The sequence below is a fragment of the Sceloporus occidentalis genome, unplaced genomic scaffold, assembly GCF_023333645.1.
Source record: "Sceloporus occidentalis isolate IW3139 unplaced genomic scaffold, rSceOcc1.0.p SCAF_10, whole genome shotgun sequence".
Classification (NCBI taxonomy): domain Eukaryota; kingdom Metazoa; phylum Chordata; class Lepidosauria; order Squamata; family Phrynosomatidae; genus Sceloporus; species Sceloporus occidentalis.
The window spans coordinates 22,342,869-22,548,836 of NW_028316990.1; the positions used below are offsets into that span (position 1 = coordinate 22,342,869).

Sequence of the window (205,968 nt, forward strand, 5' to 3'; positions counted from 1 at the left end):
ATAGAGTTGCGCTGGAGGAGCTACAAAGGCCTAGAAGAGTGTTCTCTCTAGGAATCTCTGGGTCCTCCAGGGCAACTCTGTGGCCAACGTCCGACAAACACTGACCATAGAGTTGCGCTGGAGGAGCTAGAAAGGCCTAGAAGAGTGTTCTCTCTAGGAATCTCTGGGTCCTCCAGGGCCACTCTGTGGCCAACGTCCGACAAACACTGACCATAGAGTTGCGCTGGAGGAGCTAGAAAGGCCTAGAAGAGTGTTCTCTCTAGGAATCTCTGGGTCCTCCAGGGCCACTCTGTGGCCAACGTCCGACAAACACTGACCATAGAGTTGCGCTGGAGGAGCTACAAAGGCCTAGAAGAGTGTTCTCTCTAGGAATCTCTGGGTCCTCCAGGGCATCTCTGTGGTCAATGTCCGACAGACACTGACCATAGAACAGCGCTGGAGGAGCTACAAAGGCCTAGTAGAGTATCCTCTCTACAAGGACGTAGCCAAGGGGGGTTTCTTGGGATCTGGACCCTCCCTTCCATTAGAAAAATGAATGGTGTGTGCTGCTGCACCACCGCGCCCAAGCCCCATTATAATGGCGGCACTTAGTCTGGACCCCCCCTTCCTAAAATCCTGGCTATGTCCCTGCTCTCTAGGAATCTCTAGGTTCTCCAGGGCCACTCTGTGGTCAACGTTCGACAGACACTGACCATAGAACAGTGCTGGAGGAGCTACAAAGACCTACTAGAGTATCCTCTAGGAATCTCTAGGTCTTCCAGGGCAACAGTGTGGTCACCCTCCGACAGACACTGACCATTGAACTGCAGTGGAGGAGCTAGAAAGGCCTAGTAGAGTGTCGTCTCTAGGAATCTCTAGGTCCTCCAAGGCAACTCTGGTCAACATGAGACAGACACTGACCATAGTACTGCAATAGAGAAGCTACAAAGGCATAGAAGAGTGGTCTCTGTAGGAATCTCTGGGTCCTCCAGGGCAACTCTGTGGTCAACGTCCGACAGACACTGACCATAGAACTGCGGTGGAGGAGCTACAAAGGCCTAGTAGAGTGGTCTCTCTAGGAATCTCTAGGTCCTCCAGGGCAACTCTATGGTCAATGTCCGACAGACACTGACCATAGAACTGCACCAAAGGAATTACAAAGGCCTAGTAGTCTTCTCTCTAGGAATCTCTAGGTCTTTCATTGCAACGTTTAGTTAAATATAAATGCCGTCTTCTTCTTTGAGATCTGCCGTAGCCCTTTGGAGCATCATGCTGAAGAAGATTGTAAATAGAGTTGGAGCGAGAACACAACCTTGTTTCACACCATTAGTTATTAGAAAGGGCTCCGAGAGAACGTCACCATATCTGACTTGACCTTGCTGGCCTTCATGTAGCAGGATGATCATTTTGAGGAATTTGGGGGGGGCATCCTAGTCGTTCCAGGATCTGCCACAGATGTTTTCTACTCACAGTGTCGAAGGCTTTGGTGAGGTCAACAAATGTTACATAGAGTCCTTTGTTCTGCTCCCTACATTTCTCTTGCAGTTGTCTAAGGGCAAATACCATGTCTGTAGTGCTCCTATTAGCTCTAAAGCCACACTGGCTTTCAGGGAGAAGCTCTTCTGCAATAGTAGGGACTAATCTGTTCAGCAGTATCCTTGCGAGGATTTTTCCAGCAATGGAGAGCTGTGTTATACCTCGATAGTTTGAGCAATCCGATTTTGCTCCTTTTTTCTTGTACAGGGTGATGATGACTGCATCTCAGAGATCTGATGGCAGTTCTCCTTTTCCCCAGCAACTCACAAGGAGCTCGTGGAGTTTAGCATGGAGTACATGACCTCCGTATTTCCAAGCTTCAGGTGGAATTCCATCAGTCCCGGCTGCCTTGCCATTTTTCATCTGCTGTATGGCCTTAAGGGTCTCTTCCAAAGTGGGAGCTACGAGGGTCATTCAATAAATACTTAGCCTACAAAAGAAAAACGAAAATTTTGGAAAAGTGGCGATTTAGTTTGCAACAGTCTCCTTTTAGCTCAATACACTTGGCCCAGCGATGCTCCAACTTTTTCAACTCGTCTGAAAAATACGTTTTCCCGAGGTCTGCAAAATAGGCCTCTGTGGCGGTGATGACCTCCTAATTTGACCCAAATCTATTCCCGGCAAGTGACTTTTTCAGGTTTGGAAACAAAAAGAAGTCACAGGGGGCCAAATCTGGGGAATACAGTGGATGGGGCAGCAATTCATAGCCAAATTCAACCAATTTGGCCATGACCACGGAGGTATGAGCCGGCGCGTTGTCGTGGTGGAACAGCACCCATCGCGCCGACAGCTTTCTCATGCCCAGTTCTTTGTGTAAAATATGATGCACCGTTCCTTCTGCGATGCCTACAGTCTCAGCTATCTCGCGAACCTTCAATCGGCAGTCTGCCAACACGAGATTGTGGATTTTTTTTACGTTTTCCTCCGTAGTAGCCGTTTTTGAGGCACCTGGGCGTGGCTCATCAAAAACCGACGTGCGGCCATGAACAAACTCGTTGAACCAATTCTTGACGGTCACCATCGAAGGAGAAGAGTCACCATACACAGCATCCAAGCGCTCTTTGATTTTGCTGTGCGTTTTCCCTTCCAAAAACAAGAATCGAATCACCGAATGATATTGCTCTTTTTCCATTTTTGCAAAACCGACCGACACGCTCGCTTCCAAAGACTATCAAAACAAAACAAATGAAGGGAATTGACTGAAACTTTGACAGTAGGCTTCTAAAAGAATGTACCGCACAATGGTAAAACTCTTTTGTAACAGCAGCGCCATTGGGCGGTGAGGCTAAGTACTTGTTGAGTGACCCTCGTATGTCCAATTCATTTTTCATATGTCATATGTTGAATAGCTGAGTCTTGGACTACTCGGTTGGCACTAAAGAGGCTTTGGAAATGTTCAGCTCATCGGTTCAGAATGGAAGCTTTATCTGTGATTAGTGTTTGACCATCTGTACTGTATAGGGCGCTTTGGACCTGATATGTAGGTCCAAACACTGCTTTAAGAGCTTCGTAAAATCCTCTGGAATCACCCAGATCTGCACAATGTTGTGTCTTTTCTCCTAAGTTGATCCATCACTTGTTCTGAAGGTCTTGAAGTTTTTGCTGGAGTTGACTACATGCAAGGCGAAAGGCTGCTTTTCTTACATGGCAAGATGGCTGGGCAAGGTGTGCCTGGTGAGCTGACATTCTGCATTGGGCATCACTCGGGTATGACGGACATCGCAAATATTTCTCTGGCGCACTAGGATATAGTCAATGAGGTGCCAGTGTTTGGATCGGGGATGCATCCAGGTTGTCTTCAAGCTATCTTTCTGCTGAAAGATGGTGTTTGTAATAGTCAGCTGCTGTTCTGCACAAAACTCTAGCAGGAGGCGTCCGTTATCATTACAGTTTCCAACACCATGCTTGCCTAAAACACCTTTCCAGGCTTCGAAGTTCTTTCCTGCTCTGGCATTGAAGACACCAAGGATAATGATTTTGTCTTCTGCAGGGAGTTTTTGTATAAGGTGGCATAGGTCTGAGTAGAATTTGTCTTTCTCCGCAGGGTCGGCTTGCATAGTTGGGGCATATATACTGAAGAGAACAACATGTGGGAGGCGTAAGGAGATCAGAATGTCCTGTTGGCAAGGTTTCGAGTTTGGAGGCAATGGAGTTTTTGATCATAAAGCCTACACCTGAAAGATGTTTTTCAGTTTTGGGTTTGCCAGACCAGTAGAGCGTGTAGCCGGCACCATGTTTTTTAAGGCTGCCTTCCTCATGGAGACAAACTTCACTAAGAGCAGCGATGTCGATGTTAAGTCGTGACAGTTCATGGGCTATTAGGGCAGAACGACGCTCAGGACGTCCACTGTCTGCAGAATCTTGCATGGTTCTGATGTCCAGCATGCAAGCTTCAGTCTAGTTGCACTTTTGGAGGCTGGTGTGTGCCTTTGTCTCTTTGTGTTTATTTGACCGCATCAGAAGATGCCCGTTGGCCGTGGCTAGCCAACCGGGTAGATGGGGATGAGCTTTCTTTAGGCCACCTTTTCTAGGCCCCTCTCCATATGGAGCAAGCAGTGCTCTCCTTAAAAAAGGCTGCTTGGTCATTCAGGATGCTGCTGAACAAGACTGTCATCCCCAGTCAGTCTCAAGCGAACAAAGTCCTGAATCACCTGCATGCAGGGTTGGGTCTGCGGCTTCCAGTGCATCTTTACACCTGCCGTTTCGTCCCTCGCCTATCGCTACAGGGCTTTTTCGGAGATTGGATGTATCCTTTGAGCCTGTGCAATGGGTTTTTCTGGTGGAGCGCAGCGTGCACAGAACTGGCCTCACCCTTTAAACAAGAGGTTCGTCTGCTGAGGCCTTGACAAGCATGGACGGTGGCAGCGAGGTCCTCGGGTCGTAGGTTTGATTAGAGTTTTCTTCTCTTAGATGGTTGACCTTACAGGGTTAGACGAGCACCATCTGCCTGGGTTTGGGATTAGAGTTTTCCTTCTCCTAGGATGGTTGCCATAAGGCTAGAGTCCATCCTGCCCTTTGGCGCTCTTGGTCAGACCCTTCGGTTGTGACCATGGGAGGCCCTACCAGTGGCTAATATACCACCGCCAGCAGAGTTCACAACTTCATTAGGGTACGCAAGCCTCTCCCCCACGACAAGGGGGCCTCAATGGAGAGGCCAGATGGAGGAGAAAAAGATATAACATCTGTATTAATATAATCTATAAGGAGAGACCATTTTTCCTGAAAGGGTCTTTGATTTTGTTGTTTTGAGTTATAGTTAATATTTTCTGATAATTTCTCCATAAGTCATTTTACTGTGTTAAAATATTTACAAGTACTATGACTAGGTAGAATAATAATTATAATTATAATTATTATTATTTATACCCCGCTCTTCTGCCAAGGCTATCAGAGTGGCTTACAATTTATTAATTAGACATTAGAATAAACTTATTGAGGATAAATTCTAGGAAATGATATTTTTGTACATCACGAAACAATGTCGAAATTATACCTTTTTGTGTAGGTCGCTCAAAGGGAGGCAGAAGTTACTTGTACTACAACTTTAAAGGGGGACTCTCTTTCCAATATGCAAAATGAAACCCTCTGTAATTTTAAATGTCTATGTTTGTTTAAATGCATTTTTATTTTTTTAATTAAAAAATTAAATTAAAAATAATAATAAAAGAAGTGCCTAATCATCTGTTTTTCCCTCTCCAAAAGAAGTTGTCTGCACAAGGTGGGTCATTTTATCACAATCCTTTGTAGTGCATTGTGTCAACAGATGGCACTTGCTGGATTATCAGAGCTATTTACATATTTGCATATGCAGCAAATGTTTGAATTTGCATCTCAAAGGTATGGCCATACTAGTCTGTTGCAACAGAAAGCCACACAAAAAAGTATTATGGCACATAAGAGACAATCGGACATTCCAGAAGAGATGTGGTGATTGTTGCAATTCAACAAGTGTATCTCACACATACACAAAGAAAGAGAGGCACATACACTTTCCAGTCCTTCTGAAACACAAAAGCCAGTGATTGCCACCAAGCATCTGAACAGTTGCTGGCAATCACTGATGCAATCTGAATTTGGAGTCATCCACAGTCTTGTCTGGCTTTTGTTAGCATCCATGTGGATGCCAAATCAAATCCAGTTTTATTTGCAGAAAGCCACTCTAATTTGCACAAGGCTAGTACACACCAACAAACAAAACCGACATAGAGATATACACCCATGCTGACAAACAACCACATGGCCATAAACGTAAATCCTGGATGCACATACATATACACTCATCCCTCCATATTTGCGGCTTTGATTATTCACGGATTTGATTAATATGTTCTCTCTAGGAATATGGAGGTCCTCCAGTGCAACTCTGTGGTCAACTTTAACTCAAAGTTGCCCTTGAGGACCTAGAGATTCCTAGAGAGAACACTCTTCTAGGCCTTTGTAGCTCCTCTCTTGCAGCTCTATGGTCAGTGTCTGTCGGACGTTGGCCACAGAGTTGCCCTGGAGGACCTAGAGATTCCTAGAGAGAACACTCTTCTAGGCCTTTGTAGCTCCTCCATTGCAGTTCTATGGTCAGTGTCTGTCGGACGTTGGCCACAGAGTTGCCCTGGAGGACCTAGAGATTCCTAGAGAGAACACTCTTCTAGGCCTTTGCAGCTCCTCCAGCGCAGTTCTATGGTCAGTGTCTGTCGGACGTTGGCCACAGAGATGCCCTGGAGGACCCAGAGATTCCTAGAGAGAACACTCTTCTAGGCCTTTGTAGCTCCTCCATTGCAGTTCTATGGTCAGTGTCTGTTGGATGTTGACCACAGAGTGGCCCTAGAGGACCCAGAGATTCCTAGAGAGAACACTCTTCTAGGCCTTTGTAGCTCCTCCATTGCAGTTCTATGGTCAGTGTCTGTTGGAAGTTGACCACAGAGTGGCCCTAGAGGACCCAGAGATTCCTAGAGAGAACACTCTTCTAGGCCTTTGTAGCTCCTCCATTGCAGTTCTATGGTCAGTGTCTGTTGGATGTTGACCACAGAGTGGCCCTAGAGGACCCAGAGATTCCTAGAGAGAACACTCTTCTAGGCCTTTGTAGCTCCTCCATTGCAGTTCTATGGTCAGTGTCTGTTGGATGTTGACCACAGAGTGGCCCTAGAGGACCCAGAGATTCCTAGAGAGAACACTCTTCTAGGCCTTTGTAGCTCCTCCATTGCAGTTCTATGGTCAGTGTCTGTTGGAAGTTGACCACAGAGTGGCCCTAGAGGACCCAGAGATTCCTAGAGAGAACACTCTTCTAGGCCTTTGTAGCTCCTCCATTGCAGTTCTATGGTCAGTGTCTGTTGGAAGTTGACCACAGAGTGGCCCTAGAGGACCCAGAGATTCCTAGAGAGAACACTCTTCTAGGCCTTTGTAGCTCCTCCATTGCAGTTCTATGGTCAGTGTCTGTTGGAAGTTGACCACAGAGTGGCCCTAGAGGACCCAGAGATTCCTAGAGAGAACACTCTTCTAGGCCTTTGTAGCTCCTCCATTGCAGTTCTATGGTCAGTGTCTGTCGGACGTTGACCACAGAGTTGCCATGGAGGACCCAGAGACTCCTAGAGAGAATACTCTACTACATTACTTTTTAAAGAGTGAGGACTTAAATTACAGCCTGGCTGGTTGGTTTTTAAACAACATTGTCTGGAATTTGTTTACATCTGTGTGAACACCACTCTTTCCCTGTTGGCAAACCTCCTCAGGATCATAAATCTGGCCTAGAAGACCTACGATGATGTGCATGTGTCTATGTGCCTTCAAGTGGCCTATGGACTTATGGCCGCCCCATGAGTTTCGGAGGGTTTTCTCAGGCAAGGAATCCTCAGAGGTGGTTTTGCCAGTTTGCTGTTAAATCGGAAATGACTTGAAGGCACCACAAAAATGTGGCTCCGGCCAGCCAGCTGCCCCCCAGGCTCTGGGTCCAATACACATTTCATCCAGACAGAAAGGATTTCCTTTGAAACACATAAGGAACTTAACCCAAAGCCATGGGTGGGGGACTCTGGAGGAGATCCAGTCAGATAGGAGTGGGAAAAGGTGTCCAGCGGAAGGTTGTATTGATTTATGTTTCTGCCTCCAATTTATCTCCAGCCCTTCTTCCAGTGCAATGGCTCCCTGGGGCTGGGCAGCGATAAAGCCAAGCTCACAGAGATTGTGAGCACAAGGCTGGGACCCCTCTAGGCCAGGAAACAGGCTTTTGTCTGCTGCTAAATTGTGGACCCCAAACCCAAGGCCCAGAGCCTTTCCTGAGTTCCCGCTTTCAGAGACCCACACTCACACTCACAATGTATGGGAGAGCTACAAAATGTTCACCAGTGTTTCTAAGGCGGAAGGCGATTCCAAGACCTAGCTGTGTTAACCTGGAAAACCATTGTACTATCAAAGGGCCTTGCAGCACCTTTGGGACCAACTTGAAGGCAGATGTTGGGAGCATGAGCGTTCATTGGTTTGAACCAACTTGCCCAGATGTATGGGGTGCAGAGGAGGGTCCTGGGGCCCCCGCTCCCTCTCTCCTTCTCCCTTGGACCCTCCATTCTGCCCCATGCCTCTGAGGAAGGAGGCTCAGGTCTACCAAAGCTCATGCTCCCAGCTTCTGTCTTAGTCCTTCGGGTGCCACAAGGCCCTTTGGCGAGGATGGCGAGGAGAGGAGACCAGGCTGGGTTTGCTGCCACCCTGACCTTCCTTTGAGGCTGAGCTTTCCAGGGCTGAGCTGGTTTGCCATCCCACTTCCCTCTGGCCTCACTCCATGCCTCCATGCGGGACGACCACTTGGCTGGCCTCTGAGGGTCCCTCGCTTGTCGCCTTTGGGGCTCCCAGCAAAAGCCCACTTTCAAGAGACTGCCCTATGGGAGTCCCGCTTCTGAAGGCCCTGGGTGCCACGGCAGGGCCACCGATCCTCTGACTTGAGTCCCTCTCTTGCCCCAGGAGTTGGAGGAGACCTCAAGGGCCAGCCAGGCAGGAAAGCACCACCCCCCCCCCCCAGATCTTGGAAGGGGCCTGTCCCAAAACAGCCTCCAAAGAAGGAGGCTCCGTTGCCCTCCATTGAGGGAGTGTGTTCCACCGTCAGAGAGCCCTCCCTCTAAGGGAGTTCCTCCTAATGTTAAGATGGGACCTCTTTTCCTGGAGCTTTATAGCCATTGCTTTGGGTCCTTGTCTCTGGAGCAGCAGAAAACAAGCTTGCTTGTGGCCTCCCTTCCAGTCTTTCAACAGGGCTCTCCAATCCCCCCTTGACCTCCTCTTCTCCAGGCTGAACATCCCCAGCGCCCTTCCGAAGTCTTTCCCCGTAAGGCCTTATGGTTCCCAGCCCCTTCCCCACCGGGGCCCTCCTGCTCCCGATGGAGCTGAGTCGGCGGCAGGGGGCGCCCCATTCCCCGCTTATCCCTGCCTCCTTCTCGGGGGCTGGCTCTCTCTCTGGGCTCAGCCTCCTCCTCCTTGCCTTGGTCCTCTTCCCTCCCGGCTGCGGCTTCATCGGCAAAGAGGCAGCGGACGGAGGAGGAGGAGGAGGAGAAGGGGCCGAGGAGCGCCGCCGGAGGGACCCCTCGCCCAGCAGGTGCTGCTCCTCGGAGGCAGGGAGGCTGCCTTCCTCGGGGCCCCTGCTGCCGCCCAGGAGAGAGGCCTCGCTCTCTTTCCCCGCTTCCCCTCTCTCTTCCCTTGGTCCCGGGCAGAGCTGAGCCCAGGCAGCCCAGCCCCGGGCCCCGCTGCCCCCTTCCCTCCTTGCATTCTCCCTGCCGGTCTCTCCCTCTTGGCTTTGGCCGGAGGAAAGGGCACAAAGGGGCCCGCCTTGGGCCCCTCTCTGGCTTCGCTCCCCTCCAGCCAAAGGCAGCAAGGGCTGTCTCTCGGGCTCCTTCCCAGGAGACGGAGGGGGCTTGCGGGGGCTGTGGGTCTCCCTCTGCTGGGAGCCCCTCTGGACCTGGCAGAGAGGAGGGAAGGATGGGCTTCTCCCAGGAGCCCCAAGGCCAGGGGGCTTCCTCGGCCTCTTGGGACCCAGCCATGGAGGGCCAGCCTGATGGCCAAGAGGGAGTCTGGACTCGAGAGCACAGGGACGTAGCTAGGATTTTGGGAAGGGGGGGGGTCCTGACTAAGTGCCACCATTATCATGGGGCTTGGCTGCGGCGGCGCAGCAGCACACACCATTCATTTTTCTAATGGAAGGGGGGGGTCTGGACCCCAAGAACCCCCCCCCCCTTGGCTACGTCCCTGGAGAGCAGCCCCCCAGCAGCCAGCTTCGGAAAGGGTCCGAAGGGGAAGCCCTGGACGAAGGGCCCAAGGCTGGCCCCCAAAGCCCTTGGCCACTCACAGCGGGCCCCCATCCGCACACACAGCCCCCTCCGCTCTGCCACCCCCTAAAGTGTGTAAAACACCCGGAGGAGCAAGTGTGGCCCTGAGGGTGCTCAGGGCACAGAGTCCCCCAAGGGAGGGGAGGGAGGGAGGGGACGGCAGTAACACCCCGCTCTTCTTCCCTCTGGCAGCCCCCCTCGCAGCCATCATGGCTCCCACTGAGAAGATCAAGGCCAAGATCAAGCGGACGCTTCCGGTGACAGGGCCCCAGGCGCCCACCCTGCGGGAGCTGATGCACTGGTACTGCATGAACACCAACACCCACGGATGCCGTCGCATTGTGGTCTCGCGCGGGCGCCTGCGCCGCGGCCTCTGGATCCTCCTCACCCTGACTGCAGTGGGGCTGATTGTGTGGTACTGTGTGCAGCTGGTCATGAACTACTACGTGGCCTCCGTCTCGGTCACCGTCCACTTCCACAAGCTGCCCTTCCCGGCTGTCACTGTCTGCAACATCAACCCCTACAAGTGAGTGGCTCCGGCTTCACCTTCCTTCCACCCCTGCAGTGCAGACCAGACCGATCTGCTCTCTTGTCTGTGCGTGTGTGTGTATCTGTGCCAGGTTTTGCTTTGAACTTAATACAGGTACACAGTTCTGGAGTAAGGAGCTGAAGAGTTATGGGTCCAAGTTAAACCATGTTTGCTGGGGAAGAGTGCTGGGCTGGCTGCTCTGGTCACACTCCCACTAGAGAACCAAAATCAGGGCAGCCATGTGCTCTTGGATAATCTTGGTTCTTAGACAAAGGTGGAAACTCTGTGCATGATTGTCTAAAAAGCAAGCATGGGATTTAAATGCCTATTCAGCTTTCTGTTTCTTTCCTGTATGAGTTCAGGAGTGTGTATGTGAGAGAGAGTGAGTGCTTCGTTGTAAGCCCTGGAAAGAAAGTGCAGGACGAACCCCAAATTAACCAGGCAGCCACCTCGCACCAGATCAGGCCCACACCAGTGCCTGGTGCTGTGCCTCTTTCGCCCGCCTCTCTGCATCCCAACAGCTGGATGTTCCCTTACCAGAGGGCTCCTTTTCTTCCACAGGTACAGCGCCATAAAAGGCCACCTGGCAGAGCTGGACAAGGAGACCAGGATGGCCCTGCAGTCCTTGTATAGCTTCCCGGAGAGCAAAGCCCGGGAGCGCCGCGAGGCAGGCAGCGAGGAAAGCAACAAGGGCCAGTTTCTCAAACTCTTTCCCCTGCTGATGGCCAGTGACCTCCAGCCCCAGCCTGCCATCAATGTCTCCTCTGGCTACAAGCGGCGGATTGAGGCCAGCATCTTTCCGGGCAGCTCCAGCATGGTGAATGTCAAGAACCCAGAAGACATTGTGGGCTTCCGGCTGGTAAGCCTCACTCCATGCCTTTCCTCCACACACAAACCACGGCTGTGGCTGCAGTGGGGACTCTCTTGCCCAGAGAGTCCCGACTGTCCATGCCCCCTGCGCTTGGGGTCATGCTTTGGGTAGGGCACAGCTCCTGGACCTGTTGGCCCCTCTTGGTTCAACCCCTCTGCAACCTCAGGGTGAGTTATGATGGTCCTCTCCTTCCTTCCTTCCTTCCTTCCTTCCTTCCTTCCTTCCTTTCTTCCTTCCTAGTGTGACCCCAGCAATAGCAGCGACTGTGCCCTTTACACCTTCAGCTCAGGGGTTAATGCCATCCAGGAGTGGTACAAACTGCACTACATGAACATCATGGCTCAGATTGACCCCGAGGAGAAGGAGAGGATGAGCTACTCCCCCAATGAGCTCATCCTGAGCTGCTCTTTTGATGGTGTCTCCTGTGACTCCAGGTCAGTCCTGGCTGCTCCTGGGAAATGCCCATAGAGAAAGCGAGCACATGCTCTGGAGCCGTGCCGGTTTTGTGTGTGTGTGTGTGTGTGTGTGTGTATGAAAACTTCCAATGGGGGGGGGGGTCAGTGGGCCAGTGTCCCAACTTTAAAGGAGCCATTGCAGGATCAGAGCTCTTGGGAGCACGTTGACATTTCAGACTAAAAGTCGGAGTGGGTTCTCCAGCCCCACTGATTTGGGGGCCACCAGCCTCCACTTTCAGGAATAGTCTATCAAGCCCATAGGATGGCGACACCCCCAGACTCAGGGGTGGTTGGGGGAAAATTCAGTCTTGGGGACTCTGCTCCCCACCATCTGCAAAATGGAAACAACAGTCCTGCTTCCTGGGGCAGTTATGAAGGTGGATTCCACCAGGATTGCAAAATGGGTTCAAACCGAAAGTGCTGCCAATTGGGGAGGCCAGAGAGGTGCTTCTCTGGAGTGTCCTTGAAGAAGGCAGAGAGTGGAGCTGGGCACATGTCTTGGCCACAGCTGAATGCGGAGAGCAGTGGAGATCTCCAAGAGGCTGGCATCTGTTTGTGGGGCCCTTGAGCTTTGTGTGGGGTGGGGCGGATCTCGGCCGAGTTCCTGATGCAGCGCAGTTCTCTGAGGCAGTGCAGTGAAGCCGCACTGGAGTTGTGCCCAGCCATTTGTGCATCAAAGTGCCAAAACCTGTTTGCTCAGGAGTCAGTCATCTTGGATGCCACTGGGCCTGTCTCCCAGCAAAGGAGCTCAGGGCTTCAGCCTTGGATGCCTTGGCCTGAGCACTGCCCAGAAGCCAGGCTAACTTTGGACTGGGTTGTCCCTTAGTTTTTAAAGAAGTGAAGCTTCATGTGGTGAGATGCAGCCAATGGGGTGGTGAATGTCAATGGGGTGGTGAATCCACCCTGGATTATAGTCCAGAAACCCTTGGAGGTGGAGGATGCTATCTGCAGAATAGGTTCAGCACCTTGGAAAGCTCTGTTCAAACCCAGCAGATTAAAGCCTGACATGGATTCACTGTCAGGGGAGCCACAAACCATATGATCCAAAGCAGCAGCTGCTCTTTTGGGGTCACTGGGTTGGCTTCAAGGTGGGGCAGCCCAGGGGAGCCACCCCAAAGGCTGAGACCCACTGGCTTACATGGAGCCTTTTTCAAAATGCCCCCCAATTCAGCCTTGCTTGATCTCCCGCAGGAACTTCACTTCCTTCCACCATCCGCTGTATGGGAACTGCTACACTTTCAACAGTGGGCAGAATGGGGAGGTCCTGAGTACATCAACGGGGGGCAGTGAAAACGGTAAGGGGGACCTGCGGGTGGGAAAACTGTCTGTGATCTTGATATGCTCAGGAGCCTTGGGGCCACTGGGCTCCAACAGAAGGCTATGGTACCACTGGGTGCGGGTGCTGTTTTTCCCCAAGCTGGAGGAGGTTCTCCCTGGTTTTCAAAGTTTTGTCTATTATGGGTATTTTTTTGTCTGAACGGAGAACTTCAAAAAGAGCTGTGTGCTTTGGCAGCCCAAATTGGACTTGTTGGGGATCCAAGGCATTTCCCTCTCTGTAGTAAGATGGCGCATGGAAGGCCTCCTGGGTGGCTAGAGTTTCATGAAGTGTTGGTGTTCAGCTGCCAGTTTCACCCGTCAAAACCTGCTCAGAACTGACAGCCTTTATCATCTTGGGAATTCTCTCCTCTCCTTCATTTATTTCTGCCAAATTTCCATTAGTGCCTGAGAAACAGCCTCTTCAGGTGCAGAGCAAGAACTCTCTCCCTCTCTCTGCTCCTTCAGCTCCTCTGCGCTGCATAAATAGTGCAGAACAGAAACAGCATACAGATATTTTGACAAAAGAAACATGGCTGCTTTGATTAAAACTGCCAAGCTTTTACCTCTGGTCTTCAGGGTTTACATGCCCACAAACCTTTCTGTGCACAGGGCTGCAGGTGATCCTGTACATAGATGAAGCCGAGTACAACCCCTTCCTGGTCACGTCCACGGGAGCCAAGATCGTGATCCACGGCCAAGACGAGTACCCCTTCATTGAGGACATCGGCACCGAGATCGAAACTGCCACGGCCACCTCCATTGGGATGCACTTTGTGAGTCATCTCCCAGGGGGCAGAACAGACCCTCCCAGCCCTGGCTAGCGGCCCTCCGCATCTCTTCTGCCTTGCTCTGCTGCCACTTGGGCCACAGAAAATTGTTTCCTGGTGGCATTGGATCAGTGGTGGAAATCGGATGGAACAGGGCTGAGAAGTTCCTGCTTCCCCTTTGAGGCTTAGCCTTGTTAACTTAGGACACACTTGGAGCACTGAATGAAGCACACCTGATCATGTGCAGAGTGCTTTTCCAGCAATCACACTTCCAGGATAAAGAGAAGGAAGAGTTTTCTAGGCAGTCTTGAGCCCAAGTTCTTACTGTGAATAGGGTTCACTGGGCAATGGGCTTGGGGAGGGGAATCACAAACCAGGGGACCAGAAAGCTCCCCCTCTCCTTCCCCCTCCATCCTATACCCCCTTTCCCTCCATTTCCCCCCCAAAATCCGGTGCTCTTGGTGCTCCAGCACATCGCTTCCCTTCTGCCTTGCAGACCACATCCCACCGGCTCAGCAAACCCTACAGCAACTGCACGGAGAACGGGTTGGACATCCCTGTGGAAAATCTCTACAACAAAAGCTACTCTTTGCAGGTGGGTGGGTGCAGGGTCCCCAGTCCCCCCAGCATCCTCAGGCCTCCTCTGTAGGAAGCCAGACCATGTGGCCCTAGGCTGCAGAGGGGCCAGGGATGCAGCTGGTGGGTCAGCTCTGCCCTGCAATGCTGCTAGAATGGGGGGCTATGGCTGGGGGCCCTTCTTGAGGATTCCCTGCTCCATGTGCCCCAAGCCCCACTGCTCCTGTGCCCAGCTAGCCAGGCCATCCCATTTTTATTTAATATTTTCCCCCAAATTTAACCACATAATTATAACAGTATGTCAAATACAGTCATACATTATCAGATCAAATCACATATAAGCATCTGTGTCCCTATAAATATATCCACTAATATGTAACAGCTATTATCTGTTATTTTGAATGCATTTCCCCCACCATGTGGCTGCTGGCATTCAGGGTTTGGAAACTCAGTGCCTCCCGGCTGTAAGGTCTAACCACTGGCTTCTCTGCCTGGCTTCTCTGCTGCAGATCTGCCTGCATTCCTGCTTCCAGAAATCAATGGTGTTGACCTGCGGATGTGCTCAGTATGCCCAGCCTCTGCCCACCGGGGCTGAGTTCTGCAATTACAAGAAGTACCCAAACTGGAGTAAGTACCCTGTTGGCATCAGTTTGCATCCTCTCTAACACACGTGCACTTCTAGTCCTTAAGGGTTGGGCTGGAAGGCCCCTGCCTCTCTCCTCACCTGAGCAGGTGCTAACTTGGAAGCCTTGTTTCCCAGGGACCAAGCCTTGAATCCCTCTGGGCAGTTTGGAGGAGAGTGCTCCCTTTTACTGGATGCTGCAGCTCCGAAGTAGGGGCAGCTTTGTGCTGAGAAGAAAAGGGAGCAGCCTGCTTTCAGCCCATGATGGAGTGGCCCTTTACATGGGGCCAGGAGGAGTTCTTTGCCTTGGAAGCAGTGCTGGAACCATTTCAAAAGAAGGGTTCTCTGGGAAGGTGGCAGTGGGCCCTATTTCCCTTCTCCCTCCAACCAGAATCCTTCAGTCAAGGGGGCTTGCTTTGCCCCACTCCCCATAGTGTCTCCTAGGGTTGGCCCAAGATGTCCTTCTGAGCTCCTGGACCCTCACAGTGCTTCAGAAGGTGCTCAGGTGCCTCCTTCTGCCTTGGCATTTCTTAACCGCTCTTCCTCCCACTTGCCTTCTCCCAGTGTATTGCTACTACAAGCTCCATGAACAGTTTGTGAAGGAGCAGCTGGGCTGCCAGCAGATCTGCAAAGAAGCCTGCAGGTAAGACCCCCACCCACCCCAGAATTTGCGAGATCCCTGGGAACTCCTCACCCATATGCCCTCCACCATGGGGCACATCCGCACTGACTCTCTTGTCAAGAAGAAGCCAGGCTTGAGAAAAAGAGGTTGTGATGGCAGAAGGTCCAGCCACAGGGGAGGGGACATCAAATGAGGGCCTTGTCAGTCCTTCAAATAAGAATCCTGCACTTTCAAAATAAAAAAACTTCCATGAGTCTCCAGATTTCTAGCCTTGCAGGAACATGTAGAGACAGAGCTGAGGCATCCAATGAAAAGGGGCAGGTGGAACAACCTGGGGGATGCAGACAGTGCAACAAACAGAAGAGGACATTCAGATGGGAACAGTTTCCAGCCTCTTACTATCTGTAAATTAAAGTTTTGGGGCTGAAGGGAAATTTAATGGGGGGGAGCAGAATTCTTACCGGGGCAGTGTTCTTATTTTGGGCATAGTGGGTACTGGGGCCTGACCTCCTGCCATCATGGCCCTTTTGGTGCCCACTTGCTGACCGTGTCCCTCTGTTTCCTCAGACTGAAAGAGTGGACCCTCACCACCAGCCTGGCTCAGTGGCCATCGACAGCCTCGGAGGTGAGCATCCCCCCGCGATTCCTGCCTGTCTTAGTGCTCCTGGGTCTCCTTTGCGCACATCATCTGTGCCTGAGGATGATGCTGGACAAGATCAACAAGGAAGCCCCCCCCCCCCCCGAGCTTAGGACTGCAGTAGCCCCAACCATGCACTGGACAAGGCACCAAAGGTGTGCAGGATTCAGTGTGGGGGCCTCTGAAGCTCAGGAGGGGGACAAGACAAAGATGGTGGGGTGGGTCCCAGAGGGGTTTGACAACTAGAAGGCCTGGGAAGAGGAAGGACAAAGGGGAGAGGGACTTTGAGGTGCTTGGTGCCTGGGAAGGAGACCCATAGAGAAAACAAGGGGAACCCTGCAAAGTGTGTCCAACTATCCCTGGGCTCCCTGATTTTATTTGATTTTCCTCAAAAGGAATGGATACTCCGAGTTCTCTCTTGGGACAAAAAGATGAGCAGCAACAAGATGTTAAACAAGTAAGTCCCCCTCCGTCCCCTTCTCCCTCTGGCAGCGGGAAAGGAGGGCACCCCACTAGAAGAGAAGGTGCTCCTGCAGCTCTCCTCCTTTCTCCCCCAGGACAGACCTGGCCAACCTCATGGTTTTCTACAAAGACCTGAATGAGAGATTCATTACAGAGAACCCAACAAACAATGTGAGTTTCCCCTGGCTGAGTCCTGCACAGGAAACTCGCCATCTCTCTTGGACGGGGGGGGGGGGGGGGGGCGAAGCCACGGGTCCATAGGTCTTCTGTAGTCAGGGCTGACCTTAGGATTCAGCGTCCCAGTGAATGTGGTCTGGGTTGGCTTCCATGAGCTCTTTCCAAAAGCTATGCTGCACAATCTCATTGATGAGACTCAACTGTTGAATGGTGAACTGATGCAGAGGAAAACCCCATTGATCCAGGGGGGGCTGCTCTGGGCAGGACTGGTGAAGGGACTGCAGTCCCTGCTTTCCCCACAGCTGGCCATCTCAGGCCACCATAAAGTGACCCTCCCTCCTTTGCTCTGTCCCTGCCAGGTGGTCCTCCTCCTGTCCAACTTTGGTGGCCAGCTGGGCCTGTGGATGAGCTGCTCAGTGGTCTGCGTCATCGAGATCGTGGAGGTCTTCTTCTTCGACACCTTCTGCATTATCCTGCGCCATCGTTGGCAGAAAGTGAAGAAGTGGTGGCGGACCAAGAAGGGCGGGCGAGGGGAGGAGGAAGATGAAGAGGAGGATGGAAGAGTGGGGGGAGAAGGGGCACAAGGACGGACCCCTCAGAGTGGCACAGTGGAGGTCCAGGGCCTCGACAACCCTGCCTGCGATGCCCATATCAATGAGGATGATGACCTGCCCACCTTTAACACGGCTATGCGCTTGCCCCTGCCTCCGGGGCACCTGACCCCTCGGACACCCCCGCCCAACTACAGCACCTTGCGGCTCTCAGGCGCCTACGACGGACAGCTCCCTGACACTCTGGAGGTCAAGAACCAGTGACCGTGTGGTTGACCCATGGCTGGGACACCCCCAACACACACATGGCAGGCTGCACGGCTGTGGCAACAGATGCCAAATATGGGAAGCGGCCCCTTGTATGTGCCATGTTGGTCTACTCACAAGACCCTCTCATCTCCCTTGGGGGGCATGGATGCCATCTTTGCCCTCTCTTGGGGGGGCAGGAGGGGGCTTGGCCCAAACTCGCAGGCTGCCATCCTGCATCAGAATTGTGTAGCTCCGGTCCCTCTGTGTGGAGCGATTCATGGACCATGCTACACAGCTCTTGTGTGGCATAGCACAGCTGGAGGTGCAGCCCAGTGAATGAATCCATCATGTGCAACAGTGCCTCATTGGTTCACAGCAGTTCAGCTTCAGACAAGAATGTCCAGTTCGTTCTGTGGGGGAGCTTACATGGGTGCAAGACACCCAAAGGATTCCAGCCAGGGTGCTTCCCCCCCAAAAAAAAAAGATTGCAGTAATTGTGAGGGGAACGGGGAAGTCACCCCAAAATCCCTCTGGGGCAAAGGAATGGCCTTAAAGCAGCACCCTGCTGTGCTTTTACCCTCCTGGTCCCATCAAACTGCAATGGTTGGGCTATGATGCTCCATGGTATGTATGAAGAATATTTTTTAAAGCTTCATTTGGTGCCTTTTAAGCCTTTATTCTTGTTGTTCTTCTTAAATGGGACTATTTTAAAATAGCTTTGACCAAAGGTGGGGGAAGAGATGTATTTAATAAACTTTTCTCAGGAACCATTATGCCTCCATGTATGTCTGAGAGAGGTCCTTCCTTGGGGGCTGTGGTAGGGCATGGGGGGGGGGGGGGCTCCCTACTGCCAGGGGTTTTTTGAAGCCACTCTGGGTCCTATGGCAGCCTCTAAAGGAGTTTCCAAAGGTACTGAACCCAGTATCTGCAAAACAGCTCCTGCAATAAAGCGCAATGTGAATCACCTGCAATCTGGACTGAAGCTTCTGGATGCCTTGCAGTGGAGAGAAGGCTTCGGCCCCTCCTGCGACCTCCTGCCTTTCCTTTGTGGTTCATGGGGGGATTCTGGGCAAGACATCTCTAGTCATAGAATCATAGAGTTGGAAGAGACCACAAGGGGCATCCAGTCCAACCCCCAGCCATGCAGGAAATCTCAGTCAAAGCATCCCCAACAGATGGCCATCCAGCGTCTGCTTAAAGACCTCCAAAGAAGGAGACTCCACCACTTTCCGAGGGAATGTGTTCCACTGTTGAACAGCCCTTACTGTCAGGAAGTTCCTCCTAATGTTGAGCTGGAATCTCTTTTCCACTGTTCTGGGTCATGTTCTCTGGAGCAGCAGAAAACAAGCTTGCTCCCTCCTCAATATGACATCCCTTCAAGTATTTAAATAGGGCTATCATATCACCTCTTAACCTTCTTTTCTCCATGCGAAACATCCCCAGCTCCCTAAGTCGTTCCTTATAGGGCTTTGTGGTTTCCAGACCCTTCACCATTTTAGTCGCCCTCCTTTGGACACATGGCTCCAGTGTCTCAATGTCCTTTTTGAATTGTGGTGCCCAGAACTGGATACAGTATTCCAGGTGAGGCCTGAACAAAGCAGAATAGAGTGGGACTATTACTTCCCTTGATCTAGACACTTTATTTTTATTAATGCAGCCTAAAATCGCATTGGCCTTGTTAGCTGCTGCATCGCACTGTTGACTCATGTTCAACTTGTGGTCTACATGGACTCCCGGATCCCTTTCACACTTATAAGTCTCTCGTTCAGCCAGGTGTCCCCCATAATCCTATTCTGTGCATTTTATTTTTCTGCCCTTACATTTCTCCGTGTTGAATTTCATTTTGTTAGCATTGGCCCAGCTTTCTAGTCTATTCAGGTCGTTTTGAATTTTCATCCTGTCCTCTGGAGTATTAGTTGCTCCTCCTAATTTGGTGTCATCTGCAAATTTGATGAGCCTCACCAGACTACAGTTCCCAGGATTCCATACAAAGCGGCCATGGCAGTTAGTGTGAAAGGGTGGCCTGGCTAGCCAACCCTATCTTGGCCAGGTCCTGAAGGGTGTCAATGTGAGGCCAGTCAGGACAACCCAAGTGAATGATTCCTGGAGAGGAAGGCTGGAGTGGAGCTGAGTCTGGGGTCTCCTCTGCCTTCTCTGTCTGATAAATCTCCCAGAAAAGGAGGATGGCTTTCCCACAAAGAAGAGAAAATGGCCAAGAGACACCTGGTGACCTTCCAAGACCTTCATCTACATAGATGGCACAAATGGTGGAATTCTGGTTGTGTAGCTGCATCTGGACAAGAGAGGCATCATCCAGACTGCCATGTCTCTCTCTTTCCTGGGCTGTAGCAATGCTGGAGGACTCTGCCTTCTCTTTATTGATGGCGCTCTGAAGGCTCAGCAGAGGCTGGCTTTCTTGGGAATCCAGCCAAAGTGAGGCCAGAGCAGTTTCCCAGAGTTCAGCCCAGGTCACCCAACATTTCTCTTTGGGCTGTGAACTCCATCTGCCCAGATGGACAGGGGAGATCTGGGGAAGCCCAACATGTAAGTGGGGGGTTGTGTGGGGCAACCCCCACTTTGCAATGCTTGCTTCTGGCATCTCCATCCAGGAGGTCTCCTTGGGAGCCCTTCCATGCACTACTGCTGTGTGTGACAGAGACACAAGAGCCTTGTGAGGAGTGGTCTGCCAGCCCCACTTTTGAGATGAGTCCCTATTCCTTTCAGCCAGAAAGCATTTCATCTTTGCTTGCCAATGTCTCCCTGTGCTTTTAGCCTCTTCTTTGCAGGTTGCGTCTATTCACAGGTTCTCAGCAGGAAGTGGTGAAGCTGGGAAATCCAGTGTAAACAGCAAATCATCTATTTGAACAGATATACTTCAGGAGAAAAAAAATGCCCAGGACACCCTGCAGCCTGTCCTAACAGTGTTATGCACACAGTTGCCTTTCCCAAACAGTTTCCTATTGATAACATTCTTCCATTGTTGAAAACCACATTGCATGGCTCCAGGAGGCCTTCACTGGAGTGATGGGAAGTGGAGTGAGGTGAAGGGCAGCCCTCTCCTTCATAGGCCTCTTGCAAAGCCACACCTGCCCCAGCCTCTTGTCATCTTTGTGCAAAAAGATCCTGGGGAGGGAAAAGCAGTCTGAAGGTGGATGCTGGCAGGCAGGTATGGTGCACATGTGTCCGAATCCCAAGCAGTCACTGTGGGACATGGTGGAGGAGAGATTTGGAAGTGTAGTGGGGTATACAACCATCCCTTTGCCCTTTCCCCCATGGCCCTGGATGTTCCTTCCTACCTCAGAGCCCATGGGCACATGCCCCTTGAACTCCACCAAGGGGAAAACCACTTGAGGGAGGAGGACTTTGAGGGGAAAGAGGAGGAAGGGACCTAACTTCCATGCACTTACTCTCCTCTCCCCAGCAGCTGCCATCAGGTCTTGGAAGAAGTCCTTCCAACTAGTCAGAGCAACCTCTCTGCCCTGGAAAGTAGGCAGGTGAGGTGCCCTGCCCCCTGCCCCTGTGGACCCCTGCCCACATTCAGGGAGATCCAATGCCCTGGGCACCTGGGAGGGCCACTCTTTCTCCATTGTGACCCACAGCGAATGAGGAGGTGAAAGGAGGCCCTGGGACCTCTCTTGACTTAGGAGGAGGAAGCAGCCCTTTTTGTCTTTTGTTTTTTTCCTGGTAAGGGAGGTGAAGGAAGATGTGGAGCAAGTTCTTCCAGCCAGTGATGTCAAAGGTGATGAGCTCAAGGCAGCTGGTTTCCACCCCGGTTCTTGCGCTAACCAGGTCAACCTGCCACCCAGCCCTTTCCAGAGGATGGAGGCAGCCTAGGCCAGCATTCCTAGGCTGGAAGAGAGCCTACCTGCCTGCCTTCCACCTTGAATTCACCCCACTGCTGCTGAGCTGAGTGTGAGGGAAAGGAGGTTGCAGGGCTCCCTGCTTGGCATGTCTGGACTTCTTGGAGCTGGGACTGGAGACACATCAGGGACCTTCCAGGATTTGGAAATGGGTGGCCCGGAGGGGGAAACCCCCAAATTCTGCTCTGTTTTGTCAGGAGTGATGGAAGAGGAAGGATACCAAGGAGAATGCCTCTGAAGAGGACCAGGAAGAAATGAAGCCACCCAGAACTGGCTTCAGGGCAGCAGGAACAAGGGAGTGCAATGAGGCATCCTTCCCTGGGTCACTCCTTTTGCAATGGAGGAACGGAGACAGGAAAAACTAATGTCATCCGTGAGCAGACATGGCACATGCATGGGGTGTGGAAGGTGATGGTTTTGCATATAGATCTTGTGAAACTGAAGGCTGCAAGAGGGTGCCATTTGCTATGAACACTTGTAAAGTTCACACTGCCCCCCATTGAGCATGGCACCCCAGAAACCAGAGGCATCCCCAGCCTCCTCCACCAGGAACCCAGTGGCCATCTGGCCCCACAGAAAGGAACAACAGAGGAAGGTCTCATCCAGCCATCTTTTGGTTTTGCTCATCTCACCTGCCAGAGATGGGGCAGAGTCTGCAGTGGGGTGCTGTGGGCTTTGTGTTGTGGGCAGCCCTTTCCAGAGCATGAGGCTGGAACATCATGCCCATTTTGTACCCTTCAGGTGCAAACACAGGTGCAGAATGGGTTGTTGTCCCCCAACAATTGTGTTCATTGAATTTTTAAAATGCGTGTTGTGGAAACAGCCCTCTGTTGCTCTTAGCTCTGATGGAAACATGCCTTCATCAGGTTTACTGCCAGCATTTGAAAGAATCTCTTTTTCACCTGTGGGATTTTCACACACACACACACAGAGACACAAAAGGGCCACGTGGGTGAAAGTATTTGTTTGGAGTGTTTGTATTCCACTTTTAAATACAAAGAACATCCAGGTGTGGCATCCGTATTAAGGGCAACATAAACACCATTCAAACAATTTGAAAAAGCAAAACAATGCAATATGAAATGGAGACTATCAATAAAACCAAGACACTCAGCAACACAGCCAAAAACACCGCCATAATAAAATCATTAGGAAAAACAGTCGGTGAGACGGTTCTAGTCCAGTGGAAATAAAATAGCCCAGTCCTGTAGTTGATGTTGGAGTCCTCTGAGGCTGGAGTGCCTGGATGTGTCCCACACTGCAGGGAGGACGTATTGGAAAGAAAGGCACTTGCTGCCCTTCTGCTCTTATTGCTCTTGTCTAACATTAAAAACCCTGCCATGAAGTGCCATGAACATGACACTGCTCCCTGGCACAGAGGGGGGGGGGTGCCACTCTTGTCACATCAGATAGCTGGAGCAGCACTACACAGGACTACTCTAGCTTGGAATTTCCAGACCCTTGGCAAACTACAAATCCCAGGATTGCATAGGATGGAGCCACGACAGTCCAAGAGGTATCCAACTGCTACAAACTCTGGCCTCTCCCTCCTTCCTAGAAACCAAAAAGGGCGGCTCTGGGAGGCTTGTGAGTCACTTGGGTCGAGGACAGATTCATGAACAGGAGCTGAGCACTTCATGAGGTTTCACAAGAGATCCAGTTCCACTGAAAAGGGAGGCTGAGCTTGGACCTGAAAAACCCAGCCTTACTAAAGCGATGGGCGGTTTGAGTCTCTTTCACCATCATCGCCCTCGTTGCCGCCATCGCCTCCAAAAGGGAAAACTGCCCTGGCTTCCTCCCTGTGTCTGAACCTGCCAAACCAGAGGCACCAGGAGAGCACCCAAAGAGAGGAGTGGCAGTTTTGGGGAGAGGAAAGCAAGGCCCAGGCGACAACACCCACGCAGGGCAGGCAGTGCCAGGCTGGAGAGGGACATCCCAGCATGGACAGGGAGGCCAAAGCAGGTCGGGGGTCCCAGGGAGGCCTGGGGGCGGCTGGAGGTAGGCAGCCAGGCATGGAGTCACTCCTGGCAGGGCTCCTGTGCCAGGGCCTGCCAACAATCGGTGGTGCTTCTGGGGTGAGGTTGGGTGGATCTGGGATGGGACAGATGGACCGAAAGATAGATATGTCCCCCTCCCAAAGCCATTCTGGGCTTTTCAGGGAAGGGAAGCCCACATTCCCCATCTCCCAGTCACCCAAAGGGTGTCTTCTTGCTGGCCAGGCCTCTCTCTGGACCCACCGCCTCCTGGGTCTGAAAGGTCAGGAGCAACAAACTGAGGCTGGAGAGCAAATATGCAGAGCAAGGGAGCCCTTTGGGAGCACCGCCTGGAGTGGACCCATACCTATTCCAGGTATTTCCAGCGATGCTCCTCCAGTGGAGGGCCAGTGGTGCCAGGGGGCTTTGGCTGCCACCCTCAGCCCCCCTTGGGACCCCACCAAGAACCATACCCACCCACCCATGTTTCTTTGAGCACTTTGGATGAACCGATCTATGTTTGTTCATTTCATTTACATCCTTCCTTTCTTGCAATGTGGGACCCAACGGGGCTTCGTGGGGCAGTGGGTCTCCCCCTGTGCCCTCACCTGACTCATACCGCCCCCCCCAGGCTCCCCATGGGGACAGCTGGGCGGAAGGGGGCTGGCTGCAAGCTCTCCTCTGGCAGATGAACACCATTAGGACTTTGGAAAAGAAGTGTGGGGCAAATCGGGATGGATGGCTCCGCTCTGCTCAGGGCCCACCAACAAACTCCAACTCCCAGAATTCCATAGCCATGAGCCAGAAAGAGTTAAAGCCGTGTCAAACCACCAGTGTGGATGCAGCCCTGGCCAGATGGGAAGCTTCTAGGGAAGAGTAGCGAGTGCAACAACGAACCTCTTACGGATGGTTTTTTGTGGGGTTTTGGGGCTAGGAGGCCACATAGTCTCAAAACCCCACAAAAACGATGGATGCCGGCTATGAAAGCCTTCTTAGGGATGGTTGCGAAAGATGGAGGATATCCTCCAAAATCCCCAAGGCAGTCAAGCCTTTGTGGACCAACCCAAAGTGCCCAAAGTGACTCGTCGTGTTGCAAGCTTCTGCGCTTCCCTTGGCCTCTTCTTCCCCGGGAAAGGGCTTCAGGGTTGTCCAGGAGGAGAAGGAAGAAGTTGTGGTTGTTGTCCTCTGTTCAGATGGCCGGGGGGGGGGGGGAATGGGGCAGCCGGGGGATGATGGGCTTTCTTCCTCCCCTGCTGCCTCCTTCTTGGAGAGCGCAGAAGGGCTCCTCCTGGGCCTTGTTTTGGAGGGGGAGAGGGCAGCCAGGGCGGGAGGGCCTCGGGGGGCGTGCAGAGTGCCATCCCTCCCTCCCTCCCTCCCTCCTTCCGGGGGCCGGGCAGAGAGCTTGGGCTGCCGTCCTTCTGCTGGCTCTGGGCTGGCCCTCTTGCTTGCCGCCCCGTCGGAGAAGGAGCAGGAGGCAGCGCAGGACACTCCTGCCGGCCGGACGCCCCCCGGGAGCCTCCACGCTGAAGCCGCAGGGAAGCCAGCTCCAGGGAGGCAGGCAGGCAGGCAGGTAAGCAGCCCCCTGGCCTCCCTTCCAGGCGCCTCCCTTGCCGCGCTCTCATCCCGCTTCAGCTCCCCCGCTGGAGCAGAGCAGAGCAGAGCCTGGGAGCCCAGCAGCCGCAGAGCTCCAGGGCCTCCCTCCCTCCCTCGGGCAGCGGGCAGCCCCTGCAGCCCAGGAGGATGGAGGGGCTCCAGCCTGGGTGCCAGGAGGACCCCAAGTGGGGAGCCCTAGAGCGGGCCTTGGGGGGCTGGGCTCAGCCCAGGAGGAGTCGGGCTCTGCCTCGGAAGGAAGCCCCGAGCCAGGAAGCCAGAGCCCAAGCCCGCCAGCCCCCTTCTCAGCTCTACACAATCTGGGGGCTTCTTCAAAAGCCAGGGGCATCGTGCCAAGGGCTGCAGCCACTGGGCAGAGCATGGCTTCCCCTGTGGGTGGTGTATCGGCTGACATCTGCCGAAGTGGCCGGCTCTAGCTACCCTTTGGCTGGCCATGCATCCAGAGATGCCTCTTCCTCCTCTTCTGAAAGACTCCGCTCTTCAACAGAAACTTAAGGCTTAGGACCGTTTTGCAGTAGGTCTCTTTGAAGGACTTATTTCAAAGGAGGCTTCTTTTCTTTCAAGCTGATAGGTTCTGTATGGTCTATACATGGCTGAAACTGCTAACCCTGACCCCAACCCTCTCGAATGAAGGCAGCCAGGCTCCTTGGGGAGGAACTGCAGGGCAGGACAAAGCCCTCTGCATCCCGGAGCCTGCCCTTGGCCAGCCAGGGACTCAGGGCCACAAGGGGCAAAAGGGCTTTCGGAGGAGGCTGGGCAGGGCCCTCAAGGCACAGTGTCCCCGAGGGGGAGGGTCTCTGGGGAGGCTTCCCAATGGGGCCCCTGGCCATCCACTCCCCTAGAAGGAGGTGGAACGAGTTAGGCCAGCTCTGGGCGCCTTTTGGCCTTTGCTTTTGTCATGCTGCCCTTTGCATGCCCTTTGTCATGCAAAGGGCAGGAGGGCAGGGGCAGAGATTGCCCCCGGGGCACGATTCCTGCTCCCTGGCATGCATCATCCATCCTGAAGGGAGACAAAAGGTGCATTCCTTCCTTGCCAACTGTGGCAAAGGTGTGGAGGCAACTTAAAGGCCGCATGGCTTGGAGTGGGCAGAGGAGTGCGTAGAGAAGAGTGATGGCGGGGATCGCAGGGGATCAATTCAGTGGATCGTGAGGTGAGCTATTGGCTAGAAGGGAATACTGCAGCCTCCCTGGTGTGGCTGGACTGCAACTCCCATCAGCACTACTAGGCAGGGCTGTGGAATCGTGGGTGTTACAATCCCAGCACTTCAGGAGGGACGTTATAAATAAGCATGGTGGTTGTTGTTCTTGTTGTTGTTATGACTTTCCTCCCTGTGCTGCCCTGGGTTCTCTCTCCTGGGTCTCTCTTGGAGGCAGTTGCCAAAAGCCCCCTTGGCCAGCTGTGTATCGGAGATCTCTGGCATGGCCTCCTTGCTCTTGTTATTTAAACGGTGGTTTCCAGAGCAGAAGTTATGAAAGCCTCAAGCAGCCCAGGGAGCAATAGCCTCCTTCAGGGATCAAACCTGTTTGCTCTTCCCAAACCAAAGAGCTTGGGCCCTGTGCCATTGGGCCCAGGGCCAGCAGGCAAACCAAGGAGGAGGGCTCTTGGGCCCCTGGAGTGCTGGCAGGATTGGGGCCCCAGTCCAAGCCAGTCTCTGTTGAGAAAAGCCCCTCTGTCTCGGCTGCCATCCCAAGGACCATCCTTGTAAAAGGCAAGCGGCAGTTGCTTCTGTTGGCCTCCTCTGAAGGCTCAGACTATGTCAAGAAGCAATGGGTAAAGGAGAAACGCACAGGTGCAATGAGGAGGCTAATACTCCATGCCAGGCCCTCTCAAAATGCAGTTGCGCTGCTACAGTGGAGGGGTTGCCATGAGCAAGGAAGGGGGTCCTCCATCATTCACCAGGCCTTTGTGGCAGACAGCTCAGAGCTCGGCTATGTTTCTGATGGTTGTCCAAGTTGCAGTGGCCAATTCCAAATGTGGGGGGTTTAGAGAAGCAAGAAGCTCATACTTTGACTTACTGGTACAGGAACGGAGATCCACTGCAGAGGGTCAGCCACCAAGAGCAGCTCTCCTGCCCCTGCTCCATGGGCCTGGCTTGTGCTGGATGGTTGCTGTAGAGGAGGGTCTTTGAGGGCATCCCTGGAGCCGCGTCATCTGCTCTTCTCTCTCTTGCAGGAGTCCTTGCGTACAGGTGCCAGGAGCTACTGCCAGCGGCTGTGCCCAGGGGATGATGGTCCTTGTTGCATGTGTGGGTGACTGACTCTGCACTTACTCCGTCTCTCAAGGCATTCACATTGCAGAGGTTTGAGGGGTTCACCTTCTCCCACCAACCCACCCACTTTATTGTGCCTGGAATTCAGTGGATCTCCCTGGAACACAGTCCGGTTCCATTCTGACTCCTGGAGCTGAAGCAGCAAAGCAGAAGGCAGCTCTCCATTACTATGGACCCAGCGCTTGCTCTTAGGGCGGAAGGCACACGAGCACCAGGTAAGGCTGGCTGGCAACAGGAGGGGACAGGGCTTTGGGTCCCCAAATCTCAAGGACTGGCCCTTCTTCCCTGGGCCTCAATCTCAGGTCTACATTATTTCCCTCTCCTACTTGCTTGACTTGATTATTTTGGTTTGAAAGACATACTGCTCCAATGCTTAACCTATCATGCTTATGGAGATCACCCCACCACCACCTCCTTCATCGAAGGCATTCCTTTGGCCCTGAAATCCCATGGTCTGGAAAAGCCCTGTCCCGGCAAACCAGATAGCCATGCAAAGACACCCTTCTTTGGAGGCGGTTCAGTTTGCAAAACAAACAAGAGATACTCTGTCTACTTTCCACCCCAACTGGTATCAAAGTGCTATAACTGTGTAGTGTGGACGCACCCCACCGCAGCTCCTGTTCCTGCTGTGACAGACTGAATGATGCCAAGCATTATATTTCCATAATGAAAATTCATCTGATTGTCAGGATGGCACCAGAGTGGAACATCCCGTTTTGTGGGACTTAATTTATTCACGCATGTGTCAAATGTCTTTAATAGATTATTTATAACAAAGCGCTGGGGACTTTATCTCTGCTTCATCTGCCTTGGGACCATAAAATAGCCTGAAGATCTATTGCACATAATGACTGTTCTATTAGTACTAGTTTTGTCTGGGTTCTTAATCCATTCTCTCAGTCAGAAAGCGCTTTGCGGAGTCTCATTTCACGGAGCCTTGGTCTTCTGTTTATTTTATTTATTTATTTCATTTCTTGTTCAGTGTAAACTGAATCAATACTGGAACTGGTTTAAGGGTCTGGGGGCCAGTCATGGCCAGGTGTTTTCTTTGGGCTTGCAGACAGTGAAGTGGGGAGTTGGATGGGGAACCCCTTCCCTTGGGAGTCAATGGGGGGCTGGTGTTCTCTGGAGCGCTTCCCAAAAACTGAGATTGGCTGTGTTTCCAGGCTGAGATGGCCTCCAGAGACATTGCACTCTTCAAAATGGCTCTCCTCCTTCCCATCCTGGGATTTGCAAGACAATAATGGCTGCCAGGGAGGTCCTTTGTGGCTCTGGGTTTTCTTTCTCTAGACTCAATGGTCCTCAGGCAGAATCCCACCTTTTCTCCTAACCACATTCCTCTTTAATCTGGGCATTTAAAAACCCCTTTTGCCACTCTTCCAATGGAGGCTGGACCCTGGAGGTGCAATAGGGTTGCCTGGCAGGAATATCCCAGGCCCTGAGATTTTGGAGCCAAAGGCCACTGAGACTAAAGATGCAAGTCTAACCATTGAGGAATATACATATGCATTAGGTGTGCCATTCTTCAGGGATTTTGCTTCTAGAGGGGAACCCTGAGGAATTTTACAATTTTCTCCCCACTGTGAGAAAATCTTCAAAACCCAGCCAAGAGGGAGTGTGCAAAATCTCATGGCTCTTCCACTCAAAGCCAGAAAAGCAAGGGGAATGGAAACCGATATCAGGATAACATTGGTTACTGGAGGTGAAAAGGCATCATCCAGTCATGCCATTTCTTTATTTTCTTGGCTGGAAATTTTTGCTTGCCAGCTTTTGCCGTCCAAGAGGGTTGGGTAACTCTCGCCCTCCAGCAGAATCAGGTGATCCCTCTAACTGGGTTTTCTGCTTCTTTGCTATTATAGTGTACATTCAACTTTTATCAGATGAAGTCCAGCCTGAGAATGTATCCTTGGCATGTGTCTGTATGCATCCATGCATGCAGGTATCCATGTGCAGGTACCCATTTGGCAAAAACCTTGCAAGGTTCTTCTGAGTCACACAGTACTGCCCTTCTTGCATTTCAAACAGCATCTGCTCCCATAAGAAGAATCTGGCTTTGAATTTCCAGTATGCGCATAAGGACTAAAGATACCCTGAATGAAAAGGAAAAAAAGAAGGATATCCAGATGTGCAAGACTTGGACACAGGACACAATTCCTTCCTTGGCTTGAATAGGTCCAAATGCAAGAGCCACTTCTGGCATTTTGAGTGTTGCTTTGGGATGGCAACCTCTGGGGATGAAGCTCACCCTGGTTCCTTTTCTCCAGGACTTTTCTCTTTGGGGGTGCCTCCTATCGTCCCAAATTTTGTTTCTTAAACCTCAAAATTCAGGAGCAACTGTCCTGATTTCTCATTTCTTTCTCTTGGTTTTGAAATTCCACCTCAGGATAGAAAGATTCAGAACTGTGCATTCTTGCCTTGCTGAAGGAGGACAAAGTGTACCTTTAAGCACTCGCGAGACCCATGCAAACTATGGCAGAACAAAATGTACCGATGGTATCTTAAAGACTGAAGGAATTTTTTTAAGAGGCATAACCTATAGTTCTCTCCCTGCCAGGCAGGCTCTGAGGAATCTTCCTCCAGCCTCCAAGGAAAGAGAAGGCGGCTGGGGAGGGTCTCCTTGGCTGCCAGCAGATGGACAGAAGGAAGGAAGGAAGGAAGGAAGGAAGGAAGGAAGGAAGGAAGGAAGGAAGGAAGGAAGGAAGGGCAGCTGGGCCTCTTCCTGCAAGAGCCATCTCTCCAGCTGTCCATCTGGGCACCTGCAGAACACCTGAGAAGGACTGCAAGGTGCCCAAAGGTTGCTCTGAGCCAGTCTCACATTCACGCAGCATTGAACATCCATGGCATGGTCCAGAAACTGCAACCCCAGCATGGACTTGGGTAGCCAGGGTGGGTAGCCTTAGGCTCTGGGGCCAAAACCATCCCTTTAGTTTTTCCCAAATGGCCACACACCTCTTCCCTGTAACCTCATTGTTTGGCAGTTCCCAAGCTTTTATACACCCTGCATGATAAGAAAGATTGAAGACTTAGATACTGAGTATAAGGTGTGGGGATTATGGTGATGATGGTAATGATGATGATGACAGCATCAGAATCCTACTTTTGTTGTTGTTTGGGTTCGGAGAAATGTTGTGAAATGTTGTTGGGCAATCTAATTCTCCGCTCGCTCTTCCGTTCTTCTCTCTGGAGCAGACTCACAGATGACTGTGAAGAAGTACTTTGTGAAGGCTCTCCATCGGCTCCAGAAGGGCCCTGGCTACAGCTACCGAGAGCTGCTGGTCTGGTACTGTGACAACACCAACACGCATGGGCCAAAGCGCATAATCCGCGAGGGGCCCAAGAAGAAGCTCATCTGGTTCTTCCTGACCCTCCTCTTTGCCTCCCTGGTCTTCTGGCAGTGGGGCATCCTCATCAACACCTACCTCTCCTACAATGTCACGGCCGCCCTGGCCATTGGCTTCAAGACCATGACTTTCCCGGCCGTCACCATCTGCAACGCCAGCCCGCTCCGGTGAGTTGCCGTGTTCTGGGTTTGGGGCCCAAACGCCATTGCAAGCCGTCATACTTGGGCTGCCACCCAACCAACAAATGCAGGCATGAGTGTCCCTATGCAAGCAAGGCAACCTATTTGCCCAAGCTCAACAGACATGTTCTGCTGTTATTTATATGCCCCCTTTCCCCCAGAGTGGGACCCAAGGCAGCTCACAGAAAATCAGCTAAAATCTAACCATGCAGTTTTGTACAGTAGTTGCATATTGAAGTTGTGCACTGTGTACATTGCACTTGGACATTTGCATATTGCACTTGCACACTGCAGCTGCATATGGCATATTGGACAATGGCCTTAGTTATATGCAATATTTCTGTTCTACTTGGGGGATGTGTAGTGAAGCACCGCCTCATGTGGAGATGTATGCAACACTGGTGTGCGTGTGCGTGTGTGTGTGTGTTACGTTGCAGCCACTGAGAGCATCCAGGATGCTTCCTGGGCTAACCCTAACCCTAGCCCTAACCCTTTCTCCCCTCAAACAGGTGTATGTGTATGTGTGAAGATATATGCAGAGGGTGCCTGCCATGTGGCCCTTCCCTCTGGGGCCCCACATGCCTTTGCCAGGCCCCTGATCCCCTCCTTTGGCCTTCCAGGTACTCCAAGGTGAAGCCCTACCTGAAGGATGTGGATGCCCTCATCGAGGCTGCCCTGATACGCATCCTTCAGTCCGATGGGGAGGACGGGGTAGCCGCAATGGGCCCCGGGGCCAACAGCAGCCACACAGAGACCCTCAACCTGCGCCTGTGGGACCAGATCCCCTTGGTGGTGATCGACGAGAGTGACGCCGCTAACCCAGTTGTCCGCAACATCTTTGGGGAAGGCGCCCTTGGGCTGGGGGGGCCCTACCAGAACTCCTCCTCTTTTGCCAACCAAGAAGGGAGAAATTACAAGCTGGCACTCAAACTGGTGAGTGGGTGCCCCCTTTGTGGGGGGGGGGAGGGGGGCAAAGACTGGGGCAGTTTGCTTCCCACACCCTCATAGACATCTATAGACAATGCTCGCAACAGTGTGTGCATGTGTGTATGTGTGTGTGTATGCAATTGTTTGTCCTCCTACCACCACCACCCACATACTGCCTTGTCTTCAGCACTTGCTTTTCGGCTATCTGCTCCCCCCCTCCAAGGAAGGGACACCCAGTCAGAAGTGTCCCAGGCCCTGAAATGATGAGCTTTGGGCAAGTCACACACTCTGCCCCATAACTGTAATAGGGTTGCCTTAGGGTTGCCATTAGTCAACCCTTGACTACATATTTTGTGTGTGTGTGTGTATATTCTTCTCCCACTGATGACTAGAAAGCTGAGCCCCAAGATCTGGCCACCCTGCCCCTAGGGCTGACCCCAGAGGTGTGTGTTTGCCTGAGCTATGGGGCCCCGTCCCAACCCAGCGCCCCCTTACCTTCACCGGTATCCCCGCTTTCCCGCAGTGCACCAACAATGGCTCCAGCTGCACCTACCGCAACTTCACCAGCGCCGCCCAAGCTGTGAGCGAGTGGTACGTCCTGCAGGCCACCAGCATCTTGTCTCGTGTGCCGGTCCAGAAGAGGATCGAGATGGGCTACCAGGCGGAGGACATGATCCTGGCCTGCCTCTATGGGGCTGAGCCCTGCAGTTACAGGTGAGCAGGTGGGGCTCAGGTTCATGTTTGCCACAATGGACCAAGCCACAGGAAAGACTGGAAGGAGGAGACCCAATTCAGAGACAGATTTTGTGTGTGTGTGTTTTTGCTTTTATTTTACACATCCAACCATTTTCATTGTGCCCAAACATTTTCTAGCCTCCCTCATTTCATTTTTGGCAGCAAGATTTAAATCATCTATTTTCATTTTATAAAAGATTTCTGTCCTGTCCTATATCCAAGGATCTCAGGGCAATGTACAACCAAATCAATTTAAACAGCGTAGAACAATTTAGAACAGTTAGAGTAATTTAAGTAGATTAAAAGCATTTTGTGTTTTCGTCCAACACAGAAATTTGTGCACATTTATTTTGATTTTTTTTCTCCCATAAAATATATATTGGCATCGTTTGCCTAATTCAACTGGTGTTTCCTCATTGACTAAAGCATGTTCCTGTGTGCTGTTTTCAGTTAAGCATATTTTAACCATTTGCATTTAAAATTATATAAGCTGTTTGTGAGCATTCTTTGAAACATCAGTGCAAATATGCAAATGCTTGAGGCAAGGAGCATGCTATTCTTGCAACAGGTCTCAGGAGTTGTGAAAATGCTACTCTCATGGAAATGGCTAAGTTTACAGAATTTCGTTCCAACGCTGCACTGTCCATATCTTATTTTTTCCTTTTCCAATATACATAATTACGATAGGCATTATGTGCATTTCCTGGTGTGAATAGAAATTTAAAGGGAAATATAAATATGCAACAAGAAACATGTACACCTGGATCTACAGAATCCATGGCCGCAAGTCCAAGCTCTGATGTGCATAAAATCTGCAGAGATCTCAAGGGCCCCAATTCAATCTCAGTGTTGGGGCTGTGCAAAAGTGGTGCTGCAGATGGACGCAGGATCCATGCCAGGCTTCTTTCGCCCCTTTCCCCTTCTCCGCCCTTTTCTGTCTAGCACTGATAGTTTCATTTTGGGTTTGATTTAATTAAATTCCTGGCCCAACCCAGTCCAGCCTCTTGGTTTGGGATGGATTACACTCTGAAGAATAACCTTCGGCATCCCAGAATCGGATTAAAGGAGACCTTAAATCCCAGACACTGAGAATCTGAAGCCTCTTCCTCCAAAGGTCTGGCGTTTCAGCTTATGCAGAAGTCGTCTTTGGGCACAGGCATTCATATCAAACATCCCAATAAAAGATAAATATAGTGTTACACTCTCAGGCTGAGGTGAGCCTAGTAAAATGAGCGGGGAAGGAATTCAGCGTACTAACTGGGTTATAAGGTGCATAAAGGCATTCTGTGAAAAGGAATTCTGTACAAAGAGTAAGCATTGCAAAGTCCCTGCCAGGACTTTGCAAAGGCATGGCATTGAAAACGGGGTGTATACACATTTTCCACATCTGTTAGACTTGTGGGTTGTTGTTTTTAAATGTGAATGGCAACCCCTGTGCTGATGCGGCTGATGGCTAGTCTGTGCTGCTTAGCACATCACCAAGGGCCAGTCTCAGGTTTCCCCCCTAAAATCTGGGTAGTCCCAACCTGCCTGTACTGTCAATGCTGAATGCCATTGCCTGCAGAAGAGCTCTGTGTAGCCACTTTCCCTGCTTGTCTTCGTGGCTGCGCAGGCTGAACCTTTCCCCTTTGCTGGGCTCCTGCGGCTGCTTGCTGACTCACCCGGTGTCCCCTCTGCAGCACCGAACTATCCATCAGCAAACACTGGCTTATTTAATGAAACTGGGAACAGATTGGTTATCACAGCTCCAAGCTAAGCAGTGACCTGGGCTTGGCACTTGGCCTGTCGCCTCCTGGGGAGCTGCCAAATTTCTGGAACTGCGGAAGTTCTGGACCTTTCTGCTGTTCTGGTGAGCCTCGGGTGGCTCCGGTGGGAAGCAGCGACCACCTTTGTGCCTTTTGGGGAGGATTGGGGCCATACCAGCCCTTGCCTCCATCAAGCAGACAGATGCACATTTCTACACAAAAGAGAGGTGTAAAAGTCCCATCTCCCAGGGCATGAGATCAGAAGAGGTTTGAGAAATGGGGAATAAAGCGGAGTGTTTCCTTCCCATGACTTCTTAAAATCACATTGCAATTCTACAAACTGGAGCTGGCGGAGGCTGCTGCATTCTCCTTGCCCCTATTGCTGCCCACTCTCCCGTGACTTCCCAGTTCGTTTTTGCCATACCTGACATTCTTCTTTGATAGAACACTTGGGTGAGAGCCTCCCCTGCCCTCCCCAAGGGGAAGAAGCCCAACACCATTTTTCCAACTCTCCTGTTTGCAAATTTGACATTTTGGCCTTTATTGCAACCACCTTCTTCTGTCACCATCCTTCTCAAGTTCTGTTTGCCAGGCCCCAAAGCCTGTCAGCAAATAAGGAAGCGTCAAATGAGCCAAGCCAGGAAGGTGCCAGGCTGGCCTCTTCTCAGGGCTACCCAGGAGCCCTGCCAACCTTTGAGGGCTTCCTAGGGCCCCTCCTGCCTTCTCCTTCCCTCTCCGGGTGACCCTTTCCCCTTCCATTGGCCTCTTCCAGAAACTTCACCCACCTCTACCACCCAGACCATGGCAACTGCTACATCTTCAACTGGGGCATGGATGAAAACCCGCTCATCTCCTCCAATCCTGGGGCAGAGTTTGGTAAGTACCCCAAAAGGACTGGAAGCATGGAGATGCCAAAAAGATGGTGAGGGGAAAAGGGCAGAGGAGCTGTCCTGGGGTTTGCTTTGCCTCTTCCTCGCTGGCATGGCATCTTCACAGGTGGGCCTCTTTTCTCCCTCAGGGCTGAAGCTCATCCTGGACACCAGCCAGAAAGACTACATCCCCTTCCTGACCCCTACGGCTGGGGCCCGGCTCATGCTCCATGAACAGAGGAGCTTCCCCTTCCTGAAGGACCAGGGCATTTATGCCATGTCTGGCACAGAGACCTCCATTGGCGTCATGGTGGTACATGGGGGCCCTCAAGTCATGGGTGGGCACAGGAGGGGAGATGGGTCAGTCGGGCAATGGACCTATTTCGGGCAGGACCCCGATGCCAGTCCTTTGGTCAGATGAAGACAAAGGTTAACTAACTGTTTCTTTACCATTGATTAACTGTTAACTGTTGGTTTACCTTTGATTAACTGTTAACCGTCTCTTGGCCAACTGTTAATTGATTGTTGGTGAGTCTCAACAGGAGTAGATCCAATTGCAGAACAGTGAGTCAATGGTTGGATCATGCTGATCAGTTAAATAGGTCTACTTTAGGTAGGGGGTTAATAGTGCAATTCAGGCCAGTGTGTCCAGGAAGAGCAAAGGGGGCAACCCTTGCAGAAGGGAAAAATACATTTGAAAAGCCCACTCCACTATGCTCTACTTCTGGGAAGATGGAGGCCACAGCAGTTGCACTTTCCGACAGCTCCTGAGAGGTTTTAGGATTTCCTCGGCATTTCAGTTTCTGGTTCTCTTTGGCACTAGGATATAATGCAAGAAGTGGAGGGACTTTGGCATGGTGGGAGAGAAATAGAGCCTGATGTGAGGGCAAATAGTTGCCACCTGGGTTGGGAAGAGGTCGAGCAGTGGCCACTGTATGATCTGTCCCTGCCTTTAGACTTACTGTGCCCCTTCCTCCTTCTCTTCCTTCTTTCCTTCCTTTCCAGGATGAGCTTCAGCGGATGGGCCACCCTTACAGTGACTGCACCACCAACGGCTCTGGCATCCCAGTCCAGAATCTGTATGAGAATTATCCTGTCTTCCAGATCCAGGTGACCCCCCCTTTCCCCCTTTGCAGCCTGTAGGTTTGCTGAGGGCAGGGCCATCCTGGGTCACACAGAGCGGCCAATGTCACTCCCTGCCACCCACCTGGGTCAAGGGATGGCAAAGTGGCAACCCAGGCAGGACAAGCCATTTGGGGACAAAACAGTCCCCAAAGCCATGCGATTTGATGAAGGTTTGTGGCACCTTCTGGCATCTCAGTTACATGTAGCCTGGGCTGCTCTTCTTCCTGGAAAACCATGACTTCTCCCCTGCAGAAAGTCAACAGGGTAAAACCCTGTAAAGTCTACAGTGGAAGAATGGAGGGTAAATATCTCCCCGGTTATATGAATGGATATAGAATGAAATCTGAAGCTCCTGGGCAGCTCTTTGCACTGGCTTCCTGCTCTTTGGGAGCTGACTAAAATCAAGGGGAGGGGGATTTATCCAGAGAAAGAGCTTGGTCTCAGGGAAGGCCTGCTGGAGACACAACCAAGGCAATTCAACTCTTATTCCAAATGGCCCCCTGCCTTCCCATATTCTCAGCAGCTTTTAAAACGTCTCAGTTTCTCCCTCCTCCTCCCACTTTCCTCCTTTGTCCTCTTCCACAGGGACGAGCAGAGCCTCCTGTGCCTTGCACCAATTGTACGGATGAAGAGGGCAGTGGTGGCAGCAGTGATGATGACAACAGTGGAAAGGACCCCACACAGGAACCCTACAGAACCATGTACTCCATGCAGGTGGGTCACCTTTGGCTCTCCTCCCTTTCCACTTCCCCCAGCCAGGAGTTCTCCCTGGGACCCCCCTTCTTTGCAGTTGCAGTGACTCCCCAAAATCATGCTTAGAAATAGGGCAGCCATGCCAGGAGCTTCTCAGACCCTGAGACCAAGGGAGAGTCCCAAGTCTGGTTAGAGAAGGAGAAGAGTGGGTTGGGTGCACCCCACCAGCAGCCCCTCCAAACATTCTGCAGCAGAGCCAGCTGCACGGCATTAATATGCAAAGAGACTATTTCCAAGGTGTCACTATCACCCTGAGATTCCTTGTCCTTTCTTTGAGACCCCGGACCCTGCTTAGACATTTGCAATTCAAATAACATCTAGCTGCAAATGGTAATAATGGTGGTTGCTCAGTTGGCCTTCCTTTCTGAAAGGTGGGACAGGGAGGGCAGGGCCACTCTCTGGGGCATACTGGATGTCACTCTCCCCACAAGTCTCCAACCAGGACCCCTCTCTTTGTCCCCAGGCCTGCCTGCGCTCCTGCTTCCAGGCTCAGATGGTGGAGAAGTGCAAGTGTGGCCATTACTCCTTTCCTCTCCCCGAAGGGGAAAAGTATTGCAACAACAACGACTACCCAGACTGGGGTGAGCACAACTCGCGTCAGACAGTAGAACTCATGGCCACAAAGCGTTGTCAAAGCGTTGTGAGGGTGGCCAACTTGGACACCTTTGAAAGAGTATTGGAAGCATTCCTGGCAATTGAGGCCAGAATGGCTAGCCATGGAGACAGTGGGCCTTTCGGGAGAAAGCTGCATTTGGGACCCAAGTCTGCCTGCCTGGAGTCCTGCAGCAACCTTCCCCATCCTGATGCCCTTGGATGGTCTGGGACTATGTCTCCTGTCAGGTCAGCAAGGATACAGATTGTCCCAGACATCTGGAAGGCACCAAAGCCTTCATCTCTAGCTAACTAGCCAATTTCTCTAACAGAGGATCCAATAAAAGCCACGTTGCCTGGCAGACCTAAGCTGGTTTCTAAGCAATCAAGGTATAAATGTATCAAGCAATAAATGTATTGTGGCCATTGGGCATTGTTTTGGCAGATTTACCAAACAGCCTTAAAAACATGGGCTTTTGCTTTTAAAAAGTATCTTGCATCAAGATTTTATAGGTGAAATATTAAAGCTTGTCACCTTATATTCCACTTGTGGAGATGTTACCAAATTGGCATGCAAGTGAATCCAAACCCAAACCCGCTCTCTGGCTGACCCTTGAGTCCCTTAAACCCATGCCAAGCCAAGGGGGTCAGTCCCTCCATCCAAGGGTTACAAGGGCTTCTGCTGAAAGCTCTTTTATCTTTACTTCTGGAGCTGCAACAAACACTCCTCAGTATGTTGCTGCTATCTTCCAGCACCATATTCATTTTCTCTGTTCACTTCCAAAAATTCATAATAATAATATTTTTGCTACTACTGGTGTCTTCATGGCTGCAACTCTCTGCCTTTTCTAAACCCATGTAATGGCTCAAGTCACAGTCCTGCTTAACCTCAGAGTAAATTGCTTGAAAATCAAAAACAATGTGAACATGGCAGTTAGTAATATTGGGAGAAACATAAAGGATGCAGAACAACAGAATGCAATGGGTGTATGGGACTAGGGTGGCTGGCACAAAGGACACAGACCACTCTGGCTCCTTTGGAGAACTCTCCATTAACCCACCAGCCCCATTGTTCCCAGTTGTTGAACCCCGCTTTCCACCCTGCAGCGTACTGCTACTCTTCCCTGAAGGTCAGCTTGGAGCACCGGCAGTTTTGCATTGAATCTTGCAAGGAGACCTGCAAGTAAGTCCCAAAGGCGACTCGGCAGAGGGGCGGATGGGTTTGGGGCTCTCCCTGTCCTTCTGGACCCATCTCAAGGCTTCTCCTTGGCTAATTCTGGGGAGCTTTGGGGTTCGGAGGGGCTGCGTGGGGTGCTATGACTCTGTTCCCCCTTCTCTTCCTCCAGCAATACCCAGTACAAGCTGACCATTTCCATGGCTGACTGGCCGTCCGAAGCTTCTGAGGTGGGCTGGGACTGTCATCTGGTTTTCTGGGGGGTTGGAGAGGTGTCCACTCCCAGCCAAGCAAAGGGAGCTGGGAAGAGTCTGGACATGGGCCAGGGACATTTAGGTTTAATCCACTCGGTCCTAGAAGTTCTGCCTGGCTGAGATTAAGTCTGAAAAACCAGTAAGGCAGCTGGATTAAAAGGAACATAACAGAGCCACCATTAAGTGGGTTAATGTCTTGAAACCCCATTTCCAGTGCACTAATTCTCAGCATGTGCATTACATGTCAAGGGCGATTGGCTTTTAAAATTTCCAACAATAAAATAATAATGGATTTGAGATTAAGTATTTTCAAGTCTTGCAGCCTCTGTCTCAGTGCCTCATTGTTCTAACCTCAGTTCAGTTCAGTTTGGCTTTGTTGTTTTAGCAGAAAGGCAGAACGGACAACCAAGGCCATTTTAAAGATGTGCGTTCTATCAGAAAGGCAACTTGCAGGCTTTCCTTTCTTTGAAAAAGAAAAGAAGCATTCCAACACACTTAGGGCTTGGACCAATTAAGAGGAGACTTGCAGCCGTAGAAAAGCCCCATCCATTTGAGTCCCTGCCACAAAATATGGTTTTAGGGTGTGCCCTAAAATCCAGGTCTCCCCTGGGACGGCCAGGGAAATGCCAGGAGTGGTAGTGTAGTTCTGCTATGCCAACCTGGAGGATCCTTGGGGGGGGGGGGGGGACAGCCAGCTCTGGACATCCCTGGGGGGCAAGGAGGCACCTGTTCCCAGATATGGGGATCCCATGGACTCCCAGTGGGGTGGGATATCCAGACCCCCAAGCTCTGGGCTGTTGCTCCTCTGGCCTGTGGGCATTTGGCTCTCTTCCTCACCCACCTCCACCCAACTTACAATGTCATTTCATTTCCGCTTTCTAGGACTGGATTTTCCATATTTTATCCTATGAAAGGGACATGTCGACTAACGTGACTTTGGACAGGTGAGTGACAGCCAGTCCCACCTGGTCAGGGAGGAGGTCCCAGGTGGCTGAACTAGGGTTAGGGTTGAGCTAGATTCTTTATGGTTGGACTGGTATTTAATGAGATTTAGTAGCCACTTTTAAAAATAAGCAAAAGAGGGTACTCCTTGGCATGGAGTGGGCTCACCCTTTCTCTCTTTGCCTCCTGCAGAAATGGGATCATTAAGCTGAACATCTACTTCCAGGAGTACAACTACCGAACTATCTCCGAGTCGGCAGCAACGACCGTATGTGCCACAGCGAGGACCTTGTGGGGGGGGCTTGGGGCACCACTAGCCCTTGGGAACTGGCCCAGGCCCCCTTGTTCATCCTTGTGTCCCATGATATATTTTTGGAGGGGAGATGAAAGCCCACCTTCTGCACTAAGGCTCATTGCTTGCACAAAATCCAGACTTTGCATGGGCACATTTCCATTGCTTCCTCTTTATTCAGACCTAAAACAGAGCTTGAAAATACTCCGGATACTCTTGTACTGCAAGTCTCACCAGCTCCTCATGCATAAAACAAGTGCAAGGCATGTTGGGGGCCTGGAGTCCAACAGCATCTGGAGGGCCATGCAATAATCTTACCCCAGTCAAATGTCTAGTTGGTTAAGCCTCAGATCCAAAGGACCCTTTAACTTGGCAATGTTGCAGCATAACAGATTTAATCTTTCTAGTCCTGATTTGCTTTGGAGTCTCCTTCTGTTGCCTGGCAGAGTCCCCCCACCCAGGATTGCACAAAGGGAGTGTGTTGGAGAGTCTCCACCTTTTCTCTCTTCTCACATTTGCCTCTCCCCCTTTGCAGATCGTCTGGCTCCTCTCCAACTTGGGTGGCCAGTTTGGCTTCTGGATGGGTGGCTCCGTCTTGTGCCTCATTGAGTTTGGTGAGATCATCATTGACTCCCTGTGGATCACCATCCTGACGCTGGCCGGTTGGGGCCGGGGGATCCGGCGGAGGTGGCGCCCCGAGACCCCAGACCCGACGGACCAGAGGCTCCCCTCCATCTCTGCGAAGGTGGAAGCCCACATCAACCTGGCCTTCCAAGTGGAGCAGGAGGAGAAGGCCACGTTGGGGGGCCGGCTGAGGAGTAACGGGGGAGTTGTGGCCATCCGAGGTGCCCCCTTACCTGAACCAGGCACCCCGCCCCCCCAGTACGACTCCCTCCGGGTGCAGCCCATGGTCCTCGGGGGGCCAGAGAGCAATGGAGAGGCTTCTGTGGCCCATGGGAATGCCGCTTAAGCCCTGACTGGGAGAAGGAGAGGTGCCAAGGAGGCAGGGAGCCTCTCCTGGGTTTGGATCCTGTTGGTGCACAACACCAGAATAAGCAGTGGCAGCAGAGGAGAGGCCAACGGGAGAAGCTGTCACGAAGAACAGGAAAGGCATCAGGGAAGGAGGCCACTCAGAGCCAGGAAATGTTGCCCACCTTTGCCACAACTGAAGTGCAAGACTCAGGGAAAGGTGCAGCCATCGGCATGGGGTCTGCATCTTGTGCCCAGCTTAAATGCTTACTACTCAGAGAGAGAGAGAGAGAGAGAGAGAGAGAGAGAGCGACCCCTAGACCTAGACCTCCAAGGGCCATCTACTACAACCTCAGGTCAGTGGGGAAACCTACAACTGACATGCCAGTGTCCATGTCAGGACATTAAAGTCCTCCAACAAAGGGGGAACAGGTGCTGGAACAGATGCTCCTGAAAAACAAGTGCTTCCCTTAACTCTCAGATTCTTTTGGACCACCTTTGGTTGTGCTGGCATGGGCCAAAGTTTGCAGAACATTTGCAGAATGGCTCCATTTCTTTGGCTGTGAAAAATGCGCATCTCAGTCTCCAACTTCCATGGGTCTAACTTTCCATGTGTGGCAGCCCTTCTACACAAGATGGAGTACCTGCCTCCTTTAGCTTTGGTTGCAGTAGTGTCTTTGGGGCAAGAGTGATAGAGCCACTGGGGCTAGGATGCAACCCTCCAGGCATGATTGAATTGCAACTTCTAGTATTCCTCACCATGCGTGGAGGGGAATGATGGGAATTGTAGTTGGCTAGCCTCTTAAAGACTACAGAACTCCCAGCCCTACACTACAACCATAAAAGCCTTCCAACTCTCAGGGCTGCAAGCTCACATTGACAGAAACATCTTTCTCTGTGCTTCCTTGGTGGTGTTTGTACATCAGTGCTTGCTGATTTCCCAGAGTCCTCCTGGCTTCTATCTTCCTCCGTGGGGCTAGCACTAAAAGGCATGGGCACACACAATATTATCTGTCTCCTGGAACTGGCTTGTGTCCCCTCCTATCCTACTCTCCTGTTCTCCTTTATGGGCACCAGAGAACTTGTTAATGTGTGTTGGGAAAGAACCAATAAAGGCAGCAGGTGTTCTATTTTCAGTGCTGTTTCTTGTGATGCACCCAGCTTGGCCTGCAGGTTGAGTTGGCTCCTTGCCTCCTCCCAAGGCGTCTACATGGCATTTGGGTGGAGAAGGGCTCGACTCAGCATCGCTGCCCCCTCACAGTTGCTCTGGAACGGGGCTCTGGGACACATGGGTTATCCAAGGGGCTCTGCCTGCCCTCTCCATCCTCCCCATAAGACCTATGGATGGGCAGCTCCAAAATACTCTTTCCTCTTTGTGTCCCCCTTTGCCAGGGCACAGAGCAGCCTCTTGTTTCCTGGGAAAATGTGTTGGCACAATCTGTACAAATGGGGGGCAAGCAAAATGCTCTCCCTCAGAGCCAGAGATACGACTCCCTGGCCTTGAAGCCCTTCCTCTTCCTGCCCCAAGTGTCATTGCCTGCAGCAATCCCATTGTCTGAAGGGACTATTTTGGGGCAAAGTAATATTTCACTGGGTGGGTGGCAAAGCGTCACGCAAAACGGCAGGGAAAGCAAGACCCTGATCCCCTACGCCGCCAGCATCAGCCAGCTTCTCTCTTAGGGAGTCAAGAACAAGGTATGGCCTCAGGGCCCTCCAGCTGCTGTTGGGATCCCAACTCCCACCACACTCAGCTGCCATGGCCCAAAGGCAGGGATGAGGAAGGTGCAGTCTCTCTGGAGGGTCAGAGGATAAGAGAAACATTCTGGCTTCTATGGAAGTGGGGTGGGGGCTCCCCTTTCTCTCTGGCTGGACCAGGCTTGGGCTGAAGCCCCCTCTTCCAGGGACAGCAGGCCTTCAGCTCCCTTGGGCAGATGGAGAGCCCAGGGCGATGTGAAAGCCCATAAACATTGGCACATCCTTTGAGAGGACCAGGAATACCCGGCCAGCCCGCCAGCCCAAGGCAGCCAGATCCAGTCTGGGCAGCCTCTCCTGGACCGGATGCTGACTTTTCCCAGGCCATAGAAAGGGGCCGGTCCTGTTTGCCTGGGAAGGCAAACAAGCTGTGTCTCGGCCAGCCAGGGCCAGGAGGGAAAGTCTGTGGCTGACCAGTGGCAGCCCCTTCTCTGATGGGTATCACCCCTCAGCCTGGGACTGTGGGCACTGGATCAGGGGGAGCCAGAAAAGGCCCTCCTCCCACTGGGCACAAGGCAGCCAGGAAGGAGGAAAGGGCTCTGGATCCCACACCATTCCCTCTCCCCCTCCTGAGTTCATGCACACTTGGGGCAAGAGCAGGACAGCCCAGGCCTCCCCCTTCACTTGATGGAAACAAGGTAAGTAGACGAGGTGGCAGGAAGGGTCCCGGGTGCTGCAGGGGGCCCTTTGCTCTCCTACCCACCTTGGGCCCTTCACCCAGAGCAATGCCTGGCCAGGGCAAGCAATGCCAGCCTCATCGTTGGAGGAGAAAGGAGCACCACCACAAGTGCAGGACCAAGAGACATGATGGGGGAGGCATCTGGGTTCCTTCCCTGGAAAGAAGGAGGGAGTCCCATCCAGAGCCTCTCAGGGCTGAGAACATTAATCTCATTACTGCAACCCACCAAACTGGTTTCCTTGCTGAAGCAGAACAGGGTGGCAGTCCTGCCTGCTCTGCGAGGACAGCCTTGAGCAAGAGGCGCCCACAAAGCATCCCTGGCGCACGCAATGCCTTGCCATAACTGGCGCACACCAAGCAGCCTGTTCCTCCGGCATCACAAGCAGGCAGCCGAGGGAGGGAGGGAGGGAGGAGGCCTGCCGTGGCTCAGCTGCCCTACAGATTCATCTTTCTTTGCTAGAAAAGAGCCATGGCCCCCTCTCCATTTAAATGATTTCCAAATGCAACTGGATGATCACAGGGAGAGGGAGAGGAACAAAAGGAAGTGGGGGGGTCTGTACCTCCCTATTCATCAAGAGCCCCCCTTCTAAATCCTTCTGCCCTGCACCCCAATTTCCCCCTGCATCCAATTTTGGCACTAGCACCAAAGTGGCCAGCTTAATGGCGGGCCCCACCCTGTAAAACTGAGGCCATCTCATAGACTGCCAGCCCTTTGTGCAAATGCCCCCCACCCCCCACCCCAAGCAATTGATAGTTGCACTGTTATGGAGCTAGCTGAGTAACTTACAAATCTTAGTAATTTATTCAAATCACAAGATGAGTCATGTACAAAGAACCTCTTCTGTGTGCCCTCAACAACCTGTGGAGGCACTGCATCTGAGTTCCTCTGCAGGCCAGCTCCTGGCAGGAGCACAACAACCCTGCAAGGTATGTGTGTGTGTGGGGGGGGGGGCTCCAGGCACAGACAATGGAGTCCCCGTGCTCTAGACAACTCTGCCTCAAGGCACCCACCTGGGACCCCATACTCCAGGACAGATGTCCAGGCCACTTCAATAGTCCAGGCCCCTCATGGCCGCGATAATGCTGGCCAGACGCCGGGGAAAGTTCTTGGACACCTGCTTGTAGTCTTCCGGTTTGGTCTTGAGGAGGGTGACAGTGTTCTGGAGAGCCTTGGAAGGCTGAAGGCCCAGAGCATCCATCACATTGGCCAAGTAGTCTGCAAGAGCACAGATGACCATCTCTGGAGGAGGCCCAACCAGACGGCCCACTAGCCCAGGGCAGATGGAACCTAGTGGGGCTTGGGGTTCACCTTAGCTCCAAGACCCTCACACTGCAAGAAAGGAGGCAGGGTCCCCAGGCTGAGTGAACAGCCAGAATCCTGTCCCTGGCAAGAGCAGCCCTGATGGGACCCCCAAGGAACCCCCCCCCCCAACTGTCCTACTGGTAGGAGCAGGGTGAGGACAGCATTTGTGGCCTGTCTGGAGCAGAAATCCCCCCTGCCCCCGCTCACCAATATCTGTGGCCAGCTGCTTAGTGGAATGTAGAGTGAGCTCCGGGATCTGAAGGATAACCTCACAGTAGGTCTGCATGGTGGCCCTGGCCAAGGAGCCCAGCCAGTAGTCGGCCATGTTGTCCAACTCCGGAACCTCATCACCTGAGGGGGAAGGGAAGTACACCTGCATGAGAGATATGCTACCTGAACCTCAGAGAAGAAAATGGCTTCTCTGCCCTCCCATCTCTTTGTCTCCAGTGGCAACCCTATCTTTCCTTCCCAGATCGATCTGGTACAGGTTGACGGCTGCAAAACCCAAGATGCACATGCACATACACACACTGCTGCCATTGTGCAGAATCTTGGTGTCAGGAGGGGATTAGAACAGCACATGGACTGGGACACGGCCAGCACTCCATGGATAACAAAAGTGGGATAAGACATTCTCCACATATGCCCCCCCAGAAGACAGCATGCCCCCCCCAAAGATCTTTGCAACCCATGAAATGAGGAGTCCTGGGCTGGGCCATTTGGTCACTATATCAGCCCCCAAAGATCTAAGAGGAAAGAGACTCACGATGGGGAAAACTCAAGGCAATGCTACCTCACTTGCAAACATATCCCTCCTTCCTCCCAACAATGAACCCAAGTTGGCCCACAGCATAAATTAAAACAAAGTACAGCTAAAATCAATGATGAAAAGTTTAAAAGACTGTTAAATAGAGTCTCCTGTTAAAACACCACAAGGAGGAAAGGGGTGGCCAGGCCCCACAGAAGGTGATGAGGGATCGCACAGAGGTCTCCCTCATAGGCTTCCCCTTTAGGTTCGGTTTGGGAGGAGGGATGCTGGAAGTTGGAAGAGCAGCAGAAAAGGACCCTCCTCGGGGGTCCCAGGAGTTACTCTACGCACCTTGCTCAGGAGGGAAGGGGAGTTTCCCAGCATGCAGGGCCAGCTCCAGCGCAGAGTCCTCCTGGGTCACAAAGGGCTCCAGATGGAGAGGCAGGGAGAGAAGGTACTGGCCAATCTGGAAACAAGCAGAAGAATTTCCTTCTGGGACAGGACAAGGCAGCAACATGGGGAATAAATGCCCCTCCACACAGCCATCTGCACCACTTCTGTTATTCTAGGCACCTCCTTTAACTTGGGGGGGGGGCCCTTCTGGGCAACCCCAAAACAAGGCTGCAATGGCTCTGGGGTGACCTATAGGCTAGGCTCTGGGGCAGAGCCCAGCTGCTGAAGGCCAGCTCCCATACTGAGTTATAGCTCCACTCCAGTTTTCATGCCTTATGTCCTCTCCCCTTAGTCACTAGTTTCTATAGACTGTTTTGGGCCTCATATCTTCCATGGGGATTTTCCCATTCTTGGCTTTATCTCCTAGTGAAATCCTTCCCCTGGGTGTCTTATGAAACTCCATGTCACCCTCAAAGACACAGGAGGATGAGGGAGTGGCCTTATGCCAGGCTAGAGTCACGGTCCCTCTAGCCTAGGAATGTCATTCTCCAGTGCAGCCCCTTCATCCCATTTCTCTCAGGCCAGGAAATCTCTTTCCCAGTCGCTCAACTGGAGAGGTTTGGGACTCCACCTGGATCAGACTGGACCTGATCAGCCAAACCTTTCCCATGCCAGAAACAAGAGGCACCCCCAGTCACAAAGGAGCCAAGGAGCACACTCACTTACTGTGCTATTTACCCCTGCACCTGTGCAGAACCCCTGATCCAGAGAGCAGACACAGACTCTCCTGGCATGGGGCAAGGTCTCCCAGGATGTGGTCCAGGCCCCTGCGCACTGTCACAGAGGGAGGACCCTGGTGAGGGTTACACTTGCCTGGCCAGCTGGACCAGGGAACAGATTCTCCCAAAGGCCACTCTGCCTTCCTTCCCAGAGGAGCAAGATGGGTCTTCCAGGCAGCAGTCATACTGGTGGTCTTTATATTTTACACATGCACACACACCACACCCCAACTTCTCTCACATTGCTGATGTATTCCAGGGGGGTGAGGCTGAAGTTGGGCAAGTCATCCGTGAGCATTTCCCCGTTGCCTCCTGTACTCCAGCCCTGGTTCAAATGAAGCAGAAGGAAAAGATGGTGGCCAAGAGAAGTGGAACTACAAGGGGATCCCCTCTCTCCCTCCTCCCAAAACAGGCCTCTATTTGGGGAGGCCTATTTCTTCCCCACTTCTCCCGACCCAGATGGGGACTGAGTGGTCATGGCTGCTTCACGGGGGATTTTCTCACCTCCATCTTGGCGACCAACAAGAGCTGTTGCTTGATGCGAAGGAAAACGGAGTCAAAGGCCAGCTGGTGGGTCACTTGGTTGAGACGTGTGAGGGCCGAGCGTGACGCTGACAGCAGGTTATGGCTGGTCCCTTTCTCCTGAAGGTGGGCACAGGGGGTATTTCAGTCACAGTCTGAATTTTCCTTTCCGTCTTTGCCTTTGTTTTAAATGTTTTTGCTGCACATTGTTGTGTGGGCTCTCTTTTTTTGATAATCTTTTTAATCATGCCTTCAGCATTTTGAATTTTCAATAGCTCATAGGGAAGCAGTGGAACTTACTGCCACAAGATCTAGCAAAGCAGCAGTATACACCCCAGGAGAGATCCTTCTGTCCTGCCAGTTAAGCAGCACATGTCCATCTAATTTAAAAGGCCCTTTTGGTGCAACCCAGAGAGCTAGAAGGGGATGAGGCTCCTCAGCCGCTCCATCTGACCCAGCCAGCCAGGAGGGTTCAAAGGGAGAGGGGCCTTGGTCCAGCAACCCACCCCACCCCAGCCTCCAGCCCTGCCCCACCTTGAGAGTGTAGAGCATCTCCAGGAGGGCAGCGTACTCGGCCGGGCTCTCCTGCTGGAGGTAGTTGTGCTCCTGCCAGGGGTTCTTGAGGGGACTCGGCTTCTCCGAGGGGGATTCCTGGAGCCCACTCAGGCTGCATGGGCTGTAGGAGTCCGAGAGGTACTTCCCTGCTGCAGAGAGGATCCTGTAAAGGGCCCAGGGACACAAATGGCACTGGCCCCAAGGAACAGCGGCTGGAGAAGAGTCCTCAACTGCACACCCCCTTCCTCTGTAGTAAAGTGGCTTCAAGTAGGGCTCCTCAGTTGCTCCTATGTCCCTGCCTTCCAATGTGCCAGGGACTGGCCCTGTACTTGTGGCCACTGGCTTCAGGATGTCCCCTTAGCCCTGCCTGGGCTTCCTAATGGCCACCACATGGACCACAATGCCCCCTGCCTGCTCTCTGAAGCCTCCCTCCCTCCCTCCCTCCCTCCCTCCCTCCCTCAGCTTTCCAGAGCGAGTCCCACCTGTTTGCCAGCTGCTGCTCGAAGTCTCCACACTGGTGCAGGAGCTCCCCACAGGTCCCGATGATTCTGAGGGTGAGGCGGGGGGGGGGGGAGGCAGCCATGACAATCACTACATTCACAAGGCCCCAAAAGGACTATAATGGAGAGAGAACCCCAATCCCACCCAGAAAAGAAATGTGCTGGATGAGGTGTGGTCTCCCCAAGGCTTTCCTTAGGACTGAAGCAATGGACTTTGCATCAAGTTTAAGATTCTGACTTCCCTGCAGCAGGCAACTTGGCTTGCTTGCTTATCAGCAACTACTTGCTCAAAAAATGCTTTCGGCCATACATCAGGTCTCTGCTTGAGATGCATACTGTGGGGATTGGAGGAGGGCTCTGGGCTGCTTAGGTTAATCCAGGCAGGGGGCACAGGGCAGGGAAAGAGGCCAACAGGTAGATAGTGAAGAGAAGTCATGGACTAGGTGTGCTTTCAGCACATGGTCCAACTCATGCTAAGCAATAATATATCAAGGTATGCTTGGAGAAAGTCAGTCCCCCCACTCCTCACCGAACTGCTGTCTGGAAAGCGCTCCAATCTTCCTGGAAGAACGAATCCGAAGGGATCTCATCCAACTGACATTTCTTCCGGATGGACTGCAGGGCGTTGCTGAAGTCTGAGACGTATCTGCAGAAAGAGAAAGAAATGGCAACAGCCCATGCAGAGCAGGGTTGCCAGGTAGGGCAGTTATCACAAATTGGGTGGGGGAAGGAGAGGAAGAGGGGCCAAGGCTGCAGGAAGCTAACTCCCCTTGCAATACCAGCCCTGTACATCCTCTGCCTCAACAGAACCCCCTCGCCAGAAAAGCAACTCTTAACAGAAAAAAGCAAAGTTCTGCAGCTTGAACGCATTCATCTAAACTGAGCCGACTGGCACAGGCTCTTTGCTTTACAGCAGCCCTTACAATCTGTCCTCACTGAAAAGCCAAATTCTCTGCCCACGACCCCATCCTTGTGGACAGGGAGGGTCTTGGGCTTGTGAAGAATCACAAAATATACACAAGCCTTGCCAGTCCCAGGGTACTGGGAGGGCGGCCCTGGTCTGCCTGGCCAGTGGCCAAAGAACTCACTTGCTGAAGAGGGACCGCAAGGCCTTGAGGAGGCCACTCACACCAAGCCCGTCCGTCAGCTTGAGGCAGTTGTCCACGGCTCCTGAGGCCAGGCCAAAGAGCTTGTTCACTGAGTGGCTCAGCTCCTGGACGCAGTCGATGACCTCTCCGTGCTCCTGAGGAGACACATAATCTACAATCACATACTCAGGGAGGCTTGGGCAAACAGGCACGATGGCCAAGGCCTAGCTCCTGAAGGCAAATGAGAGCCAGCATCTGATTCTGGCCAGCAGACATGGGCTCAGTGGATAAGGTGCATCCACCAAGAGGGTCTCCCTCCCTCCCTCCCTCCCTCCCTAGAAGTGGCCCACCTCACCTCTGAAGATCAGGGGGCCTGGGTTGTGGACTCAGCTGAAGATCTCCATCCATTCTGACTTCACAACTCTAATGAGAGCTACCCTAGCACACCACTTTGTGAAAAGTGAAAAAAAGATGGATGGGACCAGTGGGAAAGTAGGGAAGGGGCTTCTGTTTACCAGTGGGATGATGCTCATCTGGATGAGGAGATTCTCTTCCTCCAGGTCTCCGTACTGCAGCTGGAAGGGCTTGTAGGGGCCATAGGTGGCTTCCACCAGCTCCGCCACCTTCACCAAGTTACACTCCTCTGAAAGTCCAAAAAGAAAGGATCACACCTGGGCAGGGGCTTCAGAGGTTACCCCTCTGTCTGCCCAACTCTTTTGTTCCCAAGAACACAAACAAATGGATGTGCCACAATGACTGCAAAGTCAATACCTGTTGTTCCTGTAGTTATGGGCCTGACCTTAGGCAACCCTATCTTCACATTTTCTTGTCAAGGTTTATTCAAAAGAGGTTTGCCACCACTGACTTCCTTGGAGGCTGAGAGAGTGCAACTTGCCTAAGGTCACCCAGTGAACAGGGTTTCCATTGCTGAGCGATTAACTGAACCCTGGTCTACCAGAATCCTAGTCCAGCACTCAAGCTACTACATCATTTTGGTTCCTTCTGGTTTGTCACTGCCTTTTTCTATGGCCCAAAGTGTGGGGATTCCCATGGCCAGGTAAGGATTTTAACTCCGGTTTCCGGGAATCCTCCAGCTCTGGCTCAAATCCAACCCAAAGCTCTTTTTGATAGATATTAAGCTTTAGGAAAAGCAGGTCAACCTTTGAAAATTAGTAGAGAGGCATTAAAGAGCTGGCAACCTGCCCAACAACAGTGGCAATGGGAGGGGGTCTCAGTCATATGGGGAAACCGAATGGCTGGATCCCACCCAGGGAAAGTTCTCCCCCTACCCGACTCAGCACAGGAAGCCTTAGGCCACTCAAAGATTCTCCTCCAAAGGCAGTTCTGCCCCCTCCTCACATGGGACTGAATGGGAAAGAGGGAGTGGGATCCAAGCAGCATGTCTAAGCAGCAAAAAGTGCTAAATGGTGTTTACTCAAGATAGACTCCATAATGTTCACTTCAGCAAACACCCTAAGAACTGTGTCAACAATGCTCAGGCAAGTTAAACAAAGTTTGGTACAAATGTTATGTAACCAATAAATACCATCAGAGCAAGGTTAACAAATGGCTTTCCTGTGAAGGGAAAGGGAAAACAATGTTTCTCCCATGTACAGGGCGAATTAAAAGAAACGCATGCCCCAGGGGCATTTCCTCAAGGGCAACCCTGCCAGCCGGCAAGGCATGAGAGATTAAACCTCCTGGCCAAGGGGTGGGCACTTACTCAGGCTGGGCAGCATGGCAGCCTCCAGGCCCCGGGCAAAGTAGGCAGTGGTCTCCCGAAGCCCCAGCAGGTGGGCCAACTTGCCTTCGGGGCTGATGCGCTCCATGGAAGTGGTGAGGCAGGCGGGCAGAGAAGGCACCAGGGCCCCCAGAACCTGGAGCAGCAGCACCGTCACAACCTGGTGGGGGTTCCTGAAAACCTGCAGATGGACAAAAGCCAAAGTGAGTGAGAAAAAGGGGGAAGGTGGGCACCGGCAAACAGTGGCAGAAGCCCCCCACTTGGCAGGGAAGGGATGGCGGTTGTGAGACAGTTGGGTATCCCTAGTTGGTTGCCGTCAAATTCTCTCCCAGTATAAATAACCTGGAGAGCTTTGGCATAAAAATTATTGGGATGAAAACATTGTTGTTGTTGTGTATGCCTTCAAGTTGTTTCTTTAGTGTGACTAAAATGGTGAAGGGTCTGGAAACCATGTCCTATGAGGAACGACTTAGGGAGCTGGGGATGTTTAGCCTGGAGAAGAGAAGGTTAAGAGGTGATATGATATCCCTGTTTAAATATTTGAAGGAATGTCATACTGAGGAGGGAGCAAGCTTGTTTTCTGCTGCTCAAGAGACTAGAACGCGGAGCAATGGATGCAAGCTGCAGGAAAAGAGATTCCACCTCAACATTAGGAAGAACTTCCAGACAGTAAGGGCTGTCCGACAGTGGAACACACTCCTTCCTTGGAGTGTAGTGGAGTCTCCCTCCTTGGAGGTCTTCAAACAAAGGCTGGATGGCCATCTGTCAGGGATGCTTTGATTTGGATTTCCTGCATAGCAGGGGGTTGGACTGGATGGTCCTTGCGGTCTCTTCCAACTCTATTATTCTATGATTCTATGTGTGCCAACAATCTCATGATTTGTTCAGAAGGGGCTTGCTCTTGCTTTTCTCTGAAACAGTGTAACTTGCCTAATGTCACCCAGTGGGCTTCCCTGGCCAAGAAGGAATTTGAGCCCTGGTCTCCAGTTGTACTGTAGTGTTCAAACTACAACATCACACTGGCTCTCAGCCTGGTTTGAAAATGCTGCTAGTTGTGTGTGTTAAGAGATGGTAGGGACATTAGGGACTTCAACTTCCAAAAGTCCCAGCCAGGACAGCCAACAGTCTGGAATTCTGGGAGTTGACATATGGAAGGCCAAAGTGTACAAAGGACTGGAAAAAACCCAAGAGAAGCAAGCGGAGGGCTCACGAAGCATTTGGGGAACGGTCTTTACCTTTCAAAGGCATCCTGGGAAGTTTTTGTTTGAGAAGGGAAGTCAGCTGATCAGAAAACCCAAAGAATGGGTTCACAGCAGAGTGCCTATATGTCATGCTGGGGGCCTCCATGACCACCTCCAGCTGTTCTGGTTGCAGAAAGACAGAAATGAATGTGAAGGGAAGATTTTATGAGGGAGGGGAGGCTAAAGGAGGATGCTGGGTGAGCGTGTGGCAAGTGCAAAACCTGCCATTTATTGGAAGCCATAAACTGGACCAAGCTTCATGATGACCTTTGGAGCTGGTGGCCTTGGATTGGTTCAAAGCAAGAGGAAGCCAGAGAAGGTTTATAGATGAAAAATGGTTACACTTGTTTGCTTTCTCCTGCTACAAACTGTGTGACTGTGCAGAAAGACAGCAGCACTTCCTAACTTCCAACTAGAATTAGCACTGGTCAAAAAGGTATCCTTGAATCTCAGCTGCTTAAAGCATTTTGTTGTCTGTGGAGAGCCTGTAAAAATCTGGGGCCCATCCCAGCATCTGTGGTTCAAGTCTCTGAGTAAATGAATTGAAATGTCACTGAGGTGGCCCATGGGTTTGCTTGCAAGCAAGAGGGAGAGAAGGAAATTCCTTCTGGGATTAACCCATGCAGATAATAACACTATGCAATGCTCAAGCAGCTGGGCGCATAACATTTCCTTATGTGTGAACAATAAGGCTGGTGTGCCTACAGGTGCTGCGCTGGGTAGGAACAACTTCCACAAGTTACTCTATGGCTCCACCTGGACTCAAGGCCAACTTGTTTTGAACTGGGAATGGTTATCACATCCTGAGAAATATATAGAACCAAATGTTTCTGAATATTAACAAAAGAAAAGAATGCCCACAGACAATTTACATAACTTTAAAGCGGGCAATGAAGACACTGAAAGAGTTAAAGGTTTCCCATACCTTGGCTCAATCAAAATTGAGACTGTAATCAAGAAATCAGAAGATGACTAAGACTTGGAAGGGCAGCTATGAAGGATCCTCAAATGTAAAGATATATCTTTGAATGCCAATCAGAACCATCTTAGACACAGTATTTTTGATCTCTAAGTAAGATTGCGAAAGCTGGACAGTAAATATCAACACATTTCAAACTGTGATGCTGGAGGAGTTTTGCAGATACCATGGACTCCTAAGAGAATAAAAGAATGGGATCAAGAGGAAATCAGGCACGAACTCTCCCTAGAAGCCAAGCTGACTCAATAAGGCTGTCGTACTTGGAACATATCATGAGGCAACATGACTGATTAGAAAATATATTAATGCTTAGATAGTTGGAAGATAGAAGGAGAACTGTGTGACAAGTGAGTGGACCCAATCAAGGAAGCCACAGCTCCTTCTCTGAGTCTGCAAGACCTGAGCTAAGGGGGTCTTGGAGGTCTCTCATTCAGAAGGTCATCACAAGTCAAAGCTGACTAGATGACAAATATTATAGCAACAAAAATATTTTTGAATCGTCTCATTGCAGAGCCAGAGTCCCACAGGCTTTCCTAATTGGAGAAAGTGTTCAGCCAAACACCAACAAAGCAGAGAAATTCCAAAGGGTGACCGATTCTCATTAAAGCTTCGAAATCCCTTATCTTTCTTTATAATCTTGACAATGCTTCTCACAACTCAATCAACCCCAAAGAGGCCGTTATAGAATAGGAGGCCCTGCACTTTTGGGGGTCTGAGAGAGAGAGACAGCCCCCAAGCAAAGAACACCTGGGAGTCCCCCATCAGGCCTGCAAGAGGAGGGGTGGGCAAAGGATCCTACGAAAGCAAACAGTTAGGGAAACAAAGGGGAAGAACAGACATAAAGCGGGATCAAGAAGAAAGAGAAGTGGGTGATGACTGATTTCTTCTGTCACTTTTATGGCCTTTAGCAGCTTAGCTGTTAAAATGGCCTGCTGCTTACATATCCCATATTCATTGAGGATTTAGCAGAAGATTACAAGAACCATTATTTAAGTTGGCTGATGCATTATTTTTATTCATCTGAGCTTCTCACAGAAGGCAAATATTTACCAAGTCCCAAGCATACTGAGGACTTGACTGTGCCTGATCACATCTGATTCAGAGTCATGTCCCGGAATGGGTAAAAATCAAATCTGGGGCAGAATCCACATGGAACCTCAGTGGAGGCACTAAAGAGGCAGTAAGACAGCGAGTCGATTTCATAGGAAAATTGTCCAAGATTATCACGTTTGGGCAGCTGAGCAGGGAACTCAATCCAGGCTCCTTGCCGTAGAGTGAACTTCCAGCGGTTGCCAGAGATAAAGATCAGCCTTTCCCCTTCATGGGTGAAAGCCTCCATCAACCTAATCTGATGAAGTTGGCAGCTGGCGACAAAAACGCCTGCTACAAGAAACCAGTTTTGCCTTGAAGATGCCAATGGGGCACTCCAGGTCTTTTCTAATGCTGTGGCAGATTTAGGGTTATACTGAATAGGTGTGCAGCGGTAGGCACCACCACAGGAATTAATCCAGGGCCTGTATCCAAGCAGAAACCCCCAGAGACAACCTTCAGGGGCATCTCACAAGCCCCTCCAATGGTTCATATCTGCTCTGTTTCTCTACAATCTGTCTCTCTGCGGAAAGAATCTGGGCCCAAAGGATTGCACTTGGATGCACTCAAGATTCAAGAAGAGGGCCATAGGGTACAACCAAGTGCAGAGGTGCAAGGGCACCTGAACAGATGTTCTTAAAGCAAAGCAACTAGCCCTTAGACACTCTCTGGCTCTTCCAATGCAAAGGCCTGTAAAATTTATAACAATGGCTCAAAGTGTGCAACTGTTGAGTTGTCCAGAAATGTGGGGGGGAGGGGTTGTAGGACACTAACTGCAGGTGATCCAGTCCAAAACATGATGAAGGCCAATGGCCTCTCCCAGACTCTCCAAATTTATATCCTGCTCCTTGGCTGAATATAAGTTCACCGCGTGCCTCACAATTAAATGCTGTCTGAGCTGCTTATACTCAGCTTTAGAAGTATCTACACTCTGCTTTTCAAAGCATCAGTTTTGTGGTTGAAAATAAACCTGCCTCAGTCATTCTGGCTCTACCAGGGAGTTCTACAGAAAAATCAGTCTGAAATCCAACCCGTCTGGCTGCAGAATTCCCCGTGTTTTCAGCCACCTCTCTCTTGCCCTCAGAGTCAAGAATTTGGTTTAAACCTCTCATCTGCACACACCTGCACAAGAGGTCTCTCAGGATGTTGAATTGCCCTGACACATCAAAATTCCACATGAGCATAGTGTGGTCATAGAGGTACAGAAGACATGGGTGTCATCTTTGTGGAAAACTACATCTGCTAGCTGCAAGGACCCAATTTATGTTCAAGCTCTTCTTATTTAGTGAGATAGAAATGGCTAAGGATTTTGCAAGCAAAGTTTGCTTAGAGAGGAAATCCAGGCAAACTCCATGGGCTGGTTTACCAAACGCTAGAGGGGATGGACTGGCCAGGCCAGAAATGAAAAGGGAGTCGACGGAAATGTTGCAACCACCAGCCTGCCGTTTTTGTTCGGCTGAGCAATTCAGACACATTTCAAAGAGATGAGGGAGATAGGGCAGCCCCGGGGACCAGAGCAACCACCCGCAGGCCTCTAGTTTATGGCCAAATCTTTAACACCTGTGTGACCACCTGCATGTGGGACCACAACCCCCTCCAAGACCTTCCTTGCCCAGCAGCCCCCACCGGCTGTACCTGCATGGCCCACTGGAGCTGGGAGTGCCAAGTCCCAAGAAGCATGTCATAGAGCTCTGTCAGCTGCCGGTCCAAAGGGAGGTCAGACTGGCACAGGTCCTGCCAGACGGCCACCAACTGCACCTGAGAGCAAGAGAAACGGCCAGGACCACCGTCAGAAAAGGGGGGTCATGCCCAGGGCATCGTTTAGGTTGCCTGCAGGGACACTGTGTGGGACTGGGAGAAGGGATGGGAATTTCTTCTTCCAGAGTAACATGGACAACAAAATCAATGCATAAGGGCATTTGTAATCCAATACCACCCAGAAGGCCACGTACATCCCATAGCTCTGGTCTAAAGAAACTGTCAGCAACTCTTTCAGTGGGAACAAGAAAGCAATGGGAGCAGGGGTTACCTTGTGGCATTTGTAGTAGTAAGACAGTAGCTGTGGCATCCGGTCGATTTCTGTGAAGACTTTCACAAACACTCGGGCCTGATCTGGGAAGACACAAAAGATTGTGGGGGTTCAGAGGTACAAAATGCTCTGGTAAAAAGAGCATGGAAATCCACCCAGCTAGGTCTGTCCCTCCCAAGTGGAAGCACCAACGCCCACAGTCCTGGCCCTGGGGCTGGCAAGGCCACGGACAAGGAAACACTACTCTGATCCCATCCTGCTCCTGCTACTGGGGGGCTTTGGGCATGGGGCACTCCACGCTCCACATTCTACAGATAAGTGGGTTGAAAGAATAATGATTAAAACATGACTTTTTGTACATCTTCAGCTATGCACGGCCACTGTGCTCCAATAGGAGCAGAACCAGGTTGCCAGGCTCAGGTATGGGATGCCCCCTGCTGGCAGTTTCTTAACACAGCTGCTGGACTATGGAGGATCTGGATCTCCACAAGGAGGTCCTTTCCCCCCACCAGAAGCCTCCAGTGCCCCCTTGCCAAGATCACAGGGCCCATGACCCCCTCCTCACCGACAGACTGAGTGCTGAAAGCAGACACGATCTGTGGGCTCGCCAAGGCCTCCAGCCGGTTCTTAAGGGCTTCCAAGTGGACACACTTCTCGGAGTAGTCCGGGGTGTCCACTAACACAGCCAGGCTGTTCTGCATGCTGGTCAGCTTGGCCGAGATGACCAAGACATCCTGCAGGCAAGAGAAGGCCAAAACGGAGTCACTGTCACAGACACTGAGCATGCCCAAGCCTATAGCGTTCCCAGGCATTGCGTGACTATTATTCGCTATTTTATTGAAAATATCACAAGACACATACAATATAACACACAACATCATCCAATACATAAAATCCATATACACGTACATATACTTATACCAACAAAACATCGGAACACCAATTCTAAATTGCTGTTATATATAGCTAACTTAATACACTTCCATTAGACCTTATAGCACTTTGCTTACTTAGCTTAACTTATTTTCCTCTAACTTTATACTAAGCAAAATAAACATCTCCAACCTATTGCTTTGGTCTATCATTAACAGAAGTTGTTTTATTTCAAAGTGAGATAAAGGTACAAAGACCGAAGGAAAAAGGAAAGCGGAAATGTCAATAGGAAATCAATTTGCTATTGAACATTGTGTATTCTAAGAGTTTTATATTCTTGTTCCAGATCTTAAACTTCATCTTCAAGTTTTGTATGAAACATAACTTTTTCTAATAGTCTTATATTTCTAATAGTCTTATATTTCTCATAAGCAGAGGAACCTTTACTTAAATAACGCTGATTTCGGTACAATATAAATAAAGATGATCAAATCTCAGATCAGGTCGTCCTATTCATATTACTATTTCTAGACATTCCCAGTCTTTCTGAATTATCTCTGTGTCATTATCTTTCAGACTGGCTGTTAAGATATCTAGTGTCTTAGTTTCATTTAACTTGGCCAACCATTCCTTTTCTGAGGGTATTTGATAGTTTTTCCAGTACTGAGAGTACAAGATTCTGGCCGAAGTTACCATATATAGAATTAAACACAAAGATTCTTGAGCATGTTCATCATCCAATACTGCCACCATATTTAACAAGAACAAATGTGGATCCGATGAGATGTCAACCTTTAAAATATTTACCATTAAACTCTGCATTTCCCCCCAAAACAGAACAGCTTTATCGCATTCCCACCAGGCATGGAAGAAGGTGCCTTCCAATCTCTCACACTGCCAACATTTACTATTTTCGGCTTTATAAATCTTGTTTATCTTTACAGGCGTCATATGCCATCTGAACAACATTTTTGTATAGTTTTCTTTATAGTTGTGGCATAAAGTAAATTTTTTGGTGTCCTTCCAAGATTGCTCCCAGAGTTCAATGTCTATTGTTTCCCCTATACCTTGCGCCGATTTTATCATGGAGTGTCTAATACATTCATCTTCCAGGTCTCTTACCTTTAAGATTGTATAATAATTAGCCAGCTGCTTATTCCCTTTTTTTTCTATGATCTTATCTAATTCGTTTGCTTCTCTAGAAATTCCCATATTTTTACAGTCTAGTCTAAATCCTTCTGCTAGCTGAAAATACAGATACCAATCTACTTTAAAGTTATCATTTTCTAGTTGTTCTCTTGTTTTTAGTGATACAATTGCATTGCTCTTCCAACAGGTTATATCTCTATATCTCAGCTATTTGACGTTTTTAATTTGTTGCCTGTTCTAATGAACCCTTTCCTGCATTCTTATGTATTATTTATATGTATTATGCTACTATTTCTGAGACTGTATGCCAGGGGCAGGTTTACACGTATCTATTTTATTGTTTGTATGTACAGCACTCTGCAAATCTACAGCACTATATGAATAAAGCATAATAATAATAATAATAATAATAATAATAATAATAATAATATAATATGGCTGACATCTGAACGCTGCCAGAGAGCACCAACCTGAAGAGCTGCAGGTGCAGTGGATGGAAGGATGGAGCGCACCCCCCACCTGAAACAGCCAATCTATCTCAGCCATCACCCCTCTGTCTTTAGCAAAGGGGCAAGGGTCCCACATTTCCTTCTTTTGGGCATAGGGTGCCATACCAGCGTTTTAAAGGTCTCTTCAATGTCGGCACTGAGGGTGCTCCACTTGTCTGCCTCCTGGAGAGAGTCTGCTGCCAGCTGCATCCGGGATTTCACATGGTCCAGCTGGACTAAGACCTGGAAGACACAGAGCCACACCAGTCTGCTGTGAGAGGCATCTGGAGTCCTCTCCTTCCCGCCACAGGTGCAAGGGCCCCACATTTCCTTCTTTTGGGCATAGCCATACCTGCTGCTCTTCACATCACCACCACCCTCCAAGCTCCTAGCGATGCCCATGAAAGAGGGCTGGGTACCTGCATCGACTGAGCTGTGTCCTGCTCCAGTTTCTTAATATCCTCCCTCAGCAGAACCATTTGCTCCTTCAGGAAAGCAGCCTCCTGCTTCAAGGCCTCCACCTCTCGCAGGACCCTGGGCATGCTCTGGAGGGCCTGGTGGCTCGTCTCTGTGGAAAGGCAAGGCAAAATGACTCAGCGAGTGTTCTTTAGTTTGAGCTAAAAATGGATTTAGGCATTTACTGTGCAGTCCCAGACCATTACAACATAAGACATCCATTGGAAATGCTTGGGACCAGAAGTCTTTGGGTTTTGTTTTGTTTTTAATATTTACATATACAAATATGTCTTGGTGATGGGACTCAAGTCTAAACACAAAATTCAATTATATTTCATATACACCTTATACACATAGCCTGAAGGAAATTTTATATGTGGTATTTTTAATAATATTATGCAGGAAACCATGTTTGTGTACACCGAACCATCAGAAAGCAAAAGTGTCAGTAGCTCAGCTGCCCATGTGGATGATTTTGGCGTATTTTGGACAAGCAAGATGCAACCTGTACTGGTGCAGCAACAAAGCTATTAAGCTGTCTGCTCTGCCAATATGGCCACTTCTGTCTCAGGCTAGTCAAACCTGCCCCCTCCGCAAAAAAGACCCCTGGAGTCCATGTTTGGATGAGGAAACCCTGCCTGACCTTCCACGGCGTTGTTGACCTCTTGGATGAAGAGCTGGAGCTTCATCACCAGGGTGGCTGCATGGGCGTCCACCTTCCCAGGGGCTTCTTGCTGCACTGACCGGAAGGCCCCGTTCACCCAGGACTTCACCTCAAAGTCATCGGCCAGGAACTTGGAGAAGTCCATGATGGTCGGCCTTCTGCCAGTCAGGACAGCGGGAGCAGAACCTGGAAGAAGGACGTAAGAGGGATGGAGGTGAATGCGGGCGCAGCTGCAAGGTCAGGAGGAAAACTCAAGCCCAAAAATCTGTTATGGGAAATGTCATTATGGAGAATGTCAAAAGCAAAATGGCTCAGTGGGCTGAGAAAGGCTGCGCTAAGGACCTGGTAAGGCAGGTTCCTTAAGGCACCTTTGGGATAATCTGATTTAATTTCAAAGCACACTTAGGGGGCAGTTCTTAGGCTGCATTCACACTGGAGAAATAACCCGGTTTGGCAGCGCTTTAACTTGTTGTCTGGCTCAAGGGTATGGAATTCTGGGAGTTGGAGTGTGTTGTGGGGCCCAGAGCGGAGCTCTGCTCCGCTCTGGACCCACAACACACTCCAACTCCCAGAATTCCATACCCTTGAGCCAGAAAAAGCGGGGCCAAACCAGGTTAATTCTCCAGTGTAGGTGCAGCTGTTCTCGACTAAGACCACCGGAAAAGACACATTTCTGATGGTCTTAGGAACCGAGACGAAAATAATTGTACGGTTGGGGGTCACCACAACATCAGGGAGTGTATTAAAGGGTCTATTAAGGTCTCTTCTTGGCAAGATTTCTTTGCCTTCCTCTGAGGCTGAGAGAGTGTGACTTCTGGACCATGGTCAGGAGAGTTAGAAAGAGTTAACTCTTCTGGATTTCAGCTCCCACAACCCCCAGGGCCATCATAACTCCCAGCATCCCCCAATCAGCATGGTCACAACGGCTACTACAGTTCCCAGAATCCCCCCCCCCAAGTCAACATGGCATCCACACTGGAGAAATAACAGTTTGGCACTCCCTTTCAGCATCCTGGCTCAAGGCTGTGGAATTCTGGGAGTTGGAGTCTGTTGTGAGGGTCTGCTCTGGACCCACAAGAAACTCCAACTCCCAGAATTCCATAGCCTTGAGCCAGACAGAGTTAAAGCGGTGCCAAACCGGGTTATTTCTCCAGTGTGGATGCAGCTCAAGAGCCCCCTCTGATGGCAGAATGAGAATTACAAGAACTCCCAGCATCCTCCAGCCACTATGGGACCACTGCAAGTCCCAGCATCATCGCTGCCCTTAAGAGACCCTTACCTGCCCCCGGAAGACACCTGCGCGCAGGCGCACTGCTCCCTACACTCAGGCCTCTTCGTCAGCTGACAGCGGCCGCCATCTTGGTCACGGGACTGGCTCCCGATAAGCCCCGCCCCCTGGCGTCACTCTGCCCTTCTCTGCTAGGGACTTCCGGGAACTCCCTCGCCCCGCCCCTTCAACCAAAAGGCTGCTGTACCTTTAAGGGTCCATTGAACTGCAGCAGAGTTTAATGCAGCCTGACACCGCTTTAGCTTTTCAAGCTCATTGCTATGGAATTCTGGGAGCTGTTGTTTTGTCCAAATGGGTGGCTGAGACAGTAATGCTGTTGCTTCAGTGTACACAAACATTGTTTCATGCACAAAATTACGCCTGTCATGGTGCTGGTGCCACGGCAAACTAAAAATCCCAGGATGCCATAGCTCTCTCTTCAGGATCAGTCAAGGAAAACATCCAGCAGCATGTATAAACTCCAACCGCCTTTAGAGAAGGTTATGTTTTTATCAAAATGCACCGCTTGCTTTACAGAAAGAAGGCACAGCCATAGTCAAAAACACTGGAGTGAACATCTGGGAACAAAGTCCACAGGGGAGGCCCAGCCCAATCCAAGGCGATGTTCGTGGGCATCCAGGCAAGCAGCCACCGACTGCCCGCTTCAGCTCAAAGGCCAGAGGTCTTCATGGGGGAAACTGGTCACCTCCCCGAGTTCGTCGTGGGTCTGTCCATTCTGGGTGAATAGGAGCCTGTATCTCAGCCGCAAAGGAGCCTAAAGGGATGGGAAGGGAAGATGGTCTGATATTCCTGGATGGATTACGGTGCCATGGCTGACTGTCCAGGAGCCCAGGGCTGAAGATGGAAAGGGGGCTGCTTGCTTCCTCTACTCCTGAATCTCCTGGCGATTCCTTTTACTATCAATACCTTCTGTGCCACTTGGGTAACTGAGGGGAAAGGCATTGGGATCGGGCTATGAGGCCGCAGTGGAGTCACAAGACTGGAAATAGGGGTAACCTATTATTATTATTACCACCAACAACATCATCGTTGTCGTCATTCCACATTTCCATACAAATTGGGACTCAAGGTGGCTTGCAACCCAACCCAGGCAGGCTGTATAAGGGGGGCCCATGAACACTCTTACACTGCTCTCTGCTGCATTTTGTTCAGCCTTCGTTCAGTCATTTATTTAATTTCTATGCCACCGTTCCCAGATCCTATTCCGCATGCACACAAGGAATGGGGTGATAAGCCTAATTTTTGAATTGCTGCTGACATCACATGCCAGCTCCTTTTTCAGGCAGGCCTTGCTCTCTGCAACCCAACCAAGTCCTCCTATAAAGGATGGGGGCACAAGACCTCCACTCCTGGCCTCCCAGAGTGTGGCTGGAGCCAACTGAGCTCCCCATTGGCATGCCAGCCCCTTTGCACACACACACAGGACATACCTTTTGAGGGTTGTTCAGCAGCAAGACTTGGGAGATCACTGCTGGGGGCAGAAGAGGGTTGAAGGCTGGAAGCTCTGAACCTGTGGCTGGCTGAAGCTTGATGGCCATAGACTGCCATTCATAAAACAAAAACAGGAAAAGACAGGAAGAGTCATTCACTCAGCTCAGGTATACAAGTTCAGCAAGGGGCAGGCTGGGGCAGGAGGGCCATCCAGCTATTTATTTGCCACTCTTTTTGCCCCCGGGACATAAATGCCAATTTGTTTCTTCAGCTCTTTTCTCCGATTTGTCGTTGGAGATAAGAGTGTATGCAAATGGCATAGGATTGAGCTGTGTTTTGCATTTTAGAAAGCTGTTTCATGGAGATGTAACCTGTTGCCCTATGGCTTATGGCTGAGCAGATGTGCTTAGAATTGCACTGGGCTTTTTAGGTTTGAAGGGGAAGGTGTCTAAGCAGGGAGAAATTACATTTGTCCTCCTAGGCTTTGCTTTGGTCCCACCCAGCATCCGTTCAGCCACCCTTGGGGCTGGGGACAAGGGTCTCTCTCACCTTGGGCACAGCAGCCTGGAAGACAATGCCCAGGACAGGGTGAGGAGACATGCTAAGCAGGGAGAGCACCAGCACCTTGATGGCTGGGTGACTAGGAACACAGTCCCGGGAGAAGTGGAGCATGGCCTTCAGGCCGCCCCACTCGAAGATGGTGACGGGTGGAATGGCACCTGTTGGGAAGGAGAAGAAACATGTGGAGCAAGTCAGAGTCCATGGAGGGGACACTGAGGCCCTGCAGCCCCATCAAGGACCCCACCCACCTGGCTTACTCAGAGTAATTGAATCTAGCGGGATGAAAAGCGCAGCCAAGGAACTGCTGCAGGGTGGCTGGGATGGTGGTGCTTCAGAGGCCCTGCTGGACACAGGGCTGTTGGGAAGGTCTGGAAGAGACAAACAGAGGGATGTAGGCACTGTCTTCCCCTGCAAAAGAAGTGTAGCCCCCTTCACCTCTGCACCCCATCCTCAGGTTACATCTTGCCTGGACTGTTAGTGCACTGGCATTCCTTGTGACTTTCTCCTTCTGGCTTCTGTCACTCCTGATACCCCAGAGACAAGATATGGGGGAACCTGAAGGCCCCCCCCAGTACAAAACACCCCAACCCACCCCATGAGGTAGAGGAGCACCAGAGACGCAGCAGGGTCTTCTCATCTGGCTCCTGGCTTTGATGCTGAAATGCCTCAACTACAAATGGGGAAGGCTTGGGTCACCACCTGGATCCCACTCTTTGCCTCTTTAATTTCAGAGGCTAAGCAAGGTTGGCCAGGTTGCCCCCCAACTGACCTGACATCAGCTCCTCGTCCAGTGAATGGGCAGATGGGGAGGATGGGACACGGTCACCAGAGGAGTCTGGGTTCCCCTGCAATGCTGCTGGTGTGGGAATTTGGGATGAAGGATCCAGTTCAGAGAAGTCAATTAATGGGAGGCTCTTTCTGCTGTCTGGAGGCACAGCTGAAATGGAAGCCAAATGGGGTTGTGAAAAGCCTATTTCTCCCAGGGACCTGACAGCCACTCCAGAAGGAAAGCAAAGGCAGAGATGTTGCAGAGAGGCATGGAAGCACCCTTTAATATTCAATACATTCAATGAATGTGGCATGAGAGCCTTTTCCTGGGCATGTTTGCAGGGCAGAAGCCAAGCTGACCTTGGCAAGGGACCTACCTGCAGCCTCAGCAGAGGTCGGACCCACAACCTGCTCATACAAAGTGAGTACTTGAAGGAGTAGGTCATTTGCACGGAGAATCTCAGCTACAGAAAGAGGAGGAAAGAGGATTTCTCTGTCTGTCACTTCCCAAAGGAACAGGTAGGGAGCTGGAGCCTTACTGGGCTTCTGTCCCTATTCCAAGACACCAGCCCTCCAAGCTGCAGCTGCATCCCACCCTTGACATCTGGAGAAGGGTCTCTGCCTGGTGCTCAGCAGCAGAAGATGGGCTTTGGCATCCATTTCCCTGAGCCAGACCCAGGCACACGACCACCAAGTTGTCTTTGGAGGGAAACCCACCATTTCATACACCTCAAACAAGTTTGGGCAGTGATTACTGTATATTGCAGAAGGATCAGGGAAGATATGGTTGCACATGAGCAAAAGTGCACAGCTACAGACTGCACAACTCATGCAGCAAACTGTACATGAAAATACATTTTGAAACAAGCTAGGCATCCCATTTACCTGAGGTCCTGGGTTGATTGCCAGATTCCCAGAATGGGCCATTTTCAGGCCCCCCAATCAAGTCCCAATACACAAACCCAAATCCCGGGGCTCCCCCGCCCTCTCCTCCTCCCCAAAGTCCTGTGCCACCCACACATTACCCAAAGCCTCTTCATCCTCCACAGTCTCGCTTGCCACTCGGAACATCAGGGGCTTCAGCTTCTCGCACTTGGCACGCATGTCCTGTGGGGGGAGAAGACCCATGGCACATACGCTCTTTCAGAGAGCTGGGTTGGACCCTCTCCCTCACCAAAAGGCCTCATAGGTCACCCTCTTCTTTGCAGCTCGCCTTCTCATGCACAGACCAGGTGCTCCCAAAATGTCCCAAAGGAGAGACTCACCTGCAGAGCCTCCAGGGCTGGTTTGGGGCAGGAGTCTCCCTCCTTTGCCCTGAATCTGCTTAGTATCTCCTCCAGGGCCATGGCACTGCTGTGGGCCTCCTTGATGGCACTCATGCGCCTGGACACTTTGGCGGACTTCTCCTGCTCCTGCAAAGAGGCCCAAATGACTCAGAATGATCAACCCCATTCCCTGAAGCCCCTTCTCTGTCACCATTGCCAGGGCAGACTGCATCCTCTGGAGCCCGGGAGAGTCCTACTTGGGCTGCCTCTGGCACTCCAGGGGATGTCGCTCCCACCACTTTGGTGACTGAAAGTGTGCCAGGGCATAAAACCCATTTCTGGGGTGGAGGATACAAACACCAACCTCTTTGATCAGCCCTTTGATCAGCCTGTTGGCCACCTGCAAATCGTCAGGGTTTTTGCTTTTCAAGAGCCTGGCTAAAAGCTGCAGAGAAAATAAAAACCTTGCTGTTGTTTCCGTGGCTGCATCCTTTATTCCTCCCATCTATATGCAATCAATTAAAGCTGCATTTTGTATCATTAGTGGCTTTATTTTACTCCAGCGTCAGCCTTAACCTGTGTGGATAAGGGCCTCCTTGGTGTACTTTTAAAACACAGAGAGTGCTTTTGCAGAAGATGGGATTTCCCCTGAACCTGACAAAAGCTGCCTCTTCTTTGTTGGTGCTCCAGCTTTGGTCAGAATCCTGGGTTCTGAATAGGCACCTTGAGTTTGCTCTCAGAGATAGAGAGAGACGATGGTGGTAATGATGATGGTAATAATGATAACCACGGTACAACCGCTGCTCCTTCCTGACCCAGACAGTGAGCAAAAGGGAGGTCAGATTACCTGGGATTTCTCATTATCAGCATCAAAAATAGACCCAGCTGGCCTTGGGGAAGGAGGAGGCAGGATTTTGTCCTCTGGTAATTTGGGGTCTTGCTTTATGATTCCTGAAAGAAAGGTTGCAGTAGTGCTGATGTGTTCCCATTTGTCTCCGCTGGGTGTCCAAAGGCCAGGGATGGAACTCCCTTTGGACACATCACTCTTGTTTAAAAAATTCCTTGCAAGTGTCACCAGGATAAGGAATTCTTCAAAAGAGCTGGATTAAACACCAGCTGCCCAATTCTTGCGTAAAACCTCCCTGAAGCAGAGGAAGGAGGAGATAGTTCATTCTGAGCCTCATCCCACCCCAAATCCCCATCCAAGGAGCCAAGAAGCCTCACGAGGAGGAAAAGGCATTGCCCCAAACCTTGGGTCAGCAGGCTTGTGGTCTGAGGCTGTTGTGTGACTTCAGACAGAGGGAGGAAGGGAAACCTTGAGAAATAAGCAAATGGAAACCTTGTTTCTTCAGCATCTGATAAGCATCCCGGATTTTCACTTCCTGAGGAAACCACACGGTCCAACTGAAGAGGATCTCCATGATGCGAGACTTGACTCTCTCTGTGGACCACTCACCCAGGTACTGAAAACAAGCCCCAAAAGCAAAGAAAAGTCACAACCAGAGAAAGAGAGGGGCAGAGGAGGAAAAAGATGCTCCCCAATGGAAAAGTCTTCTTCACCTCACCGATGGGGTCCCAACAAAGTCCCCTGCCAGGGCTCAACTCAGAATCCGTGAAGGTCTTAAAAATGGAAGAGAGTGCCACTTAACATACAAAGAGTGCCTTTTCTTTAGCAACAAACCTTGGCATTAAGCCTCCAATGCTGTGTTTGCACTCTTCTGCATTCCCTGGACCATCCCTGCTTTCTTTTTGTAAAACACTTTTGTACCATGAGGCTTTTTCAGGCTTTTGAGGCTTTCAAATGCTTTGCAATTCAGATTTAAGTAAGGTTCTCTGAAGATGCCAGCCATGGATGCTGGCGAAACGTCAGGAATAAACTCTTATAGAACATGGTCACAGAACCTGAAAAACCCACACAAAACTAAGGTTTGAATAGTTTTTTTAAAAAAATACATTTTACTATTTTAATGTTTTTAACTTTATAAATTGTTTAATGGTTCTTTAAAAACCCATAATGTTTATACGTCTAAATATTTTTGCATTGCTTTTAACTTGTATGGTTTTAAGTTTGCTATGAGCCACCTGGAGTCCCTATATCAGTGATGATGGTGATGATTGTATTATTATTATTATTATTATTATTATTATTATTATTATTATTGAACCCTTACAGAAGGGACCCACCCCCAGCCACCCAGCCGCCTCTTCTCACCTTCGGGGAAAGGACTTTGATCAAACCGTTCAAAAAGCGGAACTTCCCCATTTCGTGATGGAAGTTCTCACCGCAGTTGTTCACACACATCTCCAGGACCTGCAGCAAAGACACAAAGCCTTGAGACACCAGATGGGAAAATCCAGACAGAGACAGAAAGAGAGAGATGGGAGGCGAAGGCGGCAGCAGCATCTTTGCAACCCATGTCCAAATTTGCAATGGTCTCAGGCTGCATCCGCACCCCAGCAGTAATGCAGTTTGACACTGCTTCACCTGCCATGGCTCAATGCTATGTGGCACCAGACTGGAATTCCCAGAATAGCAATAGCAATTACAAGTACATTTCTATACCACATATCAGTAAACTAACATCCCTAAGCAGTTTACAATGTGTAAGCCAATCCCCTAGTATTGAGCCATGGCAGTTAAAGTGGTGTCAAACCAGATGGTTTCTGCAGTGTGGATGCAGCCAAGGAGGCAGAACTTCCAAAAGCATGGTCAGACGGCTCCATGGAAATCCACTTCCCCCACCCCCCTGCCCTTGGCTTCCCCCACAACTGACCCACTCAGACACTTGGGTCCAGGTTAGAGCATTGCACATGCATGTGCTCACACTTACGGTCAGGGCTTGGAGCGCTTCGGCCTCCTGCGGCGACTGGATCTTATGCTCCAGCAACCGGAGAGCTGTGGAGGGGCTGAGGAAGAGGGCAAGAGATTGGCGTCACGGGTGGAAAGTGTCACAACGGGTGAAGTGTCCTCTTAGAAAAACCTTCAGTGTTTCTTCTTGTAAATTACATCCATCCAATCAATACAAAATTTAGTATCATTCCAATACAACATTTTACAGATCTTTTTTCTTGGGAGCCGTGGTTTCTGAGAGCATTTTTAGTCATTTGAAGTGTCTGGTGGGGTGTCTGGGAGGAAAAGCCTCCCAAGGAAAAACCTCCCAAGGACCGTCACACCAATCCTTTAAGTTCCCTTGACTCCCACTCTTGGAGAAAAGAGGCATATAAATGAAATAAATATACAGTTGGTCCTCTGTATCCAAGGATTCTGCATCCATGGCTTGAAAATATATATATATATATCTCCAAAAAGCAAACCTTGGGGAAAGTGTTTCAGGGAAGCGTTTCCAAGTAGTGTGTGACTGGTTTTGTTTTGTTTGTTTGATATTTGACCTCATGTCTGTTATTTGATGTTTTTAACCTGTTGTTTGCTTATTTTATTCTAGCTTGCATTACTATCTACTGTTATATGCATTTGTTATTTTTTAGGTTGTACGCCACTGGCAGGTTTTATTATTCTTATTGATTTTATCCATTCTATGTACAGCGCTGTGACTATTTACAGCACTTTATAAATAAAATGTAATAATACTTAATATAATAATAATAATTGGTTCTGCCATTTTACTGTGCCATTGCATTTGACTCGAGCAGCCACAGATTTTGGTATCCATGGGGGGGTCCTATAACCAAACTCCACTGTTTGTGTATATGTGTGTGTGTGTATATATATATATATATATATATATATTTATATATATGTATATTATTTAAGCTAGGGTTGTGGGATCTTTCAGTGCCCATGGGGCCCACTTTCCTACCCCGCCATGCTAATGCCCACCATCCACTTGGCGTTTCCTCTCCCACCATCCACAGCTGCCTTCCTCTCACCCGTCGGCCTCTGCACTGTTGACCTGGTCACAAAACCTCTGGATGCACTGCCAGTTCTCTTTGGGGCCGCTGGGGTCGGTGGCTTTGTCTGCAACACACACAAGGGAGAAAAAGGGGTCCCTATCTGGTATTGCTAGCAGAAGACACCCCAAAACCACCAACTGGAACCAGAACACACACCAGTTTCTGCTAGCAATGGAAGGACAAGAGAAGCAGGAAAACTACAAAAACAACAGTGCCATTTCACATTCAGGGGAACTGCTAGGCACAAGGGGGCTGCAATTTATTTGGAGGTGCAGCGAACTAGGAATAAGAGCCAAGGAACTATCTGCAACTACCAAAGAGAGTGGTTTGAGTCCTGGACTACGACTCTGAAGACCAGGGTTCGAATCTCCGCTCAGCCGTGAAACCCACTGGGTGACCTTGGGCAATAATAAGTCCCACTCTCTCAGCCCCAGAGGATGGCAATGGCAAACCCCTCTGAGCAAACCTTGCCAAGAAAACCCTGAAAGTGGTTTGCCTTAGGGTCGCCATAAGTCTGGAACAACTTGAAGGCACACAACAGCAACAACAAGCCTCTAGTACTACTGAAGTAAGGAGGAAATGTCTGCAGGATTTTCTCAATAATAATAATAATAATAATAATAATAATAATAATAATAACAACAATGTATTTTATTTCTTTCCTGCCTCTCCTCAAGGCTTGAAGTGGGGCAGATTTCAGATATCATTTAGTGTGCCTGGCGTTTTATTTTGGAAAACATGGGTGACCTTTTCTATCTGCCTGTTATAAAGTTACCTGTTGGGAAACCTTTGGCCTGCCAGATGTTTCAGGTGACAATCTGGGTGACAACAGTCATGCCGGCCATTGGGGCTTTTTGCAGTCTGGGACATCTGCAGGAGGACCAAAGGCCTTGGGAAACCTGAAAAGGGTCCTGGGTTCAAAACAAGGGACCTGCTGGAAGGAACGGGCCGAAATGGGGCATCTCTTGCATTGAGGGATGCCCATTGAATACAGAGGATGCCCAAACAGTTGCGCTTTCCAGCTGTTTCACTTGGAAAGATTTGAAGCCACAGCGAGGGGAACATCGGGATTGATTTGGTGTGCGGCTGCATTTGGAAAGAGGACGGAAACGTTAAAAATAAATATGCAGACGGTTTAAGCAAACTGGAGGCAGACTGCTGCCGGGGGGGAAATATAACTTGCTTTATTACATGGAAAGAAGCGCAAACTCTCCACAGGCCTTTAACTGACTAATGTGGTTTTAAACTGTTTGTGCTCCCACTGCGTTTGGAGACGCTGTTGATTTGCTTGATCTTGTTTCGACAATTTAAAGATTAGACTGTGGTTCCTAGCTGTTTCTTATTCATCCTGGACCTGGCAGACACAGACCCACACTTTGGGGGCAAAGGCAGAACGGAGTAAGTCTTTATTGGCGGGTGAGAAATAATAATAATAATAATAATAATAATAATAATATCCTTTACAGTGATAGACCATGCCAGGGGGCAAAGGGGTGCCAAAGCCAAGGACCCTCCCCTCTGCCTTTCCAATGGGCTCCAAGCAGGGAAGAGTCACGGGTTCTCCGTCCACACGTGCCTTTGCCTCGCCCAAGAGTGTCTTGCAAGTCAGGCATTCCTTCTGATGAGGAAGAGAAACACCCGGAGGAGGAGGAGGAGGAGGAGGAATACATGGCCAGAAGCAGGCTTTGCAATGATAGTTGCAAAGGCTGCCTGGAAAGTGGGTTTCTATTGACAACATTCCTCTGCTGCTTGGATTGGGTCGCGTCCTACATTCTGTCCTCCTCCTCGGTGGCGGGGAGGGTGACGTCGGGCCACTCTGCCCAGGACAGGGACCCCCGGGGGCTTCCCTCCCATCTGTCAATCGGGGGAAAGAACGGGGCGAGGGGCACCCCCAGACTCCAGGGATCTCCAGAGGAGAGCCCCCCTTCCTTCCTTCCTTCCTTCCTTCCTTCCTTCCTTCCTTCCTTCCTTCCTTCTTTCCTTCCTTCTTTCCTTCCTTCCTTCCTTCCTTCCTTCTCCCTCCCTGGCTTCGGACTCACGCAGGAGGCGCTCCAAGGCGCCCGGAGGAGCCGCCCGAGCCATGGCCGCTGCCTTCTCCGCCCGTCCCCTCGGAAGTCCGGCCAGGCCCCTCCCCGCTTGGCCAGGCTGGGAACTGACCCTAGTCTCCCAAGCCCAGCCCTCAGGCCAGCCCTAGGCCAGGCTGGGCTCAGGAAGGCTGGCAAGAAGGCCTGTCCCCCGCCTTGGCACAAGATTCACCCCTGGCTGGGAGGAAAGGAGACAGACCCACAAACACACCCTTTCAGGCTGACCTGGGTCAGCTCCAAAGCAGCTTTGTCAGCCCAGCTCCAGGCTGCTCCAGAGTCCAGGGCTCAGGCCAGCCCTAGGCCACCCACGAAAATGGCGCCCCCGAAAAGCCCGTCTCCCTTTGGCACAACATTCAAACCTAAGGATACAAACATACCGACTGAAGCAGGACAGCTCACCCCACTTTCAGGCTGCTGTCACACTGCAGAAATAATGCAGTTTGGCACGGCTTTGACCGCCATGGCTCCATCCCATGGAAGCCTGAGATTTGTAGTTTGCTGTGGCTCCAGAGCTCTCTGACAGAGAAGCCCGGAGAAGTCAGACATTCTACCAATGCCAGGACTCCACCACACTGAGCCAAATGCATCAACGCCATCGTGTGGAAGAAGCCCAGGCCCAGGGACTAGTCCAAACCACCCCGAGAAAGGCAGAGTCCCACTGCCAGACACAAAGACTTGATGCCCATTCAGAAGTCTTCAGGCTTTCCAACTTTATTAATGCCGTGTGCACAAACATCACATTTGAAGCTGTGTTCCTATACTGTTGGGCCACAGAACCAGGAAGCCATGGCTTGTTTGCAAAAGTTGCCACTTTCCATGAGGCATGCTGCGCTTCGCACAAGTCTTGCAGAAGTCCCTGCACAAGCACCACCACCGTCGTCCTCCCGTCCTGAAATCCCAGGACTGCAAGACACCCAGAAGAAGAGCTTCCCTCCAAACCCACGGACTGCTTGTCTTTCGCTCCATCTCCATCATGTGTCTCCGTGGTCATCTGCAAAGGGCCCTCTGGATCCGAGCGCAGGCCTCTCTGCGTCCCAAGGAGACCATCATTTCAGCAACGGCAGGCCCTTCCTGAAATAGATACGAATGCTACCACCAGAGGCTCTTTGCAAACCCAAAGAAGGTAACTACTGCCTTCCAGAGCAGATGCTGAAAGGAGGAAGGGTCGAGAGGTTTCACCTGTTGGCCGCTGAGGACCAAGCGGAGCAGCTTCATCACGCTGCTGTATGGGGTGCCTCTGATCTGCTCTGGAAGCTGCCGCAGGTCTTTACTGAGCTCCTCCGTGGTCAGAGTAGCCACCGGCCGTTCCAGCAGCCTTATGAGGGAAGGAATGGACACGGTCACCGCCCATGGCCAGAGCCCAAAGGCCAAAGTCGGGCATTCAGGAGGGCTTGCAACCGGTTCCCCCCCACAAGGAACATTAACAACAGCCATCCCCTGATGGTGTCCAGAACTCTCTTGCCCCACATGGAGAACCTCTGGGCTTGGGGTGGCTTCCAAACAGTCCCTGCATGCCCCAGATCTGCATCTTGAATACACCACAGAGCAAGACCAGGGCAGATCAACTGTCACTGCTTCCCCACGTTGTCATTGTTTCTGACTTATAGCAACCCTAAGGCATGGGATTATCTCAGCAAGATTTGATCAGACAGAATCTGACACCATCCTCTGAGGCTGAGATTTGTCCAAGCCGGACAACCAGTAGGTTCTCACAGATGAGCAGAGAGGATTTGAAATCTGGCCTCCTGGAGTCCTAGTCCAATATTGAAATCATTACATCACACTGGTACAAGGATTTATTGGCAAGATTTCTTCAGAGGAGGCTTGCCGCTGCCTTCCTCTGAGGCACAGAGAGTGGCACTTGACCACAATCACGTGGTGGGTTTCCACACCCTAGCTGGGATTTGAACCCTGGTCTTCCAGAGTCCTAGTCCAACACTGAAACCATGACACCACACTGGCTGTCCCCAAAAGTCATGGGGGAACTTCAGTATTTAGTTCTAACTTACCTGAGCACTAGCATTCCTATCTTCTCTGCCTCAACTGAAACTTTTTGTAGTTCCTCATGAGACACAGAGGGCCGGATCCACAAGAAAGCGTATTTTGGTGACACCAAGTCCTTCAGCACACTGACATGGCCCTGAAAGGGAAAGACAGCTGAGAGTCAGAGGAGGAGAGAGTCCATACTGCAACACACACAGGCCCCTGTGTGTTAACAAGGAATTGGGAGACCTTCCGTACAATGGAAATAGCTAACAATCCTTGTCTTCACTGCTATGTTGCCATTCAGGAGGCCAAATACAAACTGACCAGGGCTATGGTCACTCAGAGGTAAGGATGCAAATCTTAGATTGCAGTTTTCTTCCTGCTGCAGGAATAAAAGAGGTATCTCTGTGTGGTTTTCACCTGATTTTTGTACATTCTGAAGTGTCTGGGGAAATTATTCTATACAGAAATACATTTGGGGTTTTGCATGGAAATTGTGGTGGTTTTGTGTGCATAAAACACATTTTTCATGCTCTCCCTCCCTCAAAACTTCCAGACTGAGGGTTTCTGGGATGAAAACACCAGTTTTGCACTAAAAACAACCTGGTATGTGTTTCTCTGCAGAATGATTCAGGGTGGGTGAATACATACTGTAGCAGAAACAGCAGAAGCCTCCCTTCTCTGTTATCCTTCCCAAAAGGCTTTCCCAGACACCAAGAGACTGACGTTTTGGCAGGGAAATGAATAGCAATGAGGATTCTTGCCCCTTCAACTCAGAGGTGACTGTTTGGTGGGAAAAGGCTGTCCCCCTGGACTCTTGCTTCCCCTCTGCGTTCCTTCCCAGCCGGACTTACTCTCCTCAGGAGGAGCGCCTGCTCCACGTAGGGCTTCTCCAGGACCCCTCTATCCACCAGCTGATGCCCATAGGCTTCCTCCACAGCAGCCTGCAGCTCTGCCACCAGCTGCGGCCTCAAGGTCTCGTCCCCGATCCTCCGAGAAAGGTGGATCCTGTGCAAAAGATCTCATTAGATCCCACCTGAGAGAGCCAGCCACCTTCATGGAAGGAGCCCATAATGCTGCAAGCATCAGAGAATCATAGAATCTGGGAAACTGTGAGCATCACGTACAGCCAATAGCGACATGTGATCACCACCACCACTGAGTTGCCTTGGGCAAGTTACCCTCTCTCAGTCTCAGAGGAAGGTGAGGCGAACCCCCACTGAACTAATCTTGCCAAGTAAACCTCATGATAGGGTCACCTTAAGTCAGAAACAACTAAAGGGCACACAACAACAACAACAACAACAACAAGACAGGAAGGGAGTGATCCTGAGAGAAATAAGTGTTCTGAAGCAGGACCTGCTACAAGGCATTCACAGGTCCCCTCCAAATGAAAAGGGCTAGAGGGCCTCCAGAGAAGTGTCAGCCCACCTGAACATTCATTCCCCACCTGTTGAATTCAGTGAGCTTCTCCAGGTCCAAGAGAGCAGAGTGCCTTTCAATTCTGCCCATGTCAAATTCCTTCACCAGATCCTGCAGCTTCCTCCCCATCCGGTTCTCTGCAAAAGAGAGAGCAAGGCTGCTGCACTGGCTCTGGGCAGCCATTTTGCGTGACTGCAGCCATCTTTAACAGACAGATGCCCCAACTGCATTGCCTTGCTGCGTATTCACCCTCTTTTATTTTGGCAGCTAGAAGACCATAGCCCATTAGCCACATGCAAAGGTGTATTTCACAGATACCACCCCTAAATAAACATTTTTGGAGGCCTACATTTTGGTCTGCTTGCCTTCCTACACACAGCTCCAGTTACCTGCAAACCCAGAGCCACAGTTTGTGATGAGGTCCAGCAGGGCCTCCGGAAGGCAGCCATCTTGAGCAAACCCCTCAACAAAGATGTCTCCCTGCCTCTTGGAGAGCTTGCTGCCGTCTTTGTTGAGGAGGAGGGGGAGATGGCCAAAGCGAGGGGGGTCCCAGCCGAATGCCCGGTAAAGGAGGAGGTGCTTGGAGGTGGAGGTCAGCCACTCCGTCCCACGCAACACGTGGCTGATGTGCATCCGGTGGTCGTCCACCACATTGGCCAGGTGGTAAGTGGGGAACCCATCGCTCTTCAGGATCACAGGGTCCCCTTCCACACTGGCCACCTCGTGCCGGCTCCAGCCATAGATCAGGTCGCAGAAAGGCTCTGCGTTTTCCTCCAGGCGAAATCGCACGGTGTGGTCAACGCCCTGAGACATTTTCTCAGCCACCTGCTGGGAGCTCAGGTGGCGACACCTGTTGTCATACCTTTGGAGGAAAGAGAGAGAAATAGTGGAACAGCCACCAGGGACCCACGTTTAGAGAAAAGGTAGAACATAAATAAAATATTAAATGGCATGATGTGAGACCCCACCACCACCAGCTGCCCAGCGAGGGGTCCATTGCCAACCCACCGGGGCGTTTGCCGGTTCCTCAGGGCCTCCTTCTTCAGGAGCTCCAGGCGCTGTGGGGTGCAAAAGCAGCGGTAGGCAGCACCCTTCTCCAGGAGCAATTCGATGGCCTCCCTGTAGAGGCTGAGGCGCTGGGACTGCTGGTAGGGGCCAGCTGGGCCTCCTTGGCGAGGGCTCTCATCCGGGGGAATGCCTGCAACAGAGGAAGGGAGGAATCACGCCAGCACTATGGAACGCCATGGCAGAATCAAAGGCAGACTCAGGTATGGGAACCATGCACTGGCTGTTCAGATGGTGATGGGCTGCAGATCCCTACCAGCACTCCTCACCATTTGTTATGCTGCCTTGACAAAATCAGAATGCAAAAAGTCCACTGTCTGTGCTACAAAACACACTCTTATTCTATCACTGAAGCCGCAGGAGATCTGAACATGAGGCAGCATTGGAAGGCACAGCAGGAACTAGCACTTAAAACTGCAGAAATAATCCAGTTTGAGACTACTTTAACTGCACTAGCTCAATGCTAGGGAATCCTGGGAATTGTAGTTTATTGTGGCACCAGAGCTCTCTGACATAGAAGGTTAAATGTCTCACAAAACTACAGTTCCCAGAATTCCCTGGCACTGAGCCTAAGCAGTTAAAGTGGTCTCACACTGGATTATTTTTGCAGTGTGTTTTGGATCCCAGTTATTTTTAAGGTATCGGAATTGATGCCACCATCATCCCAGAAGCATGAAAGAGCCGCAGTGGACAGAGGATGGGTCACCTGCCCACTCCAGCATGTCCTCGATGCCCTCGGCCGCTCCGGGCACCACCCGGCTCTGGTCGGTGTCCTCCAGCCGCAGGATGAAGCATCCCTTATGCTTCCTGGCAAAGATATAGTTGTACAAGGCAGTCCTCAGGCCCCCCAGGTGCAGAAACCCTGCAGAGCAGAAAAAAAGGAAAGCAGGACAAGGGAGTTTCAGACAAAAGGCCTGTCATTCACCAAACTCTCGTTTGCACTGTGGAATTAATCCAGTTTGGCACTGATTTGACTGCACTGGCTCAATGCCACAGCAAACCCATTGGTTAAGAAATTCCCATGAAGATCACAATTGACAACTTAATTACCTCCAGAGACAGCCTTCCCCCAAAATGATGTTTTGAGAACCACTGCATGGACAATAAGTTTCCTACCAAACATCCCCACAACAGCAAGATAACAGTTTATTGTTGCCAACAGTATATCACCTTGAATTAAACCATCAACATGCTTATAACTTCAAAGGCCACCTGTTGATATTCATTTTTACAATCTTTTCCCATATAGCTATCCCATCAGGCTGGCCTAACATTGTGAGTGACCAAGAGGTTGCATCTCTTCCAAGGCTGAGAACTGTAAAACTGCAAAGGCTATCCGTCACCATGCTTACCATTCCTCTCCACTGCATTCCTTATCTTCACTCTAAATATTAACCCTTTTGCCAGACCATCTAACTGCTTAGTTGGCTTCTTCTCCCTCTGCTTCTTCTAATATACAAATGCATACATTCCAGATTCTTCCATATTTTCCAATTGCAAATATGGAAGAATCCAATCAACCAACAACAACTTATGGAAGAATCCCCATTCTATATTAGGGTTCTGACACATGGTTTCCAGACCCTTCACAATTTTAGTCGCCCACCTTTGGACACATGGCTCCAGTTTTTCAACGTCCTTTTTGAATTGTGGTGCCCAAAACTGGACACAGCATTATTCCTGGTGGGGCCTGACCAAAGCAGAATAGAGTGGGACTATTACTTCCCTTGATCTAGATACTATACTTTTAATGATGCAGCCTAAAATTGCATTGGCCTTGTTAGCTGCCGCATCGCACTGTTGACTCATGTTCAACTTGTGGTCTACTTGAACTCCCAGCTCCCTTTCACATGTATAAATCTCATTCAGCCAGGGGTCCCCCATAATCCTATATCTGTGCATTTCACTTTTCCTCCCTAAGTGCAGTACCTTACATTTCTCCGTGTTGAATTTCATTTTGTTAGCTGTGGCCCAACCTTCTAGTCTATTCAAGTCATTTTGAATCTTGATCCTGTCCTCTGGAGTATTAGCTATTCCTCCTAATTAGGTGTCATCTGCAAATTTGATAAGTATGCCCCCAGTTCTGTCATCCAAGTCATTGATAAAGATGTTGAATAGTAAACTGGGCCAGGACAGAGCCCTTTTTGCCTCAGTCCCATTATTTATTCTTTATATCACTGTTTATACTTCATTTCTGGGCTTGAAACTTGGCTTTATTTATTTCTGTCACATTTCTGTGGGGAACCTCAAAATCCTGAGGTAAAGGTTGCCTGAACCACAATATACACACACACACACACACACATATATGAGCATGTCGTAGTGTCAGCAACTCATCTGAGCCCTGTAGCCAATGCTGGCATACGGCAGAGTAAACTGGCAAATTCAGAAAGGTGATTCTCAGTCCTCAGTTGAGAGAACAGCAGCTGGATGTCTTCCAGGAACTGAAGAAATGCAGGAACCTCTGGGGACTCTCAGCAACCGATGCCAGGTTTCAGCTGATAAACGACCAGACAAGCCAAGTCTCCCGAAGTGCTTTATTTACAGTGCTATAATACTGATCACAAACGGATACTGACTCCTACTACAACCCACAAAGCAATCACTGGAAGCCTCTGTGCTTATACAGCCTTCAGACCATGCGGTCTCCCAAAACCAGTGACTTCCAGTGTTACATTCTAAAGTGTCCCCCTGTGCAATCCAGCTAGATCAGTGATGGTGAACCTATGGCACGCGTGCCAGAGGTGGCACTCAGAGCCTTCTCTGTGGGCACATGTGCCATCGCCCCAGCACAGAGTTTGTTACTGGAAAGCCAGAGGGACATGGCACTTTGCAATAAGGAAGTGGGTTTGGGGTTGTAATTTGGGCACTCGGTTTCTAAAAGGTTCACCATCACTGAGCTAGATGTTTCATCATCCAGGCTTAGTGCATGCAGGCACCAGGCTGTCCTTGAGGCTATGAGCATCAGCGGTGCTTGACCAGCCTTGTCCTTCTCAGTGCTAGATGCTCATGGTCTCACACACACACACCTAAGCATTTCCCAGTGTGGTGACTTTAACCCCTGACGCATAGGCCTTGCTGCAATGAGAAAAATTGCCTCAGGGAGGTGACGTTTCCCTCAGGCGAAGGCCAAGTTACTTTGCCTACTCTTGACAGTGAAGCCATTACATTTTACAGGGGGGAAAAACTGTTGCCATTTAGGATAACCTTCCACATCCCAGGCATTCCTCAGTGTGACTATAACCCCCATCATCCCCATCCACTGCGGCCAGCAGCCATAGCAGCTGGAATGGTGGAAATGATCCACCGTATTGGACTGTTTTAGTCAAACAGTCAGTATTTATATGACTGCGGGGTTCTGGGCACATTTCAAAAAGGATGTGGAGAAACTGGAGTGTGTCCAAAGGAGGGCAATTAAAATGGTAAAGGGTCTGGAAATCATGAAGCCCTATATGAGGAGAGACTTAGGGAGCTGGGGATGTTTAGAGACAGTTAAGGAGGGATATGACAGCCCTGTTTAACTGATGGAAGGGGTGTCACATTGAGGAAGGAGCAAGCTTGCTTTCTGCTGCTCCAGAGAACAGGAGACAATGGAGGAATGGATGGAAGCTCCAGGAAAAGAGATTCCAGCTCAACATTAGGAGGAACCTCCTGAGAGTAAGGGCTGTTTGACAGTGGATCACACTCCTTCCTCGGAGACTGTAGTGGAGTCTCCTTCCTTGGAGGTCTTCAAGCAGAGGCTGGATGGCCATCTGTCAATGGGGATGCTTTGATTGGATTTCCTGCATGGCAGAAGAAGGGGGTTGGACTGGATCAGGGCCCTTCTTGGGGTCTCTAACAACTCTATGAGATTCTAAGAAGAGTGGAAATCACTGAAGGCAGAAGATGGGAAGAGCTCCTCCAGAAGACCATGGGAAGCAGCTGGCAGAAAACCTGAAGGGGCCAGAGGCAGATGATGATGGGAAGGAGGCAGAAGAGAGGCTGAGACCTTTGCAGCTATTTAAAAAGGATGTAAGAACTGCTGGAATCGATGGCCTGTTACAGACAGCCAAAATAAAGCTGCTTTGAGTCACAGTGGAGGTATGGTGTTTCAATGATGCATGCGTCCTAAGAGTCCAGAAGTTGCACCAAAGCCACGCTCCAGCCCTAGTGTGGCTTTGGTGTAGCTTCTGGACTCTTAGGACGCATGCATCATTGAAACACCATACCTCCACTATGACTTGAAGCAGCTTTATTTTGGCTGTCTGTAACAGGCCAATGTGTCTTTCCTGAGTCTTGTGATCTTTATGGGATTCAGGGGATGATGGCCACTCACTGAGAGATGGGGGTTCCCTCCTTGAGGGCAAATGGCAGCTGGGGGGGGGGGCAAATAATGCACCCCAGTCCAGTCTCCTGTGTCCCTCTTTAGCCTTTAGCCTTGTACGGATCAAGTACTAAGTGCTCTATGATTTAAGGCACCATGCACAACTGGTGGCCCTTTCCCTGGCATTACAAAGTGTGGCTGCAATAGGTTTTAAGTGGCCCTCCTCAAGGGAAAGGTGATACTCTCCAGGCCTCTTCCATCCCTCGGAGTCCCTGCGGAAGCACAGAAGGACCGCCGTGCTCCCATACATTGCAAGGGGCTCCCAGGCCATCGTGGGGCCAGGGCTGGGCCTTGAGGCCTCGCCTTCTCTGGGTTCCAGGAGGGTTTCCAGAGCAGGAACACAATCGCAACTCAAGCAACGCTGCAGCCAAGGACCGGGCTTGTTACCTGTGGGGCTGGGTGCGAATCTCACCCTGACGGCGCCGAGGGCAGCGGAGGCCGCCCCGAAACCCATCCGAAGCACCGGAGGAGGAGGAGGGAGCCACGGCCCCGGCTCCGGATTGGCTGCTCCGCCTGAGGGGCGTGGCCTCGGCCTGGAATGTCCCTGGCAGCGCAGGAAAGGGAAAGAGGAGGCGGGGCTTATTCCCGGTGGGCGGGGTAATAGGCGTGGCCTCCCTGGTAGTGCCTCCACCACGCGACCGGAAGGGGCGGGCTACGGCGGCCGCGGAGGGCCAATCGGGGCGGAGAGGCTCTTTACCCGTCATCCCCCGCGGGCGCGTTGTACACAATCATCATGGCCGCCGCCGCTGCCGCTGCCGCCGCTCCCGGTGCGCCTGAGGAGAAGGAGGGTCCCGGGGAGGGAAGGGGCCCCAAAGGCCGGGGCTCCCGAGGGGCCCTTCCTGGGCCCTAGCCCTGCGGGGCTCCCCGCTTCGCCCCGGCCTCGAGCTGCTCAGGCTCCCTCCCGAGGAGGCGAAGGCCCTTCAGGGAGCAAGCAGCCTTGAAGGCGGTTTGGAAGCGCTTTAACTGCCGTGGCTCCCTGCTGTGGGATCCTGGGATAGGAGCACTGAGCCCCGGGGGTCCAAGGGCCTCCTCAGCCCTTCGGCGCCAGAGCCACCTGCCCTGGTCTCTCAAGGGCTCAGGAAGGAGGGAGCCGCCAGGGCTGGAGGATGGGCTTTGCAGCGGGAAAGGGCTGGGAGCCCCCTCTGCCTGGCCCAGAGGCTCCCCTTTTGGAAGCCAGAGGGGCTTCCCTGCCCTCCCTTCCCAGGCTGCTTGGTCTCCGCTGAGGTCTTTCTCTCCCGCAGACTCCGAAGACGCCAGCATGGAAGCAGAGACCCAGAGCCCCCCCTTGGGCTGCAGGGAAGACAGCCAGAGCGACTCCCTCTCTGCGGAGAAGCCCCTGGAGGAGCCCTCGGGGGAGCCGCCGGACGAAGCAGCCGTCAGCAACGGAGGGGAGCCCGAGACGGAGAAGGAGCTGGTCGAGCTCAGAGTCATCTGGAACAAGAACAAGTACGACCTGAAGTTCCCGCTAGACAGCACTGGGGCCGACCTCAAGCAGAAGATCCACTCGCTGACAGGTGAGCGGCCTCCCTGGGCCCTGGCTCCCTTCGCCTCCGGAGGGTCCCTGGGCTAAGGCAAGCCCCTCTCGGTCCCTTCTTCTTTGCCAGGCCTCCCTCCCGCCATGCAGAAGGTCATGTTCAAAGGACTGGTGCCCGAGGAGAAGACGCTGAGGGAAATCAAGGTCATCAGCGGAGCAAAAATCATGGTGGTCGGCTCAACCATCAACGACGTCTTGGCCGTCAATACGCCGAAGGACGCCGCGCAGCAGGAAGTCAAGGCGGAAGAGACCAAAAAGGAGCCCCTCTGCAGGCAAAAAGTGGGTGTTTTGTTAGGGAAGGCTTACAAAATATGGCCATAGGCCTGTCTAGAGAAGGAGCCCTTGCACTTAAGTGGTCAGTTGCCCTGAAGCTCTCTGGCTCTTGGTCATTATTGTAACAGACCAGTCCTAGCAAATCTTGGCGTATGTTTTCCTTAATACGAAACACTGTTGACAAAGCTTGGATTGTATACTATCAGATTCTGAATGCTTTACCGTTTCTCTGAACTGGGTTCTAAACTGTATCCTCTTTTATAGTAATAATAACAGTTATTTATATCCCGCCCTTCTGCGCAGGGAAACCAGGGCATCTTATAACATTAAAATATACAATCCAGCGTTAAAATATACAATCCCGTTTAAGTTGTTCTGTAGAATTCCTGCGTAATAAGAACCACGTTGTTAAGGAGAGTTCAGGCTGTGCCTGCTGCTCTCTGGGAGAGATATTGATAGGGCGAATACGTTGTTGGATGGTGTTTTAGATCGTGTGGCTGAAACATGATGACAGAGTACTCTCTGAGATTTAGTGACCACATCTTGAGTCACGTAAGCTTGAGTGTTTCTTCTGAGTTTGGTAAACTTCTCATAGAGGTTCTTTCAGGTGGCCAAAGGGACTGTCCTTCTGAGCTTCCATTAGATTTTAATTCTGATTTTTACTTTTTTTACAGCCACACAGGAAAGTATTGGATAAAGGAAAACCTGATGACGTGATGCCTTCGGTCAAAGGTGTCCAGGTGAGTGAATAGGCAGCCAAGGCCTATAGTGGTTTCTGGGCTCTTCCTTCTCGGCCATAGTCATCCAGTTCAGTGGCTTTTCTGATTGCAACGCTTGCAGCCCCTTGTCTTGTTCACAGAAAATCTGTTTTCTTTACCTTTTAGGAGCGATTGCCAACTGTTCCTTTATCAGGCATGTACAACAAGTCAGGTGGAAAGGTCCGGCTCACCTTTAAACTTGAACAAGACCAGCTCTGGATTGGCACTAAAGGTGGGTGCTCTTTGGTGCTCCTGAACGCTTACTAGACTTCCCTGAACTTGTAGAGGTGCCTCTTGGCTTCCACTGTATGGTTTCAGTAGCAAGAAAGAAAGAAAGAAAGAGAATAGAATTAGAAATCCAAACTATAGCCTGTTACAGACTGCCAAAATAAAGCTGCTTCAGGTCTCTTTGGAGGTATGCCGTTTGAATGATGCATGCATCCTAAGAATCCGGAAGCTGCACCAAAGCTGCACTCCGGTGCTTAGGAATGGAGTGTGGCTTTGGCGTGACCTCCGGACTCTTAGGACCCATGCATCATTTAAATAGCATACCTCCAAAGAGACCCGAAGCAGATTTATTTTGGCAGTCTGTAACAGGCCTATGAGAGGTATTTTTTTTCTATCTCAGACAAAGATAGAAATAGCCTCTCGATTTGTTGCTGTGTGATATTGCAGGCCATTGGCTGGTTACATTTTTGTCAAATTAATTTCAACAGCTCAAAGGACATCGTATGTGCCAACTGAATTTTTTATAGCCGAATGCTAGATGTGCCGTTCATTTTTCCTTTTGTCTTGGAGGTGAAATGTTGCTACTTGGGCGTGGAAATGCAGAAAAATATTGAAATATGCTGAAAATATTGTTTGTGCTGAAAATACTGGAATGAGGGAGGAGCTTTTTTGGAAGAGAAGAGATCATTGGGTCCTGGTCACAGTTGGGTTGGGTGCCATTTTGAGAAAATGTTTCCTTCCTTACCCTTTCCACTGAGAAGAAAAATCTCTTAAATGAGGATCGGAGGAAAGGTGTGAGGTGTCAGTCTGCTCAATCTGTGACATTTCTTGTTTCCTTACAGAAAGAACAGAGAAGTTGCCGATGGGATCCATCAAGAATGTGGTGAGCGAACCTATTGAAGGACATGAGGATTATCACATGATGGTAAGTAACCTTACTGAATTGTAAGCCCACCTGCTCCTGCAGCCATTATGTGTGCATTAGCCACTCTGAAAGCCTCAAGCTTTGCTGACCCTCCTTATTGCTAAGATAGCTTAGACAATATCCATCTAGTCGCTAATGGCAGACTATAGCTAGAACATCATGTCAGAATACTTAGGACTTGATGGTGGATAACTGACCCTCGTGTCACATTTCCAGGTGGTCTGGCGCTGTGAGGGGAATGAAGCCTGTACTTGTGCATTCCACTTCATGCTTACTTCAGGCACTGTCCCACCCATAGTTTGTTATTACATTGGAAAATGGCAAACTATGGCTTGGACATTCTCCCCTTGGAAAAACAGGTAGTGATGAAGAATTGGAGCAAGGAAGGGCATGACACAGAGTCCAGTTCCGAGACAGACTGTTATCCTTTCAGGCTCTGGCACTCTATGTCTGTAATATGGGGACGGTAATGGTCTCTACATCCCTGAACTCTAGTTGGAGTTTATGAGATAATGGCTGGAAGCCTGCTGTGACATACATAGGCATACATTTTTCTTTGAATGGAGCGCAGGGGACTTTTCCCTAGCACCTTGTGCTCTATTACAAACCTCTCTCCCCCAGCAGTTATTAAGCTCTGGGTTGGGGCATGAAACTGCACAGGAGCAGAGTCTGACATGGATCTACTTGATCCATGATTGTGACCAATATATACAAAAGTCACTAAAGGGTCAGGATTAGTATCAAGAGGAAGCTACACTCCCTCGGAGTGTAGTGGAGTCTCCTTCTTGGGAGGTCTTTAAACAGAGGCTGGATGGCCATCTGTCGCGGATGCTTTGAGAGTTCCTGCATGGCAGAATAGGGTTGGACTGGATGGCCCTTCTTGGGGTCTCTTACAACTCTATGATTCTATGATTCTTCCTGACTGGTTTTGCCGCACCTGCGTTGAGTGGCATTTGGTGTGACATGGGGGCCTTTTAGACTGAGCCCACTCTCCTCCTCCTTCTCCGCTGCCTCTTCTTCTGTAGGCCTTCCAGCTGGGACCAACGGAAGCCTCCTACTACTGGGTCTACTGGGTCCCTACTCAATACGTGGACGCGATCAAGGACACGGTCCTGGGGAAGTGGCAGTATTTTTGAAGGCACGCTCACCTCTGGCACTGGAGACTGTCACGAACCAAAGGACACTGTCGGGAGAGGGGCCTGGACGTGGCTCGTCCTGGAACATCTGGATCAATTCGATCCCAGTGAGGCCTGGGAGGACGCCAGAGGTGGGGATAAACTCTCGCCATTTAGTTTATTTTCAACTTTAAAAGAGCAGCCACCGCCCTTGTTCTGCAGTCAGCTTCCACCGTATTTAAAAAAAAAACATGATGGAAATCAATAAATCTTAATTCAGAAACCCCTGTGTGTAATACACTTTTAACTCTGCCAAGCGTTCCCCTTTGGGGTTTTTTTAGCTTCTGTGAGGAAAAGGCTGACACGCTGCTGTGGATTTTCTACATGATTTGGACAAGAGACAGATATTTTTTCATCATCCTTTGTTCGCAAGTGTTATGATTTGGGGTACTCTTGTGACTGGGAGTTTGAAAAATAGTTTTCTCCCTCATTCTCCTTTTAACATTACTTTTAATATAGTATTAAAAGAAAAAACAACTTTGAAACAGTATGCAAACTTGGGGTTTCATAAGCCATATCTTCCTGGTCTGTTTGTTTCCTTGCAGCTTTTTATGGTGCAACTGTTCACTTTGTCTTCACCCAAAGACACTTAAGTCCTATTAAAATTCGAGCAGTGGTGCCAAGATGAAGGTTTCCTGTTGCTGAGAGGGAAGAGGGTCATAACCTTGCGGAGGGTGGGAAAGAAAGTGGACATAAAGCCCAAGAGACTTGTTGCTTAATGTTCTTTGCCATTTTCTCACCCGCTGACATCTCTAGGGGAGCCTAGACTCCCTTAAGGAGCGTCTCTTGGCCAGTTCTCCTATGAACCAGATCACCTTGCAGCTGCCTTCTGGGTTTGGTGCCTGGCCCTTTTCCTTTTCCCAGTGCTTGCATCGTTCTAGCATCCATGGCACTTCCCTCCAGTTCCTTCTAGAACTGGCCAATTCACCAGGTACTGGAAGGGAAGCCTTCCTGGGAGAGGAAAGGGGCTGGCAACATGGCCTCAATGAACATTAGCGGCTCACCATACATTCTAGGGCTATTGGAACCTGGACTGTATTCTGTAGCAAAAAGGTGGCATTTTGAGGGTCTGTACTGAATTGGTTGCACTTTCAAGTGATGGGTAGTCTCCTAGGAGACAGCAGCAGTTAAGATTGCTTTTAAAAAGTGGAAGGATTTTTCTTTTGTGTTTAACTGGAACTATGATGGTGGTGACGAAGGACGGTCATTGTTTCATAAAGTGGTGGATTTACTGACACGTGTCGAGTGTGTTCTGGTTGGACCTCTAAGAAGTCCCCTGCCTTCCCAAGCAAGTTCCCTTTGCCTGCGTACAGCATAGTCAGGGACCTTAAAAGCAGTGATTCTATGAGTTGAGTTTGTCCTGTTGGGAAAAGAGCTGGAATTTTAGGCTTGTTCACTCGGGAGAAGCATGCTGGAATTTTTGTTCTGTTGCGTGAGAACAGCCCTGAAGAGTTAGACCTGGAGTTAAGACTTCTTTTGGATTCCCTGTTGGGCTGAGTAGGTCCTTCTGCTTTCTGCTTCAGCCCTTGTTTCTGGCTGGTGTGCTTCGGTGGAGGCAAATCTTAGGCAGTGGTTAACCAGAAGTTAACCACAAAGGAATCAGCTTGAGTTTGGATGAATCTTTCCTCCTATCCAAGCATCGCCAGATGACTAGAGGTCTAACACATATCCAGGTTTTGAAGCCATGGGAAGAAGAACAGTCCTCCCTCCCTCCCTCCCTAATGCACTTTGAGAAAATTGAAAGCAGTACTTCCTTATCAAAACTGAACCTGTTCTACTGGTTGAGGACCTTTTTTCCTGCATAGTTACCATCAAAACCATCCTGTTTTATATAAATGCCTTCATTTTGTCCAAACAATTATTTGCATACCTGCTCTTAAAGGGTACTGTAAGCTGGTGTATCTTAAGGTGCTCAAGGCTGCAATCCTGTATATTCTTGCCAAGGAGTGAGTCCTGTTGAAGTGAATAAGATTTCAATTCGAGTTTGTGCATATAGGATTGTATTGCGAGTGCATCTTAGTTTTGCTAGTAGGCTAAAATAGAGGGGAGATGGGAGAGGCAAAAGGAAAGCCATGGATTAAATCTATCCGTGTTGTAGTGAACAAGGGTTTTGTGATCAGGGCATAAACTTCAGGATTTCAGGAGAAGAAGTGATGGGATTTCAAGGCAGGCTTGTGTTTTGATTCTGGCTTTGGGTACTTAAAATATATGGGTTTAAAAATATCTCTCCTGTGCTCCTGTGGACAGATCTTTAACGTTTCACATATCAGTTCCACTTCAGAGGGATGAGAATTCATCTATTTCAAATGTAGATCTTCCTGCCATTGTGTTTCAAAAAAACAAAAGAAAAACCATTGTTCATGAAATCTGGCTAATTCCTATCCATTTTGATTCCTGTCTGACCGCATTTGTGTAAGTGGCCTGCTTACCCTATAAAGGGCAGGACCAGGGAGGCTCTATTCCTCCAGATGTTGATGAACTGAATCCCCCCAGATCCTCTACACAACCATCTGGAGGGCCATAGGATCCCCAATCTGTTGCGGAAGGAGGAAGGTGCATAGCAACATGGCCAGCCCTGCCGGGAGAATGATCCTCCATGACTGTTTTGGAAACGTGTGCTTTTCTCCCCCTTTCCCCATGAGTGCCTCGCCTTTCTTAGAGTTTTCGAGGTGCTGCTTTGTGTTCTGACTTGGGGTATATTGAGTATCTTTCCCCATTGGAGATGTCTCTGCTTAAGAGTAGGAAAATCCACAGATATGTGCAGGTTTTCTAAAAGCCCTGCTATGCCTTTTGTAGGGTTTGGCAAGATGCTCTCCTTGGGGCTAGCAGTAAGCTTTGGCTGGCCATCCCTCCCTGGCAGAAGGCTGCACTGGCGGCTTCTGAGAGCTTTTCATTTTGTGCCTCGGATGCCGCCGTTCTCCTGCTTTTTTCCAGCTGCAATATCTTCTCCATGAGGAGAAGCCTTCTTTCTGGTGTGTGTGTGTGAGTGTGTGTGTAGACTTACAACTAACAACTGTGTGTCTCTAGATCATCCCACCAAAGCATCTGATAAACCTGAGAATATCTTGTCCAGAAGCGTCTCCTCATGTGTTTTCTCGTAAAGTCACAAGTGCTGCAAAAAGAGGCATTTCTGGCAGGAGGAAATGTGGGAAGGGGCTGTCCTCTTCAGCAGGCAGGCTGCGTGGTACATTTGGCCCCCATTTTTGTTATATAAAACCAGCCTTGGAGAAGAAAGCTGGCAAGTTCTGCTCTATATCTGAGAGAAACTTGTCAGCCATGGAAACCTTCTGGTGATGTTGGGCAAGTCACTTAGTTTTAGAGGAAAGCTTGCCAAGAAAAGCAAGTGATAGGTTCACCTTAGGGTTGCCATAAGTCAGGAATGCTTTGAAGGCAAACAACAACAACAAAAGTCTGGTAGTGGGACACAGTTTGGTGTGTGGGAGGTATGCTTTGGCCCAGCTCTTATCTGCAAAATGGATGGTCTGTTGCTCCTCCAATAGTGCTGAGAAATGCATTGCCTAGAAATTCTAGAAACGCCAAAGTCAAAAAACACCTAGGGAGATTTTGCCAGGCCCCATTCCCCACTGACTTGTAGGTCACTTTGGGTTTGTCCTTAGGACAAGGTCTCAAAGTATGCCCATCTTTTTCCATCGCAGGTACAATATCCCAGTTGCATTTCCTCCTTGGCATTTGCAGCAGAGGGAGCTACCCTTTCCTCCTTCCTCTTTTGGGGCCCATGAATGAATGCCCCCCCAATCTAAGGACAAGGGTAGATTGTTTGTTTTTCCCTGAGCCCTTGGCAGCCACTAAGAGCCGCCATCCGGCTTGTGGTTGGCACTCCTTGCTGCTTCCACGTGGCTTTGGCTCTTTCCCAGGGGTGGCATGTTGGCTTTTGGTTCAGGAAACTACTTGCCTTCCTGGGGGCACAGTTGCTTGGTGCTGGGACGGTGGGCGTCCTCTTGTGCCTGCAACCCCCCCTGTTTTCCTCTGGGTCTTTGGAGAAAGGCCTTTGGGCCGGGAGGGGGGTGTCTTCCCAGCGGTCCTTGTAGCATTGTGCTTCCTCCCCAGAGCAACTGTTCCCTCTTGGAAGACAGGGAGGGCGGCTGGGTGGGCGCACTGCCCTGCTGGGATGTGTTGAAGTGTAACCTTCTTGTCCAGTTCTTCTCCTCCTTGTTCTGTCTGTAAGATTGATCTGCCATGTCCATTAAACTTTGATAATGAACCCCTTTTGCTTCTCTTGCCTGGTTCCTCAGGGGCTCTGCTGTGCATAAAACGTCTTGCATTTCCACTTTTAGGAATGGGGCACAGGGGTGGGCCTGGCATGGGTCTGGGGTCCAAGGCATGAAAAATACAAAAGGAAACAGCCGGAAGGAAGCCCACTGGTGGGACTGAGAGAGGGGAAAGCTTTTTAGGTGAAACACTGCAGTAGTACCTGTTGAAATGGGTGCCTTTGTTCCCCTGAAGTTTCTGCCAGAGGCATTTAGTCTCATTTTGCCAGGAAGGTTTCTCTGGGGCTGGGGGTCTGACACAAGGCCCAAACCCCTACTTTGCCCACATCCGAGCTTGAGCCAAGGGCAGGGCAGGGGGGGGTTGTGCCCAGATGACCTTCCGCAGGGATTTAGTGTGGCCCACAGTGTCTCTCCCCATCTTGCTCCCTTGCCCAACGGACCACAGCTGGTCACTTTTTGGCTGTGGGTTTGACCTCTTCTGGTGAAGCGCCATATCTGCCCCTTGCAAGACTGGTGTTTCAGGGAAGTTTCTCTTGTGGGAGACTTGGCCCTGACCTGCAGCTTGAGAAGTCCTCCAAGGGAGCAAAGGGATTTCTCTTGTGGGAGACTTGGCCCTGACCTGCAGCTTGAGAAGTCCTCCAAGGGAGCAAAGGGATTTCTCTTGTGGGAGACTTGGCCCTGACCTGCAGCTTGAGAAGTCCTCCAAGGGAGCAAAGGGATTGGAGTGTTGGGCAAAGAAAGGCAAACCATACTCAGTCCTGGGTTGGCAGAGACCCCAAGGACCACCCAGTCCGCCACCTTCTGCCACGCAGGAAAGACACCTGGCTGGCAGGTTTGTTGGGCAGGAGTGTTCCCAAAAAGATCTGTCTTGGGCTCAAAGGTGAGCTAGAAGAAGCAGACAGCTTTGGGGGAGAAGTGCCAGACGCGGCAAAATAACCCACCTGGCTTGTTTCTGTTGGACAGGTGACACACCAATAAATAAGGGATCCCTGCCAGCAGGATTTTATGGGCAAGCAGATGGCAGCCAGAAACTGGGTCTATGGGGCAAAGGGTCAGCTAACACAACACACACAACACTAGAGAGTTTTCCTTTTTGGAAAGTGCCTCTTTGCTCACAGTGTTCCACCTGGAGCTGGAGGGGGAAAGGAAGAGAAGAAGGACCCTTTTAGAACAAGGGATGCCATTGGGAAGTGCTGCCCATGTTCAGGGGTACTTTGGAGGCCCTCCTGGTGCCCACCAAGGGCCACATTTCTCCTCCTCCTCCATCATGATGGTATGCAGAGGGACCTTGCAGCCCTTGGAGCCTCCCTGGGAGGAGAGGTGGGCAGCAGGGGCTTCCCTGGAGCTGGGCCTCCTTCCTCCGATGCCCATGGGGCAGAGGGGAAGGGAGAGAAGGGGGGATCCCAGGGACCCTCCTCTCTGCCCCATAGGCATCCGAGGAAGATGGCTCTACAAAAGCTCCTGCTGCCAACTGCCGTCTTTCCCTTGGGCTCCAAGGGGCTGCAAGGTCCCTTTGGAGGCGGATGTTCCGGACCGACACAGCCAGCCCTTGGGATCCAAAGGTATGTGGAGTTGGGGCTCCTGGGCATGGGCAGAGTGCCCTCTTTGCCAACCCTCTTTCTCTGTCTCTCTGGGTCTTGGACGGGGCTCCGGATCCGCCTGGGCAGGGCAGGGAGCCGGATCTGGGGCGGAGGAGAGAAGGAAGGGAGGAGGGAAGGGAGGCAGGCAGGCAGGCGGCTTTGGCCAGGTCCTCCAGCCGGGCACAGCATGCCCTGGCCCCAGCCTTGCCCTGGGCTCCAAGGGCCCCCGAAGGGGCAGCCTCTCCTCCTGCCCCCGGGACCCTCCTGCTTCCTCTTCCTCCTCTTTGCAGCATTGTCGCAGGTGAGGAGGCCGGGGGCGGTGGGCATCCCTCGGGGCCCTGGGTCTCTGCCAGCCCTTTGGCGAGCGACGGAGGGAGGGTCTGGCCCTTGCCCGGGGAAACGCTGTGCCAGACTGATGCCCACCTTCAGTGGGGAGGATGGGGAAAGCCCCTTCCCCAAGGAAGCTAGCCTCCTGCTGCTGCTGCTGCTGCTGCTTCTTCTCTGTCCTGGGAGAAAGGGAGGCGAGAAGCAAACTCAGTCCCTCAAGACTTGATCAGTCTTCTGAGAAGGTGACAGCAGCCTGGCATGGGACCCTTATTGATGAACCAGCTTAAAAGAAACCCATCGCTAACTTACCACCTGGAACTACATGGGATTCCACTTTAGAAACAATCCGTATCGTTGTTTCTTAAAGGAAACGTATGAATGAGCAAACCTATGAGAAACCGCAGTCTAATAAAGAGATTGCCCCCCACAGAAGACAGCCCCCCCCCCAGTCTACCCTCTATTTCAAGGCCTGGCCCAGCAAAGAGGGGCTCTTTGGGAAGGTGGGGGCCTCCACAGCAGGGCAAGGGGTGGCTTGGTGGCCCTTCTGCCGGGTCCTGAGTTCCAGTCTTCCTCCTCCTGCGATCCCACCCCAGTCTCTGCCTGGCAGCTCCTCACCAGCCCCGGACTCGCTGGCCTTTGTATCCACTTTGGATGGGAGCCTCCACGCCATCAGCCGGAAGAGCGGAGAGATCCAATGGACCCTGGAAGAAGGTGAGCCCAGCAAAGGCAGAAAGGCAAGGCTCCCAGGGAGGGGCCTTCCAAGAGCACTGACTCCCAAACTTTGGATGGGGGCCTCAACTGGCCAGGGAGTCCAGGGCACCTGGAGGACCACAATGGGGGCAACACTGTGCCAGGCTGATGCCCACCTTCACAGGGAGAGGTCACCTTGGGCTCTCTTTGGAGGGCTGCAGCCACAGATCTGCCTCTCCCTCCAGGGAAGGAAGGAAGGAAGGAAGGAAGGAAGGAAGGAAGGAAGGAAAGAAAGACAGATGCTGCCTCCTCCTCCTCCTCTTCCTCCTGGGCCAAAAAGGGCCAGAGACTATGCCACACACTTTGGGTGCTCATCTGGTTTGAGCAGTATGTCTTGCAGTTTTATTTGGGGAAGGGGGATGCCATACCTGGTGACATGACGGGTTTCCCCCCTTGAACCCTCTGCCCTGTCTGTCCTGGGCTCTGAAATGACTCTGAAACGCCTGCAAATGCTCCCCTCTTCTTTCTCTCTCCTCCTTTCAGAGCCAGCTCTGCAGGCTCCCATTTACGGAGAAGCCCAGTAAGTGGAAGTTCAGGTTTGGCTCCAAGAAGGGAAGGGCATTCGGACCCAGGGCTGGCACAGGGGGCAAGGCAGGGTGAACTCTAGGCTGGCCAGATGGACGTTCTGGGGATGCCCAGAGCTTCCTGGCTGGGACCCCACATCCCACCCCACCTGTAACGGTCCTTCTCTCCCTGTCAGGCCAGGCTTCCTGCCGGACCCCAAGGACGGCAGCCTCTACGTTGTGGGGGGCAAGAACAAGGGGGGCCTGATGGTGAGTGGGGGGGCACTGGGAGGCAGTGGGAGGCAGCCAGTCCTTGCAGGGACCCTTGGACTCCCTCTTGCAGGCAGCCATTCCCTCCTCGCTCTCTCTCTCTCTTTCTCTCTGCAGAAGCTGCCCTTCACCATCCCAGAGCTGGTACAGTCCTCTCCCTGCCGCAGCTCCGACGGCATCATCTACACAGGTACAAGGCACAAGGCACAAGGCACAAGGCGGGGGTCGTGGCGGTAGGGGGCAGCGGTCAGGCTTTGGGACGAGGAGGGGGGCTCCTTTGGCCCCACAAAGGCCACTTGCGATGCCTCAAGGGCCCCATGTCTGTCTGTCTGTCTATCTATCTATCTATCTATCTATCTATCTATCTATCTACCTACCTACCTACCTACCTACCTATCTATCTGCCTGCCGGAGAAGCACTGCAGATGTATTTTTTTTTCCTTTTAGAATGGGGAAAGATAAGTCTGACCAAAGCTGGAAAATGCCCCACTGAGGAAGGTGTGATGGGAAAGGGTGGGTGGCCGCCTGGGCACAGACTTTGGGCCAATGCCAAGGCCACTTTCTGAAATGCAAAGCAGCCGATTTCCATTTGAAACTTTAAGAGTGCCTCTGAGTGTGTGCAGAGTGCCTTCCTTTCCCCATTGAGGAACTGAAGGGATGAAAGAAGGGCAACAATTTAAGAGGAATGAGAGGTCAGAATCCCAGAACTTTGCATTGCCATTTTGAGTTATTGAAAAGTCCCTTTGCTTTCCCAGGGAAGAAGGAGGACACCTGGTTTGTGGTGGATCCGACCTCGGGGCAGAAGCAGACCACGCTGTCGACCGAAGCCTGGGGGGGGCGCCTGGGCCCAAGCACCCCACTGCTCTACATCGGACGCAGCCGTAAGGCCCCGCTCTTTCCCCACCCCACTTCTGCCATTTTGGGGTGAAGATGCCAGGGATACAGGCACCACTGTCTTTCCCTTCCCAGAGGTTCTCTTGGCCATAATTTCACAGCAGCCTCCTTTGCTTCCAAGGAAACAGAAGGGCTGGGGCCATATAGTCAAGGTGGACTGCCTCTGAACAGGAGTCTCTTTCTCTGTCCCCAGAGTATGTCCTCACCATGTATGACACCAAGTCCCAGGCCCTGTACTGGAATGCTACTTTCCTGGACTATTCGGCTCCCCTCCAGGACCAGAGCTACGATGAGGATTACCGTGAGCAAAGGGGGAGATGCGTGGAGAAGGGGCCTGACCATGGGGCTGGGGCCTGGGGACGTAGGGGGCAAAGGGAGCCATCAGGTGCCAGCCTGATGCCAGTTCAGCAGAGTGAGGCGATGGGTGCCTTACATGGCCCTTCTCACAACTGACAATTGGAAGTTTTCCAGCAGGCTCACACACCTTACCCAGTGTAAACTGCTTAGGGGGTGTTTAAGTACACTGGTAAGCAGTATAGAAATGTACTTGCTATTGCTATTGCTAGCAGGCAGGGGTCCTGAAGGGGTTGGCATTGGAACCAAAGTTGATTTATATTATCGTTCTTGCTATTGGTCTTCAACATATCTCCTGCCTTTCCCCCTAATAATAAGAATAAGAATAATAATTTGTATCCCGCCTCTCCCTGTTTTGGATCGAGGCGGGTAACAGCAAACCTCAATTGGGACTCAGGAGTTGTTCATTGTTGTGATGCTGCTCTGGTCTGCCAAGAGCAGCTCAGGTTTAGCAAAGCTGCTCTTGGCAGCCTCTTTGCCAGGGCTTTTGTTCTGGAGCCTGGAATATTTTTATTCTATTTATTTATTAGAGTACTTGTACCCTGCCCTTCGGCCCTAAAGGCTATCTGATCAGAATAACCCTCTTATCTCTCTCCCCTGGTACAGCCATGGCCCACCTGGCCTCCAGTGGGGAGGGTCTGCTGGTGACAGTGGGCAAGGCGAGCGGAGAGGTGCTGTGGATGCAGGACTATGGCTCCCCCGTGGTGGGGGTCTACACCTGGTACCAGGACAGCCTCCGCCGGATCCCCCACCTCAATGTCGCCAGCGAGAGCCTGCGCTACCTCATCCTGCGCTCCCACAATATCCACCTCCTCCATTGGCACTACCACTCCACCAAGGACTTCACTGCCAAGACCCGGTTGCTGTGGGTATACCTATGGGATAGGGAAGGGGCAAATAGGCCACTTTGCATGTTCAGGCAAGGTTGTATTTTTTAAAAGCGTACTGGGAACTAACTGGTACCCCCACCCCGACCACCACCAATTCCCTCCCGTGCTCTTTTCCAGGCCAACACTCTACGTGGGCAAATCCTCTATGGGCTTCTACGCTTTGACCTCCCTGGTCCATGAGGGTGTAACTCTTGTGGTGAGTGCCCACATCTTCCCTGGGGAGGGGCAATGGTCCAGTTAGGGTAAAAGAGGACCAGAAGCACCCACTGAGCTGCTTGCGCCTCCCACTCCAGCCCCAGGGGGTCACTTTGGCACGGATGGATGGACCCACCACCCAAGACGTGACGCTGCAGAAGTCTGGCGAGTGTGAAATCACGCCCAGTACGGAGGTCAAGTACCCGCAGGGCAGCATCCCTGTTCCCCACAGCCAGTGGGTCCTGATAGGTGAGTCCCCCTGATGCTCCCCACATTCCCTGGCCCTCCCTGGCTGCACACAGAGCAAAGTGTCTGCTTGGTGGGCTAGGGTTTTACTTGCAGGGAGATTTCAGACTGAGTGCCCAGCATGCCCTCCACAGGGGGCTGAGGGCCTCTTCCTTCTCCGTCTTTCCTTCTCCCCCAGGACACCATGAGCTGCCCCCTGTGGTCCACACCACCATGTTGAGGGCCTTTCCGCAGCCCCTGCGCAGGAGCACCGAGACAGCTGCACCTGCCAACTCCCTCTTTGATGATGTAAGTGGTGGGTCGGGAACTCCAGAACCAACTTGTGGGGCAGAGTCATGGGCTCCGGGGCCAAATCTAGCCCAGTCTGGGCTTCAGGCCATGACCATTTCCCCCCTGGTTATGGTTTCTCAACTTTTGTACAAGATACTTTTTGGCCTCTCTGAAATGTTGACTTCCTTCTCCCAGAACTCAGTTCCTGGCCAAAATTGCTTTAAGCATAAATATCTTGGACTTTTCAGCCCTGTTCGTCCTTGGAGTGGGGCCCATGGAAACATCTAAGAACGTGAATGTGGCCCACAGCCGAAGGGTCTCCCAAGATCCCCAAGTGCCAAGGGGTCAGCCCTGGAGATGTAGAGTGATAAATGAGAGCCTTTCCACCATGGATACCCTTCTCCATGACTGTCATTTGTTGCTTCTTCAGCAAAACCACACAACAACATAAAGCCATGGATAAAACCAGAAAGCACCCCGTTGCTCATAAATAATCACAAGCATATGCATAGACACACATAGAGACGTTCAATAATAATTACAAACTGAAGTGGAAATTAAATGTTTTGGTTGCTAACAAGTGAACCACAAATCTTTCTCCCTGCCATCAACGCCACCAGCCCATGGCACCCAAAGAAGTAAGGAAAGGGTCCAGGTTTAGGCCACCTGCTCGACCCCAGCAGCCCCTTGCCCCACTGATGCCCCCTTGTGTATGTTTCAGCTCCTGCCCCCTCGCAGCAGCCTGGAGGAACCTGCCAGGAATGGCGGTCAGTACCGTGGGCATCTCTCCCCGGAGACGGAGCAGACGGAAGTCCACCAGGAGTTTGGCAGCTGGGAGCCGGTGGCAGCTGGCGTTGTGGCTGTGTTTTGGGGCGGGGGGCTCCTCTTCCTTGTGCTCTGGGTGGGTGACCTTTGTGGCCCTTTGCTGGCATCTTTTGAGGGTCGCTGCTGTGGGGAGGCCTGGTGCTCCCAGAGAAAAAGCACCCTGCATCCCCCTTCTGCTCCATGGGGACGGGGGTCCTCCCAATCACGTCTTTTGAAAAGGGGGCTTCATTAGGCCAAGTAATGTCTTTTGGAAGGGGAGCCACTCCTCATGCTTTGCTGGGCCAGGGGAAGATGGCAGAAAGCTCTCTGATGAAGCTGAGGACCACTCCTCCTCACTCTTCTCTTTCCTCCTTCCCCCCCCCCAACTCCAAAAATTGCAGCAGCAGAACCGAAAGCAGCAGCAACAGCTGGAGCAACAGCTGGAGGAGAGGCTGCAGCTCTTCCAGCAACAAGGAATGGCATGGTCCCCTCCTGGCCGCCACTCTGGAGACCCCCTGCCCTCAGCAACTCCGGGGAGTCCCCCCAAGTTGGCAGATCTGGGACCCTCCTCTTCCTCTGAAATGGCCAACGGGGGTTTGGGTCAGAGTCCTCTCAGGGGAAGCATTGGTCCAGGTTGGTGTGGACCCACTGGGGTACCTCTCTGCAATTTTGGGGTTGTGGGGTGACCAGATGTCATAACTGCAAAGGACGATGAAGCACTGCAAAATGGTGGAGAACCAAGAAAAATGCAGGACATGACAAAATGAAAGCTAAAAACTCTCATATAGACATCCTTTGTAGTCATGCTCCAAATGGAGGACATTTTGAAGTTGAGAAGGTTGAAATGGAGAACATGTCCTGGAAAAGGAGGCCCATGTCTGGTGACCCTACTCATCTCTGCTTCCCATCTCCCTCTGTTTCTTCCCGGCAGGAGCTGACCCAGAGGTCATGGTGGTGGGCAAGATCTCCTTCAGCCCCAGAGAAGTCCTGGGCCATGGGACAGGAGGCACCTTTGTGTTCAGGTGAGCAGCAGTGGGGCTGGAGGGGTCTCGCTCCATGGATGAGCCCACTCCAACCCTAATCCCAACCGTAACCCTAGCCCTGCCCTGGGAGGGGGCTTCCCTTCGCTCTCCTCGGTCCAAGTTTTAACACAAGGGAACCCCATCCATCCCTACAGAGGGTCCAGCACCTTGGGCAGCTAAATTGAAGCCTAAATCGAAACCTGGCTTCACTGTCCCATTTCCATGGTAGACAGCAGACCCCATTGGCAGTGGGGCTTTTGGGGTGGGAGGAAGAGCCCAAGAGAGACAGCGTGGTATAGAGGTCTGAGTGTTAAGCTATGACTCTGGGAGACCAGGGTTCGAATTCTGGCTCAGCCCTAAAATGCTGCCAAGCAAAGTTGTAATAGGGTTGCCATAAGTCAGAAATAAGTTAAAGGCAAACAACACAAACACACATTGAAATATATATATCCTGCCCTATCTGAGAAGATCTTGGGGCAGAATAAAACCAGCATAAACAAATTAAAGCCATAGAAATAATTTGAATAGAGACTGAACATATCAAGCTGATTAGAAAAGTTTCTTTTTTTGTATCAGTGGTTAAAGTCATGAACGGTTGACCAAAGGGAGCTGGGCAAGGGCAGGGGAGTCTGGCGGAGGGATTTGGGGCCTGGCATGAAGGAAGGGGAGTGGTGGGAGTCCCTCTGGCTGGGATGGCAGACATCTCCCTTGACCCACACACAGGGGCCACTTTGATGGACGGACAGTGGCGGTCAAGCGCCTGCTGCCCGAGTGTGTCCACCTTGTGGACCGAGAGGTGCAGCTGCTGCGGGAGTCAGACGAACACCCGAACGTGGTCCGCTATTTCTGCACGGAGGCCGACCAGCAATTCCGCTACATCGCCATCGAACTCTGCTCCGCCACTTTGCAGCAGGTGAGTGGATGAGGCTGGCTGGCTGTTTGGGGGGCCTGGGGAGGAGATGGGGGCAAGGCATCATGCGCCTCCTGCAGCAAGCAGGGAAGGCATTGGGGGCATAGATACATGCACTGTTCTTCTGGGTGCTCCTGCCCCACATGGGATGGGACCCAGGCATCTAGGGAAGTCCCCTCTTCTCTGGTATGGGGGCAGAAGAGGCCAGGAGGAAGTGCCAGGTGCCCAGCCCCATTTCAGGAATGGGGCAGTGGGGCTATCCCCCCTTGGCCATGGAAACCCACTGGGCTGCTTTGGGCATGCCACAGTCTCTCAGCCTCAGAGGATGGCAAACCCTCTCTGAACAAATCTTGCCAAGAGAATCCAGCTACAGAGTCCCTGTAGGATTGCCGTAAGTCAAAAATGACTTGAAGGCACACAGCAACAATATAATTTCTTTGACTAAGTCTGGGTATTAAGACTGAAAATAAACATTGATTCAATCAATTAAAAGAGAGATTGCTGTTGTTATTTAAAATTTTCCAGTTGTGGGGATGCCCTTAGAAACACAACTGGGCTTTTGCAATCTTCATTCCCTTGAGCATTTTAACATTGTTTTTAAAAGAAGAAAAAAAAAATTCTCCTCCTCTCATCCTGCTTTGTCTTTCTGCCCACCTCTAGTATGTGGAGACCCCAGACTTCGCCCGGCGGCAGCACCTGGGTCCGGTCACTGCACTTTACCAGACCATGTCTGGCCTGGCTCACTTGCATTCCCTCCGCATCGGTGAGTAGCCAGCCTTGGACTCATTGGACTCTTGAAGTTCTGCTGGACGTTATTTATGCATCTAAGCTAGCTCCAACTTATGGCAGCCCTCTCCTAGCATTGTCTTGGCAAGGATAGGGTCCAAATCCTTGGAAACCCCTAGATGAGTTTTGGCAAGGCACTCTGTTTCTCAGCCTCATAGGAAACCCAGGTGGCCTTCCTTGGTGCGTTAAGGGAGTACAAATTACTTTTTCATTGGATGCCAGTTTGCAGCAAATGCTGTAAGCTGAGAAGAAAAGGGGGGAAAGTGGGAGAAGGAGAGAGAAACTGGGGCATTTTTAATGCAGCTCAAAAAGTGGGATGGCAGAGGATCAATCAGGACTGTCTGTGCCAAGTCAGGACAGTTGGAGGGCATGGTCTTCCCTAAGGTCTCCCTCCCAAGGTCTGAACAGGCCTGACCCTGCTTAGCTCCCAGAATCACCCAGGACCTGGTGTTTCCATATCCAAAATTTTATTAAACACTATGCACTTGCGCTCTCTCCTCGCTCTTTCTCTTTCTTATACTTCCAGTCCATCGTGATCTGAAGCCCTGCAACATCCTAATCTCGGCCCCCAACAGCCGTGGCCAGATCCGTGTGGTCATCTCGGACTTCGGCCTCTGCAAGAAGCTGCAGGGGGACCGCCGGAGCTTCAGCCTCCGCTCTGGCATTCCTGGCACAGAGGGATGGATTGCACCAGAGGTGCTGAGAGAGGACCCCACAGAGAACCCCGTGAGTCTGGATCCCGCTTTTTGGTGGAAGGGCAGTGAAGCCATGATGGGGGGCTTCTTGGGGGGTTCTCTGGTTGCCCCACTGAGTGCTGGAAGCCCCCCCACCATCTCCCCCAAGACATGGGAAAGAACAAGGGTGGGAGACGCCTTCCCAAATCTTATGCCAAATCTTATTCCAAGCCAGAACTCCAGTTTCAAAGGAGGAAAAGGGATCAAAAAGACCCTCAGCTTTTATCTTAAAATCCCTACTACCTACACCTTAGAAGAGAAACTGCAGCCTTTTCCAAATGGTGAAAAAATTTATAGGCGAACTGGGAAATGAGGAAAAGACGATGGCTTGGAGATAGAGGGGATCTGACTCCCAAAGGCCAGACAGGGGACTGGCAGGGCTGGATCCAGGCACAGGTCTGAGGTTCCCCATTCCTGGGATAGAGACAATGGGTCAGGGCCATGGGGAGCAAAATGGAGGAGAAAGCATTTTCCCCAAACCCTGGCTTGTCTCTGGCAGACATGCGCAGTGGACATCTTCTCGGCCGGCTGCGTCTTTTACTATGTTGTGTCCAGTGGGCAGCATCCCTTTGGCGAAAGCTTCCAACGCCAGGCCAACATCCTTGCTGGGACCTATAAGCTGGAGTGGTTGCAGCAGGAGACCAACGGTGAGGACTTGGGGGGGGCATTCTTGCCACACAGGGGCCCACTTGCAATGAGGATATCTGCTAATGGAGAGGAGTATCCTGGGCAGCGCATATGTCTTCTGTAGCTTCGAGGGGATTGGAGTTCCACCTTCCATGCCAAACATCTTGGAGACAGATGAGAGGTAGAGCAGGGCTGGGTGACCTTTGGCCCTCCAGATATGGTTGGACTGCAACTCCCATCAATGGTAGCCAGCAGAATAGGGATTATGAGAGCCACAACTAGATTTGGGAGGCCACAAGTGGCCCACTGTAGGCTCAGAGATTGAATCATGCTCCCCCCTACCCCCAGCTCAAGGATTGCCCCCTTTGCTATTTGGATTCGGCGCTGGCCTTAAGTAAACCACATTTTCTCAGCCTTCATCCTCCTGTGGCTCAGCACTAGGGTCTGATAATACTGCTGGCCTACTTTGCAGGGACATCGTAAGAGACAATGAAGAACTTGTGTGAAAGGTTTTGAAACGCAACCTGCTGGCCATAACCCCACTCTTTATGCTTCTTCTGTGTGCCACTCCAGACAACATTGTTGGACGGGAGTTGATAGAAACCATGATCAGTGGGGATCCCCACTTGCGCCCCTCGGCCGCACAGGTCCTCATGCACCCCTTCTTCTGGAACCACGAGAAGCAGCTGCAGTTCTTCCAGGTGAGGCCCCTAAAAGCAAGAGGCATTCTCCTGAACCTGTATGGATCAAGGGGCATACTGCTGGTGACGCAGTTCCTGGTATTTATCTATGAACAGGGATGCGTTCCTCTCTGTCCATCTCTGACCGAAAAGCATTCTGCCATTCACGTGCATTCTACTGCACATTCCCCTATTCTATCAGTGGATTAGGATGCATTCCCCTTTGTCTCTCTGTCTTAAAATGCATGTGTTTTGGTATTTCTCCATGAATTCAGAGCTGTTCTCCTCCGGTTCTAGGACGTCAGCGACCGCATTGAGAAAGAGCCAGCGGAGGGTCCCATCATCAGTGCCCTGGAGGCTGGGAGCCATGCTGTGGTGAGGGGCAACTGGCGGGCCCACATCTCCATCCCACTGCAGACAGGTAAAGGCCTTGGTAACCCCAGCACTGCCAGGGCAACTGCAGCCCACTCCCCAAAACCCACCAGGGATCTTTGCCTTCTTTTTCTGCTCCACCACAGACCTCCGTAGGTTCCGGACGTACAAAGGCAGCTCCATGCGTGACCTCCTTCGGGCCATGAGGAACAAGGTAGTCTTGCAGCCCTTGATGGTGGGACTGGATAAATAGATGGAGGATGGGGCTAGTGGTCAGGATGGCTACTGTAAGTTGGTAGCCAAGGCCATACATGGAGCCATCCACATGGTTACTGTGTGACCAGAATGCTGGACTGGCCAAGACTTTGGCTTCATCCAGCCTTTGATTTCTGGACTTAGACAATTTGGACATTGAATGTGTCTGTGTTTCTTCCTATGTAATCCTTCCCCGCCTCTTATGTCCTCTTTTCCTAACTTTGGACATGCTGCCTTCTAGCCATGATGGTCCTGTGCCATTGCTAGGGACCCTGGTGCCTGCCCAGCATTTAGTGCTTAAAAGCCCCATGTTCCCCAAACATCCATAGGTCATGGTGGTTTAGTCCCATGGAAACTTGTGGTTGTTGCCGTGCACCTCCAAGTCATTTCTGACTCTATCGCATGGCTTTCTTGGCAGAAATTGTTCAGAGGAGGTTTGCCCTTGTTTTCTTCTAAGGCCGAGAATGGGACTTGCCCAGGGTCACCCAATGAGTTTCTATGGCTAAGCGGAGATTCGAACCCTGGTCTCCCAGAGTCCTTGTCCAGAGAATTTGAGAGGCTGGGGAGTCAGGGGGACTTTGCCTACACCTTCTTCTGTGCTGGAAAAGCAAAGTTTTCAACAGAATTCCTTTTTCTCTTTCCAGAAACATCACTACCATGAGCTGCCTGCCAGTGTGCAAGAGACCCTGGGCCATGTCCCGCACGAATTTGTCCAGTATTTCACAAGCCGCTTCCCGCGCTTGCTGCTGCACACTCATCAGGCCTTGCACATGTGCGCCGAGGAAGGGCCGCTGCGGAGGTATTACTGCCAGACGCCATGAGGATCTTGGACCCAGAAGGGGTCACTGGGCTGAGACAAAGTAGCCGGACTCTCAGAGGGAGCAGGAGGGCTAGCAAGAGCATTTGTATGGACTCCTTCGGTGTGCGGTGGCTGCTTCCCTCAACACAAACACACACTGCCAGGTCAGGCCAATTGTGAACGATTCTTCTGGGACAAAATTTTGCTCCCGGTGGTATGTGGACTTTCTCTGGAAGCCAAAATGACTAAACTGAGGACATATCACAAGTGGACATGATACACTGGAAAAGGTATCTTGGGAAAGTGGATGGCCCGTGCCACAGGTGGATCAATTCCATCAGGGAAGCTACAGATATTGCCCTGGATTTGCAAGGCTTGGGCAGAGCCATTTCAAACAGGATTTCTTGTGCTGAGAAGGCAGCAGGAAAAGAGGAAGACCTTCTTGCACTTGCAAGACCTGAGCAGGGCTGTTAAAAACAAGGTCTCTCTCATTTGTACTGTTGCCATCAAAGTTAACCTGGCGATAGGTGATACACAGGGGAGAGCACAGAGCAGGGCTTATTCGTTTCACCTGAGCAAACTGTGTGTCATTCCTGGAAGGAGAACTTGCATTGCCTTCCCTTCACATCCAATCCCAGAGAGACTGCACTGGCCATAGGCGTCACGCCTTGGGCAAACATGGGCTGGGTCTGCCCTAAAGACCTGTGCCTTTGCCAGAGGTATGTATGCATGCCCCATGGAATGGGGGCACTGCAGCCTTCTGCTGTGCATGAGACTCGCATCCTTCAATCGAGGGGCTCTGCTCAAACCCACCCTGTAAAAGACTCAGCCCCTTGGACCCATGGACTGACCGGCCTTAAGGCTTCTCTGCGCATGTGCAAGAGAGCTACCTCCACCTGCCCCGCTGAGCAGAACAAAGGCAATGCCTTCTTCCTAAGCAAATGACAAATACCTAGCAGCTTATGTGCAAATAGGGAGTTGATCTTGCTGGGCCATGATTCAGAAGGTTTGGGTGCTGCTTCTTTTATAGTACTGTAAATAAAGAGTCTTTTTTTTAAAAAAAGAAAAGTATATAGATCTGTAAGAGAAGGGAAATAGTTATCCCATCAGCAGTTTAGCTGGATTACGCTGGGAAAGGTCTGGATTCGGATCTAGAAATGGAGCTTCCAGGATGACCCTCCCCATACACTTTTACTTTCTTTCCTGTATTAGTTTGTTCCCAGTGACCCAAGACAGAGTCCCTCCCATGAAACACACAGCAGAGAAATGCAGATCATATTTACTGCAGTTTCAAGGGGGTCTTCCCCAGAGACCCCCATATTAGAGGTAGGACACCCATCTGCTCCTTTGCTGCTCTTTAGTGCCTTTACAGAAAGTGGCCAAAGAGAGACATGAGGGCATTGCCCCAAATGATTTCTTTCCAAATAAGAGCTGAGCACCCAAAGACAGGGAGAGGTTTCGCCTTTGATTTTAAACCAGACAGGACAAAAGCTGTGGAGAGGACCTCTGTGGGTTTGCAGTTTCCAGAGAATCCTCTTTATTCACTAGTGAGTAAGATTACAAAAAAAAAGGGAGGGGGGAGGAAAAAAAGGAGATTTTAATTTGATGCAAAGTTAGTTTCAATGTTAAAATGTTTGGTAGCTCAAAAGACTCAGAAGAACAAAACAGGAAAGCCCAACGCCAAGTACAAGGACCTTAGAAATAGGGGTGGGGAGGCATTACAACCCATCCCCCCAAGGAGCAAGGGCTCACCCAGACCACATACAAATAATTTACACAAGGTCCCACCCAGAGCCTGGCCTCTAAAAACTCGTCTGCAGCATCCCAAGGTGGCGAGCGGAGGCAGGGGAGTGGGTAGGAAGGGCATCTTTTCTCTGCCAAAAAGCAGGAGGAAAGAAATCCTGTTTTGCACAATGGAACGTGGAGGTGTGCGTGCTCCAGACCTGGCTGGGTAGACCTCAGGCCCAACGGAGACCCTTCCCGGGTCAGGAGCCACTTGACATGGCTGCGGCAGCTGCCATGGAAACGGAAGTGGTGTCATGGAGGACCGGAAGGCAGTCCTTCACTGCTCTGCCGCCAGTTTGTGCTAGTTTGTGGGTTTGATGCAGGCAGCCCCTGACTTGGATGTAAGCAGCTTCTCAACCATGGTGCGGGCGTAGCGCAGGCGGTTGGCCAGCTCCTTGCAGCAGCCAAACTCCTCGATCAGGCTCAGCTTGTAGGTCCGGAAGTCCCGCTTCTCGTTGATGTAGGTGACGGCCGCCATCAGCGGGCAGAGGATGACCTTGGTGTGGTCCTAAAGGATAAAGGAGTCAGGGGCAGAACAAGTGTCAGCATCACTTCTGCTTGGTCTGCTCAGAAAGACTCGGACTTGAGTCCCATCAACTAGTCCCAATGAGGCTCCCAAAACCAGTGGCTGAATGCTGAGTCAAAATCTTTAAGAGAAATACCATTGAATCCATGGGTTTACTCTAGTGTAGATGACTTAGACCATTGAAAAGGTAGAAAAACTATTGAATATAGGTCACACCTAGAAACCAGGTAGAACCTACATTTAATGTATATGTATAGGTATATGAATGTATATGTATATTTAGTAATATTTCTAGAACTCATGTTTGTTTATTGCATGGAGATTATATATATATATATATATATATATATATTACTGAATTCTACGGAATCGGTGCTGAAATTCTAATCATCAAGTAACAACACCAGGGATGTTTCCCCACTACAGTTTTATCAACTAAATGCGGCAACTCCATCCTATGGAATCCTGGGATAGGTAATCTGATCCAGGACTTAGAATTCCTCTGATAGAGAAATTCCTAGTTCAGCAGTTCTCAATCCTGGGTCCTCTGGAAGTGTTGGAATTCAGCTCCCAGAAGCCCCTGCTGCCAGCTTGTGCAATGGTCAAGCATTCTGGAAGCTGAATCCAACAGATTTGGGGGAGCAAAAAAGTAAGAACTGTTGGATTAGCTGACTCTCCAGTCGAGAAACTTCTAAGTACTCCTCTCTAAACTAAAAATCCCAAGACTCCATGGGAGGAGTTGTGCAGTGCGGATACATCCAGGATGTGCCAGGGCAGGTATCCTGAGAGAGCCCTGAGGCCCAGCTGCCCTCTGCCTCCCTCCGTTGTGGCTTTTGGCTTGCTCTGCTCCAAGCCCCACAAGGCCAAGGGGTCTGGAGGACCTGCTCCCGGGCATCACCTGGAAGAAGTTGATCTGCACGGTGCCGTTGCTGAGGTGGAGGATGATGGCGCTGCGGGTGCGGAACCAGGTGCGCAGGTAGGGTAGGCGCGCCAACTCATCTCCCTCCCGAGGGGTGATGTTGGCACCGGCTTTCAGCAGGTGTTCGCTCATGTAGTTTCGGAAATACTTCAGCAGTGTGATCTGCAATTGGGGCGAGGGGAAAAAGGAAGGGACAGGGGGCCACTGCTGGGTTAGTCAGCCACCAACAGAACCAGAACGAGGCTCGACCCACTAGGATTGAAATTCTTTTTGGAGATCAGAAGATGGAGGGATGAGATGAAGGAGCCATCTTTGTGTATCTGATAGGCTGCTGCAATAAGGTGGAAGACGGAGGGGGAGCCTGTCATCTTCTGCTAGAACTGGAAAATTTCACACAACCTCTGTGTATTGTATGGGGGGGGGAGTATAGTAAGTTAGGCTTCTACTGTCAGGCAGATGGGTTTTAGAGTCCTTGTTGGCATCATGGCCAAAGGTTGACAATTCACTAATGGAGTGAAAGAGTCCATTTGTATTAGTGACCATGTTGGATACTTTTTGCAATTGGAGGCTGGGAAAAGATACCAAGGCTGAGGATTGAGTCAATTTTCCTGTTACTCACCTGCTTGTACTGATAGGGATATGGCTCACACTTGCACACTCTATGGTTGCCTTTGTTTGCTTCCACACTATAACACCCTTTAGGAGTCCATCCTCCCTGTGCCTTGCAGTTTTTTGGGGGGGAGAGGGGAACAGGTGCATCCCAACCCAGGGTCCCCAACATTAGTGGAATGTCACTGACCTTTTTGTTGAAAGCATCTGGGAACGAGCGGACGTTGAAGTAGGACTCTGAGCCATTCTGCTCAATGTACTGTAGGTTGTCGCCGTCGTTGTACATGATGAGGCGGGTGGAGTCGTTGAAGAGGACCCCCACGCTGTTGTCGCACAGCTGGTACCCTGTGGGTGGGCAAGGGAGAAGGGACACGCTTCAGAGGGAATACGCAGAGAAGTTGCAAGGGAGTGCCCATGCTCCTGCGCACTGTGCTGAATGTGATTAGTTTTTTTTAAGAAAAGGAGGAATTCAGTACAGTTGCAAATACATAGCAATCATCTAGCAATTTTTTACCATCCTACCCACCACCAGAAAATAACGAGACAAAGAGAAAAAGGGCTCCACAGGACTTGTGCCCAGGGCAAGTGGTCAAATACCCACCTAGGCCATACTTATCCGAGTAATCCACCCACTTGCTGACCCAGAAGATGGGGATGCAGGCTGGATCTTCAGCATCCTCTGGAAAAGAAATGGCCAGTCACTAAAAGGAACCACGCTGGGCAGCAGCAGAAAGGAGGGCTGTTTTCCTGCTTGGCACCATCACCTCCCTTCCCACCTTGTCTGATGGGGACCATTTCTGCAGGTTTGGAGGAATTGACCAGGGTCAGCTGCTGGAGCAGGTCAGCCAGGTGGCAGTCAGTGGGCTGGCTTGGGTCCCGAAGGGCCACCTCCTCCTCCTTCTCGGCCACCTTCTCCAGCGCGGGGCTCTCCGGTCCTGAGGCGGGAAGGGAACCAATGTAAGGGGGGGGGGGCTTCTAGGCCATTCCAGCCGTCCCTGTCCATCCAGAGCTTCAGTGACTTCTGCCCCACGCAATGCCCCCAGAGACCCCTCTCACCTATCTTGACCTCCATGTCATCGTTGTGGAAGAGGCTAGAGAGAAATCCCCATACAACCCCCCTTATTGGCCAATGTGCCTCAACCCTCTTTGGCCCCTCCAGAGTTTACACCACCTTGGTCAGACCGCCTTGGTTGGTCCGCCTTCCCCTCCTTTGCCCCCTGTAGATCGGGCACTGACCCTTTTGCCCACCTTTGTTGACCACTGTGAGGGGCTTCCTGCCACTGGGATCGAGGCCATTGGGGGCCAGGGAGAACCTGGGAGGCATCGTCAGGCAGGTGGTGGGCAGGCGGGCCGGAGTGTAACCCGTGGTGAAGAACTCGTCGTTCAGCAACTCGTCGATGGTGGGCCGGGCGGCTGGGTCGGAGCGCAGCATCCTCTTGATGAGGTTGGCAGCGATGGGGTTGATGTGCTGGAGGAGGAGGAGGCAGGAGAGGGAGATGAAGGCCAAGGAGGTGGGCCAGACAGACAGTGGCATGCACAAAACCAACACCAACACCACCTTGGCCAGGCTCCAGAGCAACCCAGGCAAACACCTAACCACCAACTCCCAGGTCTTCTTTCACTGCCCAGCTCTCCATGGCAATTCTTGTGTCTCACAGCCACAACCGCATAGAACAGAGATGCTATGACAGGGGTGGGCGACTTCAGACCCCAACCACTTCCCCTGCTGTTCTTGTCCCACTGATGTCTATGTTCTATGTCACTCCCCCAGATCTGAGTTTGGAAACCAAGGTGGGTCTAAGGAGAATTACAACTTGGGAGGCTGGTGGGCTCTCCCTCTTTGGAGGTCTCTAAACAGAGGTTGGCGGGGCATCTTTTGGCAATGCCTTACTGGTGCATTCCTACATGGCTGAAGGGCCCTTACGAAAAGCAGATGTACAGAAGTGGCCATGTTGCCATTTGGAGACAGGGGTCTCAGCTGCTGACTGTGATTGTTGCTCACAGCGCCCTTTGGACTTCTTGGCTTCTTCTGCGTTCCCTGTTCTTTGCTCCACTTAGTGGAACAGAGACCTCTGGAGAACCCAAAAGCCAGCATACTTTTGAGGTACTTGGCTTAGCCCTAGGAAAGGTCTCACTCAACTGTGGGGCTCTGGGAAAAGCCTGGCCTTCCTTTTCTTCTGTGCTGGGTTTGCTTACCACTTTAAGCGCTACTGACCTCATGCAAACTGGTCACCATGCACAAAAGGACAAGAGGTAGCTTTAAGACAAGGCTGGTTAGAAAAATACAGCAAATCCCAGCTAGAGTCCCATTTCTCCTTGTCTGACAGTTTTAGGAGTCAATGGGACTCAGTAGCCACCCCGCAGCCCACTGTCATGGGCAAGGTCCGTACCTGCGGGATGGTGTACTCATTGTTCTTAATCCGAATGTATGTCTCTTTCAAACAGGAGGTTTCAAAGGGTGGCTTGCCAACCAGAAGGGTGTACCTGCGCAGAGAAGCTGGACATGAAAACCCAGTACATGGAGGCAGCCAGGGAGGAAAGCTGTGGCACCAGAAACAGACAGAGTGCAACCACTGCCCATCTGAGCTTGTGGCCCCCAAGCTCTCCAAAGGGAAAAGACTAACAAAGATGTTTTGGGGGAAGGGTCCCCTCTGCCACCCTCCACAGACCCACGTACATGATGCAGCCAATGGACCAGATGTCCACCTCAAAGCTGTGCCCCTTCTTGCCCAGGACCTCGGGGGCAATGTAGTTGGGGGTCCCGCAGAGGGTCTTCTTCCGCTCCCCGTCGTACTCCACTTTGGTGGCCAGGCCAAAGTCTCCTGCAGAAGGTAAAAACAATTTACATTTGGGACTAACCAGTTAGGCCCCAGGCAATTCCATTAAAAAAGTCAACGTTTTTTACTTGGCACCAAAATGGGGTCAGGTTTGGTGCCAATGAGTCAAGTCTTCAGTGGCAGAAATTTACATTTTCCTGGGTTGGGATCACACTGGCACTATAGCGCTAGGCGAGGGGCCATGTTTCTGCCCCACGCAATGCCCCCAGAGACCCCTCTCACCTATCTTGACCTCCATGTCGTCGTTGAGGAAGAGGTTGCCAAGCTTGAGGTCCCGGTGGATGACCCGGTTGCTGTGCAAGTACTGGCAGCCCAGGATGATCTGCCGCAGGAAGTAGCGCACCTCCGGCTCCGTCAGGGCTTTCCGGCGCTTGTGCAGCTCCAGCAGCGACTGAGCGGGAAAGAGAGGCAGGACCAAGCCTTGGAAGGTGCCCCAAAGAGAAGATGGGGACCTTCCTCGGTGGCTGCTCCAGGCCTTCCACTTCCAGAAGGAAGGAACTGACTGCAATGGACTTCCAACTGGTGAGTAGAATTTTACTGAATGTACTCATGGACAAGTCTAGAAATTGGGGTCAAAACCCTAAGCCGACTCATCCAGGGGTCAGGGCAAGTACTGTATCCGAACTCTTATTTAATAGTAGGCACCATATATATAGTGAAAGGCAAGAGTTTAATCTGCCCTGGAAGCACTGGCCCCTCTGACTCTTCCATCCGCCCAGCCTTTAGTAAGAGCCAGAGAAGTGTGACCCTCGCCTTATCCACGGGGCATAGCAAAATCCATAACTTTGGCCCCAAAACGTGTCCTCGATTTATACACGAGGCTGACTTATAGTCGAGTACAGACGGCGTGCTCCGTCTTTTAGGATGCGTCTGCATTGCAGAATTAACTCTCATGGCTCAGTGTCGTGGAGCTTAACCACCTCTGTCAGAGAGCTGTGGTGCCATGGCAAACTACAAGTCCCAGGATTCCATGGGGTGGAAACACAGCGGCTCAAACGCCAGTGTTCCTGCAGCGAAGATGCAGCCGAGGAGAAGAGGAGGACACAGGCCTGCATTTGAAGGGGCAGCGGAAGCACTCTGCACGTGCCCAGGGTCCACCCAGACCCAGCCACTCACCCCAAAAGGGGGGGGGGGGAGGAAAAAGATATGTGTGTGTGTGGGGGGGCTCTTTATGCCCAGGTCTCCCATCCTTGGCTGTCCTCCTGCTCAGACTGCAACCCCCATCATCCCCAGCCTGGCCTGGGCCCCTGCTTTGGCCCCCAGGGCTGTGTTTCTGGGGCTTTGAGGCTGAGCACCCCCCTTTTAAGCCCAGGGCTCCCATCCTTGGCTGTCCTCCTGCTCAGACTGCAACCCCCATCATCCCCAGCCTGGCCTAAAGCCCAGCTTGGTGCCACAAGGGCTCTGCTTCTGAGGCTTCGGCTTTCCTTTTGAGACCCATCCCTACCTATCCCTCCTGCTGGGAAGCTGGTCTGCTCAGACTGCACCCCCCATCATCCCCAGCCTGGCCTGGACCCCTGCTTTGGCCCCCAGGGCTGAGCACCCCCTTTTAAGCCCAGGGGCCCCTCCTTGTCTGGACTGCAAGCCCCATCATCCCCACTGCCCCTCCCAGGGCTGTGCTTCTGGGGCTCGGAGGCTGAGCACCCCCTTCTAAGCCCAGGGGCCCCTCCTTGTCTGGACTGCAAGCCCCATCATCCCCACTGCCACTCCCAGGGCTGTGCTTCTGGGGCTTCGAGGCTGAGCACCCCCTTCTAAGCCCAGGGGCCCCTCCTTGTCTGGACTGCAAGCCCCATCATCCCCACTGCCACTCCCAGGGCTGTGCTTCTGGGGCTTCGAGGCTGAGCACCCCCTTCTAAGCCCAGGGGCCCCTCCTTGTCTGGACTGCAAGCCCCATCATCCCCACTGCCCCTCCCAGGGCTGTCTTTCTGGGGCCTACCCTCCTCCTGCAGAGCTCCAGGAGCACGAAGACGAAGTCGCTGTCCTCGAAGAAGCCGTGGAAGTGGACGACGTGCCGGTGGCGGAGGCTGCGGTGGATGGCGATCTCCATGGACATCTTCTCCTTCTGCGGCGCCTTCAGCAGCAGCGCCTTGGGCACCACTTTCCCGGCCAGCGCCGCCGGGCTCCCGGGGCCCGAGGCGCCCTCCGCCTCCTCCTCGCTCAGCTCGTAGCACCGGGCGAAGCCGCCCTTGCCCAGGAAGCGCCCCACGCGGAACCGGCGCCGCGAGCGAGGGTCCAGCACCAGCTCCGGGACCGAGGGCACCGAGGCCTCCTTCCGGGAGGAAGAGGCAGCAGCAGCAGCAGCAGCACCGGAGGACGGGGGCAGAGCGGCCCGGGCCTCGGGGGCCCGGACGGAGCCTCGGGCGGCGGCAGAGGCACTCATCCTCCCTCCGCCAAGGAAGAAGGAAGAAGGAAAGGGGAGCCTCCCTTCGTTCTCAGTCCAAGGCTAGGCTTCGGCTTCGGCTTCGGCTTCGGCTGGGCTCCTGCTCCCTTCCTCCTCCTCCTCCTGGGCTTCTTTTTTCAAACGGGGCCCCGCGAGCGTTAGCCTCCGGAGCGAGACTCCTATTGGACACAGGGCCGTTTAAACTTCCCACCCGCGCGGGGCATCACGGGAGGCAGGCAGCCAGGGAGGGAGGGGCAGGGAGCGGAGCGGAGGAGGAGGCAGGGAATGAGAGAGTGCCACCTGGGACTCAAGGCTTCCCCTTCTCTTGGGAGAAGGGCAGCAGAGAAGGAAATCATCACCATCATCATCACCACCATCACCACCATCATCATCACCACCATCACCATCACCACCACCACCATCATCATCACCACCACCACCATCATCATCACCATCACCACCATCACCATCATCATCACCATCACCACCATCATCATCACCACCATCATCATCACCACCATCATCATCACCACCATCACCATCACCACCATCACCACCACCATTATCATCATCATCATCATCATCACCATCATGGATGTTCATCAGCAACTTAGCTTTCTGCTTTGGGGACTACAGCACCCAGCATCCCCCAGCCAGGGATTCTGGGTGCTGTAGTCCAGAAAACGTGGAAACCGCCCCCAGGACTATGCTTAATGCTAAGAGCCCTGGCCAAGGACTTGGAGGCTCTGCTTCTGGGAGGCTCCTCCTGGAACTCAGGCCCTCCATGCCCGACTGGTCCCTGGCAGAGAGCCCTCTCTCCTCCTCCCGCTCTCGGAAATGCCAGCTGCCCAGCAGGAAGCCATGGCAGCCTGGGCTCCTGGAAGTGGAGAGAGGGCCTTGGAGAACAGGGACGTAGCCAAGGGGGGGTTCTTGGGGTCCGGACCCCCCCTTCCATTAGAAAAATGAATGGTGCATGCTGCTGCGCCTCCGTGCCCAAGCCCCATTATAATGGTGGCACTTAGTCTGGACCCCCCCCCTCCTAAAATCTTGGCTACATCCCTGTAGAGAAGAATGCCACTCGGTGACCCCTGAGGGAGGGATGCATGCGCCCAATGCGCAGGGGCCAAAAGGAGCATTGGGCAAGAAGGAAGGCTGCAAGAACATCCCTTTTTAAAAGGGGTGTTTAACTCTCTTTAAAATCCCAGGAGCCTCACTCCCAGAACACCGTTTCTCCGGGGTTTCAAAGGGACAAAGGGAACATCACACCCCATTTCTGGCCAAAGGCAGGTGTTTGGGGAACGCTGGGGTCACCCTGCATCAGGGCAGCACCTGCTGTGTTCGGCATCCCCCACAGTCCCTCCATGAGGCACCTCCAACCCAGTGGGGATTCGAACCCTGGTCTCAAGCTGTAGTAGCTGTGTCTAGCCAAATAATAAACTTGGTTTATTTTACACTTCTTTTTCTCTTTAATAATTCAGTTGGCAGCAAACAGGAGCCATGCCTATTCCTCAAGGGGCAAAAGGCAATCTGTGCTGCTTGTGCACTGCAACACAACTGGCCTGTTTTCACAGGCAGCTCACAGACCAAAAGGGTGTGTGTATATGTGTTCTTGTGTGTGCATGCTCCCATTGTACAGCACTGAAGCCGCTACGCCGCGCTGGCTCTATCTAACCCAGATCCGTCCCATTTCTTGGCAGAGGCAAGTAATCACTTCCAAAGTACTTGACACACTTTTGGAGGATTTTAATTTGTGTACAGGAAAACACAAAAAGACCAGACGGAGGCTGTGCAGTTAGTGGCAGTTACTATCAGATGCTTCTGGGTTTGGAGAGCCCACAGCTGGTTAATGTGTGGCAGAGCTGTATGTGCCATGAAACACAGGAAACGGCAGGCATACATCCCTATGAACCCCTGCAGCCCAACAGAACCCTTGGCTGGAGCCTGGCATTTGGAAAAGGTGAGGACAAGGAGGTTTGGTGGCAGGCGTTAAGCCCTCCACAGGTCACCCGGCGCTGTGCCTCTTCCCTTCATCCCATGAAAGAGTGGCATAGCTGCTGCCAACAAGGGAAAGAGGCTCAGCCCAAAGCACAACTTCCAGGCCAGCAGAGAGCGGGGACTTGATTTCACCCTCTACAGCAGGGGCAGGACTGCATTGCCCAGCAGCCCCCTAGCCAAGCGGTGAAGGAAGCTGGGAGCTACAATCCAACATCAGCAGCAGGGCTGCAGGATCCCCATCTCTGCTGCAGAGGACAAAATTAGGCCAAGGAACATGGGTTGGGAAGGGGGGACACAGAGGAACTGCTGCCGCCCTTTGCCTGGAACACAGGCTGCTCTGCCACCCAGTTTTTGCATGCATTGGTCCCAGCTGGTCAATGGTAGGCCTACGCCATTCAGCAGCACAAGGGGAAGGGGGAGATTAGGCACCACAATGTGGGTTGGTGAGGGGGATGGACCATGCATCTGGCAGAGCCTTCCTCTCAAGTCTTTGATTGGCTGCCAGCAGAACTCCTAGGAGCTGGCAGAGCTCAGTGGCGCAGCCATGCCAGAGACAGGGGGGTCCTTAGTGCTCTTTCGAGGCCCATGGGACGCAGAGTGCTAGACCTGAGTGAGGGGCAGGAACTTCTGGTAGTAGCTCTTGGTGACGTCAATCATCAGCTCTTGCGTGCATTCGGGGAGTTCTCCGGAGAAAAGGCCTGGAGATGGAAAGAGAGCGTGAGCATCCCATCAGGGCCCAAAGGAGCATCTTCTGTTTGCAGACAGCTGGGAACTGGCCCACATTGTTTTATGGGTTGCTTCCCTCATGCCCCACCCCTTGACTCCCCTTCCACTTTACCTGGGCAGCCTGAAAAGACCGTGAAGGGCGGGACCACCGTTTCTGGGGGCAACACTGTGTTGTCAAGGATTTTGCAACAGTCCTTCAGGACGCACCGGCGACCCTAAAAGGACACGGCATAAGTCAGCACAGAATTCAGCAACTACTCTGCACACTCGCGCTTCAGGGCGGAAGCATAACAGACTTTATGCCAAACACACAACAAAGAAAGGTCTCTGTGTTGCCAAGCAGACCACCAACCAAGAAACAAAGAGCATGCCAGCTTGTCATTTCTGTGTCAAGCCGGATAAGCTGGCCAGTGTTTAAGGTGCCACAGGTAAACACCTGGAAGGATCTCAGAGGGCCATAATACCTGCTCACAGAAAGAAATTGCTCCAGAAAACCTTGCCATATTTTCCCCATTCCTGCCCAAGAGAGCACATGCAACGAAGCTGCCGCACTTACAATGACGCAGTTCTTGCCTATGTGGACGTAGGAGCCGATCTGGGCTGCGTTGACGACACAGTCCTCCTCGATGAAGACGTGGTCTCCAATGTGCAGCGGGAAGAAAGCAACCCTACGGAACACATGGGGCAAACTTGTGTGAAATTCTGACAACGGGTTACTGCTTCCCCCTGGGCACAGAACCAAGACCTGCTTAGGATCAATGCTTAGAAAGTCTGGGATAGTAAAGGCCAGCATGTAGGTACCAGGCAAATGTGCCTGGGGAGGCCACTCCGCACATGGAGTGCCGCCCTGAAAAGACGCTTATGTCTTCTAGCCATTTCCCTCATTTGGTGGGAACATCTCTTCAGGGGGATACCATTGGGGGGAAAAACCTCCAACAAAGAAATCCAGAAGCCTGAGGATAACACTGGGATTATCAGACATCCTGCATGGCAGAATGGGGTTGGACTAGAAGGCTCTTATGGTCTCTTCCAACTCTGTGATTCTGTGACTAGAATATTATATGTCTCTGGAGGAAGCCCGGCTCGCCCCATTTCACCCGGCTCAAAACGACTCTTACCCCTTGCTGAACTTCTTGAAAGGCGGACGGATGACGCTTCGGCTTTTCACCACACAATGGCGTCCCACCCTGACGTTGGCCAGGTCCCCTCGGATAATGCAGTCGTTCATGACGATGGTCTGGAGAAAGGAAAGAGTTTACAAGCGGGACCCAAACCACCACCGTCCAGAAGGGTAGCGCCTAATGGGGAAAACCCAGGTACATTTGCAGTGCTTTATAAGCATAGCTTAGTAACAATAATGAATTTCTTGCAGCTCCAGACTGGTGTGTATATGTATATGTGTGTATCTCCACAGAGAAGGGCCGCCGCTCACCTTGCCATTGAGGACGATGTTCTGGCTGCCGCAGAGGACAGACTGTCGGCTGACTTTGTTCCCGGACGCCTGAGGAAAGGGAGGAAGGTAAAAAGGCTTAAGAAGGAGGCATTCAAGCACCACGAAGGCGGGAGATGGGGGGCCTTTGTGGGACGCCCCAAGCGCCGCTCCCAACGCTCTGCATAGTTAGGAGCTTTGGCTTTCGCAAACACCTCCTAACCCTGGTTCTGGGGCCACCCCACATTTCAGTTCCCAGAATGCCATAGCACTGAGCCAGACTAGGGCTGCATCCACATTGTAGAAATAACCCAGTTTGGTACCGCTTTCCAGCATCCTCCGCTCTGGGCCTACAGCAAACTACAACTCCCAGAATTCCATAGCCTTGAGCCAGATAGAGTTAAACTGGTGCCAAACCGGGTTATTTCTCCAGGGTGGATGCAGCCTGAACCATACATGGAATTAAGGCTCCACTGCAGAAATATCCCAGTGTGACACCGCTTGAGCAGCCATGGAATCCTGGGAACTGTAGTTTTTGTGGGACGTTCGGCCCTTTCTGCCTCTCTGGTGCTACAAATCCCAGGATTCCCTACTTGGCATTTAAACTGGGCGACTCCTGCAGTGCGGATGCAGCCCAACAAGGGGCTCAGGGTTGTGCTTCATGTTCACAACAACCCTGCGAGGAAGGCTAGGGATGCATCCACTTTGCTATTTTGACAGCCCTTTAACCGCCCTGGATCAGTGCTATGGAATCCTGGGATATGTAGTTGGGCGCTCTCTGTCACAGAGCGCTGGGGCCAGGACAAACTACAAATCCCAGGATGCCTCAGCGTAGAGCCCTGGCCTTTAAAGCGGCGTCAGAGCGGGGCCCTCACCGTCTCGATGTACTCGGACTTGTTGTAGAGCATCTCGCTCAGCTCCATCGTCGGAGCGGCCCAGGAACCAGGCTTCTCCCTTGGAACCGCCTTCCCCGCCGCAGCGGCCAATCGGGGCAACCCAGGAGCTCACTTCCGGTGACAGCCGAGACCTACTTCCGCTTGAGGGGAGAAAAGGCCGCTCCTTCCCGCCCGTTTCCATGGTGACGGCGTCTCTTTGGCCGGCCGGGCCGGCGGCGCGCGTGCGCAGTGGCTAAGGGGCGGGGCGTCGCCGGGGGGCGTGGTTTTGGCGGGAGGCGCTGGGAAATGGAGGCTCCGCGGGGAAAAGCCCCTCTGGACCCGGAAGAGAAGGCCCAGGTCAGGCGCTAGGAACCCCCATCATCCTCTGCTTGGCTGGGGATGCTGGGAGCTGCAGTTTGCCCCAAAGGGGACTTGTCCTTCCAATGCAGAGGAAGCCTGGGAGAGATAAGGCCCATTATTGGGCCAGGCTGAGCCCCCCAAGTGGAGCCCCCAGGCCCAGAAGCAGCATACCCATCATCCCCAGGCCTCCAGGCTTTCACTCCAAGCCCCAGCTCCAGCCTCAAGCCTGGGAGCCAATGTGGGGCTTCAAGCACTGGGCCTCTTGTCCCTCCCACACTTCGGAAGAGCCTTCTCAAAAGCTCTAGAAGGGTCCCAAACGCACTGCAGAAATAACGAACCAGTTTGAGACCGCCTTCGCTGCCCTGGCTCAGTGCTATGGAATCCTGGGATATGTAGTTCATTGTGGCAGCACAGAACTGCCGTTCCCAGAATTCGCTAGCATTGAGCCAGGGCAGTTGGAAGGGGTCTCAAGAGGGATTGCTTCCGCAGTGGGTTTGGGACCATGGGCCCTTCCGCCTCAAGCCCATTGCCAACGCCTTTGCCCTTCCCTCCAAAGTCGGGTCAGTGGGTCATCTTGGCCAAGTCCGGTCCAAGTCAGGCCATTGGCGTGGCTTAAGCCCAAGTCAATGGACTCAAGCCTACATTAGGACTCACCGACTCAAAATCAGAAGCAGTGTTGTGTGGTTTTATAGCAGTGCAGCTGTGAAAGGCCTTGGGATGATAGACCAGGCTGAGATAGCTAAGGTTCACAGTGCTGCAAATGAGCTTCCGGAAGTTACCCCAAGCCCCCCGTTTTGGCCGCTTCCCTTTGGGGTGCACCGCAGGAATAGAAAGCAGTTTGACACCACTTCAACTGCCGCGGCTCAATGATAAGGAGTTCTGGGACTTGTCGTTTTGGGAGATGTTTAGCCTTCTCAGCCAATGAGTCGCAGTGGCACAACAAAGTGCAAATCCCAGGATTGCGTAGCATTGAGCTTGGTAGTTAATGCAGTGTCAAATGGCATTGTGCCCCAAGTGCAGATGGGTATCATTTGTGAAATGGGTTGCGATGACTGTTTTGCGATCTCTCCCTTTTTTTAGCTGAAGGAAAAGCTGGCCTTTTTGAAAAGAGAGTACAGAAGGACATTTCACAGGTTGCAGGTGAGTGAGAGCAATGTCTCTTAACTTCTCCGTTAGGTAAGTTGGCGGTGCTTTCTAGGCACTTAGGCCTCATGCACAAGGTGAGGCAAAATAGGGTCTAAAACCCCCTCTTAACTGTGAATCGCTGCTTCTGTCCCCACCCCTGTTTTTGCTTCACAGCGCGCTGAAAGAGCTGAGAGGGTAAAAACCTACGTCAAGAGAACAGTGGCAGAGCAAAACCTTTTGCTTATACAGGAGGAGAATGAGAAGGACCGTGAAGGTAACTATCTGAAGACAGAGGTGTGGGCTTTGACATACTGTCCTTATCCACAGTTCTGTGGTTGTCTGTCTCCTATTATCTGTGATGACACTCTTCTGTATTTCCCTTTGCAGGATCTGTCAATGGCCAGACAGCACTGGTAGCCTCTGAGGAGGTCCCTATCAGTACCTGTCCGACAAGGAGCCCTGGGAAGACACCATCCATCACCTTCAAGCCTGAACCCGAGGTTTTCAACCAAGAAGATGTTTGCTTGCTCTCAACTCCTGTTTCCAAATGTACCGGTCGGGACTGTAGAAAAGTTCTCTTTGGTCCAGTGGAAAAATGGGCCCATCTCTCAGAAAGCAGAACCAGAGCACAACGGAGGGCAACCTTGCCTTTGGAAAAGAGAGCAGAATCTGCCAGTGAGGCACTTTGCGGAGATGTTGGGTGCCAACCAGAACAGGAGGCAGGTGCCAGCAGTGGGGGTTCTCAGTCGCCAGTCTTTAAGAGGAGAATCAGCAGCATTTGGGAGGCCATGCCAGAGTTGTCAGTGGCCACAACAGATGGAAGCAGCTGTGAATCGATTCCTTTGGTGCTACGTCCAGAATGTCCACAGGAAGCTCCCGCAAAGACTAGAGATTCCTTTCCATTTCCTTACCCTCTGTCCTGCGAGAGCCAGGTGCCCTCCCTTAGCCCTCCCTGCCATCAGAAGACATCTGTTAGCTCTGAAAATTCAGCCAGAGAGAACACCCCATCACAAAAAGACCTACAAAACGGCAGGAAGGGGGCTGCCCTGATGGAAGAGAATCAAGCACAGTCAGGAGAGGAAAACTCAGATCTCAGGAGGTTTGCAGTGAGCAGTCAGGATTTGGAAGGACATGGCACCCCCCTTGGTGTGCCTGAGGGTGGCATGTATGAAGAAGGAAGCCCAGGCAAGGAGCCTCCGGCCTCAGGCTTCTGCAGCGGAGATCCTCCTTCCACCAAATCAAGGGCAAAGGGTTTAGGGAAACCGCTTGAACCTGAGTCTTCCCTCCTGGAAGAACCGCTTCCTCCCGCTGCACCTGCTCAGAAGGTGCTGAGCTCTTGTACGGTGGTTGAGGGTCTCCTCTTCCCTGTGGAGTATTATGTGAGGACCACTCGGCGAATGTCCAGCCGTCAGAGCGAGGTCAACTTGGAGGCCGTCATTCAGAGCCATCTGGGGAGAAGTAAGAAAGGGCAGAAAGTCACACAGAAGGAGAGGAACACAGAGCTTGTTTTGTCCTCCCAAGAGGCAGTAGGAAGTGCTGGCCCACCGAAGGTTGTTCCTTTCTCAGCTCCTGCTGCTTCTCCTTCCTTCCAGTCCTCTTCTGAGAGTGCTGCTTCCAACAGAGGCTTGGTTCAGAGTGAGGGGTGCCTGCAGATCAGGAGAAAGAGGAGACCAAGAGAGAGGTCTCATTCCTGGGCCTTGTCCACCCCCTTGCAAGATCCATTGGAGAACTCAGAGGTAGCAGATGGTTCTTTCATCTCCAGTAAGTCTCAAGGAAGGGAAGAAGTTGGCCCAGGCAGAGGCAAGGCCACGGAGACCCCTGTGGTGGATAGTAGCAGACGGAGAGGCAGGAAGGGACCAGGAGAGGGCAGAAACCATGAGGCTGAGTTAGAAACAATCCTTAGTTCTCCCATTCTCCCAGAAGCTGATCCTGCTACTGGCTTTGAGAAGGACCTGGAAGAAAACTGTGAGAGGCTTCTTTGGGAGAATAACCCCTCTCAACAGACTGGAAGTCTTCCCTGTCACAGCCAGAGAGGTGAAGCATCCCCTCTCCAGTGGCTGCCACCTTCTAACCCAGACCTCCAAGAATTCTGCTTACCAGAAGATGAATTTGGTCTCCTGAAATCAGAAAAACTCAAGACTTGTGCTGTGAAAGAGCCAGAGAGTTTGACTGCTGAGGGCCAACCATTTGCCAGCGAGGCTGGTCCTGAAGAATCAGCACCAGGAGAGAGCTTCAGAGATGCTGGCACATCTGCTGCACAAGAGACTTTAGCTGCCTCACAGCTTCCTTGCCACTTGCACCAGAAAGATCTTTCCTCAAATGAACTGCTCTTCTCGCCAGCCCCAGATGGTGTTAGCTGCCCAATGCGGTCCCCACTGCCTACCCCAGCTTTCCCCATGGTGGGGACCACTCCAGCTTCCCCGGCTTTGCCTGCTAGCCAAGTCTCTCCAGATGTGTTTTGTGCTTCCTCTTGGCAAGCAACAGCTGGTGATGGAGGTGAACCTGGGACCTTGGCGGAGGCTTCTCCCTCCTTCCCAAGAAGTGGCATGAGGAGACAGCGGCTGCAGAGTCAGTGCAGAGCCAGTTGGCCAGCTGAAGAGGAACTAGAGAGCCTTGAGGAAAGACTGCGGGGTTCCAGTGAATCCCCCAAACAGGTAAAATGGAGGGGAGCTCCACCTGCTGATGCTTCCTTCAGAAATGTGGAGGGCTATGGAAAGGCCTTTGTCTCTGTCCCAATACCTGTCAAGCACCTTAATCTCTGTTGATTTTCCATCACAGAACGAAGGGGAGGTGGAGTGCCTGGTGGAACCATCACTGGAAGGCATCCTGGGAGAAGGCAAATTGCAAATGACTTCAAAACTCAAGGTAAGAGGTGAATAAAGTAATAATAATAATAATAATAATAATAGGATTTATTTATATGCCGCCCAATCACTGGGAATCTGGGCGGCTTACAAAAGAGCGGATAATAGACGGTTAAGTGACAGGAAAGGGAGAATGGATGGATGATTAGGCTGAGATCTCATGGTTCATAAGGCTGAGAACTCTGCTACCTGTGAACTGCATGCAAGCTCAATCTCTTTTTCTATCCAAAATGCCACTTTTGGATGAAAATGACTCTGTGGGACACAATTTAGCATACATGCACTCTTCCATCCCCCTCCCCAGACCAGCAGCAAAAAAATGGGCCATCACCTAGTGTCCATGTCTTTGGCTGACTCCCGACAGTCCAACATGGCAAGAGTTCTCTGCAGGTCAGGTGGGTTTGCAGGGGACGGAATTAATCCCACTCCTTTCCTCCCCCACTTCTGGTGCTTGTTTTCAATAGAGCTGCTCTGGTTCCTCCTTCGTGGATGTGGGCACCGTCTGGTGGGAAGCGGCAGACTTCACTGCTCTGTGTGTTTTGACAGCCAGCGAGACATCCGTTTCCCTCTGGAGGCAGCTGGATGACGGTCACTGGGCAGTCATGCACACCTGGCACTTCAACAAGGTAGAAGGCACCCTCTCTGATGTGGCTGAAACGGGTAGTGATTGTGTGTCTAAACAGAAGCAATGGCAAAGGAAAGGAAGAAGGCTGCAGGGACTCTGGGAATGGACTTATGGGCCTTGACCCTTTTGCAGTAATTTCTGCTTAAGAGTGGTGATGAAGACTGGAAGCGTGTCTGATCTCCCACTCCAAACTTGAAGGCACAGTATGTGCCTGACCTACTTTGGAGCATTTTGTGTATATGCTGGCCTTTGTCCCAATGCTGCCTGGATGTGCCCCTCCATCTTTACTCAGGGGTGATCAGTTCAGTTCTTTTTCAGCCTGAAAATAACGTACCACGAATTATATCCTAGAGTAGTGATGGCGAACCTATGGCACACGTGCCAGAGGTGGCAGAGCCCTCTCTGTGGGCACATGTGCCGTCGCCCCAGCACAGAGTTTGCCAGAGTTTGTTACTAGAAAGCCAGAGGGACACGGCACTTTGCAATAAATAAGTGGGTCTTGGGTTGCAGTTTGGGCACTCGGCCTCTAAAAGGTTCACCATCACTGTCCTAGAGGAATGTAATTATATAATATAATGTTAACTACTTTCAATGGAGAATTTATAAAGTCCCTCTGTGCAAAGGAAGTCCTTCCCCAACTCCTTTCTGCCAGGGATGGGAATCATGGCACCCTGTCACTGCACTCCAGCAACCTCTTGAACATCCCAGATTCCCAACCCTGTTTTATGCAGACTGTTTTCAGATTAGAGATTAGGGGAACATGGGGGAGGAAGAGGAATTGCCACTGAGTTCTAATTCTGCTGTTCTGTTTCTCTAGGTTCTAGTCATTCAAATCATTCCCCTGCCGGGGGTCCGCAGCCTAGTGTGTGTGGCTTTGGGATCCCTGGAGATTGTGGAGATACGGTGAGTTATCAAACGGAGTGGCATTGTTACTGGTGTGTCTACCTCAAGCAAATGTCCTCCTTCCAAGTAGTCACTCCTGGGCTCAGAGCAAGAGACCCGCTAACTTCTTTTCTTCTGCTAGGTTTTTGTTTCATTCTTCTGAGGGTGACTCTGTTACACAATTGTCAGTCAAAGCAGGAAAGATAAAAGCTGTTCTTGGCCTGAGGAAGAGGAGGCTAGTCACCAGCTGCGGCTCCCTCAGAGACCAAGAGGTGGAAGTCGCCTCCTTCTCAGAGCTGGGAAGGTGAGAAGTGAGACTGTGTTATACCATGAGCTCCTGTGGAAATGAGTACCTTGCAAGGTGGCTGAGAAAATGGTTGAGGATTCTGGGAGTCCAGGGTTCAGCCCTAGAAATGCTCTGGGTATCCTTGGGCAAGTCACTCTCTCAGCCTCAGGAAAGCAAAGTGTCTGAGACTCCTGTTGACACTCGTGATGGCTTTTTGCAGGAGCAACGAGAGACAGACTTTGATGCCTCCTGAAGAGACCATATTGGCTTTTGCAGATGTGGAAGGGATGCAGGAGGCTTTGGTTGGCATGACAGCCACGAACTGCCTTGTCGTCTGGTAAGATTGTCTGAAATTAAGTAACTCAATAGCATGCTTCTATTAGCGGAAGACAGATTTGGGACCAAAATTACAGATTTTGATATTAGCAGTGGGCAAGTCGAGGGTAAAATATAGAGGCATGTAACAAAGGATGAAGCAAAGGAAAAGGATGCCAAAGAGCTTACAAAATTAAGGTACAGCACTTGTGTTGACCATGGATCAGTCAACCCAGTTTTGGGGGGTGAATTTTTTGGATAAAATTTCTAGACTTATATATGAGTATATACAGTAAATAAGGTCCTGTTATTCCCTGTAGCTTCTCCATGCTGCCTCGAGGGGGGTCTGCATTTAAGAGGCAGGGATTTCTGTTTCCAGGATGCCTTCAGTAACTGCTGCTCCGGCGTTTTCTTGCTCAGTGACAATGGAAACAATAGCGTGTGTTTCTCCCTTTCCAGGAACTTGGCATCTGGGCAGCTGCTGAGGAAGATGTCTGTGGGCTGCTCCTACCCTGCCTCTGTCTGCCACAGAGCCTATGCTGACTTGGTACGTCTTCCGAAGTGGGATGGACACAGGATAGGAGAGCTGGCTCTATAGACCTGGGCTCTTGCTGCCCCTCTAGCCTCCTCCTCAGCTGCGGTTCATTTCCTCAGTCATAGCAGTGACCTTTTTGTGTGGATTTTCTTCCTTGGCAACAGGGCCTCCTGTTTGTGGTCCTGAGCCATCCGCATGCCAAGGAGAGCAAGGCCTGTGGGATCCCTGCCTTCCAGGTCATCGCCATCAACCCCAAGACAGCCAAGAGTGCAACGGTGACGTCGTTGTCCCTTCCACTGGGCAGCGAAGGAAGGCAAGTCTGGGCATTGGGAGCCTGGAGAATTTAGGGGTGTCCCTGCAGGCTTAGAGGGCTGCCGTAGTGCAGCTGTCAGTCATATATTATTTTTTATTTATTTCATTTATTTATGGTATCTATACCCCGCCCTTCAGCCCTAAAGGCTATCAGAGTGGCTTACAGTGATTATTTTTTAATTACACGGCTCCCTGCCCTCAGGCTTGCAATCTAAGAGATTATGGGGAATTGTATTTTAGTGTATTTTAATGCTTTTTAATATTGTTGTAAGCCGCCTCAATGTCATTGGAGAGATGGGGTATACTTATTATTATTATTATTATTATTATTATTATTATTATTTTCAGCTGCAAGCTTCACTTTCCGCACTCCATTCTAGATGGTGATGATGGCAACCATTCTTTAATTTTGGCCCTAGGTACCTGGAAGGCGAGGTGAGGGATGCTTCTGCAGCGGCCGTGATGACGTCTGGAACCATTGTGGTGTGGGATTTATTTTTGGGGAGGTGCATGGCTGTGCTGCCCCCCAACTCTGAAGGGAAGTGGTCTCTGGTCAGGTGGTCAGTCACGGACACCTGTTTGCTTGCCGGGCAAAACGATGGCAGCGTTTACATCTACAGCTACACACCTCACCTGCGCTCTCCCTGAGGGACATCCTCCGGTGGGAAAGAGGTCCTCCGGCAGGATTTCCTGCACCGAGAAGGAGGGCTTGTTGCCCCCAACTGGATCCATTTCCTTGAGAGACAGGGCATTCTGGGATACATCCACTCCGCAAGCGCCAGAAAGCTTCTTCTTCTGCTGCTGCTTCAGACCAGGGCAAACTGAAGAACTGATAGCTGAGGAAGTGACTGATAGCTAGCTCACCTGGAGCATTGCCTCTGGAGTCAATGGGGGCTTGTGCCTTGTGCAAAATACTCTAAGGTTTGCCTCTTCCTTGAGGGCTTGTGCCTTTGAGCTGATAAAAAAACTTTTTGCATTGTTTTAAATGTGCAGTTCTATTAAAACCCCAACTTTAAACATGAATGGTTCTCGGCGTGGGACTTTTCTGTCGGGGAAGACAAGGGGCAAGGGCTCAGTCTTGGCAAGTGGTCTGAAGGCTGGAGAGGAGGAGCCTGAGAGGCCAGGGTTCAGATCCTCTTTGAGCGCCTCCTTGGGAGAAGCCACAGTCGCTCAGCCCCAGGAAGCGCTGAGGAAATCTGGTCAGGGAAACAGACGCAGGCTATGATTACATACCATAAGGAATAAATAAAAACAAAAACATTATTACTGCTATTGCTATTATAAGAACGCTTCCACGGCAATTATTCTCTGAAGACGCCAAAGAAGCCGCAGAGGCAGCTTCTTCCAGAAGATGGCCTTCACAGAGCCCCCAAAACCCCACGGAAAGCGGGGCATTCATTTGTAGGCTGCTCTTTTCCAGGAACTGGGACTCAGAGAGGCTTCCCAGCATTGAAGGGGCAGGATCATTAAAAACACTGGCGGAAGTGCATTAAAACTAGGGAACTAAGTTACTACAAGGTTAATGAAAAGATAGTTATTAAAAGAATGAGACACATTTTAAAAACATAAAACTATCTATCTATATATAGAGTGTTTATAATATATATAATACAGTATATAATACATATACATATATATACTATATATATATATATCTATAATCTATACATATATATATACTATATATATAGTGTATATATATATATACACTATATATGTATATATATATGTGTGTGTGTGTGTGTGTATACATATATATATATATATATATATAGTGTGTATATATATACATATATACACACAATTATTTTAAACGCTGCTGCTTCCTGGAGGGGCGTGGCCTTGTTTTGCATATTCCCGCCCCGTTGCATGCCGGGAGCTCCTCTGGGCGCCGCGGGGGCTTGTGGGTCCCCTCCCTCCCTCCTTGGCGCATGCGCAGTGGCGAGGCGGGCGTCAAGATGGCGGCGCGTGTCCTCTTGCTCTCCTCGGCGGCCTCCCTCCGCCGCCCAGCGGCTCTCGGCCGCCTCTGCTCCTGCTTCTCCGCCGCCGGTGCCCCGCTCCTCTCCTCCCGCTCGGCCTCGGCAGGAGCCACGCTCTCGTTCCCGGGGGCCACAAGGCTCCGGCCGCCGCCGCCTCCGCCGCCGGTGAGAGGAAGGGCAGCAGCAGGCGGGAGTCTGTCCGCTGCAGCCGCCCTCCCTGCAGAGTAGGCCTCTGGGCGGAGAGAGAAGGGGAGAGGAGCCCCTGCCTCCCGAGGGCTGAGGGGGAGGATCAGCCAGGCGAATCATCTTCATAAGGATCATGAGAATAGTGATACTTCCAAAGACAATTACAGTTTGCAGAAGGCCCTCCCCCCCCCTTTAGAAAACTAAGCGCAGCATCATTATAAAATGAAGGCTGAGTTAAGTAAACATAATGAAGAAACATAACTTTTGGACTCCAGCTCCCAACATCCCTCCCCCTCCCTCCCTCCCTCCCTCCCTCCCTCCTTCCTTCCTTCCTTCCTTCCTTCCTTCCTCCCTCCCTCCTTCCTTTCTTCCTCCTTCCTTCCTTCCTTCCTCCCTCCTTCCTTCCTTCCTCCCTCCCTCCCTCCCTCCTTCCTTTCTTCCTCCTTCCTTCCTTCCTTCCTTCCTCCCTCCTCCCTCCCTTCCTTCCTTCTTCCTTCCTTCCTCCCTCCCTCCCTCCCTCCCTCCTTCCTTCCTTCCTTTCTTCCTTCCTTCCTTCCTTCCTTCCTCCCTCCCTCCCTCCTCCCTCCCTCCTTCCTTCCTTTCTTCCTCCTTCCTTCCTCCCTCCCTTCCTTCCTTCTTCCTTCCTTCCTTCCTTCCCTCCTTCCTCCCTCCCTCCCTCCCTCCCTTCCTTCCTTTCTTCCTCCTTCCTTCCTCCCTCCCTCCCTCCCTCCCTCCCTCCCTCCCTTCCTTCTTCCTTCCTTCTTTCCCTCCTTCCTCCCTCCTCCCTCCCTTCCTTCCTTCTTCCTTCCTTCTTTCCCTCCTTCCTCCCTCCTTCCTTCCTTCCTTCCTTCCTTCCCTCCTCCCTCCCTCCCTCCCTCCTTCCTTCCTTCCTTCCTTCCTTCCTTCCTCCCTCCCTCCCTCCTTCCTTCCTTCTTTCCTTCCTCCTTCCCTGCCAACCAGCCAGTATGGCCACTGGGATTGTGGGAACTGCAGTCCGAGCAAAGGAGTAATAATAATAATAATAAAAAACCAGGCTGTGGAAAAGTTACCTTCCCAAAGCCCCCCTCCACTTGCCAGCCCCATCCTGGGCTCCATAACTGGGCAAAGGGCAAAGCGGTCCTTTCAGACTGGCTGGGTTTCCTTGGCAAGGTTTCTTCAGGGAGCGCCTTGCCATTGCCGTCTCTGAGAGAGAGTGGCTTCTGCACCAATGGGGTTCCTTTCCTTGTAGGGGTGCGTTTACTTTGTTAGAAGGCGCCACGCCAGACGAAGGGGTCTCATGGCGCTTCGGCATGCATTCAGCCCCTTGAGTCCATGCGGGGGCTTCCTGAACCCGGACCCTCTTTTGGGCATCCTCCATCCTCCGCAGCAAGCCTTAAATGCATAGAGATTATGTTTAAGGCTCCACCCTGATTATGATAGTACTACGATTTGACATCTGGATATTTTAAGGAACTAATAGGGATGTGTACTTCAGTATTAGGATTTTATTGATTGCTTGGATTGCGTTGTATTATTTTAATGATGTAATCCCGCTTCGATCCTTGGAAGAGGCAGGATATAGAAATAAACATTATTATTATTATTATTATTATTATTATTATTAAATGCAGGCAGAGCTTCCACGGACCTTGGCTGATTCACAAACACCTCCCTTTCTTTCTCTCTCTCTCTCTCTCTTTCTTGCGTTTTCCCTGCAGGTTTCATGGACGTTCCTGCAGCTGAGTCGCCATTATTCCGACTTGCCCCCTCTCACCTTGGACGGCATCCGGGATCGGGTCCTTTACGTCTTGAAACTGTACGACAAAATAGACCCAGAGAAAGTGAGTTTGGGGGCTTTCTTTTTGTGGGGTCTTGGCAGATTCATCTGTTGCATTCAACACCAAGCCAGCAGCTTTGAAGGGCACCTAATTGAGCCTTCTTTGCTTTGCTTTTTGGCCATAGTCCTCATTTATGGCTCTGAATGGTAGCCCACTCTTCTCCCCAAAATGGGACCCAAAGGCTTGCAGCATAAACTAAAAACAGTTTAAATTTTTAATGATCAAAATGTTAAAAGGCAAGTAGCAGGAGATGGGTACAGTATTAAATAAGTGGCTCAGTAATTCAGCATCTTGAGATGAAGAAAAACATCAGGAACCAAGTAGTGGAGGGCCTAGCTTCTTGTATATTTATTCATGTGTTTATTTCAGTTCATATCTCATATTTTCCCCCATGAATTGGGCTCAAGGTAGATTATGACTATGGATGCACTTAAAACAAAACAAGGGTGTCAATCAAGGTTTCTCAACCAGGGTTCCCGGATTGGCAAGAAGTCACTAGGGGTCCCATGAGAGATTGGGATTGGGGAAAAGAAACTCACCCTTTATAGAGCTGCAAATACAGCTGGCCCTTGCTATCCAGGGGCTTTGCCATCTGCAGATGGCCCTGTTGCGTTCTCCCCAACAGTGGCACATGCGCACAGCCACACCAACGCGGATATGAAGGGCCAGCTGTATAATCATTTTTATGCCGACCTGGAAATTATTTCAAGGGTTCCACTCTAGGGTAAAAGGTTGAGAGAGGATGCAGTAGATTGTTGTACAGTGTTAGATACGGAGCAAGACACTGGGACTGCTTTGTGTGCTTGGAGCGATTGTGAACACTGCCCGTTACACCACATGATGGGACTTTTTCTCTTCCTCCTCCCTTTCTAGCTCACAGCAAAATCCCACTTCATGAAAGATCTGGGTTTGGACAGCCTGGACCAAGTGGAGATCATCATGGCTATGGAAGATGAATTTGGTAAAGCAAACCTTCCCTTCCTTTGATATTCCTGCCCTCACCCCACCCACCTTCAGAGTTTCCATCCATAGTGACTCGTTGCTGAGGCTGCGTTTTCTTACTAGCAGCCTTCACTTGGATTAGGTGACTCTTGGGGTCCTTTTTTAACTACAGTTCTGTGAATCCCAGAAGATAATCCTGATAATTCTGTAATGCAGAATAATTCAATGAATTCCATGACCCTTATGCTAGTGCCTTGCCTTCTTGAATGAAATTCTGGACAACTAAATGGGCTATATTTCTTTTTCCAGGCTTTGAGATTCCTGATGTGGAAGCAGAGAAGCTGATGTGTCCCCAAGAAATTGTAGATTACATTGCTGATAAGAAAGATATATATGAATAAACATCTGTGTCTGTCAAGATGAGTAAGTAGGCCCTCCTTTTGGAAAGAGCATTCAAAGGGTCATGGGGTGCCAGTTGTATAAGAACTGATGCTGTTCTCTGATGCATGTCTCTCTTAAAGAAGGGCAGTGGAGGGCAGGAAGGCTTGGTTCCCTTGCCTGCCCCTCTCTACAGAAAGAGACCAGGTTCTGACCCAGCATATGTGAAATGATGGAGATCCATCTCTTAAAGCTTCCTGGGTGAAGGGGTCTGGGTCTGGGAAGGTCTTCAGGTATTTTGCTGCCTCTCCTTGCTGTACTCAGCTGATGTTTCCATGCTTGCCAGTATGGAAAGCTTCAAGGAGTAAGCCCTTTTTGGCAGTGGGAGCAGTAGGCAGTAGGTTCCTGATATGCTCAAAGAACCACATACTGTTAGACCTGGCTTGATTATGGACACACTTCACAAATATGTGGGAGCCCCACCTGGTTGAATGCCAAAGATCTCTTGGGATGGGATTTGTGGTACCTTGCAGTCTCTGATCTGTGCATTTCTCCCTCTTTTTGCCACAGGATATTCTGTCCTTCTCTGAGGGCTTGGATGATGTGGGCAGGAAAAGGGTGTCTTGGCGAGCAAGCCCCCTCCCCGGTGCCACTCACTGAATCACCATTGGCCTCAGATGGATAGTTCTGTCGGCTGCTGTATTTAATGTTGTACAAATATATGTCGGCCTTTGAAATAAATGTGAGGCTAATACTGACTCCTTTATTCTGACAATCACTGGCTCCAGGTGTGTGTTTGTGTCTTCATTTCCTGGGTTCACTGCTTACTTCTGTCTATGGTGGCATTTGGATTCAGCCTTGGCTAAATGGTGGTGGCCTCTGGGGCAAGGTAGTTTCACGGCCAGGTGGAAGAGGGACCTTTTCAGCTTGCCTCTGGTTCCCATCATCCACAACCAACCTGACCTCTGGCATGGGCAACATCTGAAGGGCTACCAGTCTTCCCCCCCCCCCCCCCCCGCCTTCCCCAGGAGTCCCTTGATGGGACTTTGGTTCCCATCTGCAGTTCTGCAGCCTAAGGGGCTTTGGGGCAAGTGAATTTCTCTGACTGCTGGCTGAGGATGGCCAGAAGGTGGCACTGCAGGAGTCCACCAGCCACAGAAGCAAGTCCTTTGGGGAACAAGGTGGTTTTGGTGAAGCCTCCTTGGGTCCTTCATGTGGGGATGGTGGGGAACAGACCTTCTTGGGCCCCCTTCCAGAGTGGTTCTCCTAATGGGTGCAAAGGACACTCCCTTCTGCTGGAGACTTCTGCTTCCACTTGACACTTAATTATCCTAATTATTATCATTATTATAGATAGATTTATAATTGGACTTCTTTCTCAAATTTGGGCCTTGGGGTGGCCCGGCGCCTCACCCACTCCTCATACGGGGAATGGCAAACTGAGAGAACTAGGTTTCCAGTCTTTTGCACCCAGGCTTTTTGGACTGACCCCTGGCCCTTAGCAGGAGAGGAGAGGAGCTGCCTTTTAGTTCTTGGTGCTGCTACTGTTGCTGCTTACATGCCTTGAAGGTTTTTTAGTGCAGGATCTCTAAAAAGAAGGTCATGATTTAAACCAGGGTTTAAATCAGCCTCTGCAGCTGTTGTTCTTGGACAGCACTGCACTATGGGCACGAAGACACAGTGCCACTGGCGCTACGGGCACCGCAATGCAGCAGAATTGCTTTACAGATGCCACAATGCAGTGCCACTGTGCTAAACTCAATGCAGCGGCACTGTTGTATAGAGACAGTAAAATAGTAGAATTGCACTACTAACACTACAGTGCAGCGCCACTGTGTGCTATGGACACTACAATCCAGTGGAATTGTACTATGGACGCTGCAGTGCAGTGGCACTGCACTAAGAATACCTCAACACAGTGGTACTGTGCTACAGCCGAAACAGTGCATTACATTAAGGACACCACAATGCAACTGCGCTGTGCTTAGGGCACCACAACACAGTGGCACTGCCCTACTGACACCACAAGAATTAGGGATGTTAATTGATGCCAAAATTGCTCTTGTCCCTGGAGAAGGGTGGGAAACTCCCTTGTACCAAAATCGGAAGCTTCAATTGGTTCAAAATGCAGCAGCTAGATTAGTCACCAGAACATCTGGGTTTGACCATATAATACCAATACTGAAATCTCTTCACTGGCTGCCAATTGGCTTCTGGGTGCCATACAAGGTGTTGGTTATTACCTTTAAAGCCCTACATGGCTCGGGCCTGAGTTACTTGCAGGAGCGCATCTCCCTACATAATCCGCCCCACACTCAGAACATCTGGGAAGTTCTTACTAGAATATTATAATACCAGGTTAATGGCAACTTCACATAAGGCATTCACTGCCACAGCCCCAAGATTATGGAATGACCCACCGGAAGAGATCCATCTCATTACTCCCTTAGAGGCCTTTAAGAAGGCACTCAAAACGGATCTCTTCCGGCGGGCTTATCCACTGCATTCCATAAAAAGGGTTATGACGACTGCTCTTCCTTGACTGATGGTTGGCTAATGGACGAATTGTAATTTTTAGAGAACTAATAGGAATTCTTGGTAAATTCAGTGTTAATATTTTATTGTTGTATTGATTGTAAATTGTTCTAAGTGTCTTTTAAGGTTGTAATCCTGCCTTGATCCATGGGAGAGGCGGGAGGTATAAATAAACTGTATTATTATTATTATTATTATTATTATTATTATTATTAAAAAATACATTTACTGTTCTTCCCGCAGGTGAAATGTGAGAAACCTAAAACGCTTTCTTTCTCATGCAGGACAGAGCTCACCCATTCCAGCTGGCATTTCCATTTGAGATTTGGTATTCTGGTTTTATTGCCTTAGTACTAAGGTGAGCAGTGTAACAGCAACTCCCAGAAGCACCAGGCAAGCTAAACCACAGAAACCCACTGGGTGACCTTGGGCAAGTCACACTCTCTCAGCCTCAGAGGAAGGCCAGGCAACATCTGAGAACATCCACAGATGGAGTCAACATCCAGGAGGCACCTGGAGGGAAGCAGGCGTGAGACCTGGCTGCCCATGCCTTCCTTGGGACCAAGGGTGATGCTTCTGTCTCTCTCTTGCCCCTCTGGGCGCTTCTGCCCTAGTGTGCCCTGGTCTGTGTGTGACCCCGAAGTCCGCGGTCTGAAGATGTGGGAGAGACCTGCTCTATGTGGGCTGATCTGGGGGGTGAGTGGCTTGGCCCTTTGGGTGCCACAGGTCTCTTCTGTCCAGCCTGAGTGAGCGAGTGAGCAAGTGCCCTTGCGGGGGCCTCTGCTCCCTCTCTCTGGCCCTGGCCTGCCCTTCAAGGCGCTGCCTGGCACAGGAGCGGCAAAGTGGCCAGGCCCTCCCTTTGCCAACTGCCCACAGCTGGGGCCCTGGAGGCTGGCTGGGCTCATGTCCCCCAGGGAGGAAGACTTGCCCCCTGCCTAGTCCTCTGCCTGGCACCCTCTGGGCACCCCAAGTGGGAGCAGCCCATAGAAGCGGAGGGAAGGGGACTTCCGTGCCACATGGAGGGGGCCCACAGCTGGTTCCAAGCGAGGAGGGGTCCGCCTTCCCCGTGGAGGGAGGGGCGCTCTGCACATGCTCCGGAGGCCCTCCTCCCTCCCTCCCTCCCTCCGTCCTTTGCCGGGAAGGAAGGCTGCCAGGAGCCTCTGCCTCTGCCTGGCTCGGAGGAGGAGGAGGAGGAGGCGCAGCATGGAGGGCCGGCCCCTCTCCTTGCTCCCGCTGCTCCTGCTGCTGTTGTCCGAGACCCAGCTGGAGGCCCAGGAGCCCCGGGAGGAGGCCCCAGGTGAGCAGCGCCAGGGAAGGAAGGAAGGAAGGAAGGAAGGAAGGAAGGAAGGAAGGAAGGGGCGCCTCCGAGGAAGGAGGCAGGGACAGCCCAGAGACAGAGCCCCCCTTCCCTTCCCTTCCCTTCCCTTCCCTTCCCTTCCCTTTCCTTTCCTTTCCTTTCCTTTCCTTCCTTCCTTCCTTCCTTCCTTCCTTCCTTCCTTCCTTCCCTACTTCTCCCCTTCATTTTTTCCATCCCTCCTTCCCTGCTACCATCCATCCTTCCTTCCTTCCCAGAGGGAGCGACCCCCCTCTTCCTCCTCCTCCTCCTTCCCTCTCTTCCTCTGGGCTCCTGGGGGCTCTCTGCACGCGCTCAGAGGCCTTTCTCCCTCCGGTCCTTATCGGCCCAGCCCTTCCCAGGGGATCTGCGCCTCAGCCAAGGGGAGATGGGCTTTGCAGTCCCAAGAGGGGCCCTTTCCCTGCCCTCTGGTGACTCCCATGGGTTGGTGTTGGGTGTGTGCCCCTTTGGCCTGACCCTCCAAAGGGGCTCTCCAAGGTGCTGAGGCTGGAGCCTCCTCTGGGACCTCCTTTAAAAGCGGGGCTCCCTCTTCCTAGTCCCAGCCCAAGGTGCCCTTGCTCTTGACCTAAAGGCTCTTGACCCAAAATGGTGCCCATGTTCCTCCATGCCAGTCTGGCGAAGCTTGCCCTTCTCACCTGGACCCCTTTGGGAAAGAGGCAGACTGACCCACTGACCAACACCCCCCAAGGGCCTGGTCAACTGAGGCCCCAGGAGGAGACCCTGGTGCACCTTTTTCATTGGGATGGTTTAATATGCATTGTGTACTGCAAGTTGGGTTTGCACAGCCTTCAGGCATTTTAAAGAGAGACAGTGTGGCATTGTGGTTTGAGCATTGGAAACTCTGGGAGGCCAGGGTTCAAATCCTGACTTGGCCATAGAAACCCATCAGGTAACCTTGGGCAAGTCACACTCTCTCAGCCTCCAGGGAAGGCAATGGCAAATCGCCTCCAAACAAATTCTGCCAAGAAAATATTACTATAACAAAGTTAAAACAATATTATAATTTGTTGTTATTATTATTAAAGTTTATTTATATAGCACCCTAAGTTTGACACGGCTGTTTTACATAGTCACCAAACAAGATGTAGATAAAAAGCCTGCCTACAATCTAAAACCAGAAAGCAACACAATTATAAAATAACGACTTAATGTTAAAATAACTCTGGCTATAAAACAATATACAATAATACACACTTATCTAATGGTCAAAATCAAACCGCCAGCCGAAAAGCTTCCCTAAACAAAGTTAACTAAGTTAAAAGTTAAAACTTAACTAAGGAAGTGATAGTCCCCAAATGTTTGGGAAGATTTCCCATCATGAATCTAATATTCTTATAGGTTCCCTCTTTCTCCAGTGTGAGAACACATGATGGAAATGCCAGCAGCCATTTAAAAAGGTAATCCCCAAAGTAGCCAGTATGCTTTAAATGAGAATACAATACAAATGCAACACAAAGCAGCCATGAGACTTTTTGGGGCTTTGGGTTTCTTCCTCTCTCTGGGAGTGAGTCTGGCCTATTCAGGGCAAGGGTTTCTCACCAGCCGCTGGCCAACGATCCACCGCTGGCTTTTCTGGCAAGGATGGTGGAGAAGGTCTGGTCTGGTGGAGGGGAAGAAGGGCATGTTGGGCTTCATCTCAATGTAAAACTTGGCTTCAGAAATGAAATCACAACATACACACATGTCACATCTTCCACAATCCCAGGTGCACACTTTTCACTGGGAGCCTGTTGGGGCACTGACATGCCATGCAGTGGTATTGTGCATAGTTTTTTGTGAGTGTTTTGGGGCTCCGTGGCCATGTTCTCGAAGCGTTTATTCCTGATGTTTCGCCAGCATCTGTGGCTGGCATCTTCAGAAAAGATGCCAGCCACAGATGCTGGCGAAATGTCAGGAATAAACTCTTCTAGAACATGGTCACAGAGCCCGAAAAACCCACAAAACACTATGGATGCCAGCCATGAAAACCTCCGACTTCATGGTGTTTTGAATGTTTTCCAGGGTGGCACAGTAGCGGTGGCAAGGAAAGGCTGGTCAAATGGGGCTGCTTCTGCCCCAACCTCTCTGCCCATGGCCCCTTCCTTCCTTCCTTCCTTCCTTCCTTCCTTCCTTGCCAGAGTGGTCCCATAGTTTGCCAGCTGCTGTGCTGGTTTGATTGCTAACTCTTTCCCAGGCACCCTGCCCATCTCCTGCCAGTTCTGCTCTTGTGCCTGGAAGTGTGTGAGTGTGAATGTGTGTGAATGCAGGGACCTGGGTGTTGTTTCTGCAGCCAAAGCGATGCCAACCCCTCCCCCCCAAGGACCCCTGAGTGTTGTTGGCAGAGAACGCCAGTTGCCATGGAGACCCTGGGATGGTGATGCTGAGGATGCTGCGCTCCTGTCTCTGGCGGAGGGCTGCCTCTTTCGCGGGGGGGGGGGGCAGAGGATTGGGGCCCTTTTGGAAGGCACTGGTGCCAGACTGCCTTCTCAGCAGCACCCTTCCAAGGTGAGGAGCTTGGACTGTGGCCCGTGAAGGGTCCAGAGGGGTCTGCCAGAGACGGTGGGCATCCCCTGGGTTTTCCTGGGGCTGCAAAATGCTGCAGTTTCAGGCAGGGGGAGGTGGGGTGGAGGAGCAGGTAGACCCTTGAATACAGCCCTCGGCTCAGGTGGAGGTGTGCTGTGCTACCTGGAGAGCAGTCAAGGGTGATCCAGGGCATCGCATCCTTTGAAATGATTGGGATGGGCCTTCTCACTGTGCAGAGGGGCTACTTTTACAGGCACAACAGGGGTCCCAAATCTTCCTCTTTTTAACAATCTGGTGACTGTGGGGGGGAGAAGGATGGAGGACTGGTCTGCAGGAAAGATGGATTGGATTTGTGGTATGGGAAGGAGAAGGGGCTACACCATTTTCCAGGGAATCTCACACTCCTGTTGAATCTCAGACTTCCCACATCTGTTGCAAAGGGACCGATTGGAGTGGGGGAAGCTTCTGCCTTTGGGGGCCACTGTTGAGGTTTGCATGTCAGAGAGCAATTCCTCTGCCTGGAAAGGCAGATATTTCACTGCTCAGATGGCAGTCTTTGCTCTCTTCTCCCCACACAGGGCTGAATTTCTCTGGGCTGCAGGAGCCAAACACAATGAGGATGCCAAAGGGCCCCTTCCGTGGGCATCTCAGGCTCTCAGGTGGCACTTGGCAAGGTTCCCTCCCGACCCGCCTGCTGCTCCCATACTTGGCAACACCCTCCATCAGACCAACAACCAAAGCAGCGAAGATGGAACCGAACCGGGCTCTGGGCGCCACCGTGGGGACGACTCAAATCCGCAGCCATGAAGCAGGAAAGGTGGAGAGCAGGGAGGCACCAGGGCTTTTAGGGGGCAATGGGCCGCCTCGCCTGCCCCCAGTCCTGGTCCCAACGAAGTTCATGACCCTCTTGCCGATGCTGGCATTGCTCCCCATGGCAGTTTCTCCCAAAGATGGCATTCGGCCAACACCCAGCCCCTCACCTGCTTCCAAGGGAAACCCCAACTTGGGCACCAGACAGGGGGCTTCTGGAGGTTGGCAGCATGTTGGTGTGTCCCTTCCACAGCTACTGGGCTCTGGTGTGTCTGTGGCAGTGCCATCCAGCTGGACCAAGATGGCATCTCTGATCCCTCGGCCTGGCAAAGGGGGACCAGTGGGAGCTACAGCCGCTCAGGATGGGATATCCAGCAGCGTCATGGCTGAGGCCTCAGAGTCCCCCAGGCCTACTAGAACAGCCTGCAGCCCTACAGCCCAGGAGGTCACAGGAGACCCCATAGAAACTGGGGGCACACTTCCAGCATCAGTGTGGCAGCTGGTCAGAGGGACAACAGAGCCGGGTCTGGCTTGCTTGCCAGTCAACTCTGCAACCTCAGGGCAGGCGCGGGATGTGGCCACTCTCCCAGCAGAGTTGGCACGGATGGTGGCACCTCTTCAGGGCTCTGGGCCAGTGGTTCTGGGAGGTGAGGGGTCTCCTGAGGAACTGGGGTCCAGAGAGGTCTTTGTGGTACCAACAAGAACGTCAGGACCCCTCCTGCAGAGTGGACCCCCTGAGCGGTGGACTTCTGAGGGGCCAGGTACAGCCATGCCACCCACCCCAGTGCCCCCAAGACCTGGCGAAGGCCTGGATCTCTTGACGGAGAGAACGGAGGAGGATGTTCTTCAAGACAACTTGTTTGGGAATTTAGTCACCTCTTCGGTCCCCAGAGCAACAGACTCATTGCAAGAGGCAAAAACTCCCACAGAGGCTCCAACTTCATCCTCTTCTGCAGTAGCACCGGCTGATAGAAAGGAGAAGGCACCCCACTCTTCCTCCCCTCTCTCTTGGGGAGTCTTCTCCAGCAACAGCCCCCAGCCCTCCACCAACCTTGGGAAGGAGCCTTCTGCCAGCAGCCTGACCCCTGGCCCCAGTTTGCCCCCCTTGCCCACTCATCTGGACTGGCTCTCCCTGGACCCCCCTGAAGGAGCAGGCTGGTATTCCAGGGGGCAGATGGACCCCTCCCAGAACAGCCCAGGGTCTCTGGTGTTTTCGGACGCTGCCCTTATTCCTGCAGAAGCGTTGCCGGAAGGTCCCTTCACCAACTTGGGAGAAAATGGGGGGACTTTCCAGAGCCCCTCTGAGCCTTTCAGTACCTCGGCCGCAAAAGAAGGTGACCCCATATGGCTGAGCTCTTGGCCATCGCAACTCCCACCCAGTTGGCCAGGGAAAGGGGTCTCTTCTTCTGGCACAGCCCCCCACCTGACAGAGGCCTCAGCCAGTCCTGGGGCTCCAACAGACACCATGAAGAGCCCTCAAGGACTTCCTCAGGGTGGGGAAGGGGCTCAGGTGGGCACCACCACCACCACCGAGGGGGCAGAGACCCCCACCTGCAGGACTCCAGGGAGGGTTGGTGAGGCTGCCGGCCAGACTGCCTCCCCAACTGAGTGGCCAGCGGCCTCACATGCCATGGAAGGACACCCCTCTCCCTCCCAGGATCCAGCACTGCTCTCCAAAATGGCTATGTTCTCCAGTCCAAGCCCCGAAAGAGCAGCTGTGCCCACAAGTGAGAAGGGAAGGACTGTGGTGCCCAACCATCTCTCAGTGACCCAACAGTTGTGGACATCTTTGGCTGGGACTCAGGGCAGGAGGTCCCACTCCAGAGACCCCATGAAGGAAGTCACCCTTTTGCCCCACTACTTGGAGACTTTCCAAACGGCGTCATCTGGGAGCCCTAGAGGGGGCTGGCAGACTTGGCCTCCCATGCCAGCCCCCGACATGGGCAGCATCGCAAGGGAAGAGCCGCCGGTCGCCAGCACCTGGCTCTTGGCCTCAGTGCCAGAGGAGTTGGAAGGGGCCACCACTGCCAGGACCCCACATGCGCCAGCCATGCCAAGAGAAGGGCGCCCCAGAGCACACCCGGTCTTTGTGGCAGAGAACCAGCCGCCCCTCCTGAAAGGTGAGTGGGGCAGAGAGTGGCTTTGAGAGGGAGGGGGAGACCCCAGGACCACAACGATGAATGACTGGGGGTCCCAGTGCCCCTGTGTTCCCCACCTGAAGGCAATCCTTCTCTTCTCCTCTCTTTCCCACCCCTTGGACCTCTTTTCTTCTCTCTTTTAGCCACTATCTTGCACATCCCTTGTGAGCTGGTCTTGGCCATGGAGTTTTCTAAAAGCTTCCAGGACCCCGAGTCGCCCGAGTATCGCAACTTAGTGATCAGTGTCAACGAAACGGTGAGTTGCTCTGTGGACCTAAGCCCGCTGTGGCTGACCTCGCAGGGCCGGAAGTGAATTGCTCATGGACTTGGTCAGCTGGTGGTCAGGAACTTGTCCTCTGTGCAATACGAGGCAATAATGGGAAAGGCAGTTTTGGTTGTCAATGGATTTTGACAAATATCCAGACTATCTCCATCTGAAGGTTATTTTTATCGAGAGGTTAAACTGCACAGATTTAGAAAGAAAGGGCACTTTGTGGTGAGATGTCTCTGCTCAGAGCAAAGGCCCCATCTGTTGAGTTCAGCGTGGATCCCTACAGTTCCTGGGCTCTAACCCTAAATCGGGCGCATCCTCCAGACTGTGAGTTTGGGAGTGTGTCATGCTTCAATTTCTGGAGTTTGTGTTGTTAAAAGAGGGCATGGGATGGGTTGAGGGGGCACAGGAGAGAGAGTTTTTCTGACTTTATTTTATAGAGCCATATGCACAGTGTATCCTAGAATATTGTAACCTAGCATAAAGTCAGGAAGAATGGGAACAAAATATGGGAATTTTCAACTTCTCTGGATGTGCCCTCCCTGAGTGTCATGCAAAGGTAGCATTTGAAACCCTGGCACCTATGGCTTTTTGTGGGTTTTTGGGGCTGTGTGGGAATGCATTCTCTGAAGATGCCAGCCACAGATGCTGGTGAAAGGTCAGGAATAAACTCTTTTAGAACAGCCTGAAAAACCCACAAAAAACTATGGCTGCCGTCCATGAAAGCCTCTGACCTGGCACCTATGTGTGGCACTTAGAGATGTTTCTCCATATTGCCTCCAAAAGCAAGGAGGGAATATTTAGATGGTTCCGTTTCAAGGCTGTCTTTGAGGTCACTTTGCCCACTTGTCGCATTTTGGCTCCATCTTGGGATGGATGAGGCTTTTTGGGATCAAGGGGTTGGTCTGAGTGTTGCTTGTAGGGAAGTTTGACAAACTTTGACTCTCCGGATCTTTTGGACTACAGCTCCCAGAATCCTCTGCTGATTGGGGCTCCTGGGGCTTGAAACCCCAAAGACCTGGAGAACCAAATGTTCTTCACACTTGGTAATGTACAGAGTAAACCCCCTGCTAGGCTTAGAAGGTCTCAAAAGTGGGTATCCCTCTCTTCATTTCCACCGGTGCCCACAGAAAACAGCATGAAGAGGGCATCTCTAAATCTCTCTCATTCTCGCTCTCTCACCCCTTTATCTTCCTAGATCACCCCTCTTTTGGCCTCTTTGCCTGGATTCCAGAGACTGGAAGTGAAGACAATCCGGTACTTTGTTTTCTTTCTCTCATTGGGTTTCTGAGCCTTCCTTATCCCATGGGCTTGGGGAGGGTGGAAGAGCATGGCGACCACAATCTTGGCACTACCGTTGGCTCAAAGGTGGACAGTGAGGTCTTGGGAACCCCACCCAAACTCTCCAGGAATTTGGATGGAGTTGAACCATGTGGAGGAGGCGAGCCTAAAGGGAGAGCTCTGGGTGCAAATACATAGCTCTGGTGCAGACCTGGGACCCTTGGACACTGCACAGTTAAAGCACTGCAGTTGCACTTTCATGGCAACATCCCATGGCATTCTGGGCCTGCAATTTAGAGAGGAATTCTCTGCTAGGGAGCTCTAGTGCATCCCAAACTACAAACCCCAGGACTCTATAGGATAGAACCATGGGGGTTAAAATGGAACCATAGCACTATGTAAAAACTGTCTAACGCGAAAGGGTCCCCTTCTGGTTCACATATCCCTTTTGGTATCTATTCATTAGAGTGATGAACAGACAGAGCTATTTAAATATTTTAGCTAAATGTTTTGGCTTCCTCCTTCTTCTGTTGCTTTTATTTTGAGCTGCTGGAAAGCAGAAGTGGCCATCATGTTTTGCTAAAATATGTAAATAGTTCTGTCTGTTCATCACCTGTTGCATGGAAAGCAATCCTTGCTGAAATCCCTTCTGGAGATCAACCATTGCTCTAGTTTTGACCCTGGCAGCCCTAAGTGGCACTCTGCCCATTCTGAGGGGCAGCCTAGTCCCCAGTGCCTTTGCTTCGTCTTTTGTGCCCACAACATCTTGCCTTCTCCCTGCCACCGCAACCTCTTTCGGTGTATTTACTTGAACTGAGCTCTCTGTTGGGAACCTGGTGCCCACTCGGTGGCTGACCATGCCCCACTTTCCTCCCCAGACCAGGGAGCGTGGTGGTGGGCTTTGATGCCCTCTTCCTGGCCAAGGCTCCAGGCCTTTGGGCAGCTCTGAACCGGTCATCCCTGTCGGAGCGCTTGCCCCCGGGGCTGTGGGTGGCCAACGCCAGTGTGCTGCGGAGCATGACCCAGGGTAAGGTTCTGCAAAGCATTGGGAAGGGGTTTTCTGGCAAGATGTGCATGGTTGGGGAGGGGGGAATGGCATTGAGGAGGGGCACAGGATGGTCCAGGGATGGGGAGGTGGGGTGCAAGCAACCAAGTCACCTTCAAATTTGTATGGATGGCTGCTGGAACTTCTGTGGGTTTTGAGGGACTTGGTCTATGAGTGGAGGTCATGGGGGCTGTGCCAGGTTGGCATAGGGCTCTATGGAAGAGGGTATGTGGGGAGCATTTGGGTCAGGAGCTTCCCCTCCGGAAGACAGCTCTGCCCCATTTCCCACTTAAAATGCAATTGGAAGAGAGGTCTAGCTGTGGCTTCTGGGTTTTCAATGTAGTTTTGACGGTTTGGGGGTTTATTATTATTATTATTATTATTATTATTATTGGGCTTTTAGAGATCCAAGGACTTGCATTAGGTGCCACCAGTGTTCCCATCCCTGGCATGGGGTGTCAGGTCAGAGGCACAGGGAGTTTTGGAGGAATATCCTCCCCGGTCCAAAATGCAAAAAATGCACATTACAGAACTGGGGTGGGCCAGCGTTCATTAAAGACGGCGTCTCCTATGGGGAGTCAGGGTCTTTTGGTCAGTCCCTGGGGTCCCTTCTTGGCCTCCCCTGACCCTGTCTCTTCCCCCAGAGAGGCACCTGGATCTGTGCACCATCCTTTTCTCCTGCCAAGCTGGCTACGAGTGTATTGCCGAGGGAGGCATCGGCCGTGCCATCTGCATCTCCCTGTGCCACCGGGACTATTGCAAAAACCAGGGCATCTGCACCCATGCGGCCAACCACACTCCTGTCTGCCAGTGAGTGTCTCCATGGGACCCCCGTCTGTGGCATGCATGCTTCCTCAGAGCCCACCACCCCAGTAGCGGAAAAGAGGGACACATGTGGCCAAGCAACATCAGAGCGTGGTCCAGATGGCAAAGGGAGCTAATGAGCTGGTAGAGGCTGGAGCAGTTTGCTTTTGCCTTTGCCTACTGGGAAGCACACAATGCCTATTCTCCTCTCCCCTTTGCTGAGTTAATGGAGTGCAAACCACTTTGGCCTTTGGAGCTCAGTTTGCAGCAGCTGAAGTAAGCCAAGGAGAAAGGGATAAAGTGGGAGGAGGCAAAAGAGCCGGGGATATTTTGGAAGCAGCTGAAACGGTGAGACAGCAGGGGATTAACTAAGCTTCTCTCTGTTGGCGGGGATGGTACACACGGGCATTGCCACCACTGAGGTCCTCTCCCTGGCCCTGCAGGTGCCCTGTGGGCAGCGATTTTTGGTTCCTGGGCGTCCACTGCGACTACAAAGTGACCCAGCAGGGCATCCTCGGCGTGGCCTGTGGCCTCCTGCTCAGCCTGGTGGTGGTCGGTGTGGCTGTGGCCGGCCTGGTCATCCGCAGGGTCCGGCTGCTGCTGCTGGAGGCGAGGGCAGACCAGACCAAAAGCAGGTGAGCTGGTGGGAGGTGGGTCCCTCTGCCTTCCCTCCAGTGGCTCACCTGGCAGGGCCATGTGGAATTACCTTTCAGTCCACCTGGCAGCCCCCTGCAGTGCCTTGCATTAAAGGGTCTCCACTTTCTTTCTCAGCCCAGTGTCTCTGTCCCTGCCTTACCTCCCTTTCTTGGCTCTGTTTTCTACAAATCCTCCATGGAGTGGGTGACAAAAGAGCCTGGCCTGCGTTGGTGATGCTCATGGCTTCCTCCCTCCAGGGCTGCATTTGAGGGAAAAGCAAACAGCCGGCTCTTGGCCATGCTCCATGGAAAGTGTGGCTGAAGAGCAGTGGGTCACGGAGCAGAGGAAAGAAGGAAGGAAGGGAGAGCAAAGCTTAGCCTCAGTTGGAGTTTGCCTGCACTCAGCTGCAGAATTGGCCCTGGCTTTAATCCCTGGGATTTATTTACAAAGGAATGGGTGCCTCTGAGCATGTGCAGACTGCAGTCTGAGAATTAGGAGCCAAGAAAGCAGATGTCACTTCAGGTGTGAGACATCAAACCGTTGAAATTAAGCACTTCTCTCTAGATCTTGGAAAGGCAATCCAAAGACACATTTTCCAGGGTGCCTTCTCCGCTCTGTCCGGGGGAACTTTGGGACTTGGAGACCCCAAAAGGAACATCTCCCAAGTCCAGCCTTCCATTGAGATAACCATGACCTGTCTTGATTTTTTGCCTCCCAGCTGTCAGTTTTCATGTTTACTTTTGCAAATGAGTGACAGGGTCTGAGTCCCCAACTTCAGTTTCTAGTTAGCAATGCTGTGTCCCCCTTATTTTGGAAAGGGCTCCTGATGGCACTTCTCTGCTGCCCATATCCCTTCAAGGGGGCTCTCCATGCAAGAGCCCCAGTGCCTTCCTTTCCAGAGAACAAACCCTGATTTTGGGGACAATCCTCCAGGGCTTCGTCCTCCTGTCTTAACCTCTCCTCGCTTTCCCCAGCTACCGGCGCTTCTGCCGCCTGGATGACGTCTCGGCGCATTACTGGTCCGAACCTTGGCTGGCCTCAGCCAGTTCCTTGGACAACCCAGCCTTCAGCAACTCTGAGGAGCTGCTCCATTTGCAGATTTTGGACACCGGCTGCTATGGCTGCCAAGAGGAGCCACTGGCCCCCGAGGGCTACGGCAAGCAGCCTCACGACGGCCTTGGCGCTGCAGGGCAGCCCAGGTAAGCAGCCTGGCATCTAGGTAGGTCCGGGGGCAAGGTGGGCAGCCATCACAGTGCAAGAGCATGCCATGCTTACTGCCTAAAAGACCCAGTCCTTGGCACACTTTGGAGCAAAGGAACAGTCCTTCTTTGCAAGCTGAGCAAAGCAAGGCTGGCCAGCAGCCAAGTCATATCAGCCGCAAGTCAGTTTTCCCTTTGCTCTTGGACTCATTTGGATGCCAATGGAAAAGGTCAAATCCCTCACCAGAAAAGGGCAGCGTGTGTGTTGTGGAAAGAGGAACCCGGAGGGGAAAATCATTTTAAAAGTCCAGCCTGCAGGAAGCAGATAAAACCTCCTCCTCCTCCTGTCCTTCAAAACCAGGAGCTGAAGGGGCGGCTGCTTCGGCCGTGGCTCTTTGTGCCTTTTGGTGGCCTCCTGTCATCCCCTCATGGGATGCATGTACCCTCTCCTTCCCATCAATCCCCACCCAAAAAGTGCTTGGCCACAAAGATACCCCAAGGGCCATGTAGTCCAACCCCTGCCATGCAGGAATACCCAGTCTAAGCACTACTTGAAAGATGTCTGTAAGAGAATTACAAAGTCAGACAGTTGTGACATAGAAATCTGAGGATCTGGAAAGTTTGCCTGGGGTTTGGAGGTCCTATCCTAGTATAAAGTAACCACCCATTTTGTGAGGAATGCTGGGAGTTGAAGTCCAAGCCCATCAACGCAAGTGATCCTCGGTGGGTCAGATGAAGACAGAGGCAGCCTGACCCATAGAATCATAGAATCTTAGAGTTGGAAGAGACCGCAAGAGCCATCCAGTCCAACCCTTCTGCCATGCAGGAACTTTCAGTCAAAGCATCCCTGACAGATGGCCATCCAGCCTCTGTTTAAAGACCTCCAAGGAGGGAGACTCCACTACAGTCTCCGAGGAAGGAGTTTGTTCCACTGTCGAACAGCCCTTACTGACAGGAAGTCCTTCCTAATGTTGAGCTGGAATCTCTTTTCCTGTGGCTTGCATCCATTGCTCCATTGTCTCCTATTCTCTGGAGCAGCAGAAAACAAACTTGCTCCCTCCTCAATATGACATCCCTTTAAGTATTTTGGGTGACCCCTTCCTCATCATGCACTGACCCTTGGCTTCCCCGCTCTCTCCTTCCTTTCCAGCTCCGGCTTCCACTGGGACGAGAGCTCCAACAGTGCCAACGACCCCATGATTGACTCTGGGAAGGCCAGTGAGGTCTCCATCTGCAGCTGGCCCATGAAGCCCATCCAGTGGAGCCCCTTCCCCGCCATCCACAACCCTCCCAGGGAGCAAGAGGTAAGGCAGGCAGGGCCTCCGTAGGACAATGGAGAGCGCCTTCTCGGGGGTTGGCGTCCTGAGAGCTGAAAAACCCTTTTGGGAGGAAGGACAGAGCAGCCAAGAGTGCTGCATTCTTCATTCAATACTCAAATATCCCAAAGTCTTCCAGGGGAATTATTCTGCAGGGAAATATTCAACAACAACACACCAAAGCACAGGTTTAATACATGGGAAACATGTTTCCTATGCCATTCCCCCGTGTATATTTCTCTGCAGAGTAACTAGAATCATAGTCGGAAGAGACTCCAAAGGCCATGTAGTCAAACCCCATTCAGCCATTTAGGAAAACACAGCTAAAGTACTTCTGGGCTGCATCCACGCTGGAGAAATAACCTGGTTTGGCACTGCTTTTCAGCATCTTGGCTCAAGGCTATGGAATTCTGGGAGTTGGAGTTTGTTGTGGGGCCCAGAGGTCCGTTCTGCTCTGGGCCCCACAACAAACTCTAACTCCCAGAATTCCATAGCCTTGAGCCAGGGCAGTTAAAGCCATGCCAAACCGGGTTATTTGTCCAGTGTGGGTACAGCCCTGAAAAATACCCAACCAGCTTCTGTTTAAAGACTTCCAAAGAGAGCCCACTGCCATTTATTCACAGTCAGACACCTCTTACACTCTGGATGTTCCCAGTGTTCAGACAGAACCTGTTTTCTTGCAGTTTGAATCTGGTTCTTTGTGCCTTTGTCTCTGGGTAGAATCATAGAGCTGATAAGAGACCCCCAAGGGCCATGACACCTGCCCACCAGCCATGCAAGAAGGCACACCTGAGATACCCACATAGCTTCCATTTTAAGACCTCCGGAGATGGAGGTTCCAGCACCCTCCGAGGCAACCTCCATTCTCTTACCCTCAGGATCTTCTTCCTCATGGTTCAATGGATCTCTTGCTTTGTCATTTGAACCCACTGGGCAGCAGAAAACAAGCTCCCTCCATCTTCTCCATGGCATCCCTTCGGATACGTAAAGACAGCCATCATGTCACCCTTGTCTTCTTTTGCTTCATCATGGGGCTGCCTTCTTTTGAACATCTCACATCAGGATATTCAAATCCTGGGTGCATATTAGGAAGGAATGCTCTCATTTTATCTGCCAGTGGGGGAGAAAGCAATGGGGATTGCTTGCCCTTGCATGGGAGGATGAAATAGTGGAGGATTTACTGGAGGAAAGCCAGGCCCAGCTTAGTGGGTGGTTAAAACATCAGTTCGTCACCCAGCAGGATTTGACGGGTTTAAGATGCTCAGAAGAAACACATTTCTGGGGGTTGGAAGAACTGCAGGGTTCCTGCTCGCTTACTCCTGGCCTGGGAAGAAGTGCTTTAGTTTTGATCATTGTGTGTGTTGTGCCCTGGGACCCCAATGCCCTGATAGCTCCAGATCCAAACTGATCTTGGAAGCTCAGCCGGAACAGCCCCAGAGAGCACTTGGATGGCAGGCAGACAACAAATCCCTGTAAGAAATATGCCACGGAAAGGAAATGGATCCCTTGCATAACCCTTGCCTAAGAAACCGCTGTGGAATTCATGGGGTCGTCCCAAGTTGACTTGACGGCACAGAGACACACCTTGTGTCCTATAAAGAAAGAGATAAAATAAGCTGCTTGCATTACTCGCTTGTGGGGGAGTGAGGGAGAAAATGGACTTTCAGGGCTGCAAAGGGAACTCTAGAGATACAGAGGTTTCCTGTTTCCTCAGCAGCCTGGTTTTCCAGCCCATTTCCTGTATCCCGGTTTGCTTTAGGATTTTGCACAAAAACAGAAGGGTCTGAAATCACAGTCACAATTGTGTTGCGAATAAACTCTACACCAGAATGAGTTGTAAGTATGAGTACTGTACAGTGGGACGTTGTTATCCACTGGGGTTTGGTTCCAGGATCCCCCCCGTGGATAACAAAATCCATGGATGCTCAAGTCCCATTGAATATAATGGCACAGCAAAATGGCATTCTTTATACAAAGTGGAAAATCAAGGTTTGCTATTTGGAATTTATACTTTTTGGGGGGAATATTTTCAAGCCATAGATGCTTGAATCCGCGGATAAAAAATCCGTAGGTGAGGAGTGTCAACTGTACTAGCATTTCTATGATCAGTTGTTGTCAGATGCCTTCAAGTCAAGTCTGACTTACAGTGACTCTATCCTGGGGCTTTCTTGGCAAAACCTATCTAGAGGTTTCACTTTGCTTTCCTCTGACTTGCCGAAAGTGATTCAGGCTTGTATGGCTAAGTTTTGAACCCCAGCCTCAAAGAGAAGTCCAGCACCACTTCAAAATATAATTTTGTCCAAGCAAAAGAGGGAAGATGCTGCCTTGGAAGACCCTCCCAAGCTGCGTTCTTATGTGGGCCATTCTCTGTGGCATTGAGCCTTAGCTTTGGACAGCATTCCTCCAATGCAATTTTAGGTTGCATCAATAGAAGTATAGTGTCTAGATCAAGGGAAGTAATAGTACCACTCTATTCTGCTCTGGTCAGGCCTCACCTGGAATAATATTGTGTCCAGTTCTGGCCCCCACAATTTAAAAAGGATGTTGAGAAACTGGAGCCATGTGTCCAAAGGAGAGTGACTAAAATGGTGAAGGGTCTGGAAACCATGAAGTCCTATGAGGAACGACTTAGGGAGCCGGGGATGTTTAGCCTGGAGAAGAGAAGGTTAAGAGGTGATATGATAACCCTGTTTAAATACTTGAAGGGATGTAATTTTGAGGAGGGAGCAAGCTTGTTTTCTGCTGCTCCAGAGACTAGAACCCAATGGAGCAATGGATGCAAGCTCCAGGGAAAGACATTCCAGCTCAACATTAGGGGGAACTTCCTGAGAGTAAGGGCTGTTCAACAGTGGAAGACTCTCCTTTGGAGATTTTGGTGGAGTCTCCTTCCTTAGAGGTCTTTAAACAGAGGCTGGATGGCCATCTGCCAAGGGGGATGCTTTGAATTCCTGCCTGGCAGAAGGGGGTTGGACCGGATGGCCCTTCTTGGGGGCTCTTCCAACTCTGGGATTCTACGATTTGTACCTAAGGGATCCTTTTCAGCCATAGGAACCCCTGAGTGTCTGTCCACTTTCCTCTCCTTTTCCTTTGCCAACAGCACAAGGCCCCTCTGCGGCCCCATTCTTGCTGCGAGGGAATGGAGCTGGTCAACCTGGAGAGAAGCTGGACAGCCTGAATCCTTCCAAAGAGACGCTCAGCCGCTGCAGCCCTCCTCTCACTTAAAAAAACCAAACCCTTCCTGGTGACAAAAGCTCAGAGATGGAGCGGCTACCTTGAAATGGCGTCCCTTACGTTGGACACCAAGTCCTCATGGTTGAGCCAGCCGGCCAACTGTCCTGGTTTGGTATTGGAGAAAGCCCAAAGCCGGCCGGCCAGCAAAAAAGCAAACGGAGCCGAGAGGCCGGACTCTGATGGAAGAAGAGGTCCGATAAGGGACTGCCGGAAGAAATGTCAAGGAGGAAGCGTCAATTAAATTGTTGTGTGTAAAGTAGCTGTGATACAGGTATTAAATGGCAGTACTTTTCCAAAATGTGTTATCTGCCCCCATAAAAGGGCTCTTCTGTATTTGCAAGTGGCCTTTTGGGAGAAAAACAAAACAAACCCCCAAACTGCTAGTTCTTCTGTAGTTAAGCCAAACATACAGAAGTAGGGAATTTTAAAGCATTGGTACTGAGAACAAATAGTCAAACAAGATTGCACATCACTATTAAGCAGCCAAAAAAAAAAAGTCATGATTTATTAATATCTGGAGAAACTTCATAATTTGAACACAACTCAAACTGTACATTTTACAATCACACTCTATTTGTAAACAGTTAAAAAGCCACTGATGACTTTTGCATCTTCAGACACAACAGTTAGAATCAAGGCAATGAAATGAGAGCGTCTTTCGGCACGGTTTAAAAAGTTTTCTTTTTTTATCCTTGTTTAGTCTTCCGTCCTCCAACTAAACAAGCTTCAGGTAATAATACCATTTGTGGCACCCCAAAAAAAGGAGAGAGAGAGAGAGAGAGAGAGAAAATAATAAAATAAAATAAAAAACAAGGAGTAAGATGATTTTAGCACTTTCACAAGAAAAGTATTTGCAAGAACTTTTCAACATTTAAAATTTATACAACAAAATCCTGTAAGTCCAAGACCTTGGTTACAGTCTGCATAGTTATTCAGCTTTTTAAGGTAAAACATGGAATACAGTCACAAGAGCAGAGAAAGCGCCACGCAATAGAGGGAGGGTGGGCTTCGCAAAATGGCGGCAGCAGTTGTGGGGGGGGGGGTTACAGATTAAGAAGAACCAAGCACCACCCTTCCTGCCCCATTTGCAATTAAAAAGACGGGATCAGAAAGCACAGAATGTCGGACTCCAGCGATTTGAAGCAGTTTTTGGCAGAAGTTTTACAGAGCAAAGTATTAATCAGTGCTAAAAAGTTATCATCATTATTATTATTATCATTTTTCCATTATAAGAAACTACAAGGAGTTTTACGGGGGAACCTTGGTTTTTTCTTTTTCTCTTATTTATTTCCTGAGAGCCATGCTCTTCGATTTAGGAGTTGGGCATAGAAAAACAACAACAACAACAAGGACGACGACAACACAAATGGAACATGGCCAAACACTGCTCGATATTCCCAGAGATCGAAAGCATCTTTTATCATCCACGTATATATTTTTTTCTTTTTAAAATCGTTCTTTAAAAAATATTTAAATGATGGAAGAGTAAACATCGTTTCTCAAAAAAAAAAAAAAAAAAGAAAGAAAGAAAGAAAAGAAAGAAAGAAAAAGGAAAAAAATATATCTGTAAACAAGGCAGTGCCCCCGACAAAGGAGCCCCCCAATTTTTTTTAAAAAAAGAAAAACGACGACAACAACAACCCAAAAGCCTCTTGAAAGTGCAGGACCCGGCCCTGGCGAGCGTCCGGGTTGCAAGTCACAGCTGTGCGCGCAGTTTCACAAACCGCAAAGCTCCATTCTTTAGTTTCGTTCCCCCGAAGAGAGAGGTGCAATCAACACTTTGTCTTCTCCGTTCACTTGTAATCCTCGGTTGGTCTCAGCATCCGCCGGCCACTCGCTCGATTGTCTGGCGCGGCCAGGATGCCATGCGACAGCTGACCGGCGGCTGGTCAGGCAGGACAGCTGGGTGCAGTGGGGTTCTCCCTTTCGGGGTGAAGGGACGCCCCATTTCTCTTTCACTGCCCTCTGTGAAGCAAGACCCATGCGCAGTGGGTCCCACCTCTGCCGCCTCAAATATTGTAGGGTCTGTGCAAAGCTTTAAAAGATCCAGTTCCAACAGTATCTGCTAGTTGCAAAACAACCCCCCCCCCAAAAAAAAAAAAAAAAAAAAACTAGAAGAGAAAAACACATAAAAAGCAAACCGATTCTACTTAGGGTTTTGTGTGTGGTTTTTTAAAAAAAATGCATGTTTGCTTTCACTAGCTAATGGCGCTACTATCTGGAAGTGTAAATCTATTGACTCTTCACATTATATATAATATTGGCCTGCTTGATTCAAGTATTTCGAACTGGTATGTTTTTGGGCTTAAAATACAAAGTGGGGAAGGGGGAAATGTGCACAACGTAACCATTTCCACAGGTGACCCCGGGGGGCTTGTGGGCGGAGGGGTCCACAATTAGTGCTGCTGCTGCTTTGAGGTCACAGTTTTGTTCGCAGGGGGAAAAAGGGTTGTGGCGGTGGAAGAGGACCACGCTCACATGGATTCCTCCGCCGCTACCGCCCCAAGATGGTCAACCGAGAGGAAGACATTGAGGGCAGAGGGGCTGCTCAGACCTCGGGTGTCACCCCCTCCCACCCCCAGGGACCCCCAAAGGCTTGTGGAATAGCTTGGGCCGCCCCAGAGGGAGGTGCCGCTGTGGAGATCCCCGCCACCACCCGCCCCTGATAGCCCAGTGCCATTCCAGTGATTCGTCAGGTTGCTGCGGTGGGAGAACGAGTGCGCACTGTCCACAGAGCCCCCCAGGCGGCCCTGGCTTGTGCCCAGAGACTGCCAGGCAGGGGACGGGGTGAGAGACTGGCCTTGTGCAAAGAAGCGGCTGATCTCCTCCTCGCTGGCAAATTCAGCCAGGATTGTAGTGTTCCCCAGGACACACCTGTTCAGAGAGCGAAAGAGAGAGAGCCCAGAAGGGGTGAGAGGTGGGCAGGGGCTCGCCATGTGCTTTGTACCCATTTACAAGACACTTGGCAGCAGCCTTAGCAAAAAACCTGCATGTAGGCATGGGCCTAACCCAACGGCTGTCTCTGTAACCTCAGGCCATCTGTCCCCTTTCGCTATGTGCAGTTGCAGCAGATGTGTCCCCCTTTAATGGCCACGGCTGCATCCTGGTCATTTGAGGAGGCCTCCAGAGCAATAAATGCCTCCACCAAACTAATCCCAGGATTCCATAAGACAGAAGAGTCACAGCAGTTAAAATCAAAGTGCTACTGCAGTTTAGCACAAGGCTTCTCTGCCAGGCTTTCACTGGAGATTAGGATTATGAAAAACATTTTTAAAAAAAAAAAAAAAGCTGTAGAGTAAGGATTAATTTTTATGCAGGGGTTCCCCGAGACCTGAAAATTATTTCAAGGGTTCCTCTGGGGTGAAAAGGTTGAGAAAGTCTGGCGTAGCATGAAAGAGAGCCAAGATTGTTATACTTTTGTCTCACATCCATCACCACCTTCTGGGAAAGGAGAAGTGCAGAAGGAAGGAAAATCCAGGCTGTACCCAACAGGTGCCTCTCTCTCACACACACATAGGCACACAAATTCGCAATACATTACAATCATGGTTGTTAAAAGAGAGAGTGTGGCTTCTCACTGGTTCATTCGAAACCAGGCAGCTACTTTAAGGACCAAAGCTTAAGTTTAAAATGGCCACACCTAACACAAAGACATTACTGATCAGACTTTTCTGTGCTCTTATCATGGACCCAGAGCCACATCTTGGGCTAAGCAAATCTGCTCTTGCCCTCTCTAGGTATCCTGCCTGGCACACTGTTCTTGGCTTCAGTATCCCTGACTCAATAAGAAGCCTCTCCCTTGTGCCAACCCAGCTGTACTTACATGTGGAGGGACTTTTGTGCCTTCACCACCTCTTCTTTTGAACTGTAACGGACCAAAGCATTGCCATGCGGGAGGTTCAGGTGGAATGTTATCAGCGGTCCGTGCTGCATGCACAGAGTCCGCAGAGTGGAGCCATCGATCTGGGAAGAGAAAGGCTAGGAATCACACAGTCTGATCACGCGGGTTATGTGGCCCAAATCACCCCAAGGAAGGAAGGAAGGAAGGAAGGAAGGACTGCCCTTTTCTCCCGTCTCTGTGTGTGGAGGGCAGCCAACGCCAAGCCCTGCCAACTCACCTGAGGTGTGAGGTTTTTCAGGACAAGACAGTTGGTTATTCTCCCTGAGCTGCCCTCACCCCAAGTTGAACCTGTGGGACAGAAAAGGAAATGGCAGAGTCTACCACATAATGAGGAATTTTAGAAGAAAAATCCATCACCCTAAAACAGGGTTGGAAAAGCCTGGGGTATGCATGGATGTCTTCCATCCCCAGCACCCAAACATGGGCCACACCTGCTTTGAAAATGCCCTGAAGTAGAAAACAAATCTAGAAGCAACTGAAAGTTCTCTTCCTCCTATATTTTGGAGGGGTCTCTGTGCCCAATTTTATGGCTAAACTGCAACCCCTGGGGGCTTCAAACATGTGGAAAAATGGTAATTTTCCCCCCACCAATTATTTTTTAGTATGGGGAAGAGTCCACAGAAAAGAGCCTGAGCAAGTGCTCTTGTAGATTTCTGGGGAGCACCAAAACTTGCCTGCTCTTTGGTCCTCCTCAGAAACCCACCAGCCCCCCTTTCCCTCCCTCCTTGTCCTGTCTGTGGGTTGCACCACTGCGCTTCTTCTCACCAGGGGTATATCTGGCGTCAGAACTGCTCCAACCCCCACCAAGCCGCACAGAGTTCTCCCACGAAGAGAGGGGCAGCTTTTGGCCGGTCAGCCCAGGTGGGGGCCGTGATGGAGCAGCGATGCTTTTGGGCGGCAGAGGAACTTTCCACAGCTCATGCGCCAGAGAGGTGTTAATGGAAGCAGGAGACCACGTTGGCTTGGAGTCACTGTTTCTGGCTGAAGGGAGAAAAGAAAAGATGAAGCAGGGAGTGTGCAAGAGAGACATGAGAAAATCGGTGGGAGAGAAGAAGCTACTGCCCACCCTTCAGGGGAACACAGGATCCGTGTGCTGTAGGAGTCCCAGCCTCACCTGAAGAAGTGCTTTGTGCTGTACTGCTGAGGGAAACATTGTAGTTGGAGGCACGAATGGATGACCAGGCACTAGTTGAAGGCAGAGTGGTGTTCAGAGATGAGGATGACCCTGTGGAGGGGAAGCACTAGCAGCTTAGGAAGGGCAATCAGGAGAGGGACATGAAAAGAGCGAAGAAGCCAGTGATTGAAATACTATCTGGATATGCTCAGAGACATTCACATGTGCTTAGGCACTGAAAGCAAGTTTCAAGGCTGAATCACACCTGACAGGGAAGAGCCCTCAAAGAACCACTGAAGACCATCAGCCTGCCTTGGGGTAAGGCAAATCTTCCCGCCTTCTCTGCTCACTAGACTGGGACACACTCACCACCCAAAGTGACACAACTGCACTTCAACTTGGCTTCCAAGCCCAAGACAAAGAGACAGTCCCCATGGGCCTGTTAGAAACTGGACAGAATCCAGAAGACATTCTCTCAACCACTAGGCTCTATCCACTGAAATGGTTTCTGAGTTGTCCCCAATTGCTACCAGATCAAATCAGCAGCACACTTTGGGGTCAAGAGCAGCTTTACTGACACACAAGGATTTGGGTGTCCCACAATGGCAGAACTCCCTTCCTATGAAGATCGAGTGCCAGCCAATGGCCATCCCAGATGGAATAAGAGAGCATTTCTTCTGAACATTCATGTGCGGAAGATCACAGGCGCCAGGCCAGGAAGGATCTTCTCCCAATCAGTACCAGACGCCAAAGCCGGCCCCCTCCCAGCTCAGCAGACCTACCGCTGTTCCTGTCCCTGAGGTGATCAGCCTCCCGCACAGTGTTGACTGACAGATTGTTTGTGACGCTGCCGGGAGTGATGTAAGGGTCAGTTTCGGGGTCGATGTTTGGATAACCTATCCATGGCTCACCAGGACGAAACTCTAAGAATGGGGGAGGAAAAAATGAACTTATTTTACTCATCCCTTGGACCAACTCTGGCTTCCTTTCTCAGGGACTTTACCTATACTAGTGCAAATGGCTCTGAGGGGGCCTCTAAATGGCAGAGATCTTGTATCCCCCTTTGCTTTTTGTCACCTAGCCATCTCCTTTCTGGGACCCAAATGGCCTTTCTGGCTCCTTTTCTGGAAGCTGTCGCTCAGGGAGAAAGTTTGAAGTCTTATCCAGGCCCCCTTTTCAATCAGGTGCTTCCACCTTTACCCTCCCTGACCCCAAAGGGAAGAAAGAGAGAGTGGTTTCCAGGACGTGAGGCTCCAAAACCTGGATGCCCAGCAGCAGCTTAATGGCAAATGGCCTCTCATCAGCTCACCTGGTGGCCAGTTGACACTGCTAGAACTGTTTGGTGATTTGGCACGTGACCAGCCATCCCCAATCGGTCCAGGAGGACTGGCCGGCGAGTTACTGCTGTTCATGAAGTCATAGGGAACAAAGGACGTTTCCTCCAGTCTGAAGCCACTTGAAATAGCACCTGGAAATGGGGAGGTAGGGAGAGCAAAGGCAGGGGGAGAAAGGGGAGAATGGTGGAAAGTCCTCTGGGGCTGCTCAGCTCTGGGCAGCAACAAGAGTGGTCAACTCAGTCAATTGCTTCCTTAAAGCACCACCTTGCCTTTGGCAAGAGATGGCAAGCCACATTTTACAGTCACCCAGGTATTTAGAAGATGTTCAAGCAAATAATAAAAACCTAACCCTAACCCTAACCCTACTCTGGTTCTCATGACTGTCAGAATGGCATTAAAAGCATGCAAGTAGCCTCTGTAAGGAGCTTCCAGGAAAAGCATAGCAAATGGTCCACATGGGACATCCCCATAGTCTTCAGATGCCCTCTAATTTTTGGGGGGAGGGGGATTTTTTCACAATTTCCAAGCCTCTCAAATTTCAAAATGTGGAGGGTGAAATCCCGTCACGAAACTGCTAAGGACTCCATTAGAATTCTTCTCCATTGGAAAACGTGCAAAAACAAAATGTATGGGGCTTTGGGCCAAAAAAAGGAAGCTGGAAATGGCACCACATCCCTCTTGGCCCCTCTGCTTCAGCCTGTTTGTGGAGGTGGGGGAGATAGGCTGACCCTGGCGCTGCCCACCCCCAATTCCAGAGGAAGAGCTCTGACTTCCTCCACAATTGTATTTCGCCAGCCATCCCCCGTCAGCCTCTCCTAATCCTTCAAAGCTCCCCACCTCTGTCATGTGCTTATCCAAACCTCTACTCTTTGTAGAACACCACATTATTATCTTTTTTTAAAATAAAAAAACCCTCTGATTACTTCTTCCACTCATGCTTTCAGTAAAAGCATTCAAAATATGCAGCCTTCCAAATGCTGCAAAGATTTGCATAATTTAGCTGGCATTAAATCTGTCGGGGATAAAAGCTTTCTTGTTAATCTTCAGAACTGAACTCTCCTGCTCAAAATCCCATAATTTACATGCTATCAGCTAGACTGTGGAAGAGGTAAGAAACAGCCCAAAATGCAGCAGAAGCGACAGTGGGGGATTCTCTCACTGCAGGGGCCATCTCAAACTGTCCTGGTCTAGCTTACCGTTTTTGCTGGCATTCTGATCCAATGACGTGTTTGTGGAAATACTATCCACGGTTGTCCATTTACTCAGCCGAGACTGTGGCTCCTTAATACTGCCCATGTCCATATTTACATTCAAGTTTGAGTTCGATCCTGCAAAAGAGGTTACAAGATCAGCAAGTACCACTCTTGTGTCTTCTTACCACCATCAACCCTACATTCTCAGCTCTACCTGCGTCATGTGTTTATTCCCTGCACTTCAGTTCAGAACACAAAGCCCTTACTCCCATTAACTGCTATGCTGCTTTTCCCCCTGAAACTGGAGACATCCTTGAACTCAGCTCTTCCTCAGGCCTTGCATATTCTGGTTGTGTTGTTTCACAGGAAATTTATACTATGACTTGGACGAAAACAAAATGGACAGCTTTTCAGACTGTAAATTGTTGATACTGAGACAAATAACTTAAGGACTCAGTAAGGCAGTGGTTCCCAACCTGTGGGTCGGGACCCCTTTGGGGATCGAATGACCCTTTCATGGGGGTCACCACTGGAAAACACCTATTTAATTACAATTATGAAGTAGGAACGAAAATAATTTCATGGTTTTGGGTCACCGCAACATGAGGAACTGTATTAAAGGGTCACGGCGTTAGGAAGGTTGGGAACCACTGCAGTAAGGAGAAACCCTCGTCACATTTTCACAATATGTAAACATACGTTATAGTTAGGCATTTAATCTGGGGAAGCCAGGCAAACAAAGCAAGCATGTACGTTGACCAGTTAGCTGCTCCCTGGCTAGTGAACAAGGTCAGGGACTCAAACAAGTGCTTCTGCATCCCTTGAGAGACCAAGACCAAACCCTGCTCCCAGAAGCCAGAATGCTGGACATCCCATCCCCAAACACATGGCCAGAGAGGGAACAGGCACCCACCTATGGGGAAATTGCTAAATGCACTGATCTGTGACGACCCTTTCTGCAGCTCTGTGTTGGCATGGGGCACAACACTCTCCAGGAATGATTTCATGGCACTCGGGTGGAGCTGTTGCTGCTGCTTGAGGAGCAGATTTGGATCAAGCTGACAAGACTGTTGCATCATCTGTTGCTGCATACTGAGGGAGCGACTCTTCAGAGAAAGAGAGCAGGGAGGTGTAAGACAAACATCCTGAGGCCTGAACAATGACTGGCAAAGGGCAGGGCTTTTAGAGCTATGGAGTTACTGTCCACCCTCCACCAAAACGACTGTCTAGTGGTCCAGAAGAGTACACAGCTGTCACCCTCCTTCCCTCCTATGCCACAAGAGAATCAAGAATCAGGACATGCTTTGATTGTGTATTCCTGCATGGCTGGGGGTTAGACTGGATGGTCCTTGTGGTCTCTTCTAACTCTATGATTCTAAGTACTGAAGCCCATCAACCACTCCACCTAAGAGACAGTCGTTCAGCTCACTGCGGTACTAAATGTTAGATAGTTCTACTGTAATGCTACTAAGAAGGCAGCATGAAGAGAACAAAAGCAGAGTTAACTGGTGCTACTTTGGTCTTTTGGACTTCGGTGTCTATTCACCACCCTGCCCTACAAAGTCTATGAGGCCACTGACTAGATTGTTTACTACTATTTTTTTCCGAAGGCAAGAATACCTCCTGCCTTGAAATATTTTGTGAAGATTGTGTGTGTATGTGTGTGTGTATTGTGGGCCTGCAGAAAGACTTAATGCAAAGTTGCCTTCGTAAGAATGAGGGAGGATAGAAATGACAGTTGAAAGGGGCGGGTGGAGGACAGGGTAGCAATACCAGCTAGCAATAGCAGCTTTATTTATATACTACTTTATACCGCACTAAGCAGTTTCTAAGCATTTTTCAACAGTAAGCAAATTTCCCCCAACAAGCTGAGTACTCATTTTAGCGACCTCAGAAGGATGCTAGGCTGGGATTGAACCTTGTCTTGTGGCTGTGAGTGAGTGGCTGCAGTATCAGCATTTAACTACTGCTCTACCAGGATAGGGAGAGAAAGGTCAAACCCATACCTGCTGCTCCTGCTGCTGACGGCCTCCAGATGGCATGTTTCTCTGATTCTGTGCCTTCTTCTGCTGGACCAGAAATCGCTGTGGTGGGGCAGGCGACAGTTTAGGAGGAGGGTGGCAGGGAGGGGGCAAGGTTACGGGAGTCGGCTGAATGGGGGGGGGGAGAGCAGCCCCAGGTTGTCTACTTACTTGTAACTGGGAGAGTTGGTTCAACTGGGAGAGTTGGCTTAACATGGCTACCTGTTGTGCGCCAAGGAGTGGGTTGAGGCCCCCATTGTTTGGTGCATACTTCAGCAAGGACACTGGGACCTGCAATGCAGAAAGAACCACCGTGCAAAGGCTGCAGTGAGATTGTGGGACAGAAGGTTGAGGAAAAAGCAGCAGCTGAGGGGGAAGTGACTCAAGCAGAAGGGAATAAAAGGGGACTTGGTGCTGCTTTGTGTATCTCAGGGACACTGCGACTGGCACCAAGGCCACCTGTCCTTCTGTGCTTCCTGCCTTCTGCATGGAGCATTTCGGATGTGCGAACAACAGACTTTAATTAAGGCAGCCAGCTCCTGCACCCAGTCAGTCACCAATCCATGGGAGGGAGGCAAAAACTGCCAAGTACTGGGCTGGAAGGAGAAGGGGCTGGATGCAGCATTTGTCTCCTTTCAACTGCTTCTTAGTAGAGAGATCTACATGGAAGAGGGGGGCAAGAAGAGGTGCAGAGAGATGCATTTCTTGAGAGGAGGGTCTCCAGCCCCTCTCCATTAACCAAAACAAAGTCCTAGTCATCAACTAAAGAGATGTCCGATTCTCCTTACTATTCAGCTTATTTTAGCTACCCCAGGAATGTTGAATATGTTCTTTTTAAAAAATCTATTTATAATTTCTAGCAACTGATTTTGCTATTGTTTTTTCTTGTAAACCACTCTGAGATTTTTTAAAACTGGAAAGTAGTGTTCTTGAACAAAAAAGTAGAACCCTCTCTGTGTGTAGAAACCCCCAGCCCACCGCAACCAGGCCAAGCATCCCCTGGCCTCACCTGAGGGGAGGGCAACGGAGGCACTTGGGAGCGCGGGTTGGGCTGGGAAGAGCTGAGAGACTGTTGTGCTGGAGAAGGAGGCAGATTCCGGGACTGTGCTGCAAGGTTTCCAAACGTACTGGGGTTGCCGTTCTGCAGAGAGAAAGCAAATTGACTTGGCAACATCCGCTCTTCTTTCCAGAAGTCCTTTCCAAAATAGGTAAAAGCCCTGCAGAGCCAGGGTTGCCCATCTTGCCCTCTCTGGGAGGGTTGCATTCAGCACAGGGCAGCCTCTTGAATGAGACATGTATGTGTGTGTTGTGGGGTCCTGTTGCAGACTATTCTAGGAAGCAGGACCCCCCTCTTCCTGTCCCTAAAGCTTTGGCAATTTTAACTGAGGCCTCAACAACAACAACAACATTCTGCTGCCAAAATACACAAGATCAAGAACTGGATTCAACCTGGTAGTGTTGTGTGTCCGAGTTTCCCTTTCCCTCAAAATTCAGAAAAGAGTGGCAAGGATGACTTATCTGCCTTTTAACATCTTTGTCTGGAGACAGAAAGGCACAAGCCACATACCAAAACAGCTAAGCTTAGTATATCAAATCAGAGAAAGAGCTGCAGGCCATGAGAACTCAAGCTACTGCACTGCAATAGGTCTCCATCTGCTACATTAAAAGTGAGCAACCCCAACAGCTGCATCCTTGCCCCAGAAGGTGGCGGCTTATGAAGTTAAATGAAGGAAATCCCAGGCTTCCTCCAGAAGTTAAGGCTCTCCTCTTCTTGTCTAAATCTTCCCTCCTGGACCAAGGGGAAATGTATGCCCTGCCACTGAGCTTTTTTCAAATGTGCCAGTGTTTCTGTACTCTTACACAATGGTAACATTCACCCAAGAAACAGACAAATGGGGAAAGAACAAAGGAGAAACGGAAAGGAGGGACCCTAGTTGCTGCAGGGACATTACAGTGGCTAAAGAGGAGAGCCATGAACTGAATAGCACAGAAGAACAACAGGAGCCACTGCTGAAGAGGTGGAAATGAGGAACCACATTCTCAGTGCGTGGCTGTTCCAAAAAAAGGGATCTATTCTGGAGAAATAGGGCACAGAGGTCCCTTGTCTGTCACCAAGGAACAAGATTTGCATTTGCATTTCCTACAAAGCAGCCAACCGGAGAGACCCTGGCTATAGAGTCCTGCAAGAAGCATGCGTGCAAAAAAACTGTTTCTCCATGTGCATTCACTGAGTGGGGCCAAAAGATCAGAGGACACCTCTGTGATTTTTAAGTGTCTGGAGTTTTGGGGACCCGAAGTACAGTAAAAATATCAGAAGTGGGCTTTGATTAAATACCGGGCGAAGATGCTCACAGCCTTACCTGTCTAACAGAATTCAAACTTTGTGCGCTCAGCCCTGTTAGCGAGCTGAGAGCATGGTTAGGTAGTGCACTGTTTGAAGGGGGAAACTTCGTGCTCTGATTGGACATGAACTGCACATTTTGGGAATCATCTGCTGCTACGACAAGGCCATCCTGGTGGGACAGGCAAGTTGGAGGAGGAGAAGGAGGAGGATGAGGTGCAAAAACCGGACCGCAAACAAGTGGCAGGAGAATGGAAGGAAGAAGAGGCAGACAGGGTCCAGGATCCACAGGAAGAGAGGCAGAAAACAAGAGAGAAGTCAGAGTCACTTGGGTTCCCTAAGCTGAGAGCCCACAACATCACAATAGCGCTACTCAGACTGCTTCCCAGACACTGCAGAAGAGCCAGAGATAGACAGGGACAGGGACACAAGCTGGCAGCAAAGCCACCATATCAATGGAGGACTCTTTTGCTTCCTGTGAATACTCGTGGGCTTGAACATGCTCTTCACCCACCCAGAGATTTGCATGCAGTTAAAATGCTCTTAAGAATGCAATAAATTAAACCAAGGATTAGCTCACCTATACTAACTACTCAGCGAGAAACAGCCTAAACATCCAAATGGGCCAGAACTGCAGCAAGCTGGCAATCACAGACATTTCCTCTGAAGGCAACAGGCTCTTACCTTATCAAAATAAGGATTTCGATCCATGGAAGACTCTTTGGAAATCTGAGGACGGGAGTGAGGGCCTTTCCCTATCACCCGGCTGTATTCGGTAACATTCAGGTTGTGCTTCTCCATCTCCATCCACTTGTCAGGCAGGATCCCTAGAGAGGGAGGGAAGGATATGGCTCCCATATCATCACGATGGATAAGTGGCTGCAAGCACCCAAAGCTATACCATCCTGATTGGTCCTCCCATGCACTTATCACTCTACTGTCCTCTGGCTTTAATTCTGCCTATGACAAGGGCACATGAGGTTCCCCAGAGGCAACTTCCCCATTGCAAAAGTCTTGGCGCCTGGTACAAGTCCTCTTGCCCCTGAGCAGGTCTGAGAGAAGTGCAACCAAAGGAGGCCTTTGCCAGGCTGTAGTTTCCATAATGAAGAGGAAAACACTATAAAGCAAATTCATGTGGAGAAACAACAGATGAAAGCCCACAGCCTGTTTTGGCAATGTTTGGCTCAGCTGTGTTCATAGAATCATAGAGTTGGAAGAGACTGCAAGGGCCATCCAGTCCAACCCCATTCTGCCATGCAGGAACTCTCAGTCAAAGCATCCCTGACAGATGGCCATCCAGCCTCTGCTTAATGACCTCCAAGGAAAGAGACTCCACTACACTCTGAGGGAGTGTGTTCCACTGTCGAACAGCCAAGTTCCTCCTAATGTTGAGGTGGAATCTCTTTTCCACTGTTCTGGGTCCTGTTCTCTGGAACAGCAGAAAACAAGCTTGCTCCCTCCTGAATATGACATCCCTTCAAGTATTTAAACAGGGCTATCATATCACCTCTTAACCTTCTTTTCTCCAGGCTAAACATCCCCAGCTCCCTAAGTCGTTCCTCATAAGACATGGTTTTCAGATCCTTCACCATTTTAGTCGCCCTCCTTTGGATATAGTTCCAGTTTCTCAATGTCCTTTTTGAATTGTGGTGCCCAGAACTGGACACAGTATTCCAGGTGGGGCCTGAACAAAGCAGAATAGAGTGGGACTATTACTTCCCTTGATCTAGACACTTTACTTTTATTTATGCAGCCTAAAATTGCATTGGCCTTTTTAGCTGCCGCATCACACTGTTGAGTCAAGTTCAACTTGTGGTCTACTTGGACTCCTAGATCCTTTTCACACGTAGTTTCATTCAGTCAGGTGTCTCCTATCTGTGCATTTTATTTTTCCTCCCTAAGTGCAGTACCTTACATTTCTCCCTGTTGAAGAAGGAAAGCCCAACTTTCTAGTCTATTCAGGTCATTTTGAATTTTGATCCTGTCCTCTGGAGTATTAGCTGCTCCTCCTAATTTGGTGTCATCTGTACATCTGATATGTTCCCAGTTCTGTCATCCAAGTCATTGATAAAGATGTTGAATAGCCCTGGGCCCAGGACAGAGCCCTGTGGGACCCCTCTGGTCACTTCTCTCCAGGATGAAAAGGAGCCATTGTTGAGCACCTTTTTGGTTCTGCCAGGCAAACAATTCCAAATCCATGTAACAGTTGCCTTGTCTAGCCCACATTTTACAAGCTTGTTTGCAAGAATGTCATGAGAAACCTTGTCAAAGGCCTTACTGAAATCAAAATATACTATATCCACAGCATTCCCTTCATCTACCAAGCTGGTAATTTTATCAAAGAAAGAGATCAGATTTGTCTGGCATGATTTGTTTCTCCGAAACCCATGTTGACTTTTTGTGATCATGGCATTGCCTTCTAGATGTTCACAGACTCTCTGTTTAATGATCTGCTCCACAATCTTTCCTGGTATAGAAGTCAGACTAACTGGACGATAATGGTTGGGACCCTCTTTTTCCCCTTTTTGAAGATGGGGACAACGTTTGCCCTCCTCCAGTCAGCTGGGACTTCTCCTGTTCTCCAGGAGTTCTCAAAAACTATTATTGCCAATGGCTCCAATATTTCATTTGCCAGTTCTTTTAATACCCTTGGATGTAGTTTGTTTGGTCCTGGAGACTTAAATTCATTTAGATTAACAAGGTATTTACTATCTCTTTACTTATTCTGTGCTGAAATTCCCCTATTTTGTCTTCTTCTCCTTTATCCTCAGGTTGAGCATCCTTCTCCTTTTCTGAGAAGACTGAGGCAAAGAAGGTGTTGAGTAATTCTGCCTTTTCTCTGTCTTCTGTTAGCATTTTGCCATCTTCTCCACGCAGTGGCCCTACCGTTTCCTTCTCCTTCCTTTTGCTGCAGACGTATCCAAAAAAACCCTTTTTGTTGTTCTTGAGTTCATTCTGCGCTTTAGCTTTTCTGACTTTACCCCTACGCATGCCTGCTATGTCTTTGAATTCCTCTTTGGTGATTTCCCCCTTTTTCCATTTCTTATACATCTTCCGTTTCAAACTCAGCTCAGTTGAAAGTTCCTTAGTCATCCATCCTGGTTTCTTGAGACATCTCCCATTTTTCTTCCTCACTGGAACTGTTTGAAATTGTGCCTTCAGTATCTCCCTTTTGAGAAACTCCCATCTGTCCTGAACTCCCTTCTCTTTTAGTATTTCTGATCATGGGATCACCCTCAATACTTCTCTAAGTTTACTAAAATCCGCTCTCCTAAAGTCTAGAATGCATGTCTGACTATGCCTGGCTTCTCCTTTCCACTGTATAACAAACTCTAGGAAAACATGGCCACTTCCACCTAATGATCCCACCACTTGCACCCCATTAACCAAGTCATCCTTGTTGGATAGGATCAGATCCAAATGGGCTGATCCCCTTGTTGCCTCTTCCACCTTTTGGACAATGAAATTGTCTTTGAGGCAAGTGAGAAATTTGCTAGACCTTGAAGATTTTGCTGAGTTTGACTTCCAACAAACATCAGGATAGTTGAACTCACCCATCACTACTACATCTCTCCTTTCTGAGCATGTAGTCATCTGTTCTAAAAAGGCGTCATCCAATTCCTCCATCTGACTTGGGGGTCTATAGTAGACTACCACCAGAACATCCTTTTTGTTTCCCTCCCCTTTAAATATTATCCAGACGCTCTCCACCTTGCTTCCAGGATTGATGTCCTGGATCTCTTCACTGCTGTAAATGTCCCTGACATATAAGGCTATTCCTCCTCCTTTCCTGTTTGGCCTATTTCTCTTATATTGTCTCCCTCGCCCACGAAACTCAGTTTAAAACCCTCCTGATCAAATTCTTGAGACTGTTGGCAAAAACATTTCTTCCAACTGGTGTGAGATACAACCCAGCCGTTGCAAGAAGTCCCTCCTCATGGAACCGCAGCCCATGATCGAATAATAATAATAATAATAATAATAATAATAATAATAATTTATTTATAGCCCACCCAATCACAAGGAACCCGGGCGGGTTACAACAATAAAAATAAAGAGAATAAAATAAAATACAACAATAAATAAAATACAGTAAAATAAAACAGAATGATGCTAAGTTACAGTAAATTTACAGTTCGGCCTGATGGACATCGGGCCTGTCTTTTTCACTCCCTCCTAGGTCTGATGATGACAGTTGGGGCAGAAGGAGGGCTCTTCTTTTTGAGGCCAGAATATAATTTCAATTAAATTAAATGTAATTCTTCTCATTAATATAAGAGAAGAATTGGGGGACAGAGTGACATAAGTCACAGTAAACAGGGAGAGGAACTAGGTAGGGAAGGCCTGCAGGAAGAGATCCATCTTAAGAGCCTTCTTAAAGGCTATAAGAGCAGAAATGTCGCGGATCTCCTTCGGCAGGTCATTCCTTAGCTTCAGAGCTGCGATGGAAATGGCCCTCTGGGTGACTGAAGTTAGCCTAAATTTTCTTGGCTGAAGTAGATTCTTCCCTGAGGACCTTAGAGTGCGGGACGGACAGTACGGAAGAAGGCGATTCCTTAAGTATTCTGGACCCAAGCCATGTAGGGCTTTGAAGGTAATCACCAACACCTTGGACCTTGCCTATAAACTAATTGGCAGCCAGTGAAGGGATTTCAAAACCAGTGTTATGTGATTGTTACGACGAGAACCTGTAATTAACCTGGCTGCCATATTTTGTACAAGTTGAAGTTTCTGAACTTGGCACAAAAGTAGCCCCATGTAGAGCGCATTACAGAAGTCTCTGCTGTAGACTTCTTTCGTTTAAAAAAAAAAATCCGCGTGCCGTAAGGCATGTGGCTCTGGGAGGAGTTGTATAGAGCTAGTCTGCTAGCTCCACCCCCTAGTGACTCAGAGAAGCTCCGCCCCCTCAGAAACAAGCACACTCTCCCAAAGTTTTAAAAAAAAATCACAGTCAGCACTCAAAATGGCTGCCCAGCTCCTTCTCTCCTCCTCCTCTCTCTGGCAAGAACTGTCACAAGTAATAAAAATGACTGCTGATTTTTTCCCCAATGTGGTAATAACCTGAACCACTTGGAGCAGAGGATTAAATAAGACTTTCAAGCCATATACAAACAAACTCCCAATCACACTTCTTCCACTCCATCCCATGCTGTGCCTGCACCTACCTCCAGATATCTCCATCTTATTGCTCTGCATCATTTCTTCTGGTGAGTCTCTCTGAAATAATAATTGCCTCTAGGTTATTAATACGCCCAACTCTCTCCTCTGACTTTCCTAAATAGCTGAAGAATGTTTAGAATTGGATATAACAAAAAACCAATGTTATTTGTAATGACTGGGAACTGTTTGATAAGAAAGAGCATCATAGCACATGTTCAATTTTTCTCACATCAGTCTTTTTCCTATGGGAGCAGTTAAAGCAATGGCCAGGACAGTGTTTTGTTAACAGCAAACCAGAATTTTAAATGACTCCTGCTTATCATTATTTCTGAGCAAGTGCCGTTCTAGACAGAAAGGAAAGGTAGAATACATTTAATGAATAAAAAAGCAGCCCAGCAATTACATAAAATACTCACTGGGAAGCCAAGATTTGCAAACTGCTTCACAAATGGATTTACCCACATCTCCTCTTGCTTATTTCCATTTTTCATTGTTCCCTAAAAAAAATCAACAACCCCCAACAGCAGTTATTAATACACCTGGAGATGTCAGGCAGAAAAGAAAGAGGATGTTGTTTGTGCCAGAGACCCCATCTACTCAGCAGGAACAGCCAGAACTCCTCCATCTTTTTTTGGAGCACTCTGCTCCAAAAGCCGGCCACCCAGCCCCATGTGTCCGTTCTCCCTTCCATCCTCCCTGATTACCTTAGAAGGCAGCTTTTTTGAGCATGGTGGCCAGTGTAAGGAGGCGTTAGCTTCTTGGGTTGAGCTGCTATTCCACATTCCAATCTCAACATCCTCTTCTTCCTCCCAGCCGGCCTGATGACTCCTAGCCAAAGGCATATTGCCCCCACACCTGCCATCTGGGGCTTGCATAGACTTTGGTCCTGATTGGCATAAAAATACACAAAAAATTAATATCCTGCATGATCAGTTCAGCACTGTAGACGTTGCGCAGTCTGTAAGGCCAGTCCTACTATATACTCTATTGAAAATGGCAGATCATCATCGCCACCAACAAAGGTAGGACTCAAACCCAAGTCTCCCAGAGGCACAACCAAGTGGACTTTCCTACTAAAATGCACAAATTTCAACTCCCGCCAGCAGCACCTACCGGGTTTATTAGAAGCTTGGCGCCCGACAGATGTGTTTCCCCAGCTGTCAGTGCTCACTGCATTGCTGATGGACTCTCCCCAGCTTGTACCGGTGTCCACAGGTTTGCCCCATGCCGATGTGCCATTATCTACGGTAGCAGGTGGGGCAGGAGTCTCTCCCCAACCTTTCAAAGGAGGTCCAATAAAATCAGCAAGTCAGTCTCAAGACTCAAGTCAATATCTTGGCTGGGGCAGGTTTTACTTATTCTAGAAATAAACTAAACAATCCTTAAAGTGCCATGCCTTTTTTCACCAGAGGAAAGTTCCCACAGTCAAAGGAAAGCTCACATATTATGAGCACCGGCTCCAGCCACTCAGGTTAAGAGGGCCCTGCATTTGGCCAGACCACGGGAATGACACACAATACACTTGTTAGTCAACAAGTAGAACAGCCTGCTCACTAGTTTCCTCGCTTGACTTTATTCAGACTGGGGAAAGGAGGTTAAATACTTAAAAGGAACACATGTGACTGTGCGGCAAAGGGTTTTGCAATGGCACAAATACAGGGGTTGCTGGCTGGTGAGCGGGGAACATGGTGGCCCATTCATACTTTAAAGAAACCTCTAGGAGCTTAAAAAGTTCTGGGCATGGAGGATTTGCTTCACTTGCACAGACCAGAATGGGAGAGTCAGGACTTACCAGAGACGCCACTGCTGATGCCGCTGGCACCGCTCTCTGTGATGCTAGCAGCCCCTGGGAGGGTCATCCCCTGCTGCTGTCGCTGTGCTTGCTGATCCAAAAGGCTCGCCCCACTGTTCAGGGTGTTGTTGTTCCACATGTTCACATGCTTATAGTTGTACTTGCTTGGGTCCCCCCAAGCAGATGTCCCGTCATCAATCTCGATCTTGCGGCGAATGGATTCTGGGGATGGCTCCTCCCAGCCAGTGGGCTCTTCCTCTGGGACTGGGGCTGGTCCACCCACCCAGCCAGAGGGTTTGCCTGCAGCAGTGGCAGTATCTGCCCCCCAGCGCCCAATATCTTGTGGCTTGTTCCAGTCTGGGGAGCTGGGGGGCTTGGGTGCTTCTCCCCAGCCCTGGGGGTGGTTTGGCTTGGGCACCTCCCCCCACCCTTGGCTTTGGCTTGGCTTGGTGGCTTCCTCCCAGCCAGAACAGTGGCTGCTGGCCTTGGTGGTAGGAGCACTGTTGTGGCCCCCACTCCAGTGTGTGGTGTTGCCTTTGCCTGCTTCCTTCCAGCCGGAAGTTGAACGGTCACTGTCACTGCTGCCGGAGCTGGACTTCCGCATCTCTCCCCAGTGACTGCTTCTCGAGTTCTCTCCCCAGCCGTCGACAGCTGGAGCTGCTGCTGCTGCCCCCCACCCAAGGTTCCCTTTCTGTCCATTTCCCCAGCCCTGCTTGAGCTTTTCGGCCTCACTCCAAGCTGAGGACTGCTCTTCCTTGCCATTCCCCCACATTTGATTGCCCTTGGCCAGTGTAACCGTCGCTCTTTCCTCCGCCCAGGCCCCCTGGCTGCCAGAGGCTTTTGAGTCCCCCCAGCGTGTAACAGACTTTGGCTCACCCCACCTGGAGCCACCGGAAGGAGCGTTGTTACTGTTCAGGCCAGGCCTTTCCACTGGAGCTGCTGCCACCCCAGAGCCACCGGCCTGCCCTCCACAGTTCCCCCAAGCTTCTGTCCCGTTGTTGGTCTTCCTCTCCCCCCTCGGGGACAACTCCGTATCCCAGGTGGTGTTCTGCTTGATGGGCGTCTGTCCCCAGCCAGCGTTGCAAAGGACCCTGGGATCCAGGTCCGCCCTGTTCACAATGCTCTGGAGTAAGGCCTGAGGGTCGACCTTCCTCCTCTCTCGGCTTGCCCCGTCCACGCAGGACTTCTCCTCAGGGAGCTCGGCGCTTCCCTCACTGCTTCCGGCGCTGGTCTTGGCCCACCCGCCATTTTGCTCTATGAGGTGAGCCCCCGGGAAACTTGTGAGGTTGACGTTGGCACTCTTCTCCTCCTCAACAGACTTCCACGTGCTTGTAAACTTCTTCCCATTGCCAATGAGGCTGTCAGAGGCATGCTGCTTGCTGGGCAGCTGGTTCCATTCTCCATCCACAGCCTGTGCAGGTCCTTTCTGGCCTCTTCCTCCTCCACCTCCTGGGCCCACTGTAAGTCCACGTTCCCAGGGAGCGCTCTGGGGGCTGCCCACCCCTGGCGCCTCCCACGTCCCTGGTCCTTTCTCCCCACCAATGTCCAGTTTTGAGTTGCTGGAGCCACCCAGCCCAGGTGGCATGATTAGAGTTGCATTCACAGTGTCGCTATTGGCTTGGCTGCTTGAGTTGGGGCAGGCCTCTCCAGAGTAACTGGGGCTGTAGGAACCACCCCACAGAGTACCAGGAGGGCCGCCGGTTTTTGCTTCGCCGCCAACGCCATTCAGGTGAGGCATAGAAGTGCCATTTAGTACTGGGGAGGCCTGAGGCCGGCTGCTCTTGGCACTCATCCCCCAGGTTCCAGTCCCTGTATTATTATTATTATTATTACTTGCCAGCTCGTTCATCTGCATCGAACTGGCCGGGTTTGGTAAACTAGAGATCACAAAGTTAGTAGTGTTATTATTTGGTCCGTCCACTTCAGGGATTGGGTTCTGGGGCTGCCCGCCACACAAAGCCCTTTGTGTACCATTTGCTTGGAAGTCGTCATTTTCCTGCAGGCCACCCCAGGAGCTGCCAAGGCTGGCAGAGTTCAGGCTCTGAGGATTCGCCATCAGACCCACGGCGGGGCTGCAGCTGCTGTTCCCCCTGGGCCCTTTCAGGGCATGCCTGTTGTTCTCCAAGACAGGCCAGGCACCACGGTGGCTGTTTGAATTCAAAGTGCTGGGATTTAGCTCTCCATGGGATGGACCAAGGGTGCCCCAAGCATCTGCTCTACTGTTGCCGATTTCCGCCAGGCCATTGGAAACATCTGCAGAAACCGGGCAGGTGTTCGCCAGGGCTCCGTTTTCCTGCAGACCAGCCCAGGAGCTGCCCCAGGATGATCTGCTAAGGCTTCCCTTGCCCATGTTATTGCTGTTGCTGCCATTGACAAACTTGGACTGAGGGCCACTTCGTAGACCGTTTGCTTCGCTGCCCAGGCCCCTCGAGGCCATGATAAGGAGGTTCCAATCTGACCCGGAACTCAGGGCCGAGTCAGCATCCACATGCTTGGAAGCCAACTCTGAGTCACTGCCACCGATTGAGGGCCATGCCTCCTTGCCCGCACCCTCTACAAGAACTTTATCCCAGTTTGTGATGGAGTCACTACTGGAGGAGATTGTTCCCCAGTGAGAGCTCTCATAATGGGATCCTAGTGTGCTGTGGTCCAGATCTAGAAAGGGAAGAACGTAACACCATTAGACACAGCACCAAAAATACACCCCCCAACATAGTGAACAAAGCCAAGATGAACCCAAATGAGACTCCTGTTAAGTCTGGCATTCTGGAAGACTAGGGTTATAAGAGCCCATATGGTTGCTAGAGGACCCAGCAAAACAATTGTCTCCACATATTCCGCATTGTGAAATGATCCAGAAAAGCTGAACCACACAATTTGGCTACTAAGAATTCTGACACCATCTGCAAAAGAACTGCCTCCAGAATCCATTACTGTATATTCATTAACACCAAAATGGGGAGAAGAGGGGACAGCAGGTAAGTCTACATCAGAATGTCAAAAAAGCACAGGCACCCAGTTTCTTCTCCTTCAGGAACTGATTACCAACAACGTGGCTTCTGAACCCCCCAACCCCCCATTAGCCCACTATATTGGTTAGCCAGACCTATTTTATTTTGGCAGCTTTCACTTTAAAGAAAGGACACTGCCTTTCTCACAAAGAGCAGTAGGGCACACATGCAATGAATGCGAACTTTCCTGCTAGACTCCCAGGCTCTCATTTTGACAGGGATTGAGGTTGGGGGTGTCTCTTGATCCCTTTCATCCTTGAGTGACTCTACATTTTGCTAGAAAATAAATGTGCAAAATCCAGTAGCCCACCAAAAACTTCTGAAACTAAAAGGACCTTCAAAAGCTACTTTAATGCAGCCCAAGAGCTGGCGGCTCCTAAGCATGTATTGCAGCGGGCTACCAAATAAGCAAACAGCCAGCTTTCCTGTTGAGGAGAGAACTAGAAGAAAATTCACATCTCCACTTGGCAGATCAAAGACAGTCAAGAGTAATGTTTTGGCACACCACTTGGGTGCATGCCATATCACCTCTGTCCCTAAGCCTGCAGTGGGGAAGCTGATGCCTTCCAAAAGCGGCTGGATTACAATTCCCTGTCACTCCCAATGACCAGTCAAGGCCGGTATGCATTTTGGGTTCCACCACCTCACTGGGTTTTGACCTAAGCCTCAAAGCCAAGCCATGCGCTTTTGTGAGCTTCCAAACCAACGAAGATACAAGACAACCACTGAGCGGAGGATGGAGGGAACAGCGCAAGGAGCCTATGGCTGAACACCACAGAGACAGGCATGAAAGGGAAGGAGGTTCGCATCACCTACTGGTTAGGGGAATGGCTGACCAAGTCCCAAATGGGTGGCATGCCTGGGGGGAGAGCAAGAAATCACAGCAGCATTATTGGGAAGTGGCCCCAGATCCAAGCGCCTCCATTCCCCTATCCAACTCCAACACCTGGCTGCAAGAGCCTTTCAAACCCATGACACAGTGCTCAAGTATTTTAGGGACACTTAAAAGAGATAGTGGTCGGTCCACTGACTTTAATCTAGTAATCTGCGCAGAGAACTAAGTACTATGTACAGTGGTGCCTCGGGTTACGAAATTAATTCGTTCCGCTGTCAATTTCGTAACCCGAAAGGCTTTCGCAAGCCGAATCCCCATAGGCGCTAATGGGGAAAAGCCGCGATTCCGTGTGAAATCGCGCCGAAAAGCACCAAAAGTTTTTTCGTAACCCGAAAAAACTTTCTTAACCCGGAACAGTTTTTTTTAATTATTTTTTTTCGTATCCTGGGAATTTCGTAACCTGGGTATTTCGTATCCCGAGGTACCACTGTATACAGAAACAGCAAAGGAGGAGGTCTGGCTCTTGCACAAGTAGGTAATGAGAGTGTGAAAAAGAGAGATCTAACAGCAGCCTCTTCACTGGCATCAGCAAAGGACACCTGATGACAGTGCAGACTATATTGCTGCTTCACTTATACATTTTCCATGCAACCCACTGCCATCCCCCAAACAGCTGCAGGCACTGCTTGGGCTAAGCTGAGTAAGCATGGATTTCCCAAAGAGGGCAGACAGGCTGATTTTCCACTGAGTGGGCACCAAGTGTCCCAAATGAAGCCTCAGCCTGAGGCAGGAGAGGAAGGGACCGGTCTGCAGAGGCCAGGTGCCCCTCTACCAGCCGAAACCACCCCTCCCTGCATCTCACCTGGCTGCTTCCTGCTGCTGTTCTGGCCCTCGTCAGCAGCTGCCGGTTGCTCACCCGTCCCAGGGTTGCCTCCTGACTCGCTGTTCAATGGCTTAGACGTCGGCCCCAGGTTGGCAGCAATTCCTGGGAGCGGCTGTCCTCTCTTCAAGAGCTGCTTCTGCTCCTGCTGCCGGAAGCGGGGAGGAACTTCGCGAGCTGCGTAGCGAGGCAAGGTTGGTTGCTGCGCCGGTGGCTGCTGCTGCTGCTGCACTTGCTGCTGACTGTTACCCAGAGCCCGTTTGGCATTATTACTGCCACCAACACTGCTGCAGGGCGCTGGGGAAGGACAGGCAGCAGTGGAGGCAACAGGCAGTGGCTGGCTTATGATGGGCTTTGACAGTTCTGGTGCTGCTCTCAACCAAGGCAGGAAGGAAGAGAGAGTGGGTTTCCATTAATGATTTTGAAAGGCCACCAAAGAAGCATTAAATATTTCTTAAGAGGGATAAAGCATGAACAGTCCTCTTTCTGACAATAGAACTGTATAGGGAGTTAAAACTGAGCTAAGATCGAAGTGGATAAAACGGCCCAAAAATACAGTGAAAATATGAAGCCGAAGGCTTTCATGGCTGGCATCCATAGTTTTTTGTGGGGTTTTCGGGCTATGGGGCCACGTTCTAGAATATTTTCTTCCTGACGTTTCGCCTACGTCTGTGGCTGGCATCTTCAGAGAATGTTTGCCTGGAAAAAGTTGGGTATATATATATATACTGTGTGAGCCTGGGAATGCAGGAGTGATTTGCATGTGTCTTGTTCTGTGCTGATGGCAGGCCTCAGGCTGGGAGGCTAATGCAAGAGAGGATTAGTGTCTGCTAATTGGTGATCATTATCTGCAGGGAAAGCCCCTGATAAACCATCTGGGTATAAAATACTGTTTGAAAACACTGAAGTTCTGGACCATGCCAACCACTACCATGTCAGGATGCACAGGGAAGCTATTGAAATCCACAAACACCTGGACAATTTCCACAGGAAAGAGGAAACCCTTAAAGTGAACAAGGTTTGGCTGCCAGTCCTGAGGAATAGCAAAATAAGGACTCAGCAAATGCAAATGGGAAACCACTCAGAGTCAGGGGCTTTCCCTGCAGATAATGATCACCAATTAGCAGACACTAATCCTCTTTTACATTAGCCTCCCAGCCTGAGGCCTGCCATCAGCACCAAACAAGACACAGGCAAATCACTCCTGCATTCCCAGGCTCACACAGTATATATATATATCCAACTTTTTCCAGGCAAACATTCTCTGAAGATGCCAGCCACAGATGCTGGCGAAACGTCAGGAAAGAAATCTTCTAGAACATGGCCACACAGCCCGAAAAACCCACAAAAAACTACAGTGAAAATACCTTATGCCCCCCATAAGATGTCTGAGGGCAACTGGCACACAAAAAGATTGATTTCCCTCCCCACAAGTGTGCCCTTCCAAGATTTCCTGAGGGATCAATGAGGCCCCCATCCCTTCTGCAGTTGCTCCCCCATGATGTGGTATCTCCTATTCATGTGCGAAATTTCCAACCAACCCAATAAAAACCACCACATTCATAGCAAAAATTAAGATGTCCAGACTGCTGACACAGATACATACATACAACAGTCGATACAATTATCCTTTTGCTTCTAATTTTTCCACAGGAAAACCCATCTCGTGTCGTGTCTTTTAGATTGTAAGCCTGAGGGCAGGGAACCATCTAATTAAAAATAATAATTGTAAGCAGCTCTGATAGCCTTTAGGGCTGAAGGGCGGGGTATAAACACCATAAATAAAATAAATAATAATAAATATATTTTGATTTTTGTGTGAAAATGACTGATGTGCCTTAAGTAATTCTTCATTGGTGTTGTGTTCCTTTTGGGCAGTGGTACAACAGCTATTAAAGTTTTCCCGCCCTACTGAAACCTATGGCAGTAATGTCTGGCAAGTTTTATGGGCCATACTCTGTTTCAGTGTGATGTTACAATGCTGCCGCTACACCAGAGTTTACAAAAAGGGGGCACCTTGTGGATTCAGGCACTCATGCTGTCTTTCCGATTCCTGCCATTCCATTTTATGTGATGTGAAAAGGGATCCAGGCCCTTTTTTAGTATTCAGCCAATAGGACACATGTTAGTAGGGAACAGGGAAAATGTACACCTTCCTTACTGCTACTTTAAAGTACAATGTTGATGTTGTGTACCTTCAAGTCCTTTCTGACTTATGGCGACCCTAAAATGAACCTATTACAGGGCCTATCTGGAAAGATTTGTTTAGAGGGGGTTTCCCTTCTGCTTAGGCTGAGAGAGAGGGTGACTTGCCCGAGGCTCACCCAGTGGAGATTCAAACTCTGTTCTGCAGAGTCATAGTCCAGCCTGGCAGGAGATGGGCGGGAGGCCCATGCAGATAAGATATTTCTGTGCCCAACACCTCCACCGTGGTCCCTTGTGAAGTCCAGCGCATAAAAAGAAAAGTGTGGAATGAATTCATCTCTTTCCTCACCGAATCCCCAACCCATATGCAAAGCCCTTTATAGCAACATGAACAGTTATGCTATGTCAGCCGCTGCAAAATAACTTACCTTTGTTTTTTTGTTCAGCAGTCTGAAACAAGGAAAGAAAAGAAAAATCAGTTAATGGCTTCTTGAGCCTTTCTGGACCAGCACTGCTGGCTTACAAGGCCTTAAAAACAGCTGGAGTAGGGACAGCTGGAGCAAAGCTGCTTCCCTTTGCCTCCTAGAGATTTAGCGAGTCAGCTGCCTTAAAGCATTTCCCTCTCCCTGCAAAACAGTGGAGTATTGGAGAACCAGACAAACTGTGAGCCAAAGAGAAGACCTTTTAAAAGACCATCAATTGAGGTTATTATTGATTAACTCCTCATTGTGGAGTTGAAGGCTTTCATGGCTGGCATCCATAGTTTTTTGTGGGGTTTTTGGGCTATGTGGCCATGTTCTAGAAGAGTTTCTTCCTAACAGATGCTGGCAAAACGTCAGGAAGAAACTCTTGTAGAACATTGCCACATAGCCCAAAAAACCCACAAAAAACTAACTCCTTATTGTTTCCTTTTTACTGTAAGCTGCCTTTCCAGGACTTACCCCAAGAGTTAGGACAGAAATAAGCAGCCTTATTCTCCATCATTTTTTGCCTAAAGCCCCTTTGAAGCTCCCTAAGCAGGTAATCATCACCACCACTTTCAGAATGAATCAGTGCCATAGCTGTAAGCAACTACTGGGCAAAATTCTTCCTTCTGTCTATTCATGTGATTTGGTGGAATCTACTTCAGGGCAAATATCACAACACTCTGCGGGGAAGGCTCATTCATAGCAGAAAGATAGCAAACGACGCTGGATAGGGAAAACATTGTTTAAATTTTATTTTAAAGGATTAAAGAATAACCTTCTCCCTTAGAAGCAGGTCCTGGGTGACATGAGAAGAGTCATGGGAGAAAGATCCAGATAAATAAATTATTGGGACTCATATAACGTTGTACATAGTAACTGGGAGCGCCAAAGTTGCACCATTTCCTGGGCTGTATCTTTTACACCCGATTCTATGGACGGCCACAGTGACATTCTTCCTAGTCACTCACAAATGTCTACAAACAAGGGAAAAGTACACCTCGAACTGTTCTGTCACCTGCATGGAAGGGCCAACAAAAATAAAGAGGAGTGAATGCTGAGCACCTGAGAATAAAAGCAGAAGCCATGCTTACACACTAACAGCTTTGCTTGTCGTAACAGATCGGAAAATGTGTCCCAACAGCAGCAAGCCTTATTAACAGCAGTCTGCTAATTACCAAGTGCATGAAATCTAAACCCCAACATGCTTCTAATTAAAGTCATAACGCTGTGGCAGCATTGTCACAACAATGCTCCCTCAACGTCACATTCCTGGATAACTAGGCAGGCAGGGAAGCCTCAGAATCAACACGGTCCGCATCAGTTGCTTCCCAGATGTCAGTTTAATAAATAAATAAAATAATAAAACCTTAATTTATATCCCGCTTTTTGTTACCACAATTAAACGGTGTACAACCTTTAAAAAAGACAATATATTAAACAGAAGGAGGCGATCCCTTAAATAGGTTGGGCCCAAGCCATGGAGGGCTTTAAAGGTAATGACCAACACCTTGTACTTCGCCTGGAAATGAATAGGCAGCCAGTGGAGTGATTTCAATATTGGTGTAATATTGTCACTCCTAGTTGTTCCTGTAATCAATCTGGCTGCCATATTCTGTACTAGTTGGAGTTTCTGGACTAGGCACAAGGGTAGCCCCATGTAGAGCGCATTGCAGAAATCAAGTCTTGAGGTTACCAGTGTGTGTACTACAGTTTCAAGGTCACCCGGCTCCAGGAAAGGGCGCAGCTGGCGTATCAGCTGAAGCTGATAGCAGGCGCTCTTGACCATTGCATTCACCTGATTTCTCATCTGAAGTGACGAGTCGAGAAGCACCCCTAAGCTGCGAACACAGTCCTTTGAGGGGACTGAGCAACTGTCCCTGAGCCTCACCCTCCGGAGTCTGCCTGAGAGGCAGGACCGGAACCACTGCAAAGCAGTGCCTCCAATTCCTAGCTCTCTCAAGCATTCTAAGTGTCATGGTCTATTGTGTCAAATGCCGCTGAGAGGTCTAATAGCACCAGCAGGGTCACATTTCCTCTGTCGATGCTTAGACAGAGGTCATCAGTTAAGGCAACCATGGCAGTCTCCACCCCACAGCCCGTCCTGAAGCCAGTTTGAAATGGATTTAGACCACTTGGAGCTGAAGCGCGATAGCCCTCTCGATCACCTTACTCAAAAAAATGGCAGATGGGAAACAGGCCTATACATAATTTTTCATGTCCAGGGGGTCCAGGGAAGGTTTTTTCAGAAGCGGTCTAACAACCGCTTCCTTTAAGGCAGATGGTACATAACCTTCGCTAAGGGATGCATTGATGACATGTCTAAGAAATGCCATCAAGGCATCACCCCCCCCCCCCCCGATGGCCAGCCATGATGGGCAGGGGTCGAGAGGGCATGTCGTTTTCCTCACCTTTCCAAGGATCTTGTCCATGTCATCAGTACTCACAAGCTCAAACTGATCCAGTCTAGTCTCATAAACAGATCGACTGGACACCTCATCAGTTGATTTTGCCCCAACATTGGTGTCCAGGTGGGCTCTTATCTTAGAGATTTTACCTGCAAAGTAGTTCCTAAATGCATCACAGAAGATTGTTGTTGGGTTAAGTAGAGGGTTCTGGGTAGATGGCATCACCGTTAGTTCCCTCACCACCTTACACAGCTCTGCCAGAAGAGACTTGCAGATGGAATGCGAGCAGATGAGGAGGATCTCCTCGTTGCTTTTATTGCCTCTCTATAAGAGGGGTGCTGCATGCATGGGATCCATATCATGCAACCACAACCATTTGTCACACCTGAGCAAACAGAGGACATCTAAGAAGCCTGCATTTTAAGGAGAGTTGCCTCCTATGAGAGATTTGGTAAGACTAAACTGGGTTATTCAACATCTTTATCAATGACTTGGATGAGAAGAATTGGGGGCATACTTATCAAATTTGCAGATGACACCAAATTAGCAGGAGTAGCTAATGCTCCAGAGGACAGGATCAACATTCAAAATGATCTGAACAGACTAGAAAACTGGGCCAAAGCTTAACAAAATGAAATTCAACACGGAGAAATGTAAGGTACTGCACTTAGGGAGGAAAAATAAAATGCACAGATATAGGATGGGGGACACCTGGCTGAGTGAAACTACGTGTGAAAGGGATCTAGGAGTCCAAGTAGACCACAAGCTGAACATGAGTGAACAGTGTGATGCGGCAGCTAAAAAGGCGAATGCAATTTTAGGCTGCATCAATAAAAGTATACTGTCTAGATCAAGAGAAGTAATAGTGCCACTATATTCTGCTATGGTCAGGCCCCACCTGGAATAATATTGTGTCCAGTTCTGGGCACCACAATTCAAAAGGGACATTGAGACACTGGAGCCATGTGTCCAAAGGAGGGCGACTAAAATGGTGAAGGGACTGGAAACCATGAAGTCCTATGAGAAAAGACTTAGGGAGCTGGAGATGTTTAGTCTGGAGAAGAGAAGGTTAAGAGGTGATATGAGAGCCCTGTTTAAATACTTGAAGAGATGTCATATTGAGGAGGGAGCAAGCTTGTTTTCTGCTGCTCCAGAGACTAGGACCCAATGGAGCAATGGATGCAAGCTCCAGGAAAAGAGATTCCAGCTCAACATTAGGAGGAACTTCCTGACAGTAAGGGCTGTTCGACAGTGAAACACACTCCTTCCTCGGAGTGTGGTGGAGTCTCCTTCTTTGGAGGTCTTTAAGCATAGGCTGGATGACCATCTGTCAGGGATGCTTTGATTGAGAGTTCCTGCATGGCAGAATGAGGTTGGACTGGATGGCGCTTGTGCTCTCTCCCAACTCTACGATTCTATGATTCCCTTTCACGCCTGCTGCTTTACCAAAATAGTGCAGGTTTGGTGCCCAGGAAAGAACCTGGTGCCTTGAGAAGTCTTTGCTTCTGTTAAAGAAGTGATATCTGGCTTTTTCTTATCAAGACAAGATGGTTGCGCATGTAGGAGCCAGTAAAAAATCTTCTATTACAACCATGTGATCCTTTCCCGCTTCTCTTTCTAGGGCAGTGATGGAGAAAACCCAACTTATGCACATGCCTCCTCTCACCAAACCAGAAAACTCCCTTTCCCATGTTGATTATATAAAATAAGTAAAAATAAGGAAATTGAGAGAGAAAGCAGGGAGGGGAAGAAACAGACTGTATGAAAGGGAACGCTTTGGTGCCTAACACCCTCTTGAAGTTAGTTATAAAATGAGAGCTGCAGAGACCACACACCCAAAACAGCACTCAGGAATCCCCCCAAACAGCAAAGTACAGACTTTTCTTGAAAATATTTCTAAATAATCTTTGTTTGTTCCATGATCTAATACTATCATCTCCATACCTGAGAATATGGAGACTTTCTCAAGAGACTAAATGGACTCTTCTTTCAGCATGGCCTATGGCTTCACACTGGACCAAGGCCAATACAGTTTTCAGAGAGGGGAGCTTTGTAACTTCAAAGGAGGAGCCAAACTTTATTACTGTGGATTTATTGCCTTTGCCCCCACTCAGTTTACTGCCAGGGGCCCACCAAGTCACAACCAGATCAGGTATGCAGCCAGGAAAGCGCGTTATGCAGGCCGTGTCTCATAGCAAGAAATAATTTGGTTAAAACCTCGGCTGTTGTGAACTGTGCTTTAAATGCTTGAAAAACAGAAGTGCAGCTATGCTGCAACACTGAGCAGTGTGCAGGGAACTGCAATCTTTAGGTGTCCTCAGAAAATGAGTACCCTGGAATATTCCTTAGCTGCGTGAAGCATCGGCCTAGCATTCACTTCCTTGTGAGTTGACAGATGTCCTGTGACTAAAACATTGCCCTGAGTAATGTCACAGCAACAGCCAGAGAAATCCATTGGGTGATCATAGGCATGTCCCACTCTCTCAGCCTCAGAGAAAGGCAAAGGCACCCTCCCCCATGAACAAACTTTGCCAAGAAAAACCTGTCATGGGCGGGCTACAGACTGCCATTTAGGACACATTCCACGTGTCCTAGGGTTAGAAGGGGCATCCTAGGGTTAGGAAGGGTTGCCCCTTCCTAACTGGCCCTGTTCCCGACATGCGTGGAGCGCGTCCTAAATGGCAGCGCCCATCTACATGGGCGCTGCCATTTTTACGTCTTGGACGCACAGCGTCCAGACGTGGCGTACCGGAAGTGATGCCACGAGTGCGTGCCTCGCACTTTGCGGCGCCACTTCCAGGGGCCAAAAAGGAGCGCCATTTTGGTGCTCCTTTTTCGTTGCGGCTGGAAGCCTCACGGTCTGGCCTCTGGGGCTTCCCTCTGCAGTGAATGGCGGCGGCGGCAGACCGCCCACTTGAGGGCGGTCTGTAACGCACCTTAGTGTTGCCTTAGGGTCTCCATAAGTCAGGAATGACTTGAAGGCATGTAACAACAACAAAAAGTACCTATGTCCAACAGAACATGTCCTTCCCTGCATATTTTTGTTTCGATTCTACAGAAAAGCTAGGAGGTTTGATTTATTAGTTGGTCCTGAGTTTGGATGGGTTATCAGTGGAATACTTATTGGAAGACCAGAACCTGCATATTACCAGGCTAATGGCCAATTTTCTGGTGGAGGCAACAGGATTATGGTTTAAATTTTAATAACGATCCTGAAGTTTTTATTGTAAATGTTTGTTGTTGCTGTATGCCTAATAAAGGTTGACCAACCGACTGACTGATTGACTAGTTGTTCCTGATTAAGAATGTTCTTTCCTTCTTTGTCTTGTGGCTTCCTATGCTGTTCTTCAACTGTAGACGCATCATCAAAACCTTCATGCATTTACTTTGCATTCTTCACCAACACATGAAAAACAATGCTTATCCTTTCACATTGATGGATTTCTAACACAGGCCTTCAACATCCATTGTAAAGATCACTGTAAAATCAATCCTAGGATCAAGTCCGCTTTGATTTTCACCTCTTGACTTTTAGCTCACATAGCATACATTGTTTGTCAAGTTGCTTTGCTACTTTATGTTGATTTTTTAGTATTATGTTATTTGGGTTTTTGTTTTTTTTACAAAAGACACTTAAGTTGTTCCTTTTCCTTCATCACAAGCCTTACAGCTAACAATTTCACTAGGGTCACTGGTGCATTTTTTAAAAAAGCAGTATCTAGTGATAGTTGAATATACTTTAATAGTTAAAAGCTCAGCCATCCAGGGGAAGCAGATGCCCCATGAAGCATCTGTCTTTACCACTCACCTTCTTCTGAGCAGCTTCTTTCTTTCGCTTCTCGTCTTTCCTCTTTTTCCTTTCTTCCATCAACTGCTCTTCCTTCTCCTCTTGCAACAATTTCCTAAGAAGAACAGGACAGCAGGTAAGACAAAGACAGCCATGGGTAGTATAGTGCCATCACAACACCGCAACCACATCCAGTGTTGTGTGATTCTGGAAACTCTGCCGGACTGGGCTTGGTCAGAAAAAAAAAAAATACTGGGCTAGAAGGACTCTGAAGGAGTATCAGGGCAAATTTCTATCTGGCTTCAGAAGCCAAGGTGGAACCAGAGACTGTTTCTTTAGTGTCAATGAGGCAGAGACAATGTACAGAGGGAGGCATAATGATAATAACATCACAAGACAGTGGTAGGAAGCCACAAGATAAAGAAGGGAGGGGTATTACTTGCATTTGGTTTTTAATTTATGCCGCAAGCCCCCTTGGTGCTGCAGTAGAAAAAGGTGGAAAGCAAAATAAAGGGCAATAATAATAATAATGTAAAGTCAAAGGCTTTCATGGCCGGCATCCATAGTTTTTTGTGGGTTTTTCGGGCTATGTGGCCATGTTCCAGAACAGTTTCTTCCTGACATTTCGCCACCATCTGTGGCTGGCATCTTCAGAGAATGCTTTGCCTGGAAAAATTGGGTGTGTATATACTGTGTGAGCCTGGGAATGCAGGAGTGATTTGCATGTGTATTGTTCTGTGCTGATGGCGGGCCTCAAGCTGGGAGGCTAATGCAAGCGAGGATTAATGTCTGCTAATTGGGGATCATTATCTGCTGGGAAAGCCCCTGACTCTGAATGGTTTCCCATTTGCATTTGCTGAGTCCTTATTTTGCTAAAGTGAACAAAATTTGGCCACCAGTCCTGAGGAATAGCTTAATAGTTAATAAAATACAAACATCAGTACAGTATACCGAGTCACATCTGTGAGTCACTGGGGGTGGAGCTAGCAGATTAGCTCTATTTAACTCCTTCCAGAGCCTTCCAGAGCAGTTCCTGCAAGAGAAGAGGAGGAGGAGAGAAGGAGCTGGGCAGCCATTATGAGTGGTGATTGTTTTGAATTTTTAAAAAAAACTTTGGGAGAGTGTTTGTTTCTGAGGGGGCGGAGCTTCTGTGAGTGACATCTGTGAGTCAGTGGGGGGTGGAGCTAGCAGACTAGCTCTATACAAATCCTCCCAGAGCCTTTCCAGAACAGTTCTTGCCAGAGAGAGAAGGAGGAGAGAAGGAGCTGGGCAGCCATTTTGAGTGGTGACTGTGAATTTTTTTAAAAACTTTGGGAGAGTGTGCTTGTTTCTGAGGGGGTGGAGCTTCTGTGAGTCTCATCTGTGAGTCACTAGGGGTGGAGCTAGCAGACTAGCTCTATACAGCTCCTCCCAGAGCCACATGCCTTACGGCACACATTTTTTTTAACAAACGAAATCTACAGCAGAGGCAGCAGGTGAGAAGCAAACCTTGAGTCAGAACCTTACCCTAAAGTACAAGCTAGCACCCGGGACATTCCTATAAAGTTATATTCCCAGTAGATTGAGCTCATTGCCAGAGACTGGTGAAAAGGACAGGTCATCAGGGCCTCAACGTTGGTGTTTACCAGAGGATTTCTGAGAAGGAAGCCGACAGTCCAGTTTCAGTCATTACTAAAGACTTTACAGTATGGACACTGAGGGAACTACTGCAGTCACATGCAACACTTGTGGGATGTTTGTCTTCTTGCCTACAGAAGTGGAGAACTTCACATGCACCAAGTGCAAGTTGGTAGCACTCTTGGAGGAGAAAGTACAGCAGTTGGAGTCTAGAGTAGCTACACTTCAGCATATTAGAGAGCAAGAGATTTCCTGGACACAACAGAACTAACGATCTTGGATAAGTACCACGCAGAGGAAATTGCTGGGGCAGAGGAGGTCACTTCACATACACAGGAGGCAGACAACTGGAGGGATATCACACAGAGAAGTAGGGCAAGAAGGGATTGTTCTGGGAGCTTGAAGCTATAGAATCGATTTGAAGCACTTTCCCTTATCAAGGAGGATGAGGAAGAGCAGCATGGACAGACTTCAGAGACAGAGCAGGGGAGCTTGAGAGTTCTACCAGAGGGAACAGTCGCTGCTAAGCCTTGGAGGAGGCGTGTGATCGTAGTGGGGGACTCCTTGCGGAGGAGTACAGAAGCAGTGATTTGGAGGCCTGACAAGATGTCTCGAGAGGTGTGTTGTGTCCCCGGGGCAAAGATCCATGATGTGACAGACAGACAGGCTGACAAGACTGGTCAAGCCTACTGACCAATACCCCTTCCTTTTGGTCCATGTGGGAACCAATGATACTGCAAGACACAGCCTTCACAACATCAGAAGGGATTACTAGGCGCTTGGTAGGAAGCTGAAAGGAATGGATGCACAAGTTGTCATCTCATCTCTTCTGCCAGTCGAAGGGTCCAGGAAGGGAGAGGAAAATAGCAGATGTGAACAACTGGCTCCGCAGATGGTGCTGCCGAGAACAATTTGGATTCTTTGATCATGTGCTGCGGTTCCATGAGGAAGGACTTCTTGCAATGGACGGGTTGCATCTCATGCCAGTTGGAAGAAATGTTTTTGCCAACAGTCTCAAGAACTTGATCAGGAGGGCTTTAAACTGAGTTCCGAAGGGGAGACAATATTAAGGAAGGCAAAAGGGCTGGAGAAAATAGTCAAACTGACACAGAGGAAAAAAGACAAATAGTGCAAGGACCCAACAGTGGGAGGCAAAAAAACTTGCATAGTCAGCATGTAAAAGGGACCCATGGTCTGCAATGTGTCTACACTAATGCACAGAACATGGGAAATAAGCAAGATGAACTCGAACTCCTAGCACAACAAAGCAAATATAATATAATAGGCTTCACTGAAACCTGGTGGGATGAGTCTCATAATTGAGGTATAACCTTTTCACGAGAAATAGGCCAAACAGGAAAGGAGGAGGAATAGCCTTATATGTCAGGGACATTTACACCAGTGAAGTGATCCAGGACATCAATCCTGGAAGCCAGGTGGAGAGCGTCTGGATAATATTTAAAGGGGAGGGAAACAACAAGGATGTTCTGGTGGGAGTTTACTACAGACTCCCAAGTCAGATGGAGGAATTGGATGACGCCTTTTTAGAACAGATGACTACACACTCAGAAAGGAGAAACGTAGTAGTGATGGGTGAGTTCAACTATCCTGATGTTTGTTGGAAGTCAAACTCAGCAAAATCTTCAAGGTCTAGCAAATTCCTCACTTGCCTCAAAGACAATTTCATTGTCCAAAAGGTGGAAGAGGCAACAAGGGGATCAGCCATTTTTGATCTGATCCTATCCAACAAGGATGACTTGGTTAATGGGGTGCAAGTGGTGGGATCATTAGGTGGAAGTGGCCATGTTTTCCTAGAGTTTGTTATACAGTGGAAAGGAGAAGCCAGGCATAGTCAGACATGCATTCTAGACTTTAGGAGAGCGGATTTTAGTAAACTTAGAGAAATACTGGGGGTGATCCCATGATCAGAAATACTAAAAGAGAAGGGAGTTCAGGACAGATGGGAGTTTCTCAAAAGGGAGATACTGAAGGCACAATTTCAAACAGTTCCAATGAGGAAGAAAAATGGGAGATGTCTCAAGAAACCAGGATGGATGACTAAGGAACTTTCAACTGAGCTGAGTTTGAAACGGAAGATGTATAAGAAATGGAAAAAGGGGGAAATCACCAAAGAGGAATTCAAAGACACAGCAGGCATGTGTAGGGGTAAAGTCAGAAAAGCTAAAGCGCAGAATGAACTCAAGAACAACAAAAAGGGTTTTTTTGGATACGTCTGCAGCAAAAGGAAGGAGAAGGAAACGATAGGGCCACTGCGTGGAGAAGATGGCAAAATGCTAACAGAAGACAGAGAAAAGGCAGAATTACTCAACACCTTCTTTGCCTCAGTCTTCTCAGAAAAGGAAAAGGGAGCTCAACCTGAGGATAAAGGAGAAGAGGACAAAATAGGGGAATTTCAGCACAGAATAAGTAAAGAGATAGTAAAGGAATACCTTGTTAATCTAAACGAATATAAGTCAGCATGGGTTTCAGAGAAAGAAGTCATGCCAGACAAACCTTATCTCTTTCTTTGACAAAATTACCAGCTTGGTAGATGAAGGGAATGCTGTGGATATAGTAGATCTTGATTTCAGTAAGGCCTTTGACAAGGTTTCCCATGACATTCTTGCAAACAAGCTTGTAAAATGTGGGCTAGACAAGGCAACTGTTACATGGATTTGTAATTGGTTGACTGGCAGAACTGAAGAAGAAGAGCCCTCCCTCCAGTCCATCTGTCTTGGTCCAGGCCTCAGAGGAAGAGAAGAATGCTGGACCTCATCCCCTTTCCCATCACCATTCCCTTCTCCTTTTGTGTCGTGTCTTTTTAGATTGTAAGCCTGAGGGCAGGGAACCGTCTATTATCCCCTCTGTTGTAAGCAGCCCGGATTCCCAGTGATTGGGCGGCATATAAATAAGTCCTATTATTATTATTATTATTATTATTATTATTATTATTATTTATCAAATTTGCAGATGACACCAAATTAGGAGAAACAGCTAATATTCCAGAGGACAGGATCAACATTCAAAATGACCAGAATAGACTAGAAAGCTGGGCCAAAGCTAACAAAATGAAATTCAGCACAGAGAAATGTAAGGTACTGCACTTAGGGAGGAAAAATAAAATGCACGGATATAGGATTATGGGGGACACATGGCTGAATGAAACTACATATGAAAGGGAGTCCAAGTAGACCACAAGTTGAACATGAGTGAACAGTGCGATGTGGCAGCTAAACAGGCGAATGCAATTTTAGGCTGCATCAATAAAAGTATAGTGTCTAGATCAAGAGAAGAAATAGTTCCACTGTATTCCACTTTGGTCAGGCCCCACCTGGAATAATATTGTGTCCAGTTCTGGGCACCACAATTCAAAAAGGGATGTGGAGAAACTGGAGTCATGTGTCCAAAGGCAGGCAACAAAAATGGTGAAGGGTCTGGAAACCATGAAGCTCTATGAGGAAGGACTTAGGGAGCTGGGGATGTTTAGACTGGAGAAGAGAAGGTTAAGATGTGATATGATAGTCCTGTTTAAATATTTGAAGGGATGTCATATTGAGAAGGGATCAAGCTTGTTTTCTGCTGCTCCAGAGACTAGGACCTGGAACAATGGATGCAAGCTCCTGGAAAAGAGATTCCAGCTCAACATTAGGAGGTACTTCCTGACAGTAAGGGCTGTTCGACAGTGGAACAACCTCCCTTGGAGAATAGTGGAATCTCCTTCTTTGGAGGTCTTTAAGCATAAGCTGGATGGCCATCTGTCAGGGATGCTTTGATTGAGATTTCCTGCATGGCAGGGGGTTGGACTGGATGGCCCTTGCAGTCTCTTCCAACTCTACGATTCTATGATTCTAATAGCTAGACCATCGTCTAATCATTCAATAATCATATAGTCCTAGTCCGAAGTGGAACATTTCATTTGAAGAGGCCGCCGGGGAAGACCTTTACGCAAGAAGAATGCAAACCTAAAAATATAGATCTATTTTAATGTCGGCTCTGAGTGAAAAGCACAGATTTGGCCGTGAGATGGCGCCCTCCGGACCCAAGGAGGCTACTCTTTATGAGCCGCTGACAATTGTTGCTTTATGGGGCTGTTCCGGCTGCAATGGAATTCCGCTGCCAGTTTTACGAGCCTCATTTTGACCCCCTTAACACCACATGTCCTCAATTATCACATCTTGTTGCAAGTACCAACGAAACTGAAGTCACAGGGTGTTACAATCCTGGTTGTATTTTACCAGATATATGCTTTATATTCTGTTGGTGGGGATGATGGGGGTTGGGATGCTTTTGCTAGGGCTAGTTTAGTTAGAGTATGTAGGCGCTGAGAGGTGCCAGGTGGGTCTTATCTTAGTGGTCTTGGAGATCTCTTTCTCGGAGACTTGGAATGCAGCATAAAGCAAATGGAGTTGGGATCTGAGGGGGGAGAGAGATGGGCGAAGTAGTAACGGTGAGAAAGAGTGGGGATGTTCTTTCGCGCGCTTTTGGCTGGGGGTGGAGCAGACAAACTTGGAGAGTTTTAGCTAGTGCTTCTGCTGGGAGGGGTCAGTCTCAGCTAAGACGCTGAGTGGTGTGGAATTGCTGATTCAGGAGCTATCAATAAAGTTCTGTTTATTATTCATGAAGCTGACTGGTTGATTTTCCTGGATTCTGGTCCTGCATTCTGACACAGGGACAACAAGAAGAGGGGGGGGGGAAGCCTCACATTTCACTCTCACAATTTTCTCCACTGAAAACCTTTAAAGATGACCAGAACCTAACAGAGCAGTAAATGGATCTGAGGTGATCATGGCAAAAGAACAAGCACAATAGTCCCCTGCTACAAAGCTGGATTGGTCCAGGCATAATTCAAAGGGCTGGGCTGGCTATGACCTATAAAGCCCTATGTGTCTTGGGTTCAGGTTATTTAAGGGGCCACGTCTCACAGTCCGAGCTTGTCCATGTTCTGAGATCTTCTGGGAAGGCCTTTTGCTCTGTCCCACTATCCTCAGAGGTATAGTATCTCTGATGGAAACAAAGGTTTCTCGGTGGCTTCCTCCAGGCTCTGAAATTCCCTTCCCAGAGAGGCTGGACTGGTTCAGTCCTCACTATCTTCCCAGAAGTAGGAAAAGACCCCACCTGGAATATTGTGTCCAGTTCTGCACAAAACAATTCAAAAAGGACATTGAGAAACTGAAGTGTATCCAAAGGTGGGTGACTAAAATGGTGAAGGGTCTGGAAACCATGAAGCCCTATGAGGAGCAACTTAGGGAGCTGGGGGATGTTCAGCCTGGAGAAGAGAAGGTTAAGAGGTGATATAATAGCCCTGCTTAAATATTTGAAGGGATGCCATATTGAGGAGGGAGCAAGCTTGTTTTCTGCTGTTCTAGAGAACACGACACAATGGAGCAGTTTGGAGCAGTGGATACAAGCTCCAGGAAAAGAGATTCCACTTCAACATTAGGAAGAACTTCCTGATGGTAAGAGTTATTTGAGAGTGGAAAACAGTTCCTTGGAGATTTTGATAGACTCCTTCCTTGGAAGTCTTTAAACAGAAGCTGGATGGCCATCTGTTGGGGATGCTTTGATTTAGATTTCCTGCATGGCAGGGGGTTTGACTGGATGGCCCTTGCGGTCTCTTCCAACTCTATGATTCCATTCTATGATTATAAGGCAGCACTTCTGGAGCTCTGGGGAAGTCCCAAGCAACATGGTACTGAGCTTGGCTGGCACACTACCACGCCCAGCGCTCAAAGCAGCCCAAATAACTGAATACACACAGACACACACAAGTCACACATTTTTGTTGCAGTTCGTTAAGCACCTGATTAAAGCTGCACAAGGAAGTAATTAGCAGCCAAAGGCTGGCACTGCCTAGCACACTGGCGAAGCTTACAAGGGATACCCGCTGGAATACTTCTATTACACCAACTCAGGTTAGTCTGGGAAGGCACACACTTCCACTGACAAAGAGTTTCGTGAAACACAAAGCCTAAATGTCTTTTGGTGGTGATTTTAGTAAGCCTAAGCCGCTCTGATAGCCTTTTGGCTGAAGAGTGAGGTATCAATACATAAATAAATATTATTTTTATTAATACAAGTAAACAAAACTACAAGTCACCACTTGGTATCAACACTACCCAAAGGGTATGATACAAACATAAAAGCTAGCTACCAACAAAGGCTTTGAATCAAAACACAGGAATCTTTGTGTATACCCACAGGAAATCTCAGTTACAATTTGTTTTTTAAAAAAGAGAGCCAGATTTGAATTCCACCTTCACTTTGCTAGCCCACTTCTCTCATTCCAAACAGAAATGCCCTTGACCCAGGCACAAGCCCCTTGTGAATGAAGCGTCGCTCTTGGATGTCCCTAAGAGCAGTGATGCTCAAAGAACACAAAGTGAGCTTCCTGTCATTTCTGGTTCTGAACACACTTCATGATGTGGGGCAGGATGGGGAGGACTCGCCTCTGGTCCAGGTCCAACACAGCTGCCCCCTCCTGCCTCTAAATGCATCCCAACGACAACGTCCTAAGGTGCTGCTTGCTCCCTTATCCAACAATCTACTCATTTCACCCATGCCTTTCCAATTTGCCTGACCCATCAATCCTTGCAGGGTAAAAAGGAAAGGAAGGAGAAGCGAAGCTTAGGAGTACTGGGCAAAGACACGTACTTCTTGACTTTCTTTCCAAGTATAGTCCATTACAGAGGAGGGCAACAGTCTCATCCAAGTAGAGCATTCACAATCACAAAATTTGTAACATTAACATCAAATGTGACACAGCCGCACTGCAAGCAGAAAGAGGAACGCACCTCCTGGCCTTCAGGATATTTTACCAGCTACCCAGAGAACAACTCTGTCCTTGCCAAGTGAAAGGAGTTACACAAGCAAGGAACGGTAGCTGGTCGCCTGCAGAGAAACGTACAGGAAAAACCTGGCATCCATGCCTGTTTATCCCTTTTTACACCGAGCACATTTCCCCTATCACAATCATGGGTTCTCCATAGCTTACACTTGACAAGCTTGGCTTAGTCAGTTACATCCCATGATTTTTAGAATGATATGTAGCTACATATTGAAAGTAACATTATGCTTTAAACAGCACAGAAAAAGTAACTCGGACAAAGCCCCTAAATCCTGAGCAGATACTGATGTTCCTACTAGCTGCACAGTAATGTGAAGCATCAGTGTTACCTGGCTGTTAGTAAGTAGTTGTATCTCACACTCCTCAGCACAACAGAGACAAGGAACAAATGTTTACTTCTTCAAAAGCTGCTGTTTGTGTTCAGGTCAAGGCCAGCAATGATTCACAGTCAATAAAAATCTATTTGGTTGGACAAGGATGAAGGAAAAAAAAGCAAGGCCCAAACAAACCCTGCATTCATTTTCACTTTTCCACACGACTGGGAACACAGTTTAAATGTAGCAAAAGAAAATATGCATGGAAGGAGTGAAAGGCATCGGTTCATAACAGCCCTCTCTGCTCCATTACATTTTATATTGAAGTTCACATATTTCTTCACATTTTAAAGAACAGATCAAAAGACAACAGCTGCGTCGGTCATGCAAGCTGTCAACTGTTTTAGATCCCAATTTCTACATGGCCTTGAAGCCGTCTCAGGAATTCAGGCTCACCTGCTTTGTTTTCTTACAACTTCTTTGGTAGCTTTAGCTTCCAACACTCTGAAAGAAAGGAGGACATATGTCAAGAAGCAAATCATAAGCAGTCATCTACTCAATGCACAAATACAGGCATATGGCAAGACAACAAATGGCAAGCATGCCAGTCCCACATACTACCTATAGCACTAACTGAGGAGTTAACTACTTTTTATATTTCATTTTAACCCATGTTTTAAATTTTGTTTAGTTACTGATGATTCAACCATATTTTAATGATGATCTTTTCCATGGTTTTTAAAATCTATACTGCACCTTCTTTAAACTGTGAGCCATTTTAATGCTCTTTTGGAGAGGGGGAGAAGGTGGGATATAAAGTGAATGAACAGACAATTTAAAAAGTACGAAGCAGAGGACTGAAGACATGGATCTGGATGCAAGAATTTAAAAAAGTAGCCCCATCACTCAAAACGAGCTAAAGGTTGTTCCAAGCACAACACACACACACACACAATCCTCTTGCAGCAAACCCTGTGCAGAAGTCCTATGGTGCCTTAAGATTAATTCATTTAGTGGCAAAACCTCTTTTCTTTTAATGGCAAGAACCTTGTTTATGGACTGCCTGATTCAAAAAAGGTGCAAGCAAGAGATAAGACAAGTCTGGGAGGAAAGTTCAACGGGATGAAGCCAAGGCAGTCCCAGAAACAAGGGCCTCGGTGTTCAGATGGCACCCTGAAGACGCTGGGGCTGCATCACACAGGACCAGCACATGCCGTGGGCCAACGCAAAGCATATGCAGTCTGTTAGGGCATGGAAAGATGCGCTGTGTCCACCACGACCACCTACAGAGTTGAACCACGTCGACAGGATGCCAGGGAAAAGGAATCTGAAGAGATGTCTGCAAAGGTATTCAGGCCAGGAAGGAAAATATTTCTTCACCACTGCAAACGGCCTTGAGCTCCCGGCTTGAGAAATAACAACAAGAGCACTTCAAGCCTTCACTCTACACGAGGGCTTTAATAAATAAGTTACTTTAATAAATAAGTTACTTTGCTAACCAAACAACCATAACATCAAAAACAGAGAGGCAGTTACTCTAACACCAACTGTCATAACTGACACTCTCTCACTCTCTGAAGGACCAACTGTCTCACTCTCCCTCAGTGACAGGTGAGAATGACAGTTGACAGTTGCATCAACATTCCAATGATGCACTGTTTAAATGCTGACACTTATAACTGCCACTAGAGCTGTAAATAACTTGCACAAAAGCTCCCCCTTGTGGCCACACCCATGTCATTTCCTAACACAGTCAGCCCTCCATATCCACAGATCACACATCCATGGTTTGAAATACTCTGACGCACACCTTATGACAAAACACAGCAGCTGCTGCAACTGAATGGGCTAGAAAGGAAACAAAGGAGGCTGGCTGCTCCCAGGGCTCTTCTCCTCCAGGATCATTCTCTGCTCTTGCAGGACACTTATGGGAAGAATGTCCTAGAGGTGGCCTCCAATGGCTATTGACTTTTAGTCTTGGATAGGCATGCGTCTCCATAGTGGGCTGACCAGCCTGGGCAGCAGTTGGGGATTCTGGGAGTGGAAGTCCAACGCACGCTGGCGTCCCCAATAACTGCCAGCCATGAGGGCAAAATAAACACACATGCTCCAAAACAAGGTCCCCTGACTCACTTCTCTCAGTGTCCGAACATATGGGCCAAAATAAAGCTGCTTCGGGTCACTTTGGAGGTATGCTGTTTAAACGATGCATGCATCTTAAGAGTCTGGAAGCCGCGCCAAAACCACGCTCCAGTCCTAAGGACTACAATGCAGCTTTGGCGCAGCTTCTGGCCTCTTAAGAGACGTGTGTCATTTAAACAGCATACCTCCAAAGTGACCCAAAGCAGCTTTATTTTGGCCTGTCTGGGCCCTCAGCTCCTCTCTTCAATGGGTTCCTTCCTTCCATGCAAAAGCCTTCAAACCCCTCCTGGGCTCTCTCCCTCAACGAAAAGAAGGGTCCCGTTCACCTCCCATTTTTCCAGGAGGACCCTCTCCCCCTCTTTCCACCAAATTTGCCTCGCATCCTATTTGCAGACCCCCCTAAAAGCCCTGCCTTGCAAGGAGACGGCAGCCTCGCCCACACAAAGGGGGCTAACCCTAGGCCCCACTTCCAACAAGAAAAAGGAGAGATGATCCCCAACATTGGCTCACACCACACACTGGGTGTGTTTGTCTCTCTCATATAAACAAAGCGTGTATGTGTGTGGGGGGTCACCCTATAGAATACATTCCTTTTGAAAACAGAAGAGCATTCTCAGGTGGTGCCCAAAATAACAAGGGGTGGGAAGTGAGAGGAGGGCAGGGGACCCTGAAATGAGCCTCCCCCACACACTGCAAGGCCCTCCTTTCCTCAAACTCGTCCTCCACCTCGTCCTCCTCACCAGGAGAGGGGCTACTAAAGCATCCTCCATTTTGAGCAGGGCTGTATTCTTGCATTCCTATGGCCCCATCCTCCACTGATGTCTGGGGAGGGGTCCTCCATTCCTCGGTGCCCACAAAGGACAGCCCTTGCCCATTGGGAAACCATACATGCCCATTCAGGATAACTGGAGAATACTTGCCTGTAGGGAAATTCAGGAAGATATTTGTGGATAGGGAAACACTGGAAATGTTTGCTATGGTTCCCCTTATGGGCAAAGATTTCCCAATATTTTTCTATGGGAAAGCGTTCCCCAAATGTTCCCTATGAGCAAGCAAGTCTCCCTATGGGTCAGTATTCCCCTATTATTCCATATGGGAGAGCACTCCCCAATGTCTCCCTATGGGCAAGCATTCCCCAATGTCTCCCTATGGGCAAGCATTCCCCAATGTCTCCCTATGGCAAAGCATTCCCCAACGTCTCCCTATGGGCAAGCACTCCCCAAAGTCTCCCTATGAGCAAGTATTCCTCAATGTCTCCCTATGGGTCAGTATTCCCCTATTATTCCCTATGGGCAAGCTCTCCCCAATGTCTCCCTATGGGTCACTATTTCCCCATTATTCCCTATGGGCAATCTCTCCCCAATGTCTCCCTATGGGTCACTATTCCCCCATTATTCCCTATGGGCAAGCACTCCCCAATGTCTCGCTATGGGCAGTATCCCCCTATTATTCCCTATGGGCAAGCACTCCCCAATGCCTCCCTATGGGTCACTATTCCCCCATTATTCCCTATGGGCAAGCACTCCCCAATGTCTCGCTATGGGCAGTATCCCCCTATTATTCCCTATGGGCAAGCACTCCCCAATGCCTCCCTATGGGTCAGTAGCCCCCTATTATTCCCTATGGGCTAGCTCTCCCCAATGTCTCCCTATGGGTCACTATTCCCCCATTATTCCCTATGGGCAAGCACTCCCCAATGTCTCCCTATGGGCAGTATCCCCCTATTATTCCCTATGGGCAAGCACTCCCCAATGTCTCTCTATGGGTCAGTATCCCCCTATTATTCCCTATGGGCAAGCACTCCCCAATGCCTCCCTATGGGTCACTATTCCCCCATTATTCCCTATGGGCAAGCACTCCCCAATGCCTCCCTATGGGTCACTATTCCCCCATTATTCCCTATGGGCAAGCACTCCCCAATGTCTCCCTATGGGTCACTATTCCCCCATTATTCCCTATGGGCAAGCACTCCCCAATGTCTCCCTATGGGTCACTATTCCCCCATTATTCCCTATGGGCAAGCACTCCCCAATGTCTCCCTATGGGTCACTATTCCCCCATTATTCCCTATGGGCAAGCTCTCCCCAATGTCTCCCTATGGGTCACTATTTCCCCATTATTCCCTATGGGCAAGCACTCCCCAATGTCTCGCTATGGGCAGTATCCCCCTATTATTCCCTATGGGCAAGCACTCCCCAATGCCTCCCTATGGGTCACTATTCCCCCATTATTCCCTATGGGCAAGCACTCCCCAATGTCTCGCTATGGGCAGTATCCCCCTATTATTCCCTATGGGCAAGCACTCCCCAATGCCTCCCTATGGGTCAGTAGCCCCCTATTATTCCCTATGGGCTAGCTCTCCCCAATGTCTCCCTATGGGTCACTATTCCCCCATTATTCCCTATGGGCAAGCACTCCCCAATGTCTCCCTATGGGCAGTATCCCCCTATTATTCCCTATGGGCAAGCACTCCCCAATGTCTCTCTATGGGTCAGTATCCCCCTATTATTCCCTATGGGCAAGCACTCCCCAATGCCTCCCTATGGGTCACTATTCCCCCATTATTCCCTATGGGCAAGCACTCCCCAATGTCTTTCTATGGGTCACTATTCCCCCATTATTCCCTATGGGCAAGCACTCCCCAATGTCTCCCTATGGGTCACTATTCCCCCATTATTCCCTATGGGCAAGCACTCCCCAATGTCTCCCTATGGGTCACTATTTCCCCATTATTCCCTATGGGCAAGCACTCCCCAATGTCTCCCTATGGGTCACTATTCCCCCATTATTCCCTATGGGCAAGCACTCCCCAATGTCTCCCTATGGGTCACTATTCCCCCATTATTCCCTATGGGCAAGCACTGCCCAATGTCTCCCTATGGGTCACTATTCCCCCATTATTCCCTATGGGCAAGCACTCCCCAATGTCTCCCTATGGGTCACTATTCCCCCATTATTCCCAATGGGCAAGCACTCCCCAATGTCTCCCTATGGGTCACTATTTCCCCATTTTTCCCTATGGGCAAGCTCTCCCCAATGTCTCCCTATGGGTCACTATTCCCCCATTATTCCCTATGGGCAAGCACTCCCCAATGTCTCCCTATGGGCAGTATCCCCCTATTATTCCCTATGGGCAAGCACTCCCCAATGCCTCCCTATGGGTCAGTAGCCCCCTATTATTCCCTATGGGCAAGCTCTCCCCAATGTCTCCCTATGGGTCACTATTCCCCCATTATTCCCTATGGGCAAGCACTCCCCAATGTCTCCCTATGGGCAGTATCCCCCTATTATTCCCTATGGGCAAGCACTCCCCAATGCCTCCCTATGGGTCAGTAGCCCCCTATTATTCCCTATGGGCTAGCTCTCCCCAATGTCTCCCTATGGGTCACTATTTCCCCATTATTCCCTATGGGCAAGCACTCCCCAATGTCTCCCTATGGGCAGTATCCCCCTATTATTCCCTATGGGCAAGCACTCCCCAATGCCTCCCTATGGGTCACTATTCCCCCATTATTCCCTATGGGCAAGCACTCCCCAATGTCTCTCTATGGGTCACTATTTCCCCATTATTCCCTATGGGCAAGCACTCCCCAATGTCTCCCTATGGGTCACTATTTCCCCATTATTCCCTATGGGCAAGCTCTCCCCAATGTCTCCCTATGGGTCACTATTCCCCCATTATTCCCTATGGGCAAGCACTCCCCAATGTCTCCCTATGGGTCACTATTCCCCCATTATTCCCTATGGGCAAGCACTCCCCAATGTCTCTCTATGGGTCATTATTTCCCCATTATTCCCTATGGGCAAGCACTCCCCAATGTCTCCCTATGGGTCACTATTTCCCCATTATTCCCTATGGGCAAGCACTCCCCAATGTCTCTCTATGGGTCACTATTCCCCCATTATTCCCTATGGGCAAGCACTCCCCAATGTCTCTCTATGGGTCACTATTCCCCCATTATTCCCTATGGGCAAGCACTCCCCAATGTCTCCCTATGGGTCACTATTCCCCCATTATTCCCTATGGGCAAGCACTCCCCAATGTCTCCCTATGGGTCACTATTTCCCCATTATTCCCTATGGGCAAGCACTCCCCAATGTCTCCCTATGGGTCACTATTTCCCCATTATTCCCTATGGGCAAGCACTCCCCAATGTCTCTCTATGGGTCACTATTTCCCCATTATTCCCTATGGGCAAGCACTCCCCAATGTCTCCCTATGGGTCACTATTTCCCCATTATTCCCTATGGGCAAGCACTCCCCAATGTCTCTCTATGGGTCACTATTTCCCCATTATTCCCTATGGGCAAGCACTCCCCAATGTCTCCCTATGGGCAAGCACTCCCCAATGTCTCCCTATGGGCAAGCACTCTCCAATGTCTCCCTATAGGCAAGCATTCCTCAACGTCTCCCTAAGGGTCAGTATTCCCTTATTATTCCCTATGGGCAAGCACTCCCCAATGTCTCCCTATGGGCAAGCACTCCCCAATGTCTCCCTATGGGCAAGCACTCTCCAATGTCTCCCTATAGGCAAGCATTCCTCAACGTCTCCCTATGGGTAACTATTCCCCCATTATTCCCTATGGGCAAGAACTCCCCAATGTCTCCCTATGGGTCACTATTTCCCCATTATTCCCTATGGGCAAGCACTCCCCAATGTCTCTATGGGTCACTATTCCCCCATTATTTCCTATGGGCAAGCACTCCCCAATGTCTCCCTATGGGCAAGCACTCTCCAATGTCTCCCTATAGGCAAGCATTCCTCAACGTCTCCCTATGGGTAACTATTCCCCCATTATTCCCTAAGGGCAAGCACTCCCCAATGTCTCCCTATGGGTCACTATTTCCCCATTATTCCCTATGGGCAAGCACTCCCCAATGTCTCTCAATGGGTCACTATTCCCCCATTATTCCCTATGGGCAAGCACTCCCCAATGTCTCCCTATGGGTCACTATTCCCCCATTATTCCCTATGGGCAAGCACTCCCCAATGTCTCCCTATGGGTCACTATTCCCCCATTATTCCCAATGGGCAAGCACTCCCCAATGTCTCCCTATGGGTCACTATTTCCCCATTATTCCCTATGGGCAAGCACTCCCAATGTCTCCCTATGGGTCACTATTTCCCCATTATTCCCAATGGGCAAGCACTCCCCAATGTCTCTCTATGGGTCACTATTTCCCCATTATTCCCTATGGACAAGCACTCCCCAATGTCTCCCTATGGGTCACTATTCCCCCATTATTCCCTATGGGCAAGCACTCCCCAATGTCTCCCTATGGGTCACTATTCCCCCATTATTCCCTATGGGCAAGCACTCCCCAATGTCTCCCTATGGGTCACTATTTCCCCATTATTCCCTATGGGCAAGCTCTCCCCAATGTCTCCCTATGGGTCACTATTTCCCCATTATTCCCTATGGGCAATCTCTCCCCAATGTCTCCCTATGGGTCACTATTCCCCCATTATTCCCTATGGGCAAGCACTCCCCAATGTCTCGCTATGGGCAGTATCCCCCTATTATTCCCTATGGGCAAGCACTCCCCAATGCCTCCCTATGGGTCACTATTCCCCCATTATTCCCTATGGGCAAGCACTCCCCAATGTCTCCCTATGGGCAGTATCCCCCTATTATTCCCTATGGGCAAGCACTCCCCAATGCCTCCCTATGGGTCAGTAGCCCCCTATTATTCCCTATGGGCTAGCTCTCCCCAATGTCTCCCTATGGGTCACTATTTCCCCATTATTCCCTATGGGCAAGCACTCCCCAATGTCTCCCTATGGGCAGTATCCCCCTATTATTCCCTATGGGCAAGCACTCCCCAATGCCTCCCTATGGGTCACTATTCCCCCATTATTCCCTATGGGCAAGCACTCCCCAATGTCTCTCTATGGGTCACTATTTCCCCATTATTCCCTATGGGCAAGCACTCCCCAATGTCTCCCTATGGGTCACTATTTCCCCATTATTCCCTATGGGCAAGCACTCCCCAATGTCTCCCTATGGGTCACTATTCCCCCATTATTCCCTATGGGCAAGCACTCCCCAATGTCTCCCTATGGGTCACTATTCCCCCATTATTCCCTATGGGCAAGCACTCCCCAATGTCTCTCTATGGGTCATTATTTCCCCATTATTCCCTATGGGCAAGCACTCCCCAATGTCTCCCTATGGGTCACTATTTCCCCATTATTCCCTATGGGCAAGCACTCCCCAATGTCTCTCTATGGGTCACTATTTCCCCATTATTCCCTATGGGCAAGCACTCCCCAATGTCTCTCTATGTGTCACTATTCCCCCATTATTCCCTATGGGCAAGCACTCCCCAATGTCTCCCTATGGGTCACTATTCCCCCATTATTCCCTATGGGCAAGCACTCCCCAATGTCTCCCTATGGATCAGTATTCCCCTATTATTCCCTATGGGCAAGCACTCCCCAATGCCTCCCTATGGGTCAGTAGCCCCCTATTATTCCCTATGGGCAAGCTCTCCCCAATGTCTCTCTATGGGCAGTATCCCCCTATTATTCCCTATGGGCAAGCACTCCCCAATGCCTCCCTATGGGTCAGTAGCCCCCTATTATTCCCTATGGGCAAGCACTCCCCAATGTCTCCCTATGGGCAGTATCCCCCTATTATTCCCTATGGGCAAGCACTCCCCAATGTCTCCCTATGGATCAGTATTCCCCTATTATTCCCTATGGGCAAGCACTCCCCAATGTCTCCCTATGGGCAGTATTCCCCTATTATTCCCTATGGGCAAGCACTCCCCAATGTCTCCCTATGGGCAGTATCCCCCTATTATTCCCTATGGGCAAGCACTCCCCAATGTCTCCCTATGGATCAGTATTCCCCTATTATTCCCTATGGGCAAGCACTCCCCAATGTCTCCCTATGGGCAGTATCCCCCTATTATTCCCTATGGGCAAGCACTCCCCAATGTCTCCCTATGGATCAGTATTCCCCTATTATTCCCTATGGGCAAGCACTCCCCAATGCCTCCCTATGGGTCAGTAGCCCCCTATTATTCCCTATGGGCAAGCTCTCCCCAATGTCTCCCTATGGATCAGTATTCCCCTATTATTCCCTATGGGCAAGCACTCCCCAATGCCTCCCTATGGGTCAGTAGCCCCCTATTATTCCCTATGGGCAAGCACTCCCCAATGTCTCCCTATGGCCAGTATCCCCCTATTATTCCCTATGGGCAAGCACTCCCCAATGCCTCCCTATGGGTCAGTAGCCCCCTATTATTCCCTATGGGCAAGCTCTCCCCAATGTCTCCCTATGGGTCACTATTCCCCCATTATTCCCTATGGGCAAGCACTCCCCAATGTCTCCCTATGGGCAGTATCCCCCTATTATTCCCTATGGGCAAGCACTCCCCAATGCCTCCCTATGGGTCAGTAGCCCCCTATTATTCCCTATGGGCTAGCTCTCCCCAATGTCTCCCTATGGGTCACTATTCCCCCATTATTCCCTATGGGCAAGCACTCCCCAATGTCTCCCTATGGGCAGTATCCCCCTATTATTCCCTATGGGCAAGCACTCCCCAATGCCTCCCTATGGGTCACTATTCCCCCATTATTCCCTATGGGCAAGCACTCCCCAATGTCTCTCTATGGGTCACTATTCCCCCATTATTCCCTATGGGCAAGCACTCCCCAATGTCTCCGTATGGGTCACTATTCCCCCATTATTCCCTATGGGCAAGCTCTCCCCAATGCCTCCCTATGGGTCACTATTCCCCCATTATTCCCTATGGGCAAGCTCTCCCCAATGTCTCCCTATGGGTCACTATTCCCCCATTATTCCCTATGGGCAAGCACTCCCCAATGTCTCCCTATGGGTCACTATTCCCCCATTATTCCCTATGGGCAAGCTCTCCCCAATGTCTCCCTATGGGTCACTATTCCCCCATTATTCCCTATGGGCAAGCTCTCCCCAATGTCTCCCTATGGGTCACTATTCCCCATTATTCCCTATGGGCAAGCACTCCCCAATGTCTCCCTATGGGTCACTATTCCCCCATTATTCCCTATGGGCAAGCACTCCCCAATGTCTCCCTATGGGTCACTATTCCCCCATTATTCCCTATGGGCAAGCACTCCCCAGTGTCTCCCTATGGGTAACTATTCCCCCATTATTCCCTATGGGCAAGCACTCCCCAATGTCTCCCTATGGGTCACTATTCCCCCATTATTCCCTATGGGCAAGCACTCCCCAATGTCTCTCTATGGGTCACTATTTCCCCATTATTCCCTATGGACAAGCACTCCCCAATGTCTCCCTATGGGTCACTATTCCCCCATTATTCCCTATGGGCAAGCACTCCCCAATGTCTCTCTATGTGTCACTATTCCCCCATTATTCCCTATGGGCAAGCACTCCCCAATGTCTCTCTATGGGTCACTATTTCCCCATTATTCCCTATGGACAAGCACTCCCCAATGTCTCCCTATGGGTCACTATTCCCCCATTATTCCCTATGGGCAAGCACTCCCCAATGTCTCCCTATGGGTCACTATTCCCCCATTATTCCCTATGGGCAAGCACTCCCCAATGTCTCCCTATGGGTCACTATTCCCCCATTATTCCCAATGGGCAAGCACTCCCCAATGTCTCCCTATGGGTCACTATTCCCCCATTATTCCCTATGGGCAAGCACTCCCCAATGTCTCTCTATGGGTCAGTACCCCCCTATTATTCCCTATGGGCAAGCACTCCCCAATGTCTCCCTATGGGCAGTATCCCCCTATTATTCCCTATGGGCAAGCACTCCCCAATGTCTCCCTATGGATCAGTATTCCCCTATTATTCCCTATGGGCAAGCACTCCCCAATGTCTCTCTATGGGTCAGTACCCCCCTATTATTCCCTATGGGCAAGCACTCCCCAATGTCTCTCTATGGGTCAGTACCCCCCTATTATTCCCTATGGGCAAGCTCTCCCCAATGTCTGGCTATGGCTAAGCCTTCCCCAATGTTTCTCTATGGGCCAGTATTCTCCTCTCATTCCCTCTGGGCGAGGGATGCCCAATCTATCCTTAGGGGCGAGGGATGCCCAATGGCTGGCTCTGGTGCTGTCCCTTCTCCCTCGGGGCAAGCGCTCCTCTGTCTCACCGCATGTGCCGGGGCCTAGTCGGGGCGGGACGGGCCTCCTCCTCCGTCAGTCTCGGCCCCGCTGCCTCTGCTTCCCTTCCTTGTCCTCCTCCTTCTTCTTCTTCTCCGCTTCCTCGGGCGCCCTCCTCCTCCGCCGCCGCTTCTTCTCTGCCGCCCGGCGCCCAGCCGCCATTTCCAGCCTCCCTCGCTCAGGAGGAGCAGCAGCAGCAGCAGCAGAGGCCGCCAAGCCCCCGCCGGAAGTGGCCTCGCGTCAGGACACGCCCCGCGGAACCACTTCCGGGGCAGCACCGCCTCTTTCAAAATGGCGCCTTAGCAGCCATAAAAGACTGAAGGGGGAGGGCTGTCTTCCAAGATAGAGTTTTAATGCATAAACACTTTCTTATACGTATAAACACTTATTGGGAGCATTTATACCCTTCTCCTCAGCCACAAAAGAAATACTCTATGGTTGCATCCACACTGGGGAAATAACACGCTTTAGCACCGCTTTAACTCTCTGTCTGGCTCAAGGCTATGGAATTCTGGGAGTTGGAGTTTGTTGTGGGCCCAGAGCGGAGCTCTGCTCCGCTCTGGGCCCACAACAAACTCCAACTCCCAGAATTCCATAGCCTTGAGCCACAACAGAGTTAAAGCTGTCCCAAACTGGGTTATTTCTCCAGTGTGGATGCAGCCTAAACGAATGCTATAGGCCCACCCCGGGGTTTGCAGTTGTGTCTCTGAGAGGGAAGGTCCACAGAACTACAAATCCCAGGATTCCATAGTACGGAGCCACATTGGCAGTCAAAGCGCTGTCAAACAATGCATTATTCCCGCGGTGTAAATTCAGCCTATTATTGAAAGGTCCCCTTTTGAGCTCTGCTGCCACACCGCAGAATTAATACAGTCTGAGACCTGCCCCAGCTCCTTTCTCAGGAATCCTGGGAATTGTAGTTTTGTTGTGGCTGTGGATGCTGGCCATGAAAGCCTTCCACTTCACAATGGCCATTTTGGTCAAGGTTTGACCAGTCCATTTCGGCTCTTAAATCTTGGCCCTGGCTCAGCCCCAAGTTGGCATCTGCAGCTGAGCTGCTGCACCAAGTTTGCAAGCTGGTTATGTGCCATGCTTCAATGTAATTGCAAAATAAGAACTTAAGAGGAGAAAGAAAGATTATCATTGTTATTATAATCACTTACATCCCACCTTTCTCTCACTACAGGGACTCAAGGCGGCGAACAGCAAAATTGCCAAGCCATGGAGCGGAAAGGGCCTTTCTCAGCCCAATTTCAGTTACAGCAAGGAGCGAACACTTCCGCCTCCTTCGCCTGTCATGTTTGGAGAGACTAAATAACCCCCACTCCACCCACCATCTTGATTTATTTTTAATTAAGACTCTTACAGAATGCCTACGTAAACACAAAGGGCATACATAATTCATCTACGCAGAACAATTAAAGCACAATCTGGCATCCCTTGTTCACATCACTTACCTTTCAGCGATTCCCTCTACAGCCAAGGCGTTTGTGGAGCAAAGCGACTTCAGACAACTCAGAAGCAGAAAAGGACAAACGCAAACCGACGGCGGAATGGAAAGACTGGGTTCCTGCTTTCATTAGGCTTCATGAGAAGCCACCCAGAAAACACAGCTGTCCTCAGAAGTGTGTTATAGTTGCCCCTAAACCAGCTGCATTGCAATGGGAGGGCTTCTTTTAACAGTCAGATCAGAAGGTGAAACTTTAAAATGAAGTTTGGTTCTTCTGCTGCCCATTAGAAAGTTCTCCCATCAGAGGATTACATACAGGTGATGCATTGCATATGGACCCTTTAGCCAAGAAGCAAGGAGAAAGGATGAGTAAATATGCTCTTCTAAAGGCTTCTGACTTTCAGGATAAATCTACACTGGAACTCCAGCTGTTTGATACCACTATAGTTGTCGTGGCCCCATCCTATGGAATCCTGGGATTTGTACTTTAGAGATACGTAGACATCTGCAGAGTAGTTCACGTGAAATTAGGTTCCCAAGTGAAGTAATGGTAAGTGCTCCTGTGCTTTTAATGGTTGTAAAGAGAGACTTTCACCTGCTGATATTCTCCCTTCTACAAAACTATTAAAGAGATAGGAGTCCTTACTTCACTTGATAACCCTATGTGAACTGCAGCTCCCAAAATACATTGATTTATGAGCCATTGACCACATTAGGTGGTTTAGGTGGCAGTCTTCCCCTTAAAAAAAGAGCCACTGGGGCAGGACAGGTAGCCACCCACTTTCTTTCCTATCCATCCATCTCCTACCTTTCTTTCAATACTTGGACTCAGGGAGTCCAGAAAAAAATTAAGACAAATACAGATTAAAATGCACATATTGGTTTTATAAATTATGTTGTTGTTTTTTCAGGTGTTGAGTTGGAGCTCACAAAGAACACAACTGTGCTTACTCCAGTGGCAGGGACTGGAAACCGAATTCATCTTACTTTAATTACTGTTAAAATATGCTGTATTCTCTCCCTCTCTCGTTATTTTCAAATGCAAAAAGAAACACAAAAAAGAGCCAGGATGGGTAGGCAGAAGAAAGGAAAGACTTTCAGGATCTAACTGTATCTGTACTTTTGCCTTTTTGCTGGAGAATGAAGCTCCTTTTCTGGCATAGTAGTAGTAATAGTAGTAGTGGGTAATCCCACAGCTTTCATCCTTATCGGGGAAGCTGTTGCCTCTTCTTCACATACAAATCTTTCTCTTTTTTTGCACTACCATTCCTTCCCACCTTTCAATAATTCAGGCCATCATCATGTTTTATTCACCCAGTTGTCCGACTCATTTACACATCCCTCCAGAATCCTGCTTTTAAAAAGACCCTCTGGGTTTGCTCTGGCTGGGAAGCAAAGCCTGGATCCTCTTAAGAATCTGCTAACCAGGATGGAGAGGGCTTTGGCCCCATTTCCACTGGCCTATAATGCGGATCAGGACGCGGATCACGGGTGCATCGTTTCCATTAGAGCGCGCATTCGACCCGCATTGCTCCAGTATCGTTTCCATTGAGATTCGAATCTGAATCGAATTATCCTGAAAAATCTGAATTTTAGGTCAATAAACCAGTTTTAAAAAATAGTGGTTTTTTCAGCGAATTTTCCTGTGCCTCCTGAGTCTGATTCGGGGCAAATGAATGAGAACGAAAGGGTGTCTGATTCGGGGACCTGGAGATGGGAGGAGCAGCACTCAAGGGGCTGGCCTGGGGGTGTCACCCTCTTTGTTCTCTTTCTGCATCACCGGCACAATTTTCTTCCGTTCGCATAGCCTTTCCCCCAGTGGATTGGGAAGCAGGGTAAGGCGATCATGCTACATTGATCTCCAAACGCAGTAAACACATTATTCCCCCTGCAACCTCCCCTCTGCTCCACATTCATAGACCGATGTGTGAGGAGAGCCACTGAACACCATTTTAAACTATTCTTTTTTCGCCTCTGCCTGAGCAGCAGATGGGCTTTGCAGGACATGCCCTTGATCCAATTTGCCAAGCCTGGGCTTTGGATGCAGAGTCTCTCCCCACCGAAGCCCACAGCCTTCTCCCCCTTGATCCGATTTGGCAAACACACACACACACACTATATATATATATATGTAATATAATGTATGTATAATATATGTGTGTGTGTGTATATATATATATATATCTTTATACACACACACAAACATATAGGTATATACACATATTTGTGTGTGTGTGCACGCACATATATATATACACATATGAATGTATATTTGTATTATTATTATTATTATTATTAACCTTTATTTATAAAGCGCTGTAAATTTACACAGCACTGTACTTACAATCTTTTTAATTAGACGGTTCCCTGCCCTCAGGCTTACAATCTACAAAGACATGACACAAAAGGAGAAGGGAAAGGTGGTGGGGAAGGGGATGAGGTCCAGCAGTTCCTTTCTACCTCCGAGGCCTGGACCAAGGCAGATGGACTGGAGGGAGGGCTTGGCTTCATAATGGATGGTTAATCTTCTTCCAGGGAGGCCTGTTGGAGTTAGCCTGCCTCTCTAGTAGGATAATACATATAAAGTATATAGCAATACAGGAAATGGTTCGATAAAACAGGCACCAAAGAGCATCAAATAGCAAGCGACAATTATGCAATGCCTGGGAACGCTTCTCTGAACAGGATGGACTGCAACTCCGTTTTGAAGCTGGTTAAAGAAGTGATGGCCCTTGCTCACGGGGGAAGAAGGTTCCAGGAGTGAGGGGTAGCGAGTGAAAAGGGGCGAATCCAAGATGGGGCAGAGGAAATCCTGGGCTGGGACAGCAGGCCTTGACTACCAGAACAGAGGGCCCTAGTGGGAAAGTGAGGAGAAAGAAGGTCTGATAAGTAAGGAGGGGCCAGCCCATGGAGGACTTTAAACGTCGACAGCAGGAGCTTATACTGAATGCGGAAAGGGAGGGGGAGCCAGTGAAGGGATGCCAACACAGGAGAGATGTGGTCAGAGCTGTGGGTGGAAGTGATAATGTGTGCAGCTGAATGCTGGACAGAGATTAAAGGACGGAGGTGAGAAAGAGGAAGCCCAGCCAGGAGGACATTACAGTAATCAAGTCGGGAGATCACTAGGGCATGGACCAGGATCTTGGCAGTAGAGGCGGAGAGATATGGTCGGATTTTGGCAATATTGTACAAAAAGAATCTACAAGCCTTGGCTGTGGACTGGATCTGAGGGATACACGACAGAGAAGAGTCAAAGATAAAACCAAGACTGCGGGCTTGCTGGACTGGTGAATAGAAATGTTGTCCACAGAGACAGAAAAGGAGTGTTGAATGGTGGACTTAGGAGGAAAGACAAGAAGCTCCGTCTTGGACATGTTGAGCTTCAAACGGCAATGGCGCATCCACTGCAAGACAGCTGTGAGACATGACGAAACTTGCTGTTCAAGCTTTGGAGAAAG

General features: G+C 50.3%; 13 protein-coding genes across 23 annotated transcripts; 7 read left to right on the top strand and 6 right to left on the bottom strand.

Annotated features, from left to right (window-relative positions):
* Positions 1 to 9,010: 9,010 nt before the first annotated feature.
* On the top strand, positions 9,011 to 18,411 carry SCNN1G (sodium channel epithelial 1 subunit gamma). The gene is made up of 13 exons (XM_089540235.1): positions 9,011 to 9,082; positions 10,002 to 10,335; positions 10,900 to 11,197; positions 11,450 to 11,643; positions 12,856 to 12,959; positions 13,591 to 13,754; positions 14,245 to 14,343; positions 14,834 to 14,951; positions 15,511 to 15,589; positions 16,136 to 16,193; positions 16,601 to 16,662; positions 16,763 to 16,838; positions 17,204 to 18,411. The coding sequence occupies exons 2-13, from the start codon at positions 10,019 to 10,021 to the stop codon at positions 17,657 to 17,659; spliced, it is 2,025 nt and encodes a 674-aa protein (XP_089396361.1). The 5' UTR covers positions 9,011 to 9,082; positions 10,002 to 10,018; the 3' UTR covers positions 17,660 to 18,411.
* A 5,228-nt stretch (positions 18,412 to 23,639) lies between these two features.
* On the top strand, positions 23,640 to 42,377 carry LOC149306160 (epithelial sodium channel subunit beta-like). 3 transcript variants are annotated; one of them, XM_089539786.1, is made up of 15 exons: positions 23,640 to 23,853; positions 27,262 to 27,573; positions 30,548 to 30,866; positions 31,499 to 31,811; positions 32,329 to 32,519; positions 35,058 to 35,161; positions 35,304 to 35,467; positions 36,160 to 36,264; positions 36,865 to 36,993; positions 37,496 to 37,613; positions 38,731 to 38,806; positions 38,970 to 39,027; positions 39,934 to 39,995; positions 40,186 to 40,261; positions 40,821 to 42,377. In XM_089539786.1, exons 2-15 carry the CDS (start codon positions 27,528 to 27,530, stop codon positions 41,253 to 41,255), a joined length of 2,196 nt encoding a protein of 731 aa, XP_089395912.1. In that variant the 5' UTR covers positions 23,640 to 23,853; positions 27,262 to 27,527; the 3' UTR covers positions 41,256 to 42,377. The 3 variants fall into 3 exon arrangements, with proteins under 3 accessions (XP_089395912.1, XP_089395910.1, XP_089395911.1); XM_089539784.1 differs by lacking the exon at positions 23,640 to 23,853 and adding an exon at positions 24,941 to 25,047; XM_089539785.1 differs by lacking the exon at positions 23,640 to 23,853 and adding an exon at positions 26,189 to 26,239.
* A 2,083-nt stretch (positions 42,378 to 44,460) lies between these two features.
* Positions 44,461 to 61,646, bottom strand: COG7 (component of oligomeric golgi complex 7). Of its 3 annotated transcripts, none has more exons than XM_089540604.1 (18): positions 61,562 to 61,646; positions 60,262 to 60,468; positions 59,582 to 59,730; positions 59,289 to 59,405; positions 57,218 to 57,386; positions 56,653 to 56,735; positions 56,259 to 56,381; positions 51,297 to 51,495; positions 50,089 to 50,216; positions 49,574 to 49,725; positions 49,015 to 49,131; positions 48,468 to 48,533; positions 47,965 to 48,148; positions 47,413 to 47,550; positions 47,150 to 47,233; positions 46,088 to 46,202; positions 45,196 to 45,339; positions 44,461 to 44,901 (listed from the first exon to the last, which is right to left on the bottom strand). In XM_089540604.1, the coding sequence occupies exons 2-18, from the start codon at positions 60,425 to 60,427 to the stop codon at positions 44,735 to 44,737; spliced, it is 2,301 nt and encodes a 766-aa protein (XP_089396730.1). In that variant the 5' UTR covers positions 60,428 to 60,468; positions 61,562 to 61,646; the 3' UTR covers positions 44,461 to 44,734. The 3 variants fall into 3 exon arrangements, with proteins under 3 accessions (XP_089396730.1, XP_089396728.1, XP_089396729.1); XM_089540602.1 differs by having other exon boundaries at positions 49,574 to 49,728; XM_089540603.1 differs by having other exon boundaries at positions 49,574 to 49,728; positions 61,484 to 61,562.
* A 379-nt stretch (positions 61,647 to 62,025) lies between these two features.
* On the bottom strand, positions 62,026 to 71,687 carry GGA2 (golgi associated, gamma adaptin ear containing, ARF binding protein 2). 4 transcript variants are annotated; one of them, XM_089540749.1, is made up of 15 exons: positions 71,547 to 71,687; positions 69,484 to 69,571; positions 68,427 to 68,502; positions 67,808 to 67,906; positions 66,935 to 67,058; positions 66,443 to 66,546; positions 65,960 to 66,040; positions 65,596 to 65,742; positions 65,356 to 65,437; positions 64,708 to 64,794; positions 64,332 to 64,499; positions 63,820 to 63,930; positions 63,551 to 63,720; positions 63,001 to 63,111; positions 62,026 to 62,324 (listed from the first exon to the last, which is right to left on the bottom strand). In XM_089540749.1, exons 1-15 carry the CDS (start codon positions 71,587 to 71,589, stop codon positions 62,214 to 62,216), a joined length of 1,602 nt encoding a protein of 533 aa, XP_089396875.1. In that variant the 5' UTR covers positions 71,590 to 71,687; the 3' UTR covers positions 62,026 to 62,213. The 4 variants fall into 4 exon arrangements, with proteins under 4 accessions (XP_089396875.1, XP_089396872.1, XP_089396873.1 ...); XM_089540746.1 differs by lacking the exon at positions 64,708 to 64,794 and having other exon boundaries at positions 71,547 to 71,611; XM_089540747.1 differs by lacking the exon at positions 71,547 to 71,687 and having other exon boundaries at positions 69,434 to 69,508.
* Positions 71,688 to 72,286: 599 nt separating this feature from the next.
* EARS2 (glutamyl-tRNA synthetase 2, mitochondrial) lies at positions 72,287 to 80,899 on the bottom strand. Its single transcript, XM_089540239.1, has 9 exons — positions 80,815 to 80,899; positions 76,771 to 76,926; positions 76,008 to 76,197; positions 75,389 to 75,861; positions 75,028 to 75,136; positions 74,432 to 74,585; positions 73,601 to 73,731; positions 72,771 to 72,906; positions 72,287 to 72,662 (listed from the first exon to the last, which is right to left on the bottom strand). The coding sequence occupies exons 1-9, from the start codon at positions 80,879 to 80,881 to the stop codon at positions 72,579 to 72,581; spliced, it is 1,500 nt and encodes a 499-aa protein (XP_089396365.1). The 5' UTR covers positions 80,882 to 80,899; the 3' UTR covers positions 72,287 to 72,578.
* A 198-nt stretch (positions 80,900 to 81,097) lies between these two features.
* UBFD1 (ubiquitin family domain containing 1) lies at positions 81,098 to 85,543 on the top strand. Its single transcript, XM_089539991.1, has 7 exons — positions 81,098 to 81,194; positions 81,669 to 81,941; positions 82,032 to 82,240; positions 82,909 to 82,974; positions 83,119 to 83,224; positions 84,063 to 84,145; positions 85,171 to 85,543. The coding sequence occupies exons 1-7, from the start codon at positions 81,161 to 81,163 to the stop codon at positions 85,279 to 85,281; spliced, it is 882 nt and encodes a 293-aa protein (XP_089396117.1). The 5' UTR covers positions 81,098 to 81,160; the 3' UTR covers positions 85,282 to 85,543.
* Positions 85,544 to 91,316: 5,773 nt separating this feature from the next.
* Positions 91,317 to 103,851, top strand: LOC149306165 (serine/threonine-protein kinase/endoribonuclease IRE2-like). The gene is made up of 22 exons (XM_089540841.1): positions 91,317 to 91,627; positions 92,046 to 92,167; positions 92,690 to 92,726; positions 92,907 to 92,979; positions 93,097 to 93,169; positions 93,735 to 93,860; positions 94,067 to 94,174; positions 94,834 to 95,092; positions 95,235 to 95,313; positions 95,411 to 95,561; positions 95,737 to 95,846; positions 96,550 to 96,729; positions 97,034 to 97,265; positions 97,564 to 97,654; positions 98,378 to 98,567; positions 99,225 to 99,327; positions 99,877 to 100,076; positions 100,584 to 100,731; positions 101,285 to 101,412; positions 101,689 to 101,812; positions 101,910 to 101,977; positions 102,663 to 103,851. The coding sequence occupies exons 1-22, from the start codon at positions 91,317 to 91,319 to the stop codon at positions 102,837 to 102,839; spliced, it is 3,090 nt and encodes a 1,029-aa protein (XP_089396967.1). The 3' UTR covers positions 102,840 to 103,851.
* A 458-nt stretch (positions 103,852 to 104,309) lies between these two features.
* On the bottom strand, positions 104,310 to 111,952 carry LOC149306166 (serine/threonine-protein kinase PLK1-like). The gene is made up of 10 exons (XM_089539840.1): positions 111,427 to 111,952; positions 109,716 to 109,884; positions 109,334 to 109,478; positions 109,047 to 109,140; positions 107,905 to 108,124; positions 107,433 to 107,591; positions 107,258 to 107,335; positions 106,847 to 107,001; positions 106,027 to 106,209; positions 104,310 to 105,110 (listed from the first exon to the last, which is right to left on the bottom strand). Exons 1-10 carry the CDS (start codon positions 111,868 to 111,870, stop codon positions 104,904 to 104,906), a joined length of 1,854 nt encoding a protein of 617 aa, XP_089395966.1. The 5' UTR covers positions 111,871 to 111,952; the 3' UTR covers positions 104,310 to 104,903.
* Positions 111,953 to 113,598: 1,646 nt separating this feature from the next.
* On the bottom strand, positions 113,599 to 117,038 carry LOC149306167 (dynactin subunit 5). Its single transcript, XM_089476981.1, has 6 exons — positions 116,896 to 117,038; positions 116,024 to 116,092; positions 115,710 to 115,828; positions 115,148 to 115,259; positions 114,704 to 114,806; positions 113,599 to 114,563 (listed from the first exon to the last, which is right to left on the bottom strand). Exons 1-6 carry the CDS (start codon positions 116,941 to 116,943, stop codon positions 114,466 to 114,468), a joined length of 549 nt encoding a protein of 182 aa, XP_089333107.1. The 5' UTR covers positions 116,944 to 117,038; the 3' UTR covers positions 113,599 to 114,465.
* A 143-nt stretch (positions 117,039 to 117,181) lies between these two features.
* On the top strand, positions 117,182 to 125,214 carry PALB2 (partner and localizer of BRCA2). 2 transcript variants are annotated; one of them, XM_089476979.1, is made up of 12 exons: positions 117,182 to 117,252; positions 118,336 to 118,395; positions 118,555 to 118,654; positions 118,768 to 121,034; positions 121,159 to 121,245; positions 121,709 to 121,870; positions 122,687 to 122,772; positions 122,894 to 123,055; positions 123,258 to 123,374; positions 123,812 to 123,899; positions 124,052 to 124,200; positions 124,619 to 125,214. In XM_089476979.1, exons 1-12 carry the CDS (start codon positions 117,202 to 117,204, stop codon positions 124,845 to 124,847), a joined length of 3,558 nt encoding a protein of 1,185 aa, XP_089333105.1. In that variant the 5' UTR covers positions 117,182 to 117,201; the 3' UTR covers positions 124,848 to 125,214. The 2 variants fall into 2 exon arrangements, with proteins under 2 accessions (XP_089333105.1, XP_089333106.1); XM_089476980.1 differs by having other exon boundaries at positions 124,548 to 124,735.
* A 930-nt stretch (positions 125,215 to 126,144) lies between these two features.
* LOC149306169 (acyl carrier protein, mitochondrial-like) lies at positions 126,145 to 130,276 on the top strand. The gene is made up of 5 exons (XM_089476983.1): positions 126,145 to 126,343; positions 128,062 to 128,184; positions 129,055 to 129,142; positions 129,433 to 129,546; positions 130,072 to 130,276. The coding sequence occupies exons 1-4, from the start codon at positions 126,158 to 126,160 to the stop codon at positions 129,522 to 129,524; spliced, it is 489 nt and encodes a 162-aa protein (XP_089333109.1). The 5' UTR covers positions 126,145 to 126,157; the 3' UTR covers positions 129,525 to 129,546; positions 130,072 to 130,276.
* A 2,963-nt stretch (positions 130,277 to 133,239) lies between these two features.
* On the top strand, positions 133,240 to 149,402 carry LOC149306170 (uncharacterized). Its single transcript, XM_089540842.1, has 10 exons — positions 133,240 to 133,333; positions 136,471 to 138,822; positions 138,984 to 139,096; positions 140,310 to 140,368; positions 141,271 to 141,419; positions 142,082 to 142,247; positions 142,685 to 142,876; positions 143,852 to 144,076; positions 145,227 to 145,380; positions 148,490 to 149,402. The coding sequence occupies exons 1-10, from the start codon at positions 133,240 to 133,242 to the stop codon at positions 148,565 to 148,567; spliced, it is 3,582 nt and encodes a 1,193-aa protein (XP_089396968.1). The 3' UTR covers positions 148,568 to 149,402.
* Positions 149,099 to 201,281, bottom strand: LOC149306171 (trinucleotide repeat-containing gene 6A protein-like). Of its 3 annotated transcripts, none has more exons than XM_089540752.1 (24): positions 201,051 to 201,281; positions 190,244 to 190,291; positions 181,034 to 181,127; positions 174,782 to 174,803; positions 172,191 to 172,577; positions 167,483 to 170,137; positions 166,804 to 166,968; positions 166,395 to 166,576; positions 166,107 to 166,187; positions 165,696 to 165,747; positions 161,215 to 161,357; positions 160,550 to 160,702; positions 159,199 to 159,330; positions 158,361 to 158,480; positions 158,175 to 158,252; positions 157,082 to 157,274; positions 156,172 to 156,303; positions 154,948 to 155,106; positions 154,421 to 154,561; positions 153,639 to 153,749; positions 153,290 to 153,505; positions 152,742 to 152,812; positions 152,447 to 152,586; positions 149,099 to 151,497 (listed from the first exon to the last, which is right to left on the bottom strand). In XM_089540752.1, the coding sequence occupies exons 1-24, from the start codon at positions 201,053 to 201,055 to the stop codon at positions 151,098 to 151,100; spliced, it is 5,880 nt and encodes a 1,959-aa protein (XP_089396878.1). In that variant the 5' UTR covers positions 201,056 to 201,281; the 3' UTR covers positions 149,099 to 151,097. The 3 variants fall into 3 exon arrangements, with proteins under 3 accessions (XP_089396878.1, XP_089396879.1, XP_089396880.1); XM_089540753.1 differs by lacking the exon at positions 201,051 to 201,281 and adding an exon at positions 191,287 to 191,436; XM_089540754.1 differs by lacking the exon at positions 160,550 to 160,702.
* Positions 201,282 to 205,968: the final 4,687 nt, after the last annotated feature.

Coding starts and splice junctions, on each gene's coding strand:
- SCNN1G (XM_089540235.1), top strand. CDS start 10,019: ATGGCTCCCACTGAGAAGATCAAGGCCAAGATCAAGCGGACGCTTCCG. Junction 12,960..13,590: donor AACGGGGGGCAGTGAAAACG/GTAAGGGGGACC, acceptor TTCTGTGCACAG/GGCTGCAGGTGATCCTGTAC. Junction 13,755..14,244: donor CCTCCATTGGGATGCACTTT/GTGAGTCATCTC, acceptor TCTGCCTTGCAG/ACCACATCCCACCGGCTCAG.
- LOC149306160 (XM_089539786.1), top strand. CDS start 27,528: ATGGACCCAGCGCTTGCTCTTAGGGCGGAAGGCACACGAGCACCAG. Junction 31,812..32,328: donor ACAAGCTGGCACTCAAACTG/GTGAGTGGGTGC, acceptor GCTTTCCCGCAG/TGCACCAACAATGGCTCCAG. Junction 39,996..40,185: donor ACTAACGTGACTTTGGACAG/GTGAGTGACAGC, acceptor TGCCTCCTGCAG/AAATGGGATCATTAAGCTGA.
- COG7 (XM_089540602.1), bottom strand. CDS start 60,427: ATGGACTTCTCCAAGTTCCTGGCCGATGACTTTGAGGTGAAGTCCTGG. Junction 56,382..56,652: donor ACTACTACAAATGCCACAAG/GTAACCCCTGCT, acceptor TCTTGCTCTCAG/GTGCAGTTGGTGGCCGTCTG. Junction 50,217..51,296: donor TGCCATGCTGCCCAGCCTGA/GTAAGTGCCCAC, acceptor TTGGACTTTCAG/AGGAGTGTAACTTGGTGAAG.
- GGA2 (XM_089540749.1), bottom strand. CDS start 71,589: ATGGCTCGGGCGGCTCCTCCGGGCGCCTTGGAGCGCCTCCTGC. Junction 67,907..68,426: donor AAGCGCTCCAAGCCCTGACC/GTAAGTGTGAGC, acceptor TCTTTGCTGCAG/GTCCTGGAGATGTGTGTGAA. Junction 63,721..63,819: donor GCTAGATTCAATTACTCTGA/GTAAGCCAGGTG, acceptor CCTTCCCAACAG/GTGCCATTCCACCCGTCACC.
- EARS2 (XM_089540239.1), bottom strand. CDS start 80,881: ATGGGTTTCGGGGCGGCCTCCGCTGCCCTCGGCGCCGTCAGGGTGAGA. Junction 75,137..75,388: donor CTGTGGCTCTGGGTTTGCAG/GTAACTGGAGCT, acceptor TCTCTTTTGCAG/AGAACCGGATGGGGAGGAAG. Junction 72,907..73,600: donor ATAGGAATGCTAGTGCTCAG/GTAAGTTAGAAC, acceptor TTCCCTCATAAG/GCTGCTGGAACGGCCGGTGG.
- UBFD1 (XM_089539991.1), top strand. CDS start 81,161: ATGGCCGCCGCCGCTGCCGCTGCCGCCGCTCCCG. Junction 82,241..82,908: donor AGCCCCTCTGCAGGCAAAAA/GTGGGTGTTTTG, acceptor CTTTTTTTACAG/CCACACAGGAAAGTATTGGA. Junction 82,975..83,118: donor CTTCGGTCAAAGGTGTCCAG/GTGAGTGAATAG, acceptor TTTACCTTTTAG/GAGCGATTGCCAACTGTTCC.
- LOC149306165 (XM_089540841.1), top strand. CDS start 91,317: ATGCCCTGGCCCCAGCCTTGCCCTGGGCTCCAAGGGCCCCCGAAGGGG. Junction 91,628..92,045: donor CTGCTGCTGCTGCTGCTTCT/TCTCTGTCCTGG, acceptor TGCGATCCCACC/CCAGTCTCTGCCTGGCAGCT. Junction 94,175..94,833: donor GAGCTACGATGAGGATTACC/GTGAGCAAAGGG, acceptor CCCCTGGTACAG/CCATGGCCCACCTGGCCTCC.
- LOC149306166 (XM_089539840.1), bottom strand. CDS start 111,870: ATGAGTGCCTCTGCCGCCGCCCGAGGCTCCGTCCGGGCCCCCGAGGCC. Junction 107,002..107,257: donor CTCGGATAAGTATGGCCTAG/GTGGGTATTTGA, acceptor GCCCACCCACAG/GGTACCAGCTGTGCGACAAC. Junction 105,111..106,026: donor TGCAGATCAACTTCTTCCAG/GTGATGCCCGGG, acceptor TTTATCCTTTAG/GACCACACCAAGGTCATCCT.
- LOC149306167 (XM_089476981.1), bottom strand. CDS start 116,943: ATGGAGCTGAGCGAGATGCTCTACAACAAGTCCGAGTACATCGAGACG. Junction 116,093..116,895: donor AGTCCGAGTACATCGAGACG/GTGAGGGCCCCG, acceptor CCCTTTCCTCAG/GCGTCCGGGAACAAAGTCAG. Junction 115,260..115,709: donor TTCAAGAAGTTCAGCAAGGG/GTAAGAGTCGTT, acceptor TGTGTTCCGTAG/GGTTGCTTTCTTCCCGCTGC.
- PALB2 (XM_089476979.1), top strand. CDS start 117,202: ATGGAGGCTCCGCGGGGAAAAGCCCCTCTGGACCCGGAAGAGAAGGCC. Junction 122,773..122,893: donor CTGGAGATTGTGGAGATACG/GTGAGTTATCAA, acceptor TTCTTCTGCTAG/GTTTTTGTTTCATTCTTCTG. Junction 123,056..123,257: donor TCCTTCTCAGAGCTGGGAAG/GTGAGAAGTGAG, acceptor GGCTTTTTGCAG/GAGCAACGAGAGACAGACTT.
- LOC149306169 (XM_089476983.1), top strand. CDS start 126,158: ATGGCGGCGCGTGTCCTCTTGCTCTCCTCGGCGGCCTCCCTCCGCCGC. Junction 126,344..128,061: donor CGCCGCCGCCTCCGCCGCCG/GTGAGAGGAAGG, acceptor TTTTCCCTGCAG/GTTTCATGGACGTTCCTGCA. Junction 129,143..129,432: donor GGCTATGGAAGATGAATTTG/GTAAAGCAAACC, acceptor TTCTTTTTCCAG/GCTTTGAGATTCCTGATGTG.
- LOC149306170 (XM_089540842.1), top strand. CDS start 133,240: ATGGAGGGCCGGCCCCTCTCCTTGCTCCCGCTGCTCCTGCTGCTGTTG. Junction 140,369..141,270: donor CTGGAAGTGAAGACAATCCG/GTACTTTGTTTT, acceptor TTTCCTCCCCAG/ACCAGGGAGCGTGGTGGTGG. Junction 142,248..142,684: donor AACCACACTCCTGTCTGCCA/GTGAGTGTCTCC, acceptor CTGGCCCTGCAG/GTGCCCTGTGGGCAGCGATT.
- LOC149306171 (XM_089540752.1), bottom strand. Junction 153,506..153,638: donor AGCACAAAGCACTTCTTCAG/GTGAGGCTGGGA, acceptor TTCTCCCTTCAG/CCAGAAACAGTGACTCCAAG. Junction 152,813..153,289: donor TGACGCCAGATATACCCCTG/GTGAGAAGAAGC, acceptor TCTGTCCCACAG/GTTCAACTTGGGGTGAGGGC.